Source organism: Typopeltis vanoorti, chromosome 3 (assembly GCF_054136105.1).
Source record: "Typopeltis vanoorti isolate ZY-2024b chromosome 3, IOZ_Tvanoo_1.0, whole genome shotgun sequence".
Lineage (NCBI taxonomy): Eukaryota > Metazoa > Arthropoda > Arachnida > Uropygi > Thelyphonidae > Typopeltis > Typopeltis vanoorti.
This window is the reverse complement of record NC_143551.1, coordinates 66454641-66734539: the sequence shown is the minus strand read 5'-3', so window position 1 is coordinate 66734539 and position 279899 is coordinate 66454641. Positions and strand designations below refer to the sequence as shown.

Genomic DNA, 279899 nt, shown 5'->3' with positions numbered 1-279899 from the left:
AGTACAGAACAATCAGTCAGATAGCAAAAGTTATGTTATATATCATCCTAGAAAGAAATTAACATGAAATCAAAATGGAAATTAATGAAACACAATCTGGCTTCCAGGAAAATAAAGGAGCTAGAGAAGGACTCTTTAACATTAGAACTATAGAAAGATATCTGGAGAAGCAGAAAGAAGTCTACTTATGTTTTATTGACTACACAAAGGCCTTTGACAATATACAACATGAACAACTAATCAAATGCATCAGAAATTTAGGAGTAGATGGTAAAGATACCAGATTACTGATAAATCTATATTGGGAGCAAACTGACTCAATAAAAATATCAGGAGAAATCTCGAAGGAATTCCCGGTAAAGAAGGATGTCAGACAAGGCTGTGTTCTTTCTCCTATATTGTTTAACCTGTATACTGAAAATATCTTCCAGCAATTAGAATAATTTAAAGGAGGCAGGAATATAAACAACTTAAGATATGCAGATGATACAGTACTGCTAGCTGAAAATAAAAAAGATCTTCAAAACCTACTAGAAGAGATGCTGACGCTAAGAGGAAATACTTTAGTTCAAGTAGAGAGTTATATATATTTGGGTCAACTAATTACAGAGAATGGAAAGTGTAATAAGGAAATATTAAGAAGAATAGAAATTGCTAGATCAATCTTGATTAGCATGAAAAACATTCTGACCTCAAGGGAAATTCACATAAAAAAACAAGAATTAGGCTGTTCAAATGCTACGTATGGTCAACACTGTTATATGGAGCAGAAACCTGGACAATATCAAAATATTGCGAAAATAAACTAAAAGCTTTGGAGATGTGGATCCTCAGAAGAATTCTTAGAATCCAATGGACTACCAAAAAAAAATTAATTTAGAAATATTAGAGATGATTGGAGAAGATAAGAATCTGTTGAAAACCATTAAGATAAGGAAAACCACCTACCTTGGTCATATACTAAGGAATTTAATTCCTACAAAAAAACATTTCTAGAAGGATTGATACAAGGAAAAAGAAGAAGAGGAAGACAAAGTACAGATTAGATGGGAAATATTAAGAACTGGCCTTTTTTGTCCTATGAAGAATGCAAAAGAGAAGCACAAAACTGTAAATGGTGGAAGCTCATGGTAGTCAACCTCCTGGAAGGAGATCACATCTGACAAGACAAGGTGGTTCTTTCTGTACCTAACAGCTGAAACAGAATTTTGTGATTGTAAAAATTTATTTCACCTTAAATATTATATATTAATGCTTGTTTCTACATCTTTGTATCCAATAGATTCTGAAAAGTTCTCAAGTAAAATTAGTAGGTGATAATGTTAATATTTCACTATCAGTAATTTGTCATCTTTCCTAGGGACTAACTTTATACATAACTTATTTTAACAGTATTACAATACCAAACCAACTAAATTATTAAAAAAAAAAAAAAAGAAAAAGAAAAAAAGATATTAACTGGCATATTTCACTGGATTTCAAACCAGCATCTTCAGAGCACATTTGGGAGACTATTATCTTAAGATCAACTCCTACATAGCTGTAATACTTCTTTTTTTATTAACATTAGAGGGTGCCAAAATAAGACTTTAGACCTTTTGTCCATTAGAATTTTAATTGTTTCACTTACTCATTGTCACAAGTTAACTGAAATTTGTAATGTGCTTTGAAGATGCTGATTTGAAATATAAGCCAGTTTACAAACATCTATTGTTATAATTTAGTTGGTTTGGTTTTGTAATAATGTTAAAATAAGTTATGAATAACGTTCAACACCTAAGCTTATCTATTAGATTAAACTAACTTTAAGTTCAGAAGATTCTTGTAATTTGGTAAAAATCATTAATATTGTAAGACGAAGAATATTATATGTATATACTTTATCCATACTTATGGAGTGTTTAAATTTTAATATTTTATCATACATAGCCTGGTGGAATTACATCTGGTTATCCAGTAAGAGCTCAGCCCCCTCCTCCTCCTCCTCCACCACCACCACCGCCGCCACCACCTCCTCCTCCTCCACCTCCACCACCACCACCATCAGTTCCACACTTTCAATCGCCAACCTCTGCTGCTGCTCCATCTCCTGCACAGGCAAGTTAAATCATATGTTAAAGAGATAGCACTAAATTTTTATTCAGACAGTAATGGATTTACTCTCATTAGTTTGTAATATGATTTATTCCTTGATTTCTGTATCATGTGAATATGGGTATGAAATTTAGCATTAGTTGCTTTTAATATTTTATATAAAATTTAGAATATTTAGAATATGATAATTTAGGAATGCCATTGTAAAAGCTTATAGGTATGGTCTGGTAAAAAAATGAATGGAAAGTATATAATAATTCATACTAAGTTATTTTGCTGTGGTGCTGTTTCTATGTAATTGCAAAATTTTGTGCAGCTCTTTACCCATATTGGGCATTTTCCTTCCAGAATATTGGTGTTGTGATAAATCTGATTGTCACTCGGAACTTTTTCATTAGTAACAATATTTTATTATTGTTATTATTATACAGGGCACCTCCATGGAATCCAAAGACTCATCATGGGAGACCCAGACTATGCACACAATATCTATTATACTTCTCCTTGAATCCGTTAACAAAAGCATTCACACCTGACTCTGGCATTCCATTCATTCACCTCTCTCCAATTGAAAAATCTAGCTCTTAACTCTTACCCAATTTCCAGGAATGACTTCTTGTCCTACCTCATGTAGCCAAGTGCTGAAAATTTTGCATCAACCAACTTTTGCAACCCACAAACTCTCAATCTATCCTCACAGAGAGTATTCCACAGACCACTCACCATCTTGGTCACTTTCCTCTGGATCCTCTCTATCACTTCCTCATCTCTAAGAAACACAGGTGACCAGATGTAGTCATATTAAAGCTTTATAAAGAGAAATAACTCCTTTATCTCTGATTGTTAGTGCGTTTTTTAATAACCAAGTAATCCTGATGGTTACCCTGGCCACCTTAGTAACATTCCCTCTAAACTTCAACTCTGTCTGACTACTACTACCACACCCAAATCTCTGACTTTATCAATTTCCTGGAGTACAGTTCCCTCAATGTGGTATACAGCTTGTTATCTTTTAATCCCCAAATGCATAACTTTATACACTTTTCGACATTAAATTGACATCCATTGTTTTGCCCATATTGTCAACTTATTTAAATGATCCTGCAAGCTCTCTACATTACGTTGATTAACTGTTACTTTACTCAACTTTGCATCTTCAACAAACAACTGAATATCTCCCTTCAGATTATTTCCTGTATCATTCATGTACAAACAGAGCTTCATGGCACATCACTAATCATCTGCTTTATTCTGGAGTCTGCTCCTCCATATACCACCTTTTTGGTATCTACCCATCGGCCACCCTTGTATCCATATCACCAGTATCATATCCATCCCCATTTGTTCTAATTTGCATAATAGCTCCGTGTGGTGTCCTGTCAAACACCTTTGCAAAATCCAGCAGTCATCATCATCATCAAATTCCTGATATATACCCTCGAGTGGTGTACAGGATGTGATAGTACTACATAAAAAATGTACATCATTACTAACTTCCTATCTACAATTTTCTTCCAAATCAGTCTGTTACTCTTGAATTCTCTTTTTGATCAACTTTTCCAGTACTTTTTATCACCACTCCTGAGATACCGATCGGTTTATCATTTGCTACCATACACTTAGATCCTCTTTTATGCAGAGGAATTATTTTGCCCTCCTACTATTCCCCCTCTGACTTGACCATAGCTGAGGCTTAAATTAAACCACAGTCAAAGGCATTGCCAGTTCCCTTGCACATTCTCATAAAATCACAGCTAGTGTATTTTTCATATCTTTATGAAAATCATACTACAGTTTCACTGTAGTATGATTTTCTCACTAAATTGGCCCACTCCATATGAGCTAAAAGTAATGATTTTCAAAGAAAGCTTTCTCATGGATTCTTGAAATTACTCTTCTAGACTGGTAACAATCATATATTGTACAACCAGAGTCATGCTGCATTAGTCTGTGTGACAAATAGCTCTTGCACACAGTGCTACCACTTTGGTGTATTCCCCCCCCCACACACAGGTGTATTGATGGGGGGGAAATACATATGAGAAGTTGCAACCCCAAGAAAACGCTGTAATAAACTTGTCATCCCTCACCCTCAAGCCGTTAGTTTTCACCTAACACTAGACCTTATTCATGTCAGAAGCAACATAGTTCAAATATACATAAATTTACAAAAAAAAAATTGATTTTATATTAGAATTAAAAGAAAAACAGCACAGTTTACATCATAAGTACACAATGTAAAAGTACACTAGATAAGCCGTCAAATTTTTGCTGCCCGGAATTTGGCCAGATCACAAGCGTTAGGTGTTGTATTAATCAAATCGTCCATTGTACAACTAAAGGGACATAACCTACAGTTCAAGAGGTGAGCCATAGTTTGCTCCTCCCCACATTCACATAGGGATGATTCACATGAAAGTCCCCACTTTTTTACATTATCCTTGGATCTTCCAATGCCCCATTGCAGCCTATTTAAAGTTTTAAAATTTATTTTAAAATTATTTAAAATTTTTCCACCAGACCTCAGCATTTTCTCTGTTGTCTGGTGGAAAACTTTCAGATTGTACAACCTAATCTGTAAGGTGATTGTTTCTTGTCTTCCATGGAGCTAGTCTTGATTTTTGGAGTGGTTTCGGTGGTATGAAGAAAGCTTTTCCTGGATTTTAAACGCTGATGGGCAGGTTGATATTCAAATAGGGGATGGTCTGTAGACATGGATGCCTTCATCCTCTCATTTCTAGCTGCTACCTCGCATCTAATATCTAGAGGTGCTATGCCAGCTAAACAATGGATTTTTTCACGCAGTGTCAATCTCAAACAACCAGTAATGAGTCTACATGTCTCATTTAAGGCAACATCCACTTGCTTAACATGGCGGGATCTATACCATACAGGGCACAAGTATTCTGCTGCCAAGTAACATAGAGCTAAGGCAGTGGTCCTTATTATTTGAGCTTGTGTTTCCCCCAGGTAGTGCCGGATAGTTTCCAGAGAATACTATTCCTTGCAATTACTTTATGTTAGTATGTACTTATGACCATTGGTCATAAGTACATCTATAAAAAAAACATCATGATTCCTATTGAACAAGGGATTCTCAGCCTTCCTGTCCATATTGCTAGCCATATTGTACTGGATGTAGCCGATGTACTTACACAAGCAAAACTGCCAAAAAGTAACCTCTCCACAAGGTATATGAAACACTACTGGAAATAAAAAAAACGAAAATAATAATAATACAATACTAATTATGAAACCGGATAAAGGGAATGTCACTGTAGTTCTAAACCTTTATGATTTCATGTGTAAACTTGCTTCTTTCCTTAAAATTTACTTAACTTACCTTCCCTTAGATTATGATTTTACCAGTACAAAGATAGAACACTTCACAAGCTTAAAAAAAAGTCACCTCCTGGCCTATTGAAACTACTAATAAAGTGAAACCATACAATTCTAGACATCCATCCTCCCTAGATAATATGGGCTACCAAAAATCACAAACAAAATGTGCCATTACACTCAATTGTGGTTGGCACTGATTCATCTACATACCAATTAGCCAAACATTTAGCAAAAGTACTCTCCCTGTATTCTGGTAACCTCTTCACACAAAAGAAAACTCTTACACTTTGAGTCCTATCGATGTAAATATACATTGATAAGACTATAAGTCCCAGTAGGCTAGGACTCATAAGTGTTAAAGCTAGTGTAGAAAACCTCACACCCCCAACACACTGACAGTGGTCAGTTGTGATGTCTTCTCTCTATTCATCAATGTCCCAATTAGACACCTTAAACCTTATCCAAGTTAAATTTTCTCCTAATATCTTGGCCATGTTTAAGTTCACTATGAACTCTGGCTATTTTGTGTGGAAAGGAAAATTCTACAACAGTGATGACAGCCACAGACTTTGAACATTCTCTCCCCCTAAGCTAACGCTTCATGAAGATCTATAAAAGGAAGCCTTAAGCTTGTCCTTACATAAACCTATTGTTGGGCTATGCTATTAAGTGATATGTTCTCCATTTGGCCACATGGCTTGGATGTGGCCAAATGGCATTTTTTAACATCTCTGAACAACAAATCTTCCCTTCCTAGACACTTTGATTACATGCCAGCCTGATAAATCCATTCTCTGTTTATAGGAAACCCACACATGCTGGGGAATGCATTCACCAACAGTTCCCCCCTCCTCTCATTGGAATAGGATTATTTAAAAAATACCTTACAACCACTTACAGACGATAAAAAAAAAAAATTTAATTGGCTTCTGCTCCACTAATGACCAGCCCCCTAGACCTATCAGGTGTTTATTAGGTTCCTTGCAGTTGTAAATTATCCTATGACCAAACAGGCAGGACAGCCAACATCAGAATCTTCAAACACACTGACTACATCCAGTTCCACCACAACTACACAGGACTTGCTGATCATACTTTGGATACTCACCACAGGATATGCTAGAAGAAGAAGACTGCTCCACTCCACTGCAGCAAATATAAATGCGAGTGACTATTCTTGGAATCCTTCAGGAACTTCTAAGAATAGGCATTCTTCAGCCTTGAACTTCCTAGACCTCAACATGATTGGTTGCATGAAACTGCCCCAAATTGGGGAAGCACTCATTCTCAGAACTCCAGCCCAACAGCAAAGAACACCCATTTAGGAAAACTATTTAGGACTTTAGGCTCACCTTTGGTTGCTATGCTTCCTCCTCATTTACCCAGTGTAGTGCCTTCATGCACATATTATGTTTTAGTGTGTTCCCTGATGATGGCATTTGACTTTGCTGAAATATATCGGAAATATTAAATTTAGTGTAATTAATGTTCTGTCTATGTTATTTCCTTAAAAAAATAGTTACGAATATCCAAACTATAGTTCTTACAACCAGAAGTGTATCGCATGATTTACAAAACAAGCACACAAAGATAACCTTTAATAAATAAATGTTTTTTTTTTTTTTCTAATATCAAGTGCAGCAATATTGAGGTTGCATTGCAATTACTTATTTTCTATAACTGAACTTTAAATTTAAAAAGAAAAAAAAATTGCTTTGAAAAGGGTGGGGGGGGGTATAGAATAGGACATATTGGTATATTTATCAAGTGGACAGGTGAGTATACAAAGTCGCAATTTATTTGTTAATCTGTAGTTTCATATGTATTTTGGAATGTGAAATAAAACTACCTGATATTGTAATAATGAACCCCCATGACTTCATTATCAGTATGGAATGTAGCCATTTGTTATAAAGAGGGATTATTTATTAATTAATTATCAATCCTCATTTTGTTATGAGATTTTCTCTATAACAATTATTTCTATTTCCGAGTGTTTTTATGCACAGGGATTCAATTTTTCAGAATCTGAAAAATCACTAACTCAAGACCAAATACAAAATATACACATTTATTAAAACAAAAATAATATATACACTTCAAATAAAATTACACGATTAACTACAAAATTAACTGTATCCAAGGCCTTTTAAAATAAACTTACACTTTAGAGATCACCCATTCTCTGACTCATTCTATTACTGGTTTGTTTAACATATACTTAATCACGTCTACTAGACTAAACACCCACCTTGCTTACACAATAACAAAATGTTCATAGTCGGTATCTTTGGTAAGGCCTTTTTCCGAAGATACAGGATTCTCTTCTTCTTTTCCATAAGATCCTTTCTCATCACCCTTATGTAGTACACATTATTCCTCTTGACTCTGAAGTATAGATATTCTGAATTCACCAAAGTATAAGTACTCTTACCTCATGCAGTTCAATTTTTGTTAATTTTTTTGTACCAGCAAAAAAGGTTTCTTCTACTGCTTTATCTAAGTTGCTAAATTCCTTCTCCTTTTCCAGTAGAAATAACAGATAGATTCAGCGTCCTTAAAATAGGTGAAATTTTTTAATCAGCGTTTCCTTGAACATTCCTATAGAATGTCAATTGCAATATTTTCGTTTAATTAGCAATACTTATTGACAGTCTTAACTCCTCCACTTTAAAGACTCGCAGTTCTACGATTCCTTTTCGGAATCTTCTATTAATATTTCTCCGACTGTCACATAGAACTAAATAAACTTTGTAAGAACAAAATTCCTCTGTCTGTGTTCTTAAACTTCCATTAACTCTCTCTTGTTTTTCCTCCTTTACTTTTGATACCGAACACTCTTTTGTTGTTTCTGTTACCTCGATACTGAATGCTCTCTCTGTCAGCTGTCAATCACCCAATCAAACTCCTTGGTGAGCATATGCACTCCATGAAAGTGGCAAGCAAGAAGTTAGGTATAATGGCTGATATGTCGTCTCCTTAGTGTCACGAGAATGCCTTTACAAAACATAGCACTTAATAATTTTAAACCACAATAAAATTTCTGAAAGTGACACAACTATCCAAATCCAGTAAGTACACAAATTTTTTTTAAATGCTTCACATTTCATTTTGACAAAATAACATCGATAACAGGCACATCGCAAATGCCAACAATAATTATGTTATGAAACCAAAACTAATAATGTACTAACATAAAAATATTCAGAATTTTAAATTATGATTATTTTTACAATAATTCCTTGCTTTTTGTTGCATTGTGAGGCATCTTATATTCTCGTGTATTGTTAAAATATTAAATTTGTATAAAGAATTTACTTTATTAAGGAGAAAAAAAATCTACTATTCATACATCAGTTCAATCCTTTGTTTCTGAGTTGTAAATGCTATATAAATTTGGAAGTGGACATGGTTTATCATCTTTAACACTTTTTAACTTGACCTTGTATTCTCAATTTGAAACAAAGCTATGTACAAAATCTTCAGAACTGTTTGTCAATGTCAAGAAGGATAAAAATAAGTCAGTTACAAAAAAAAAAAAAAAAAAAAAAAAAAAAACTTATCAAACAGGAAATCACAAGGAATAACTAACTGTGCTTCATTTCTCAACTGCAGGTAATCTACTGAGTAGAACTAACAAGCACACAAAGGTAATCTTTAATTAATAAATGGTTCTTTTTTCTAATATCAAGTGTAGCAATATTGAGGTTGCATTGTGATTACTTATTTTCTATAACTGAACTTTAAATTAAAAAAAAAAAAAAAGTTGCTTTGAAGGGGGGGGGTAATAGAATAGGACATATCTGATATATTTATCATGTGGACTGGTGAGTATAAGCTCTGCTGTCGTGAGCCCATATGCCTTTAATTCCCACTCAGATTTCAGTCACTGTGCACATGCACGTGCTGCTTAGCTCTGCTTGCCTTTAGCCATTAAAAATGCATGTCAATCCTTTGTTGCAGACTAGGCATAAGGAAACCACATTTCTTTCACTTCATATATGACTAGTCAACATATGCTTCAATGTTCATCTTATCTGATGAGCAGTCACACTGCGTGAATGTCTTTATTTATAACAATTTATGACTATTTATTTCAAATAAATGACAGATCTTTCAGGGGACCCTGTAACCCCTAGATAAAGCGATCCCTTGGTGGCAGATAGGGGAGCCCACCATGTATGTATGTGTATATATACATCTGTGTATGTGTATATGTATATATATATATATATGGTGGGATGGTCTGAATATACTGAATAAGGACTCGTGGACCAACAGGGAAATCATCTTGATTGTAAGGGAAGTGGCTCTCCCGTGGTCCCCTTGCTGGATCTATCCACTTCTACTTTGAGGAAGATTCACTCACTTTAATCTTTCCTATAAGGCCTTATCAGCCAACTCTTCTTATTTTATGACCCTGACACTATTAGAGTACTCGAGGGCCATGAGGTGTTTCCATTTCTGGCCTTATAACCATATCCCCCTCTATAAACCTTGACTATCATTCTACTCTATTCTACTATAATCTACTCTTTCCCATTCAATATACCCTATTCCTCCTATGGGTTGAAATTTGGAAGAAGGCTAGACCACTGAACTATCCATCGTCAGGCTAGTCACCTGACATGGAGAACATAATTCTACTTTTAAGCTGACAGAAAATGGTAATCGAAATGAATCTATGGAAAACGAAAATGGAAACAAAATATAATACATATAGCAAACAGGAATGTAAGAGGAATATCATATAAAGAAATAGAATTAGACCAAATGTTAAATGAAAGAAATTTTAAAATAGCATTAATCACTGAAACAGAAAAGAAATTAAAAGGAACCATGAGAACCGAAAATTTTAATGTGATATACAGTGGAGTTGATGGAGACCAAAGAGCACAAGCAGGAGTCATGATTTGATTCATAACTCCCTTTCAAAACAGTTAAAACATTATAAATTATGGAATGAAAGAATAATAGAAGCTAGAATAAAAATAGAGGTTATTTAACAATAATTGGTTTATATAACCTCAGAAGAAGGAAGAGAACAGGATAATATTGAATTTTATAATCAGCTACAAAATATATATAATATAATAAATAAAAATGATTATATAATTTTAGCAAGAGACTTAAATGCGAGGATTGGAAACACGAAAATTAATAATAATATAGGAATATATGGAGAACATACTCTAAACCGTAATGGTAACAAATTGATTGACTTTGTAGTTTATAATAACCTAAAAATAATGCATTCTTCTTATAAACATAAAGACATACATAAATATACTTGGACAGCAAGAGGATGGAAATCAATATTAGATTATTTTGTCTTAAATGAAAAGACATCAAAGTTTTCGTTATATGTTAGAGTTCACAGAGGATATGAAATAAGTAGTAACCACTTCCTCGTTAAAATAAAGTTAAGATTACCACCTAAATGGCTACAAGTAACAATAACAGAAAGAAAAATTGAAACATTTGTTTATAAAACTAGACTATTGAATGACACAAATGTACAATGGCTATATGAACAAAGAATTAACCAGTATCTAGATAAAATAAAACAAAATGAAGAAATAGAATGGCTTAATATAAAAACGATACTAAACGCAGCAGCAAATGAAAGCTTAGGAAAGACCAAAAAATTCAATAAAAGGAAAAAACTGAAGATATGGGATGATATAACCAAAGAAATAATCAAAATGAAAAAAGAAGCCTATCATAATTGGTTAAGCAGTAAAAGATTAGAAGATGAAATAGAATATAAAAGAATAAGAGCCATAGCTAAAAGAGAAGTCAGAAAAATACATAGAGAATCATGGAACAAATTTGTTTCTAATTTAGAACATGATTTATATAAAATAAGACCCAATGTATATAAGATTTTGAAACACCTAAATGCAGATACCAAAGAAAATATAAAATTAAACACCAAATTGAAATGAGAAGAATTTCTAAATTTCTACACAGAATTTTAGACAGATAAAAATTTTAAAAAGACAACTAGCTTAAATGAAAAGGAAATAACTAAAGAAGAATTAGAAATCAGCCTGAAAGAAACAAGAAACGGAAAATCACCTGGAGAAGATAAGCTAGGTTCAGAACTATATAAATATGCAGGAACAAGATTCAAAGAAAGATTCTTATTATTTTTAAATAAAATTTACTCAACTGGTAACCCCCCAATAGAATGGAAAAAAGCAATTTTGATTCCTATCTTTAAAAAAGGTAATAGAGATGACCCTAAAAAGTATAGAGGTATAAGCATACTAAATTCCTGTTACAAAATATATAGCAGAATTTTAAATAGCAAACTAATGAAATATTCCGAAAACTTTATTTTAGAAGCACAAAATGGGTTTAGAAAAGGATGATCATGTATAGACTTCCTTTTGCCTAAAATTAATAATAGAGAAAAGAAGAGAATACAATTTAGAAACACGTATTGCATTTATTGACTTTGAAAAAGTTTGACAAAGTTAAAAGAAGCTTAAATTAAGGGGATATTAAATCCCACATAGTTTTAAAACCAAATAAGAAACTCAAAGATTGGAATCAGAGAGTTTCTTGCCGAATATAGTAAACTATAAAGTATCGGCGAACACTTAGCGTGAGCTAATGCAAGTGACCCTAGTACGTAGTACAATACCCGACGACTCGTTGCAAAGGTGGGGAAAGTTCAGATCGCTATTCTTAGGTATTTTCCATAATGTAAAAACACATTTCCTAGGAAATGTATGCTGTTATTACATTATGGAGGGAGGTCACTACCCAGACCGGTTTCAGCCTTTTTTCAGGCTTCATCAGTGAGTAGCTGGACCTAATAAAGATCTTATTAGCTCTTTATACTTAAGTTAAAAGAAGCATTTTATTTAACATATTAAAAGAAAAACAAATACCAAATAATATCCTAAAAGCTATCATAAGTATATATGAAAATAATCAAATACAAATAAGATTAAATCACGAGCTATCATATAAGAGAGAGATAACCAAGGGGTCTGACAAGGAAGCCCCCTCTCAGCAACTCTCTTTACTATTTACCTAAATGAAATGGAATAAAAATGTCCATCAAGGTATTAAACTTTCTCCTATTGTGAACTTAAAAAAACTCTCCTTTTTGCTGACGACCAAATAATAATTACAAATTCTGAAGATAACTTACAGAAAGCTATTTTAGATCTAAATGAGATAGCCAAAGATTATGGTATGATAATATCAACAGAAAAATCAAAAACTATGGCCTTTAAAGGACAAGTTCCAGCAAGAACTAAGATAGTAATAGAAGATAACAAGATCTTAGAACAGGTGAATTCATTTAACACCTAGGATGTATGATCACATATGTAAATGAAAAAGATATAAATGCAAAAATTGCAAAATATTTAAAAATAACTGGTGTAATTAACTCCATATTTAAACCAAAACTAGTTTAAAAACAAACCAGACTAAAAGTATACAGTACATTAGCCCTACCAGTCTTATTGTATGGAAGTGAAATCTGGACAATAAAACAAAAAGAAAAAGATTAATAATAGCAGAAATGAAGTTTATAAGAAAAACTGCAAAGTATACTCTATTTGATCACAAAAAAAACGAAGAAATTATGAAAGAATTAAACCAAGAATCAGTAATAGAAAATATTAAAAAAATATAAACATAAATGGATGGAACACGTTCAAAGAATGAAAACAGAAAGATTACCAAAACAAGCCTTAAAGTACAAGCCATTAGGAAAAAGAAAACCAGGATGTCCTCTTAAAAGATTTAACGATGACTTCTAAGGCCGGAACAGGCAATACTAGGCCTAAATCCTTGATATGCATGATGATAATAAATGACTTATATAAATAATAAATTTCGAATGACTGCTCAAAAATTAATTCTTCATGAATTTTCCAGGTGTGCAGGGCACACTTTGAATATGCACTCCTGCTGTATATGGAGTTGAGCAAAAAGCAGGGTCTATTTTCTAATTAAATGGTGAATTTTATACAGAGATGAATCTCAGGTAAAATCTGAGCCATATGATAGATGTTATCCATGTTGCATAGTTAGTTTTGATTATATCTGGTAGCTTTTCCATGGACTGCTACTCAAAATTCCATCTTTGTATAAAATTCACCATTTAATTAGAAAATAGACCCTGCTTTTTGCTCAACTCCATATATGGCAGGAGTACATATTCAAAGTGTGCCCTGCACACCTGGAAAATTCATGAAGAATTAATTTTTAAAATTTGGAAAACAAAAATGAGATGCAGAATTTATGCTTGGTGAGGATATATTGTTGGAGGTGGAAGAAATAAGAGATCTGGGGTGATAGTGGATAAGGATCTGAAATTTAGGGGATACATAGCCAAAATTGTGAAGACAACACAAAGGCTCCTGGGAATGATTATTACTATTATTACGGGCAACTCCAATGATGCGGAGGCAACAGACCTGTATAAGTAGGAAGATTCTTGTTCTGTTGTATAAGGCTTTGATTAGGCCACACATGGACTATTCTGCCCAGATTTGGTCACTTGGTTTTCAGAAGGACGAAGAGATGTTGGAAAGATTGAGAAAATGTAATTTGCAGAGTCTGCTGGACAGGAGGAAGAAGGGAGATATGATAGAGACCTACAAGTTAGTAAGGGATTGTTATAGGATCAATGCTGGAGAAGTTCTACAGAAAATGGTGGGATATCAGGGGAGAACCAGAGATCATCCCTGGGAACTGTATAAAGAGGGTGTGAGTAGGGGAGTGAGAAGCAGGGTCTTTTCATACAGAGTTGTGAATGATGGGAATGCCTTGCCTGAGAGTGTGATATCTGCAGGGAGTTTGAGTGTGTTTAAAGCACGGTATGATGAGCTGCGTGTATGATAAAAGGACCTCCTAGATGAGTCTTTGACTCCATGGGGTCTTGGGTAATAATAATAATAAATAGATTGGCTAAAAAGTAGATGGTGATGAACCCATAGCCAAGCCTTCTTTCTGTTTGTATTTCCTTGAGTTGGAAAAATGTGTTATTGATGCAGTCTTTGAATAATGTCACTTTCTGGTGGAAATAATTATTTTGATACTTAGGATTCAAAATCCTGTAATAGGACATTTCTGTATTAGTCTCTGGCACATAAATGGATATCAAAATGCAGATTTTGATATCCATTATGAGCATAAAAGCTTTCCAATATCTTATTCCACCTTTTCACTCCAAATGATTGGGGGAGGATTAACAATGATATTCTTGCAAATAAACTCTAAAAATTGAAGGCCATATACAACACAATTGCTACACAGCTTCATTTTAGTCATATGATACTAATTACTAATGCCTCATTGAGTAAACATTCTGTTTATTGCAAAGTACATAAAAATGAATCTTGAAGATATTTCCATAGCAATTGCTAATATTCGTGTTGAAGTTTCTGGAAAAGAAAATTATGTAGACACTGGAATGCAAACAAATAATTTGCTATCTAAAATTATTTACAGCTGATTTCACTGGCTTAAGCTAGCATTATCAGAGGCAATTTAACATTACACTCTCAGTGAAGACAAACTAAACTGACTTGGATAACAAGGGTAGTCATGTGCATGTAGGGTGACAGTGTCACTCTTTGTGGTGATTGCTGATGCTTATGAGTAGATAGGGCAATGTGCCAAAATCTATTTACTGCCCTTGTTTTCGAGATCATTTTAGTTTGTCTTTACTGAGGGTGTCATGTTAAGTTGCCTCTGATAATGCTAGCAAAATGTTGGCTGTAAATAATTAATTTTAAATAGCAAATTGTTTGCATTCCAGTGTCTGTATGGTTTTCTTTTCGAAACTTGAAGATATTGAAAATAAACTTGAAACTTGAAGGCTGGCCTGGTTGGATGAGTGGATAGGGTATTTACTCTCCACCCAAAAGGCTGCGGGTTCGAATCCCGCCGTGGGCATGGATGTTTGTGATTGTCTGTGAAAATAGTGGTGGTGGTCGGCGGTAGATGGCATTGGTGGAGATGAGAGTTGTAGAGTGGGTGCCTTCCCTCGATGAGTCTTTGGACTCCCTGGAGGTATTATGCAATAATCATAATAATATTTATCTTCTATAATTTCTACAAAAGCTCCTTCTTTTAGAGTCTTCAAGAAATTATCTAATTATTGGTTTCTCCCTCTTTCTGTATGACGTCAAGAATTTTTTCATGACATCTAATGATTTCAAGGCTTCCATAATATTGCAAGAGATATTTTGCAATTGTTTGCTAGATGCATTGACTTCACTTAGAATGTCATACCAAACAAATGTGCCAAATATAAACTTAAAAGAATTAATTTGTTTTGCTAACGAACTAGCTTCCAATTTTGTTTTTAATGCCTTGTTGCCCAATTAAGCTGTCATCTTCTGTGATGAAAATTAAATCTTCATGTATTTCTTTTACTTGATTTTGTATTACTTTTACAGCTTCAACGCGACTTTCCCATCTCGTGCATAAAGGTTTTAAAGTAAAATTTTGGATGTGGTTTAGAAGAACTTCCCATTGATGATTCGATGAAGAAAAGAAATTATAGATTGACTGAATAATAAAATAAATGAAACAAAATAAAATAAACTAAACAAAATAAAATAAACTAAACAAAATAAATAAAATAAAACCGTCTCTACATTGCAGCTTGCTGCATCGCTCAACACCAAGTTCAAGGAATGCATACAACATGAAACAAAAAATGCTCTAGGATTTTTGTTCCTTAAAAGTGCTTGTACCTTTGCATTCTTCTCCTTCATGTTTGCCCCGTTGTCATATCCCTGACCACGATATTTTGAATATTTAAGTTTTTTTCTTCTAATAATTTTAAAATTACTTCAGCCATACCACTTCCTGTTGTATGATTAATTTTAATAAAATCTAGAAATCTTTCCTCTATTTGTATAATGTCTTGGGTTTCTTCATTTTTTTCTTTTATAGAAACATATCTTACAATTAAGGACATTTGCTCCTGCCACGAAATATCAGTGGTGCAATCAACAATTATTGAAAAATACTTGGCATTCATTATTTTCGATACAATTTTTTTTTTAATTTCATTACTCAATATATTAATGATTTCGTTTTGTATACATTTCCCTAAATAATAAATGTGAATTTCATTGTTTTTTTTATGCGTTCTACGTGTTTTTGTAATACGCTATCAAATTCGGTAAATAATTCAATCAGTTTCAAAAATTTTCTATTATTATTTGTATATAGAGTATCTGAACTTCCTCTGAATGCTATGTTTTCTTTTGCAAGAAATTTAATAACCAATATTATGCATTTTAAAACATACGTTCAGTGTTCTTGTTCTTTTTTGAGTAATTTTAGCTGATGTTGATCAATTGTAGTTTCATTTTTTAAATGCTTTTCCAAATCAATCCATTTTTCAAAATTATTGAAATGTCCTTGAGATTTTTCGTGGCACTGAAGAACTTGAGACATGTTTCCAATCATTATTTCCTTCCGAAATTAAGTTCATAGTTTGAATATCAGAAAATATTTCATTTTTTGAACTTGAGTAAATTAACCAAGATCTTTTTATGGTTTCTCCGTTATTCAAAATCCTATTATAATGTGATACATGAAAACTTCTATTATGTTCATCGCGTGGAAAAGTCTCTTTTGATTCAGCTGGAGAACCTCGTTTTACTAATATATCAATTATTGAATTGGACAAGTTTGGCCATAAAGCAGGCTCTTCTAGAAGCTTGTAATTTAGTGTTGAGGTATTTGTATTTGAAGTCGAAGCTATTGGATGTTTCTCAAGAGCCTGATTATCATCTAAACACAAATTCAAATTTTCAGACTCATTGTCAGTGGGGGACTCCGCAGAAACGTCGCTTTCACTGACTCTTGTTTCTGATAATTTCAAAAATTTCCGCAATTGATTTTCTTGCCAAGCTCAAATAACTTCTCATTCTGCTTGTCTTTTTCTGTATTGATGACCAGAAAGGGTTTTCATTTTGTTTCTCTGGTCTGCCATTTTTGTCTGATTCTGAAATCATAAAAAAACTATTTCTTTTTTCATAAAGTATGGGCCCAAAACAAAGTAAAAAATTTAGAATCGAATCATTTGCCAAGTCTCACCCCTTTATACACTCATTTTTATCTGACTTTACTGCATTAAGAAAACAAATAAATTAGCAAAATAAAATTAAAAATTACCTTGTTTAATATTAACGTAAAACTCCATATAGTAGTCAATGGGCACAATTTCAAATATATGCAAGAATTTGTAAAATAAAAAAAAATAAAAAAATAAGTTAAAAACAACACGGCTATAGCTACAAAGAAAATGAAATGAATAATTTATTTAAAAAATCATTACTAAGATAAATCACATATTTAACTACAAATTTGCCTTCATAAATACGAGGTAACAAAATTCATTCAGCAAGCTAATAATATAATACACATTAACACCGAGATAGCAAACTGGCACGTAAGAAAATTTTGCAAGTATGTGAACGATTTGTAATAATTATTATAAAAACCTCCATGGAGCCAAAGACTCATTGTGGGCGGTCCACTATTATACACATAGGTTATTATACCACACCTTAAATATATTTACTGTCTGCGCTCACCACACTCAGGCAATGCATTCCAATCACACCATTCTCCAAGCAAAAAACCTGCTGCTCACTCCCTTGCTCTCACAAATTCCAAATCTCCTTATATCACTTGTTGCTTTCTTTACTTGCTCTTCCTTTTCCTTTTGAGAAAAGCAGCTCCCGATAACTTTTTCTCTTTCAAATTACTGATCTAAATGACAATAAATTTCATATTGATAAATTATTCTTTTTCTATTAATTATTAATTTTGAGTTAATTTATTATTTTTAAGAGTTTTAAAACAAATCTTATTTAAAAAAAAAAAAGATTTAAAACAGTTGCCTTATACGGATTTTTACTCTAAATAATTAATTTATATTTAGAGTAAAATTTTTTTAATAATTTGATAATTAAAGGTAAACTATAATTATTGAGGGCAATGTAAGACGTAAAGTATGCTGCCCAATGAGCGATTTTGCCATTTTAGCAAAATGCGCTTCTGATTAATATTTATAACTTATAAACTATTATCTTTAAAATTTTATTTGTCTATCAAAAATCCAAAAAATAAGTACACAATTAAAAACAAAGTCAAAAATTGTCCAAAGTCACTTAAACACAGAATACACAATACACTCAATATGTTTCACATTCAAAATTGAAATTACGCTGAAAAAAATATAAGTACATATCATGCTGTTATGTCTATCCAAATTCGAAGCGGAATTTAAGAAAACGAACAGCGTAATATACACCTATGTTTCAGACTAAATATTTGGATAGATCAGTGTTTCTGAAACTTCAGATATCTGTGTACCCATTTAATTTTCATTATTACCAAGTACCTTATCAAAATAATAATAAATAAAAATATATTTCATTGTAAATTCTGTTTTATTTGAATTTAGATGTACTTTAAACAAAAAAAAAAAAAAGATTTATTTTTAATAGAACAAAATTTATAAAGATACTATACATTTTTACTTAATCTAAATAATTTATCATCAATGAGAGGAGTGAAATTGCTTATTTCTATATCTGCTATATTGTTCTCTTTTGTGCGTTTTATAAATCCAATCTTTAACCAATGATCCATACTTAAGAATTTGAAAGCTAAAAAAAAATTATCGTATTTACTCGAATGTAACTCGCACTTTTTTTCCAAAATTAAAGCTAAAAAATCATGGTGCAAGATATATGCGGGAATTTTCAGAAACTAAAGTTTTCAGAAAAAAAAAAACTGAAAAAAGGTATGACTTACCAAGAAGCTTCTGTTCTCCATCACTTCTTCTGTCCTCGAGAGTGGTTTCGTTGTGTGTGCAAAGTTATCTACCCAGATAGTCATCATCTTTCCCGTTATATCAAGCAACAATTACCAGTAATTTAAGACTTGAGATATGTAATGAACAATCCTTGACAAATTACTAATGAAAAGTGAAAGATGTGCGCAATTGTAGCCAATAGAGAAAGAACAGCTATTAAGAAGTGCATATGATTGGTGCGGTATTAACAAAAGATCGTGCAACCCAAACAAAAAGCAAGCTGATAATTGAATGGAAATGCTAATTCTATTAAACCGATTTCCATAATATCTGAAATACATTCACCATATATTTTTTAGTTTTAACACGTTCATGATGGGGGAGGTAGTGTCAAGCAAAACCACATGTTGCCGGTGTAACGTGGTTTTGCTTGACAAATTACTTGAGGCTATACAGCAGTTTCTGTTGGAGGGGAGATGTGATTCATTAGTTAGTGTTTATATTCCCAGTTGTCTGTAATTGCACTATTTGTTGAGAAATATATTACACAGTCTGCAAATATCTGTGAACCTTATTCAGTGACATGATAAAACTAATTGTTTTTCGTGTTTCTGCAGTATAGTTGCTGTTGTAGAGGGCGTATTGTTTACTGCAGGAGCGATAACTCGCTCCAACGTGAAAGTCGGGGTGATAGTGACTTGCAATTTGAGTAGGAGAATTCATGCATAATATAATTTAATATACAGTATATATAGACTATAAAAGTTTATGAAATTCACATCGTATGATACTTTATGGGTTGTTTCCTTAAGTATCTAATAAGTGGGTTCTAAAATGTTTAGTTTTACTATGTATGATTATAATTTTTTTATTAATAAAATATAAGCGCATATTTAACTGTCAATGAGAAACTAAATGCTGTATTTTTGTAAAATATCTTGTTGCCGTAATACGGCTGATTGAGCACCCTTATTAAGCAGCACCGTGAGGCAGGCTGCCTTTATGCTACACCTGGTCGTTGGTACTAGTCCCAGGGATTATCAAAATAAAAATAATTATTTGTAAGAAAGAAAGTTTTAAAACGAATAAAAGTTGAGCAGCTCTCAGATGTGAACTGTAGACTAAAATATACAAAAATTATTCAAGAAAAAATGAAAGAGTTTGAGAACAGGAATCAAAGATGTTGAAAGTTTAATATTTCACTTGGTTAGACTATAATAAATTTAGTTTAATTCTTTATCCAAGTGTGAGCAAACAAAGTTTGTGCCTGAAAATATCTTCAGGACTTGGGTAAGGTAGTACAACACCGGGCAACTCGTTGCAAAGGTGGACCAAGATAACATCACTTCTATCTCAGTATCTCCCATAATGCAAAACACATCTCCTTGCGGATAGGTATATGTTATGCATTAAGGGAAGGGCCACTACCCAGACTAGTTTTGACCTTTATTGAGGTCTCTTCAGTGGGAGCCAGGCCCAGAGGTGGAGATACCAACAGAAGCAATGGCAGGTAATCTTTACCTATAGGAGTTGCCGGTTTGCCACCTTTTTATTAAATTACTCTGGATTTAGAGAAAGATGTTGAAAGTTTATTTTTCACTTGGTTAGATTATAATAAATTTACTTGGTCCACCTTTGCTACAAGTTGCCTGGTGTTGTACTACCTTACCTCAATCCTGAAGATATTTTCAGGCGCAAACTTTGTTTGCTCACACTTGGATAAAGGATTAAACTAAATTTATTATAGTCTAACCAAATGAAAAATAAACTTTCAACATCTTTCTCTAAATCTAGAGTAATTTAATAAAAAGGTGGCACACCGGCAACTCCTATAGGTAAAGATGACTGCCATTGCTTCTGCCTGGTATCTCCACCTCTGGGCCTGGCTCCCACTGAAGAGACCTTAATAAAGGTCAAAACTAGTCTGGGTAGTAGCCTTTCCCTTAATGCATAACATTATACATATCCACAAGGAGATGTGTTTTGCATTATGGGAGATACTGAGATAGAAGTGATGATAGCTTGATCCACCTTTGCTACGAGTTGACCAGTGTTGTACTACCTTACCCCAGTCCTGAAGATATTTTCAGGCGCAAATTTTGTTCGCTCACACTTGGATAAAGGATTAAACTAAATTTATTATAACAGGAATCAAACCTTGGAGATTCAGTGGCAAGCTCTGAAGAAAACATTGATTCTGCCAGAGAGGCATGTGGTGAGGTGGTCTGCACGGATAGAAAAATGAATTCCCTGGTGGACACAGGAAGCTTGTGCTCTTAGTGAATATAGAGACAAATGTAAGAAAGCTAAACACCGTGTAAAACTAGCTAAACAAAACTCATGGGAAGACTTTGGTAATAAAATAGAAAATAAATATCAAGAAGGTGGCAAGATATTCTGGAGGTCATTGAAGAAGCTCAGAAATGGAGGAAACAGTGCTGTAAAAGGAATTAGAGATGATAAAGGTGACATAAAAACAGGAGAAAAAGATATCCTTGAAGTATGGAGTAATTACTTCGAAAAATTGCTAAATGAAACTAGCAGTGATGACAGCACAGTGATAAAAAAACACTGACCAGGCATGCAATCAGGAATACATATCCATGCTTGAAGTAGAAAAATCCATCAAAAGTCTGAAATGTGGAAAGCCAGCTGGAGTAGATATTAGACCAGAAATGCTCCAGTATGGAGGTTAAAAGTTTTACAGTAGCTACACTGCATAGTTCAGAGGGCCTGGACAGAAGGACGAATTCCAGATGATTGGAGTAGAGCTCTCATAGTACCCATATATAAAAAGGGAAATAAAACTAATTGTGAGAATTACAGAGGTATTTCTCTACTAAGTGTTCCTGGTAAGATTTATGCCAGTATACTTGAGAAACGGTTGAGAAGGATTGTGGAAGACAAGCTGGATTCAGGCCAAATAGAGGCTGTCAGGATCAGATATTCACTTTACGACAAATACTTGAAAAGTCATGGGAATATACCAAAAATCTGTATTTAAGTTTTGTAGATCTGGAAAAAGCATATGACATGTGCCAAGAGAGAAGCTATTCAAAATGCTACAGTTGTATGGCGTCAGTGTATCATTATATCAAGCAACACTTAGTCTTTATTTGAGTTGTAAGTCAGCAGTTAGAATTGAAGGAAGTACAGGGAGATGGTTTAATGTTAAATCTGGTGTCAGACAAGGATGTACATTGTCACTTCTGTTATTCATTATCTATATGGATTACATTATGAAGGAAAGTGATATTTAACCTGATATCAAAATTGGAGATGTTAATGTCATCTCCTTGCTTTATGCGGATGATGTTATACTTCTAAATAAATTTGCTACAAGTTTGCAAGATTCCCTGACTAAATTGAATAACTGTTGTGATAGATATGGTATGAAGGTCAGCAATAACAAGATAAAGATAATGAAAATAGGCAGAACCATTTAAAATATCAGCTGCATTGTGAATAGAGAACCTATAGAACAAGTAAAACATTTCAACTACTTAGGCATGATTTTTAGTGATGATAGTAAATTAAATATGGAAATAGTCAACAGAATCAACAAAGTTGGTATGGTAGGAAGTCAACTGAATAAATTCATATGAAATAAGAGAGAAATTAGTCAAAACACTAAATTAGCTGTATACAAGACAGTGTTCAAACCAATTTTAACTTATGGATCTGAGAGCTGGGTCAGAAGTAAAACACTTGACCAAAGACTAGAGACTGCACATATGAGAATCATGAGAAAGATTAGGGGCGTGAACAGATGGCATCAATGGCAATATCATATTAAACACGAGGATATTAGGAAAGAACTTGACATTGTCAGCATCCAGGAATGTGTTAGCAAAGGTAATCTCAGGTGGTATGGTCACTTAAACAGAATGAGCAAGGAAAGATTAGCCAAACAGGTGTTCTCTGCCAGGTTGGAAGGAAAAAGAACCAGAGGAAGACCAAGATATAGGTGGATTGATGCGATAAAAAGTGCCTTAGAAGATAGATATATAAATATAAGATCTGACAATGTTGTAGCTTTCACAGGTAACAGATTGATTTGGCAGAAAATTGTAGGTAGGAAGTTAGTAATGATGTAAATATTTCATGTAGTACTATCATATCCTGTATATCCCCTTGCGGGTAAATATCAGGAATTTGATGATGATGATGAAATAATTATTTGGAGCTTATATAATTAGAATAAAATATAATTATCTTTATAAATATGTATATATAAATTTAATATTTTTTTAATTTATGATATATCCAATTTAATTTTTGTTTTATTTTTAATTTTTTCTGCCTCCAGTATAATTGTAACATAAACTCTGTAAGTTTGTTTTCTGCCCTTTTACTTTTCCACCTACGGCATTCGCCCATTCCGTCCCTGCCTCGCGCCGGGCCTGCTTCTGTCAAAACATAATCTTTCATATCTGTTATATTGATAACATTTTTATTAGATTTTGCTGCTGTTGAGTAAATTATGTTAAAAATATATTGAGTTCAGCAGATTCAAGTATTCAAGGCATAGATCATGAATAAGAAATTCAGTGGATATTTTGAACTCTTGTGTTCTTGTTTTTTATGAGGTAGAAATCTGGGCTTTGCTACCCTATTTGCACCAAATCTAACATTATTCTTCACCAGTTACTCTCCCTCAATTTTTGTATCTTAAGTCAAGTATGCTTGTATAAATCTTTCTTAGAACACTCACTAGGGAAATTATTTTGTAATGTAATTCTTTTGTTTCCTTTTTTTCATAAAAGAACTCTGATCCAGTCATCTGGTGTTTAATCTAAGCTTACTGAATTATGCAGTATATCCACTGATGACTTTAAAGGTCATTATCTCTGGCAGCTGTCTTCCAATATTTCAGATGACTTTTTCTGCTACAAATATTGAAATAAACATAATTGCATTTGTGCTGGATATTTTCTGTGCAGTGTTGACTAATTTTTTTCAAAATAATTGTCTGCATGTCTAGATATCCTTATCTTTGAAATTTATATTGCCTTTATTTAATTCTTTTTGTGGGACTTCATTTCTAAGCTTTATTAGTAGCCTCCAAAATATTTTGTTACTTACATATTTACCTTCTTTATTCTTACAGAGTGACTTGTTTAGTCACTTTGGTATATATTAACTTGGCTTTCTTAATTTTTTTCTGTATTCTGTATGAATACATATGTATGAAAAGAAATCATGCAGCCAGGAACTTGCTGTATGATTTCTTCTTTTCATATTGCTTCTCTTTCTGCACCCACCACAAACCTGACTTTTCTCTTCTCACAAATAACTTTACTACATGCTCTGTCAAGTTATTCTCTCTAAATTTTCCCAGAACACTATAGATTTTGGATTAATTTTTTTTTTTTTTTTTTTTAATGTGACAATTCTGTAAGTACAAATAAATCATTGTCTAGATACTCATTTTGAAATTTATCCAGCACTGCTTACCATTCAAGAAATTTGCTTGTTTAATATCAATACTATAGATATCCTCTATCTCCTGGTCCTTACTTATTCCCTTATTTATCTTCTTTTTTCTCCTGAACCTTGCTTATTTCTTTATTTAGGAGGATTTCACCTACTTTTTCTGGTTACCACAATCATATCAAAATGATATTTTTGTAATCCCTTTTTACATCACCTCTTCTTCATTGATGCTCTGTATTTTAATAGTGCCTTTCTTCAAGTTTGAGATTATTCCAGTAGCTGGTATTTTCATTGTTTAAATTGCTTCCCAGACAAAAACAGCAGAGGCATATAAATGGGCTTTCCAGCTAGCATATGATTGTTGTACGGTCGTTTCACTTTAACAAACTCATAGGGACTACAGAAATAATTTGTTACAGTCGATATTTTATTGTAGTATTAATGAACCTTAATTTTCTCTAGAACAGGAAATTAAGATTCAGTTTAACTGTAGTTTGTTGTAGGGAGAATGAACTGTTCCATAATATTTCATAATCAGTACAGGCTTATTATCAGCTAAGTCCATAATTTTTCTCTGTTTTGCATTCAGCATCTTATTGGAAATGACTTTTGGAGATTGCACATTGGTCAGAGTTCTAGTGATCTAGCTTCATCCTTTAAGTGACCTAATTAATAAGTGCCAAACATGAAAAATTTTAATGAAATAGTAGCATCTTGTGCACAGAGGTGTTTCAAAAAAGGTATGGCACATTGCAACTGAAAACTGATCATTTGGTGAGGCTGGGAAGTGTGGGGATAATAAGAGAAGAGCTTGAATCTTTCTTCACATGGACATCATATATAGCTGGAGTGAGCAGTTGTTTGCAAGGTAAGTGATTGCACTATAGAAATTCATTGCCTGTTGGAGTTTACAGAGCAATTTCATATTGCTCTCTACACCATAACCAGAAATAAGTTTGGTGTAATACTTTTGCTGACAGCTGTCAAAGCTTTTAATTTTTTAGAAAATGACAATATATACTAGATAATTATAAAAAAAAATTAATGAATACTTTTCTGTATTTCAGCAATGTTACATTGCCATCATCAGGGATCACAAAAAACATGTTTTTTGTGATATGTGCATGTAGGCCACTGGGCAAATGAGGATGAAAAAAGGCAATAGAAGTTGTGGCAAACAGGCAAGGCAGCCAATATCAGGATATCTGAACACAAGGGCTACATCCAGTTCCACTAATACAGCCACTCAAGACTTGCTAACCATGCTTTGGACACCCACCACAGGAGACACTGGAAGAAGGCCACTCCACGCAAATATAAGTATGAAAGACTATTCTCCAAATCTGTCTCAGCTCTGAAAAACTTCGAATGCATGAGACTGCCCCAAATTTGGGAAGCATACATTTTAAACCCAACAGCCAAGACAACTCAATTTAGCCCACTAGGGGGCACAGTTTAAGACTCTGGGCCTGATTTCTGTTGCCTTTCTTCAGCCTCATTTGCCCAGTGTTAGTGCCTGCGTGCACATGTCATCATTTTTTGTGATCCCTGATGATGCCATCATTCATGCTAGTGCAGTTCAGAGGGTGAAGTGTACTGATATGCACCCAGTGATGCAGACTATCTTTTTCTTGTATAATGAGACCTTTTAATCACACATGTACCACAGTAAAAATTTAATTTCTTATGCAGATATTTTGTCTTATATATCGTAAGACGTCATCAGTGCTAAAAGTGAACAACAATAAGGAATTTGAATAAAGAAACAGAGTGCATGCATTAATTGGAATCTCTCTATGTTTACAGTCACATGTTCATGGGTTAAAGCTGTTGGGCTGAAAAGAAATCAAAATAGATTAGTTAAAAATAAAATATAAGCAATTACAAATTTATTTAATACAGTTGGGATAACAATTTCCCACATTTTTGAAATGAGAAAACACCAAGCTACTGTATCGTATGTTCACTGTGCATTCGCAGATGCCATTTATACAAGGAAAGTGCTGACTCCCACTTCTTCAGCCTAACCTAAATTGTAATGACAGCCTTACTATTCCAAAAGTGTGGGAAATTGTATTAAATAAATTTGCAGTCTCTTATATTTTATTTTTAACTAATCTATTTTAATTTCCTTTCAGCCCATTAGTTTTAATCCATGAATGTGTGACTGTATACATAGAGGGATTCCAATTTAATGCATGCACTCTGTTTCCTTATTCAAATTCTTGATTGTTCATTATTGATGATGATGTCTTAATATTTAAGATGAAATATCTGCATAATAGATTTAATTTCTACTATGGTACATGTGATTCTGTGGTTAAACTATCTCTTTGGACCATCTGCTTGGCAAGCAATTTGCAGTCATTAGCGATACGCAGAATGCTGTCATTTCTTGGTTAAAGATGTAACTGTTCGATTACACCATGATTAGATTCCTGCTACAAATAGAACAAATGTATAAATATCTTTAGCAGTAGTGCGGAAAAGTATCATTCAACTTATGTGGTTGATATGTATCTCTGGTTAGAATAAAGTTCCTCACATAAAAAGAGCTTGTTACATTATTTTTTGAAACACTCATATATTGACAAGAACTTGAAAAATTGAATGTGAAAAGATTGTTTTTCCATAAATGTACATGGATACTTTTTTGACTTGGTGTTTTAAATTTACTATATGTTAATTTTATAACTATTTGTATCTTTTGTTCTAGAGTGGCTATGTTGCTCAGCAAGTTGTTCCAAGGCACTCCTATCAAAACCAAACAACCACAGTGTTTTACTAAATTTCTGAATGCTGTACAATTTGACTTTTATTTTAATTGATTAGTTTCTGTTGCTTAATTTTTAAGCAGAATCTCTTGATGTAAATCATTTTGTAAAGCACGTGTAAAATGTCATTTCTAAGTTAGCTCATCAGGATTATTCAATAAAATTTCAGAAATTTTTGGAGATTGCATCTTTATAGATAACCACATTCAAAAAGTGTTGAAATGTGGAATTTTTGAATGAATGAAACTTCAGTGATTTTATGGAATTAACATCAGCATTAACTAAAACCTTAAATTACTTGGCCTTCATGACTTCAAATTACTAATGACTAATTGGATAAATGAATCATTATCTATCAAATGAAAGATGCATCAGTAATATTCAAGGTGTGTGTGGGGGGGGGGGGGGAGAGACTTTCTTTGTCATACATCTCTGCATGCAGGTTATGGTTTACAAATTTCACCCACAGATGATCTAAAATGGGGGGAGGGGTGAAAATACACCACTTTTGTATTTGAAATATAAAACCTTTTGTTGCTGAAGTTGAAATTTTTCAAAAGACTGCAAACACCACCTGATTACAATGTTCGACTAATTTTGTCCTGTTATTTCACTGATTTATATCCTCTTAAAATGAATCAAGTACTGAGAAAGTATAACTGTATATGTAAAAGCATGTACTAACATTTTACATATAAATGTCCCTTTGAAATTAGTGACACAATAATATAAGAAATTAAAATATTGCCACTAAGTAACGACTTCTAAATTTCAGTTAGTTTTATGCTTTCTCAGTTTTTTGATCATGTCTTTTATACTCAATTTGATGTTAGGCTCAATGACATACGTCATGGACATATAAAGCTGATTAATTTCATAAGCAGTTAATCCTGTCTTCGTTGTGTAGAATTATGGAGACCATTGCTATGTTACAGCATTACTTTATATTAAAATCACCATGTTTTCGCCTTCATATAAGTGTTACTTTAAATTAAAATAAATGTTCTGATGAGGTATTGTCTCCGTAAGTCTACACAATTAATGCTTATCACCGAGTAACAATGAAAGAGTTAGTCCTATCTGGCTAGATAATACATGTATGTTAGAAAGAAAGGAGTAGCGATATCATTCAACACTAAACCTGAAGATAAACTTGATGATTGGAAGGCACTTTCAAGTAGTTATGTGGAAATGGACAATGAAACTTATTCTTGCCTGTAGTCTCTCAGAAGGTTCTAAGGAAGAAGTGGAGAAATTTTTTGTGTCATTAAAACAAGCATCTGACATAAAAAAAGTGGTCCTTGTTGAAGATCTGAACAGCAGAGTAGGAAATGTTTAAGCGATACTTGTGCTATGAAAGGTTTCTTCAGTTAACATGAAAATACACAAGAGATAAGTAATACTATTTATTTAAGACCATATATTTCAACCTGAATATTACATCAAAGGCCATCATCAATGGTGACAATAGTTAATTACAAAATAGAATGTGAACAATGGATTGATTTGAAAAAGTAAGAGCCACGTGATGTTATACATAAAACAGCACACTGGTATAATATAACCGATGAATTGCAATATTTATAATTCATTAACTATTTGAAAAAAAAAATTATTGATATGCGATTAAAATAACTTTCCCATATCTTAGATAGAGAGAGAGAGGTAGTCATTCTGATTTAAGTTCGGATGGTGAAGTAAAGCCTTACTGCGTTAAACAAGTGTTCAAATTTATTACCAACACTGATGAAATAAGTGTGTTTCAGACCATAGGATGTTGTGGTCTGTATCTATGCTGTGCTAAGCCAGATTTTTCAAATTTACTGTTGCTAATGTAATATTGGTGTCTTGTTGTTTTTCACTTCCTTTTCCAAATTCATATAAATAATTAAAATAGGAAAAAAAAGTCATCAAAAGCTTGAAATATGAAAAGGCAGCTTGAAGTAGATGATATTTGACCAGAAATTCCCAAATATGATGTATAAAGGTTTTGAAGTAGGCACACTGCATAATTCAGAGGGATTAGTCAGGGGTCAAATTCCTGATTATTAGAGTAGAGCTCTCATAGTACCCATCTATAAAAAAAAAGGAATAAAGCTGAATGTGAGAAATTACAGGTAGTCCTTAAATAAATTTCTTGAATGTCATTGAATTTCTCTGCTAAGTGTTCCAGGTAAGATATATGCAAGCATACTTGAAAAGAGGTTGAGAAAGATTATGGAAGAGAAATTTGGAGAAGAACAAGCTGCGTTCAAGCCAAATAAAGGTGTCAAGATCAGATTTTCTCTTTAAGACATATATTGAGACAATTGAGAAATTGTGGGAATATGACAAGGATCTGAACTTAAAATTTTGTAGATCTGGAAAAGGCATATGATAAGGTGCCAGAGAAAAGCTTTTCAAAACACAGTTATGAGGTGAATGAAACATTATACACAGCAATACATAGTCTATATTTAAGTTGTCGGTCAGCATTTTGAATTGAAAGGAAATTCAGGAAGATGATTACATGTTACAATTGGAGATGCCAAACATTATCTGCATAAAGCTCTTTGCTTTATGCAGATAATGATGTACTCCTAAACACATCTAGTTCAAGTCTCCAGGGTTCTCTAACTAAATCAAATAACATCTGTAACAAATTTGGCAAGAAAATCAGCAATAAAAAGACCAAAACTATGAAAATAGGCTGGAGCATAGAAAATTTCAGCTGCATTCTGAATGGAGATACTATAGAACAAGTAAAATATTCCAGTTATTCATGCACAGTTTTTAGTGAAGATGGCAAGTTAAATCTGCAGAATAAGCAAAGCTGGTATGGTGGGTAGCCAACTGAATAAATTTATATGGAATAAGAGAAATTAGCTGAAACACTAAACTAGCAGTATACAAGACTGTGTTCAAACCAGTTTTAAGTTATGGGTTTGAGAGTTGGGTTAGAATAAAGCACTTCATCAAAGACCACAAATATGAGGGTTCGGAGAAAAATAAGGGGTATGAACTGATATCAGTGGCATAATCATATTAAAAATGAACTCAACATTATTAGCATTTAAGGATGTGTAAGCAAAGATAATCTAAGGTGATATAGCCACTTAAATAGAATGGCTGAGGAAAGGTTTGATACCAAGATGACAGGAAAGAGACCTAGAGGAAGAGCAAAATCTAGGTGGATTGATTCAGTCAGGGATGCCTTAGAAGCATGAAATATTAGCTATGACAATATTGGAGTGCTCACAACTAATTGATTGATTTGGAGGAAAATTGTTGATAGAAGATTAATAATGTAAACTTAATCTTGTAGTGCTGTCTTAGCAACCTTTAACATCCCTTTGGGGTACATATCAGGAAATTGATGAGTGGATTTATTGCTCCTGAAGGATAAGTAACTTTCATCTTTTAGTTGAAAATATTAGGATAACTTATTGTAGTTTTTGTTTTGAATGAGCATATGATTGAATGAGCTATTTAGTTTGTAAATACAATATTCGGTATGGCAACAATGCAGGGTAGAACAAGGGCGCAAAGACCACATCCTAATAAACTGATTTGGAGAAAAATTGTTGAGAGGAGATTAATAATGTAGATGTAATCATGTAGAGCTGTCATGATAACTTCAACACTCCTTGAGGATACATATCAGGAAATTGATGATGCTAATGGGAGATTTTAACTACAGCAGTATAAATTGGGGAGAGGAAGATGCATGTAGTAATAAGGCAATGGAATTTCTAGAATTCTTGAGGGACAAATGTCTTAGGCAATATGTAATAGAGGGAACAAGAGGTTCAAGAGTTTTTGGATTTGGTCATAGCATCAGAAAAGTTGATAATAACTGAGATGACATCTCTCTCACCAGTAGGAGAGAGTGACGATATTGTTTTGACTTGTGATTAAAATGATTATAATAGTCTTAGACGTCAACTTGGGGAAGTTTCATGGAGGGAGGAATTAGAAGGAAATTACTTACTTGGGAAATTGTGAAGGAATATTTGTTAGTAGCAATAGTAAGCTGTATTCCACGAGTGAAGAAGAGGACACAATTTCAAGTAAAGTGGATGACAAACAATATTAAACAGGAACTGCATGCGAAAAAGAGGCTATGGAAGAGATATAAGGAGACAGGTGAAGAGAAGATGCATGAAGAATATAAGACAGGCCAGGAGAGTGACTAGTATGGTAAGGAAGGCGAAACTGGAATATGAGAAGAGATTGACCGTAAGATCCAAAGAAAATCCTAGGGAATTTTTTAGCTATGTGGCCAGTAGGAGGAGAAATGACTGTGGAAGAATAACATTGTGGGAAAAAGTGGGAATAGAGAGTGACTGATGCAGAGGACATAGTGGAATTGTTCAATAAACACTTTATTGGAGTATTTCATCCTGGAGGAGTAAATTTTAATACTAGAGGGATAGGGCAGGTTTGGGGTTTTAGAGATGCAGGAGGAGAGTGTGTTTCAAATACTGAGTACTCTGGATGTCAGTAAAGCTGTGGGACTGGATGGTATTTCACCAGAACTGACAGCTCCTTTGACCTAGCTTTTCAATGAAAGTCTGGCAATGGGAAAGGTCCCAGAAAGTAAGACAGGGAATGGAAGGAAGGTAAGATAGTGCCATTGCATAAGGTAGTAGACTGGAAGTGTCTAATTATAGGTCAGTTTGTGTATCATCAGTAGTTAAGAACTTGGAGAAATTAGTGAGGGACCATATACAGCATTGGGCAGATGAGGGTAATGTTATCTGTGAAAGTCAATATGGATTTGTGAAGGGGGTGCTCTTGTTTTAGTAATACGCTAGCCTTTTATAATAAAGTTACAGGAGCAGTAGATGAGGGAAAGGCATATACTGCCATTTTCTTGGAATTAGCGAAGGCATTTAACAGGGTACCACATGATAAGCTGATATTTTAAGTTGCAGCACATGGGTCTGGATGTCAGGTTGGTCGACTGGATTCAGGATTGGCTGTCCAATAGGTGTCAGAGAGTTGTGTATGGTGGGGAAGTTTCAAAGAGGCAGAGGGTTACAAGTGGGGTCCCACAGGGCTCAGTACTAGGACCTATATTGTTTAACCTTTATATCAATGACATAGCCAGTGGATTGCAGGGGAATATTCAGTTGTTTGCGGGTGATGTGAAGCTTGGAAGGGTTATTAGTAATAGTGCAGATGTGGTAGCCCTGCAAGAGGATTTGAATAAGCTAGATAGATGGGCAAATGAATGGGGGTGTCGATTTAATGCAGCAAAATGTAAGGTTTTGAGGTTTGGGACACATCAATGGGACGCTGCATACTCTATTGGAGGAGCTATACTGGAAGAAGTAGGGGAGACGAGAGATCTGGGGTTGATGATTGATAGAAACCTGAAATTTAGGGGACATATTGCAAAGGTGGTGAAGGTAACAGAGGATTGCTGCAATAATGAGGACACTAACCTGCAGAGATAAGAGTTATCATTCTGTTGTATAAGACTGATCAAACCAGACTATTGTTCTCAGATTTGGTCCCCAGGATTTGAAGGGGATGAATTAACTGTGAAAAGGGTGCAAAGGCAGATAACAAAGATAGTTTCAGGACTGTACAATGTTAGTTATGAGAATCGGCTGAGGGAATGTGACTGCAGAGTTTGGTGGATAGAAGGAGAGGTGATATGATTGAGACTTTTAAACTGTTGAGAGGTGGTTACAGGGTTGACACTGGGAGTTCTTTTGCTTGGTTGAACAGCGGGAAGGAGTGATGACAAGGGGCCATCCCCTGGAAGTTTCAAAAGGAAACTGTGAACAAGAGGGTGAGGAATGGTTTCTTTGCATGGAGGGTGGTTGAACCATGGAATTCATTGCCTGATAGAGTGGTGAGAGCGTGAATGGTCAATGAGTTTAAGGAGTGGTATGATAGACGTGTTTCCTAGGAGGGACTTCCCATGATGAGTCTTGATAGACTGTGTTTCTTAGGAAGGACCTCCCGCGATGAGTCTCTTTTGACTCCACAGAGGCCCGAATAATAATAATTATCTGACCAGATTGGTTTTCTTGTGGGTCAAAAAAAAAAAAAAAACAGTTTCTGAGAATGATAAGTTTGCAATCTCTGTATGAACTGGTTAAAAAAGATCTTAAGTGTTACTTACATTCTAGATGAGTTTTGAAGTGGTGTTTGCCAACCAAAGGACATCATTATCATCATCTATGGAAGCTCAAGCTTTTTTTTTTTTAAGAATGCAGAAAGCTACCATCTGTAACATTTTCTGGTAATTTAAGTTAGCTTCACATAAACAACTGTATGACTATACAGTTATGTGAAGTGAATCCCACCTGCAAAAGGTTGGTAAATATATATCACATTAGTATTAGTGCAAATGGATTGGTGGTATTTAGTATATATATAGACTAAACACAGCTTTTTTCGGTATCCCAGTAAGCAGGGTGATTTGCTTATGCTAGGCAATGAAATTCATTTCCCACTTAGACATTCGCAAACATCCGTGACCAGTGTGAGATTCAAACTCCATAGCCTGTTGATTGAGTAGTTATCCACTTAGCCACTCAAGCTGCCACTGTTTAACTACCAACTTTAAGGAACTTCGATTTTCTTTAATTGTCATCAAGTAGCTCAAATAGATAATCTGGCAATGGTATTTGTGGATACTGATCTGTTATCTGATAGTGCTTTGCTCACAGTAAACTTGTGAGCAAAGTGAATAAGATGGCTAAAGTTTCACTTTAGCAATCTGATTCACTAGTTAGTATCATTTTGCACCTGGTGATGCTTTTATTTTGAGTATTAGCTCATGGGGTTTCAAATATAAACTATAGAATGTATTATATTCTGCATACGATGCAACTGTTGAAGACTGACTGCCTGAATTTCTAAAATATTAGGCTAGTGGAGTTTTGCTTTCTCCTATTGGAGAATGAAATGGTATTAAAGGGTTTGAATTTATACTGTTATGTAAATGTTCGTTTCATGAAAATTTGCCAAGTGTAACAATTATAAAGCAGAACTGTTTGTTGGAGCATTTCTGAACAGCCACATTACAAAAATAATTACTGCTACTTTAGTACCTTCATAGCATATTTGCCCTTTGGTCTAGGATATAAAGAACCTTTAAAGGATTTTCCCTTCCAGAAGCTTTGCATCCAACTGCAGTCTAGAAAATAGCTCAACTAGTCCAAAAACGTGCACTTAACAAATATAATACAAATAAATAATATATAAATATATTTAATAATATAAATAATAAATAAATAAAAATATAAAGTAAAAAATAATACAGTTCTTTTGGATGTCATTTCCAACCAACCAACATTTCGACTTTCACTCTTGTTTGATTCGAACACAGGATGATCAAAATTAAAATATCCCTGTTTAAATCCTTGTGGAGTGCCATCCAGTGATATAAATGCTGTGAAACGTTCAATATCTGAGGAGAAGGTGTAGTTTCAAAATTCCCTGCCAGGAGGTATTGTAAACACTAAATCCATGAAATTTGCATATTATGCAACTCGGCAGGTGCCAGGAGGGTTTAAAAAGATGGATACAGGATTTTTCCTTTCATTCAGGTTGTTAATACCGTCCACAGTGATTGCACTAGCCTTTCCCCAATGTTCTTTGCTCGTGAAGCTGTACTACCTAAACAATTGCAATACTGTTGATTAGGTTCACTATCTCCATGTGCTCTGCATGGAAATTAGTAGTTTTGAATATAAATTAAAGATACCAAGAAATTATATATTTGGTTTAATCCTTTATCTAAGTGTAAGCAAACAAAGTTTGTGCCTGAAGTATTTTTAGCACTGGGATAACTCGTGGTAAAGGTGGTATGACTTCACATCACTTGCCTTAGTATCCCATAATGCAAAGCACATCTCCTTGCAGACATGTATAATGCTATGCATTATGGGAAGGGTCACTACCCAGACTGATTTTGACCTTTATTGAGGTCTCATCAGTGGGAGTCTAGGTCAGGCTCCCTACCAAAGTTGAAGTAATGCAGAAGTCATATTTTCATATACGAGTTGCTTTGTTTGCTTACATTTGGATAAAGGATTAAACCAAGTATATAATTTCTTGGTATCTTTAATTTACAGTATAACCAAGTGGAAAAACTTTCAACAACTAGTCGTTTTGAAGAAACAGTATCATTGGGAATTAGACCTGGCAGAGGTTGTAAACCAATCAGTTCAAAACAAGCGAATGAAGTTGCTAATACCATTGTGGAGTAGGCCATGAATAACACAGCATTGTAGTGCACATGCTGTATCAAGACATATGGATGTGCCTTACACAACTGTCTGGAAGATTGTGTATTTCTGCCCATTCAAGATAACCCTGACACAGGAGTCATGCACGTTGAACTTTGAAAGTTGACTGACATTTGCTTTAACATTCCTTGCTCGAGTGGAGTTGGACGCTGCTTAGCCATGGATGATTTTGTGGGGAAACAAGGCTTACTTTTACCTGAATAGAGCTGTGAATACCCACAATTGCTAGCTATGGGCTATGCAGAACCTGCATGCAATCCAACAAATTCCTTGGACCATTTGCCAGTTGGTTCCTGTGACCTGCTTAGTGTTACTGCTGAGAAGTATCATGATATGATAAATAATTTTGTTGTGCAACAGCTACAGCAGCACCTGTGCATTAATTGTCATTTTTACGCAGCATTGGTTTCCTTCACACATCAGTCGATCTGTACAGGAGGTTCTTCAAGAACATTTCGCAGAAGCCAGAGCCATGTGTTTCCCACTGCATGGCTGCCTTGTTCGCCTGATCTGACACCTGTGACTTCTGGCTCTGGGGATTTCTCAAAGACAGGGTTTATCAGGAACATTATTATAACAGCATCATTCCCAACTAGCTGTGTTCTGCCATTGAATGCACTGTGCAAAAGATGCAGTTTGTGGCATAACGGGAAGGGCAGTACACTGAACAGTACAGCCCATGAAAGCATAATGGAAGTGAATAAAAATGTGTGCTTATGCTTGTGTTGCTTTTCTCCTTCTCATACACAGAAAAATTACATCTCCATTTGGTACATCATACGGCACCCCTGCTGGCTAATTTTGGAACTTTTTTCCAAATATCGCTACTGCATGATGCACAATGTATTCCTGCAAGTATCGCAGCATTTGGATCACTGGGTGACATTCCGCGACGTTTTGACACATTCGGGTCAGGGTAATCATAGCTCGCTCGTGAACCCAACCATCTGTCAAAGCAAGTAAATTCACCAGCAATTTCATTCCTGTGTGTTGTCAGACTTTTCGTAATGATTAGTTACAATTCTTCAATTGTAACTAATCTTGCATAGAGGAGAGATGGATATGTGAAAAGGAATGTTCTTTTCAAAATATATTAAAAAAAATAAATAATTAAAGAGAATAATATATTTCATTATTAGTTACTATACTTGATTTACTAAAAGATGTAAAGAATGGCAAATATAAGAAAGAAATAGAACAAGTGTGAATAAAATACTTGCAGTACTGTAAAATGGAGTATGAACAGTTGACATCTGTGATGTTATATGTGCACTTGTGTTGTGTCTGGGGTGGAGTGAAGAATACGTGATCCTATAAACTCTAGAGTTTCATATTTGCATTTATGATGGATGTAATTAAAAAAACTTATGAATAGATGGAAAGAGATTTGTTTGCGAAATATAAATCACTAACAGTCACTATATTGCAGATGCAAGAAATGTAGTTTTTATTGTATCACTAAATAAGGTATAGAGACATTTGTGTAATATATTTGTCAACAAATAGTGCAATTAAAGACAACTTGGATAAAAACAGCACTAACTAATGAAACATGTCTCCTCCTACAGAAACTATGATGCATAGACTCAAGCAAAACCATTTGTACTGCCAGACACAGCATCTAACTAAAAACAATTGTCATAACATTTGTCCAAATTTTCATTTACATGAAATAAGTATTTGTTCAATTCCATTTGAAATTTTCAATGTCATTAAGACATATCACAAATGCCAACTTCAAATAAAATTCTACAGAAGAGTTGCAACAAACATGCTGCATAGTGTTTGTGATGCCTCCTGACACAGCATGGCACACAAGAAAGCAGTAGTAAAATTCTACTGCAAGGGTTGCAACTAACACGATGTGAAAACTTTGCGTCACGTCAGCCTGCCTACACGACGCGGAAGCAGCACATAAATGGTTATGAGAAGTCCCATCGGTATGATGAACGTGCAAAACACTTCCTGACTTGAACATGTTAAACAGGGATACTTTAATTTTGATCACCCTGTACAAGATTATCCTTCTTCCACACATTATATTTATCCTTGCATTTAGGCAATGATCTCCCAAAGCTATTTTATTATGGAAAATAATATCTCTACCATACAGAAACCTCCATGAAGTTGAGACTCATCGTGGGTAGTCGTACTTAATGGATGAAGATTATTAGCTGGATTCACTTCCATTCTAAGGATAATTTGCTTCATCCCCAAACTTCAACTTCAGTTTGGATATTCACCAGAATGTGGTGTTCCACAGTCTTTTACCACACACTCACCCTTCTGATCTGAAAAGGTTATAGCATAAAGGTTACAGACTTGCTACAGTCTACATAGCAGGCACAATGTTCTTTAAGCCAGTAGTCTATGTTGTTGATTGCTGTGGTTTAATGTTTTGTTTATGTGTACATGTTTACCTTACACAGATCCTAGAGTATATTATTATTATTATTATTTGACACCTCCAGGGAGTCCAAAGACTCATCAAAGGAGAGTGTGCCAACAGCATCGGACAATTGGCCCCCTTCCAACTACTAACCGCGCTCAAACTTACTTAACTGAGCCATTAGTAGCAGAGGCTCTACCAAAGTATAAAGTTCCTTTTGCTTGCAAGTAAGTCTTTTGGACAGACTGGTAAAACTTTTAACATCTGACTTGACTATAAAAGAAATGTTCTAGATATTCCTTCATACAGGATTAAATAGAAGACATCTATATTACATAAAGTCAGGCTACCTTTAGAATCATTATCAGCTGTGAAATGCTCCCCCTGACCTCAGTAGCAGGAATAGCTACATTAATTTGCCAACATCTTACACACTCATTATGACTGACTTCTTTGAATTAACTTGTTCTGAAGATACTGATTAGAAATCCAGCAAAATATTAAAAGAAAGAAAGAACAGCAAAATATTAGTAATTTAAATTTTGTTCTTCTGGTGTTTACACTGTGAAGCACTTAGAGTGAGGTGGTGATGATTATTCATATCTATAGTTGGTAAATAATTTATTTTAAAATTTAGTGTCTAAGTAAGTTCCCATTGATTATATGATTTTCTCAACATATACACTATGCTACAATAGTACTGGGACTGCACTGTATTTGAGAAAAACTTAAATGATGTACGCGTCTATAGCATGATCCTCTGTAACATTTATCCTTGCATAAAGTTCTTTTTGCTTGCAAGTAAGTCTTTTGGACAAACTGGTAGATCTGTTAACATCTGACTTGATCACACATTTTTCCTTCAACATGACTGCCAGTCTGTACCTTTTGTAGGGTGCAGTGGTCTATCCCACACCAGTGTTCTAGTTCATCCCAAAGGTGTTCTCTAGGGTTGAGATCAGGACTCTGTGTACACCAGTCAAAGTTTATCCACATTTACTTCAAATGATATCTCAACAGCAGATGTGATATGGTACTTTGTGATGAAAGAGATGGTTCTGTAAAACTGCCAAAACATAGAGAGCATTATATTACATAGAGGCATTGCATTTGTCAACACTTATTCTTATGGTTACTAAAAACCAAAGCTCTGAATATGTAGCAGCAGAAACAGCTGTAGTCCATTACACCTGTTCTGCACAACTGAAGTTGTGCAGAACAGGTGTAATGGACTATACTAATGCTCTGTGGAACACCACATTTGGATATTCACCAAATGTGGTGTTCCACAGTCTTTTGCCACACACACTCACCCTTCTGATCTGAAAAGGTTATAGCATAAATGTTACAAACTTGCTACAGTCTACATAGCGGGCATAATGTTCTTTAAGCCAGTAGTCTATGTTGTTGATTGCTATGGTTTAATGTTTTGTTTATGTGTACCTGTTTATCAGGGACATACATTCAGGGTGTGCTAGCATGTGGTGCACACCCACAGAATAGTAATATCACCAATATTATATTTTTGCATTTATTCCTCGTAAAGACTCCCCTAATTATTTCCTGGCTACGTGTGATTCCTAAAATTAAACACAATATACTAATGCTTTGTGAAGAGGACACTTCAACGCATAGACATTGCATCACATTCAAGTTAATAGCCCAGGGGTGTGGTCACAAATACTGACACCTTTGAGCCCTTTGAACAGATATACAGATGCCGCAGTGGGTCATATTCTTAGCTTTCCAGTGCCTGTGATTGGATATCGTATCAACCAATCCAATGGAACATTGTCATTTATTGCGAGTTGCTGTTTTTGTTTTCTGAGTTTCATCTGTTTGCATGCATGAACTGTGAATTGATGTGTTTAGGACACCAATGTAGACAAGTTTTAAATATATAATTTTCTATAAATAATTTATAACTTTCTTTGCCCATATTTATAATGGGAAACCATTGACGATCTACTGAATGTCCCATTTTATGCTGGAGTTTTTGAGGATTGTAGTCAAAGGAGGCAAGCTTCCTCTTCCAAATTTAGTATGATATTTACACCTTTGAGTAATTCAAATATACCAACTAAATGTAGCAGTCTTCTTCATTATTGTTTTCTAATAATATATCTTAAACATATTGTCCCCACTCTATTCAGATTTGGTTTTGATATTGATAATTGATAAATTAAAGTATTCAAAGTTATCCTACAATTAATTGCATTGGACCAATTAAGATGAGCGCTGATGCACTGTGAACTCTTAAAACCTTTATACATCGATAAAAATATAATCATATGGTCAAATTGATGTGAATTTTGTAGCACAGATTGCATAAGCTGTATGACAGCACACCAAACTGAAATGGTCACTCAACGCCACTGCTGTTTACATACCCATACTATTAGACTTTACCCATACACGGTACTAATGTACTATAGGTTGATCAACCAATCTCTTGTGTATGGGCACGACATAAAATAAATAATAAAAAAAAACTTAAATGCTTGTTGTGCCTGTCGATTGCTTGAACTCTTGCTTGTTGGTTTCTTCCACAGTGTACTGCTGAAATTTCTGCAAACATTCTTCCAAGCATTCCCTTTGAATGCGTGGAAGAATGTTTGCAAAATGTTTGACTGCTATGTAAGAAGTCTCTATCATCATTACATTTCTTTTGGCTGCATGAAAGAATAACTACTGAATGCAAATGGTGTGAGAATGATAAATGCAGAAAAGATTGTTGAACTAATGAGTGTCTGTCTCGCTAAATGTTGTCAACCTGGTGTATGCAATATTGCACTCACTGCTGCCTCTTCACTGGATGAAGAAATTTATGGATAAGGGAGAAGTACTAGAGCAGTTGCTCAAAATGAATAAGAATTCGGCAATAGGGACTGATGGGATATCAGCAAGGATGTTCCTTTGACTAGGCTACATAATTTGAGTCTCAGATCAGGGAAGATTCCAGAGAAGTGGAAAGAATGTATGGTAATCCTATTGTGTAAGGGTGGTGCAAAGACTGATGTATCCAACTATCGAGTTATCAGCATCTCTGGAGTGGTGGTGAAGATTTTGGATAAGTTTAGGCTTTGCATTAAGAAGTGGATTAAAGTGATTCTCTTCTTTGCAAGGAACAGTGTGGGTTTACTAAGGAACATCCATGTTTGAGCAACTTGCTTGTATTCTATGATATAATAATTTTACCATTGAGTTGGAGAAGAGGAATGGATATACCATGATACTTTTTGAATTTTGCTAAGGCTTTTGACAGAATACAGCTTAGAAGACTGTTTGCATAAATTGGAGAATATGGGATTGAATTATGAAATATTGGTGTAGAGAAGAGGATGACCGACTGACAGATATAAAAAAAAAAAAAATAATGGTGTGTGGAGGAGTGTGGGCCTGCAAGATTGAAGATAGCCAGTGGTGTACTACAATGACCAGTCCTTGGTCCATTCTTACTCAATCTGTGCATTAATGATATTGGGAAGAATTTGACATGTGACATACAGCTATTTGCTGATGATGCAAAGATAGGTAGAGTAATCTGAAATGCAGTTGATAAGCAGTACTTGCAGAATGATTTGAATAGGCTGGAATTGTGGACGTGAAAATGGCTCTCAGTTCAATGATAGTAAATGTGTAAAGTCATGCACTTTGGTTTAATGAGATGTCCAGTGTCATATTACATTAGTGGGATTATGCTAGTAGAAACTGATCAGGATAGTAATCTTGGAGTTTTAGTAGACAGGATATGTTCAAGAGCCACATAGCAAAGATTGCAAATACATTCCAGAGAATAATTGCAAATCTGTAAAAATAATCATTTTGTCTGTTTACAAAAACTTGATAAGACCTCATTTGGATTATTATTGTGTGCAGATTTGGTCTCTTAGTTCTTATGGTGATTCTGATACAGTGGTGGTGATTTTGACTAGGCAGGATAATCGTTAAAAACCCGAATATTCAAAAAATTCTTAAAAGTTAAAGCAAATTCTGACAAAGCCACTTCATTTTAATCGGTGAATATAATGGTACAGGGATTTTAGCCTTCTCACCGGCCCGCTAACAAAATTAAAATGAATTTTAATTAAAGTTAAAATTTATTTGAACTAAAGTTTAAAAAAAATTATTTCATTTTACAAGTTAGTAAATTCTTAGTAACTTGTAAAATTTTTTTAATAATTTTTATAAGTGGAACTATCTTTTAGGAAAATAAAAGAAACTCAAGATAGATAGAGAAAATAAGAAAAGAATTCAGAAATAATTAGAACATTTAATATAAGTATTCAAAAAATAACATCTTTACAGAATAACAGAAAACAAATTAAATTACATAAATATACTTGAAATTTTTTTAATTAAAATTCTAGGGTTTTTGGTTTCATATTCACAAAATTAGAAATGATGGTCTTAACGTCTAATTCTACACATATATCATTTTCAATAGCTATTAACGCCAAACTAACAAGCTTTTTTGTGACATATTGTTCTTCAGTGGGTTTTAATCAATTCAACTTGGAAAAGGAACGTTCACCGCTCGCTACACTAACAGGTAAGGTTAATAGTATTCTTAAAGCAATTGAAAAGTTAGGGAAAGATAAATTATTGGACACAATAAAATTAAGAATATCGAAAGGGTTTTGAATATTTAAATTATCCTTCCTAGAAGAGCCTGTGTAGCTCAGCGGATGTGGCGTTTGCACACCGCCGCGCTTGGCCGCACGAAGGAAGACTTGGTTTCGAGTCTAGTCGGCGACTAGAGGAAATTTTTCTAAGCCTTTTTTCGACCGGTTCCCAAGTTAGTCGATCTCTGGCATGGGCAAGCAGGTTTTTCCTCCCGGAAACTCGGGTTTTTCGTCCTGTAAACTCAAGAAAATCGACCGTAGAACCCACATTATTTCAGACATTAAATATATTGTGTTAGGGTTAGGGACCACGAGATGGCGGCACATTTGAGCCGTCTCTCTTCACTGCGTACGCCTTAATTAGTGATAGCCTTGAGCCATCTGTCTCTGATTGGGTACCAGTGGAGATTGAACTGCCCACTCAGTCTCCAAAAGTTAGATAGGGCTAAATGGCCTCGCCTACTCCCGTATACGAGAATAAAAAGGCGTTAGCTGATTTTTTTTTTTTTTTAAATTATCCTTCCGAAAAATATCCCGGAAAGTACTTAACTCGTCATATAGTTCTGTTGCACTTACGTCTTCATTGTCGCCGTCCTTCAAGAGAATCTCTAAATCGTCACAATTTTTTCGTAAATCTTCGTTATTAATTTGTAGTAATCTATACCAGAAATTGAAATTATCATAATATGTTTTTAGTTGTTCAAAATGTTCTATTAACGAATACATTGCAACGTCTAGAAGTGTATAAAACACATTCACTCTAAATTTATCTTCTGGCGGTTGTGGCATTTCGTCATGAAGCTCGTAGTCAAATTGTCGTGTCTTCTTTCGTCGTCGAACTTCCGTACCAGTTTTAAATTCTTGTTCTCCATCCACCTCTTCGCTCAGTTATTTTCCGTTTTTAGAACTACTTTAAAATTTGTATCTGATTGATACTCTTGTAAGAATATTTTTAAGTTTTCGATAGATTGTAAAGCAAGTGTAATGTTCATATTTTTGTCTTGAAGCATTTTACTCACAGGTTTATTCTGTTAAGTAAATCATGTCAAATTATACGAGAACAAATAAATTTGTAGCCCTTTATTTTAGCATATAATGTTTGTGCTTCATGTTGAGTTTCTTTATTAAAATTTTCATTATTTAACATTTCAAAAAGTGCATCGTAAATTTCTCCTAACTGATATCGTAGAGGGCGGATTGCATTAATTTTACTTTCCCATCGCGTTTTTGATGGCTGTTTCAATGTTAAATTTTTACAAACTTTAAAAGGATTGCCTGTTTGTAAAGAGAATGAAAAGAAATTGTATATTTCTTGAATAATTGCAAAGAAATTAATTGTATCTGCATTCATTTTGGCTGCATCGTTAATGATTAAATTTAGAGTATGAGCAGCACATGGCACGTAAAAAGGATTTTTGTTCAAAAGGAAATTTTGGAGCCCATATTTTTTTCCCTTTCATATTTGCCGCATTGTCAAATGTGAAAGGGAAATGGGGATGTCCATTTTTCCAGTTGTTCCATTATTGTTGCACATAAACCACGTCCTGTGGAATCTGATATATCTGCAAAACCTAAAACGTTTTTCCTGATCTTGACAATTCCATTGTCACAGGAAACAAAGCGAATAATAATGGTCATTTGTTCTGTTTTACTTAAATCAGGTGGTGTGCAGTCTAAAATTATGGAATATTATTTAGATTTTCGAATCGATAATAAAATTGTATCCCTGATTGCGTTACTTAAAGTTTCTCATATTTCATTTTGTCTGTCTTTACTCAAATAGTGTACTCTGTTGTTTCGATGTAAGGCCCTTTCAACATGATTTTTCCATAACGGGATCAAACTTCGCAAACAGCTCGATTAATTTTAAAAAATTGCCGTTATTCCTTTCATATAATTTATCAGATGATCCGCGAAAGGCTAAATTTTGGCTACCAAGGAATTTTATAATTTCAATCAAGCGTTCTAAAACACTCGTCCAATGTTTCTTTCCCATTTCATACATGCTTTGAGTGTCTGGCAGTCAATAGTAGTTTTGTTTTTTAAATTTTTATCAAGTTCTTCCAGTTTAAGAAATTTTTCATGTGAGTTAAACTAGTCTCATGTCTATGCAAAGTTGTACTTACATTTCTCCAGTCGTTATAACCTTCTACAAGACTGCTTGATTCAGTAGGTCCGAAAAGTTTGCAACAAAAGCAAAAAAACAGAATTTAAAGTTTCGGAAGAAATGAGCCATGTTCTTGGCACGAGCTCCCGTTTTCCATTTGTCTATTATAATACGTGTGGCCAAATTTACGACTATGTATCTCTGGGATATATTATGTCTTTCTTTTGAACAGGCCCCATTTCAATTAAAACAACTCGTACTTTTTCATCAATTTTTCCCCGTTCACCTGGATCTTCTAAATTTACAGAGACTAAATGTGTTAGTTTCGTGGTCAACTACAACTAAATCTTCTAACTGTTTTTCATTTAAATCATGCATCTTGTTCAATAATTGCAATAGTACTTTCATACAAATTGGATGATATGCACGGTTCTTCAACTCTGATTTCTGATGTATCGAGTGGGTTACAATCTGCATCAGAATATTTTAACAAATTTATTAAGAGCCCAGTTTGTTTCTAATATCTGCTTCTTTCGCAGCATGACACTTACGATTTTGTGCACCGGATAACTTTTTTTTTTAATTTTTGATTCCATTTCTATTTTATACCCACAAGAAATTATTACACAACACGACACAGAGACGAAATAATAGTCCGCACTGTGCTACTGTCGGTAGCCTACTGAGATGCTTACCATATGACTGGTTAACTAGCAACAAATGTTTTGTACGAAAATCCATTTCTGCGCATGAAAACCGTTCACCGTTTCACTTTAGATAGACTGCAGTAGACACAACATTCTGCAGGCAAGTTTAGCCTGCTCTCGCTGCAAAATTGTAAATAGCCGGCTGATCAAAGAGGCGGCAATATACATTTTTTTTTTAAATTTTTATTCCGTGTATCCGGCCTTATTTATTTTAATATTGATCATTCTAAGAATTTTTTGTTTTTATGATAAAAATTTTGTTTCTTAAAAATGAACTTATGAACTGTGTTAGGCGGCAGTGCCCCCTTCGTAGCGGCGCCCGCATGCTGTGTATGCCCGCTTCTGCCAGCCCTGTATAGAGGTGCTATATATAGTTAAATTTGGTCAAGAAACACTTATAAATTTTAATGTGGTAGGAGTACTGTGATTCTTGTTATTTTCTAGGTTTTTAGATTGCCTTTTATTGGTATTGTTATTATTAGACCACTCCATTATGAAGGAATGAATGTTGGAAGTAACTAGAGCTGTATCACAGATATTTAACAAAAGCTGTTTTTCTTAATGTTAAATAGCTTCTGCTATTATACCATCCAGTTGAGATGCTTTCTCATTCTTTTGGGTTTTTAGTGCAATCTCAATTTCTTTCATTGTAAAATTGGTACACATAATGGGAGGTTCTTGTTGGATTATTATTTGTGGTAGAGCATATTTTGCTGTAGTAAAGTTCACTGATGAATTAATCAATAGTTTTTTGAAGTAGTTCTTCCATTCTAAGAATTCTTAATTTTGTCTTCAGGTATCTTGCTGTTTTTATCTTTAATTCTTAGCCTTTTGGGCTTCCTTTCTTTGGTCCATAAGGAATTAGCTACCTGGTATATTTCTCTGGTTTTGTGGATATTTTGATATATACCATGTTGACAAAAGTATTTGGACATCTTATGCGCCATGTAACTTTTGGAAGTTTTGGAGTAAGGGAGTGTCTGTGTAAGTCTAGTAATAAAAGGTGGGATCTGCTACATGTTTTGCACTGTACTCGATGTCAAGATGCCACGTTCGGCTGAACTAAGAGAATTCCCTTGTGGGATGATAGTTGGGTATCACATCAATGGTCTTTCTGCCTGTGACATTGCTACTTGTCTCGGTACCAAAATCCACCATTACTTATGCCATTCATAGATAGAAAGTTGATGGTGCTACCACAAGAGGAAAATGACCTAGGAGGCCACCGACACTCATTGATGGAAATCAACAAGCTCTGTCTCAGAATGTTTGAATATCCTGCACATCGTCATCAGCAGTAGACCTCACAGTCAACCTGCCCTGCAAAATGTTGCATGGACATCTGTCAGCATTAGAACTGTCCATCCACAGAGAGTTGAATGACTTAGGTTACCATTGCTGTGAACAAGCTAGATATCAACTCCCTCAATTCCAAATAATGTTTAGACTAGTGTCTTTTACACCATTCCTGGACTAGATTGGAAATAGGTCCTGTTGAGCCATGAATCGTGCTTCTAAATGTTTCACTCTGATGGTTGTGTTTGGATCCAAAGATTACCCTGGGAATGGTTCAAGCAGGACTCCATCATTCCAACTGTCATGTTTGGCGGAGGCTTGGTAAATAGTATGGGAATGTTTCAGTGTAAGGAGCTTCGTCCATTAGTGGACATGCTCAAAACCATGACGTCTGATGGCTACCTGGAGACATCTCGAATAACTTCCTGCTTCTGATGTTGTGGAAGTACTTCAGCAAATACATGACCCTTACATGTTTCAGTGTGCCAATGCTTCATGCCATACTGCACTGCATGTATGAGACTGGTTTCCACAAAACAACATTGAAGTGTTGGACTGGCTGGCTCAGAGTCCAGACCTCAACCTGATTGAACAAACATCGTTGTGACGAATTCAAATTCTCTCCAGACCACAGCAATTGTCATCAGCATCAGCAATGGGGATAGCTTTGCGAGGAATGGAAGAATATTTCTGTTGTAATGTTGTAACAGAAATTCCTGAAGTAATTCCTTTTGCGACATATCAGAAATTGGTTGAAAGCATGTCCCGAAGGGTAATTACTGTCATTTAAGCCAGAAGTATTCACACTCAGTACTAGAAATGTAATTAAAACAAATTTTTTGACAACTGTCTCCAAATACTTTTGTCGGCATAGTGCAGTTCTGACTTCTAACAGATAGCACCTGGATATGGTTTCCCTTGTCATTTTGAAAAGCCATCATACTTGGTTATTTAGTTCTATATCTGAGTACCGTATTTTCCGGAGTATAAGACGCACCCCCTTTTTTGTACACATTTTTTAGGGAAAAAACTTTATCGCTGAATATTATAATCAATTTACAGTATTTCAAATATAAAGTAATAAGTAGGTCTACTTTCAACAAATACCTAATCTAACTAGGAAAGAGTACCCACCTTTTAATCTTCGTCATCAAAACCCAGAAATTCATCTCCAGAGCTAAATGAGGAGACACTTGAAGTCTCTTCTAAATCAGAATCTGAGTCCACATACAGCAAATTGTCCTCTGTACCATCCAGTACATTACTAATACCACACTTCTTAAATGATGTAACCACTGTCTCAGTTTTCACAGCATCCTATGAAGCTTTGATCCATTCACGAACTTGCGAAATGCTAGGCCTCTTCCTTCTTGATGGTGTAATCTCAAATTCTGAAGACTGCATCCAGCTGTTCTACTTCTCCTTCATAAATCACTTAAATGGTTTATTAATACAGACATTTAAAAGTTGAAGCTGACTACTTAGACCTCCTAGAATGACATCTGAGTTTTCAATTCCTTGAGTTTATTTTTAACATCTTCTGTTCTGTGAGAACGAAACTGATCCCATTCTAGCAGGGCAGTCTTCTTCAGCAGTCCACCAAGGTGCCTAGAGCACACTTTATCTATCCATAACTGGAATGTTCTCACACACACCGCAAGGAAGGAAGAAATCGCATAACTCGGAATAGATAAAATTTCCAGAAATGAAAGTAATAAAAAACTGAGTATCGGCGTATAAGAAGCACCCTGTTTTTCAGACCTATTTTCAAAGGAAAAAAGTGCGTCTTATATGCCAGCATATACGGTATATAGATTGCGTGTGCTCTGATTCCTGTACTGCACTTAATGTTGCATTTTTTTATTATTATTAAGCCTTTACTTTGGATTACTCACTGACTTTGAGAAGATGAAGAATTCCGGTGATCAAAATTTTTGCTGTTACTTCATGAAAAGAGTACAATAAAAGTCAAGCTCTGTTTTTTGCAGGCATTAGATCTCCTGTTAGTGTTTATTGTTGTAGTGCTGAATTATTATTATTATAATCTTTAGGCCATTTCAGTGATATATATATATATATATATATATATATATATATATATATATATATATATATATATATATATATATATCACTGAAATGGTATATAATGGTATGAAATATATATCACTAAATAAAAAAAAAAAAAAAAAAATATATATATATATATATATATATATATATATATAAATACATTAACAGATCCAGAAATAAAACACACAAGTACATTTACATTTAAAAGAGAGGAATGCGTGCTTGAGTTCCAACTGACGTTGACTACGTGCGAGAGCTGGCATGAATGCGCCAGTATTGGATAGTGGCAACGTGTGCGTCAGAGATATTATAGCTAAGGCTATTGTTCATATAAGATGAATCAAGCGATTTTTCTCTAGATTCAATTATTTGTCTTTCAAGTTCATCATAGCACACATGGATATTAGAAGTTAGTGGCCAGTCTACGAGGTGTTGGCGGCGCTCATCCGAGTTGATAGAGAAGGGAACGTGGCTAGAGAGAGTGCTGGCTCTGGTTCTGTTGTAGGAAATGTCTCTTTTGTGTTCTTCCATTCGTAAAAGGATGGATTTAGCTGTCTGGCCGTAGTAATGGTCTGCCACAATCACACAGAATCTTGTAGATTCTGTGTGATTGTGGCAGATTTTAGGTCTACTTACTTAGTAGACTTAAAATGAAACATCTCCCTACTCAGTATCCAGGGGTCTACAAGATTCTGTGTGATTGTGGCAGACCATACTACGGCCGGACAGCTAAATCCATCCGTTTCCGCATGGAAGAACACAATAGAGACATTTCCTACAACAGAACCAGAGCGCGCTCTCTCTAGCCACGTTCTCTTCTCTATCAACTCGGATGAGCGCCGCCAACACCTCGTAGACTGGCCACTAACTTCTAATATCCATGTGTGCTATGATGAACTTGAAAGACAAATAATTGAATCTAGAGAAATATCGCTTGATTCATCTCATATTAACAATAGCCTTAGCTATAATATCTCTGACGCACACGTTGCCACTATCCAATACTGGCGCACTCACGCCAGCTCTCGCACGTAGTCGACGTCAGTTGGAACTCAAGCACGCATTCCTCCCTTTTAAATGTAAATGTACTTGTGTGTTTTATACTAGATCTGTTAATGTATTTTATCATGTCTCTGTTATTTTTTATTTAATTCTTTGCCTGTGATACCTGAAGAAGTTGATGTATTCAACGAAACTAGTTGTATCCTAACGTTAAACTTGTCATTCTCGGTATAGAGTCATTTAATTTCCTTTTTTATATACAGTTCTACCGAGTAAATAATGAACATTAATATATGTAAATATATATATAGATAGAGAGAGAGAGAGAGAGAGAGAGAGAGTGTGTGTGTGTGTGTGTGTGTGTGTGTGTGTGTGTGTGTGTGTGTGTGTGTGTGTGTGTGTGTGTGTGTGTGTGTGTGTGTGTGCAAGTTAAATTTATTTGCCGTCAAGAAATGTGTAAGAGCTAGGTTTTTCTCCTAAAGAGAGTAGTGAGTGGAGTGCATAGTTTGCCTTTAGGGTAGTGAATGTATCTAGTGTGAATGAATTTAAGGGATGGTATGACAGCTGGTTTGGCTGATTTATAGCCCCCCCCTGCTCAATGAGTCCTTGACTCCCTGGAGGTCTCAGATAATAATAATAATAATAATAATAATAATAATAAATAAATAAATATATGTTTGATTCTAGTTACTGACTAGAGAAACTTTACCTAAGCCTTTCTTTTATGAGTTCCAGGATAGTCGATCTCTGGCACTGGCAAGCGGATTTTTAGCACGGGAAGTCCGGTTTTTCTTCTGGGTAACTCAAGAAAATCGACTATAGAATCCATGCTATTTTAGACAATATATTGAATTAGGGTTAGGGTCACGAGAAAGCAGCACTTGTGTGCCATTCCCTCTTCATTGGATGCTGTTTGCAATTAGTGATTTTCTTGGGCTAGATATCTTTTGATTTAACTAACTGTGGAAACTGGCTCACCCTCAGTTTCCAAAAGTTAGTACTAAAACGTCCTTGCCTATCCCTATGGGGAATGAAAGGCATTAACAGATTTATTTATTTAATTTTAGCTTCTTTCACTCAAATATACTGCAATTCCTCTTCACGACTTGGTATACAAACAAATCATATTATTAAGGGCGCCTCCAAGGAGTGCAATGATTCGGCGCGGGTGGGAACTCTACTCTGCTACACGTCTCATCGTCTCCCCTGCAACTCAATTTTCCAACTACACACAATGACACTACTACCGCCAGCGCTAACTACTGCCCACCAACAACAGTATTTTTTCTATCCCGTCCAGGAAAATGCAACTGCATCCCAGTGGTGTACCACAGGGGTCAGTACTTGTTCCTCTATTTAATTTATATATACATGATATATAAAAATGATTTGACAGAAAATATTTAGTTATTTACTGATGATGCTAACTGGGAAGAGCAATAGTAAATGAAGGTGATGCAGAGATCCTGTAGGATGACTTAAATAGCCTACAAGTATGAAGAGAGGTAAATGACTAACAGTTTATTGTGCCCAGGTGTAAAGTAATGCACTTTGGGGAGAAATCACAAGTATGTGATATATTGACAGAACAGAGCTGCAGGAAACTGATAAGGCCAGGGACTTTGGGAATTGCAGACAGGGAGTTGAAGTTTAGAATGCATATTGCAAAGGTAACCAATACAGCACATCAGATTATGTGGTTTCTGAAGAACATACTGACAAGGTGTAATAGAGAGACGTTCCCATATATAAGGATTAAGGCCAATCTCGACAACTGTACACAGATCTGGCCTCCCAGATTCCGTGAAAGTGAAGAGGATCTAGAGGTGAGTGAAGATGGTTATGGGAGATCTATGGAACACTCTCAGTGAGAATATATTGACAGTCTGTGGGTTCAAAAATTATCTGATAAGCGAAAAACATATGATAGAGGCATTTAAGTTGTTAAAAGGGTTTTATAAGATTGAACACTGAAGTTATTTTTCCGTCTGTGGGAAAAAGGGTGGTCACCAGTGGAAAATGTGTAAGAGTGGTTAGCAAGGACTGCATTTGTTTTGAGAGTGGTGAATGGGTTTCCAGAGATGGTAGTCTGTGCTTCATCAGTGGATGAGTTTAAGGAGAGGTATGATAGATATTGTGCGAATAATAGATCTTCAATGATGAGTCTTCTCTCTCTCCATTGTATAATACCTGTATAATATAATAATATGTTTTTTCTCATGACCGATTTGCTTAGAGTAAAAAATCCTTATTTGCTGGAAAAAAAAAAACCCTGCTACCTCTGTATGATATCTGCTAACTCACCTTCAACTGAAAAAGAAAACAATATAAAGATTCCTCTCGTTACGACAAGAATCGAACATTAGTCTTTTCCAATACAAGCGTGCAAAGTTCTGCTGTTCTTCAAGTTGCACTACGGAGGCGGTTTGATCATGGGCTCTTCATAGTAAAAAAAAGTTTTCGGCGTACTATTAAAATATGTACTTTATGATATGATTACAACCCAACTGACGCACATATTTTGATTGACGCTATACAATCATAATCCTTAATTACGAGCGCATCAGCCAAACATATACACCCTCTGCACAAAAAAGAAAACGAACTTTTCGAAAATAGAAGAAACTAGTTGCGCCACCTGTTGTAGCTTTCTGTTGTCGAAAGCGGCAACCTTTATTAGTGTTGTGTCAACTGTTTATAACATTTGTTTCATTAGAAGCCGAGTTATAATGCCAAGAGTGACAGTGTGTATTGACGAACGGTCGGAAATTGAGTTTCAAAGAAAGAGCTGCGATTGACTTTTGTGTTAAACTTGGTAAAAGTTTTACCGAAACGATTCAATTGCTTCAAAAAAGCATACGGCGATGAGTTTACGAGTGGTTTAAGCGATTTCAAAGTGCTCCGGAGACGCTTGAGGACAACGAATAGCCTGGCCGTCCAAAAACTGGACTGGGCGAAGTTAACATCCAAAAAGCGTGATTTCATCAAAGTAAAACCCGAAATCGTCCTTGAGATTGATTGAAGATGAATTGGGGATTTCAAAATAAACTGTGCACAACATTTTAACCGAGAGTTTGGACCTTCGTAAATTGAATTCGCGATTTCTTCCCCACAAGTTGACCGACGACCAAAAAATGCATCGAATTGAACACTGCAAGGACCTCATTAAAACCACTCGTAAGGACTCAAACTTCCTTGAAACGATCGTTACTGGTAGCGAAACGTTGTGTTTTGAGTATGAGTCCGAAACAGAGTGCTGAGTGGAGACCACCAGAAGAGGGGTATCCGAAAAAAAAGTCGCTTGGAGAAGTCAAAAGTAAAGAAAATGCTGATTTGTTTCTACGATTCCAAGGGTATTATCCACAAAGAATTAGTTCCGCCTGGCCAAACGGTCAAAGGTGAGTTTTATCTCGAAGTTTTGAAGCGATTGATAGCGAGAATTCGTCGCGTACGGCAGGAACATCGTGACGACCGGCCGTTCGTCACTCTTGGCACTATAAATCGGCTTCTAATGAAACAAATGTCATAAACAGTTGACACAACACTAAGGAAGATTGCCGCATTCGACAACAAAAAGATGCAACAGGTGGCGCCACTAGTTTATTCTATTTTCGAAAAGTTCGGTTTCTTTTTGGACAGAGGATGTATGTCTGAGGTAGATTCGTACAATAGTAGGCTGCCCATACCTACCGTTTTGAATGCAGAGGCGAATGCTAGTCTTGAAATTCACGCTTGCTCTTGTTATCATTCAGGGAGTGAGAGGCGTGATTGAAGTCTGAATAGTGGAATAATGAATTACTGACCATTTAAAACTATATATTTAGAAATTTATGTACATTTAATCATGCAAATATAACATTTATTTTACAAATGATGTTCTATCTTTTTCAATTTAGCTACTTGAATACAAATTCTACCTTACGGTTCTTCTTTATGAACTGGTCAATAACATCGTCATAAAAAGTTGGTTGTAACTTAATTTTCCCAAGCAACACACACTTGTAAAGGCTGGCTGAAGCTCACTGGCTAGAGCTACTTTGACTGCGTTTGGCCTTGTGTTTAAGACGACGTAACGAGAGCGGAAATGGCTATGCGCACGCATGAAATCACAGTGCTGCAGCGAGGACCTGGAAGCGCCTACAAACCGAACAAGCCAAGGTAGATTTGACTAGACGAGCAAGCATCGGCCTTCGATACACAACGCAAAGCTCAATTATTGCCGCGCAAGCTTAAGACGTCTTCTGTCTACAAAAATAAAAGCCTAAATGGAATGCTTATAACTGCATGCATTTATTAACAAATAAATATTACTTCTTTCTCAATTAATGAGCTTGCGCAGCAAGCATAGCATGAATGGAGAATTAGCCCCTGTATGAATGGGATGGTATCGTTTTTTTCTTTTTTCCCGGCCGTCCCGTTGTTTTAATAAAAATGTGATTTTTTCCCATTTTTAATAAAAACTATAAATATACTTTAATATTGAGCCATCATAAATTATTATTCATAACCTATAATCGTATATAAATATCATGGATACCAGTAATTTGTATAACCATGAAGTCGCATTGTTTGATACTAAATATCGATATCTGCAGTGATTTATTCAGAGAGAGAGAGGGGGAAAAAAATTACATGTTGGCAACACTTGCGGGTCTGTTCTGCTGTAGCATTAGTTTTTTGTTTTGCCTGTATGCTAACAGGGTTTTATTATTCAATGCCGGTGGTTTAAATTTCATATTTTTTAAAGTTTTATTTTTTAAATCTTTAAAAAATAAAGCTTTAAGTCTATCCTTGCAATGTCTAAGAAGCGAAACTGAAGTTTTAATGACGATCTCCACAAAGAATTCAAATTTATTAAACTGGAAAAGCTGTGTGCGATGGAACAAAAGTGGTATGCCAACCAGTGGCGTAGCTAGAGCTTTTGCCGCCAGGGGTGATCCCTGAGTTTTTCGTCCCCTCTCAATATACACCAAAAATACTACAAAAAGTCATAACGACATATAGGAAAATAAATTAAAATACTATGCTTATTTTTGAAGTAAAACTTTAATTCCAACATTCTTGCTTTTCTGTTAGCAAAATCGTCGATGACATTGTTGAAGTCTGTTTCATCACTCAGTTGCTGTTCTATAGACAGTATGGCAAGATTTTTTAAACGAAAGGTACTCATTGTAGATCTTAGGTAATTCTTAATCAATTTTAATTAAAAAAAATTCCTCTCACAGCTAGCAACACTTATAGCAATTGTGAGGAAATTTTGCAATAATATTACCATATTTGGAACTGAGTTCTTGAGACTATATTTTAGAATAAACTGCAAGAGTTCAAGGGGACCGTTCTTCCTCGTCTCTGTTTCGTCTTGCGTAGCAACAACAGAAATAAAACTCTAAAGTCTTTTTCTATCAACGAGGAACTCTTCCTTATTAATGTCATCGTGATCATGATTTAGTTGACATTCGTATTTATCATTCAAAAGATTCGATGGAGTAAGGAAGGCATATTTTTCAGCAAGAACATGAAGCTGTTGAAATGACGTAGTGATTTCTTGGATCACTCTGTCCAGTGGAAAAACATTACTCTCCTCAACTCAGTTTCGTATCACAATTCAGCATCTCGTGAATCTTCACCTGCCATCATTTTCTTCTTTCTACACAGATGATTCCATGACTGTTCCCAGATCATCACAAATTTCTTTGGCGTAAGCTACTGAATTGTTAACTAATTCGTCCCTATTTTCAGTTAAAAATGCTTTCAAAACCTCGAGGTTTATGTCACATTGTTGAATATTCAATACTTTGGTTTGGAGGTAGACTTGTGTTTCGTTAATTTCTAGAAGGACAGATTCCCACAAGTCAAGCAGGGAGGAAAACGATTGTAATGCAACAAACAGCACGCCAGCATCATCTGACTTAATAACTATATTTTCTTCTTCACCGGTTAAATGTTCTACAGCATTTAAGATTTTCGAGTAATTTTTTTACAACACTCACAGCATCTCCCCGTGCACTCCACCGAGATTCTACTACACGCTTGACACTTTGATCAGTGACTGAATTCAGAAATATCTATGCGTTGGGTTGAGGAAGAAAAAAAACGTGAACAAACGCTCCACAGTTCTAAAAAAGTTAACAGAATTCACAGCAACAGAAGCTGCATATACACCCCCCCCCCCAAATTCAGCGAGGGATTTGTACATGCGACAAATTATGCTTTTCCATTAATTTCTTTCATGCATCTCTGAAAGCCAATATGTTGACCAGCCATCACAGCATTATTATTATTATTATTATTATTATTATTATTATTATTATTATTATTATTATTATTATTATTATTACGTGACACCTCCAGGGAGTCCATGGACTCATCGAGAGAGGACGCCTACTCTACAACTCTCTGTGTCCACCAATCCTCCAACTACAACGAACCTCAACTACCATGATTATCTACACCAACATCATCTACCACCCACTACCACCACTAGTATTTTCACAGATAATCACAAACATTCATGCCCACGGCGGGATTCGAAACCCGCAGCCTTTTGGCTGGAGAGAGGATGCGTTAACTATTCAGCCAGCCAGGCCAGCCGAATGGTTATCATATGCTTGTCCTCTACAATTCTGAATATCAATTCTGTCGTTTTCTAATTTTTACAAAATCATAGTTGAAATATTCTCGGCGTTTTTACCTTTTGTTTCAATGAAGTCAACAAATGATTCCACAACCTTCACTTTATTTCCATCGATCATAACGCAGCGTAAAACTTGGCTCGTTTGATCCTTATGAGAAATATCAAGAGGCTGTTGAATATCATAGAAAAATACTTTCCTTCTTTTATTTACTCGATAACATTGCTTCTTACTTTTTCTTCCAAAATTTCTATAAACCCGTCCTGAATAGTTCTCAATCGCTTTGCCATGTGTTTTATTGTTTTATTTTTAGGTATTTGAATTATAGTATGATAGGGAAATCTTAGAACTAAAATAAATTTTATTTATTTTAGTTCTAAGGATAATTGTTAAAAACGAATTATTAATTAAGTAATAAAAATTACTAAGTTAACATAAATAAAAGAATCATCGAAAAATAAAATTGTCTCACGTGTAAATCTCCAGAAAAAAGTGCCACCCGGTGCCGACCGCCCCCTCTGCACCCCCCCCACCTACGCCACTGATGCCAACATCACAATGTTCATTTTTCCGTTGCTCATGGAGGTAGAATCGACATCAACCAACATCTACATAGCCAGAAACATAAGGATGCTGAAAAGCTCTGGCTTCAGTTAACAATATTAGCTCGTTTATGGAGAGATGTAACGGTCATAGTGAAAACGATAAAATTGCAGCAGGTGAAGCTCACGTGGCTTATCATACTGTGCGTCACAGCCAAAGTTTTCTCGCAAATGATTGCTTGTCGATATTGATAAATAAAATTTATGAACAAAATTTTTTTTCAGCAAGTACCAAATCAGAAGCAATAATTACCAACGTTTTATCACCATACATCAGTGGCGAATTCTCCATGCTTGCTATGCTTGATGCGCAAGCTCATTAATTGAGAAGGAAGTAATATTTATTTGTTAATAAATGCATGCATTTATAAGCATTCTATTTAGGCTTTTATTTTTGTAGCCAGAAGATGTCTTAAGCTTGCGCGACAATAATTGAGCTTCGCGTTGTGTATCGAAAGCCGATGCTTGCTCGTCTAGTCAATGCTGCCTTGGCTTGCTCGGTTGTAGGAACTTCCAGGTCCTCGCAGCAGCACTGTGATTTCATGCACGCACATAGCCATTTCACGTCAGCTCACTCTGTTGCTTAAACTTAAACACAGGCCACATGCAGTGAACGTAGCTCTAGCCAGTGAGCTTCAACAGGCTTTGCAAGTGTGCGTGTTGCTTGGGAAAATTAAGTTACAACCAACTTTTTATGACGATGTTATTGACCAGTTCATGAAGAAGAACATCGTACGGTAGAATTTGTATTCAAGTAGCTAAATTGAAAAATATAGGATATCATTTGTAAAATAAATGTTATATTTGTTTGATTAAATGTACATAAATTTCTAAATATATGGTTTGAAATGGTCGGTACTGTAAATCATTATTCCGATAATCAGATTTCAATCACACCTCTCACTCAATCAGATTTCAATCACATGATAACAAGAGCAAGCGTGAATTTCAAGACTAGCATTCGCCCCTGCCATACATATTGGGCAAAGTAAAACTTTTTTTTATCGTCTTACTTTTTTATGAATACAGAATATTACGTAACCGCCGTCCAGTTTTGCCATCGCAATGTCCCATTTTTGTCTCAAGGAAATATGGTCAGCCTCTACAACAGGAGTATTTTTATTGCATATGTTTATAGTAGATCTTAACCCTATCAGATTCTGACATATTGTTGTTTGTTAAACGGATATCTCCATGGAGTTAAGAGAGTTATTGGGACCCTCACAAACATTATTCATAATATGCATATCATACTTCTAATATGCGTCCAAAATCTTGGCACAAATTAACCAATATTTACCTCATACCTCACCAAACACGGACAATCAACTTGAGAAACTCATAACAATCATTTTGTACTAAATCTAAATCTCAGATCCTTGCTAACTAACTTTTAGTCAATTTCTAAAAATGATTGCTTGTTCTTTTCCTCCTTGACATACTTTCAAAAATTATTGTCACCTTCATTTTATAAAACCTTTTATCAGCTTGTATTTTTCTATCATATCATCTCTTTTCATTGTATCTGTCAATTTTTGTAACTCATAATCTTCAATGAATTCTCATATATGGAACATTCTGCAGTCCCAAAACCATCTTAGTTACACGCTTCTGAATCCTCTCAACCACCTCCACAAATGTGTAGTTGGTTGAGATGTGGACGAATCAGAGACATAAATAGTGACTTCAATTTCCCTACCAGCCAGCATGTTTGGACCATCCAGGTGATCTGCTGTTTTGCCAATTTTAGCAATATGGCCTCTGAACTTAAGTTTCCTAACAATCATAACTCCCCGATCCCTGGTCTCATTAATTTGCAGCAGTGAAACCCTATTAACAGAATTACAAATTGAAACTTTTTCGATCCAAATAAACTTTATATTTTGCCACATTAAAAGAAAAATCATTATCACTTGCCCAGAATGTTAGCTTATTTATGTCATCTTGCAGGATTGCTACATCGCTTCATTTGCCATTGCTCTTCCCAACTTAGCACCATTAGCAAATAACTGGATATCATTTATCAAATTGCCACAAATATCATTATATACAGATTAAATAGCAATGGAGCAATAAAGCCCTGTGGCACCCCAGTGATAATTTTTCTAATCTATGACCCTGGTGCACCATATACTACTCTGATGCCTGTCTGACAATCATTTATTCATCTCATCAAGCCAATTTCCACTTCCCCCAATTCAACTAAGCTAACATAACAGATTACCGTCCGGTATTTTCCTAAATGCCTATGTAAAAGCCAACAATATTACACTATAATTATTACTTTTATCCAAATCTAGCTGTTGTTTATTATACAGACAAAGTATATTGCTAAGATATGACCTTGCTTTAAAAAAAACCATGCTGTCCTCTAAAAAGTATCAAATTATTATCCACCTATTCTTGACTTCTGGCATTCACTAATTTTTCCAAAACCTTAACCATTACTTCCGAAATAGTAACAGCTATATAATTTTGAGCCTCTGTTTTCGATCCGTGTAGCTAAGTGGAGTGACGGTTGCATCCTCTGTGCTAGGTCACCCGAAGAAACACTTAACTTCTTAACACTTAACGCTTGTATCCTCCGAAACTATATAGTTTCTATATTCGGCATGAAACTCCTGTAGTTTCTATATATTCGGCTTTGAAATAATGTTGGATTCAATATCCACTTACTATGTACAATTTTTATCCCCAAAGTGAAGCCTTTTGGCTCTTTATTTCAGTAATTCTTTGTACCTTTTAAGATGTGACACCCTTTGGCAACTCGTATGGGAAAGTATGAGTTCTGCATCACTTCAACCTAGGTATTTTATTTACATCTGGGTCTGGCTCCCACTGACGAGACCTCAACAAAGGTCGAAACTGGTCTGGGTAGTGACCCTTTCCCATAATGCATAGTATCATACATGTCTGCAAGGAGATGTGCTTTGCATTATGAAGACTACTAAGGAAATTGATCAGAACTTACTCCACCTTTACCACAGGTTTCCCCTATCATGAAAGGTTGTTTACACTTGTATCCACAGAAACTTTATAGTTTCTTTTTTTCGGCACGAAGGTAGTTTCTATATATTCGGCTTTGAAATTATGTTGGATTCAATATCCAATTAATTTGTATAATTTTGCATCTCCGAAATGAAGCCTTTTGGCTCTTTATTTCAGCAATAATATCTGACCAAGATGTACATATCGACGATATTAATTTTTTTTCCTCCTTGTTTCTTATACTTCTGGCATTTGTATACAAATATTTAAGACAAAGAACTCCACAAGAACAATTTGTTTTAGTGACCTCTGTACACATACAAACTTAAATGTTTTCCCGAAAGATCAGTTTCCGTGTTTCTACACATCAGCCTACACTTTGCTGAACACCTCCTTCAAACATTGTACTTCTAATTTACTTAAATGCACACCATCCTTCAAATATGATCCCTAGCTCGTGGACGTGAGCCTTGCACTCCATAGCACTAGCCCCCCCTCCCTCCCCCCCGCCCGATTCTACCTTCGATTCTAGTTGCTGATTACAGGAATTTTTCCTAAGCCTTTCTTCGACCGATTCCCAATTTAGTCAATCTCTAGTATGGGCAAGCGGGATTTTTTTCTCCCAGAATCTCGAGTTTTTTTCGCCCCGTATACTCAAGATAATCGAACGTAGAACCTACGCTATTTCAGAAAACAAATATGTAGTGTAAGGAATAGGGACACGAGATAATGGCATTTATCAATCTCTATTTGCTGAATGCCATTTATAATTAGTGATAGTCTTAGGCCAGCTATCTTTCATCCAAAAAATGGCAACTTTTTCCATCAGTGTTCATATGTTTTATAGAGTCCATGTCGTGTTGTATAGCCTCAATTCTGGCAGCAAATAAGTCTACGAGCTATAAGAGGATTTTGGTCACGTATTTTAACTGGAACGTGTACTTATTCAAAAATAATAATAATAATAAATAAAAAAAGATAGAAAAAATCAGCTAACACCTTTTATTCCCATACAGGGAGTAGACGAGGTCGTTTAAGCCCTATCTAACTTTTGGAGACTGAGGCGGGGGGAAGTTCGGTCTCTATCGGTAGCTATTAAGAGATAGCTGAACCAAAACTATGACTAATTATGCATGACGTCTGGTGAAGAGAGGTGACTGACAAGTGCCGCCATATCGTGGTACCTAACCCTAACACAATATTTTTAATGTGTTAGAGTTAGGTAAAAACACGAGTTTCCGAGAGAAAAAACTCAGTTTCCCGTTCCAAAGATGACTAACTCGGGAACCGGTTGAAAAAAGGCTTAGAAAAAGTTACTCTAGTCGGCTACTAGAATCGAACCCGTGATGCTCTTTCATCGAGCGGTTTAGCACTGAGGAATGTCAACACCACTTCCACCTGAGCTACAAAAACAACTCCCCCCCCCCCCAAAAAAAAAGACAGAAAATTCAAACTATTTTTCATTGAATAGTTATATTATTATCCACTTCCTTTATTTCGAACACTGGATGGAAGAATGGATAATTTTCTGAAGACACTCTTCCATTCTGAAAGTACTGCGAAGTCTTTCAAATGAAGTTGTTTACTCCTAGCAATGTTTTGAATTCAGAATAAAGAAGTGAAAGCTACATTCGCAGTTTTGTTGTTGTTATTGTGTTGTCAATCTGTTTACTACTCAATGCTTTTTATATCACAAGTTTCTTAACCGCTTTCTGACGATGCTCTATTCAGAACTTAAAATTTACTGCAGTAGCAGGATGATGAGCAAAGTTTCTCTTCCAGAAGGTATAGGTTCGGCGGTAGCTATATGGCATGATAATGCCATGATTCGACAAAACATTTCTATGGCTTGCTATTAGCCAATCATAAAAAGTGTTTTTAATGTCAAGGAGTTTTGCTTACTTTATTACTTATTGTAATCGTTACTTTAATCAGCTTCGGGTTGTGTAAACGGTATAAATTGACCAAATTTGATTTCTAGGTGGCGCTCTTCTGACGCTATACGTTTTCCTGGTTAAGAGATCAGCTGTGTTTACAAAATATTTTAGTGGGTCAAGGTGTTTTAATACAACGTCTCAAAGGTGTTATAAGTTTTCAATAATTTACTTTTACAGAATGTGAACTTTATGCCATTGACATCGATGCTGTTACTTCAAGTATTGGTTGCGTAAGTTTTGTTCACAACTAAGGTATGGTGAAAAGTGCGTTTTGTTTAGCAGTTTCAGAATTACATCGTTTTCCCATAACTTAGCCATCAGAGAATGAAGTGGCAATTTCCTGAATAAAAACAATGTAATTGGTGTTGCACCCATATACATATTTGGATGGATAACGTTTTAGACAGGTTATAAGCGTGTAATATCAACGTTAGAAGATAACACCGTATTTAATCCACGAAAGCATTGGCGGTTAATATTTCACTGACGATCTTTGTGTATTGCGCATATTTTATTTCTTTGAAGCATTACTTGAATCGGGTTAAAATTAAGTAATTTTAAAAATTTCTGTAGTTTTCATCATTTAAATAAATCAGCAAGTCTTCAGTCGCATTCAGATACCCTTCATGTGATCATTTTTTTCTTTGTCGCACAGTTATTTATACGCATCTTTTGATCCTCTTACAAACCGTAAGAGCCAACGATATGTGAAAATATAACTAAAATATATGAAATTCTGAAAGTTAGAGGAGCGACTTCTATGCATTTTTTATACAGTTGGTACTGTTTTTCTTTTCTTTTTTCTTTTTTTAAATAGGTTTGTGATATAAAAGCGTATGTCTGTATTCGTATATACTCACGCATAAATGATATGACTTTGCGTTTATTTCTGCGTACGAACACTGCAATGCACAGTGCACCAAACATATTGTTTACGCGTCTGTGTATGCATATATGTTTGCGGTGGTTATGAATGTGTGTATACATACAAATTAGCTACCGAAATTGAATTATTTTCAACTTATTTCCATTGCAGTATTTTACAGTAAGTTCTCCGACACGATACAATTACATTAACAGCATATTATTATTATTATTTTTTTTTTGTTTAATAATGAAAAAAATATATATGTGGTTACATAAGATTGTGATATTTTATATATCACAAATGTCACCTTGTGTGATGCTAAAGTGGCATGTGAAAAGTAGTTGGTATAATAAATTTAGTTTAATCCTTTATCCAAGTGTGAGCAAACAAAGTTTGCACCTGAAAGTATCTTCAGGACTGGGGTAAGGTGGTACAACACCTTACCCCAGTCCTGAAGATACTTTAAGCGCAAACTTTGTTTGCTTACACTTGGATAAAGGATTAAACTAAATTTATTATACTCTAACCAAGTTAAAAATAAACTTTCAACAAAGAAAAGTAGTTGGATTGATCTGTAGTGCAGGGTATTCAGATAAACTAACCTTAATCTACCTATTGCACTAATGTATTATAGGCTAGCAACCTTTCATGGGTAGGATTGACATAAATAAATAAAAGCAAAGTTTCAGTTTAATGAAATAGATATTCATATCCCTCATTATGAAATTGTTGTTACACAGGATGCTGTGAAAAAGACAACCACACTGTGACACCTAATGAAGCAAAACTTTGTTAATGTTGATATATTTCAATTTCCGGAAGATATTTCCACTACATAAGAGTTCTGCACAACCTTAATAGAATACAATTTTCAACATGGGTAATGTTCTTACCCTGATCAGTTGTGCATATTATATAGTTATTGGCATTCTGCATTTTTTTTAGTATTATTCAAAACTTCAGTTTCTTTGGGTGTGTGTGTGGGGGGGGGTACTCTCTACAAAAATTTGGAACCCTCATTTTTGGACAGTTTGCTTTAACAGTGAGATGGCAAATTCCCAAGGGCTACATTCAGGTGATCCTGGAAGATGGTCTGTACTGAAAAACCACAATAGCATTAAAAAATCATTTTAAAAAATCCTTACATGCTCAAAATTGGTACCATCAGCATCTCTGCATGATGAGCACTATGCTGCAGTTGAACAATAGAACCACCACGCATTTATACATAAATAGTCATCCAATAGCTAACTGTTGCAGGTTTGATAAATTGATTTCCCTTTCTCTCCAGATAAAGATAATTCTGTTTTGGTCTATATTGTCCAATCTACTTATCAAGAAATTGTTGATCCGAATTACAGTTGAAAGAATGATGGGACATTGCACTCTTCAATTGGAAATGACCTGAGTTTGATTCTGTACTGTACTGTAATGGAAGCAATCTTTATATGAACTTTTTCAATTGAAGTTGAACTAGCTGATTTCATATGGAGGCAGTAGGTATTTTTTTTTCTTCTTTTTCTGGAAAATCGGGTTTTTCATCCCACATGCAAGCAAATTGACCCTCGTATACACAATTTAGAGAAAAAATACTATTAGATGGTGCTGTGTGTACTTTGATTGCAGTGTTGCATGTAGATGGAGGGCTGTATACCCTCCTACCTTGGTCTCCTTGGAGGTATCATGTGATTATAATTGTTATAATGATGATGAATAATGAAGAAAGAATTTTAGAAAAACTAATCTCTTTATTGTCTTTTATTTTCTTGAATATAAAGCATTGAAGTATACTTAAAGTTAGATAATTTTCATATGTTGTGAGGAGTATAAAGCTAAATGAACATGGGAACTGATTCTGATTGAAAGATGGGAAAAGTGGATATTTTTAGGAACAAGTAATAATGTTTTCAGCCTTTGATATAAATTTAGTGAAAATTTTATGTTTAATAACATGAATTATGTAATTAAGAATAAGCCATTAATGGCTTCAACTTATCAATAAATTAATGAAAAGCCCATAAATTCTAGCCACGATAGCAAACTGATGTTTATTAAGAAACCAAGGAAATGATAGTTGATAGGCATAAGGAGTATATGTGATCATTTGCACTATTTAAAAGACATGATCCTGAAGAAGAACCATATTTATGGCTTTTATTTGTGCTTTGTTTGAAATTAGAATTTTGCTGACTTGGCATTGTTTCTCCTTAGATGCAATTTAGGTACAAGAAACCTAAAATATATGCAGTAGCTTAGGTTTAAAATTATACAGCTCGCAGCCAGACCTGAATCCTAGTTAAGCACACAGACTATTTGTTAAGAAAAGGAGATTTCTGGAAGTATCACTGATCAATTGCTTGCAGAGTATGGGTGACCTTCAGCATGACCTTCCACAGTTCTTCAGTGGAATCCTAATAAAGAGTACTAATAAAAGATAAAATGCAGTCCCCCCCCCTTTCAGAATTGCATCTCTAGTATTATAAGTATTTATACTTCTAATACTAGGCAAAAATAATAAATTGAGGCAAAAATAATATCTCCTAATAATATAAATATTAGGAGATAATATTATATGATCTCATTATTTTTGTGTCCACATGGTTAGCCTGGTTTTCATCACCATGAAAACCAGGCGACCAAATCTGTGCACAATAATCCATATGAGGTCTGATTTTTTTAAAATTCCCTTAAAATTTAAAAACATTTTATCCGTTAAAATTTCCCTGCCATGTGTCTAGTTTGCATTCCATCGTTGCTTACCAAATCTTAAACCTTATACTTTGCAACATTGAACTGATAGTTCCACTTACCTGCCCATTCATGCAATCCATTCAAGTCCTCTTGAAAGGTCATAACATCTGCTTGACTCTGAATTGCTCTCTCCAGTTTTGCATCATCTGCAAACGGTTGCATATCACCAGTTAAACCCATCCCAATATCATTAACATGCAAATTGAACAACAACGACCTGAAAACTGACCCCCCCCCCTGTAGCATATCACTAGTGACCTTTCTCTTTCAGGATACTGCACCCTCCATATTCAACTTTCTGATACCTATCCGACAGCAAGTCACTGATCCAACTGAGAAATCTGTTATCCAATCCCATCTGTTTCAGTTTATATAAGAGTTTGTTCTGTGGCAGTCTATCCAAAGCCTTTGCATAATCTAAGTACACCACTGTATATGGATCTTCCCCTATTCAAGGTGTGTGTATATATATATATATATATATATATATATATATGTGTGTGTGTGTGTGTGTGTGTGTGTGTCACCTTGTTATAGTACATAAGTAAGTTAGTGAAATATGATCCCCCTTAACAAACCCACGCTGATAACCACAGAGAATACTGCTGTTATTAACCCATTTCTGTATTCTATTTCTCACCAATCTCTCCAGTACCTTCATGACAACTCCAGATATATGGACTGGCCTATGATTTGAAACTACAGCCTTATCACCTTTATGCAGTGGAATAATTTTACCTTCCTTCCACTCCTTTAGAATCTGTACTGTTGTAAGACACTTATTAAACAGACATGCCAATGCTACTGCCAATTCCCTGGAACATTCCCTTAAGATGCATGGTAATATGTCATCAGATCCTATCATCTTATTGACATAAGTCTTATTTATTTCCTCAAATACCTCCTGCTCACTCAGAATTAAGCCATCTCCTCCTATGTCCTCTACACGTAACTTCCTCATGATTCCATCCTGATCAGGATGAAATACGCTTATAAATATCATACTGTGGTTGGAGACTAGTCTTTAATCTCTCACTCTTCTCATTCACTTGTGCCGGCAACTCTTTTATATCTTTTTTGCATACCATACTGGTCGCCTGTTAGATCATTTGTATTCCAATATAATCACTCCTTTATTATTTTCCCTCTCTACACCTTAAAAAAGCATCAATAACATGCTTAATCTTCGTCCCATGGAAACATGATTTCATTACACTCTTTTCAAGCATTCCTCTTATGAAATCTTCATACATTTTTTTTTTTTTGGTGCATAGTCCAGCATCTCTATCTTCAAACTAAACTTAACTTTTTCAAGCCCATTCAGGCCTACAATAAGATGGACAGTGGTCTCAGCAGGTGATGAAATTTAACTACCACCTAAAGACAATCACATAAGAGAGTGTATATCAGAACTTTTCACCTCCCCTTGCCTCTTACATTTATTCTTATGACAGGATTAGAATCCCCAGCCAGTAGGAGAAATACTACTATAAATAGTAATTTAACTAAAAATGAAATCAAGAATAAAATAAAGATACAGATAAGAATAAATAAATTAAATAATTACTTACCAGATCAGTATTTTTTTCTTGGTGGGATAGATATTACCTTTCTACAATGTTGTAGAGCCTTCCTGTGACTATGTGGACTGTGAAGAATATTGAACAAAGGAAAGTAAAGGGATGAGGAGCCCATAAAAACATGAGTATAATAAGAGCGAGTGATCTAATCTTATCAAGAATTTTAGAAAGGAATAGAAATCTTAGTCTAATGAAATAAAATGAATGAGTATGAAAAAATATATAAAGGACTAAGATAAGAGGTGCTTTTTTTTTTTTTTCTAATGAGTTGATAACAGTTTTGATCTATTGTCAAGGAGGAAGGAGGGCAAGATTGTGCGACTTCATAAAGGAGGTGATCGAACTCAAGCATCAAACTATAGGCCTATCTGTGTGTCAGGTGTTGTGGTTAAGTTTGAGAAGCTATTGAGAACTAGGATCCAGAATTGGGTTGACAAGAATGGTATTATCTTTGATGGACAGCATAGATTTGCTAAAGGGAGCTGATGTTTTAGTATACTTATTACAATAAGGTGACTACTTCCTTGGACAGAGGAGAAGGATACACAGTAATATACTTGGATTTCGCAAAGGCTTTTGATAGAGTACCTCATGATAGGTTGACAGTCAAACGAGAGCAGATGGAGTTGGATATTAGATTGGTACATTGGATTGGAGACTGGCTATCTGATAGGTATCAACAAGTTGTGAATGGGGAAGCGATATCCAGGAAAAGGAAAGTCACTAGTGGAGTGCCTCAGGGGTCTGTTTTAGGTCTATTACTGTTTAACTTGTATATTAATGATATAGGTGAAGATTTGGATGCAGATATTCAGTTGTTTGCAGATAATGCAAAGTTGGACGAACCATGAAGTGTAGTGAAGATGTTGTGGCCTTACAGGAAGACTTGAATAGATTGAATGATTGGGCACGTAAATGGGGATGTGAGTTCAATGTTGCAAAATGTAAGGTTTTAAAATTTGGAAGACAAAGATGGGATGCAGAATTTATGCTTGGTAAGAATATATTGTTGGAGGCAGAGGAAATAAGAGATCTGGGGATGATAGTGGATAAGGATCTAAAATTTAGGTGACACATTGCCAAAATTGTGAAGACAACACAAAGGCTTCTGGAATGATGCGGAGGACACTGACGTGTAGAAGTAGGGAGATTCTTGTTCCATTGTATAAGGCTTTGATTAGGCCACGCATGGACTATTGTGCCCAGATTTGGTCACCGGGTTTTCAGAAGGATGAAGAAATGTTGGAAAGGGTCCAAAGGAGACTGACTAAGGTAGTTTCTGACCTCTGGAATGTCGAATATGAGGAAAGATTGAGAAGATGTAATTTGCAGAGTCTGGTGGACAGGAGGAAGAGGGGAGATATGATAGAGACCTACAAGTTGGTAAGGGGTTGTTATAGGATCAATGCTGGAGAAGTTTTACAAAGAATAGTGGGAGATCAGAGGGGAACCAGAGGTCATCCCTGGAAACTGTATAAAGAGGATGTGAATAAGGGAGTGAGAGGCAGATTTTTTTCATGCAGAGTTGTGAATGATTGGAATGCCTTGCCTGAGAGTGTGGTGTCTGCAAAGAGTTTGAATGTGTTTAAAGCACAGAATGATGAACTCTGTGTGATAAAAGGACCTCCCAGATGAGTCTTTGACTCCATGAAGTCTTGGGGTGGTAATAATAATTGTCATCTGAGTAAAGCAAAATGAAGAATGTGAAGCACTGACTATATTTTTACCTGGGCGGTAATGTTATCAGGGACTATAAATAATAATAAAAATAAGCCTAATGCCTTTTATTCCCTTATAGGGAGTAGGTGAGGATTTTAAACCCTATCTAGCTTTTGGAGACTGAGTGGGCAGTTCAATTTTCACTGGTAGCCAATCGGAGATATCTGGCCCCTGTCTATCACTAATTATAGGTGCACCGATGAAGAGACAAGCAAACAAGTTCTGCCATCTCTTGTTACCTAACCCTAACAGGATATGTTACTGTCTGAAATAATGTGGGTTTTATGGTAAATTTTTTAGAGTTTACGGGATGAAAAACTTGAGTTTCTGGTAGAAAAAAACCTGCTTGCCCTTGCTAGAGATCAACTAGCTCGGGAACCAGTCGAAGAAAGACTTAGAAAAAGTTCCTCCAGTCGGTGACTAGACTCGAACTTATAAGTCTGTCTTCGTGTGGCCAAGCGCAGAGGATGCAAGTGCCACTTCCACTTCCACAGGTCCTTATCAGGGACTATTTTAAATATAAATTTTTGTATTATGAAGTGACCAAACACATGGTGGCTTATGTTGTAATGGCATATGTTGAGTAATGATTTGTCAACCTTCTTTCTCCTGTGCTTTGGTTTCAGAGTGTGCTGGATGCTAATAATCTATACTTTGGTGATTTGGAATGGTATGGGCTGTCATTTTTTCCTTTTTTGTGTGGTTATAAATCTTGAGTGATGAAGAGTTTCTACATAGATATTGTATGCTGTCTGAATGCAAGACATTGTATAAGAGATATTGTATTAAAAATGTACAGGTATATCTGTACATTGCTTTGAACTGTTGCATAGGATTTGATATTGATAAGGTGATGGAGAAAATCAGAAATGGATGATGGAAAAAAAGAAAATCACATGGATTTTCTTTTTTTTTTTTTCTCTTTTTTTTTTTGGTGGATATTACCTGGTATTCATAGTTTTAAATATGATTTTTTCATATGTGCTCTTTTGGTTGGTTTTCATATATTTTGATTATATGGTTTATGTGACATTATTAAGAGCCTCTGTAGGTCAGTCATCAGTATAGATGAAGCTTTGTGGTTGGAATGACTTGAATTTGAATCTCACCTATTATGCAGAGAACCTTTATCACTGCTCTTTTCAATCAAAGGTTAGTTAGCTGTCTCTTATGGAAATGAAAGGTTTCCCTTCCCAAAAATTCAACTTTCTTGTCCCTCAGAACAGACAAACTGGCCCCATAACCACACACCCAACTGGAGATCAGCTGAAGATTCATATCTTCAGGTGATTTCCAGTTGATTTGTGCAGTCATTAATTTACCATAATGACTGCACAAATCAACTGGATTTGGTCAACTTATGACATTGAAACTGAAAAATGATGGTTTTATGTAGTTAGACCTTAACTTATCTATTGTGATAACTTCATTATGTACTCTGATGATGTCATTGAGATATTGACAAAACTGGGTCTCTTAATTGTAATTTATAAACTTTTATATATGTGATTCTCCAGATGTCAAACACTACTACAACATTCTCTTTATGCTGATTTCTTTTGTGCACATTTTGTATTGTATCTCCTTCATGAAATTAGTCTTGCAGACAAATGTGTTATTTGTTAGTTTATTTAATGGTATTGAATCACAATAGAATGATAAGAAAATAATTAATATTTATTAACATATTAGCTGATGTGGAAGGCAGTGCATTTAAATGCACTGGATGTGAGATAGATGTCAACAACATAAATAGTTTGTTGCTGTAAATGTGTTATTATTGAAACCCTCCATAGAATTAACAGAACTTACCACAGCCAGTCTCACTCAACTAGCAACATATTTATCATACTGAAACTTTCTCATTCACCCCTGTTGCATTCTCAGCATATTACATGTTCCACCTGCCACCACTCTCTCCCATATAAAAAAATATAATCCTCACTCTACTCATGCTTTATGTATATGGAGCACTTAAATTGCATTCTTGAATGTTCAATACTGCTTTTATACTAATTTTCACACTAATTGAATTTTCTGCACTAAATTTAAAAAAAAAAAAAAAAAACTGAAAGAAAAACTAAAAACTAATTATGCACTTCCAGATCTAATTTTTCTGATATTATTATTATTATTCAGGCCTCCATGGAGTCAAAAGACTCATCGTGGGAGGTACTTCCTAAGAATATAAAGACTGTAAAGATTCGTCGAGGGGTGGTCCCTCCTTAAGAAACACAAAGTCTATCATACCACTCCTTAAACTCATTGACCGCTCTCACCACTCCATCAGGCAATGCATTCCACGGTTCAACCACCCTCCACGCAAAGAAACCACTCCTCACTCTCTTGCTCACAGTTTCCTTTCGTAACTTCCAGGGATGGCCTCTTGTCATCACTCCTTCCTGCTGTTCAACCACGTGAAAGAACTTCCCAGTGTCAACCCTGGAACCACCTCTCAACAGTTTAAAAGTCTCAATCATACCTCTCCTTCTATCCACCAAACTCTGCAGTCCACATTCCCTCAGCTGATCCTCATAACTATCCTTGTACAGTCCTGAAACCATCCTTGTCATCCGTCTTTGTATCCTTTCCACAGTTAATTTATCCTCTTCAAATCCTGGGGACCAAATCTGAGAACAGTAGTCTAAGTGTGGTCTGATCAGAGGCTTATACAATGGAATGATAACCCTTTTATCTCTGTAGGTCAGTGTCCTTCTCATGATTGCAGCAATCCTCTGTGTTACCCTCACCACCTTTGCAATATGTCCTCTAAATTTCAGGTTTCTATCAATCATCAACCCCTGATCTCTTGTCTTCCCTACTTCCTCCAGTATAACTCCTCCCATAGAGTATGCAGTGTCCCATCGATGTTTCCCAAACCTCAAAACCTTACATTTTGCTGCATTAAATCGACATTCCCCCCATTCATTTGCCCATCTATCTAGCTTATTCAAATCCTCTTGCAGGGCTACCACATCTGCACTATTACTAATAATCCTTCCCAGCTTCGCATCACCCGCAAACAACTGAATATCCCCTTGCAATCCATTGGCAATGTCATTGATATAAAGGTTAAACAATGTAGGTCCTAGTACTGAGCCCTGTGGGACCCCACTTGTAACCCTCTGCCTCTTTGAAACTGCTCCACCATACACAACTCTCTGATACCTATCAGACAGTCAATCCTGAATCCAGTTGACTAATCTGACATCCAGACCCATGTGCTGCAACTTAAATATCAGCTTATCATGTGGCACTCTGTCAAATGCCTTCGCTAAGGCTAAGAAAATTGCAGTATATGCCTTTCCCTCATCTAATGTTCTTGTAACTTTATTATAAAAGGCTAGCATATTGCTAAAACAAGAGCGCCCTTTCACAAATCCATGTTGACTCTCACAGATAACATTACCTGCATCTGCCTAATGCTGTATACGGTCCCTCACTACTTTCTCCAAGATCTTAACAACTACTGATGACACACAGGCTGGCCTATAATTAGACACTTCCAGTCTGTTACCACCCTTATGCAATGGCACTATCTTACCTTCCTTCCATTTCCTGGCCACCTTTCCCGCAGCCAGACTTTCATTGAAAAGCCAGGTTAAAGGCACTGTCAGTTCCCTAGCACATTCTCTCAAAACTCGTGGTGAAATACCATCCAGTCCCAAAGCTTTACTGACATCCAGAGTACTCAGTATCTGAAACACATTCTCCTCCTGTACCTCTAAACCTCGAACAAGCCCTATCCCTCTAGCATTAAAACTGACTCCTCTAGGATGAAATACTCCAATAAAGTGTTCATTGAACAATTCCACTATGTCCTCTGCATCAGTCACTCTATTCCCATTTTTATCCCACAATATCATTCTTTCACTGTCATTTCTCCTCCTACTGGCCACATAGCTAAAAAATTCCCTAGGATTTTCTTTGGATCTTAGGGCCAATCTCCTGTCATATTCCAGTTTTGCTTTCCTTACCATGCTAGTCACTCTTCTGGTCTGTGTCTTATATTCTTCATGCATCTTCTCTTCACCTGTCTCCTTATATCTCTTCCATAGCCTCTTTTTCTCATGAAATTCCTGTTTAATATTGTTTGTCATCCACTTTACTTCAAATTGTGTCCTCTTCTTCACTCGTGGTATACAACTTACCATTGCTGCTAACAAATATTCTTTCACAACTTCCCATGCACTAATGATATCCCGGCCTTCCAATTCCTCCCTCCATGAAACTTCCCGAAATTGACGTCTAAGACTATTATAATCACCTGCTTTATAATTCCACATAAGTTCCCATCTCTTTGATACTTCTGCATGTCTATTCATTTTCCAAGTCAAAACCATATGGTCACTCTCTCCAACTGGTGGGAGAGATGTTATCTCAGTTATTATCAACTCTTCTGATGCTGTAACCAAATCCAAAACTCTTGAACCTCTTGTTCCATCTGTTACATGTTGCCTAAGACATTTGTCCCTCAAGAATTCTAGAAATTCCATTCCCCTATTGCTTCATGCATCTTCCTCTCTCCAATTTATACTATTGTAGTTAAAATCTCTCATAACAATCATTCTTCTTGCACTTCCCAAACAACTGTCTAAACATCTCCTGGTCCCCATCCTCTGTGCTCCTGGGTCTGTAGCAACACCCCACTAAATATCATGTCTTGCCTCTACCTCATACGATATGCTCTCAAAATCGTTTGTCTCACTGCCTTTCAAAGCCTCCACTCTTAGAGGACATAAATCGTCACTTATCATAAGCAGTACCCCACCACCACGCTTTCCCCTCCTGTCCTGCCGAAAAATGCTGTACCCAGCGACTTCTATTCCTGTTATTATAACCTCTTCTGTCAACCACGTCTCAGTGATCCCAATAATTTTTTTCCAGGCTGATGCTATCTGCGCCACTAATTACTCTCCCTTATTCCGGATACTCCTGGCATTAGTATAAAGCATATAAATGCCATTGTTTCTATACCCAGCATTATCCCCTCTATTCTCCACCGGGCTCAGTGTTACCTGATGTCATATCCCTTCTCCCAAATATCCATTCCTACAAGAGGCCACCCCTGCTATCATCCTCCCTGGGACACACTGACTCGTTCACAACAGCAATCTCTCCAGATGCCTACGTCCTTCCTCATTCAAATGTAAGTGGTCTCTCGCATACAATTCCTCTCTTTTCTCAAACGCATTCCAAGCATCCACATATACCAGTCCTCTCTTGTCATACATTCTAGCTATTATGTCATTCAATATTGCTGCTCTTCTGCTTTTTCAATTACAAGCAAAACAAAACATTTAAGTACACTAAATAAAATGAAATATAACGAAATACAGTAATGAAAACTTAGCTTCGTTTTGTCTTTCACCGTTATGCATTTGATTCTGACGGTAACCAAAATATATTATATCGTGACAGCAACTAACTTCCAAAAAACAACCACTGAAGTACGCTCGTATTCAGAGAAACAATTTAGCACTCAAAAACGTAGAAAAACGGGCATTCCCATATTCTTGGATCTTCTTGGACGTGTTGAAATGAGGGAATGTACTCTGGTCCAAAATCTCACATTTTAATTTCAAATACTTTAGCTTCAAGTCTGTACTTAAATAAAAACATTTAAAAAAAATTTTTTTAGTCTTTCATTAAAATATTTATTTTATTATCATCTAGGTATATTCATGGAGTCTGAAAATATATTGTGGGAGGCTCAAACTAACCATGATTTTCATGATGTCCATCATCATCATCATTCATATCAAGGATTTAGGCCTAGCATTGCCTGTTCTGGCCTTAGAAGTCATTGTTGAATCTTTCAAGAGGACGTTCTGGTTTTTTTTCCCCTAATGGCTTGTTTTGGTAATCTTTCTATTTTCATTCTTTGAACGTGTTCCATCCATTTGTGTTTATATTTTTTAATTTTTACTATTACTGGGTCTTGGTTTAATTCTTTCATAATTTCTTTCATATTTCATAAATGGAAAGAGGGGAAAATAGTTTCACTGCATAAAGGAGGATCCATGACTACGGTTGCAAATTACCGCCTGATCAGCATATCAGGAGTCGTTGTCAAGGTCTTGGAGAAAGTAGTCAAGGGAAAAATACAGGAATGGACTGATGAAAATGAGATACTGTGCAGGGGACAGCATGGCTTTGTGAAAGGTAGATCATGCCTCAGTAACTTGCTCAAGTTTTATAACAAGGTGACGGCGAACTGGATAAGGATAATGGGTTTACAGTGATTTTGCTGGACCTGGCAAAGGCGTTTGACAGGATACCACATGGAATTCTAATCCGTAAACTACAACATATGGGAATGGATATAGGGTTGGTGAGATGGATAGGTGGGTGGTTGATGGAGAGATATCAAAGAGTAGTTTATTCAGGAGTAGAGTCCAAAAGACGGCCTGTGACTAGTGGTGTGCCGCAGGGTTCTGGTCTTGGACCACTGCTGTTTAACCTGTTCATTAATGATATAGGGAAGGATCTAAGTGGAACAGTTCATTTGTTCGCTGATGATGCAAAGTTGGGTAGGGCGATAGTGAATGCAGAAGATGTCAAAATCTTTCAGGATGACTTGGATAGATTGGAGTTCTGGGCTAAGGAGAATGGATGTCAATTTAATGTGACAAAATGTAAGGTTATGCATTTTGGGGTGAAAAGATTAGCAGCAGTATACCACAGTGGTGGAACTGTACTCCAGGAGATTGATGAGGCCAGGGACTTGGGAATGTTGGTGGATAGGGAGATGAAGTTTAGGGGGCATATTGCAAAAGTAGCTAAATCAGCTCATCAACTCACTTGGTTGTTGAAAAATACCTTGACGAGCAGAGACAAGCAAGTTATTGTACCTCTGTACTGAGCCTTGATAAGACCTCATCTCGACTACTGTGCCCAGATTTGGTCACCTCGGTTCCTTCTTGATGGGGAGGAGGAGGGTGAAGAGGATCCAGAGGCGAGTGACTAAGATGATAGCAGGTCTATGGAATGAACCATATGAGAACAGGTTGAAGATTTGTGGGTTGCAGAAACTAGTTGATAGGCAGAAAAGGGGCGATATGATTGAGACATTCAAATTGCTAAAGGGATTCTATAGGATTAATTCAGAGGATATTTTTGAGATCAGGTCTGCTGGTTGGAGAACTAGAGGACACCTATTGAAGCTGGGAAAGAGTGTGGTTAGCAGGGATGTTAGAGCTGGGTTCTTTACTTTTAGAGTGGTAAATGAGTGGAATGGGCTGCCAGAGTGTGTAGGTGTTATTACGGTGAGAGAGTTCAAGGCAAGGTATGATAAATACTGAGAATGTCGTATAGTTGTGTGGACATGATGTTTAGGGTCTCCCTCGATGAGTCTAAGGACTCCCTGGAGTCACCCGAAATAATAATAATAATAATTTCTTCGTTTGTTTTGTGATCAAATAGAGTATACTTTGCAGTTTTTCTCATAAACTTCATTTCTGCTGTTATTAATCTTTGTCTTTTTGTTTTATTGTCCAGATTTCACTTCCATACAATAAGACTGGTAAGGCTAATGTATTGTATACTTTTAGTCTGGTTTGTTTTTGAACTAGGTTTGGTTTAAATATAGCGTTAATTACACCTGTTATTTTTAAATATTTTGCAAATTTTATGTTTATATCTTTTTCATTTTCATACATGATCATACATCCTAGGATCTAAGATCTTGTTATCTATTACTATCTTAGTTCTTGCTGGAACTTGTCCTTTAAAGGCCATAGTTTTTGATTTTTCTGTTCATATTATCATACCATAATCTTTGGCTATCTCATTTAGATCTAAAATAGCTTTCTGTAAGTTATCTTCATAATTTGTAAATATTATATTGTCGTTGGCAAAAAGGAGAGTGTTTAAGTTCACAGTAGGAGAAAGTTTAATACCTTGATGGAAATTTTTATTCCCTTTTATTATTATTTCATTTAAGTAAATATTAAAAAGAGTTGCTGCGAGGGGCTTCCCTGTCGGACCCCTTGGTTATCTCTCTCGTATATGATAGCTCATGATTTAATCTTATTTGTATTTGATTATTTTCATATATACTTATGATAGCTTTTACGATATTATTTGGTATTTGTCTTTCTTTTAATATGTTAAATAAAATGCTTCTTTTAACTTTGTCAAATGCTTTTTCAAAGTAAATAAATGCAGTATGTGTTTCTAAATTGTATTCTCTTCTTTTCTCTATTATTTTATTAATTTTAGGCAAAAGGCCGGAACTATACTTGATCGCTCTTTTCTAATTCCATTCTGTACTTCAAAAATAAAGTTTTCAGAATATTTCATTAGTTTGCTATTTAAAATTCTGCTATATAATTTGTAACAGGAATTTAGTATGCTTATACCTCTATAGTTTTTAGGGTCATCTCTACTACCTTTTTTAAAGATAGGAATCACAATTGCTTTTTTCCATTCTTTTGGGGGTTACCAGTTGTATAAATTTTATTTAAAAAATAATAGGAGTCTTTCTTTGAATCTTGTTCCTGCATATTTATATAGTTCTGAACCTAGCTTATCTTCTCCAGGTGACTTTCCGTTTCTTGTTTCTTTCAGGCTGATTTCTAATTCTTCTTTAGTTATTTCCTTTTCATTAAATATTTGCCAGTTGTCTTTTTTAAAATATTTATTTGTCCATAATTCTGTGTAGAAATTTAGAAAGAAATTCTTCTAATTTCAATTCAGTGCTTAATTTTATGTTTTCTTTAGTATCTGCATTTAAGTGTTTCAAAATTTTAAAATTTGGAAAACAAAGATGGGATGCAGAATTTATGCTTGGTGAGAATATATTGTTGGAAGTAGAGGAAATAAGAGATCTGGGAGTGATAGTGGATAAGGATCTAAAATTTAGGGGACACATCGCCAAAATTGTGAAGACAACACAAAGACTTCTGGGAATGATGAGGAAGACACTGACGTGTAGAAGTAGGGAGATTCTTGTTCCATTGTATAAGGCTTTGATTAGGCCACACATGGACTATTGTGCCCAGATTTGGTCACCTGGTTTTCAGAAGGATGAAGAGATGTTGGAAAGGGTGCAAAGGCGACTGACTAAGGTAGTTTCTGACCTCTGGAATGTCGAGTATGAGGAAAGATTGAAAAGATGTAATTTGCAGAGTCTAGTGGAGAGAAGGAAGAGGGGAGATATGATAGAGACCTACAAGTTGGTAAGGGGTTGTTATAGGATCAATGGTGGAGAAGTTCTACAGAGAATAGTGGGAGATCAGAGGTCATCCCTGGAAACTGTATAAAGAGGGTGTGAGTAGGGGAGTGAGAGGCAGGTTTTTTTGTGCAGAGTTGTGAATGATTGGAATGCCTTACCTGAGAGTGTGGTGTCTGCAAGGAGTTTGAATGTGTTTAAGACCCGGTATGATGAGATGTGTGTGAGATAAAAGGACCTCCTAGATGAGTCTTTGACTCCATGAGGTCTTGTTTTAATAATAATAATAATAATAATAAAATCTTATATACATTGGGTCTTATTTTATATAAATCATGTTCTAAATTAGAAACAAATTTGTTCCATGATTCTCTGTCTTCTTCTGACTTCTCTTTTAGCTATGGCTCTTATTCTTTTATATTCTATTTCATCTTCTAATCTTTTACTGCTGAACCAATTATGATAGGCTTCTTTTTCCATTTTGATTATTTCTTTGGTTGTATCATCCCATATCTTCAGTTTTTTCCTTTTATTGAATTTTTTGGTCTTTCCTAAGCTTTCATTTGCTGCTGCATTTAGTATCGTTTTTATATTAAGCCATTCTATTTCTATTTCTTCATTTTGTTTTATCTAGATATTGGTTAATTCTTTGTTCATATAGCCATTGTATATTTGTGTCATTTAATAGTCTAGTTTTATAAAACAAATGTTTTAAATTTTCTTTCTGTTCTTGTTACTTGTAGCCATTTAGGTGGTAATCTTAATTTTATTTTAATGAGGAAGTGGTCACTGCTTATTTCATATCCTCTGTGAACTCTAAAATCTAACGAAAACTTTGTCTTTTCATTTAAGATAAAATAATCTATTATTGATTTCCATCCTCTTACTGTCCAAGTATATTTATGTATGTCTTCTTTATGTTTATAGAAAGAATTCATTATTTTTAGGTTATTATAAACTACAAAGTCAATCAATTTTTAACCATTCCTGTTTAGAGTATGTCACCATATTCTTGCATTTAAGTCTCTTGCTAAAATTATATAATCATTTTTATTTATTTTATTATATATATTTTGTAGCTGATTATAAAATTCAATATTATCCTGTTCTCTTCCTTCTTCTGGGGTTATATAAACCAATTATCGTTAAATGACCTTTATCTATTTTTATTCTAGCTTCTGTTATTCTTTCATTCCATAATTTATAATGTTTTAACTGTTTTGAAAGGGAGTTATGAATCAAATCATGACTCCTGCTTGTGCTCTTTGGTCTCTGTCAACTCCACAGTATATCACATTAAAATTTTCGGTTCTCATCGTTCCTTTTAATTTCTTTTTTGTTTCAGTTACTGCTATTTTAGAATTTCTTTCATTTAATATTTCTAATTCTATTTCTTTATGTTCTATTCAACTTACATTCCAGTGTGTTATGTATTATATTTTGTTGTTTCCATTTTCGTTTTACCGTTTCCATTCTAGGGTCGTTTTCCATAGATTCATTCCGATTACCCTTTTCTGTCAGTTTAAAAGTAGAATATGTTTTCCATGTCATGTGACTAGCCTGAGAATGGATAGTTCATTGGTTGGGCTGCTACCTTATGGCTTTTGAACTAGCCTTCTTCCAAATTTAAACCAATAGGAGGAATAGGGTATATTGAAGGGGAAAGAGTAGATTATAGTAGAATAGAGTAGAATTATAGTAAAGGTTTATAAAGGGGACATAGTTGTAAGGCCAGAAATGGAAGGACCCCATGGCCCTTGAGTACTCTAATAGCATAAGGGTCATGAAATAAGAAGAGTTGGCTGATAAGGTCTTATAGGAAAGATTAAAGTGATTGGATCTTCCTCAAAGTAGAAGAAGAAGAGGATAGATCCAACTAGGGGTTCATGGGAGTGCTATTTCCCTTACAATCAAGATGATTGGCCCTGTTGGTCAACTAGTCCTTATTCAGTATACTTGGACCACCCCACTATACACACACACACACACACACACACACACACACACACACACATACATACATACATGGTGGGCTCCCCTATCCGCCACCCAGGGGACATGCTCTTTAGGGGTTACGGGGTCCCCCTGATACACACACACACACACACACACACACACACACACACACACACACACACACACACACACACACACACACACACACACACACACACACACACACAATCAGGATCATTATGGATATTACTTGGATATTTGTTGTAGACATTGAGACTTTTTTTTGGTGATATAGTTGTGCAAAGTGTAAGAAGTATAGTATTTTTAGGAGTTGATAGAGAGAAAAAAGGATGGGGGAAGGATATTACTAATAATTGCAAAAGAATTGCAGCCAAAAAGAACGAGTTCAGCAGGAGAGCAGAAATGTGGATGGTAGTGCATTTAAATGCATTGGGTGTGAGATAGATGCCAACAACATACATAGTTTGTTGCTGTATTTCAATGGATACAAAGGAAGCTTCAGAGGATATGAATAGGCACATTAACAGAATGAGTGCAGGTCAAGTAATTATTATGAGGAACTTCAACTTTTGAGACATAGATTGGAAAGAGGAAAGGAAATTGAATTTATGCAACTGTTAAGAAATAATTACCTGAAACAGCTTGTGATGCCTGGGATTTGAGAGTGCTTATGTTAGCATTAGAGGATTTGTCCATAACTAGGACAACCACAGTGCCCCTATTTGGGAGAAAGTGATCATGTACTCTTGACCTGAGAGGTGCTAAACATGTGGAATTTTCATTTAAGAAGGGGTTAATATGGAATTAAAGAGTACAATAATTTTATGAGACAGTTGAGAGCATTCCCATGACAATAAGAAGTGTCATAATATTACATAGTTATAATGTAAAGTGTGGACTAATTACAAGGATTAATAACAGGATATCCAAAACATTAATTTCTGAATTGGACTGGTGTAATTAATGTGATTGTTAATTTTTATTTTTTCATCACAAGAGATCAAGCAAGGCAGAATAATTAGTATTAGACATAATGCAGTGCTTACAATAGTGCATTGCAGTAGTATGGTGTTTTGTTGCTTTTAATGTAGTATGTATATATGTATACAGCCGTGAAGATGACCATAATATAAAAGTCAAAACGTTAAAGATAATTTTTTAAAATTTTATTAAAGTTATTTATCTCAAAACAGTAACTGATTCCATAAATCAGTGAACATTTTAATATTTTAATAAATATTAAAAAATATTATAAGGAAAACAAAGTCATATTTTGAGATGAAACTAGCCAAGCAAGCCAAAGAAAATTCCAAAATTCTTTTGTCATGTAGTGAATAAAAGGAAGAATAATTATGATGGTACAGTGAACTTTCAAATATCTAACCCTAAAATGAATCGGCGTTCTATCATCCAACTCTTGAATAGGTTAATGTGTCAAATGACTTTTGGTTTCTCATTATTCATACAATGAATATCGTACTTCTCCTTGAACTCATTCACCAATGAAGCACTCACAACTACCTCTGGCCAACCTTTCCACCTATTCACTGTGCACTAAGCAAAAAAAAAAAAAAAAAAAAAAACTAATCCTCACTCCTTTGCTACCCATACTGTTTACACAGTTTCCAGTAGTGATCCCTTCCTACTACATATTCAAAAAAATGGTCTTCTGTGTCAGTCCTATAAAACTGCTTTAATAATTTGTTTCTATCTTATTCCCTCTTTTCTGTCTATCAAGTATCTTTTGTAACTCCAAAGATCATCAGTCTATCCTCATAGGGAGCATGCCACAAACTTGCCACAACCTTTGTCTCTTGTCTTTGGATCCTATCAGCCCCATCCCAAGGAATCCAAAACCAGATCTGTACACAGTAGGCATTATTAAAGCTTTATAAAGATGAATAATAATCTCTCTCTCTCTCTCTCTCTCATGAATACCTAAATTTCTTTGGTTTAGCAGTTATGTAGAAAGCTTCTGATATTGAGACCACATGTTTTAGATAAATAACAAGTTCAATGAAATAAACAAATATCCTACAAATTTTGTACATCACCAGACTTACATTGGCAGGAGTACTAGCAAAAGTTGTGTGTGCACATGCACACACACAAAAAAAAAAAGTATCATGGTTGATAGCTCTCTCTTTCTCTTCCACCACCAATGCAGGAGTACCTCAGGTCTTTGTCCTATTACCTGCCCTCTTTCTCATGTACATAAATGATCTACTCTCAATCACCACTAATCCTATCCACAACTTTGCAGACAATAGTACTCTCCATTCATCCTACTCATTTGACGGACCATGCAATGCACAGATATCCCATGCATGAAGGTCATATACAATTAGTGCATTGACCATTGATCTGTGTACTGTCTATCAGTGGGACAAAAACAATCTGATCATGGTCAATTCCATGATCAGATTGTTTCTCGGCATCCAAAAAAAACTAGACATTATGTTTTATTCAAGATGCTATTTTACATCCAACCTACTTGGATGTAAAATATACAAATAACTTAACTTATATACAAATCCAAAATCTGCCCATGCTTAAAACAGTGCTCATGTTTGGGTTAATGAATAAATGATCCTTCTCTTACAGATTCATTTCAGCTTCTGCTCACAGATGCAATGTTTCAGCTCTGTGTCTATTCTATAGATATTTCAATGGTCATTGCTCCACTGAACTGGCAACCATCATTCCTCCACTTTCTTCCTCAATTCTTCCTCTTTTATTCCGTCTACTTATGTCTTCTGGAACAGCCTTTTGCCAGAAGTATTTTCAAACAACTACAAGGCAAAAAAAAAAAAAAAAAAAACCGTCTAACTTCTTTCTGGATCCTCACCTGCACTCCCAGACATGGCACTGATGTGCTCACAGGTTTTTCAACCTCTAGTATATGGGATCAATTTAAAAAAGAAAAGAAAAGAAAAAAGTGTTGTCCTGTTTAATGCCTTTGTGTGAAGTCCATTGTATCATTGTGTAGCTGTTTTCTTTATCCAACTCAAACATTTTATTATAAAAAGTGAACAAATTACTAAGGTAGGATATAGCCTTAACAAAAATCATGCTTTCCCCTATAAGAGTGTCAAATTCTCATTCATTCCTGAATTCTGCATTTTACCAATTTTTCCAGTACCTTAACCTCCACTCTTGAGATACTGATTTGTCTATAATTTGCTACCTCTGTCTTGGGGTCTCCTTTATGCAGTTGAGCTATTTTCCCTCTTTCACCTTGACACCTTCACAGAACTAAGACCTAAATTAAACAGCTTGTTCAGAAAAGCTGCTTTTTTTTTTTTTTTTTTGCACATTCCTGTTATGCATAGGCTGATATCTCATCTAGTTACATGGCCATATTTGCACCTCTAATTCATCTGTTTCTATTCTCATCTGTCAACATCACATCTCTCGCTGCAGTCTCTACCTGAGTAGTTTACCTTTTCAAAATACTCACTCGTTAACTCAACTATGTTGTCTGCTTGTGTTACTTCTCTGCCAACAGCACTTATTCAGGTTATCTTTCCAAAGTCATTCTTCTGTTTTGCTAGACTTTCTGTCTAGCAAAAGAACTCTTTGGTTATTTATTATTATTATTTTATTTTCTCTCGTAATTAGCTTTTGTATTTCTGTCTTGGTGTCCTCATGTAACAGAACTCTTTCCCTTGACTTCTGACGTTTTTTTCCTTTGATCTTTCTGGAGCTGAGGCTTAAGTAGCTTGGTCAGAGGCAGTACCAACTCTCTCTTGCATTCTTGTAACACACAAGTCAGTATCCCATCCAATCTTATGCCTGTATTCACAATGACATTCTGTAATATGCTAAATGCTTCCAGTTTGTCTGTTATCATATTGGTGTATGTCACATCAGCAACTGCATCTAGGATGATACACCTCTGCAAAGTGATCATTCATTAACTCAAGTATTTCTTCTGCTTCTGTCGCCTTTTTACTAAGTACATAGCAAAATAACTTGTGGGATTTCTTTGGCCTGCTTAACTCATTTCATGCTACACTTGTCTGTGTTTGCATTGATCACCTTTTCATTTATATCATCATCATCATCATCAGTTTCCTAATATGTACCCTCAAAGGATGTACAGGCTACTAGGACAGCACCACATGATTAAGTTTACATTATTACTAATCTCCTATCCACAATTTTCCTCCAGATTATTCTATTACTTGTCAGCACTTGCCTGTTGTTATATCTAATTCAGTAACATCACTAATTCATTTTGGTCTTCCTCTGGGATTCTTTTTCTTGTCATCTTAGCATCAAACATCAGTTTTGCTACCCCTTCCTTTCATATTCTGTTTGTGACCAATAGCATTTCAGATTAACCCTACTCACACATTCTTGAATGCTAACAATGACAAGTTCTTGTTCAGTCCCTTAATATTTCTCAGATCTCTCATATCTATTTCTAATTTTTGATCAAGTGTAACTTAATTCTCAGATCCATAACTTAAAACAGGTTTGAACAGTCTTGTATACTGCTAATTTAGTGTTTTGGCTAATTTCTCTCTTATTCCATATAAATTTATTCAACTGGCTCCCCATCATACCAGATTTGCTTATTCTGTTGTCTGTTTCCAAGTTTAATATGCTGTCTTCACTAAAAACTGTGCCTAAATAGCAGAAATATTTTACTTGTTCTATAGGTTCTCCATTGAGAATTTAACTGAAGTTTTCTATATCCCTGCCTATTTTCCATTGGTTTTTGTCTTTTTATTGCCAGTTTTCACCAGATTTGTTACAGCTGTTATTCAGCTTAGAGAATCTTGGAGACTTGCACTGGATGTGTTTAGGAGTATAACATCATCTTATGAAGCAAAGGTCTAAGTTTGATATCTTCAATTCTAATATCAGGTTTAATGCTACTTTCTTTCATTTCATTTTAAGATTTTATAATAAACAATCTTCCTGTATTTCCTTTCTAACTGCTGATTTACAATAAATATGGACTGTGTTGTTCTGTGCAATGTTCCGTTTATCCCATATAATTGTAGTGTTCTGAAAAGCTTTTTTCTGGGCACCTTGTCATATGCCTTTGTTGTTCTGTGCAATGTTCCATTTATCCCATATAATTGTAGTGTTCTGAAAAGCTTTTTTCTGGGCACCTTGTCATATGCCTTTTTCCTCCACAATATAGATTAAGGTGTTAGTAGTGCATGAGATATACTTAAGGGTCATCTAGAGTAGTGCTTCCCAAAATTATGGATGTAAGGGCCCCTCCCCTTGGAAAAATTAAAATATTTCACAGTCTCCATCGGAAAAAAAAAATCATAATACAGACATATATATTATATTTATTGTATTTATATTCAATACAAAACATATACAGTGAATATCGCAAAAATCAAATGCACATATTGCATTTTTAGCATCCTACATACACATTTGACATGGCACGCTTAATCTTAAAATATTTTTAATTTGTTTTCATTATTTCAGTATATCGGGCCCCCTCAACAAAACTAATGCTCCCCAAGGGAGCCACGGCCCACAGTTTGAGAAGCACTGATCTAGAGGAAGCAATATACCTAAGGTAAGGAGGATTCATCAGATAGGAGTTAGATGGATGAGTAATATCATTAAGCATGAGCTGTATAAGAAGAAAATGCTATGGAGAGTATATAAAGAGAAAGATGACCAGCAAACTCGTGAACAGTACAGGGCTCAGGCAAGAGATATACTTATGGCAAGGGAGTCAAAATCAGATTATGAGAGGAATCTAGCCAAGCAAGCCAAAGGAAATCCCAAAGAGTTCTTTCATTATGTGGCAATTAAGAGAAAGAATGACTATGGAAGATTAACCTTAATATGAGTGATGATGGTGACGAGGAGACAGAAGATAAAATCGTTGAGTTTGACCACTTTGCAAGGGTATATCATCCTAATGAAGTTACTGCTTTAACATATGTGATGGATACTAATGTAAGAACAGAGGTGGATGAATTGGAGGTTCTTAGAATATTGCAGAATCTCAATGCAAATACATCTGTAAGATTAGATGGGATATCAGCTTAGGTTTTGTGAGAATGTGCAAGGGAACTGACAGTGCCTCTGACTAGGCTTTTAAGTCTCAGTTCTGATAGTTCCATAGGAGTGGAAAGAGAGCAAGATAATTCCCTTACATAAGGGAGGTTCTAAGACTGCAGTAGCAAATTATAGACCAATCAGTATCTCAGGCATGGTGGTAAAAGTACTAGAAAAATTGGTTAAAAAGAGAATTCAAGGGTAGATGAAAATATGATACTCTGAGGGACAACATGACTTTGTGAAGGGTTGATCGTGCCTTAGTAATTTATTAACTTTTTATAATAGAGTAACAGCTGAGTTGGATAAAAGAAATGGCTACACAATGATTTTGCTGGATTATGCAAAGGCATTTGACAGAATACCACATGGAACTCTGTTACACAAATTAGAACAAATGGACATGACACTGGTTAAGTGGATAACAGGGTGGCGGCTGGACAGATATCAAAAAGTGGTATATGAAGGGGGCAGAATAGAGGCGAGAACAGGTGACTAGTGGTGTGCCACAAGGTTCTTTGCTGTTTAATTTGTGCATAAATGATATAGGAAATAACTTGTAAGGAAATAATCAGTTGTTTGCTGATGATGCAAAATTAGATAGAGTAATAGTTAATCAAGGTGATGTGGAGAGCTTGCAGGATGAATTAAACAGGCTGTCAATATGGGCAAAATATAATGGGTGTCAGTTTAATGTGGAGAAATGTAAAGTTATGCATTTTGGGAAAAATAGATTACAAGCCATGTATCACATTGATGGCACTGTACTCCAGGAAATAGATGCTAGAGATTTAGGAGTTGTGGTTACCAGAGAGAAGGAGTTAAAGTTTAGAGGACATATTGCTAAGGTAGCCCATAAGATTACTTGGCTACTGAAGAACACATTAACATGTAGAGATAACGAAGTTATTACCAGTGGTGCACTCAGAGAGGGGAGGGGGACAAGCCCCCCCCCCCCCCAAAAGTTAAAATACACTAAAACATTTTCCAAAATGTGTTTCCTAATTAAAATTCATTTTTTTATTTATGTTGTATCATGTCTTCTATTTCTATACTACTTATGAATTAGCGGTCACATAAGGTGAGGGTACCCTATAGCAGTGTTTTTCAACTTGTGGTCCGCGATGATGGGACAGGTGGTCCACAGGCAGACTTAAATTAACCAAATAAATCTATATATTTTAATTATCCAAACAAAAACAAATTAAAATTGAATAAGTAAAAATTATTGAAATAAAATGGGTACTTAAAAAATAAAATAAAAATAGCAGCAGAATGTTCATTCCATGAACATTCTGCTGCTATTTTTATTTTATTTTAATTTATAGCAGCAGAATGACAAGTAATAAAAGAAGGATTAAGTGAACAACAATATGGTTTTATTGCTTCCACCTTCCCTTGCTGTTTTGTCAGATTTGAAGTGGACGTGTTGTCCACATGACCACATCTCAACCAATTGCTTGTTGTTTATTGATTTTTATTGTTGAAGGGTTTCCTCCTTCAGCCAAGAAGATGTGCTAAGTATTACTTAGCACATCTTCAGAAGTGCTAAGTAATACTTGGACAAAGTGTGTTGTGAGTTAACCACAGTATTTATATATTTTTCGGCAATCGCGCTACGGTAAGATAAAAGCAAGCTGCCAGTTGAGTTGAAATGCTGACTCTCTTCAAACGAATTCCATATGTGAAACTGCCATAACAACATTCACTATATATATATATATATTTCAAAGTTTTAACACGTTTACGAATTTTAACACCTTCAGTTGAACTTTATTGCTGCTTTGGGGCAGGCGAACTCGCACACATCTAATTAATAACAATAGTTTTTAGTTAGATATGTGTTTGCCAGTGCAACATATGGTTTTGCTTGAGTCTAAATAGCATAGTTTTTATCCCAGTTGTCTCTAATTGCACTATTTGTTGAGAAATGTATTACACAGACTGCTGGTACCTTACTCACTGACATAATAAAAGTACTTGTTTTTCTTGCCTCTGCAATATAGTGACTATTGGGGAGAGTATGTTGTTTACTGGGAGCAAATTACTATCCCCTGCTCTGAATGTGTTTCAGCTTTTTTTCATTTGCGAAGTATATGCGAAACTTTTTAATTTCTTTTTTTCGAAAAGTAAAATCAGGGATACGAGTTATATGCGAGGGTGAGTTATATTCGAGTAAGTACGGAATTTCAATTATGGATAAGTACATTGGTACCTTCTTTAAATGGAAAAATAACTCAGATGACAGTGATAATACAAAACGAGTTTGTAATGACAGTTTGTGTGTAGTTTCTGAAGAGAAAGAGGTCTGTAACGAATCCACAGAAACACAGAATTCCCATCAGTTGCAATGCGATAATATTAATACGCTGAACGAAAGGAGAGAGATTTGCTGACTTGCTGGACACTCGACACTGACTTGCTGGATCTCATTCAAAGGTAAATGCAATCGGTTATTTTGTGGGAACATTTTTCTGTTTTGTGACTTTTCTTCCTTTACGGTAATTATGCCTACATTATTGTGTTATTATTCAACAATTGTTTACAGTTTTGAATGTGTATATAAATCAATATCAACAGTAGCCTGATTATGAATGCGTGATGAAAGGGACTGGGAGGTTTGGAGCTTCCCGGGATAGTATTCAAAAGGCAAATACAATTGGTTATTTTGTATAGGGCCCCGAAACTTATTAGTTTAGAATTTAATCATTTGTAGAAAGTATTTTTAACTTGGGTATAATTATGTTAAAGATACCAAGCAATTTTAAACCTGGTTTTACTCCATTTTTCCCAAGTGAGCAAACAGACAAAATGTCAAGTTTGCGCCTGCAATTGATGCAAGACTAGCTGATCCCACAGGTAGTGCGAGATCAAGGCAACTCGTGGTAAAGGTGGAGCAAGCTCTGATCACTAATCTTAATATTTACCCTTAATGCCAAAACACATCTCCAAGAAGGGTATGTATGATGTTTTGTATTAAAGGCAAGGGGCCACTACCCAGACCGGTTTCGACCTTTATTGAGGTAGAATGGGAGTTCATGCCTTTCATCACTGGCCTCTTTAGATTTAAAAAAAAAAAGTGCTGAGAGTCAGCTTGATAGTGAGAGAGGAGAGGAAAGATAGAGTGGATAGTAGTAGATAGTTAAAAGAGGCCTCAGTCGATCTACTTGGCCTGACTTAAATGCCAACACCAAGCAGATCTCCGACATTATCTCCCTCCATCCGTTCTCCTCCGCGTTCTCCGGCCACCCACCTCTTCAGATGTCTGGCCGATGAAAGAAGTGAAAAAAACAAATGCAGGAAGACACACATAAATTGAAAGTCAAAAGAACTAGGACACAGATAAACAGAAACAACAAAAGTCGGTGAATTAACAGAAAAGTACTGCAAGAACGGGGGAAGAGCCTGGCCCGAGTGATGCAGCCCGCAAGGAGCTGCACCGCCTCGCTGTAAGCCTTCGCCGCTCGGGTTCTCAGGTCTGCCCCTCCTATGTGGATTAAGCGTGTGAACATACAGAAACAGAACCAAGAAACTTAGAAGGTTTTTTTTTAAGTAATATTTGCCCTGTTATCTCTTACCGCTTCCTCATAGTCTTTTACCACGTTTTCCATCACTGTGAGTACGTGTACTGACTCTTCATCATTAAGTTGCCATATTCTCTTCAAGCATTCATTCCATTCTGCTCGGTCGTAAGTGACTTTCCCAAACTTGAGCCATATTCTAAGACTCTCTAGCTCACCTTCACATTGCAAAGCCACGTCTCCCTTTTCCTGTACTGCTGTGTGGACTTTGTTTTTTATCTCGGGTTTATTCCTAAGATAGAATAGGATTCGTTTTGTTACATTCGCATATTCATATAGGGGTTCTTTTCTTTTTACCGGTTTTGTAATGGGGTGAGAAGAACCGGTGTTTGTATCTACTCTAAAGTTCTTTTTTCAAATTCCTTCATTATCCCTGGGTATCTCTTTTCCAGATCTACTCGTGTCAGCGACTTCAATGTGTCGCATAGGTGTTGTTTTTCTTCCTCTGTTAAGTCCAGGTGACCATCCAGTTGCTGGGGCTCGACCTTGGTTATATCCTTTACATAGAGTTCTCCCCATATGAGTCTATTGCTCCTTTTAAAGAACAAGAAAGTTGGCTCTCCTTTTGTGGTAATTATTTGAAATAGTTTTTCTGCCATTTTAGGAGATCCCTTAAAGTTCTTCAGAATGACAGAGCCGTTTGGAGTATTGCTTTTAACAAAGTCTGTTCCTTCCTTAGTTCCTGGATTGTTTCCTTGCTCTCTGTCTTCTTCTGATGAGGTTTCTTCCTCATTTTCTGGGTTGTTTAGCGATATTATCTCATTTCCTTTCCCATCCTCATCTGAACTTGAGGCTTCTATTTGGCTTTTAGTGTCCTGTTTATTTCGTTTCATTTCTCCTTCTTCTTCCGGCATGATGGGTCGTTTAGTTGTACTGGTGTTGATTTCCATTTCTTCTGTTTCTGTGCTATCATTGTTGCCTTCCAATTTCTTAGTGTTCTGTTTCTTTTTCTTCCTAATTCTCCCTTCTGCGTTCCTCCCAGTTATTGCCCGATTTCCTAATGTAGTCGTTGCGGTAGCTGGTGGTTGGAGGGCTGGAAACTCTTCTGGTTCAGTTGTTTGTGGTTCGTTTACTGTTTGGCCAGTAGCTCGAGAGTCCTGTGTTGTGAGCTTAGGAATGGCTACTGCCGCAGGTGTTATGGCGCCTCCTGATCTTTCTGCAAGGGGCCTATTAGGACAAATGTCTATTTTATGGGATGTGTTCCCACATTTACGGCACGGTGACTCACATTGATTCAATGTGTGTTCTGTCGATAAGCAGTTGCGGCATGTGTTGTTTTTTGGGCAGTGAGCGCTAAGGTGACCCAAAGCGGTGCACCGAAAACATTGTTTTCTTATGCCTGGATAATTGACTATTACTCTTGCTGAGCCTAAAAAAATCAAGTTGGGGACCTCGGTTTTCATCTCGGTTGAAATGCTCACTTCCCCTGACTTCCACTCTGGGATATCCGCGTCTTGTCCGATTGTTACGTTTCGGACAATCCCCCACTTGGAGAAAATGGTTTTAATGATTTCCTCCCCTTTCTCTAGATATTCGAGTGGAAACCTGTCAATTTTTACCGATTTTAAAATACTTCCGACTAGGAAGGGTAGGTATTTTTTCCCTTCACATTCTACGCCTTTAAGGAGCGTTTCTCTTGTTTCTATGTTGTTTGTTACTATTTGGAATCTACACCCCCTGTAAGGGGTAAGCCCATAAATACTTTCTGCTTTGACGACTTTGAGAAGAGCTCTCGCAAACGTCGCTTTGTCGATGTTTGGTTCAATTTCGATCCCGAGAGTACAAACTCTTGGCAAGAATTTCGACATTGTTTAAAAGCAAATACCTTACCAACGGAATAGCAAATTTCAGTCCCCGAAAGGAAATACCCTAAAATGGATCTGCACCGATTGGAACGAGGCCGCAAAAAATAAAAACCAACAAAAGAAAAACTAGAAGGGTTCTTACCAAACAATACTGGAATAGGAGCTCTCTCTCTTGGGATCTGGTAACTGGCATCTGGAATCCAAAAGAAGACTGGAACATGGAGCTTTCTCTCGGGGCTGCTTTATTCAGGTCTCAGGCTAGAAATACCAAGATTTAGTAATGCAGAGCTTATAAGTATTTTACCAAAACAAGTTACCATAAGGTGTTTTAACCTTATTAAATAAAAATATCAGGAGATCTAAATGTAGAAAGTATTTTTAACTTGGGTATAATTATGTTAAAGATACCAAGTAATTTTAAACCTGGTTTTACTCCATTTTTCCCAAGTGAGCTTGCTCCACCTTTACCACGAGTTGCCTTGGTCTTGCACTACCTGTGGGATCAGCTAGTCTTGCATCAATTGCAGGTGCAAACTTGACATTTTGTCTGTTTGCTCACTTGGGAAAAATGGAGTAAAACCAGGTTTAAAATTGCTTGGTATCTTTAACGTAACCATTTGTGTCCATCTCAAAACTCTGAAACAGAATTTGGAAACATAATTTCCGAATAACTTTTATAAGAAATTTCTGTGGGTTCACGATCCATTTCAGGCTTGCAGTCACGAGAACGACCTTTTGTTATTGAAAAAAGAACAGCTAATTGAGCTTTCAAGTGACAGTGGGCTTAAAATGCAATTCCGTGATCATGGTTTGGCTCAATTTTGGATCTTGCCTTCACTGAGAAGTGAATTTCCTGAATTATCTGAAGAAGCATCAAAAATCGTCATGCAGTTTTCTACAACCTATCTTTGCGAGAAGGGATTTTCATCGCTCCTTCAAATAAAAACAAAACACAGAATTCATCTTAGTATGTGTGTGCCGATCTTCGACTGAAGTTGACCAATATTGATCCAGATATCCAGCAACTCTGCAAGGCCAAGAAGCTCATCCATCTCATTAAAAGTAAATAGTAAATAATTATATCATATTATTTATTTTTTAATAAAAATTAAAACTTTGTTCGATGATGATACACTTTTACTTGTTTACTTCCAAGTTAATTATGTTTCCATATATATTCAAAACATGCTTTTAGATTTATTTTGTTATAAATGGCACAATTTTTCCCAAATGTTGGTAATCCCCACATACGTTTTTAAAAAAATTACATAGCTTAGTGGTTGATAGAATTGTTTTAGGCATTTTACTTGTCTTCGGGCTTAGAGAGGGTGAGAAACGCTGTCCTATAGCTGTCCGAGCCGGGCCAGAGAGGATCACGGGTATCATGTATTGGCGAATCATTGCAGATGCTCGGTCATAGGTCATGTGCGATACGCTCGTATTCTGTTCTATTTTGCGTTGAGTTTGTTGAAAAGCATGTCTTGAACTTGAAACTTCTTTCCATCTCTGAAGAGTTACCTTACCATACGTAAATTCTTCAATAACATTGAAGTTAAGTTAAAGTTAAAATTTTAACTTTGTAAAAGATTTCATTTTGTTTTTTGGATTTTGTGCTTCAAATTATGGCTGAAAAACGTCAACAGAGTATTTTATTGAACTATTTCAAAAAAACCAAAAAAGGATTATTCAAATGTTAGTAGCAATGTTGGCACTAATAATATTGTCAATACCGATTTGGATTTGGCTTCCCCAGTCGTAGGTCTGACAAAACCATTGAATTATCCAGAAGAAAGTATTTCCTTAGTTATTAATGATTCTCACGACATCGCATTTTTGAAAGAACAATCATTTAATTCTGATGATAATTTAGATATTGTGAAAAAAGTTCTGGAAACCAGAACTAAATTTTAATTTTCCTGCAACCTGTGTTGCAATTCACAACCGAAGTTTTCAATACACATGGTTTGAAAATTTACATGGCTTGTGTACTCTCAAGTTGAAAATAGTGCGTACTGTAAATATTGTGTGTTTTTTGCACCTGCTAATGTTGGAAAATCTAAATCTGAAGTACCTGGGCAGTTAGTCACGCGAGGTTATAATAATTGGAAGAAAGCCATTGAAAAATTTAATAATCATCAAAAAACAAAATATCATATAACGGCTGTTATGACTTACGAAAGGCTAAACAATATTTGAGATGGAAAATGTATTCCAATCAATCGACAAATTGATGAAGATAGTGCATCACAAGCTGCAGTTAATCAGAAACGATTAGAGTCAATTATAAAAACAGTAATTTTATGTGGTCGGCAAAATATACCCTTGAGAGAACATAGTGATTATAGAGAATTTTCATTTGAACAGGAGCCAATTGCCAATGAAGGCAATTTTCAAGCTTTGTTAAGAATGAGAATCGATGCGGGCGACAAAGACTTGGCTGAACATTTTAAACATTCTGCCAAAAATGCTACCTACATTAGCTGGAACATACAAAATCAAATTATAAATGCATGTAATGAAATCATTTTAAACCATTTGTTCAAAAAAATTAATTCGGCGAAATGTTTTTCAATTCTTTCCGATGAAACTTGTGACATTTATACCACTGAACATCTTTCCTTGTGTGCCAGGTATATAGACGAAGAAAATGACAACAAAGTTTGTGAACAATTTTTACAATTTGTTCCTGTAACAAGCACTACAGGAAAAAACTTATTCGACAAAATATTAGAAAGCTTAAATAATTATGGCATCGATTTGTCATATTTATGTGGGCAAGGTTATGACAGTGCCGCATCAATGAGCGGAAAGTTTAATGGTGTCCAATCTTACATATCAGCTATATATCCACAAGCTTTATATATTCATTGTGCATCACATAGTTTGAATTTGGCAATTGGAAATGCTCTATCTGTGACTGAAATAAGAAATTGCATTGGCATAATTGAAAAGGTACACAATTTCTTCAATACCCCTAAGAGACAGGACGTCCTTGTTGACAACATTGATAAATATACACCGGATACTAAGAAACAGAAACTATGCCAAGTCTAGGTGGGTGGAACGCCATGAAGCCATCATGACCATGGTGGAATTATATGATGCAGTGATTAATAGTCTTGAAACAGTCATTTCTTGGGAAGACAGAGACTCATCCTCTAACGCAAAACTTTTGAATAATTCATTGTGTGAATTTGGTTTTATAATATCTTTATTTAGTTTGCAAAAAATATTTGCATACACCTTACCATTGTCTAAAATAATGGCAAAAATCTGACAGTGACCTTTAATTGCCCTAAATTTTTTTGATGATGTTGTGGCTCAATTAAATACCATTCATGAAAAACCAGTCTTCATTTAAAGATATTTACGATGAAGCATGTACAAAAGCAAATAATTTTAATATTGACATTAAAAAGCCAAGGACTACATCAAAACAAACATTAAGGTCCAATGTTCCAGCCGACTCCGTAGAAGAGTATTTCAGGAGAACTATTTTCGTTCCATTTACAGATCAAATATTGACTTAACTTCAGGATCATTTCACTCGGCACTGCAACATTTTGAAAAAAAATTTTTCTCTTCTACCAAATGGAAAAGATGCTCCAACAGCAAGTGCAATGGAAGATTTTCGTCAGTTGTGTGAATTTTATGCCGGTTATTTGCCTTATACAAATCCACCAATTATGAATGCTGAATTCAAGTTGTGGTATAAGAAATTTGAAAAACCGTTTGCAATAGCTCCATGGAAAAATGCCGTTGATGCAGTTTCAAAGTGTGACAGAATGATATATCCTAGCATCTATGACTTATTAAAAATATTTGCAACGCTTCCGGTAACAACATGCGTCAGTGAAAGGTCATTTTCTAACTTACGCCTTTTAAAAACCTATTTAAGATCTACCATGACACAATCACGATTGAACGAACTGGCTTTGCTGTATATACACAGAGAGATTAATGTAACCACGATGGAAATAATTCAAGCGCTTTGTAAAAAGAAAAGAAAACTGGATTTTATTCTTTAAATAAATTTTTATAATCACCTAATGAATTTTATTTAATGAATGAAATTTAACGAATTTTAGTTGATTTTATAAAAATATTTTTAATGCAAATGCAAATTAAAATTATTTTTATCCGTTCAACTCGCCCCCCCCCCCTCCCCAAGAATAAATCCTGGGTGTGCCAGTGGTTATTACTCTTTATAACACCTTGATACCTGTGCTCAAGTCTGGTCCCTTAGGTTTCTTGCATATAAGGAAGTGGTGGAGAGGATTCAAAGGTGATTGGCCTGTGGAATGTTCCCTATGAGGATAGATTGAGGGTCTGTGGATTGCAGAAGTTGGTTAATAGGAGAAAAAGACAGGATATGATAGAAACTTTTAAGTTGCTTAAAGGGTTTTATAGGATTGATGCAGGGGAAATGTTTCAGCACTTGACTAGAGAGAGACCAGAACAAGGGATCATTCCTGGAAGTTTGAATAAAGGTGTGGTTAATAGGGGTGTGAGGACTAGATTTTTTGCTTGAAGAGTTGTAAATGAGTGGAATGGGTTGCCAGAGTCAGTTGTGAGTGCTTTGTCTGTTAATGGGTTCAAGGAGAGGTATGATAGATTGGATCTCCCACAATGAGTCTTTGGATTCTGTGGAGGTTCCTGTATAATATTGTTGGTTTCATCCTTTATCCAAGTGTAAGCAAAGTTGTGAAGTACACATGTAAACAAAGTTTACATGTGTATCTTCACAACGGAGCTTGTATGTAGAGGCTAATAACTTCACATCAATTGCCTTAGTATCCCATAATGCACAGCACATATCCTCATGGATATGTATAATGCTATGCATTATGGGTAGGGCCACTACCCCTAGTTTCGACCTTTATTGGGATAAAGTGTGCTGGGATACCTCTCCAAAAACTCTGAGTGACCCTAAACGATCACTACTAAATTCATTACTCCTGACCTGAATCACTCCAGGACAAGAAACTCAGCGGTGGTTCCACCATGACAGGCAAAAACTTGCCACCAAATAGAGCCTCTCTACTCCACAGGAAGCAAGCAAATCCAATGACATGCATTAAATTCATCAGTGGGAGCCAGACCCAGAAAAGATTCCAAGGTTGAAGTAATGCAGAAATCATATATTTCCCATATATAAGTAGTCAAAAGGTGTCACACCTGGCCATGACACTGCATCATGTACGTGTAGTTTGTGCATTTCATTTTTGAATTTACCAGTTTAATTTGAATGTCATAATGAAGATGCTCTTGATACTAAGGCAAAAATTTTATACCAATAAAGTATATACAGAAATTAAATCCTCCTTATACTAATTAATTAGCATGTCTTATATTCTTATTTATCAAATTATTTCTTCATTTTTGCAGCTCCTACTTAATGGTACTAAGTAAATGACAATTGGATTGTGAATTTTATGTCCAATAAAGAAGATAGTTTAAAATGATAAATAAATTAATTTTGATCATAATCATGACTAATTTGATTCTTTAAACTTTCTGTTTAAACCCTTAAACTGTTTTGAACATTCAGCAGCTGATAACAGTAAGGTTTAAATTATTTAAATCTTATTGTATCAGTTGCTTAAATATGGCCTACTGTGTACACATCCCATTTGTCATTAAATTTTCCCTGTAAATAATATTAATATATGGAACACCATAAACTAATGTTGTTTGGTGCTTGTGTAATATATATTTTAAAGTTTTTCTTTATACAAATGCTCTGTTTTCCTTTTATAAAATTTTAAAATTAATTTGTAAAGCTCAGATTTCTGATTTTTTTATTGGTAAAGCTTCAGTTTTATTAATATAGAAATATTAGTACATCATGTTTGTGTCCATTTTATTTTTTATCGTTTTTCTTTTCTAAAATGGTAAGTGATATATATTTTTTTTACTGCAGATTTTAAAAGACATGCCACATCGCTCATTTTCTGAAGCTCTCTATACTAAATATGGAGAAGAAGTGAAGGAAGAAGTCAATGGCGCTCTTGAAATTTTTGTAGTTGGTAGTGCCCCGGGAAGAGCAAGTCCAAGTGGTAGACTTGTTTTACCAAGAATTTTAACACTCAATCGGTGTAATATAGATAAGGCTGGTTGCCAAGAAACTATTACGGAGCTTTGTCATAATGTTGAAGAGCTGGATTTGGCACAGAATAGTCTGAATGACCTTTCAGAGGTGATTGTACAAAATATTTTTTAAGATTTCTGTTTTTTATGTAAAATATGATTGCATGATGGCTGAACAGCATGAAGTAAAGGATCAGTAGTATATAAATGTTTGGGATGAATTTGATTGAAAAATGGAGGTGTATAAGAGAGAGAGAGAATGGGCTTATTGTTTGACATTTGGAACAAATGTTATTGAGTGAGAGAGGAAGAAAATGTAAAGATGTGTAAATGTGAAAGGATGGGATGGAAGTACATGGTTTTGTTGTTTATAATTATGACAAAGCAGCCAAGGCTGTAAGATTAGTGTGTTAATTGTGTGTGTTTTGTGGGAGAAAAAATCCTGCCGCCTCCATGTGAGACTAGAACCCAGAGTGCAAGGATTCAAAGGATCTTGCATTCTGGACAGTAATTCAAATCCTGGTTTTTCTAACTAAAGCATACCATGTCATTCTTTCTGATGGGCACTGCTGCATAGCAGAGAATAAAAAATGACAGGGAAAAGAGATGTCGGAATTTGAGAGTTGACAAAGGAATGTGAATGGTAGTGTGGGTATGGATAGCCTTGAACAGAGTAGAATCAGCCATGTCTTGAGGGGAGGGGATTGAGAATTTCATGTGAAAAAGAGAGTGGTGAGTTTGTTGATCAGTAAGAGAATGAAAGTGAATAATGATGAATAAAATTGATTATGGGTCTCTTCATGGCATTTATAAATAAATAATCCAATTTGAGACCCATAATCAATTTTTTCATCATTATTAACTTGGGTTCTCTTACTGATCCACAAACTCACCACTCTTTTTCACATCAAGTCCTCAACCCCCCCCCCCCCAAGGACACAGCTGATTCCACTCTGTTCCATACCCATACTACCATTCACATTCCTTTGTCAACTCTCAAATTCCAACATCGCTTTTCCCTGTTATTTTTTAATTTCTAAAATAATGTTGGTCAGTTTGCAGAATTAAGTTCATTTTTCCATTAGTAACAGGTAGATGATGTAGAATAATATATTTGGACTAGAAATAGTGTAGACATGGTATTTTCCAGGACGATCATCATCATCTCTTTATTTATAATTTTGCAGTTATAAATATGGAAACCAATCAAAACAAATAGGTTGTCTGTGTACACTAAGATAGGACTTGGAGGTTCTTATGATGTGAAAGAAAACCAGGCTTCTCTGTCATATGCTAATTGACGGATCGTTGATGTGGAGAGTTGGGAGGAAATGGGGAGAATATTGCTGATGTAGTTCCAATATTGAGTTCGGGGTGTGACTCTTTTTCCATCTGTGGGGGTGTAGAGGACCAGAGCATCAAAAGGTGCAGAGGGTGGATGTCTGAGTTGGTGGCCAAGCCATTTTATTTACCATAGTTTCTTTGAATAGTGATGACTAGAGGATCTTGCTGGGTTTCATCTAATATAGTAGAGTTGAAATATGGTCTTGCCAGGAGTAATTCAGGATATTTCTTAGACAAGTAGTTTCCAAAGCTATTTATAATATTGGTTGCTGCTTTTGTTGAGATGCTCCAGGTCTGGGAGCCATACAGAAAGACAGACTGGCTGGTGCACTTGTAAAGGTGAATCGTCATCTCCTTTGAGATGAGGCTCTCCATACTTTATTAAGGCTTCTGTGGAACTGGAGTGCTTTCTGTTTTCTTGTCTTAATGTCTGTGAAAGAATCTGAGATGTGTGATCTTAGGTATACCAAGTCCTCTGCTTCGTCAAGGTGATCATTTTGATTTATATAGATGTGACCATCTATCTGATTTTTGGGAGTTTATTTTTAGTCCAAATATTTCTGCAGTTCTTCTAAGGCTGTTGAAGTGATTTTGGGCATCTGTAATGTTGGAGTCAATGAGGACTATATCATCTGCAAAGCTCAGGTCTTCAAGGTGCATCTGTATATATGGGTCTTTGAGGAGGATTCCAGATTTAACTTGAATCAATTTAAAAATATAGTCAATCACTGATGAATAGATGTGGGACCAGAGTATCTCCCTGTAGGACTCCTGTGGTGATGGGAAAAACTGTCTGTTTTGTTTCCATTCTATCAAACCAGGAATATAGAAATGACAAAAGAGGAAAAGTTATAGGAGCAAAGGCTTGAGGACTTCTTGACCCTAAAACATTGTTCCTATGAGTTTGAGATAAAAGAACATTTTTATGTAATATGATGGTTTTCTATAGGCTTATAAATGTGGAATATTTAGGTAGATTGGTTTAGAAATTAAAAAAGAGTGTGATCCTTATGGAGAATTTTAATTTTGAGAATATAGATTGGATGAAGCAGTACATAATATAGAGAAACAATGAGAACACATTTCTAGAGTTTCTACATCTGAAACAGCATTCAGTGGAAGTAACATGAATTAATTGTTTTGGAATTGATAATCACCATAGAGTCAAAAGACTCATCACAAGAAGTCTGTACTCTCTCATGACAAAAGATTGAGCCCTGCCTTGAACCCATTCAGTTTCTGCACTCACCACACATTCAGGCAGTGCATTTCACTCACCAGTCACTCTCTGTGCAAAGAACCTTCTTCTCATTCCCTGCTCACACTCTCCTTATACAGCTTCCATGGGTAGCTTCTAGTTCTTTCCTTGCTTCCCTCTACTCTATGAAATATCTTCTCCACATTAATCTGGTAACAACCTCTCACCAACTTATATCTCTCAATCATATCCCATCTTATATTCACAAGGCTCTGTAAGTTGCATTTCCTCAATCTCTCCTCATATCTGACATTCTATAGACCTGATACTAACTTAGCAAACCTTCTCTGGACCATCTCTAGTCATTATCATCCCCCTAAAAACCATACAACCATGCCTGTTCACAGTAGTCCATATGTGGCCTGATCAAAGAGGTAATAATCCTTAAATGTTGTATGATAACAGGATTGGTAATTACTAACTCTTTATTTTTTCATAGAGATATTCACAAATATACATTGATGCCACATGATGGAAAAACTAAAAACTCTATTAATTATATATTAGTCAACTAAAATTTATTATCATCCCAAGATCCCCATGGAGTCAAAGACTTATTGCAAGAGGTCCCTTTGTCACAGCTTATCATTACCATGCCTTAAATACATTCAGATTCACTGTGCTCACCACACTTTCAGGCAATTCATTCCAATCATTCACAACTCTCCATCCAAAAAACCTGCTTCTCACATTCTCCTTATACAGCATCCAGAGATGAAATCTTGTTCTCCCCCATATCCCGCCATTTTATGAAAAACCTCTTCAACGTTAATCCTGTAACAATCCCTTACCAACCTGTATGTCTCTACCATATCACCCCTCCCTTTTTTTTTCTTATCCACTAAACTGCAGATAGCATCTTCTCAATTTTTCTTCATACTTTGTATTCCTGAGATCAGTCAATTGCCTCTAGGCCCTTTCCAATATCTTTTCATTGTTTTGTAAACCCTTATACAATGGAACCAGAATTTCGTTACTTCTATAAGTCATTGTTGTCTTCTGCATCATTGCCTGAATTCATTGGGTTGTCCTCACAATTTTGGCAATGTGCCCTCTACATTTTAGATCCTTATCCACCATCACACCAAAATAATTTATTTCCTCCTCCTCCAAAGTATATCTTCATCAAGAGTAAATTCTACATCTCATCTTTGTTTTCCAATTTTAAAGCCTTACATTTCAGAACATTGTACTGGTATCTCCACTCCCATATCCATTTCCTCAGTCTGTTCAAGTCTTCTTGTAAGGCCACATCTGCTCTACACCTCATAGTCTGTCCCAACTTTGCATCATCTGTAAACAGGAGAATATCCCCATTCAAATCTTCCCCAGTATCATCATTAACATACAGGTTAAACAGCAGTGACCCTAAAACAGACCCCTGAAGTACACCACTAGTGACTTTCCTCTTTGGATATTACTCCCCCCATAAACAACTTGCTGATACCTATCAGATAGCCAATCTCTGATCCATTGCTTTAATCTAATATCCAATCTCATTTGCTCTAGTTTGGCTATTAACTTATCATGTGACAATCTATCAAAAGCCTTTGCAAAATCTTAATATACCACTGTGTGTATCTATCTTTCTCATTCAATGCAATGCAGCTGTTATCCTATTGCAATAAGTAGATTACTAAAACGTGACCTCCTTTTAGCAAATCCGTGCTGTCCATCAAAGATAATACCACTGTTATCGACCCAGTTCTAGATTTTCTCCAACACTTCAACCACAACACTTGACACAGATTAGCCTAAAATTTGATTTTTGACACCTCCCTTATGAAGCATTATAATCTTGTCTTCCTTCTGCTCCTTTGGAACTTGACCCAATCTAAGACTCATATTAAACAAATATGAGTCTCCCTGGCACATTCTTTCAAAAATATGTGGTGCTATATCATCCAATCCCACAGCCTTATTAACATCAAGTTTGCTCAATTACCCATATACCTCTTGCTCACTCACAGTCAGTTTCTCCTCCTCATCTACTACTCTCAAACTCTCCATTTATGTTGCATTTACAAGGATGAAAGATCTTTATAACCTGCTCATTAAATATCTCAACTATATCCTCTGCAGCAGTTGTCCTTAAACCATTTTCTCCAATCAGTGTCATCCTATCATAATCATTATTTTTTTTTGCTGGCTACATATCAAAAGAACTTCCAAGGATTTTTTTAAATTATTTATTATTATTATTATTATTTTTTTTTTTTGCTTTCATTAGCTAACTTCTGTTCATACTACATTTTTGTTAACCTTACCAACCAAGTAATTCCTCCTTACTCATCTTATGTTGCCTCCAGAATGTCTTCTTTTTGCATTAATTCACTTCACACCTAGTTTATTTAACCCGTGGAATACATTTACACATTGCTTCTACTAGATGATTCTTAAATAGCACCCAAGCAGCATTGATCTCTTTTTTTTCACAACTCCTCCTGCCATGCTACAGCTGCAAGCTGCCTTCTGAGCTTCTCATAATCACTTCATGGTCACTTTCACCAACTGGAAGGAGATATGACACGTCATTTATAATGACATCCTCTGATGAAATGATCAAGTCCATTACCCTTAATCCTTGCATTTCCTCTGTTACATACTGTCTGAGGTAGTTATCCCTCAGAAACTCAAATTCATTTTCTTTACTTCTGTTTGCTATCCCCCGTCATCCTAATCTATATTGCCATAATTAACATCACCCATAACGATCACTCTTTTCCTATTTGCTTGGCTAATTTACTTTTATATATCATGGTCACTACTCTCTCCACATTACGAGGTCTATAGCAAAATCTAAGTATTTCGTTCTATTCACCTATCTCACAACATACTGCCTCAAACCACTGCCACTATTTATGCCTTTGCATCTCTACCTTATATGGACATACAAGGTAGAGATGCAATATCATCAATAGCACTCCATCTCCCTTTTTACCATTTCTATCTTCACAAAATACATCTTACCTTCCATCTCTATTCCTGTCAAGATGTCATCCTCATTCAATCATATCATTCCAACAATTTTTGGGTGAACAAACTCATTCAGTGCAACCATTTCATTTTGTTTGTTTTTTGATACTTCTTGCATCCATATACAAATGTAACGGCTCATTCCTGGATCTATAATAAGTTTCATTGTTATTATTACGATGTGACTTATTCATACTTTTCTCGAGCCATTTCTTTTTTCCCTTTACCATCTCAGAACCTTCTTCATATCCAACTGTCCTCCCTATACATCCTAGGCCATCCCATTCCCTTCTTCTCTACACACTCATTCACATCCTCTTTGAGCATTAGCCTTTCTCACACTGTGTTCCACATTAACCTGGTAACAACTTACCAGCTTATGTCTCAATCATATTGTCGTTCTCCATTCAGGAGGCTCTGAAAATAGCATTCCCTTAATCTATGCCATTAATTAATCTCATTCTTACCACCATTTTGTCTTTGTTCAACACGAAGTACTACTTTCATGAAAAAAGTTACTAACAAACCATAGAGCTTCAAAATGACTGTGTAGTTAGGCTAAGCTATCAAAAATAAATGACATTTTAAGAAAATACAAGCAATGTTACCAATTATTATATAAAATGTGACATCTTTTTGTGAGGTGTGTTCCCTAATGGCCTGCACCTTTTGTCCTCTTGCACAGAAAAAACAATTATATGGATGGCATATTTGCTGTTTGGAAGGACATAGAGCAAGAATTATGATCCTTTTGACATAAAATTAATTTACGTACACTCTAGAATCAATACTTAAATTAAGGGGATATTAAATCCCACATAATTTTAAAACCGAATAAGAAACTCAAAGATTGAAATCAGAGAGTTTCTTGCCGATAATAGTAAACTATAAATATCGGCGACACTAGCATTAGCCAATGCAAGTGATCCTAGTACGTAGTACAATACCAGGGCAACTCGTTGCAAAGGTGGTAAAGTTTAGATCGCTATTCTTAGGTATTTTCCATAATGTAAAAACACATTTCCTAGGAAATGTATGCTGTTATTACATTATGGAGGGAGGTCACTACCCAGACCGGTTTCAGCCTTTTTTGAGGCTTCATCAGTGAGTAGCTAGACCTAATATAGTTCGCCCACCGTTTCCAGGTCCCTGCTTCGCGTCTTTCCAAGAATAGTCGATTCATGCTGAAGGGGAGAAAAAAATGAAGGACGTCCGAATTGGTCGCCAACACGCGAAATCACATGCTTTATAGGTAAAATTTTCCAACTGTTATACAAGCAACATAGTTAACTACAATAATCATAACAGAGAAGTTAATTTTCCGACCGGTAATAATAAGCAACTCATCCCACTATACGGACTGATTACCCTATTATCGGAATGGATTCTTCTTTTTCTGAGATGCGCAGAAGTGTCGAGGGACCTCAAATCGGTGGGCAAACTATACTAAAGTGTATAGCGAAAAGAACTTATGTACTCTGCGAACGAGTTTTCCAAACAGGTGCAACCATTAAGTTACTTAAGTATAAAGAGCTAATAAGCTTCATTTCGGCAATGAAAACATTACTTAAATTAAGTAATGTTTTCATTGCCGAAATGAAGCTTATTAGCTCTTTATACTTAAGTAACTCTAGAATCAAATTTTTCAGGAAAAGGAATCATCAAGAACAATAGCATTTCTGGATATTTTCACTAAATGTGAAACTGATAGCTCCTTGTATCCTTCTGTATAAGAATGATACAAGGAGCTGTCTTGTATTCTTCAAACTGACATTTACAGGCTGCTATATATGTCATTGTTCAACATACGCGTACATCTGAAAAATAAGGAATTATCAAATTTTTGGTATAGAGCTCATAAAATATGCTCCTCTGAAGTATTTTTTATAAGAGCTTCTTAGATAAACTATTAAAATAATACAAACAAACTGCCCTTTTAAACAGATACAATCCAAGAAGACCCCCCCCCCCCCAAAAAAAAAAAATTAGTTTTTCACTACATCTTCTACATGAAGAAAATATCTACAGTATTCCTATTCCTTATAAAAAGAGTATTTCAAAATATTATTATTATTATGTTAAACCTCCAGGGAGTTCAAAGACTCATTGAGGGAGGACATCTACTCTACATCTGTCTTCTCTACTCAATCCACCAACTACAATGAACCGCAACTACACCAATGTCATCTATTGCCCACCACCCAACCACTAGTATTTTCACAGATAACCACAAACATCCATGCCTACGATGGGATTTGAACCCGCAGCCTTTTGGCTGGAGAGCAGATACCCTAAGCACTCGAACCAGGCCAGCAAAAAATCCACCTCTTCTACCTTCTACAGTGTCGAATTAAGTATTCTTGTAACCGTAACTGTAACTTGAGGATAAGGTAGTTAGAACTATGCCTCCTGGCATAGTTCTAACTACCTTATCCTCAAGTGAACACATGCATCTACAGATATATGTGTTCACGGGGCCAGTTTGCCTGTTCTGGGGGACGAAAAACCTGAGTTTCTGGTATGAGACCAGCTAACTCTCCTTTTGTCAAAAGAGACCAGATAAATGAAGTGGAGGTGAATAGTCTATTGCATAACCTCAATGTCAATACATCTGTGGGATTGGATGGTATACCAGCTTGTGTTGTACGAGAAGCAGCTAAAGAATTGTCAGTACCCTTGACCATTTTGTTTAATTTGAGTCTCGGGTCTGGGTTAGTCCCGAGGGGGTGGAAAGAGGGGAAAATAGTTCCACTGCATAAAGGTGGTTCCAAGACTGCTGTTGTAAATTACCGACCGATTAGCATATCAGGAATCGTTGTCAAAGTCTTGGAGAAATTAATCAAGAAAAGAATACAGGATTGGATAGATGAAAATGGGATATTATATGGGGGACAACATGGTTTTGTGAAGGGTAGATCATGCCTCAGTAACTTGCTCACGTTTTATAACACAGTGACGGCTGAACTGGATAAGGGTAATGGGTTTACAGTAATACTACTGGGCCTTGCCAAGGCTTTTGATAGGATACCACATAGAACCAGTAAACTGCAGCAGATGGGGATAGATATAGGGTTGGTGAGATGGATAGGAGGGTGGTTGAAGGAGAGATACCAGAGAGTGGTTTATTCAGGAGTGCAGTCTAAAAGACGACTTGTGACTAGTGGAGTGCCACAGGGCTCTGTTCTTGGACCACTGCTTTTCAGTTTGTTCATCAATGATATAGGAAAGGATTTGAGAGGAAGTGTTCACTTGTTTGTTGATGATGCAAAGTTGGATACAGCAATTATGAGTGCACAGGATGTCAAAATTTTACAGGATGATTTGGATAGTTTGGAGGACTGGGGCTAGGAAAAATGGATGTCAATTTAATGTGCCAAAGTGTATGGTTATGCACTTTGGGGTGAAAAGAATAGCAGCAGTATATCGCATTGGTGGAACTGTACTCCAGGAGATTGATGAGGCCAGGGATTTGGGAATGTTGGTGGATAGGGAATTGAAGTTTAGGGGCACATTGCAAAAGTGACTAAAACAGTTCACCAATCACTTGGCTTCTGAAAAATACTTTAACATGCAAAGACAAACAATTGTTGTTCCTCTGTATCGAGCCTTGATAAGACCCCATCTGGACTACTGTGCCCAGTTATGGGCACCAGGGTTTCTTCGAGATGGGGAGGAAGTGGAGAGGATCCAGAGACGAGTGACCAAGATGATAGAAGGTCTGTGGAATGAACCTTATGAGAATAGGTTGAAGATTTGTGGGTTGCAGAAATTGGTCCATAGGCGAAGGAGGGGTGATATGATTGAGACATTCAAATTACTCAAGGGTTTCTATAAGATTGATCCAGAAGATATTTTTGAAAATATGACTGGTGGTGGGAGGACTAGGGGCCATGAATGGAAGCTGGGCAAGAGCGTGGTTGACAAGGGTGTTAGAGCTAGGTTTTTTATTTGGAGAGTAGTGAATGAGTGGAATAAGCTTCCAGAGTCTGTTGTGGGTGCTACGACCGTGAATGAGTTCAAGGCAAGGTATGATAGATACTGTATGAATGTGGAATAGTTGTTCTTGACATGATGTTAGGGCCTTCCTCGATGAGTCTGTCGACTTCTCGGAGTTGCCCGGAACAGTAATAATAATAAAGGTTCCTCATATCACTGATGGGAATTGAACCCAGGTCTTTCTTATCAAAGGGCTTTGTCTATACCGACTGAGCTGCAGGGGCTCATAATATATTAGCAAAGATTCTTAAAAGAAATTCTGACTCACTACCCTTAAAACCAAATCTGCCAGCTGTTATCTTCTGCTCAAGACACACTTGAGCAGAAGATAATGTGTATATATATATATATATATACATACATTATATATATATATACATACATTATATATATATATACATACATTATATATATATATACATACATTATATATATATATACATACATTATATATATATATATACATACATTATATATATATATATACATACATTATATATATATATACATACATTATATATATATATACATACATTATATATATATATACATACATTATATATATATATACATACATTATATATATACATACATACATTATATATATACATACATACATTATATATGTATATATATACATACATACATTATATATATACATACATACATTATATATGTATATATATACATACATACATTATATATGTATATATATACATACATACATTATATATGTATATATATACATACATACATTATATATGTATATACATACATACATACATTATATATGTATATACATACATACATACATTATATATGTATATACATACATACATACATTATATATATGTATATATATGTATATACAGGGTGTTCGGGATAAATTTGACAGTTTCGTAAGGAAAAAGAAAATCTTCTTTGTATCTATTAAATTTAATGAATTGACAAAAAAACATTACAGGCAGAGTTAATTACAATACTATCAACAAGATTTACTCAAAATAACCACCATTAGCATCGATCACAGCTTCAATTCTGCTTCGGAACCTCGAACAAGCTGATGCTACAGTCTCCCTGGGAAGGGCCGCAAAAACTGTTTTAATTTTATCCATTAACTGGGCTTTTGTATTACTGGAAGTGCGATTGGTGTCTTTTTCAACTGCGCCCCATACAAAATAATCCATGGGGTTAAGGTCTGGGGAGTTTGGAGGCCAAACATTTGGACTGGTGAAGTCGTAGAAATTTTCAGACAACCATTTTTGACTTTTCCCAGAGGTGTGGCAAGGGGCCGAATCCTGCCATTGGCTACCCTTGTTATCCAGGGCTTGACTACAGTTAGCAACTCCACGAACAAAGCCCGAATTCCAATGCCAGGGTTCTTCAACACCTGTTCCTGCAGATTTGCGAGGAATTCTGCTGTACGAACGCAATCAGATCGTCTGCTAGGGATCTTTCTTCTTGCTACATCCTCGTAGTCACCATTGCAAGTCTCTAGTTCATGCCTGATTGTTTTTACTGTATTCAGGGAGCATTGGGCAGCAGTCGTAATATCGTTATTTTGATGGCGGGCACGAATCATCATGATACAAGTTATTCTCTTCCATGATTCAGGTGGGTTCCAGCTATCCATCCTTTCTGACATCTTGTATATGAATGAAGAAGGGTCCAAACTTTTAAATGAAGAGAAGTGTGTGTTAATACATGTAACTTACGGAAAAATATAATTAATTATAAATATGTCAAATTTATCCCGAACACCCTGTATATATATAATCATCAAATTCCTGCCATGTACCCTCAAGGGGTGTACAGGATATGATTGTACTACATGAAAAATTTACATCATTGCTAACTTCCTATCTACAATTTTCCTTTAAATCAGTCTGTTACTTGTCAAGACTCCAACATTACCAGATCTTATATTTCTATTGTCTAAGGCACTTTGTACCGTATCAATCTGCCTATATCCTGGTCTTCCTCTGGGTCGTTTTCCTGTCAACTTGGCAGAGAACACTTGTTTTGCTAATCTTTTCTCGCCCATTCTGTTTAGGTGACCATACCACCTGAGATTTGCTCTGCTAAAGCATTCCTGGATGCTGACAATGTCAAGTTCTTTCCTAATATCCTGTTTTTAATATGATATTGCCATTGATGCCATCTGTTCATGCCTATAATCTTTCTCAGGACTCTCATATCTGCGGTCACTAGTCTTTGGTGAAGTGTTTTACTTCTAACCCAGCTCTCAGATCATAAGTTAAAACTGGTTTGAACACTGTCTTGTATACAGCTAATTTAGTGTTCCGACTAATTTCTCTATTATTCCATATGAATTTATTCAATTGACTTCCCACCATACCAACTTTGCTGATTCTGTTGTCTATTTCTATATTGAATTTACCATCTTCAGTAAATATCGTGCCTAAGTAGCTGAAATGTTTTACTTGTTCCACAGGTTCTCCATTCACAACACAGTTGACATTTTCAGTGATTCTGCCTATTTTCATTGTCTTTGTCTGTTTATTGCTGACCTTCATACCATATCTATTACAACAGCTATTCAATTTAGTCAGAGAATCTTGCAGACTTGTAGCAGATTTATTTAGAAGTATAACATCGTCCGCATAAAGCAAAGAGCTGACATTAACATCTCCAATTTTGATATAAGGTTTAATACCACTTTCCTTCATAATGTGATCCATATAGATAATGAATAACAGAGGGGATAATGCACATCCTTGTCTCACACCAGATTTAACATTAAACCATCTTCCTGTACTTCCTTCAGTTCTAACTGCTGACTTACAACTCAGATAAAGACTAAGTAATGCTTGATATAATCAGAGCCGGCACTAGGGTCTTTGCCGCCCGCATGCAATGTCTATCTAAGCGCCCCTGTAATGATCCAGGCGTATGTGGTTCTTTTACGATAATAAAAATTTAAATTATTTGAAATTTCTTAAATAAATTTTGACAGAACAGCCACACGTTGGTTCGCTAAATGTAACGAACCGGGGATGTTGACTAGGCAGGATAATCATTAAAAACCCGAATATTCAAAAAATTCTCAAAAGTTAAAGCAAATTTTGATAAAGCCACTTCACTTTAATAATTGAATATAATGATACAGGGATTATAGCCTTCTCACCGACCCGAATCGCTAACAAAGTTAAAATTTATTTGAACTAAAGTTTAAAAAATTCTTGCATTTTACTAAATTCTTAGTAAGTCGTAAAAATTTTGTAATAATTTTTATAAGTGGAACTGTCTTTTAGGAAAATAAAAGAAACTCAAGATAAATGAGAAAATAAGAAAAGAATTCAGAAATAATAATTAGAACATTTTATTAATATTAATATAAGGATTCAAAAAATAAATCTTTACAGAATAACAGAAAATAAATTAAATTACATAAATATACTTGAATTTTTTAATTAAAATTTTAATGTTCTTGATTTCGTATTCACCAAATTAGAAATAATGGTCGTAATGTCTAATTCCGCACATACATCATTTTCAATAGCTATTAACGCCAAACTAACAAGCCTTTTTTGTGACATACTTGTTCTTAAGTAGGTTTTAATCAATTTCAACTTGGAAAAGGAACATTCACCACTTGCTACACTAACAGATAAGGTTAATAGTATTCTTAAAGCAATTGAAAAGTTAGGGAAAGATAAATTATTGGACATAATAAAATTAAGAATATCGAAAGGGTTTTGAATATTTAAATTATCCTTCTGAAAAATATCCCGGAACGTACATAATTCGTCATATAGTTCTATTGCAGTTACGTCTTTATTGTCGCCGTCCATCAAGAGAATCTCTAAATCGTCATAATTTTTTTGTAAATCTTCATTATTAATTTGTAGTAATCTATACAATAAATTGAAATTATCATATGTTTTTAGTTGTTCAAAACGTTCTATTAACGAACACATTGCAACAGCTATAAGTGTATAAAATACATTCACTCTAAATTTATCTTCTGGCGATTATGGCATTTCGTCATGATGCTCGTAGTCAAATTGTCATGTCATCTTTCGTCGTCGAACTTCCATACCAGTTTTAAATTCTTGTTCTCCATCCACCTCTTCACTGAGTGCTTTAGCCGTTTATAGAACTTCTTTAAAATTTGTATCTGATCGATACTCTTGTAAGAATATTTTTAAGTTTTCAATAGATTCTGAAGCAAGTGTAATATTCATATTTTTGTCTTCAAGCATTTTACTCACAGACTTTATTCTGTTAAGTAAATCATGCCAAATTATAAGAGAACAAATAAATTTGTAGTCCTTCATTTTAGCACATAATGTTTGTGTTTCATGCTGAGTTCCTTTATTAAAATTTTCATTATTTAAAATTTCAAAAAGTGCATCGTAAATTTCTCCTAACTGATATCGTACTTGGGCTTGCCGAAAATGCCTGGACGACTGCCGTCTTAAGTAGCTTGAATTGCCACCTCTGAGAAACTGAAAATGCCGCCTCCAAGAAAAATGAAATTGTTGTCAACTGTCAATCAGGATCCCTCTGGACTGGAAACATTTCTCTTCTACGGCATTTGGGACTTCTCCTTTCGGCAATTTGAAAGTCCTGTCTGTCGCCTAGAAGTCGTTTCTCTCTAGCGACGTCTCGAACCGAGAAGCTCCTTTCTGGAAGTGGGAAAACTCCTCTCTCAACCAACGTCTGGATCTGGGATGCTCTCTGATGATGTCTGGAACCGAGCAGCTCTGTCTCTCCTCAGCAACGTTTGGGACTGGGCAGATTTAGCAATGTCTGTAACTGAGCTTCCTCCTCTTTGACAGTGTCTGGAACCCGGCAGCCTCTCCTGTCTCTTTGTGGACATCTCTGGAACTGGGCTCCCTCTACTTCTGCAGCAATTTCTGGATCTATGCAGCCCCTTCTGTTTGCTTAGTCCCTTTTTATTATACCTCCTCTGAGACCTTGCATGAAGTTTGGCAACCCCCAAAGAATATCAGTATGATTCTTTCATCTTAAGTTTCAAGTTCGACATGCCTTTTGTTCTCCTCCGCTTTCTTTTAATTGTAAGTTGCCGGCCATCGGAAAGTTGTTTGAACCTTTCTGACTGACTTAGCAGATGTTTACACTTAGAGCCTGCAAGCTTTCTCATACAAACAAATTTTAATAACAATCTTTCTAATGCCGCCATGTAGATCTATTACATGCAGCTTCGGCGATATAAACATTGCCTTTGTTTTTAACACTAACATATTCTTATTAAAGCAGTATATACAGTTAACTTCCAGAGTGTTATTTACAATAACATCTAAAACAAACTATACAGAGACAAATAAAGTTTATTTTTACAATATTCACATGGGACTTAACCTAAGTAAACAATCGAATGTAATGTGCTTTGGAACATTTTAAGCTACAGTCGAGTTTTTACAGTACCATATGACTGATTACGTAGCAACAAATGTTTTGTACAAAAATTTGTTTCTTCGCATATAAACCATTCACCGTTTCACTTTAGATTCTGGAGGCAAGCATTTAGCCTGCTCTCGCTGCAAATTGTAAACAGCCGACAATATACAATTTTTTAAAAATTTTTATTTGGTGTATCCGGCCTTATTTATTTTCATATTGATCATTCTAAGAATTTTTTGTTTTTATGATAAAAATTTTGTTTCTTAAAAATGAATTTATGACCTGTTTTTGTGGTCACAGGTCATAAGTTCATTTTTAAAGTCATAAGTTCATAAGCGGGCATGCAGAGCATTCCGGCGCCGCTGACCTGGGCCAGCGGTGCCCGCTTCCGCTGGCCCAGGATATAATGCCCCATTGACACCATATAACTGTAGCGTATTGAATAGCTTCTCTCTTGGCACCTTGTCATATGCCTTTTCCAAATCGACAAAACTTAAATACAGATCTTTGTTATATTCCCATGATTTCTCCACTATTTGTCGTAAAGTGAAGATCTGATCCTGACAGCCTCTATTTGACCTGAATTCAGCTTATTCTACACCAAACTTTTCTTCCACAATTCTTCTCAACCGTTTCTCAAGTATACTTGCATATATCTTACCAGGAACACTCAGTAGGGATATACCTCTGTAATTCTCACATTCAGTTTTATTTACCTTTTTATGTATGGGTACTATGAGAGCTCTACTCCAATCGTCTGGAATTCGTCACTCTGTCCAGGCATTCTGAACTATGCAGTGTAGCCACTGTAAAACTTTTATACCTCCATACTGGAGCATTTCTGGTCGAATATCATCTACTCCTGCTGCCTTTCCACATTTCAAGCCTTTGATGGCTTTTTCTACTTCAAATATGGATATGTATTCCTGACTGCATGCCTTGTCAGTGTTTTTTATCATTATGCTGTCATCACTGCTTGTTTCATTTAGCAAATTTTCAAAGTAATTACTCCATACTTCAAGGATATCTTTTTCTCCCGTTTTCATGTCACCTTTATCATCTCTAACTCCTTTTACAGCACTCTTTCCTCCATTCCTAAGCTTCTTCAACAACCTCCAGAATATTTCGTCACCTTCTTGATATTTATTTTCTATCTTCATTCCAAAGTCCTCCCATGACTTTTGTTTAGCTAGTTTTACACACTGTTTAGCTTTCTTACATTTGTCTCTGTATTCTGTAAGAGCACAAGCTGACTTATTTGCCAGAAACTTTTGATATGATTTCTTCTTTTCCTTCACTGCCTCTTTAACTTCCGTCCACCATGGAGTTCTAATTTTTCTATCCTTGCAGACCACTTCACCACATGCCTCTCTAGGTATTTGCCATTATTATTAGCTTTGCTCTTTTCTCCAAATTTTCCCAAAACATTTTTGTATGTCTGACAATCACTTCCTACTCTGCTATTTAGATCCCCAACAAGGACCAACTTTTCCTTTTTCATTGTGTCAGTAGCTTTCTCTAGAGCCTCAGAAAATTCCTCCACTTCTACCTTAGTAGAACCTTCTGTTGGACCATAGGCACAAATAAGTCTCATTGTCCAGTTCCCCATTCTGATATTTGCCCAAATCACTCTACTTGACACTGCCTACCATTCAAGAAGATGAGCCTCGTATTTTGTGTTAAATACTATGGCTACTCCCTCTTTTCCTTGATTGTCATTGCCTGAATATAACATTTTGTATTTATTGCTTAGAAAGATCTCACCAGTTTTTGTCTTTTTTTTGTTTCAGTTACCCCTATTATGTCGATCTGGTACTTATCTAATTCCTCCACTGGCTCCATTTCTTTGCCATTCAGGCTTCTTATGTTGATAGTACCGATCATTAACTCTGGTGATGGTGTGTGTGTTGGGGTGTGCTTTCAGATTTGTTCCAGTAGCTGACTTTTCGCTGTTCGCCCTGTTTCCCTGGCGAAAACAACGGGGGGCTTTGTTTAACCGGGCGACGCCACAGCCAGCGTGGAATTTTGTTTTTATATTCATTTTTATTTTGGTTTAATTATTTTATCATCATTTTTATTTTGGTTTAACCAATAGGAATACAATTTGGTTGGCTAAATTCCAAATTGTGCCATATATATATATATATATATATATATATATATATATATATATATATTTCATGCAATTAATATATATAATTAATAAAAAATACACACATATATAAATTATCTGTAAGTTGCTTAGGAAAAGAATTCCAGAAGACTACAAAGCTTTCAGGATACCAAAAGTAAGAGAAGCAGTGCAGGCAAAAACCAGCCTGAAAAAAATAGAGAAAGACTTAAATTTTAAATAGTCAATTCTATCTGCTTTACAGGATCAAAATGAAAAAAAAAAACATACTAATAGAAAAAAGGATAGAAGAAATTGTGCAGAATTTTTATAATGATCTTTATCCAACTAAGTGCGAAGTCTCAGAACCTATTATTCCAAAACCAAGTAATATATCAAATCTACTTCGAGAAGAAATAGAACATGCCCTTAAGAAAATAAGTGAAGGTAAAGCCTCAGTACTTGATCGTGTTAGGTCTGAAGAAATCCAACAAGGTGAACCAACTATATTCAAAACCTTGGCTGCCAGATTCACATGGAACTTCAAAGAAAGAATTCCAGAGGAATGGAAGACTTCCAAAACCATACTTCTATTTGAAAAAGGGGAACAAGGAAGACATTAAAAATTATCGTCCAATCTGTCTGCTCTCTCACATATATAAAATCTTGAACAGAGTAATACTGAACAGAATCCAAAACACTCTTGAAGACAATTCCAGTAGAGACCAGGCAGGATTCAGAAGAGGCTTCTCCACAATAGATCATATCCAGGTCATTTTACAACTAACAGAAAAATGCAGATAATACCGAATTTTAAAAAAGCATTTGATACCATAGAACACAATGCAGTCATCAGTGCCTTACTATATTAACCTATAAATATAGATATAAAGAGAGGGGTCTGCCAAGGCGATGCGATCTCCCCAAATCTATTTACCAGTACTTTGGAATGCATTCTGAAAAAAATAGATCTAAATGGAAGAATAAGCATAGATAGTGAAAAACTATAAATCCTTATGTTTGCCAATGATCTAGTACTGATATCCCACAACCCAAAAGACTTAGAAGAAATGGGTGAAAAAATATATACAAACAGTAGTGAGATAGATCACCTATGTATTAATAACATCCCTATAGAACAAGTTGACTCCTACAGTTACTTAGGACAAACAATAAAAATGAATAACGATTTATCTGAAGAACTAGCAAAAAGAAAGAAAGCTGTATGGCTATCATTCAACAAACTAAAATAAACACTTACTGATCCAAATCTTGATCTCTGTGAAGGCAAAACTATTTAATAGTGATATTCTTCCATCACTCACATATGGATCAGAAACATGGAACATGGCAAGAAAAGAAGAAGAGACTCTCAGAATAACTCAGTGTGCAATAGAATGTAGGATTTGTAACATCAGCAAAATGGAACATGTTAGAAAGAAGGAACTAAGAAAGAGATCAGGTATAAAAGATGTTGTTACTGCAGTATATGAAAGCAAGATGAGATAGACAGGTCACATAGCCAGACTCAGAGATAACAGATTGACATATAGAATACTCAGCTGGCAACCAAGAATAAAGAGAAAACCAGGAAGACCATCTACAAGATGGGAAGATCCATTAATGAAATCTATGGGTATAACATGGAGGAGAGAGGATCGAGATCGTTGGAGGCATCTTTGTGACCTACACTCATGGAGAAATCCCGAGTGAAACACAGGTCCATCAAGGTAATTTTTTTTCTTTCTTTTTTAATGCTGTTTAATCCTAGCTGTTCTTAACTTCATATACCAGAAGGATTCAATTTAATGTTCCTGTTTTACTGTTCAGTTGTATTCAAAATTGTATTATTTTTCAGCCCAAAGTGAAGATGGTTATGAGATGTAAAACATTTGCATTGTTTTGATTAATAAAGTTATTTACTGTGGTGTACATGTGTAAAATAACCATGGTAGTCCTGTAGTTGTCTTTTCACAAGGAATAATCACTGGTCACAGCTGTGGAGTTTCAAACTTACTTTTGCTTGTTAAATGGATAAGGGAAGTGAATTTATTATTTTTCCTTTAAGACTGAGTCCTCTCTCTGTCATTGCATTGTATGTGACATATTGTTTCAGGAATTCACCTCCAATGTCATATTACAATAAATATAATTTCCAACATGTAGTCGGCAAAATTGGAGCAGTATTTTGCTACAAGTGTGGAATATTTTGGATCTGTGAAAGTCGTCACATATATCATATAATCACATGTATAGTAATTGATTTAATTGAACTTATACCATTTTCAAGAATAATTTTTATTAATTGGAGATTAACTCCATGTTTCTATCATCATCATCCTCCTCTCAGGGATTTAGGCCCACTGGATTATTCCAGTCTCATTTCATCTTTTCCTTGGTCATCCCTGACTTCTTCCTTGAACTGAATGGTATTGGAGCATTTTTTGGGGAATTGTCCATTCTTTCAATATGTTCAATCCACGTTTTGGCCAATACTGAGCCTGTTTTTAGTTCTTTAATGTTTTTATTATATTGTAATCATCTCCAGCAGCAACAGAACATAGGACTAGCATTTTGAAAAAATAGGAAAACAATTATGTATTGATTAAAGTAACAGGCATTTAATCTGACACCTAATCATAAAGAAAATAATAATAATTGCATTAAACTTTAGGATTAGTAAATAAAAGCATTTGGCTACTTAAGGATCAAAGATAATTATTATTATTATGTGATACCTCCAGGGAGTCCAAAGACTCATCGAGGGAGGACACCTACTCTACATCTCTCTGTCTCCACCATTCAATCCACCAACTACAACTAACCACAATTACACCAATGCCACCTACTTCTCACCACTACCACTAATATTTCCACAGACAATCACAAACATCCATGCCCACGGCAGGATTCGAACTGCAGCCTTTTGGCTGGAGAGCAGATACGCTAACCACTCAGCCATGCCGACGAAAAGATAAATAACCAAGAGAAAATCTTCACATATTCTGTAAAGAATATAGAAAATCCCACTAGTGGCATGGATGTTTGTAAAAGCTTCCTGTGAATGAGCTTGTATAGCTCCTTGTGTTTATATGGCTTGTCTTTTTTTTTTTTTTAACTTGTATCTGCTGTCAGAGGTTCCCATGGTGTTCCCTTTACTAGGTATCTACTTAGAAGGTACTTAGGAATTTAGCTGACCAACTTTTATTTTATACAGATGGAAACTATATATGTTATGAGGGAAGTACAAGTGGACAGAAGTTGTATCCAGTTGCCTGTGAAAGGGACCAGAAAGGCAACTGCTATTTTCACAAGAGACAAGTTTTCTTGCTGGTCTTTTCAGAGTTAGGCTTGAATTTGTTTATGGCTGTTTTGCATTTATTGCATGCTTCAGTGTAGGTTTGGTATCAAGTTGGAGTTCTTGTCTCAAGTCACCTGCAGTATGCTACATTTTTTTCTTGAATTGTCTTGGTACACCTATTATTAAACCATGACTTAGACATGAAGTTTAAAGTGACTGAGGAGAGGAAATTCCATGGGTGAGGAAACTTGCATAAGATTATGGTCTGAGTTCCTGAGAGGAGAGTAACCTCTACTGTATACCTGGAAAGAGAACTAGTTAAGAAAGATCAAAGATATTAGAAGAGTGGAGGGTTCCTCATATTTACGTTGGTAGATGAACAATTTTTGTTAGATCATTGATTATAGTGAATATTCTTTGCAGCACTACTATCTTGATCAGTGGAGTTTTGAACACTTAGATCATTGGGCAATTGGACTACAGAAAATAAAACTTCAAGTTTAAAGAGGGCAGCATGATTTTCATAATTTGGAGGATAGTAAATAGTAAATACAGCAAATGAATATTATTATTATACAGGCACCTCCATGGAGTCTGAAGACTCATCATGGGAGGCCCAATGTATCCACACAATCTCTCGTACCTTTCCTGGAACCCATTAACAGAAAAAGTATCAACTGACTGTGGCAACCCATTCCACTCATTCACCACTTTCCAAGGAAAAAATCTGGTCTGCACACCCCTACTGACCACACCTTTATTCAACTTCAAGAGATGCCTTGTTCTGGTCCCTCTAGCCAAATACTAAAACATTTCCCCTATAAATTCTTTTAAGCAACTTAAATGTTTCTATCATATTCCCGCTTTTTTTTCCTATCAACCAACTTCTTCAATCCACACACACCATCAATCTATCCTCATAGGGTACAGACCATTCACCATCTTGGTCACTCGACTCTGAATCCTCTCCACTGCTTTCACATCCCCCAAGAAAGAAACTCAGGAGACCAGACTTGTGCACAGCAATCCAGATCTGGCTTTATAAAGAGGAATTACAACTTATCTCTACTTGTCAATGTGTTCTTCACTAGCCAAGTAATCTTATGTGCTATCTTAGCAATATGTCCTCTAAATTTTAACTCTGTCTACCACCACTCCTAAATTTCTGGCTTCATCTGTTTCCTGGAGTGGAGTACAGTGCCATCAATATGATAAACGGCTTGCAATTTATTTATCCCAAAGTGCATAAATTTACATTTCTTAACATTAAACTGACACCCATTAATTTTGCCCATACTGACAGCCAATTTAAATCGTCCTGAAAGCTCTCCACATTGCCTTGATTAACTATTACTATACCTAATTTCACATCATCAGCAAACAACTGAATATTTCCTTTCAGGTTATTTCCTATATCGTTTATACACAAATTAAACAGCAATGGTCCCAGCACTGACCCTTTGTGGCACACCACTGGTCACCTATTTTCACCTTGATTTTGCCCCTTCATATACCACTTTTTGATATGTCCAGCAGCCACCTTCTTATCCACTTAACTAGTGTCATATCCATCCCCCATTCCTACACAGTGACACCTTGAAACCCACAGAACATGTTTCTTCTCTTCCTCCTTCATTCCTGCAGCTGCTATACTATGGAAGTCTTCCCCTTGATGTGTTTCTTAAGGAATACAATATACAGTCATTCAAATCCAATGTGAACAAGTACCTTCTTACTCAACTCATACACGGTACTAATGTACTATAGGTTGATCTACCAACCTCTTGTGTATGGGCTGAACATTAAAAAAAAAAAAATTGTTCTAATTTGCGTAACAGTATTCCATGTGGTGTTCTGTCAAATGCCTTTTGCAAAATCCAGCAAAATCATCATGTAGCCATTTCCTTTATTTCCTTAAAAAGCTGTTTTTAAATACTGACATTTATATTGTTCCATAACTAATGTTTTGCATTTTGTTACTTTACTTGTTTTTCTGCCATTACTGATTATTTTTCGTGTATCCCTGAACGGCCCAGCCGTACCCATGGGATAGAGTACATGTACCACTGGTTTGGAGCCAATGCTCTATTATAAAAAGTTAGTATTGCTGAATGGGGCAAGGATACTTTAAATCAGAGGAAGTCGCAAACAGAGGATCCTAGATTTTACATTTTCTTACAAATATGATCAGATCTTACAAAATCACAAGTGCCATTCTTATGGCTGGGTCACACAGAGTAGTGAGAACAGTGGCGTAGTTAGGGTGGTGTTGAGGTAGGACGGTCTGCCCCCGGCAGCACTTTTTTGGTTTCACGTGAGACACAATTTTATTTTTTGACTATTTTTTTATTTGTGTTCATTTCGTAATTTTTATTACTTAATTAATAATTAGTTTTAACAACTATACTTAAAACTAAAATAAAATATAAATATAACAATATGGTTACATTTCCTATTATACTATAATTCAAATTCTTAAAAATAAAACACATGGCATGGCGATTGCTTTATTTGTTTATTGCTTATACCATGGCAGCTGCGTCACAGCAGCACCACAGTCAGCATATTTGTGAAAATGCTTTTTTTTTTATATCAATATAACATAAAACTCAAGGCTTTAAAAGTATTTTTAACTGAAAATAAGACAAAATAGTTAACGATTCAGTAGTTTATGCCAAAGAAATTTGGGATGATCTGGGGATAGTCGTGGATCGTCAGTGTAGAAAGAAGAAACTGATGGCAGGTGAAGAATCACGAGATGCTAAATTATCATACAAAACTGAGTTGAGGAGAAAAATGTTTTTTCCCCACTGGACAGAGTGATCCAAGAAATCACCATGTCATTTCAACAGCTTCATCTTCTTGCTGAAAATTATGCCTTCCTTACCAGGGCCGGCTGTACCGACGGGTGCAACATGTGCGTTTGCATGGGCGACAAGTTTTTTGGGATGGCAAAATTGCATTTACTCTGCGTTTGACGAGTACACTTGTCTTCATTTGATTTTAATTACCCATGCCGATGTACATTTACAGAACAAAATTCCACCGTTAAGGGTTGATTATCTCTCTCTTTCTGTAAAAGAATATAGTATATAGTTTATGATAATTTTTCATTAGTTAATGCTATTATTTAGAATTTACAATCAGACGTGTTGAAGATGGGGAGACAAAATTCCTAGAGTCGGCCCTGTTCCTTACTCCATCGAATCTTTTGAATGGTAAATACAAATGTCAACTAAATCATGATCACGATGACATTAATAAGGAGGGTTCCTCGTTGAGAGAAAGAGACTTCAGAGTTTTATTTCTGTTTGCTGCTATGCAAAATGAAACAGAGACGTGGAAGGATGATCCCCTTGAACTTTTGCAGTTTATTCTAAAATATAGTCTCAAGAACTCGGTTCCAAATATTGTAATATTATTGTGAATTTTCCTCACAATTGCTGTAACTGTTGCTGGTTGTGAGAGGAGTTTTTCTAAATTAAAATTGATTAAGAATTACCTAAGATCTACAATGAGTACATTGCGTTTAAGAAATCTTGCGATACTTTCTATAGAACAGCAACTGAGTGATGAAATAGATCGACAATGTCATTGATGATTTTGCTAACAGAAAATCAAGAAAAATAATATTTTAGAATGTTGGAATTAAAGTTTTACTTCAAAAATCAACAGTGTTTTAATTTATTTCCTTATATGTCATTTTGACTGTTTTGTAGTATTTTTGGTGTGTATTGAGAGGGGTGGAAAACACATGGACTGCCCCAGGCAGCAAAAGCTCTAGCTACGCCACTGAGTGAGAGTAGTGTATGAACAGTTAAGGCAGACTGTGCTGTTGTAGCTACAATTTAGTGTTCAATCAAAAATAGGAGATCAGGTCTAGATATCTAAGTGATAACGTGGATCATTTGATAGTGTTTATGCTGTAGCTGTGGCTGAAATGGATGTTAAAAATGAATTTTTTTACTTAAATTAATGTTTTCATTGCCGAAATGAAGCTTATTAGCTCTTTATACTTAAATGAATTTTTTTGTTTTTGTAGAGATTTCTGTGTTTTTTACATTTTTGGATTAGGATTTTTTGTTCATTTTATACTTTTTTAATTATAGTAACACTACACTCATTTGTCTATCTATCTATACCAGGCACGGCTCGACCGATACTACACATCGATGCACACACAATACCCTACATCAGGAGAGTCACATATCATCCATTTCATGCATCAGACCATGATTCCATCCTTCTTAGTATTTGCATTCCTGGACACACCAGACACAGAGGAGCATACTGTATATTTAACAACAACCTACTACAGGATATAGAATATCTCAGAACCTCCAAAATCTATATTGAAACTCTCATCAGAGATATGCCTACTTCACAATCAATTTCCGAGTGGTGGCCACTTTTTAAATCCAAAGTTAGGGTATTTACCCAAAAATATAGTCACCAAAAAAATTTGAATAAGCATTCAGTCTTTAAAAATCTGCAACAACAACAACAACAGCATTTGCATCATCCAGAATCTGAGGAATACCAGTCCCTAGAGGTCACCATACACTCACACCTAGAGCACTCTGCAAGAGGAGCACTAATAAGAGCATGACGCAAACACGTTAACTTCGCAGATGTACCCACAAAGTATTTCTTCTCACTAGAAAAATGCCAACAAGAGTGCACCACTATATCTGCTATTAAAACAGATCATGATGAAATCCTCTTATACCTTGCAGTACTACAAAAATTTATACCAAGCCAACTCAACATCTATGGTGGCCACAAATATAATTCTCTCTGATGTGAAAAGACTCTCACCAACAACAAGGTCTAGCACAGAACTCCCCATCACGTTACACAATCTGACAACTGCCTGCACCGCCTTACCTAAAGATAAATCTCCTGGCATAGACTGGCTCGCCACTGAATTTTACCAGTCCTTCTGGGAACAGCTTGGACCTTATCCTCTACAGAGTATTTGTCGACGTAAATACCAGTGGCTTTCCACTCAATATGACATCATCAGTTATTAAACTCATTCCAAAGAAAGGAGACGCGACGAAATTAGGAAACTGGAGATCCATCTCTATCACAAACACCGATTGTAAAATTATATCAAAAGCCATTGCCAACAAACTTAAACCTGCTCTGAGTGAAATAATAAATAGGCATCAGAGCTATTCCATCCCTGGAAGATCTATCCACGAAAACTTACACCTCATAAGGGATCTCATAAACATAGTGAACAACAACAGTGAAACAATAGGTCTTGTAACACTAGACCAAGAAAAAGCTTTCGACCACGTTGAACACCTATACCTCTTCAGCTGCTTGAAAGCATTTGGCTTTGGCTCAGGCATCATCCATTCTATTAAGATGTTGTATGCCAAGGCACAGTTTTGCATGAAAATAAACAACAGGCTTACCATAACTGTACCATACAGCAGAGGTATTAAACAAGGCTGTCCACTCTCTGGTCCTCTTTACACAATTGCCATTGAACCCTTTTTGTGTAGACTCAGCATGCTGCTTAGGGCATCCCTGCCCTAAACTTCCCCACCAAACCATAACCCTGACAGCATATGCTGATGATGTTACAATCATAGCCCGCAAAAAAGAGGACTTCCATAACATATAAATGGCATACCAACAATATCGGGCAGCCTCAGGAGCCAAACTAAACACATAAAACCACAGGACTGTGGTGTGGCAAATGGAAAAACCGAACAGATTCCCCAATGTCTGGTACCTGGTCCGCAGAGGGAAACAAATACCTGGGAATTTACCTAGGAAACACGCCCTCTTATGTGGATAAGAACTGGGAAACACTAAACAAACGTTTCAAGCAAGTACTAGGAAAGTGGGCAGCAATACGAGCCTCTGCCTCCACAAGAGGGAGAACAATAATCGTTAACCAAATAGCCACCAGTGTCCTTTGGCATTCACTAAAGATTCTCACGCCACCAGTGCAATTCATCAAACAAATAAAGTCAACCATCTATCGATTCATATGAAACAAAACAAACTGGCTTTCATACTCTAAGCTATGTACTTCTCTCAAAGATGGAGGACAAAATTTGACCTCCATTGACAACAGGATAACATTCCGCGCTCGATTTCTCCTTAATACCTTACAACAGGAAATATCACACAAATGCACCACTGAATATGTTTTCACTTCTGCCACTAGAGGTCTCTCTCTCCACAACCTTAAGAATGACAACAACTCAAGTGCCAGTAAATTTAACAAACTTCTACAAAGATGCCCATCGACAATGGAAGAAGCTAAACCTCCAGCACACAGTGAAGATGGCATCCCTACCTGAAATCCTCATTTAACCCATTTTCCACAACACGATAAGAAGCCCGATCACTCAGAAAGAGATTTTCTTTCCTCCATGGAGCTGGCGAAGCGTGAGGATCTTAGGTGACATTCTTTCTCCAAGCCTCACCTGGCGCTTTCCAAAATCGCTCAAAAACCTGGAATATGGGAATCAGTCTGAGCAGATACACACTGTAAAGGCTGCTTTTCAAGCTGCTATGCCTGATAGCATAACAGATGTGGGGCTTAGCCCCTCCCAACTCAGAAGATCCGGCACCTACCTTTCTGATAAAAACCAATAACTCATGGGAGAAACTTACACCCAGCAACACCAACAAAATCTACACCTCTCTAACACAACAGTCGAACCAAAGCACTTTAATGGAAAATCCTGCATCATCTGATCAAACACTATTTCATTGAGACCTACCATATCACGCAAGAGCCATCAAACCTGACGCAGATATTCAGTGGAGAATGTGGTACAACGTACTACCCACTCCAACTATATTACGAAAATTTAACTCAAACGTCTCAGATAACCTGTTATGCTACCAATTAGGAACAGTCTGGCATATCTACTTGGAATGCCCAGTCAACACTAAATTAATCAGTTTGTCTTGGGAAACGGCAGCTCTCACCTGTGGTAGTCTTCATACCAAAGAGGAGTATTTCAATCTCGTCCATGCAGAGTCAAATAACCATTCATTCTGCAATTACCCCCTTCATCACTGCTAAAGCGGTAATATACAGCTTCTACCTCAGACATACAAGACCAAACAGCACACAGCAACTTCACAGAGAGAGGCAACTGACCAACTCATTGCAGCCTTCCAACAAAAGGTGAGAAGTCGGATCCTACACGAGCACCACCACCATAGGCAAAACATCTTAGATCTTTTTCACCAAGACTGGAATCCATGGAATCAACTCCTGGCTGAGCAGGGCGACTGCATCATAATCCACTTTCCAGTGCAGAAGAAGTGACATCCCCCCCCAAAAAAAAAGAAAGGGGGAAGAAGGATTGTTGTGCTTAACAGTGTAAAAATTAATCTGCTGGCACTCGCATGTAAATAGATAATATTGTGCTATAGTAACTCCTATGTTCTTCCACATTTATGTTCTTATGTAGTATCATGTTAAAATAACTCTTAATGGTTTTAATCTAAAAAAAAAAAAAAAAATATGTAATCCGCCTTATAAGTGACTTCGATGTAACATACCTCAACAAGAGTATGAGCATGTAACCTCTCTGTTGACTGCAGAGAACCAAAAACCAGTTAATCCTGTATATAAAAAAATGTTAACTGGACATCTACAGATGCCGTATGGTCACTCCGATGCTCAGTGATGTGCCACACCAGGCCTTGCCATGTAGTCCTGTTTGCTTTTCTGGAGACTTCAACTTTCTGAAGATTAGTTGCTCCACACACACATGCACACCATCCATCCATCCTCTTGTTTTTGTGAAAGTTGAATAGAGAATAAAGGCATGCATGAGAGGATATGAATTCTTAGATATTCTGCCCATATGGAGTGTCCAGTCTTTTATATGAGATAAGAGTTAGTTAGATAAGAGTTAGGTAGAAGTCCGTTGCTAATCAGAAAATCATCTGCCACGTAAAGATATTCACAACATCCATGCTACAGTGGAATTTGAACTCATAGACTGTTGGTTAGAGAATAGAGTTGCTGTCTGCTTGGTCAACCAGGTTAGTGGTTTCTAATATATTTTTATCATCATTGGAAAGGGGGTAGTGCTGTGATCCCTTCTGCACGTGGAACACGAAATACAGTTTCTTTTAGGATTAATGGTTATAGTTCAGCTCTTTGTTTGAAATTCATGTTGCAGATAAAAAAATATATCTGTACACCAGAGGTAAAGGGCACTATGTCCATTTTTTTACGCATCCTAAGTAAATGGCTACTTGTCCACTTAGTGCTCTTTACCTCGATACCATGATGGCACATAGTGCCCTTTCCAACTGGCTAATCTGCTTATTATTACACACAGGAGATAGTGCTTTGACATTGAGCATTATTCATACACTGAATGTTATATTATTATTATTATTAAGAGAGACCTCGATGGAGGCCACATATTACCCACATAAGCTGTCATACTTGTTCTTGAATTCATTCACATTGCTTGCACACAACATCCAATGGCAGTCCATTTCAATCGTGCATCACCCTATCAGAGAAAAATCTAGCCCTCACTCTTGGCTTGGAAAAACAGGCCTATCAGACCATGCACTCCAAATATACCATAGAATTGACTGGAAAGGCACCAAGTCCCTACACCACACCAAAACCAGAGAAAATTTAAAGAAGCCTGTGAAATGTTAAAACACAATCCAAACCTGAACAAAAATGACTGATTAATCATCCCAAGAATGTGGAGGACCCATCTGCAACTCTTATAGCAACCGGAACAAGCCCAGAAGGAAATCTCAATACGAGAGGACTTTAGAAATGTTTAATGTGGTTCTGTTTTTAATTTATTTTTATATTTACTTTTTTTTCCCCAAAACTTTATTTAATTTTAATTTTTTTTTTTTTTTGTTTCCCACTAGAGATCAGGCTAAATAAAAGAATAATAAGCAGCTTAGATTTATTTTACCTTTGTAAAGTGCAGTAGCATGTAGCGTGTTTCTTATACATGTGTATTTTTCTGATGATGACCTCAATACAGAGGTCAAAACATCAAATGTTACTTTCCTAATATTAAGTAAAGTAATTATTTTAACATGTGTTGTATCTCCTAAATTCTTAACCATAAATGCTGACCACCATGTAACCTTAAAAGAAAGAATAGCCCTCACTCTCTTCTTAGCAGCATTCATTCTCAGCTTCCAAGGATGCCACCTTGTCCTTTCCTTACCCTTCATAAAATAAAAAATTCCATCATTTGAAATCCTGTATGACCCTTTCAGAAGTTTGTAAGTCTCAATCATATCACCTATCTTTCTCCTGTTTGCTAGTGTCTGCAGTCTACAAATTCTCAATCTGTCTTCATAATCAGTATTCCACAATCCTGATATAATTTTTAACACACTCCTTTGCACTCTCTCTCTACTCTATCAGAATCGCAACAGAAACCAGACCAGACCAGACCTGCAACAATAGTCTAAGTGAGGTCTTATCAAGGCCTTGTAAAGAGGCCAAATGACACCCTCATCTTTACAAAAAAACTTTGTTTTTTGTTACACTGGGTTGGACAATGTAGCATTTCACTGGTTTATTTTAATCTACACACACACACATGCGTAGCTGTTGAATGCAATATATAGCTTTCCTTTGAGTTGGCAAAGTACCTGATGTTTTCCCATGGTGGTATGAAATGCTAATCCTGATTTATTATTATTATTACATGACACCTCTGAGGAGTCCAAAGACTCATTGAGGGAGGAAGGAGGGCACCTACTCTACAACTCTCAGTCTCCACCACTCGGTCCACCAACTACAGTGAACTGCATCTACACCAATACCACCTACTGCCCACCTCCACTAGTTTGTTCACTGACCAGGATTCGAACCTGCAGCCTTTTGGCTGGAGAGCAGATATGCTAACCACTCTGACTGTTGTACTTTTTTTTTCCCACCTTTGATATGTTCTTTCATGCAGATCTCTCCAGATCATATCTCTCTGACAAAGCAGATACGGTATGCACAGAAAATTTTGTACATTCCTGGTCTCTTGAGAGGTGAATGAGGTTGAAGATGACCATAGCAGCAGCATGGAGATTTTTTTTGCATTAGTGTAAAAGAAATTTTTAAGTTGATACTGTTTAAGCACTTCAGCTATCTTATTTGTGACACTTTTTTATGTAAGGCAAAGAAACTGCATGTTTTTATTTACTTGCTTTTGTACATTTGTTGGAGTATGTAACCACCTTTTGTAAGATGCTGTTGGTGGCTTTAGGACTGTATCCATTCTTTAGGAGGTACTCCTAAAGATGGATAGAGTCCTAAAGCCACCAACAGCATCCCTGAGATAAGTCGCTTCCTTTTCCCTTTTGTTGTTATCACTGGATATTTTGCACTGGATGCTCTTCGAGTGTTTTAATGATACTTTGCTTCAAGACTAGATGATAGCATGCCAATATCTTCCAGTGATGAACTTTTTCTTGAATATTTCAAAGGAAAATCTGCCATGGTCCATCACTGAGATAAGAACATCCAAAAAAGGAAGCATTTTGTTGTTTTTAACTTCAACTGTGAATTGGATTTTATGGTTTAAGCTGTTGGAAGAAATAACCCCAGAGAGTTTTTTAGATATGTGGCAAGTAGAAGTAAGAATGGTCATGGTAAGATTGATGTTAATGGATGAAAATGGTAGAATGGTAACTGCTGCAGAAGACATTTTGAGATATTCAGTAATCAGTTTATAAGGATGTTTCATCCTGATCAGGGTGGAATTATGAGGAACTTAAGTGTAGAGGACATAGGAGGAGAGGCTTAATTGTGAGTGAGCAGAGGAGGTATTTGAGGAAATAACCTTGATGTCAGTATGGCGATAGGATTTGATGACATATCACTACACATCTTAACCCCTTAACATACAAAGACATCTGTGACATGTCTTTTGTTTATTGCACCAAAATTGATTTTGAATTTTGGTTTCGCATATAAATACAACCGAATATAGATGCTAGACAATCTTGTGCCTATTTCCCTTCAGCCGAGAAAAGTTGCCAATGGCGTGTATCGGCTATTTCATTTGCATTTGCACAAATTCATCATTATTTTTCAAATATCTTTAAATGCTGGATCAAATTCATCATTATTTTTCAAATAATGACGAATTTGATCCAGCAAATCACCCTTGCCCAAAAAATTGGCAGAAAAACGATTGCTTTCTGATTTTTAATTGGTACGTTGAGGGATTAAGGAAATGTTCCAGGGAATTGGCAGTAGCATTGGCATGCCTGTTTAATAAAAAAAAGTCCAAAAGTCTTACAACAGCACAGATTCCAAGGGAGTGGAAGGAAGGTAAAATTGTTCCACTGCATAAAGGTGGTGATAAGGCTGAAGCTTCAAATTATAGGCAAGTCCATATATCTGGAGTTGTGGTGAAGGTACTAGAGAGATTGGTTGATTGTATGGAGTAGTGGGTGAGTGGAATGCATTGCCTGAGTGTTTTGTGAATGTAGGCACATTAAATCAGTTTAAGGCATGGTTGGATGAACATTGTGTGCAATAGTGTGTACCTCCCACAATGAGTCTGACTCCATGGAGATCAAATGATGATGATAATAATATCCTTGCCTGCATTTGAAGTCCTTAGAAATATTTATGTAAGATGTTTTTTCCTATATCTGGAGATAGCACAGTTGCTGCTTTTGCATAGTTGATGTCCTTAGGCCAATTGCAAAGAACCTTTATTAAACTGTTTTAAATTTATTAAATTCATCAAATTTTTAACTTTATTAAATTTATTAAATTCTTTATTTATCAAAGAACCTTTATTAAATGGAAAATTTTCCAGAAATTATATCTTGATTAAATTTTGTTATGAGTGCTCTACATGGAGTCATCATTCTCCAATTGTCTATTTACAGTAAGTTGACATCAAGTAAATTCTTTATCTTTTGCCATGATGGTAAATTTTGGTATTCGATTAGGCAATATGGCAAAACTGAAGCCTTAGATAATATATTGTAACTGGCAAGAGAGAGAGAGTGTGAAGAAAGGCTGGCTACTACTTTATCTACTGGCAACTTTGCCAGTTGTTTTATTTTTTTCATTTATAAGATTTGTGAATTTGAAGTTCTTTCCTTAAGTGGGCAGGAGTTTCAGCATAATGTATTCTGCCAGGTGTATGAGGACAGTCTAAGTTCCACAAGTCTTCTGGTAGTCCTATAGCTTTTGTTTATTTTTGACAGTACTAACCAAGTATTGGAGATTTTCTCACAGCAGCACTAGTGACATATTTTTTCCACTTAATATGCAATTTTTTCAAAATTTTGAATAATGTGAATGAAAGACAATGTGATTGTATTTTACTGAAATGAGGTTTCTGTGTTGTGAGTTATCCAATATGGCCTACCCACTTTAAAGCATGAATAATAAACATCAAGGAAATTTTTTTTAATAAACTAGTTTCTTATGACTTATTGCATACATCTTCAGGATAAAAGTATAAATTTAAAATGGTAACAGAGAAAAGTTTACATAGAATTGCAAAAGTTGCCACAGACACAAGATTGGGTTGTTGGACATAGCATTCTTTATGATGGTCAGCATGGATTTGTAAAGGGTAAGTCTTGTTTTAGTGATTTACTTGCATTTTATGATAAGGTAACAAGTGTCTTAGATAAGGGAGAATCATATACGAGTACAGTGATATTCTTGGACTTTGTAAAAGTGGACTGACTGGGGATCTTCAGTTGTTTGCTGATGATGCAAAGTTGGGAAGAATTATAAGTAGCACTACTGATGTTAATTCCTTTCAGGAAGATTGGAATAGACAGTTTACTTGGATAAAGGAGTTGGGTTGTAGTTTTAATATCAATAAGTGTAAGATGTTGCATTTATTTTGGAGCTCAGAAATATAAGGCTGTGTACTATATCGATGGTGCCATACTGCAGGAAGTGAATGAGATTAGAAATTTAGCAGTGATGGTTGACAGTAGACTGACATTTACAGGGCATGTTGCTGGGTTACAAAGGCTACACATCATAGTGCTGCTATGATAAGAAGTACTCTAACATGTAAGGATAAGGAAGTGGTTGTGCCACTGTATATTAAAACACTTAAGGAAATGAACAATGTAGTTAAGGATATAAATTAAATTATACTTTAATAAATATTTTCTGATATTTCGGCAACGTCACGTTGCCATCTTCTAAAGGACCTTACAAAAAAAGGCACGTGCACATAGGCACTACAAACACAGTAACTGGGAATGAAGAGATGAAGCTATTGTTCTCCTAAAAGTGCTGATGGTGCCCTCTAGTGGGCTAAGTAGGTGTTCTTGGCCGTTGGGCTGAAGGTCTGCTGATGTAAGCCTCCCAAATTTGTGGCAGTCGCATACAACCAAATTTGTTGAAGTTTGGAGAATTTCTTAGGGCTGAGGCTGATTCCATACATAGTCTTTCGAATTTGTATTTGCTACGGTGTATTACTATAGCTTTCTTTCACCGTATTCTGTGGCGTGTATCCAGAGCATGGTCTGTAAGTCCAGAATGGCTGTACTTGTGAAACCGGATGTAGTCCTTGTGCTCAGAAATTCTGATATTCGCTGTCCTGCCTGTTTGGCCAAAGTAAGACAGTTTACAACTGCAAGGGACCTGGTATACACCAGGTAGGTCTAGGGGAAGTGGTTGGTCTTTAGTGGAGCAGATAAGGGATGCCAATTTTCTGTAAAGTTTGTAACAGGAGGTCAGGTCATGCTTTTTTAAGATTTTGGTAATCTTTTTTGAGGTACCTCGGATGTAGGGGAATGGTGATCAATTTAGAGTAATCCTTGTTGTGGAAGGGGGGGGATCTGCGGTTTTGGACTTTTGGGGGGGGAAGGCATTAGCTGAGAAAGTATTGAGGATGTGATTTAGTTCAGTGTTTAGGGCCAAGTCGTTTGAACAGATTAGTTTAGCCCTGTTGTATAGCGTTTTCACTACTCCATATTGTTGTGAGGGGGGATGGTGGGATAGTTGGTGAATGTATCTGCCTGTATGGGTGGGTTTTCGGGGGTGACTAATGTGTCTAGGAAAGGGAGGCTGTTTTTTTTTCCTCTTTTTCCAGGGTGAATTTGATTCTGGGGTGTTGGTTGTTTAAGTGTGTTAAGAAGGAGAGAAGTGTTTCAGAGCCATGTGGCCATATAGCGAACACATCATCAACGTAGCGAAGCCATATGGTTGGTTTTTGTGGGACAGAGGCTAAGGCTTTTTCTTCAAAGGTCTCCATAAAGAAATTGGCCAAGGGTGGAGAGAGTGTGAACCCATGGCTGTCCCCTCTATTTGTTTGTAGAATTTTCCGTGCCAAACGAAATAGCCCGAGTTCATTGTGAACTGAAATAAGGCTGAGATATCGGGAGAAAATTTAGCTTGGATTAGCTCTAAAGTTTCCTTGAGTGGGACATTTGTGAATAAAGAGGAGACATCAAAGCTGACCATTATGTCAGTGTGTTGGAGTGTAAGGTTTTCTATACTGGCTTTGAAATGGGCTGAGTTTTTTATGTGTGATGGGGTGTTGCCAGTATAGTGTGTGAGCTCTTTGGCCAAATGTTTAGCTAATTTGTATGTGGGGGAATCAATGCCATCCACTATGGGACATTAATGGCACATTTTCTTTATGTATTTTTGGGAGTCCGTAAATACGAAATATTTTCCGATATTTCGGCAACATCACGTTGCCATCTTCTAAAGGAACTTACAAAAAAAGGCACGTGCACGTAGGCACTACACTCCTTAACCAGAAGGACTACACGGGTAAGCTGAATGCTCTTCTATTAGATTGGGCTACTTACCTCCACATCAATTACAATCCCACCAACTCTCAAATTAGAAAACTTCACAGGCTCCTTAAGAGAGTCACTTCTTGGTCTGTAGATGTTACCAACAGATTAAAGCCATTTAACTCTATACCACCCCCCCCCCCGTATTTACGGACTCCCAAAAATACATAAAGAAAATGTGCGATTATGTCCCATAGTGGATGGCATTGATTCCCCCACATACAAATTAGCTAAACATTTGGCCAAAGAGCTCGCACACTATACTGGCAACACCCCATCACACATAAAAAAACTCAGCCCATTTCAAAGCCAGTATAGAAAACCTTACACTCCAACACACTGACATAATGGTAAGCTTTGACGTCTCCTCTTTATTCACAAATGTCCCACTCAAGGAAACTTTAGAGCTAATCCAAGCTGAATTTTCTCCCGATATCTCAGCCTTATTTCAGTTCACAATGAACTCAGGCTATTTCGTTTGGCAGGGAAAATTCTACAAACAAATAGAGGGGACAGCCATGGGTTCACCACTCTCCACACCCTTGGCCAATTTCTCTATGAGACCTTTGAAGAAAAAGCCTTAGCCTCTGCCCCACAAAAACCAACCATATGGCTTCGCTATGTTGATGATGCGTTCGCTATTTGGCCACATGGCTCTGAAACACTTCTCTCCTTCTTAACACACTTAAACAACCAACACCCTAGAATCAAATTCACTCTGGAAAAAGAGGAAAAAAACAGCCTCCCTTTCCTAGACACACTAGTCGCCCGCCAGCCTAATGGAACCTTGGTTTTCTCAGATGTTACTTGGTTTCTCAGTTTACAGAAAACTCACCCATACAGGCAGATACGTTCACCAACAATCCCACCATCCCCCCCTTACAACAATATGGAGTAGTGAAAATACTATACAACAGGGCTAAACTAATCTGTTCAAACGACTTGGCCCTAAACACTGAACTAAATCACATCCTCAACACTTTCTCAGCCAATGGCTACCCCCCCCCCCCAAAGTCTAAAACCACAGATCCCCTCCCCCCCTCCACAACAAGGATTACTCTAAATCGATCACCATTCCCCTTCATCCGAGGTACCTCAAAAAAGATTACCAAAATCTTAAAAAAGCATGACCTGACCTCCTGTTACAAACCTTACAGAAAATTGGCATCCCTTATCTGCTCCACTAAAGACCAACCACTTCCCCTAGACCTACCTGGTGTATGCCACGTCCCTTGCAGTTGTAAACCGTCTTACTTTGGCCAAACAGGCAGGACAGCGAATATCAGAATTTCTGAACACAAGGACTACATCTGGTTTCACAAGTACAGCCAGTCTGGACTTACAGACCATGCTCTGGATACACTCCATAGAATACGGTGGAAGAAAGCTACAGTAATACACTGAAGCAAATACAAATTCAAAAGACTATTTATGGAATCAGCCTCAGCCCTAAGAAATTCTCCAAACCTCAACAAATTTGGTTGTATGCAACTGCCACAAATTTGGGAGGCTTACATCAGCAGACCTTCAGCCCAACGGCCAAGAACACCTACTTAGCCCACTAGAGGGCACCATCAGCACTTTTAGGAGAACAATAGCTTCATCTCTTCATTCCCAGTTACTGTGTTTGTAGTGCCTATGTGCACGTGCCTTTTTTTGTAAGTTCCTTTAGAAGATGGCAAAGTGACATTGCCGAAATATCAGAAAATATTTATTAAAGTATAATTTAATTTATATCCTTAACTACGTTGTTCATTTCCTTAAGTGTTTTAATAATGCATAACCAACGTATAAGCATGTCTGAGTGCCACTGTATAAAGCACTGGGAAGACCACGTTTGGACTGTTGTCACAAATCTAGTCACCTGGTTTTCATTGTGATGTGGAGACATTGAAGGGGGATCCAAAGGTGAGTGGCTAAGATAATATCAGGATTTTGGACAGCTTGCTATGGAGAGAAGTTGAAAAAATGTGGATTGCAGAGTTTGGTGGATAGCAGGAAAAGTGGTGATATGATAGAGACATTTAAGCTAGTGAAAGGATTTTATAGATTAATCCAGATGAGATTATAAAAAGAGTAGAAGGTGAGAGGGGAGGAGACCAGAAGTCATCCCTGGAAGTTATGTAAAAGTGTGGAGAAGAGGGGTGCGAGGAGTATATTTTTTACAAGGCGAATTGTCATTGAATGGAACGTATTACCAAAATGTGTCGTTAATGCAAGGAGTGCTAAGGATTTTAAAATTCTATATGATAAATATGCTGTCGGTTGAATGAACCTCCCACAATGAGTCCACCGACTCGGTGGAGGATGTAATAATAATAATATTTATTAGATCAACAACCATTTTGACCATTTCCAAACCTTCCTGTTAAAAATATTTCTACAGCTGAATTAAAAACTCTGGTGGGCCTTTAACAAATTTTATTGTTAAAAGCTGATAAAGGAAATGCAATGGCTGCTCTTGATTCAGACTTGTAAAAGAATAAAATCAGGGATTTACTTAATGACATCAATACATATATAGGCAGCTGGAGAATGATCCCACATGGAGCACTCATAACAAACAAAGATCCTTTATTAAATAATTAATAAAAGATCTTTGCAATTGTCCTAAGGAGATGAAAGAATAAATGAGTTCAAAACATCCAGTCATTCCAAGTATAGATGATGTTCCTAAAATTCTTAAGGAAAGTGTTCTGCTCAGACCTGGATTCTAGGCATTTCCTGACACTCTGACACTATTACCTATACAAACATTTAGCTACTGTATTATCTCCCTATGTTGGAAAAACATCTTACATGAAAATTCTAAGGACTTCATGAAGGTAAAGGACATCAATTTGGATTTGACAGATAGCTAAGTGAGTTTAGACATTACAATTCTTTTTTTTTTTTTTTTTACTAATGTTCTAAGAGAAGACATGATACAATTATTAGGAGATATTTTCCCACCAGTTACCAACACGCTGTTAAGCATTGTCTTGGGCAATACATTCTCTAAGTTGGAAGACATTTACTATGAACATACGAAATTCCTATTCATGGGAGTGTCAATTTCTCTGCATGTATCAAATATGTTCATAGAATTGTTTGAAAAGCATCATTTTTAACTGAAATAGCCATTCTTTATGTACAAATTTTAGTTATTTTATGAAATTTTAAATTGTTTAATTTTTACACTGTGATTGAGGCCTGAGTTTTATTTTACTAGTCTTGGTAATGCCTTTAATTTGTCATTGACAGGTTAAGGATTTGAATCCCATCCCACCATAACATGGATGCTGGTAAAAATTTATTCTTCTCTAAATAACTTTTGAATATGTGACCTATGCATGAAAGGTTTCAAGATCTGTAACACATCAGTGCTCTCTATGGATGTGTGTGTCAACAGACTAGATGGCAGATCATTTTCATCATCTTGTATGAAATCACCATCATGCATATCAGACTTGAAGTAGCATAAAATGAAATTTAGTCTCCATAGCAATGGAGACTAAACTCCAAACTATCATATGTAAGATAGATTATCTTACATATGTAAATATGCATCATGTGTAAATAAGATATTAGATAAACAGTAATAGTGTTTCAATCTTTCATATGTACAGTTGGCATAAAAAATAAATATAATTTTAAAAAATGGTATTATAATGTTTTGATTCAAAATTTAAATAATCCTTTTCAACCTAGTTGTGAATTATGCTGCAAACAAAATTCCTATAAGCAAATATAGATATATGAATAAGCATTAAAGGATTAATTCATGTATGTGAAATCTTTACTTTAGGTAAGTTTTATCATATCTGGGATGCCAAACTTGAGGTTTCTTAACCTCAGTCATAATGACTTAGAAGATGCAACCCCTACCGAAATGACAAAAGTTGAAAAGATTCAAAGCCTTGTGTTGAATCATACATATATGTCATGGCCAGTTGTGTGTAGTCTCCTTGATGCTATGCCAAAGTAAGTGTTCTGAAGCTGCTTAAGTAGAAATATAATCTCTTTAAAAAAAAAAGCTGAATGCGTAAATCTACCATATATTTGGTCAAAATCATTATATATAACATTTATATTATATATACAATTGGTGATTCAGTCTCTGATTTAGAAAATATAATTTGACTCTTCTGTGAATATCAGCATAGCCAGTATAATCCGAAAATTCAATGTAATTGTCCACTTATTTTTAGGTGTATTTTACAAATCTTAAGTTTGTTAAGTGGCATTCTTGATTTAGTGATATGATTGCCTTTTGTAAATATATTATTATTGTTATATAGGGATCTCCATGGAGAGAAGACTCATTGTGATCTTTACTAACCATTTTTCACACAGTACCTCTAACTTCACTGAAAAAGTTCATGTGACTACCTCTTGTACCTCATCCCATTCATTAACCACTCTTAAAGCTAAAATTCTGACACAAACATACACACAACCAAATCTGTACACAATAGTCCAGATAATGGTTGTATCAAAGCCTTATAAAGAGAAATTATGACTTCTTTATCCTTATTTGTCATTGTTTTTCAACATCCAAGGAATTATTTTATGCTATTTTGTCCACTTACGAAATATGTCCTCTGAATTTCAATTCCTGTTTATTGTTATCCCTCCACAAAATTCCTAGTCTTGTCAATTTCTTGCACTACATTTCCATCAATTTAACATATGGCTTTGTAATCTAGTCATCCCAGAGTGTAGGCATAACCTTATTACTATATTGAACTGACAAATGTTATCCTTTGCCTCACTATTGTTGTGACCTGAATAAACTAAGAAATGTTTAACATGAATTATTCAGGACACAACTTTATTTAAACATGTTCAGAGAATGTGGCATATTGGCAATAGATTAGAAAGATAACTTTATGTATATAAATCAAAATTAAAGAGCGATAAATTGCACAAAAATGTATAAAGATGTTTGTAAGATCTAACCTATAATGCATGTGGGTCAGATATAGAAATTAATTAAAGCTGTTAATTCTATTTGAGAACCCCATTTCATGTATTATAAAGTAGCAAAGCCTGTGAGCCAGAGTTCAAGGGTCACCTTTAACCATCCTGTGTTACGCATACCAAAAAGGGGAGAAGGTAGTTATAGGAAAGAGAAACTAAAGCGCCTTCCAAGAAGAACGCAACATGTGCACGTGCGATGTAATAGAGGGAGCTGGACACCATGACATAAACCCATGTGACCGTGTTGGCAGGTATTGCGATAGCCGAGAAACACCGAAAAGAGAACGAAAACAAAAAGGCCAAGCAAACCCCACTCGTGGCTTTTTTTTGGGTTCCTGTTTCCTGACCTCTCTTGGACGTAGGGTCCACTCTGCTCCGACGGAGAAGTTCCTGGCTGGCCGTGGAAGGCATTGGTTTATCTGTCACAGCGTTTGAGAACGGCCTAGCTACCTCCTGAGACTAGGATAGCTGTGCGATGTTGTGCGACAGAGGAACCAAGCAGATGCCGTCCGTTCTGGCTATACTCCCGAGCCATATCCCCTTTCTCGCCGAGGTTCTAACCGTATAGTTGATCGAAGGTGATCAGACAAAAAGCAAAGTGAAGAAGTCTTGATGACCAGACAAGGCAAGAAGAAAGACATAGCTTCAATACAGAGACAGTAAAGTAGACTTTTGTATTGTGATTTCCAGTTAAGAAAGAGTGTGTTTCCCTAAGAAAGTTTGTGAAGTGGACTAATTTTATGGAACTTTAAGAACTATCTACAACTTGGCCCAGGCCCATTTGTCTGAGAATTATCTGCCTAACGAGGCCATGTTTATTCTGCAGGAATTAATAGTAAATGTGTAGAATGATATAACCAATGACCATGTGAATGTAAAAAGTGTGTTAGATGTTAATGAAATAATGTTAAGGTACTTATAATGGTGGTCTATGTAAGTTTATTTATATGTTTTGTATATTAGTATTGAACCAAGGATCTTACTTGAGAATAACTCAGCATAATTAGTAATAATGCTTACTTGTATGATTTCTCTATTTTATTAATCATGTTTCTTAGTACCTGCCTGACCTGTTGTTAATATATGAATTCAAACAGCTGCTCATAAAAATACTGACGAACTTAGCGGGAAGAAACCCACTTGTATGATTAAACAAAGCGAGCCACGACTGCATGCAAAAAATTAGTGTACTGAACATAAATTTTATTATAGTTTAATTATTGTGTATCATTCTGAGAGGAGCCATCCTGGGTAAGAGTCCCATCTATCCTCGGTATTGGCTGGCGCAGTTATAACATAAATTTTGTCAATGCTTATCGGGTGGACTCTTTTAGAATGATGTGTAAATGGTCACGTGCCACACAAGGACAAAGGCTAAGCACTAAGTAACCTACACATGGTTAAACTATAGAGAGGCCTATAGGACTGCTGCTTATAAAAAGAAAGGGGGAGATGTAAAGAAAGAACCGAATAAGTATAGTATAGTTCACCCACTGATTAGAGGTCCCTCGACACTTCTGCGCATGTCAGAAAAAGGAGAATCCATTCCGATAATAGGGTAATCAGTCTAGTAATAAGAAGAATAATAAACAAACTGAGTTTGTTTATTATTACAGATCGGAAAATTTAGCTTTTCTTTTACGAACATTGCTGTTTTTAAAGTGTAACTATTTTGCTTGTATAACAGTTGGGAAAATGTACGTGGAGTGTTAATAAAATTAAAAAAGGTATAGCATAAAACAAAAATGTAATTAAGTTTATTTTTAAGAAAGTTTTCTATAAAATAAAAATAATTATACAGAAAAACAGAAATTATTTCAAATGAACTTAGATATTCTAAACTTACAGTTGAGAGAACTGAGACACTTTAATGTCCTAAACTGATGAATTATTTATGACTTGTTGTGACTCTCAATAGCATGCAAAAAAAATGTTGGAAAAAATACCATTGTCAAATTCTTTTAATCTTCAGAGTCATCTGAATCGGTGTCCGAATTGCCATCACTTTCACTTAAACTGATCACCAAAGATTCGCACAATTCTTCGATAATTCCGTCTCTATCCCAATAGATATTTTCCAATGAGGTGACATGAGAGCAATATTTTCCCCACTTTTGAACTGTAATACTTTCAATCGCCTGTTCTGAAAGCTTAAAAAGTTTCGACATGTCAATATCCCCAGTTACGTTGCGATGGTGAATGAAACTTTCCACTTCTGCCTCAACATACTCAATAGCATTAATATCGCAATGAAATTAATATCGCATTAATACCTCAAAGCTAGAAATCCAAGCTCTTTGAGCATTGTGTCGAATTTAAATAGTTTAGTTGTGGGCGAGTTTCTTTTGACCAAATTAAGCAATTCAATTTTTCGCATATCTGGGGAATGAGAAATGTTATTTGCAGAGAGCCAATCCATAAGAACTTGCTTCTTATTAGACCAATTTAGAACTTTGTTTAATCGAATAGAGTGATATGAAGCGTTATCAATTATAACAACAGCATTTTTAGGAAGGTTTGGAATCAGTTTTTCTTCTGCCCACTTTTCGAAGATTGTAGAATTCATTTGCCAATGGTAATCTCCAATAGTTGAATTGGCTTTGTATAGTAAATTTGAATTCGCTAAAAAACCCATTTCTCCACCTGCACACAAAATTATTATACGCCACGAGGCATTTCCGGTTTGTAGCACTCCACATTCTTCTTTAGACTGCCAACATTTTCCATAAGTTAAATTACTATCAATCCAAGTTTCATCTTGATACACAATCAGTCTTTTCTCCTCCCTGAAATGTCTTATTGCTCTCAAATACTGCATTCTTCATAAAACAATGTCACTTCGCTCTATGATAAGTTTCCTTTTATTCTGGGACTTTTTAAAGCAAAATCCGATTCATGAAGTATTTTCCTTAAAGTTTCTCTTTTCCAAAGAAAATTAATTTTTTCTTTAAGCACAGGAATCAATTTCGGAACAGTTGGCACTCTTTTCTCGACCACGTAAAAATCGTGAATAGTTTTTCTTATAACGTCTACATCAAAATCATTCAAAGCTATGGTTTCGATGGTTTTCTTTCTCTGCCACTTTTTTTTAGGAGATTTAATTTGATTCCCTACGAATTCTTTTAACAGTCGACCCTGATACGCCCGCAATTGCACTTGCACGTTTTATGACTTGAGAAAGGGGAACAAGAAGACGGCCTTCTGACGATTCTTTTTCGCAGAATGTCAGCACATTATTCAATATTCTTTTGCAAGAGCTACTGAAACATGTAACAATAGAACTTGTTGACTGTACTGGATCCATCATACAAATTAATAATAAAAAAATAATGCAAAAAAGGAACAACAAAAATCAAGCTAGTACTAGTACAGTGACAGACAAGAAAGCACGTGATTTCGCATGTTGGCGACCAATTCGTATATCCTTCATTTCTTTCTCCCCTTCAGCATGAATCGACTATTCTTGGCACCAAGAAGGGATCTATAAATGGTGGGTGAATTATGTCTTAAAATTGAAGGTTATATACGGGAATAAGAGATAAGTTTAAAGGAAGTAATAAGGTTAAGCAGCATATAAGAACAAAATAATAGAAAAAACTACGTAACACTATCAATCTATTTAAATCACTCCACAGAATCTCTACATTCCCATTATTCAGTTTATCATCATACCTTCTCTTCAAATCATTCTCGATATAGAAGAGCCTCTGCTGTAACTCAGTCGAGGAATCATTATCTAGTCTTTTTCAACTAAAAGTGAGTTATCCAGTCTCATATGGAGGTAGAGGGGTTTTTTCACCTGGAAACTTAGGTTTTTCATCCCTCAGAACAAGCAAACTGGCCCCCATGAACACATGAATCTACAGTCATAAAATACATACTTAATCTGTCATTAGGAGGACTCAACTTATATTAAGGGACAGAGGAGAGGAAAGAGGAGAACCGCATACAAAATAAATTCCTGATATCATTAATGGATGAATCAAACAGCAGTGGTCTTAACTGCAGAGGCCTGTGTCACATCACTGGTCATCTGCTTTCTCCTTAATTCTATTCTACCATATAATTTGTCTATCAGCTGCTCTCTTATCCATATACCTAGCTTCATGTCCTTTTTAAATGAAGGTGGGTTATCTGGTTTCATATGAAGGTACAGGCTTTTGATTCTCAACACTCGAATTTTCATCTTGCAAAATTGGCAAACTGGTCAGAAGAGTACAGGCAATTAACAATTAGACATAATGCACAGACATCACAATCTTAGGTGCTTTGGCTCTGTAATTCCAAACAGCAAAAAACTTCATAACCATTCGTCCCCATTTGCTTTCATTCACATGATAGAATTCTGTGCAGTATCTTATTATCCTGTCAGTAATAGAGCTGGTCTGGCTAGATAAATTTTTTATGATATTCAGTATTTATGAGCGCTCAACAAAAGGTCAACCATTCAGTATTTGTAATGTTTACTATAAATTTAGTATATTTTGCATTTTTGTTTAATTAAAACAAGTTTAAGTACTTAAATTTTACTTTGCCATAGTATACAAAATGTAGAGAAGTATATGACTGTATATAGAAATTTGAAGTTCAGAGGACGTATCGCAAAGACAACCCAGGGAATTGCTGTAATATTGATGGCCATTTACCAGATAAAAGGGTGGTGGTTCCATTGTATAAAGCCCTGATCATACCATCTGGACTGCTGTGCTCAAATCTGGTTATTGGATTTGAAATTACCTTAGAGAGGATGCAGCAATAGATAACGAAAACTATATAAAGGGGATTTGCCATTAGGTGGTGTATTGTGTGTGTAGAGTGGTGATTTATTTATTTATTAGTGGATTTATGGGGTCGCTTAAGGGTCAAAGCGAAATGGCTGGGAGGAGACCTCCACATTGCCTTTCAGGAATGTGGAGAACTGACTGGGGATTCTGACCTAATGCCAATCCTCGCCTTCACGTGGTTCGCCCTGTTAGGAGGAATCTACTGGGTACTGAACGAATGAGAATGGATTGGCAATTTGGAACTTAGCCGACCAAATTGTATTCTTTATTGGCTTAAACCACAAATGCATATGATGGTACAACATAATGAGATTTCATGCTGGCTGGGGCGACTAACAAGGTCCCCTGCTGTTTTCGTCAGAGAACCAGGGTAAACAGTGAAAAGTCAGCTACTGGAACAAGCTCCAGCTCTACATCTAGAAGAATAATAAATACTACAACAGAAGAACTGAAGATAGGAGAACCGTCAATATAAGGAGTATTAATGGAAAGGCAATCGAACTTGCAAAAGAATTGGAAAAATACCACGTGGACATAATTGGCATTACTGAGACAAAGAAGACAAAAACAGGGGAGATCTTACTAAATAATAAGTATAAGATATCATTTTCAGGCAATAATGATTAAGGAAAGGAAGGAGTAGTAATAGCTTTCAACACCGAACGCGAAGATAAACATCTTGATTGGAATCTTCCAATCAAAAAAGGATTCTTGATTGGAAGGCAGTTTCAAGAGTGTTATGAGAGCAAACTTTAAAATTAGGGATATGGACAATGAAACTTATTTGTGCCTATGGTCCCACAGAAGGTTCTTCCAAGGAAGAAGTGGAGAAATTTTTTGAGTCATTAGAACAGGCAGCTGACATAAAGAAAATGGAAAAAGTGGTACTTCTTGAATATCTGAACAGCAGAGTAGGAAATGAATCCTGCCAGGCATATAGGAAAATTTCGAGGAGAAGGGCAAAGCTGCTAATAATGGTAGGTATTTGCGGGACTTTTGCTCAGGACGTGAACTAGTCATTACTAACGCCATGTTTCAACATAAAGATCTGTGTGTTGAGGCTTAAGTGCTGTAAGGACATCATGTTTAATGGAATATTTACAGCATTAGGAAAGGATTAAAACTAATTTTAATGCTTCCAATATTACGTCTGTCACTGAGACATCTTCAGGGATTACAAATAACTTTTGTAATACATACTCAAATACAACACAATACTAATTAAAACACATGGGTGACTCTGAAGTCCTATCTAGATGGTGTGCCCTCTGTGGGTGTTTGAAGCCCCAGTTGGTTCTCCACATTCCTGATAATGTTTCCCAAATTTTGGGAAGTTTTGTGCAACCGTATTTATTTAAATTCGGTTGATTGATGAGTGCTGCCGCAGATTCTAAAGGCAGTCTTTCTTTTTTGAATTTACTATGGTAGGGCATGGTTTTTTCTCCAAGAGATAGTATGGGTTGTATTCAAAACATGGTCTGCAAGGCCAGATTGACCATAGTCATGATTGCAAATGTATGATTTGTGTTCTAAACAGATGGTTGCTGATCTACCTGTCTTTCTGAAGTAAGCACGGCTTAAACGCTGTGTGAAGATTGTACTTTTTTAGGGACCTGGGTATTTTTTCTGATGTGCCACGGATGTAGGGTATGATGATAGCATTTCTGTAATAAATCCTTCTGAAGAGATGGCGGTGGTGGGGGAGATATTGATTATTGTTTTAATTGTGTAATTGCTGTAGCCATTGGAAAGGAAAGTGTTGTGTATATGGTTGAGTTTGGTTGAAAGGGAGCTTCCACTGGGAAAAAAAGATTGTGGGCTATTGGTTAGAGTTTTAATAATGCCATATTGTTGATAGTGGTGGTGAGAGAGTTTGTGAATGTATCTGCGAGTAGGTTTTCTATATACAGTGGAGGAAATGTTATCATTAGGAAGGGTAAACTATTGTTATTTTCCTTTTCCATTGTAAACTGGATTCTTGGATGTAGGCTATTGAGGTGACTGAGGAAGGAGTCTAATGTTTCTGGGCCAGGACACATTATCTACATATCTTAGCCAGATGGAAGGTTTGAGAGTGATTGAGTCTATGGCTCATTTTTCAGAATTTTCCATGTAAAAATTGGCAGGGGGGGGGACCCATAGCAGTTCCTTCTATTTGTTTGTAACTTTTTTTCTTCCAAGAAAAATAACCAGAATTGATGGCAAAGGAAAAGAGATCTAAGATATCAGAAGGGAAAAACGTTTTTGAAGAGTGTTAAGGTGTCATTTATAGAAATATTGGTAAACAGTGAGATGTTGTCAAGGCTTACCAATATATCTGTATTATTTAAAGTTAGATTTACAATCAACATTTTAAAATGGGTAGAGTTTTTTTATACAGGATGTGGTAAGTCCAGTGCAGGGGGGGGGTCAGAGAGTTAGCCAGCTACTTTGACAGTTTGTAGCATGATACATCAGTGGCATCTACTATATGTCTTAGGAGCGAATTAGATTTGTGGATTTTTGGTAAACCATATATCTAGGGGGGGGGGGAACTGAAAGCTTTGAATTTTTTTGTAATGTCGGTGGCCAGAAGGATACTTTTTTAAGTAAGTTTTTTCATTTTTTAGTTGTGTTTTTGTGGGATTGTGCTTTAGTGGGATGTAGATAGTAGCACGATCTTGGAGAATAATCTCAATTTTTTAATTATATTTCATGGCATTAAGGACAACTGTGGCATTACCCTTATCCGCTCTGGCGATGACAATACTTTTTGCTTTCCATAATTTCTGAGAGCAGCAAGTTGGCTGGAAAATAAATTACTTTAACTTATTAATTACTCACCCAGTCGTCACCTCCAAAAAAGTAATTTATCTGCAATCATGGCTATGGTGAATCTGGCCTTCAGAACCATGTTTTGGATACAACCCACAGCATCTCCTGGAGAAAAACCACCATGCTCTACCATAGTAAATTCAAAAAAGAAAGACTGTTTTCAGAATCTGCAGAGGCACTCAGAAATCAACCAAATTTTAATAAATACAGTTGCATAAAGCTTCCCAAAATTTGGGAAACATTAATTATCAGAGATTCCACTTTACATCCTAGGCCACCTACGAATGCCCATTGAGGGCACACCACCTAGATAGGACTTTAAGAGTCACCCAAGTGTTTCATTTAGTATTGTGTTGTATTTGAGTGTGTGTTACAAGAGTTATTTGTAATCCCTTAAGATGTCTCAGTGACTGAGATGAATGATTGGAAGCATTAAAATTAGTTTCAATCCTTTCCTCCTGCTGTAAATATTCCATTAAACTTCCATCGTGATATCAACATAAAGATGTGCGGAAGTTCACATGGAGAAAAGACACAAGGAATAAGAAAAGCCTCATTGACTATGTCATTGAGAGTGATATCATAAGGCTCGTTCAGGATACAAGAGTGGAGTGTACAGAGGATTTGAAATTGGAAATAACCATTACTTAGTACTAAGCAGGGTAAAAATGAATATCACATTGAAAAGAACATTATGTAAGAAAGTTTTGAAAAGAATTAAAGCTGAGCAGTTTATACAAGTAAATTGTAGACTAGACTATACAAACATTATTGAAGAAAAAACAAAACAAATTGAAAACAAGAAATCTCAGTGGCAAATTCTGAAGCAGAGATTGATTGATTCAGATTATTGTCTGCAAGGATAGAAAAATAAGAACACCATGGCAGACACAAGAAGTTAAAGAAGCATTCCTGGAAAAGAAGAATACATACCTAGCAAATAAGTCAGCAGATGCCCTAAAAGAATACACAGAAAAATGTATGAATATAGAAAATAAATATCAGGAAAGTGGTAAAATGTTCTGGAAGCTATTGAAGAAACTTAGAAATGGAAGAAAGAGTACTAGAAAAGGAATTAAAGGTGACATGAAAACTGGAGATAAGGATATCCTAGATATCTGAAGTAATTACTTTGAAAGACTGTTAAACAAACCAAGCAGTGACAGAACATTTTAGAAAATTTTCAAGAGTAATACAAAGAGGAGTACATATCGATACTGAGGTAGAAAAAGCTGTCAAAAACTTGAAATGTGGAAGGGTAGCTGGAGTAGATGATATTCGACAAAATGCTTAAGTATAGAGGCATAGAAGTTTTGCAGTGGTTATTACATTGCTTAATTCAGAGGTCTTGGTCAGAAGGTTGAATTCCCAGTGATTGGAGTGATTATAGAGCTCTCATAGTGGCCATCTACAAAAAAAAAAAAAAAAAAAGGAATTCTCTATTAAGTGTTCTGGGCAAACTTGAACTCATTTACCGTTCTTGCTCTCACCACTTTATCAGGCAATGAATGCATTCCAACCGTTCAACCATCCTCCATGCAAAGAGACCACTTCTCACCCTCTTGCTCACAGATTCCTTTCATAACTTCCAGAGATGGTCCCCTAGTCATTGCTCCTTCCTGTTGTTCCACCAAGCGAAAGAACTCCCCAGTGTCAACCCTGTAACTACCTCTCAACAGTTTAAAAGTCTCAATCATGTCACCTCTCCTTCTATCTACCAAACTCTGCAGTCTACATTCCCTCAGCCAATCCTCATAACTAACATTGTACGGTTCTGAGACCTTCTTTGTTATCTATCTCTGTACCCTTTTCACAATTAATTTATACCCTTCAAATCCTGGAGACCCAATTTGAGAACAGTGGTCTAAGTGTAGTCTGATGAGGTTCTTATACAATGGAACAATAACTCTTTTATCTCTGCAGGTCAGCATCCTTCTCAGTATTGCAACAATCCTCTAGGTTACCTTCACCACCTTTGCAGTATGTTCTCTGAATTTCAGGTTTTTATCAATCATCACCCCCCAGCGATCTCCCTTTTCCCCTACTTCCTCCAGTACAACTCCTACAACCGAGTATGTATTCTTCCATCAATGTATTCCAAACTTCAAGACTTTACATTTTGCTGCATTAAACTGAGACCCCCCCCATTCATTTGCTCATCTATCTAGTTTATTCAAATCCTCTTGCAGGGCTGCCACATCTGCACTATTATTAATAACCGTTTCCAGCTTCACATAATCTGCAAACAACTGAATATCCCCCTGCAATCCAATGGCAATGTCATTGATATAAAGGTTAGACAATACAAGTCCCAGTACTGGTCCCTGTGGGACCCCAGTTGTAACCTTCTACCTCCTTGATATTGTCCCGCCATGCACAACTCTCTGATAACTATCAGACAGCCAATCCTGAATTCAGTTGACTAACCCGACATATAAACCCATGTGCTACAACTTAAATATCAGCTTATATATCCAAAAAAATGGCAATATATGCCTTTCCCTCATCAATTGCTCTTGTCACTTTATTATAAAGGCAATCATATTACTAAAGCAAGAATGCTGCTTAACAAATCCATGTTGACTCTCACAGATAACATTACCCTCATCTGCCCCAATGCTGTATATGGTCCCTCACTAATTTCTCCAAGATCTTAACAACTACTGATGAAACACAAACTGGCTTTTAATTAGACACTTCCAGTCTGCTACCACCCATATGCAATGGCACTATCTTACCATCCTTCCATTCCATGGATACCTCTCCCAAGGAAAGGTACTTTCAATGAAAAACCAGGTCAAAGGAGTTATCAGTTCTTTAGCATATTCTCTTAAAACCTGTGGCGAAATACCATCCAGTATTTCCAGAGTACTCAGTATTTAGAACACACTCTCCTCTTGCATCTCTAAACCTCGAACCTGTCCTATCCCTCTAGTATTAAAACCTACTTCTCCAGGATGAAATACTCAAAGTTTTCATTGAACAACTCCACTATGTCCTCTGCATCAATCACTCTATTCCCATTTTTATCCCACAATGTCATTCTTCCACAATCATAAACAATCATTTCTCCTCCTACTGGTCACATAGCTAAAAAAATTTCCTAGGATTTTCTTTGGTCTTAGGGCCAATCTCTTCTTATATTCCAGTTTTGCCTTCCTTACCACACTAATCACTCTCCTGGCTTGAGTCTTATATTCTTCATGCATTTGCTCTCCACCCCTCACCTTATATCTCTTCTATAATCCCTTTTTCACATGCAGTTTCTGTTTGATATTATTTGTCATCCACTTTACCCCAAATTGTGTCCTCTTCTTCACTCGTGGGAACATAGCTTACTATTGCTGCTAACAAATATTCCTTCATAATTTCCCAAGCACTAATGATATCTCTGCCTTCCAATTCTGCCCTCCATGGAACTTTCCCAAGTTGATATCTAAGACTATTACAATCACCTGCCTTATAATTCCACATACGTTCCCTTCTCTTTGCTACTCCTGCATGTCTATTCATCTTCGAAGTCAAAACTACACGGTCACTCTCTCCAGCTGGGAAAAAGAGATGTCATCTCAGTTATAATCAGCTCTTCTGATGCTGTGACAAAATCCAAAACTCTTGAACCTCTTGTTCCCTCTATTACATGTTGCCTAAGATATTTGTCACCTCAAGAATTCTAGAAATTCCATTCCCTTATTACTACAGTACAGCGTCTCTTCCCAATTTATACTGCTGTAGTTAAAATCTCCCATAACAATCATTCTTCTTGCACTTGCCAAATTCAACTGCCTAAACATCTCCTGCTCCTCACCCCTCTGTCCTTGATATGTACGAACATCCCCACTAAATATCCTGTCTTACCCACCTCTATCTCACACCATATGCTTTCAAAACCATTAGTTACTTAGAGGATATAAGTCATCACTTATCATAAGCAGTACTCCACCACCACTTTTTCCCTTCCTATCCTGCTGAAAAATACTATACTCTGCTACTTCTATTTCTGTTATTATATCATCTTCCGTCAACCCTGTCTCAGAGATCCCAATAATTTTTGGACAGGCTGATGCTATCTATACTACCAATTCATCTCCTTTATTCTGGATATTCCTGGCATTAGTATAAAGCATAAAAATGTTACTGTTTCTATACCTATCATTATCCTCTAGAGCATAGGTTCCCAAAGTGGGCAGTACTGCCCCCCCCCCCAGTGGATGCTGAAGCCTTCTAGGGGGGGGGGCTATAGTGGGATCAAAAGCATGTGGGGACGGTCTAGGGGTTGGTGGCTCTTTATAAAGGAAATTAATAATATATATTTAAAAATTAATCATTTTTGTGATTTTGCGATTAGATAATCATTTAAAATTTAAATATTGCATTTTAATTCATCTTATGCCCATCTTACATGATCAATTTTTTTATCAATTTTCTATTTCAATTATTTAATCATTTGAAAATTTACCATGTCAGATAGAAATAGATGTAGTTTTCTGTGTCAATGAGAAAATAGAGCATGTGTATATGTGTGTATAATAGGTTATGTTTACAGTTGCAAATATATTCATTATATTTCATTTCAAAATATATATAAAATATATAAAACCACTTTTATATATTATACTGTTTTCTGTGGTTATGTTTTGTAGATTTGTTGTTTATATCTTGTGTAATTATTTTATTTATTAATTATTATTTATAATTATTCAGACAAAACGCAGAAAACTGTTATAATGGGGGACGTTACAAAATTTGTCTTGCAAAGTGGGCAGTGTCCCGAAAAAGCTTGTGAACCTATGCTCCAGAGAATCCACTGGACTCATCATTACCTGTCTTCTCCCTTCCCCCAAGCACCCATTCCCACAATAGGCCACCCTGCTAATATCCATTCTGGGAATTCTAGTTTCCTTGCACTGATACACAAACTCTTTCAGAAAACAGCAATCTCTCCAGATGCCTACGTCCTTCATTCAAATGCAAGCGGTCTCTTGCATACAGTTCCTTTCTGTCCTCAAATGCCCTCATATTTCAATCCTCTTTTCTGACATTCTGGCTATTATGCTATTCATTATTACTGCTCTTCTACTCAGCTTGTCATTATCACACCTACACACACTATCTTTCCTCTCTGTTTTCTTTTGTACAACCTCAAGCATGAATCTCGGATCTTTTGCCACCCGATTTACGTTGCATCTCAAATCATTCATGTCCACTATCACAATCATCTAATCCACCCTTTCATCCCCACTTAATTGCCATAACCACACTTTCTATCGTTCCTCCAGGCAAACGCTCCTCTGGCATCATATCTTGCACACCACGGATCATCGAGTCTCCATTCTGTTTCTTGATTGCTCACCTGTATCCCTCACTCTCCCTCCTCAAACACTTTCACTCTATCCCTGGTTCCAACACTCCTTCACATTCTTCTCATTCCTTCTTCTCTCTCTCCTACTGTTTCTATTCTCTCCTCTTCTATCATTCCCATTACTCTCTCTCTCTCACTCCTACTCTAATTCACCTTGCATTTATTTCTTAAATTCACCTAATCTCATCTTTCCACTTCTCAACTCATTCCTGAGACGTTCTTTGAGCTCATCTATCTCTATTTATGCAAACATGCTTGAAAAGAGATTGAGAAAGATTGTGGAAGAGAAACTTGGAGAAGAACAAGCTGGATTCAAGCTAAATAGTGTTTGTTAAGATCAAATTTTCACTTTAAGACCAATAGTTGAAAAATCGTGGGAATATGACAAGGATCGGTACTTAAGTTTTGCAGATCTGGAAAAGGCATGTGACAAGGTGTCCAGAGAAAAGATTTTCAAAACACTACAATTATATGGAATGAATGGAACATTATACAGAGTAATACATAGTATATATTTAAGTTGTTAGTCAGCAGTTAGAATTGAAGGAAATACAGGAAGATGGTTTGATGTAAAATCAGGGGTAAGACAAGGATGCACATTATCTCCACTCTGCCAAGTATTTGGCAGAGGATTGCCAGGGTATAAATTTTCCAAACATGTGTACAGCTTCTGTCAGGTTTGCTTGTCTTCTCGTGAAGAGTAGTGCAGAGCTTTTATCTGGATTGATGGAGATATGACGGCTGGCTAACCACTTTTATCAGCTGCAATTTGGAGTTTCTTGGTGTTTAGTTCCAGACCAAATGATCTGGCTATGATGATTGTGTCATCAGTATAAAGAGCAGTGATAGCAGGAAGCATTTTGGAGTGGAGAGTAGTGAATGAATGGAGTAGGTTATCAGAGTTTGTTGTGGGTGCCATGACTGTGAATGAGTTCAAAGCAAAGTATGATAGATACTGTGCAAATATTGGATAGTTCTTGACATGATGTTTACGGATGAGTCTAAAGACTCCTTGAAGTAGCCTGTATTACTAAATCACTTAAGGAATTGACAACATAGATAAGAATATAAATAAAATTACACTTTAATAAATATTTCTGATATTTCCGCAATGTCACGTAGGCACTACAACGCAGTAACTGAGAATGAAGCTATTGTTCTTCTAAAAGTCCTGATGTTTCTCCCTAGCAGGCTAAGTAGGTGTTCTTGGCCGTTGGGCTGAAGGTCTGCTGATGAGCCTCCCAAATTTGGGGCAGTCTCATACAACCAAATTTGTTGAGGTTTGGAGAGTTTCTTAGGGCTGAGGCTGATTCCATAAATAGTCTTTCGAATTTGTATTTGCTACGGTGTATTACTGTAGTGTATGCCTTCCTTACATCAGGACCTTCAGCCCAAAAATGCATAACCAACGTATAAGCCTATCTACGAGAATTGCCATCATCCACAGAGATGCCATCGCACGGAAGGCCCACCAATATGGTAAAATGAAGTTGAAGTTATCTAGACAATTAAATCATCTAACTTTCCTAAAGCGCTGCTGGGATAATCAGGTAATCCCAAATTGTGCAAAATTCAAGCACCGTTTTGTTTCACAAAAAGCTCTTTGTATCTATAACCATACCAGCTATGCTTTACTTTGGGAACAAATCGCTGCCACGCGGTTTCTCTTAGCGGATATTAACAAAGCTATTCGTGCTTTTTTGAAGAAGAGCTTTCGGGCACTTTAAATCACAAGCTTTGGTTAATTTTACATGACGTCTCGTGTACCGCAGCAGACAAAGAATTTGAAAAAATAAGAGGTCGACAGATGAAAAAATTCAAAAAATTAGAAAAGAACTATAACATCAATCCAAAACTTCCTACCAACACCGTAATCAACCTTTCTCAGTCACCCTGAAACACTCAACGTGCTTTCACGTGGCCACAACTTCATCATTGCTCCCAGAAAAATACCTAGTGAGGATATTATGATCAAGATCGAACGCGGAATCCGCCACCTTCCAAATCAAATCACCAACAGTGTAAGACTGGATGTAGCTTGTGTCCTCTCTAAAGCAAGACCACCATAAACCTACATATCCAACAAGGAATATAAAGCTCTGCAGGAAATGAGAAATAATAAAGAAACAGTTATCACCAAAGTGGATAAGGGAAATGCAACTGTAGTACTTAACTAAAAGGACTACACAGGTAAGCCTAATGCTCTTCTATTAGATCGGGCTACTTGCCTCCCTATGAAATACAATCTCACCAACTCACGAATCAGAAAACTTCACAGGCTCCTTAAGAAAGTAACTTCTTGGCCTGTAGAAGTTACCAACATATTAAAGTCATTTAACTCTATATCCCCCCCCCCATATTTATGGACTCCCAAAAATACATAAAGAAAATGTGCCATTACATCCCATAGTGGATGGCATTGATTCCCCCCCACACACACACACACACAAATTAGCTAAACATTTGGCAACACATCTTCACACATAAAAAAAAAAAAAAAAAAAAAAAAAAAAAAAAAAAAAAACCAGCCTATTTCAAAGCCAGCATAGAAAAACCTCACGCTCCACATACTGACATAATGGTCAGCTCTTTGACGTCTCCTCCTTATTCACAAATGTCCCACTCAAGGAAACTTTAGAACTAATCCAAGCTAAATTTTCTCCCGATATCTCAGCTCGTTACCCTTCTGGCCTGCACTTTATACCATTCATGTGCCTGCAGGTCACCTCTTTCTTTAAATTCCCTCCACAGTTGTTTCTTTTTTTTTGCAGCTCAAGCTTAATGGTGTTATTCATCCATATAAATCCTACTTATTTTACTATTTGGACCCTAGGTATACAATCGGCCACAACCTCCTGTAAATCCTCCTTGACCACTTCCCATGCTCTATCAACATCCAGCCCTTGCAGTTTTACGTGCCATGGCACTGATCCAAGCAATCTCCTAAGCTTGTCATACTTACCAGCACGGTAATTCCACATATCCTGTCTTAATCGAAAATTCCACACCTTTAACCACTTTCCAGGCCAAGACCTTATGATCACTCTTACCAATAGATGGCAACATCATATTCATTACAGTCAAATTCTCAGATGCTATTACCAGGTCAAGCACTTCTCACATCCCCTAGTATTTTCAATTACATGTTGTCTCAGATAATTATCCGTTAATAATTGAATAAAATCCAGTTCTTCCTCACGTGTCCTCCCTCCTTCCATTCAATGTTACCATAGTTGAAATCCCCCATAATAATTACTCTCCTTCCACTCATTTCATCAATTTGTTTATGCATACTATCTCCACCATCTATTCCATCACCTGGTCTATAGCAGCACCCAACCATATATTTTGTTCTGCCAGTCTCAATCTCATACCAAATAGCCTCAAATGAGCTCTTTTCACTATCTTGCGATACAACTTCAATTCTCCTTGGCTGCAGTTCATCAGCTATCATCAATAATTCCCTCCCCCATTTTATTCTCTCTGTCTCTCCTAAACACACTATAACCTACACATTCTATCCCACTAACTATATCTTCTTCTGTCAGCCATGTTTCACTAATGCCAATAACCTGTGGCCAGGAAAAGCCAATCAAGGCCAAAAATTCTTCCTTCTTGTTCCTAATACTCCTGGCATTAGTATACATGAAATGCAGAGGTCCCTTTGTCCCACCCTATCTTGATGCGTTATTCTAACTATCCCATTCTGATTTCTTGTCCTTAGTACTGGCTCAGGTACATTATATACATTCTTACACTCAACTATCTCACTGTCTGTATATCCACTCCCCCACCCCACCCCCACTTGGTAGTTCTAGTTTCCCTGGTTCTGCACATCCATTTTCACTTCATTCAGCAACACTTCTCCGCACACCAAATCCATTCAAATGCAGGCCATCCATCTTGTATAAATCCTTTTGCCTATCAAACTCATTCCACACCACAACGTCTGCATAACCTCCGCATAAAGTCATTTGCGATTATGACCCTCCTCCTAAACTCCTCTCTGTCGTACCGTGGCAACAGACTCACCATCCTAACTCTGTCACTCTTTTCTTTCGCTACCTTTAACAATACTTTCAAGTCCTCTCTCATAAAAAATTTATCTCATTTCAATTCATTTGTATCTGCACAACTATCAATTCTTTCACCCTCTGTTTTTGCGTTCTAATACTCTCATTTACACCCTTAAATTTCGCACTCGGTAAGTTCGATTTAGTTAAACTCCCATCTATCACTCCTCTTAATAACGAGTCACCATACAACACTCCTTCCTTCATTTCAAAAACTCTCCCACTCTTACGCTTATTTTTCCTTTCAAACACTTTTTTATTTCCGTTAGCCGAGGCACTCTGGAAAGAGTTTTGCAGGTGCTCTAACTGCTGCTGCACACTTTGTATCACTGCACGCAATCTAGCGATCTCACTTCCTACAAATAATTCCTCATTTTTTTTCATCATTTAAACCATTTTCTCTCTCTGTATAGTTCCTTTCACTTTCTCTTTGATCACCGCTCTCTCATTGCCATCTTGTACAACATGGCAATTCCCTATCAAGCCACTATTTTCTTTCACATTCTGGCTTTCTTCAACCATAACTATCTCATGACCTGACGCATATTTCAATTCCTCACTTTGCTTACACTTTCTGCATATTCTCCCACCACTATTAGTTTCCATCCAAACTCCAGCCTCCTTCGGGAATGCATACATACCACACACATCACATTGGACAAACTCCCTCACATTACAGTTTTTGAACAAAGGCGTCGTATTTTTGGACACCATTATCTTACGTCGCATTGGCGCCATGTGCTATTCTATGAAACGTATCATTAAAATACTAAATTAAATAAAACGGAATTCACACCAAAATCACACAGACACAACAAGCTACCAAAAATAGACAATATTACATTATGATTTAAACCAATATTCCAATTTTCACTCAAAATTATACTTAGCTTTTGAGAGCTCTCTGAAAACACCACACACCGTGTAGCCCTCTGATGTGTTTTCGATATATATATGTCATTGGTACCTTACTTATCTCAACTAATAATTAGGGGATATGGAGTATTTTCCCCCTATTCATACAGCTAACTTTAATTGGGTTGAAGCCTTTGTGTTGAAGATCTGTTGTAATTTATTCTGTTGAAATACTCTATTACCCCTTGGAGTATACCAAAGCTTTTCGAGATTTTTCTTACTATTCAGAGCAAATGTGTGATATGACAAGTTGTTATTATCAAGGAATTTGATAAGCTCCAGGTAATCGCTAACTGTTTTGGGTAGAATATGTAATCTTTAAATTCATTAAATTAATTCTCTGTAATTCATTTTCTGTTATATTTATTCATTTTATTTTCGAAGATGTATGTTATTATTCTTTGAATAAATCAGTTAGTCGGAAAAAATTTTCCAAGTTGAAATTTTCAAAAAACATGTCTGTAATTTTTTTTGTCTTTCAGTATTGAAGAATTGCATTTGAGTTTAAATGGATACACTGCTGTAGAAATAGAGGCTGGTAAGCGCTATCCTACAATCAAGAATCTTTTTATGAGTGGTAACCCACTTTGCACTTGGAAGGAAGTTGTTGAACTTGGAAAGGCCTTTCCACACCTTCAGTCTCTCATCTTAGCTGATACCAACATAGAATCCATTTCAGAACCTACAACATGGAACAGAGAATTTTCTCAGTTGAGGAGTGTTAATATTAGTAATTGCCTTATGGCAGAGTGGTCTAATGTGGATAAACTGAACAACTTTACAAAACTTGAAGATCTTAGACTTCAGGGTATTCCATTGCTGGAGGTAAGGCAATTCATATGTTAATAAGTTTGATACTTGGTGAATAAATGTGTACTTGTAATTAAATTTAAAATTCCATCTAGAATATGAATGACAGTTGACAGGATTTGAAAACTGGTGGTAAATTAGCTACTAGTCTCATACAGAGTGCAGGAGTATTAACAGTCCTCCACACCCATCATGAAAGGTCTTATTATTATTAGTATTATTTCATGACCCTACGGAGTCACAGACTCGTCTCAGAAGTCCGTTTTGTCATTCACACGGCTCATCATTCTGCACCTTAAACATATTCAAGCAGACACCATGCTCTTAGGCAAGGCATTCCAATCATTCACCATTCTCCATTCAAAAAACCTGCTTCTCACTCCCCATCTCATGCACTCCTTATAGAACTTCCAGGGCTTGTTCTTCCCGATCTCCCACTGTTTTATGAAAAACCTCTTCAACATTAATCCTATAACAATTCCTTACTAATTCTCGTGGAAAGGCTTAGACGTTGGTTATGCATTTTCATTATATTATTTCAGGAAATTACAATGTACTAGGATATACATTAAAATAAATTTTAATATACTTCAATATTTCGGCAACGTCACGTTGCCATTTTCAAGAACTTAAGTACAAGACACGTGCACGCAGGCACAACAAAACAGTAAGTGAGGAAGAAGTAGGAAGCTATTATTTCTCCTAAAGTCCTGATTGTGCCCTCTAGTGGGCAATGTTGGTATTCTTGAGCAATTGGGCTGAAGGTCTTCTGATGTAGGTTTCCCAAATTTGGGGAAGTCTCATGCAGCCAAATTTGTTGAGGTTTGGATCGTTTCTTAGGACTGAAACTGATTCTATGAAAAGCCTTTCATATCTGTATTTGCTACGGTGTATTATCCTGGCTTTCTTCCGCCGTATTCTATGGCACGTATCTAGCGCATGGTCAGCAAGACCAGAGTGGCTATATTGGTGAAAACAGATGTAATCCTTTTGTTCTGAGATTCTGATATTTGCTGTCCTGCCTGTTTGGCCAAAGTAGGACAGCTTACAGCTGCAAGGGACCTGGTATACACCAGGTAGGTCTGGGGGGGGGGGAGGTTGGTCTTTAGTAGAGCGGATAAGGGATGCCAATTTTTTATATGGTCTGTAACAAGAAGTTAAGTTATGTTTTTTTAAGATTTTTGTGATTTTTTCCGAGGTACTTCAGATATAGGGTATGGTGATGGATTTAGAGTAATCCTTGTTGTGAGGGGGGGAGGGGGGTTGTGGTTTACTGGTTTCAATATTTTTTGGATTTTTTTTGGGGGGGGGGGGTAGCCATTGGCTGAGAAAGTTTTGAGAATGTGGTTTAGTTCTGTGGTTAGGGCATTGTCATTTGAGCAGATAAGTTTAGCCCTATTGTGTAGTGTCTTAATGACTCCATATTTTTGTGAGGAGGGGTGGTGGGATTGTTGATGAATGTATCTGCCTGTATGGGTGGGTTTTCTATATACTGAGAAAACCAAGGTTCCATCAGGCTGGCGGGTGACTAATGTGTCTAAGAAAGGAATGCAGTTGTTTTTTTCCTCTTCCAGGGTGAATTTGATTCTGGGGTGTTGGTTGTTTAAGTGTGTTAAGAAGGAGAGGAGTGCATCGGAGCCATGTGGCCAAATAGCAAATACATCATCTACATAGCGAAGCCAAACGGTTGGTTTTTGTGGGGCAGAGTTTAAGGCTTTCTCTTCAAAAATCTCCATATAAAAGTTGGCCAAGGGTGGGGAGAATGGAGAACCCATGGCTGTCCCCTCTATTTGTTTGTAAAATTTTCCTTGCCAAACAAAATAGCCTGAGTTCATTGTGAACTGAAATAGGGCTGTGATATTGGGAGGAAATTTAGCTTGGATTAGCTCTAAGGATTCTCTGAGTGTGTGAATAAGGAGGAGACATCAAAACTGACCATTATGTCAGTGTGTTTGAGTGTCTCCTCCACAGGCTCCTTAAGAAGGTCACTTTTTGGCCTGTGGAAATCACTAACAAATTAAAACCATATAACTCCATACCCACCCGTATTTATGGACTCCCAAAAATTCACAAGGAAAACGTGCCATTACGTCCAATAGTGGATGACATTGATTCCCCCATATACAAACTAGCTAAACATTTGGCCAAAGCTCTCTCACACTATACTGGCAACACACCTTCATACATAAAAAAACTCAGCCCACTTCAAATGCATTTGCAAAATCAAAAAAATAAATAACAGCATGCCCTAACCTTGTGCGCTATTGTAAAAGCAACCAGATTACTTAAAGCAAGAGTGCTCCTTAACAAATCCATGCTGGCCTGCCTGAGTGATATTGCTCTCATCCATCCAATTCTATATGAGTTCTTACCAATTTCTCTGAAATCTTAATAGCCACAGAAAAAATATAAATTGGTCTGTTGTTTGATATCTCCATTCTTCCTCTCCTCTTATGCCATTGGCACTATCTTACCCTCTTACTCCTTAAGAACTTGCCCTGTTATAAGACATTCCTTAAACAGACACAGGTTAATGGTATGTTAGTTCCTAAACACATTCCCTTAAAACAAATGGCAATAGAGCTCCAGAAATCCACTCACCACAGGTGAGTGGTTTAATACATTTTAAAGTCCATGCCATATTTCTTTTGCTATTGTCCCAACAATTTTTGTATATTTGTCACAGCTGAGATCTGAGAGATGCTCTACTCTGATTGTTTTGAAAGTTCTAATACACATTTATCTTTTTAATGTAACATTCCACTTTATTCTGGTAAACACTTTGCTCTTCAAATCTTAGACTTTAAATTGTCTGTACATTTCTTTTGGACTATCAAAGATATTATGATCAACAATAACAAACAGTAGGACCTTTCTTGTTTAACATTTTTATGTTGAAATCCAATGCCCTAAACAGAAATCTAAAAGGTATTTACCATTAGTATTAGTATTCCCCTTTTCTCTAAATTTCTCACAATATTTTTATAACTCCAGTTATGAAGAAGACAACTATAAATAACAGACTTAGAAACCAGCTTGAAGCAGTTCAAATGGATGAAAGGAAGAGAGAGATCATTAGTGCGTGGAATGCATGGGTGATAGTTAAGGAAAAAATTGTTCACAGCAGTGGCAGATTTTATACCTCGAATGAAGAAGTTAAAGTAATTTGAAAGAAAATGGATTGTTAGAGAAATCAAACAGGAACTGCAGATAAAAAAGAATTATGTAATGCATATAAAGTGATAAGTGAAAAGATAAGTGGCGCTAGAGTCTCCGTAGCACGTGGCGGGGAATTTGAGCTGTGCTGAAGAAAATGCTTATTAATTGGTGAATAGTCCGTTTTTTCTACGTTTTTGTAGTGCTAAGTTGTTTTCTGGAATACGAGTATCCGTCAGTGGTTGTTTTTTGAAGTTAGTTGTCGTGATATTGTGTATTTTGGTTACTGAGAAGACGGGGTCGGAATCGAATGCATAATGGTAGAAGACGAGACGAATGATAAGTTTTCATTATTTAGTTATTTCATTTCATTTTATTTATCTATTTATATCCAGTGTACTTAAATGTTCTGTTTGAAATTGTTTGTACTTATTTAGTGTTTATTTTTTGAAATTGTTTGTACTTATTTAGTGTTTATTTTTTGAAATTGTTTGTACTTATTTAGCATTTATTTTTTGACACTAATTAGTGACACTATTTTAAATAATGGTGGCAGTTATAATTACAACTGGTGTATCGCCAAGTCCCCCCCCCCATTTAAGGACTCCATTTTGCGCGATAGCATACGGGATTTTGTAGTGTGCAGGACTTGCGGAATGTATGCGTTCTGGCGATTGTATGGCAGGAGAAAGAAGGGGGGGGGGAAATGTATATGCGCAAAATGCAGGCAATGGGAAGAACTTGGTGATTTAGAAATGACCATAACTGACCTCGTCGAGTCAGAGATGGGAGATTCTCCATGTAGAGAGAGAGATGACAGGTATGATAGAGGGCGAGAGAAGTATGAATAAAATAATAATGAAAAGTATGGAAAGGTTGAATGATTCTGAAGTTTTAGGAGATAGTCTCAATTGGGAGGATGAATGGCAAACAAGAATGGGTGACTTACAGAGAGAGATAGATGATCTGAAAAAGCAGGTGGAATGTCTGGGGAATGAGATGAGAAGTGTGAAAGATGAAATTAAGCAAATGGAAGAGACAAATGCAAGGCGAATCAGAGGAGAAGTGAGAGAGAGTTATGGGAATGAGAGAAGAGGACAGAATAGGAACAGTAGTAGAGGAGAGGGATTGAGAGCGTTATGAGAATGGCAGAAGAAGAGATAATAGGAGCAGTATAAGAGAGGGAATGAGAGAGAGAGAGAGAGAGTTGTATGAATGATAGAAGAGGTGAGAATAGGATAAGTGGAAGAGAGGAAATGAGTGTCAGATATAGGAATGATAGAAGAGGAAAGAATGGAAACAGCAGGAGAGAACGATTGCAAGGGAGCACAGGGACTAGAGATAGTGATGTCAGGAAGGCAGGTAAGTAGAGGAGCACAGAGAATCTGTTACAAGAGAGAGAGCAAGGGATGTGTGTGAGCAATCGAGGAATATGGTGGTAAGAGGTGTAATGTATGGGGACTCGATGATCCATGGTGTTCAAGATAGGATGCGTGAGGAGTGTTTGCCAGGAGGAACGATAGAAAGTGTGGCTATGGCAATTAAGAGAGGTGAAAGGGTGGATGAGATAATTGTGATGGTGGGAACAAATGACTTGAGTGGTGGTGTAAATGGGGCAGTGAGAGATATGAGATTCTTGCTTGAGGCTGTACGAAAGCAGACACAGAGAGGAAAGATAGTGTGTGTGTGTTGCCTAGGTATGATAATGTCAAGCTGAGCAGAAGAGCAATGATATTGAATGGCATAATAGCGAGAATGTGTCAGAAGAGAGGATTCGAATATACGGATGCTTGGAGTGTGTTTGAGAGCAGAGAGGAATTGTATGTGAGCGACCACTTGCATTTGAATGAGGAAGGACGTAGGCATCTGGAGAGATTGCTGTTCTGAATGAGTCAGTGTGGATGGTAGCAGGGGTGTCCTCTTGGGAGAAGGGGGATGACATCAGGTAACGCTGAGCCCAGTGGAGTCTAGAGGGAATAATGCTGGGAATAGGAACAATGGCATTTTTATGCTTTATACCAATGCTAGGAGTATTCGGAATAAGGGGGAGGAATTGGTGACACTGATAGCATCAGCCTGGCCGAAGATTATTGGGATCACAGAGACGTGGTTGACAGAAGAGGATATAATAACAGGAATAGAAGTTGCTGGGTACAGCATTTTTCAGCAGGATAGGAAGGGAAAGCTTGGTGGTGGAGTACTGCTTATGATAAGTGATGACCTATGTCCTCTAAGAGTGGAGGCTTTGAAAGGCTGTGACACTAATGATTTTGAAAGCATATGTTGTGAGGTGGGCAAGACAGGATATTTAGTGGCGGTGTTGCTACAGACCAAGGAGCACAGAGGGTGTGAACCTGGAGATGTTGAGACAGTTGAGCGTGGCAAGTGCAAGAAGAATGATTGTTATGGGAGATTTTAACTACAGCAGTATAGATTGGGGAAAAGAAGATGCATGTAACAATAAGGGAATGGAATTTCTAGAATTCTTGAGGGACAAATGGCTTAGGCACCATATAACAGAGGGAACAAGAGGTTCAAGAGTTTTGGATTTGGTTATTATTATTATTATTACGGGCAGCTCCAAGGAGTACTTAGACTCATCGAGGGAGGCCCAACATCATGTCAAGAACAACTATTCAACATTCACACAGTATCTATCATACTTCACCTTGAACTCATTTACAGTCATGGCACCCACAACAGGCTCTGGCAGCTTATTCCACTCATTTACCACTCTCCAAGTAAAAAACCTAGCTCTAACACCCTTGTTAACCACACTCTTACCAAGCTTCCATGGATGGCCCCTAGTCCTCCCACTTCCAGCACTATTCTCAAAAATATCTTCTGAATTAATCTTATAGAAACCCTTCAGAAATTTGAATGTCTCAATCATATCATCCCTTTTCTGCCTATCAACCAATTTCTGCAGCCCGCAAATCTTCAACCTGTTCTCATAAGGTTCGTTCCATAGTCCTGCTATTATCTTGGTCACTAGTCTCTGGATCCTCTCCACCTCCTCCCCCTTCGAGAAGAAACCCTGGGGCCCATATCTGGGCACAGTAGTCCAGATGGAATTTTATCAAGGCTCAATACAGAAGAACAATAACCTGTTTGTCTCTGCTTGTTAAAGTGTTTTTCAGCACCCAAGTGATTTGATGAGCTGATTTTGCCATTTTTGCGATGTGTCCCCTAAACTTCAACTCCCTATCCACCAACACTCCTAAATCCCTGGCCTCGTCAATCTCCTGGAGTACAGTTCCACCAATGTGATATACTGCTGCTAATCTTTTCACCCCAAAATGCAAAACCTTGCATTTTTCCACATTAAATTGACATCCATTCTCCTTAGCCCAGTCCACAAAACTATTCAAATCATCCTGCAATATTTTGACATCCTGAGCATTCACTATTGCTCTTCCTAACTTTGCATCATCTGCAGACAGATGCACAGTTCCTCTCAGATCCTTTCCTATATCGTTAATGAACAAATTAAACAGTAGCGGTGCACAAACAGAACCCTGCGGCACACCGCTAGTCACAGGCCGTCTTTTGGATTCTACTCCTGAATAAACCACACTCTGATATCTCTCCATCAGCCACCCTCCTATCCATCTCACCAACCCTATATCCATTCTCATATGCTGCAGTTTACTGATTAGAATTCCATGTGGTATCCTATCAAAGGCCTTGGCAAGGTCCAGTAGAATCACTGTAAACCCATTACCCTTATCCAGTTCATCCGTCACTGTGTTATAGAACGTGAGCAAGTTACTGAGGCATGATCTACCCTTCACAAAACCATGTTGTCCCCCATAGAATATCCCATTTTCTATGGGGGACAACAATCCTGTATTCTTTTCTTGACTAATTTCTCCAAGACCTTGACAACGATTCCTGATATGCTAATGGGTCGGTAATTTACAACAGCAGCTTGGAACCTCCTTTATGCAGTGGAACTATTTTCCCCTCTTTCCACCCCCTCGGAACTAACCCAGACCCGAGACTTAGATTAAACAAAATGCTCAAGGGTACTGACAATTCTTTAGCCGCTTCACGTACGACACGAGCTGGTATACCATCCAATCCCACAGATGTATTGACATTGAGGTTATGCAATAGGTTACTCACTTATAATATAATATACTTATAATATAATAGGTACCTCCATTTCATTCACCACAATTCCCGTATAATCTATTGGTTCATTCATTTGTGCAATGTCACCACCAGGATGATATACTCTTGCAAAGTGCCCACTCAGTAATTCTACTATATCAACTGATTTGGTTACCTACCTACCATCAGCATTCTTTAAAATTAATCTGCCGTATACATTTTTTCTTTTACTTGCAACATATCGAAAAAACTTTTGGGATTCTCTAGCCTGCATGGCTAATGTTCTTTCATAATCTACTTTTGCTTTTCTTACCACACCTGTTACCTTTCTGGTCTGGGCTTTATGCCATTCATGTGCCTGCAGGTCACCTTTCTCCTTAAATTCTGTCCACAGTTGTTGTTTTTTTTCCAGTTCAAGCTTAATGGTGTTATTCATCCATTTAATCCCTACTTGATTTATTATTCAGACTTTAGGTATACTGTCATCCATTGCCTCCTGCAAAAAACTTCTTAACTGCCTCCCATGCACTATCAACATCCATCCAGCCCTTGCAGTTTTACATGCCATGGCACTGAACCAATCAAACTCCTAAGTTTGTCATACTTACCAGCCCGTTAATTCCGCATGTACCCTGTCTTAATTGTAAATTCCACACCTTTAGCCACCTCCCAAGTCAAGACGCTGTGATCACTCTCACCAATTGGTGCCAATGTGTTCATATTCATTACAGCCAAATCCTCAGATGCAGTTACTAGGCCAAGCACTCTCTGACCAAAGTATTTTCCATTACATGCTGTCGCAGATAGTTATCCTTTAATAACTGCATAAAACCTAATTCCTTCCTCCCATGTGTCCTCTCCTCCCTCCAATTAATGCTACCATAATTGAAATCTCTCATAATAATTACCCACCTTCCACTCATTTCTTCTATTTGCTCATGCATACTATCTCCACCATCTTTTCCGTCACCTGGTCTATAGCAGCACCCAATTTTATATTTCGTTCTGTTTGCCTCAATCTCACACCAAATGGCCTCAAATGTGCTCTTTTCTCTATCCTGCAATTTAACCTATTCTCCTTGGCTTCAGCTCATCAGCTATCATCTATAATACTCCTCCCCCAATTTTATTTTCCCTGTCATTCCTGAACACACTATACCCCTCACATTCAATCCCACTAGCTATATCATCTTCAGTCAGCCATGTTTCACTAATTTCAATAAACTGTGGTCTGGAAATGCCAACCAAGGCCAAAAATTCTTCCTTCTTGTTCCTAATATTCCTAGCATTAGTATACATGAATTGCAGACCCCTGTTAGCCCCATCCGTACCTTGATGCCTTATGCTGACTATCCCATTCTGATTTGTTAATTTGGGAATAGAGTGACTGATGTAGAGGACATAGTAGAATTGTTCAATGAACACGTCATTGGAGTATTTTATCCTGGAGGAGTCAATTTGAATACTAGAGGGATAGAGCAGGTTCGAGGTTTAAAGGTGCAGGAGGAGAGCGTGTTCCACATACTGAATACTCTGGATGTTAGTAAAGCTGTGGGACTGGTGGTATTTCACCACAAGTTTTGAGAGAATGCTAAGGAACTGGCAGTTCCCTTGACCTAGCTTTTCAATGCAAATCTGGCTGCGGGAAAGATGCCAATGGAATGGAAGGAAGGTAAGATAGTGCCTTTGCATAAGGGCAGTAGCAGACTTGAAGTGTCTAATTATAGGCAAGTTTGTGTGTCATCAGTAGTTAGTAAGATCTTAGAGGAAGTAGTGAGGGACCATATACAGCATTGGGCAGATGAGGGTAATGTTATCAGTGAGAGTCAGCATGGATTTGTGAGGGGGCGCTCTTGTTTTAGCAATATGCTAGCCTTTTATGATAAAGTTATGAAAGGAAACTGTCAGAAAGAGGGTGAGGAGTGGTTTCTTTGCATGGAGGGTGGTTGAACCATTGAATGCATTTCCTGATGGAATGGTGAGAGCGAGAACGGTGAATGCATTTAAGGAGTGGTATGATGGACTTTGTGTTTCCTAGGAGGGACCTCCCTCGATAAGTCTTGATAGACTTTGTGTTTCTTAGAAAGGACCTCCCACAATGAGTCTTTTGACTCCATGGAGGCCTGAATAATAATAAAAATAAAAGATACATGTGGAGACAGTTGCATGCAGAATAAACATAAGGCTCAGACTAAAAAAGATGACTAGTGTAGTAAGGAGAGAAAAATTAAAATAAGAGAGGAAACTAGCACTGTAATCCAAGAAGAATCCCAATGATTTTTGTTTTGCTTTGGCCAATAGGAGGCAAAATGATTACAGACCACCTTTTAACGATCACTTTGTTAGGATGTTCTATCCTGGTAAACCAGACTTTACTACTAGAGGGATGAGGAGGGTAAAAATATTCTTTCTAAATGAAGAGGATGTATTCCAAATAGTGAGCACTAGATGTTAGTAAGACCAAGGAACTAAATGGTGATCTTGCCATGCAGGACTACAGAAACGAAACTTAAATTTACTAGTCAGAAAAAAACTTACTCGCCCAAGCTCTCTGCCTACTTTATAAAAATATTGTTATGGGTGATGTTGGAAAATAATCAAATTAAAAAAAAAAGTAATAAAACATTTTGCATATTTTTTTTTTTTTTACTTTGCGTTAGTAATTTCTCCAGATTGGCAGTTTAGGAGACATCATTAGATTAGTCTGACAATCTGATGGACTAATCTACTTGAGGATACATGTATTATTTATTTATTTATTTATTTATTTATTATTATTTATTTTCTTGACCTCCATGAAGTTAAGACACATGTTACTTTACTACATGTTATTTCAATTATGGTCACTGCTAGCAACACAAAGTCTATCATACCGCTTATTAAACTCATCCACTATTTGCACTTTCACCATCCTCTTAGGCATTGCAGCAATGGCAATCAAACAGACTCTTGGTGTGACTCAAAGGTCTGTTTGGTTGCCATTGCTGTTTAATTTGTATGTAAATGATATTGGGAAGTTCTTGAATGGTGATATACAGTTATTTGCAGATGATACAAAGTTGGGAAGAACTATGAGGAGTACAATTGATGTTGTAGCTTTGCAAGTGGACTTGAATAGACTTTCTGAATGAGCAAATGAAAGGAACCATTTCAACGTTGCAAAATGTAAGGCTTTAAAAGTTTTGGAAGAACAGATGAGATGCAGAGTGTAAGATTTATGGGATTGATATCTTAGAGGAGATGAGAGATCTGGGGTGTTGGTGGATAAGTCTTGAAATTTTGAAGACATTTTACTAAAATTGTGAGGACAACACAGTTCACTTATAGCAATGATGAGGAGAACACTGACATGTAGGAGTAAGAATGTTAAGATTCCATTATATAAAGCTTTGATAAAACTACTGTGCATGGGTTTGGTCACCAGGTTTTCAAAAGAACCAAGATATCTTGGAAATGGTTCAGAGGCGATTGACTAAAGTGGTTTCTGGTCTCTGGAATGCTGAGTATCAAGAGGGATTGAGGAAATGCAAATTGCACAGTCTATTGGATAGAAGGACAAGTGGAGGGATGACATGATTGAGACATATAAGTTGGTAAGGGGGTTATTACTGGATTAATGTGGATCAGATTTTTCATAGATTGGGTATCTTGGAGGGAGGATGAGAACAAGAAGCCATTCCTGGAAGCTGTATAAAAATGGTGTGAACAAATGGATGAGGAGTAGGGTTTTTGCATGGAGAGTTGTGGGCAGTTGGAATGAGTTGCTCAGAAGTGTGGTGAGTGTGGAGACAGTGAATACATGGAAGTTATGTTATGATGAACCGTGTGTGCGTGTGAGATGCAGGACATCCTGCGATGAGTTGTTGACTCCAGAGACATATAATAATAATAATACAGATATATCCTAGTCATACGACATATTAAGTTCCAGACCACCGTCATATAGCGAATTTCGTCATAATACAGCAAATCATGGTTAAAAAAAAAGCTGTTTTTAAGCAGTCATAATATGTGCGTAAATGACGTAAATAAAGCATTCATTTACGTCATTTATGCAAAAGAAAAATTGCGAATAATTTTCGCAAACATAAAAGTTATTCTAAATGGCTTTGCTTAAGAGATCACGCCAACCACTTTGGTCTTTAACGTACAATATCAAAACTTTTTCCCATTCCATCAATGAGATTATCATGTTCACAGATAACTGTAGTATTCCTTTGTTATTAACAATTTTATAAGGGTAGTGCAAGGTAAGTATAGCCGGGGACCTCTTTGTGTTCGATATGCCATCATCACTAAATTGAACCATTTTAATCTTAGTATGTAATGTAATAGGTTTATTCATCTTCCTTTTTTTTTCCACTGGAAGCCACAGTACCCTTACTTTGAATTGTATATGCCATTATTAACAACAATAAAATAAAGCAATAGATATAAACAGTTTATAATTCACAGCAAAACACCAAAACATAAAGAGATGTACTGAACAATGAACATCGTAAACAAACACTCAGAAAGCTGTCCATCAGTTGATTCATGGGAACGTCCTATTACTAAAACGTTCATGTGAGTGCATTGTCCTATAAATGGACAATGGGCATAACTGAAATGAGTCATATAAATGGATAGTTATAGAGTGAAGCGTCATAGGCAGGTATTACTGTAATAATAATAAGAAGAATGTAATAACTCGAAGGAACTCTTCATGTGTTGCTGGGAAGTAAGTCTTGTGGCCAGTAAATGCTTTTTGCCTTATTGTTAAATTAAAATATAATCACTGAAGCTTTTTGGTTATTTTATTTTTAAAAAATTTAAAATTCAATTTAAAAAAAAAGTAGTAAATAACATTTTTGGCATAATGGCTTTCTCACAAGTAAACAAAAGTTCCAAAAAAGGAGAAATATTTATCAGAACAAGCTGTAAACAAAAACTGTAGTTTCACTTGAATATAAATATACAAGTCTGTTTCTAATTGAAAGTCGTTGTTTTCCTGAACTGTTTATAACAACTCCTCTCCCATCCAAATAAAAAGAAATTATAATTTCTTTGGTACTGCTCCCCAAATAATAATTATTATTATTAATTAATTAATATTTAAAAAATGCATTTCAAACTTTTGCTGGCCTGATTGGCTGAGTGGTTAGCATATCCACTCTCCTGCCATGGGCATGGATGTCTGTGATTGTTTGTCAAAATGGTGGTGGTGGGCAGTAGATGGCGTTGGTGTAGATGATGCAGTTCGCTGTAGTTGGTGGATTAAGGTGTAGAAGTTGCCCTCCCTTGTTGAGTCCTTGGAGGTGTCACAATAATAATAATAAATTTTAAAGTTTACTGCAACTCAAAATGCAAAATGCCCATAATTAAAAAATTAGAGGAGAATTGAAAGAATAAAAGATGGAAAATATTGCCAGCAATAATAAATGTATTGCTAAGATTGATCTCATATTTTGATATAGGTGTAATTTATTTTATTTTCACACATGTGAAATTTTATATCTCATGAACAAATGAAATCGATAAAATGTGAAGCAGAACTTTTCTATCCTTGAAATATTATAAGGTGGTTTATTTATTTGGTGCACTTTGGAGATTAATGTCACATGTATGGTGGGTTCATTGGACACATTTCATAGAACCATTGTATGTTCGAAGAAACTGGACAGAGAGTACATTTTCATATGAAACTTTCCCATATATCTAGGCACTTATTAGTATACCAGTATATTGGTTAGTATAGTAGTGTGTATACTGATTAGTATACCAGTATACATAAGGCATTGGATTTTCTCTGCAACATATTACTGTTTTCCTTTTAATTTTTAGTTTTCTTGAAAGTGTTATAACATATAATGGCATCTGACTCATATTCATCACATACCAAGAAGACAAGAAAATGGGTGATATTCAATAGAAAATTGAAATTCTATATAAGTCAACGAGGTAGTGTCCAGATCTCGAATTTTGATAATGCAGTAAATATTTTAGTGAGTAAGGAAAGTTTTTTTTTTTTAATTTGCACAGAATCTTCTAAGACGCTGAGTAATCAAAATCAAGAACACAGATTATTGATGAAGTGGTGCAGGAAATGGCAGGGACTAGAAAGGAAAATTCAAGTGCTGGGTTGACTAAATAGAATTAAGGTAAAATTCTTCCATGAGAGAATGAACATGTTTAAAGCTTTAAGTAGCACAGCAATTTGAGGAGAAAAGCAATTATCGAATTTCGAGGCCGCAAAAGATTTTGTAAAAGCTTTCCAAGAAACTGTTCATAGCAAGTTACGAGGGTTGTAAATAAAGTAATGGCAACATGTGCACAAAATGTGAAATAGTTTATTTATCAAGTCTCTACAATTGCTTCCCTTCAATGCAATATCCTGCCATGCTCTGCACCTGTTTCCATATTTGTGGGAGCCGCTGGATACCATCAACAGTGTGTTGATATCAGTGATAGCATGACCTGCTGCTCGAAGAACCTCTTGCACATCTTAAACCGCAGACCTCTGAAGGGTTCTTTCATTTTGGTGAAGAGTTGAAGTCCCAGGTACTCCTCCGGTGAAATGTGGAGGATATTTCAATATTTCCAATTGCCATCTGTCCAATATCTTTATCACCAATTGTGACACATGACTTCAACGAATTGTGCAACAAACATGGTGGAGAACCTGTGAAAAAATGCAGTCGTTAAAGCCGGATGCAAATTGTGCTCCAGAAATCATTGATAGTACAGTTTGTCCTTGGGGCAAGCATGATGAAGCATGACATCTTGAACGTTGCAAGTGATTATAGGCATGACTTTAACACTGCTGGGTTCCTGGCAAAGTTTTTTTGGGCAGGGTGATCCTGAATGGAGCTATTTGTTGGATTGTCTCTTCAGTTCACGATCATAAGCCTTTGCCTAAGTTTTATCAATGGTTACAATATGATTCAGGAATGCATCCCCTTCATGTTCATATCATTCCAGATGGAGGCCAGCAACTGCATACCTGTGCCATTTTTGCATTTCAGTCAAGTGATGTGGAACCCAACGAGCTGAAATTTGCACATAATGAGTCTCTTTTTTAGAAGGTTCCAAGCACTTTGGTGGTTTATTGCAATTTCCTGGGCCAACTGTTTACAGTCCATCGGCAATGAACCGCAAGGAGTCCCCGAACAAGCTCGATGTGTTCATCTGAAATGGCAGGTCGTCCTACATAGCGATTATCATTCGGGTGATCTCTCCCTGCACGAAATGCACTGACCATCTTGCAATAGTCCAGTACGGTAGAGCACTGTCACCACGATAACAGCCGCTCGCAGTTTTATTTCGTGCAACCTGGATCTTGATCCAGGATCATTGTTCTAATCATATGAACATGCCTTAGAGCATTGCAAGCTGAGACATTGACTTTAACCTTCTCCACACAAGGACAGTTGTTAGAATGGGCTGTGTCATCATGTGAGTATGTACAGTACATACAACTAGCACCTCTATCTGTCAAGAGTTACATTTGAGTCAGCAACTACGTCTCCTTACTTTATTTACAACCCTCATATATGCTCAAGTGTGGACCACATCAACTATGGTGCAGGCAGCAAACATGACTCATCAGTCAGATATAAACAAAGTAAAGAGCAGATTACTGTTTTGTGTTGTGCCAATGCTGCTGGAGTCCACAGATGCAATATCTTGTGATTTCATAAGGCTATCATCTGAGCACTTGCGGTAATATCTATCCCTGTCATCTAGAAAGACCAGAAAATAAATGGATGACGAAACAGATATTCCAGGAATGATTCACGAATAAATTTATACCCGAAGTAATCAGATATAACAAAATAAATAAATAAACCTGGATTTCTAGCAGCCACTCCTGTGTTGTTATTATTATTAGATAATAGATCAAGTATTAGATAGTATATAAAAAAATTGATTCTATTTATTATTATCCAGTTAAAGGTGTAAGACCTTTACAATGAGAAATTATGCCAAAAAACTATTAATGATAACAAAATGTTTAAGAACATTGTAATTGCATTTTAATCAGTGATATTAATATGGGAAGACATTAATACAACTTGCAAAATTTTCCATACAGAATTTATTTTTTAATTGCTGCACTTCGATCACATAAAAGAAATAGCTAGTTGTTGAACTATCGACAAATGCGAAAACAAAAAGGAGTATAAGTACTCACTTAACTCCAAATGTCAGAGTTATACTGTATCATGTTTGTCAATTTTTTTGTCCCTGATCTAGAAATTTTGTCCAAGAGCTCAGTAATCTTTTAGAAGAAATGAAAACTTAGTGGTTTCTTTGTTATTGGACTGCCATAGCTAAAAGCATTGCAATATACTGGTAAATGTTGTACTACTGATGCTTTAAGCATATAAGTATTTTCCTGGAAATTAGTATCTCCTTAAAACTCATTGTGTGACAAGAGGAAAAGGTATATCTTGAATGTTTAAAATTTTTCACATTATTATTATTATTATTATTATTACAGGTATCTCCATGGAGTCAGTAGACTCATCGCAGGAGACCCAAACTATCAAAACAATATCTGTCATATCTCTTCTTGAATTCATTTACAGACGAAGAACTCACAACAGAGACAAGCAATGCATTCCACTCATTCACCACCCTCCAGCCAAAAAACCTTGTTCTCACACCCTTGTTAACCACACTTTTCCATAATTTCTGGGGATGACCTCTTGTTCTTCCATCAATAACACACAGCTGAAACATTTCCCCTTTTAGTAATTTAAATGTTTCTATCATATCCCCTCTTCTCTATCAACCAACCTCTGCAATCCACAAGCTCTCAATCTATCAATGTAGGGAGCATTTTTTACATCACTCACCAACTTAGTCACTCTCCTCTGAACCCTCTCCACAACTTCCTCATCTCCAAGGAATCCAGGTGACCAGACCTGAGCACAATAATCCAAATGTGGAAGTATCAATGCTTTATAAAGGGGAATAATAACCTCTTTATCTCTGGATGTCAGTGTGTTCCTCAATAACCAAGTAATCCTATGTGCAATCTTGGACACCTTAGCACTGTGTCCCCTGAACTTCATCTCTCTATCCACCAACACTCTTAAGTCTCTAGTCTCATCAATCTCTTGGAGTACCGTTCCATCAATGTAGTACACAGCTGGTAATCTTTTAATCCCAAAATGCATAACTTTACACTTTTCTACATTGAACTGAGATCCATAACCTTTTGCCCATTTCGCCAGCTTATTTAAATCATCCTGCAAACTCTCAACATCAGCTTGATTTTTATTGCGCTACCCAACTTTGAATCATCGGCAAACAACTGAATATCTCCCTTTAAGCCATTTCCTATATCATTTATGTACAAATTAAACAACAATGGCCCAAGCATCGAGCCTTGAGGCACACCACTGGTCACCTGCCTCATCCTGGACTCTGTTCCTCCATACACCATCTTCTGGTATCTCTCCCTGAGCCATTCTCCTATCCATATCACCAGTTTAGTATCCATCCCCCATCTGCTCCAATTTGTGCAACAGTATTCCATGGGGGCTATCCTGTCAAACGTCTTAGCAAAATCCAGAAGTACCACTGTGTAGCCATTTCCTTTGTCCAACTCAGATGTCATTCTATTATAAAAAGTTAATAAATTGCTAAGGCAGGATTGACCTTTAACAAAACCATGTTGGCCCCTATAGAGTATCATATCCTGATCCACCCATTCTTGAATTTTGTCTTTAACCAACTTTTCCAATACTTTTACCACCACTCTCGAGATGGTGATTGGTCTGTAATTAACTACCACAGTTTTAGAGCCACCTTTATGCAGAGGAACTACTTTGCCTTCCTTCCACTCCCTAAGGACCATACCAGAGTTCAAACTTAAGTTAAATAATCAAGTAAGAGGCGATGACAATTCCTTTGCACATTCACGCAACACCCGAGATGATATTCCATCTAAACCTACAGCAGTGTTTACATTTAAATTTTGTAATATACTAAGTACTTCTGATTTCTTAACTTCAATTCTCACATTAGTTATTGCTACAGGTACAGAGATATCCTCACTTTGGGTGATAGACTTTTGAAAAGTGATCACTCAGTAATTCTACTATCACATCTGAATTTGTCACCTCAATACCATCAGCACCCACTAAAGTTATCCTTCCGAAGTCATTCTTCCTTTTATTTGCCACATAGCGGAAGAACTCTATGAGATTACACTTGATCTCCTTGGCTAAGATCTTCTCATAATCTGATTTAGCTTTTCTTACTATGCTGGTAACCTTCTTAGCTTGAGCCTTGTACTGCTCATGGGTGTACTGATCGCCTTTCTCCTTGTAAAACTTTCTCCTTATCATACTACTCATCCATCTAACGCCTACCTTGCACTGACCATGGGGGACACAATCTGATATTGCCTTCCTCAGATACCCGTTGATTTTATCCCATGCACTGCTAACATCTTTCCCCTGCAATGTGTTCTGCCATGGGATAGCTGCAAGCTCACTCCAAAGCTTGTTATAATTGCCTAACCTGTAGTTCCATATATAGCCCTTAAGAGAGAAATCCACAAATTTTGCAACCTCCCAAGTCAATACCACATGATCACTCTCACCAATTGGAGATAACGAGGACATCTTACTTATGCATATATCCTCTGAACTAATGACCAGGTCCAACACTCTCACACCACGTGTCCCTTCGGTTATGTGCTGTTTCAAGTAATTATCTCGTAGATGTATGAATTCCATTTCCTTTTTGCCACATGATATTTCCTCCTAATTTATATCACAATAATTTAAATCCCCGATGATAATCACTAACCCTGCCCTCATTGCACTAATTTGCTGATGCATGAATTCAATATCGCCCCTGTACCCCCTTCCTGGCCTATAGCAGCAACCAACTGTATATTTGGTTGCGTTGGTCACTATTTCACACCAGACCGCCTCAAATGAACCATCATTCACATGTCTGTCATCTTGATATATTACTTTCTTTGGCTACAACTCAGCAGTTATCATCAACAGTACTCCTCCCCCAGTTCTATCTTCTCTATCCTCCCTGAAAATACTGTACCCATCGCATTCAATTCCAGTGACCACATCTGCTGACAGCCAAGTTTCCCTAATGCCTACAACTTTTGGTGAGATTGCACTGACTGATACCAAAAATTCTTCCCTCTTATTTCGAATGCTTCTTGCATTAGTATACAAAAATTGCAGATTCCCTTTAGTTCTTGTACCAGCTTTAGAACTGATGTACATGTCACTAATTTCAGTAATGCCATGCCGATTTTTATCCACTCTGTTCTGTAATTTGTTCCACAAATAAGGATTATTATAAGCACATTTTATTTAAGAGTTTAGAAAACTGATGAATAGCAACAAAATAGAGTTAAGTATACTGGTTGTATTCATTAATTACATAATGACTGAAGATTATACTATATGTGTATTTGGAATTTTTTTATTATTATTATTACGGGCAGCTCCAAGGAGTACTTAGACTCATCGAGGGAGGCCCTAACATCATGTTAAGAACAACTATTCGACATTCACACAGTATCTATCATACCTTGCCTTGATCTCATTCATGGTCGTAGCACCCACAACAGACTCTAGCAGCTTATTCCACTCATTCACCACTCTCCAAGTAAAAAAACCTAGCTCTAACACCCTGCTAACCACATTCTTGCCCAGCTTCCATGTATGGCCCCTAGTCCTCCCACCACCAGTCCTATTCTCAAAAATATCTTCTGGATTAATCTTATAGAAACCCTTCAGTAATTTGAATGTCTCAATCATATCACCTCCTTTTCCGCCTATCGACCAATTTTTGCAACTCACTAATCTTCAACCTGTTCTCATAAGGTTCATTCCACAGATCTGCTATCATCTTGTCTCTGGATCCTCTCCACCTCCTCCCCATCGAGAAGAAACCCTGGCGCCATATCTGAGCACAGTAGTCTATATGGGGTCTTATCAAGGCTCGATACAGAGGAACAATAACTTGTTTGTCTCTGCATGTTAAAGTATTTTTCAGAAGCCAAGTGATTTGATGAGCTGATTTAGCCACTTTTGCAATGTGCCCCCCCCCCCCTAAACTGCAATTCCCTATCCACCAACACTCCCAAATCCCTGGCCTCATCAATCTCCTGGAGTACAGTTCCACCAATGTGATATACTACTGCTATTCTTTTCACCCCAAAATGCATACCCTTACACTTTGCCACATTAAATTGACATCCATTTTCCCTAGCGCAGCCCTCCAAACTATCCAAATCATCCTGTAAAATTTTGACATCCTGTGCACTCACAATTGCTCTACCCAACTTTGCGTCATCAGCAAACAAGTGAACACTTCCTCTCAGATCCTTTCCTATATCATTGATGAACAAATTGAAAAGTAGTGGTCCAAGAACAGAGCCCTGCGGCACACCACTAGTCACAAGCTGTCTTTTGGACTCAACTCCCGAATAAACCACTCTCTGGTATTTCTCCATCAACCACCCTCCTATCCATCTCACCAACCCTATATCCATCCTCATCTGCTCCAGTTTACTGATAAGAGTTCCATGTGGTATCCTGTCAAAGGCCTTGGCAAGGTCGAGTAGAATCATTGTAAATCATCATTACTCTTATCCAGTTCAGCCATCACTGTGTTATAGAATGTGAGCAAGTTACTGAGGCATGATCTACCCTTCACAAAACCATATTGTCCCCCATAGAATATCCCATTTTCATCTATCCAATCCTGTATTCTTTTCTTGACTAATTTCTCCAAGACTTTGACAACGATTCCTGATATGCTAATCGGTCGGTAATTTACAACAGCAGTCTTGGAACCTCCTTTATGCAGTGGAACTATTTTCCCCTCTTTCCGTCCCCTTGGGACTAACCCAGACCCGAGACTCAAATTAAACAAAATGGTCAAGGTTACTGACAATTCTTTAGCCGCTTCACGTACGACACGAGCTGGTATACCATCACATCCCACAGATGTATTGACATTGAGGTTATGCAATAGACTACTCACCTCCACTTCATTCACCACAATTCCCGTATGATATATTGGTTTCATTCATTTATGCAATGTCACCACCTGGATGATATATTCTTGCAAAGTGCTCACTCAGTAACTCAACTATATCAACTGATTCAGTTACCTCCCTACCATCGGCATTCTTTAAAATCATTCTGCCATATACATTTTTTCTTTTACTTGCAACATATCGGAAAAAACTGTTTAGGATTATCTTTAGCCTGCAATGCCAATGTTCTTTCGTAATCCTTTTTTTGCTTTTCTTACCACACTCGTTACCCTTCTGGCCTGCACTTTATACCGTTCATGTGCCTGCCGGTCACCTTTCTCCTTAAATTCCCTCCATAGTTGTTTCTTTTTTTGAAGTTCAAGCTTAATGGTGTTATTCATCCATTTAACCCCTACTTGATTTATTATTCGTACTAGGTATACAGTCAGCCATTGCTTCATGCAAACACTTTTTAATCGCCTCCCATGCACTATCAACTTCTAGCCCTTGCATTTGTACATGCCATGGCACTGAACCAATGAAACTTCTAAGCTTGTCATACTTACCAGCCCGATAATTCCACATGTAGCCTGTCTTAATTGTAAATTCCACACCTTTAGCCACCTCCCAAGTCAAGACGCTGTGATCAATCTCACCAATTGGTGGCAATGTGGTCATATTTGTTACAGCCAAATCCTCAGATGCAATTACTAGGTTAAGCACTCTCTGACCAAAGTATTTTCCATTACATGCTGTCGCAGATAGTTATCCCTTAATAACTGCATAAAAACCAATTCCTTCTGCTCATGTGTCCTCTCCTCACTCCAATCAATGCTACCATAATTGAAATCTCTCATAATAATTACCCACCTTCCACTCATTTCTTCTATTTGCTCATGCATACTATCTCCACCTTCTTTTCCATCACGTGGTCTATAGCAGCACGCAATTGTATATTTTGTTCTGCTAGCCACAATCTCACACCAAATGGCTTCAAATGTGCTCTTTTCTCTATCCTGCAATTCAACTTCTATTCTCCTTGGCTGCAGCTCATCAGCTATCATCAGCAATACTCCTTCTCCCCCATTTTATTCTCCCTGTCATTCCTGAACACACTATACCCATCACATTCAATCCCACTAGCTATATCATCTACAGTCAGTCATGTTTCACTAATGCCAATAACCTGTGGTCTGGAAGTGCCAACCATGGCCAAAAATTCTTACTTCTTGTTCCTAATACTCCTAGCATTAGTGTATATGAATTTCAGACCCCCATTAGCCCCATCCCTACCTTGATGCCTTATACTAACTATCCCATTCTGATTTGTTGTCCTTATTCGCTTGAGCATATTATACTCATTCATACATTCAACTGCCTCCCTAAGGTTTGCATATCTACTCCCCACCCCTTTAATAAATCTAGTTTCCCTGATTCTGCACATCCACTTCATTTAACAACACTTTTTCAAATCTCCTTACACCGAATCCATTCAAATGCGAGCCATCTATCTTATATAGATCCTTTCGCCCATTGAACTCATTCCACACGTCCACAAATTCCACACCACTCATCATACATAACCCACGCATAAAGTCATTTGCAATTATGGCTCTCCTCTTAAACACTTCACTGTCATAGCGCGGCGAAAGACTGATTATCCTAACTCTCTCACTCTTTTCTTTTGCTACCTCAAACAATTCATTCAGGTCCTCTATCATTTCCAATTTATCTCCTTTCAAATCATTCGTACCTGTCACAACAATAATTTCTTTCACCCTTTCCTTTTGCTCTCTAATAGACTTAGTATTAAAGACAGTAATTTTAAAGACAAAGCTTTGCACTACTGTTCTTTTTTTAATTCAAACAACTTAATCAAAATTTATGTATGATTTTTTTCTGCATTTCATTTTGTTCGCATTTCAGCAAACTGTTATCATTCTCTTTAGCAATTAATAATAATATACAGCATGGCTGATATTACTACTCATTCTGAATGAATCGTTTCAATATGTGGGAGATTTAGTAATCTGATTGTGAACACCGAACCATAGCTAGGCTTTTATCGCCCTAGACGAATTTGTAACTAAGTCATTTTAAACTGTGATAATTTCAATACTTGGTAAAACATCTTGCCACTGATGCCCTTGGCAACTTCCACCCAATTCTGATGCGTTCCTATACTGCTGAGAATATAGCTTAATAAAGTTCAAAATTTGTCCAAATGGCACAGACTGATATTCAAATCTCTTACTGCAAAATATTTGATTTTTTTTTTATTTTATTCAGTGTGATTCAGGACAAAATCTCATTCTTGATGTTTTGTGTTAAACAATGAAGAAATCCTGAGAAATATATTTTATTTTTTATATTTACATTTATTTTACATATATGCACATTTATTTATAAATGTACTCTTCTTCCTGTCATGGATTTTAGGCCAAGTGGCCTGTTTTTTCCACTTTCATATAAAAAAGTTGATTTAGAGAGGATGCTATATAATCTGATTCTAGTGTGTTTTTGTACCATGGATGGCTTAAATATATAATTTTTATGTCCTTTACTTGAACATAATTTAATATTTTAATGTCTATATCTTTTTCATCTTCATATGATAAGTTACATCTGATGTATTTGATAATATTTACTTGCTCTAATGTTTTATTTCCTATCACTATTTTACTTATTGGATTTTTTCCTTTGAAAGCCATTATTTTTGTCTCTACTTTTGATATTCCCATATTATACCGTTCTAAAATTTCATTTAATTAATTTACTGAACTGTGTAGATCATCTTCTGATATAACTAATACAATTTGATTGTCTGCAAATAATAGTCCAAATTATTTGCAGACAATTAATATGCCATATGGGTTATGCGGTTTCAAGGTTGTTTATATACATTATATATATGTATGTGTGTGTGTATCAGTGGCGTCATGTGATCATTTTGGTTGGGTGTGCTGTCATGTTTTCCAGGAAGGTGGGGAGGAGGTTGCTTGGAGATAAATAATTACATCAATAAATTTTTATAATTATTGATTTAATTGGAAAAAAAAAAGGTATTCAGAATGAATAGTTTTTAGCACAATTTCATATATAAAAAATTGACTGGCATATTTTATTAAAAATCAACTAATGAATCCTATATTAAATTATTTCAGTTTAAAAGCAAAAAAATCATAAAACTAACAAGTAAAATAATATTAAATTACATACACTTACCTTTTAAAAATGTATTTTTTTTTGTTTAAATTCGTTTCACTATAAATTTACAATTCACACTTTACTCTGTAACTTACTAGATAGAGGGCAAACTAACCGGTCACTGTTCACAAATCAGAAAAAGATGAACCAAAAACAGGAACACGTGTTTTATTACTGCAATAAAACGTGTTCTATGGCTACCCCACAACAGGCCAACCCATAATCAATTTTACGATTATAATTTGTGGGATTTTTTAATCTATCCCAGGGGGGAATGCCCCCCACCCCCACAGATGCCCATGACCGACCGTGCGATTGCATTTTATCGATGTATGAAAGTTTTGAGAGGGCATACCGCATCAGCACTCATCTTAATTGGTCCGATGCAATTGATTGCAGGATAACTTTGAATAGTTCTGTGTAGAGTGGGGGAACAATCTGTTTTATGATTGATTAGAAAACAACAATGAAGGAGAATGCTATATTTGATTAGTATATTTGAAATACTCAAAGATGAAAATATGTGAACCATCATTTATAAGACGTGAGAATAGGAAGGAATAAGTGTGAGTAGAAACACTTTCATTAATGATAAACGAATAATTATCATTTGTGATATGTGTGTCCTATAAGTTGCTGGGTAGAGCGAATAGCACGATACTACAAATTCTAAACATGAATAAGTGAATTTATGATGGCATAATTTAAAAAAAAAAAAACTTATGAGAGAGAGAGAGAGTATTGCAGGAATAAATATGGTTTGATGGAGCAGTAAATCATCTCATAAAATTTGTTGCAAATGTTATGTGTATTTCTCTGGTTTGTGTATATTTCGCTCAGTTTTCCAAGAATTTTGTTTACCGAGAACTCAGTAAACAATAACATAACATCCGATCATTATCGGAATTATCCACACTTTCGGGAATCCCAAATCCATTAGTTTTTTTTTGTTTTTTTTTAAGTATCAGCAGTTCTTCTATTCAATCTCGCATATGTTGGTATTTTGTTGTTGATCAACAACGTCTTATAATACACAGAATATTCATTTTTATTCAGGAATAGATATTTTTTACTGTCTGTTGTTTCTGAAGAGTAGAATAAAAATGTCTCTATACCGTTAAAAAACTTTGCAACCTCAACAGATGCTGTACTGCACAAGCAAAAGAATAAACAATTAGCATTTTTCTCCTAACATCCACTTTCAAATTTTCAGTTCCAGAAAACATGTGTAACAGCTGTTTGTAATAAAGCTATTGGATATATAATCTCCCAACTCGTGACAACATTCACTTGGATTGGTTGTCACAGTAACCAATCACAGTTGCTAGGTGCTGAGTGAGCTTAAAATTTAAGCATACCTAGTCACGCCTTCTCGGCAGTTTAAAAATAATACACACTAAGAATTTGACACGCTGTGCCTTCTTTGCATCTTTTCGAATGGCTCAAAGGTGTATGCATTTTGAAAACACGCCCAGGCTATTAACGTGAATGTGATGCAATGTTTATGCAGCGAAAAGCACCTTCTTGATGAAGCACTAATACTTTATTATCCTCGTGAAGAAGGCAATGAAGCATTAGTACAGTATATTGCGTTCAATTTTAGGAATCCTGCGCGAAGTCTGCAAACAATTGGGTTAGTCTTTAACGGAAATAAATGCAAAAAATATAATATCGGTGATACTGATATTTCGTGGATGAGCATTTCACACTTAGCACACCCAGAATATTCGCCCCTGATATGTATGTGTATGTATGTATATATATATATGTGTGTGTATATAATGTATTAAGAAAAGCAGAAGTGATAGGGTAAATTCTTGCCCTACTCTATTTAATATGTCTTTCCATTCTGATATTTGTTCTAATTTGACTGCTAGTTTATTTCTTATGTATATTTCTTGAATAGATTGTAAGAGCTGGTTTGGTATATTTAGATCGGTTAATAATTTAAATAATTTTTGTCTATTTTCTAAATGCCTTTTTTTATAATCAATGAAAGCCATTTTTTTAAATTTTTTTTTCTTTTCATTTAATAATTTTAGAGTGAACATTGAGTCTATGCAAGGTCAGACTTTTCGTAATCCATTCTGTTCTTCTAAGCAGTTTGTCCTTTGTAATACTCTTTATTTTCTCTTTTAATATTTCAGCATATATTTTGTACCCTGCATTTAGCAGACTAATTTCCCTATAATTATTGTAGTGGTCTATTTCCTTTTTTTTTTTATAAATTGGGATAACCAGTGTTTTTTTGCAAGGGTTTGGAGTGTTTCCAGAAATCCAGACCATGTTAAAAAAATTTCAGAAATCTTGCATTAAATTTTTCGTATGCATTTTTGTATAGTTCCATGTTTATCTTGTCTTCTGATATTTTCTGATTTTTCATCTTATTGTATTTTTTAGATTTGACATTGTCATATTTTCTATTAGATCATTCTTTATTGTATAAAATATTACCTCTTTATAAAGTAACTTTATGGCTTACACATGTAGCAGAAAGTATTAAAAAAATCAGCTAATGCCTTTTATTCCTGTATAGGGAGTAGATGAGACTGTTTTAGCCCATTTAACTGTTGGAGACTGAGTGGGCAGTTCATTCTCCACTGGTAGCCAATCAGAGATAGCTGGCCCAAGGCTATCACTAAATTTGAATTGGCATGCAGTGAAGAGACAGCTAACAAGTGCCACCACATCATGGTCCCTAACACAATATTTTTAATGTCTGAAATAGTGTAGGTTCTATGGTCATTATTGTGATAATGGTTTATTTCCCGACGAGGTTCACATAACATTGAATGAAATATACTGGATTTTTTAAATAAAATTCTTTCTGTATACTTTTTGCTATATGTGTAAGCCGTAAAGTTACTTTATAATTATGAGTGCACATATCTCATTAAAAGTGTTAATTTTTCCTTCTTATTATCATCAGTCCAGAGATTTTGAAAATAAGTTACCCATTTTTATAAATTTATTGTTTGTATTTTTATCTTTTTTTAAAATTTCTTTGTTCATGTATTTTATGATTTTATACGTTTCTGGTTGCGACTTAGTTATATTATTTTCTAGTTATGTTAAAAAAATTGTTTGATCTCTCTCTCTCTCTCTCTCTCTCTATATATATATATATAGAGAGAGAGAGAGAGAGAGATTCCTCCCCCCCCCCCTTATTTCTCATTTTGCAATTGGATTTGACCAATTTCTGGTAACTTTTTCTTTTCATCTTTTATATTTCATTGTCCCAGTTTCATAGTCCTCTTTTTCTCTTCTATTTACTTATATTCCTAAACTTTCTGTTGCTGCTTTTGTCAGGATTTGTTTCAGATTTCTCCATTCCTCTTCTATGTCATTTGGTTCATGTGCCATTTCTGTTTTTCAATCAGTGCATTTCTGATATCGTTGCCCAGTATCGGGATCTTGCAATGAAGAAATTTTGTAACTCGTTTGATAGTTATTTTCCACTTTAGCCATTTTGGTTTCAATGAAATTTTTGAAAATACCATATAATGATCAGAGATTAATTCAACACCTTGATATGCTCTTACATCTAGGATTTACTAGGCTAATTTAAGATTTGTGATAATATAGTCAATAACTGACACCCTCTGGATGAATATATATATATATATATATATATATATATATATATATATATATATTAATGTATTTCTTTATATTCATTGACTTTATATAATTGACAAAAGTTCGCAGTTTGTGACCATTTTCATTACATGTTTGAAAAGAAATATTCACTTGTTTGCTGATGATGCAAAACTGGGAAAAACAATAGTCAATTCAAATGATGTAGATATCTTGTAGGATGACTTAAATAGGCTGGCAGTATATGGGCTAAGGTAAATGGCTGTTAGTTTAACATGGCTAAATGTAAGGTGATGCACTTTGAGAGGATGAGAGAAAATGTTGTGTACTTTATTAATGGAACTGAACTGCAAAAAGTTGTCGAGGCTAGGGACTTGGGATTATTGTGGACAGAGAACTTAAGTTTAGAGGGCTTATTGCAAAGACTGCCAAACATCACATCAAATTACATGGTTATTGACGGTCACACTGACAGGTAGGAATAGAGAATTATTGTTCCACTTTATAAGGCATTAATAAGACCACATCTTGGATTTCTTCATAATGAAGAAATGGTTGAGAGGATCCAAAGGCGAGTTACAAAGATTGTTTCAGGTCTGTGGAATGTTTTCTATGAGAAAAAATTGAAGGTCTGTGGGCTCCAAAAACTAGTTGATAGATGTAATAGAGGAGATTTGATAGAAGCATTTAAGTTATTAAAGGGATTTTATAGGATTGATACTGGTGACTTTTCTGAACAGTACAGGAAGGAAGAGAATGAGGAGTTATCTCTGGAGTTGTGCAAAAGTGTGGTTAACAAGGGTGTTAAGGACTAGATTTTTTGCTCATGGTGAATGTGTGGAATGCATTGTCAGAGGTGGTTGTGAATGCTTCTTCTGTTACTGAATTTAAAAAGAAGTATGATAGGTATTGTGTAATTGATGGGTTAGTATGTCAATGTAGGGTCTTCCACGATGAGTCTTCTGACTCCATGGAGATACCATTATAATAATTAATCTTCACCAAATCTCCCCATGTTTGTTTCGTATTTCCTGTTTCCTATTCCAGCATTAAAGTCCCCTGCTAGTAGTGAATGGTCTATTTTATTTGTTTTATCTATGATTTTCTTAGTAAAAGGTTTTACTGTTTTCTTCTTTTCCCTCCTCGGGTGCATATGCCCCGATTATTATGATGTGACCTCTTAATGCTTTGAGTCTAATTTCTATTAGCCTTTCAGTCCAATAATTATAATAGGATATTGTTCTTCATAGCTTTGTGTATCATATCATTATACCTGTTTTTGCTCTTTCTTTTTTTTTTTTTACTTCGCTATAGATTTGCATATAGCTATTTGTTTGTTTGGTGCCTTTTTTTTTCTTTGTTTCTATTACTGTACATGTTTTTACATTGGCTTGGTTTAGTTATTCATCAAGTTCCTCTTTATGTGCAATGCTCCTTACATTCCAAGTTGCCATTTTCATTATATGTTCCTTCTTTGAGTTTCGTTTACCTTTTCCTGAATCATGGTCATTTCCCCTGACAGTCTCTTCGGCTTTTCTTTAGCTGAAACTCAAAAGTATATGAAATTTCCCCAGGAGAGATTGTTATTATCCCTTCTCTGAAAAAGTAGTAATATGGTTGCTACCTAATGCCTCTGGACAGGCAGTTCTAACAGCATTTGCTCTGTTAGGGTTATACCACCCATATGCTGTCAACGCCTAGTTTGCACTTTTAAAATAGGGTGAACCACAAGAAGGTGATTTTGGTATTTGAATGAGAGGCTATATATTGTGCTTCACCACCTTTTCACCCCCCCCCCACCATGAAATGTATATGTACAGGTATCCCTTACTTAATGTGGGATTTGATTAACGCAGCAAAACTAATTGTGACAATTCCTTTATATACGCAGCAAGAGTTTCAGTTAATGCACCTTTAAATTTACCAATCAAAAACATGTAAATCTCGAGTGTTTTCTTACTCAAAGCCTATTTGAAGATTGGTTTAAGTCATATTTTTGTCTGGCAGTTGAAGCTTATTGCAAGAGAAATAATGTAGCTTCCAAAGCTCTTTTGCTTTTAGATAACGCAGCTAGTTATCCAAATTCTCCTAATGATCTGTGTGAGAATGTGAAAGATTTTATTTTTTTCTAACAAATATGACATCATTGCTACAACCCTTGGATATGGGCATTGTTGCAACTTTCAAAGCCTATTTTCGTAAAAAGACATTCTCAAAGGCAGTAGAAACAACAATGGGAGAAAATGCAATTACGCTCCAAGAATTTTGGAAAAATTTATTTTAACAATAAACATGCAATTGAAAACATTTGACTTGTGGGAGCAAGTGTCTTCTAGCTTCATGAGAGTTGTTTGGAAAAACCTTTTTGCCAGAATGCACTAATGACTTAGGTGGTTTTCAAAATCCTGTGAGCAGCAAGGCTGAAGAAATCATTGCAATTGGTGAAGACCTTGGATGGTGTTGATGTAGAAGATGTTAAAGAATTATTGGATTCAAATTCAAAAGATTTCAGTGACAACGATCTTCTTGAAAGTGAACAACAATGACTATAAAGAGAACGAACAAATTATTATTATTATGTTACACCTCCAGGGAGTCCAAAGACTTATCGAGGGAGAGTGTGCCAACAGCATCGAACAATTGATCCCCTTTCCTACTAACCGCTCTCAAACTTGCTTAATTTTTGCGTGAGCCATTAGTAGCAGAGGCTCTACCAATCGACCAACCTTTGCTGGCAAATGGAATGTGAAAATGAGATTCCAAAGGAGATAACAATCAAAGAACTGGATGGAAAATTTCACAGTTTAGAATTGCTTAAGCAGCAAGTAATGGATCCAGATGTTAATCGAAGAATGCTTGTTTGCTGAGGTCTAGAGAGTCATTTTGCTTGTTATCGTAGAATTTATGCTGATAAGAAAAAGAACCGAAACTGTTCAAACGACTTTTGATAACTTTTTTTTTGATAAAAAAAAATTCCAGTAACTAAGGTAGGTGCAAGCATTTATTAAACATTTACTTTGCATTCATTTTTTATCATTCCTAAAAGAGTACCATATAAAACAAATTATTAATACAGTAGTTGATCATGGACGAATATAATTTTTACCATTGATTATTATATTTGATTAACGCGATTTTGATATATGCGGTAACATTGAGGGATTAATTAGTCATGTTAATCAAGGGACACCTGTGTGTGTGTGTGTGTGTGTATTCATGTTGAGTATTTGCAAGCTACTCTGACTACTCTGAACTCCATTAGTGTTTATCTAGATAAAAGTAAGCAATGTTTCAGCATCATTTATGGATCCAAGAAATAGTTCTAATCCTCCTCTCTCTCTTAAAGGTTGCTTCCAACTTGTCATTTCTGAGTTGAGAGAGTTAAAGATTCTTGTGCCAGGAATGTGGAATGGCACTCCAGGATACTTTTTTCCCTTAAGTATCCAGAAAATTACTCTTGTGCCTGAGGGCATGGTGCTGGTCAGTGAGGCTAGTATAATGTTTATTTCTATGTAAGAAGATAAGTATGCCATAATGATATATATACAGTTGACCCTTGAACAACATGGGTTGGAACTGCATGGGTCCACTTATACACAGATTTGTTTCAATAAATATCGGAAAATTTTTTGCGACTTTTTTTTTAATCTACAATTGAGCCCTGAGGAACATCAGTTTTGATTAGTTGGTATTCGCTCAAGCTGCCATTTCTTTAAACTGCTTGCCATGTTTTCTAAATAAGATTGAAACCGTGCATGGTGGAAATTCTCAGAAGGAATTTTTCTTTCTAAACTAATTTGACTTAAAAGTAATTTATAAATAAAAAAATATTTTTAAGAAACAAAACTGCAATAGAGATAAATGATTCAAACACGCACACATTCAGCTTACATTACCGGAAGTATTTAATAAAACAACTTTAAAGTTGGTCATAGTGTTATACCATAGTATAACACTATGGCTACCAACATGGGAATAAGTCTTTTATCCCCTGCTTGGAGGTCTGCAAAATCAAACGGCAGAGCATGTTTATTTACTTCAAGAACTGTTGTAGTTCAGAAATAAATTAGAAGTATGTGTGTTTACAAGATATCTACTAAAAGAAACACACATTAACCACAGTGAAAATTATTTAATTGTAAATATTTCATCCTAAGTATCTCAGAACATCATCAGTACAGTAGTTTAAACAGTAATAGGAATAACATACAGTTTGGGTGCATGATTACAATAGAATCTCATTAAACGTGCGTAATGTGTTACAGAAGTAAAATAAATTAAATTAAATTAAAAAAATAAATAAATAAAAATATAATAATTATTATTATTATTATTTTACACAATTTTGTATGACAATTTCCCATACTTGAGGAATAGTAAGAACGTCGTTGTGGTTTAAATTTGGTCTGTGTAGTAGAGCTTTAAAACTTTCTTTATATAAAGGTCTATGTAAAAGTTTAGACTTTTCCCAATGGATCCTATGGCTTGGATTTTCAATTCTGTGTTGAGAGAGGCCAGATTTCTGTGGTTTAAAAAGACGAATGTGGTCTTGATGGTCTGAGATGCGTTTCTGAACAGACCTACCTGTCTGTCCAAAGTAAGACGATTTGCATGAGCATGGAATCTCATAAATGCCAGGCAACATCTAAGGTGAGAGTTTATCCTTAGGAGAAGGTAACAAATTGTAAACTTGGTCAATAGGTTTGTAAGTAGTGGCAAAATTGTATTTTTTCATAATTTTAGAAAGACGTTCGGAGATGCCTTTGACGTAAGGTATGGGAATCCTGTGGACTTCTTGTCTGGTTTGATGTGTGGGAAAGTGACTGATGATTTTTTGAGTTGTTTTAGGATGGCTGTATTTTTTATTACTTCTAATTCTTGGTTTAGAGTTTCTTCAGAGGAGCAGAATTTGTGTGCTCTGGAAACTAGTGATTTAATAAAGCCAGATTTCTGACATGGATGATGAGCGGAAGAATTGTGAATGTAGCGACCTGAAAATGTAGGCTTGCGAAAGACAGATGTGGCAATGGAACAGTCTTCTTTTCTTTGAATGTGTAAATCCAAAAAGGAGATACCCTGTGGAGATTCTTTTTTTAACGTAAAGTTGATGCAATGATGAAGAAGGTTAATTTTATCTAGAAACAGTTGTAATTCATGTTCGGGATGATCCCAGCCTGCAAATGCGTCATTGACATATCTTAACCAAATTTTTGGTTTGGGTTCAAAGGTGAATATTTTTTCCCCAAGGTGTTCTAGAAACAAGTCTGCTAGGTTTGGTGATAACGGAGATCCTATTGCTGTTCCTTCTCCTTGCTTGTAAATTTGACCTTTCCAGGTGAAGTAACCTAATGCAATAACAAACTTGAACAATTCAACTATATCAGACGGAAATTTTTGAGTTAGTAATTCTATTGATTCTTTATGGGAAATGTTCATGAAGAGGGAGACAATGTCGAATCTGATTAACAAGTCAGTTTTTTGACAGTTGAATAGATTGTAATCCTACAAAACATCAACTCAAAAAATTAAATAAGGTACTTAATGAAACTTTCTCCTTAGATGAAGAAACAATCAAAAAACTTAAGACATACCATGCCAGACCTCCTAGAATTTATGGCTTACTTAAGCTACACAAAACTAATGTTCCACTCAGACCCATCATAGACTGTATCAGCAGTCCAACTTATAAGTTATCAAGATTCTTATCTAACCTTCTCTGTCCTCACATAGGCCACTCGGTCTCTTCAATCAAAAATTCTACAGATTTTCACATAAAAATGAAAGACATTCAACTGTCAAAAACTGACTTGTTAATCAGCTTCGACATTGTCTCCTCTTCACGAACATTCCCCATAAAGAATCAATAGAATTACTAACTCAAAAATTTCAATCTTTGAGTTAGTAATTCTATTGATTCTTTATGGGAAATGTTCGTGAAGAATAAATAAATTCTTCACGAGATTCAACTGATATAGTTGAATTGTTCAAGTTTGTTATTGCATCAGGTTACTTCACCTGGAGAGGTCAAATTTACAAACAAGAAGAAGGAACAGCAATAGGATCTCCGTTATCACCAAACCTAGCAAACTTGTTTCTAGAACACCTTGAGGATAAAATATTCACCTTTGAACCCAAACCAAATATTTGGTTAAGATATGTCAACGACATATTTGCAGTCTGGGATCATCCCGAACATGAATTACAACTGTTTCTAGATAAAATTAACCTTCTTCATCATCGCATCAACTTTAAGTTAGAAAAAGAATCTCCACAGGGTATCTCCTTTTTGGGTTTACACATTCAAAGAAAAGAAGACAGTTCCATTGCCACGTCTGTCTTTCGCAAGCCTACATTTTCAGGTCGCTACATTTACAATTCTTCCGCTCATCATCCATGTCAGAAATCTGGCATTATTAAATCACTAGTTTCCAGAGCACACAAATTCTGCTCCTCTGAAAAAACTCTAAACCAAGAATTAGAAGTAATAAAAAATACAGCCATCCTAAAAGGATATAATCCTAAAACAACTCAAGAAATCATCAGTCACTTTCCCACACATCAAACCAGACAAGAAGTCCATAGGATTCCCATACCTTACATCAAAGGCATCTCCGAACGTCTTTCTAAAATTATGAAAAAATACAACTTTGCCGCTACTTACAAACCTATCAACCAAGTTTACAATTTGTTACCTTCTCCTAAGGACAAACTCTCACCTTAGATGTTGCCTGGCGTTTATGAGATTCCATGCTCATGCAAATTGTCTTACTTTGGACAGACAGGTAGGTCTGTTCAGAAATGCATCTCGGACCATCAAGACCACATTCGTCTTTTTAAACCACAGAAATCTGGCCTCTCTCAACATGGGATTGAAAATCCAAGCCATAGGATCCATTGGGAAAAGTCTAAACTTTTACATAGATCTTTATATAAACATGAACGTTTAAATAAAGAAAGTTGTGAAGCCCTGCTACACAGACCAAATTTAAACCGCAACAACGTTCTTACTATTCCTAAAGTATGAGAAATTGTCATACAAAATTGTGTAAAATAATATATATTTTTATTTATTTATTTATTTATTTATTTTTACTTCTGTAACACGTTACACACGTTTAATGAGATTCTATTGTAATCATGCGCCCTAACTGTATGTTATTCCTATTATTGTTTAAACTACTGTACTGATGATGTCCTAAAATACTTAGGATGAAATATTTACAATTAAATAATTTTCGCTGTGGTTAATACGTGTGTTTCTTTTAGTTATGAACTCACCACAGGTTTCGTTATTTAAAAAAGATATCTACATTTTTAATATGGGAAAATCACAGGAGGTGGTGCTGGTGAAGTAAATGCAGTGCGCCAAATGAATCTCTTACATAATATATAATTAGTCTCTTCATGAAGTGAGTATGAAACATCCCATCTATGGATCCCAAATTTAAAAACCTCACATTTAGTTCTAGTAAACTGATATTCCCATTCATTTACCCAGCTTCCATTTCAGTGTATTCAAATCTTCTTGAAGAGCCAAAACATGAACACTATTACTAATAACCCTCCCAAGCTGCACATCATCTGCAAACAACTGAACATCTCCCTGTTGTCCTGTGACAATATCATTGACAATTTATTATCATTTTACTGAGATAATTATGTTTTATTTTATTATTATTATTTTTATTTTTCCACCAGAGGTGAGGATATGGTCAATAGTTGAGCAAGCAGTTATTCTCAGCCCACTGTAGTATGTATAATTGTAACTGTGATCTAGTGTATATAGTTGGGGAAAAGCCTTTAGCAATTAAACTTAGTTAATCTTTGTATAAACCCTAAGATAAAATAAGTAAAACTATATGCTCTCCTGTATGTGTATTCCTGAAGATGACCTTGATATGAAGGTTGAAATGTCAATAATTAAAGTAAGTTCTTAAACACAGTAGTGTGTTTCCATAATTATTTATAAAAATAGGTGTTTGTTACAAGAAAAGTAGGAAAAAGTTACAGAGCAAGATCAAAATTCTGCTAGAATGATGCCTTAAAAGACCAAAATCTAATTATGACAGTAATTTAAAATAAAATTTTTGATTGGAAGTTATGTGATAATTAAACTTATTGTGTTGGGCTATCATAGTATCCTACATTCATTGAAGGCACATATCAGAAAATGATGATGTGATACAATATTAAAGTGCTTTTTGCAGTTTATTATTTTGCATCATAACAAAATAATAAAGTTTTATTGCCATTAATGCTTCCTGAATTTGTAATTTGTTAGTCTGTAATTTGACAGACTTACAAATTAATCTGTCAATGAATGATTCATTTATTGCTAACAACTGCAGTCATTATACATAATCACTCAATACTCCAAATAGCCTCTCTCAAACTTTTTAAATCTAAATGCTTTAAAACTAGCTTTTTTAATCTTTCAGACATAAAGGAGTTAATATGCACAGGAGAAAAGTATGATAGTACTCCTTAAGGACATTAAGAGTTAATGTTATGTTGGAAAAAAAGCCTTTTGCAATTATCTTAGTTAATCTTTAGTATAACCCTAAGATAAAATAAGTAAAACTATATGCTCTCCTGGTTTGCCAAATAGATAGCAGCTCTATTCTTCAACCTGTGGAATGAAATTCCCACTGTGGCATATATGTTTGTGAGTGTTCTTACAAAGCAGGTGATTTTTCTCATACTGTGCGAGATTATCACTTTGTTGAACAGAGGCCTGAAGTGGCTTAAAATGTTCCCTGTTTATCCTCCAGATCAAGGTTCCTTGGTTTGTCTATCCTTTAGCCCATCCATAGATATTAATGTGCTAGTGATTTACAATCCTTTGTGTGGTATTGACATACAGGAATAGAAAAGAAATTTAGTCTCATTTATATAGAGAGCATTGGTTCAGAACATTGAAGGAATGAAAATCAGAAGAGAAGGAAAGTGGTAAGAAAAGGTAGAAAAAAATGAAAGGAGAAAAAGAGAAGGGGGGAAGAAGAGGTGATAGGTAGAGAACTTGGTGAAGGGTGGGGAGAGATCAGCCTTTTTTATTATTATTATTACATGACACCTCCAGGGAGTCCAAGGCAGTCCAAGCACCACCTTCTCTATAACTCTGTCTCCTCCACCAACTAACTGCAACTACACCAACGCCATCTACCACATCTACCGCCTGGAAATATCTAGTATTTCCACAGACAATCAAACATCCATGTCCACAGTGGGATTTAAACCTGCAGCCTTTTGACTGGAGAGTGGATACGCTGACCACTCGGCCAAGAGGATAAATTAAAAATACATTGTATAATTAAGCATAATGTTGATTTTCTTATTAAATGTTTGGTGTGAAAACATTTAGTTATAAATACTAAGACTAGCCTTTAGCATAAGTGCAAGCCTAAAATAAGTTAGAATAAATTCTAACTTATTTTATGCTTTTGAACTTATGCTAAAGGCACTTAATTAAACTTACATGGAAATGTGAAAAGATATATGCTTGAAAAATGAGATTGAGGCTTACTTAAATATATGTGAAGAGCTGTGGCTGAGAACAGAGGGAAAAGAATCAGATCAGGTTGTAAAAAGGAAGAAACAGGAAGGGGACAAGAAGAAAAAACAAAAAGGAAAAATAATGGAATTCTTTAGCGCTTAAAGGGAGAAAACATAACAAGAGGTAGGCTTTTCATGTGCTTTAATTCAAGTCAGAAAAGGATTTTTAATTAGCATATGTGAAGAATATGGAAAATTTTCAACTTTAAGTATTCAACTATATTTTGGGAGTTTTATACCCAGGCTGATTAGATGATGAATTTAGAGAGGACTTCAAGAATAGAAACTAATGAATACATTTGAAATAACATATCTGTGTGTAAAATGAATTTTAAACATACTTTGAATTGAATGCATTGAGATGGGAGTAGGGGGGGAGGAGTATTTGTGTGCAGATGGTCACAACGTAATGGATGGAACTTATAGAGTGAAGCAGTTAGAAGTGAAATCATGTTTACACTCTATTAGAGTCAAATATTAAGCTGTTTTCCATTATATTTTGACAGAATTAAACCACAATTTAGTAGATGAACCGAACATGTGTCTGAACACTTGTTTACAATAAACAACAATAATTAACTCATTTAGTTAGTCCATGCTTTGTGAGAAATCTGTATCGCACTTCAATTCAGTGAGAAGAACCATTATATGGCAGTGCTGTCATAACAACAAAGTCATTCTTCTGCTGATAAGACTGAAGAGCCTTTATGGTTTTTTTTATATATTAGCCCCACACACAAAGAATCAAAAAAAAAAAAACCCTATAAGACATCAGTAATGTGTTTTGGATGAAATGATCAGGAAGAGAGGAATCTGTTGATGCATTGTTTTGAAGAGCTGGAGGTTGTAGTTATCTGGAAAAACATTCTTCTTCCAAATAAGAAGGTAGAAGAATGAAAGAGGAGGATGAGAAGTTGGTTTGATAAATTTTGAACTGGATGGATGTTGGTCAGTAGCTGCTTGTGTTCTTACAAAAGTGGAAGAATGGCCTTCAAGAAAAAGTTGGCTGCTTACGATTCTCCATTATTTTCAACATTTCCATTTAATGGCAATAAAAATCCTAGCCAAAATTTAATATTATGTTCCTTCTAATTTATTGTACTATCATGCATTTTTTTTAATATCAACCCATTATGTGGAAAGTAGAAAAAAAACTTTAGCGCATTAGTGCTTCTAGATAGATAAGAGGCTAAGAATGTCTTTTCAAGAAACAAATCTGTTGATTTGTTTATTGAAAGCATCACCCATGAAAATACCTATAGAAGAGACATACGACAGAAATAGAATGTCTGTGAGAAAGTAGCTGAAAAGCATATGTGAAAGAGCAATCATCAGTTAACTGAATTGCCTTGCCATCTCTGCATGGCATCAAGCATTTTTAGGGATGTTTTTAGTACCCTAGATGTATTAGCAGTATTGGAAAGATTTGGGATTCATATAGTTTTAGCAGCATGCAAGAAATAGTATCTGGAACGAGAAAAAAGAACTGATTTTTTGTGGAGGTTTAAGAAGCTATCGATGTGATGTAAGATGTTTGTGACATAAAAGGTTAGATGTGTATGTTGGCCAAAGAAGAGAAATCTGTTCTTGTTTAGAAATGTGGATATTATGAAAGGTAAGGCAAAGGAAACTGATCTCTTTTTTTGAAATTTGCATATACTGTTATTATTATGTGACACCTCCAAGGAGTCCAAAGACTCATCGAGGGAGGCACCTACTCTACAACTCCGTCCCCACAATTCAATCCACCAACCCCTATGCCATCTACCACCCGTCACCGCCACTAGTATTTCCACAATCAAGATGCATCTTTGACTCCATGAGGTCTTGGGTAATAATAATAATACAAGCATCCATGCTCAAGGCGGGATTCGAATCTGCAGCTTTTTGGCTGGAGAGTGGATATGCTAACCGCTTGGCCAAAAGCAAACCCATTGTATTTTCTTTTTATAATTGATATTTATAACTGTTCATCTTGAGAAACTTTTCTTGAAAATATTGTAATTTTGACAATTATTTCCTAGTTAACTTATTTGATTTGTAGGAGTTGGATGAAAAAGAAAGGAGACAACATCTAATTGCTCGTCTGCCATGCATATCAAAGCTTAATGGTAGCGAGATAATGCAAAAAGAAAGAGAAGATGCTGAAAGGTCTTTCATTCGCCACTTTATGTCCAAAAGAGATAAGCCACAAAGGTAAGAAGTTGTATTTTTCTAACTGATTAGCAACAGTTAAGTGTACATAAGTGTTGGTAATGTATATTAGCAAGATGTACTTAATCCTTATCCTTAGATAACCTTATTCAAACTTAAAACTAACCTCAGAAATAATTATAGAAAATTCTTGTCTAGTATTATTAACCTCAGAAATTGATTGACAGTTACACATAAATGTTACACATAAATATAATTAATATACTTTTCTGAGAAAATTATATTATTTATAATAATTTGCTCAGCAAATTATATTAATATAATTTCCTGAGTTAAATAGTATGCTATACTATTCCAGTACACCAGTTTATAGTCAGTGTGTTTGAAAATGTATTTGTATGCTTTGTAGGTGTTCTGGATGTATGGTAGTTTGATTTTTTTGTGTTAGGATTTTTCTGTTTTGTTGGCTTAATTTATTAGTTGTGTTGGGTAATTTCGATTCTGAAAAATCTGTGTTAACTTCTTAATATCTGTGTTTAGATAATTATGTGCAGTTGAAAACTTGTAAGCATCGATAAACTGTGCTAGGATGACCAATTTTTTATAAAATTGGTCATTCTAACACTGATTATAAATTGGTGTTCACTACAAACCAAAAATTGACAACACTTCTTAAACCTACAAAATCTCACACACACAAAGAAATATTAGAACATCACAATGTTGTTTACAAATTTCCTTGCCAAAAAGACTGTGATGTCACCTACACAGGTTCTACTATCAGGTCTTTATGGGCAAGACTACAAGAACACTTCCATGACTGTTACATCCCTATTCCAGAATATTTAAACAATAAAAAAATGCAACAAACCAAAAGAAAAACAGAATACAAAGTATAGGGAAATCAGAAATAGCAGTGCATGCCCTTGAACAGAAACATACCCTGCAAATCGACAAGGCCATAATAATAGATATGCAAGATAACAACAATGCTTAGAATATCAGAAATGACAGCCATAAAATGGGACAAAAACTCAATAAACATCCACCAGCCCTACATAATCTCAGAGTGTTGGAAGCTCCATAACATAAAAATTAGGTCACGACTCCCATCAGTAGGAAATAACACAGATATACCAAGCCGACATGACATGGCCTCCACTTTCCCCATGAGTTCCGAAGATGACACACTGTCGGAACAGCTCAAACCCCGTTACTCCCACCCCTGATATTATCCCATCATATCCTTCCCCTTCTCCAAAAAATAGTTTCTATTTTTAACCCCATCCTTCCCAGTGTATTCTCTGTCCACCCTTAATAATATAATATATATAAAAAACCCGGGTTTTTCAAAAAGTTCAACATACCCCTTGCCTCACCAATAATTCTCCCACATTGCTCTATCCCCACTTTTCCAACCCCTTTCTTCCTTTAACAGTGATGAATATATATCGCCACACACCAGGATGCCGATGAATAAGAAGACAACAGCAAACATCCTACAAAGGTATGTCTGAATTTTCCATCTTATATTCTTCATATATCTACCTATGTAAAAACTTCATTAATACCCTAAATTGAGTAAAAGGCCAATGACATAAAAAAGGGGCACTCCTAAACAAATAGGCTAAATAGCCATATAATTAATAGTAATGTTTTCACACTGGTTCAGGACATAACAGTATATTGAAAAGTGTGTAAAAAAGTTTTGAAAAACAGAGTTAAGCAGCTTCCAGAGATGAATTGTAGACAATGTTCCCTCTAAGCTGTGTGCATGTGCACACTAGTCAAAAAGGGGTGCACATGCCTAGTAACTGTGTACACAAAATTTTTGCTTTCAGAATTTCTAATTTACAGTCAATAATTTTTGAACCTACTATAAAAATGAATTATATGAGAAATCATACTTGTCTTTTATTGTATTTAGTAATTTCTCCAGCGTCTCCATTCTAATTAGCTTTTTTGCTGTGTGGGTGAACTGACACTGATGTGACCAAGTTCAGATACATATTCAAACTTTCCAAGAAAGTATATTATTGTTTAATCCTTTTCCAAATATAAACAAATACAATTTGCACATGAAGTATCTTCATGACTAGACTAGTATAGAGTGGGTGATGACTTCACTTCAATTCTCTTAGTATCCCTTAATGTAAAGCCGCATATTTGTTTAGTGTTTATACTGTACAGTCACTTGAACTCGTGCAAATAGTGATAAACTTTTGTAGCTATGTGGATTTAAGCGAATTAATTTAGTGCTTGCCATTTTACTAGATGAAAAAAGCAACATTAATATGAAAAATATTACATTAGCAGTCCTTTCCTTTAGTGTTACACAGTGATCAGCATTCATTTTACACAAATTATGGACTCTACAACTGTTATAAATAATTATTTAATTAATTATTAATATAAATCAGAAAAAAAAATCAGCTAACGCCTATGTTGTTCCTGTATATGGAGTAGGTGGGGCCGTTTACCCTATAAATTTATATTAATAATTAACTTTATAAAATTAAATAATTATTTAATTATTAATATAAAGTTATCTATATTTATAAATATAAATTTATTAATTTAATTAATTATTATTTTCACTGTAACAAAACTATGTAATGAAAGAATGTTTTTCTGATGTTGTCTTAAATAGAATATAGCTAGGATGTAGTTAATTTATTTTATTTCATTTATTTATTGTAATTGTATTTTAATTTCACTAGAGGGCAGGCCAATAGAATAACCATTGATCAAATCATTATCTCTTCAGCATACTATGTGAAATGTAATTTAGCTTGTCTCTGTGTGTATGTGTGTGTGTGTGTGTACTCCAGATGATGACCTTAATATGAAGGTCGAAATGTCAAAAAATTAAAATAATTATTTATAACATGGTTGTGGAGTCCATAATTTGTGTAAAAAATGAATTACATTAGCGGTTTTAGTGAGTTAAATCCTCGAAATTAAAGTGGAAAAGAACTGCAAATTCATTTAAATTTGAGTGGCTTGACAAATGCTACATAATTTATGTAGCATTATGACAAATAATGCTACATAAATTATAAATTTATGAAAATGAATAATTTTTATTATTCAAGAAAAAATGAAAGAGTATGAAAACAAGAGCCAAGCCTTGGAGATTCATTAGTAGGCGGAAAAGAAATCTTTGATTCAGCAAGAGAGGCATTTGGGGAGGTGGTCTACAAGAATAGAAAAATCAGAACTTCAGTTTGGACTTTAAGGAGAAAGTTAAAGAGACGGTCAAAAAAGAAAGAGAAAGCATATCAAAAGTTCCTGGCAAGTAAGTCGACATGTGTTATGAGAGAAATCAGAAAAAAATGCATGAAAGCCTAACATTGTGTTAAAGTATCTAAGCAAAAGTCATGGGATAACCAGGGTAAGATAAATATTGAAGATAAATATCAGAAAAGTGGTAAAATATTCTGGATACTTTTGAAAAGAAATGTATAAAAGGAATAAGATGATAAAGATGACATGAAACTATAGATATTCATATTCTAGATGTCTTGGAGAAGAAAAGTTGGGGTCAGGCCAAATAGAGGTTGTCAGGATCAGATTTTCCCTTTATGACAAATAGTTGAAAAATTATTATTATTATTCAAGCCTCCATGGAGTCAAAAGACTCATCACAGGAGGTCCTTCCTAAGATGTGGGAGGTCCCTCCTAGGAAACAGTCTATCATACTACTCCTTAAACGCATTGACCGTTCTCACTTTCACCACTCTATCAGGCAATGCATTCTACGGTTCAACCACGCTCTATGCAAAGAAACCACTCCTCACCCTCTTGCTCACAGTTTCCTTTCGTAACTTCCAGGGATGGCCCCTTATCATCATTCCTTCCCACTGTTCAGCTTAGCGATATGATTGAGGTGATATGATTGAGACTTTTAAAAAGTCTCAATCATATCACCTCTCCTTCTTCTATCCACCAAACTCAGCAGTCCACATTCCCTCAGCCAATCCTCATAACTAACATTCTACAGTCCATCGGATAACAATGAAACCATCTTTTGTTATCCACAGTTAATTTATCCCCTTCAAATCCTGGGGACCAAATCTGAGAACAATAGTTTAAGTGTGGTCTGATCAGAGTCTTATCCAACAGAATGATAACTCTTTTATCTCTGCAGGTCAGTGTCCTTCTCATTATTGCAGCAATCCTCTGTGTTACATTCATCACCTTTGCAACATGTCTCCTAAATTTCGGGTATTTATCAATCATCAATCCCAAATCTCTTGTCTCCCCTACTTCCTTCAGTATAGCTCCTCCAATAGAGTGTGCAGTGTCCCAAACCTCAAGACCTTATATTTTGCTGCATTAAACTGATACCCCCCATTCATTTTCCCATCTGTCTAGCTTATTCAAATCCTCTTGCAGGGCTACCACATCTGCACTATTACTGATAACCCCTCCCAGCTTCACATCATCTGCAAACATCTGAATATCCCCCTGCAATCCATTGACAATGTCATTGATATAAAGGTTAAACAATATAGGTCTCAGTACTGAGCTCTGTGGGACCCCACTTGTAACCTTGTGCCTCCTTGAAACTGCCTCACCATACACAACTCTCTGATACCTATCGGACAGCCAATAGTTGTTAAAATCTTGGAGAAATTAGTGAGGGACCATATACAGCATTGGGCAGATAAGGGCAATGTTATCTGTGAGAATCAACATGGATTTGCGAAGGGGTTTTGTCAACAGAATCCAGTTGACCAACCTGACATCAAGACCCATGTGCTGCAACTTAAATATCAGCTTATCATGTGGCACCATGTCAAATGCCTTTGCTAAGTCCAAGAAAATGGCAGTATATGCCTTTCCCTCATTTACTGGTCTAGTAATTTTATTATAAAAGGCTAGCATATTGCTAAAACAAGAGCGCTCCTCCACAAATCCATGTTGATTCTCACAGATAACATTACCCTCATCTGCCCAATCCTGTATACAGTCCCTCACTAATTTCTCCAAGATTTTAACAACTACTGATGACACACAAACTGTCTTATAATTAGATAGGCCAGTCTGCTACCGCCCTTATGCAATGGCACTATCTTACCTTCTATTCCCTGGGCACCTTTCCCGCAACCTGACTTTCATTGAAAAGCCAGGTCAAAGGCACTGTCAGTTCTTTAGCACATTCTCTCAAAACTTGTGGTGAAATACCATCCGGTCCCACAGCTTTACTGACATCCAAAGTACTCAGTATTTGGAACACACTCTCTCTTAACCTCGAACCTGCCCTATCCCCTGTACTATTAAAATTTACTCCTCCAGGATGAAATACTCCAATAAAGTGTTCATTGAACAATTCCACTATGTCCTCTGCATCAGTCACTCTATTCCCATTTTTATCCCACAGTGTCATTCTTTCACAGTCATTTCTCCTCCTATTGGCCACATAGATACAAAAAAAATTCCTTAGGATTTTCTTTGTATCTTAGGGCCAATCTCCTCTCATATTCCAGTTTTGCCTTCCTTACCATACAAGTCACTCTCCTGGCCTGTGTCTTATATTCTTCATGCATCTCTCTTCACCTGTCTCCTTATATCTCTTCCATAGCTTTTTTTCGGATGCAGTTCTAGTTTAATATTGTTTGTCATCCATTTTACTCCAAATTGTGTTCTCTTCTTCACTCATGGAATATAGCTTCTATTGCTGCTAACAAATATTCCTTCACAATTTCCCAAGCACTAATGATATCCCGTCCTTCCAGTTCCTCCCTCTATGAAGCTTCCCCAAGTTGACGTCTAAGACTATTATAATCACCTGCCTTATAATTCCACATACGTTCCCATCTCTTTGATACTCCTGCATGTCTATTCATCTTCCAAGTCAAAACCATATAGTCACTCTCTCCAGCTGGTTGAAGAGATGTCATCTCAGTTATTATCAACTCTTCTGATGCTATGACCAAATCCAAAACTCTTGAACCTCTTGTTCCCTCTATTACATGTTGCCTAAGACATTTGTCCCTCAAGAATTCTAGAAATTCTATTGCCTTATTGCTACATGCATCTTCCTCTCCTCAATTTATACTATTGTAGTTAAAATCTCTCATAACAATCATTCTTCTTGCACTTCCCAAACAACTGTCTAAACATCTCCTGGTCCCCACCCTCTGTGCTCCTTGTTTGTAGCAACAGCCCCCTAAATATCCTGTCTTGTCCACCTCTACCTCACACCATATGCTTTCAAAATCATTGATGTCACCACCTTCCATGTCCTCCACTCTTAGAGGACATAAGTCATCACTTATCATAAGCAGTACCCCACCACCACCACCACGCTTTCCCTTCCTATCCTGCCGAAAAATGCTGTACCCAGCTACTTCTATTCCTGTTATCATATCCTTTTCTGTCAACCACGTATCAGTGATCCCAATAATCTTTAGCCAGGCTGTTGCTATCAGTGCCACCAATTCCTCTTCGTTATTCCAGATACTCCTGGCATTAATATAAAGCATAAAAATGCCATTGTTTCTATACCCAGCATTATCCCCTCTAGACTGTGCTCGACGTTACCTGATGTTGTCCCCCCTTCTCCCAAGTACCCATTCCCGCAAGAGGCCACCCCTGCTACCATCCATCCTGGGACACACTGACTCATTCAGAACAGCAATCTCTCCAGATGCCTATGTCCTGCCTCATTCAAATGCAAACGGTCTCTCACATACAATTTCTCTCTGTCCTCAAAGGCCCTCGAAGCATCCACATATTCTAATCTACTCTTCTGACACATTCTAGCCATTATGTTATTCAATATTACTGCTCTTCTGCTCAGCTCATCAATATCATACCTTGGCAACATGCACACTATCTTTCCTCTCTGTGTCTTCTTTCATACAACCTGAAGCAAAATCTCATATCTCTCACTGCCCAATTTACTTTTCTCCTCCAGTCATTTGTTCCAACTATTACAATCATCTCATCCACCCTTTCACCCCTCTTAATTGTCATAGCCACACTTTCTATTCCTCGATTGCTCACATGCATCCCTCACTCTCTTTTCTCTAACACTTTCTCTCTGTGCTCCCCCCTACTTACCTGCCTTCCTGACATCACTCTATCCCTGGGTCCAGTGCTCCCTTGCATTCCTCTCATTCCCTCTTTATTACTGTTTCCATTCGCTCCTCTTCTATCATTCCCATAACTCTCTCTCATTCCCTCTTCCACTTATCCTATTCTCTCTTCTTCTGTCATTCACATAACTCTCTCTCTCTCTCTCTCTCTCTATCATTCCCATATCTCTCTCTCTCTCTCTCTCTCTCCTACTCTGATTCGCCTTGCATTTGTCTCTTCCATTTGCCTAATCTCATCTTTCACACTTCTCATGTCATTCCCTAGACATTCCACTTGCTCTTTCCACTCATCTAACTCTCTCTCTCTCTCTCTCTGCAAGTCAGCCACTCTTATTTGCCATTCGTCCTCCCAATTGAGACCATCTCCTAAAACTTCCCAATCATTCAACCTTTCTATACTCCCCCACTCTCATTATTTTATTCATATTTCTCTCACCCTCTATCATACCACTCATCTCTCTATGTGGAGATCTCCCATTTCTGATTCAATGAGGTCAATTATAGTCTCAACGAGGTCAGTTGTAGTCATCTCTAACTCACCAAGTTCCTCCCATTGCCTGCATTTTGGGCATATACATATTCCCCCTTCTCCTGCCACATATACAACCACTGGGATGCATACATTCCTCAAGTCCTGCATGCTACAAATCCTGTATGATATCACGCAAAATCCCCCATTTAAGGATGACTTGGAGATACGGTATTTGCAATTTTAACTGCCGCTGCTACAATTATTCAAAATAGTGTCACTAATTAGTGTCATAACTAAACTCTAAATAAGTATAAGAGAGTATGACTATATAAGTAAAAGTACAAACAATTACAAACAAAACATTTAAGTATACTAAATATAAATAAAATAAAACTAAATAATGAAAACTTATGCTATCTTCGTCTTAGCTTCCACCATTATGCATCCAATTCCGACCCCGTCGTCTTCTAACCAAAATACACAATATAGCAACAACAACTAGCTTCAAAAACAACCACTGAAGGACACTTGTATTCCAGAAAAACAATGTAGCACTACAAAATGTAGAAAAACAGACTATTCACCGATTAAAAGAGCACTTTTTTCATCGGTGAATACATATAACAAGAGTTCTGTATTTAAGTTTTATAGAATGTGTAAAAGGCATATGACAAGACTTCAAGATAAAAGGTGTTCTCTACAATTATATAATGTAAATGGACATTATTATTAAGAGACCTCCAGGGAGTCTGGAACTCGTCAAGACTCAGAACATACTCTCAAAATCTATCATACCTGTTCTTGAATTCATTCACGCTACAGTCAACCCTCCTATAACGTGATTAATTCGTACCGTGTTATATGGAAACCGTGTTATAAGAAACTCAGATTTAACGTGCAAACCAGGTTAATTCGTGCCGCGTTATATGGAAACTGCGCTATAAGAAACTCAGAATTAGTACTAATCAGATTGATTCGTACCGCGTTGAGTTTTCCTTATCTTTTCCGCATTTTTCTTTACGGTTCGAATTGTAGATTCATTCAAATTTATCAATTTTGCAACAGACAATATTTTTTCTCCACCCTTTAAACGATTTAAAATTTGGATTTTGTCCTCAAGAGATATAAACTTTCTTTTTAACTGTTTTCTTGTTTCTTTTGTGTCTGACATTATGCAAACCTGGGGTTAACAATTTTATTATTATTATATTACAACAAATAAAAAATATTACCTACAGTATTGTGTATGTTGTCCAATTATGATAACAAAAATTAAGCAAGCAAAAGGCACTTTATTGAACACTAATCGTGATTGTACGTCTGCACAGATTTACAGACAGTTTTCTACTAAGTTGCACTTAAAATTAATGACAAAGTGGGTGGTTGCAATAGTTCGGCAGTGCTATTGGATAAAAAAATTCACGCAAATACGCAACAGCCAATCATACGGTCTATTTTAAGCATTAAAACAGAGCACTGTGAACAATCTCGCATTGTTTCTTCGCTTATAGGGGAATTCCCTGATAACTGAAATTGGAAAATGGTGATGTACCTTCACCAAAAAGAAGGGAATTCCCCGTTAATTTCAACTGTAAAAATTTAACACATAGATAAATTCATGCTATAGAGAATCTTCTTAAACCAATTAAGTTGATGGAATGTTGTTGAACGGAAACTGCATTATAAGAGTACCGCATTGTAGGAGGGTTGACTGTACTTGCACACACACACACAACATCCAAAGGCAATTTATTCCATTCATGCACTACTCTGAAAGAAAAAAATCTAGCCTTAATCCCCTTCTTGACAGCATTCATTCCCAACTTCCATGGATGCCCTCGTGTCCTTTCTCCGCCCTCCATAAAATGAAAAATTCCATCTACTGAATTCCGTATAACCCTTTCAGAAGTTTGTAACTCTCAATCATATGTCCCCCTCTTACTCCTGTTTATCTGCAGAATTCTCAATCTACCCTAATATCATTTTTGAAACTCTCCTTTGCACTCTCTACTTTATCAGAATCACCACAGAAACCATAAGTCCAGACCTGTGCACAACAATAGTCCAAGTGAGATCTTATCATGGCCTTGTAAAAAGGCAAAATGACTTATCTTTACATATCAAGGTTCATTTCAGCATTGCCATTATTCTCTGAGTTGTATTTACAATTTTTTCTATATGACCCTTGAACTTCAACTTCCTGTCTACTAAAACTGTAAGATCCCTAGCCTTATCAGTGTCTTCAAGCATAATCCCACCGATATAATATGACATTGGATATGTAATCACACCAAAGTGCATGTTTATTAATGTATTGTTTGAAATGACAGCCATTTTCATATGTCCACAATTCCAGCCTATTCAAATCATTCTGCTAGCACTGCATATCAGCAGCACTCCTGATCACCTACCTATCTTTGCATCATCATCAGCAAATAGCTGTATGTTGCGTGTCAAATCCTTCCCACTGTTATTAATGTACAGATTTGACATAGAACATATAGCCGAGGACTGATTCTTGAGGCACACCACTGGTTACCTTAAATCTTGCAGATTCACATCTCTTATATATGAATTTTTGATATCTCTCAGTCAGCCATCCTCTTATACATATATCAATAGTTTATAATCCAATCCCATATTCTTCAATTTATGCAACAGTCTTCCATGCTGTATTCTGTCAAAAGCATTAGTAATAGTAAAATCCAAAAGTATCATAGTATATCTATTCCCTTTGTCTAACTCAGTGGTAACATTATTATAGAATGTGAGAAAGTTTCTAAAAGATAACTTTCCTTTAGTAAACTTATGCTGTTCATTGCAAAGTAGAGATTCTCTGTCAACCCATTTCTGAATTCGAGCCCTAATCGACTTTTCCAAAATCTTGAATAAGAATTCATTCTTATCATGAGTTTTCTCTGCTACCCAGTCAGTATTCAGATAATTTAAGTCACCTGTAATAATTACTCCTTTAGTTCCCTGATGAGTTCTCCTTTACTACTCATTAGGGTAAACCGGCCATTTCTTCATCCCAAGCAACTGACCCTCCAGCCACATCCCAGCATATATTTCATCCTGTTAGCCTCCACTTCACACCACATAGTCTCAAACTCAGTGCTATACAGAACATTATTACCATTATTGCTTTCACATGTTTCTGTCCTAACTGGACTCAAGTCATTTCATATCATTGGTAATACTGCCCCTCCTCTCCTTCTGTCATTCCTAAAAATACTATATAATAAATTTAGTTTAATCCTTTAAACTAAATTTATACTTAGCCAGAAACAATAGGAGAGGTCATTGACCTCTCCTATTGCTTCTGCCTTAGTATCTCCATGTTTGGATCTGCCTCCCACTGACAAGACCTCAATAAAGGTTGAAACCGGTCTGGGTAGTGGCCCTTCCCTTGATGCATAGCAGTATACATGTCTGCAAGGAGATGTGCTTTGCATTATGGGAGATACTGAGACAAGGAGTAATGAGAGCTTGGTCCACCTTTGCTCGGAGTTGCCTAGTGTTGCACTGTAAAAATTCGATGCAACAAGAATAAATTTTGTATAATGAACGCATAGAGTTTTTACAGTTGGGCAGAACCCAGAACACCTGTAAATAGTCCTTTCTTTTAACATTTTTGTATTGTGTATAACATATGTACAGCCCAATGGGAATTAGCTATCTCTTTGAACAAAAGATGCAAAACTTTCAAGGCTAAGGGAAGCGCTCTACAGTCGGAACGCCGTTTGAAAGTTTGTTTAAGAGTTCAACCCTAAGTGACCTCAAGGTCAATGCAAAAAGGGGGCGGCAAAATTCAAATAGATGTTCTGCTGACTGACTTAATGAGATTAGAACACGAAGACGAAGAAGAAAGAGCTTGTCGAGGGTTCCAGAAACCAGGAATCATATGACAATGTAAGGGGTTCACATGAGTGCACGGGGTTTAGAAAACTGAAACCAGGGTCTCGAAACTGATGAAATATAAGATGGGGCTTCCATAGACACAGGGAGTTTTTTTCTGGCACAGAGAAGGAACGAGCATACAAGGAGACGATGTGGCAGAAAGGCCTGAGAGTGATGGCCTGACGTGTCAGGAGGGAAGCCATGCCGCGAGCCATCATTCAGCCCAGAAGCGTAGATGACCAGGGGACGAATCAGCTGAGGTACCCCCGAACTTGTCTATGAGCAGTTCCGCTTATCTAAGTCCAAGAAGGCCCTGACAATTCGCGACCCTTCGCTGGTGTATCAACATGCGATAAATCGTCATCCACATCCCTCAAGACAACCTGATGAACGGCTGGTGTCACAAGGATCTGAAGGAGGAGAGATCGAAAACGCAAGACGAAGAAAAGAAAATATAGGAAGTCGCAGCCAATGGGATCTGAGAGTGCAGCCCAACAGAAGACAGCCCATGTGAGTTAAATTATTGTTTTGTTTTGACTGTGCGAAGCTATAAGAATAGGTTGTAGAAATTGAAAAAAATTGCATGTATAGGGATGTGAATAGCTAGAATAACCTTGAGAGACTTGCTCTGTCTGAAATTTGATGATTGCATTTAAGAATGAATATAGCTTTGATAGTTGCATCTAAGAAAGAGTATAGCTAATTCCTAGGAAGTGTATTGGGTTATGAATTTTAAATTAATGCCTGTATGTAATCTTGTATGAAATTTTAAGTTTGTAATATGTTATGCTATTCGTAACATATCCTTAACACCGATTGTTCAAGTATTAAGTTGTTAAGTGAGACTTTCTTTGAGCCAGATCGATAACATAATGTATGCCTTATATAAATAAAAGAGAGAGAGACATGCAGATATTAAGAAATTGGTTAAGTAAAGATTCTTTTAGTGAGATAGGTAACATGATGTGTGCATTGTATTAATTGAAGAGAGATATGTGCAGGTACTAAGAAGTTTGTTAAATGATAATTCTCTAATCCAGATAGATAACATAATGTGTGCTTTGTATTAATTAAAGAGAGAGAGAGATGCAAATATTAAGAAGTTTATAAACGATAACTCTATGTGCTAGATAGATAATGTGATGTGTGCCTTGTATTAATTTGAAGTAGAGATATATGCAAGTTTATCTTTAGAGTTTCCTTTTTTTGAATTACAGAGGATCACCCTCTGTTTTATAGTGTATATTATATGCCTGTTTGATGACCATTAAATCCCATGTTATATTTTAATGAAGTTTTTGCCTGATCTGATTTTAGTTGCAATGCATTGATCTTAAATAAAAAATGAACCTAAGCGGGAAACATTGATATAAATAGTAAGTGAGAAAAGGGCCAGGACTGCAAAGCAAACGATTAACTTGGGGACGATTAAGAGATTTTTGTTGCGGAAGATTGAATAACCTACTGGAAGTAGTATATTTCTTGCACCATATTGAGGTATGGATGGCGCAGTCATAAAATCTAAATAAATTTTTCCATTGCTCTCAGGTAGAAGGAGTATAGAATACAGAAGGCAGGAATCTAGACTACAAAAGGAGTAACGTGTAAGATTAAGTGACAATATTATAAAATACCCCCCCCCAATTACAAAAGGCACAATAAAATCCAGGATAAGAATATAAGAATATATTTCTTATAAGAATATAAGAAAACGATAGACAGAATTAAGATAGAAATATTACAAAGGTACAGTAACATTAGAACATTACCAAAATAATAAATAAAATATAGAAACCTCAGATTATTACAGCACTACCTTACCTCAGTCTTGAAGATATTTTCAGGCGCAAACTTTGTTTGCATACACTTGGATAAAGGATTAAACTAAATTTATTATAGTCTAACCAAGTGAAAAATAAACTTCCAAAAATACTTTATCTTTGCACTCATTTCCAGTTATGACATCTGACTGAGAGTCAGGTTTCCCTAATACCAATGATTTTAGTCCACAACATATTCACCAAATCTACAAACACAACAACTTTGTTTCTAATTCTTCTGGCATTTGTGTATAGACATAGCAAGTTACCTCCTCATTTATTCTTAAATCTACAGACTGCTTGGTTCAGTTGTACAACTTTCTCTTTTCCCTTCATACATATACTCAAAATGCCCAAAATCAAAGTGTAGTCCATTCATTCAGCAGATTCATAACCGTGCTCATTGCCATTTGTATCACTATTATATCTACACATCTAGGCTGCACTTTAATACATATCCTCAGCCATCTTCCCAAAATCTAGTTTTGCTGACTCTCTGCATTAGGACTCATTCCAGTAACCAATTTCTCTAGGCACCTTATGTCAAATCCATTCAAATGCATGCCATCTCTCTTATTCTGCCATCAAATTTACTCCACAGATCCTCAAACTCATACATATTTTTCTACATAGCACCTGTATTAATACTTGTCAGACATATACAAGGGGCTAAAAAGTTCTGATGAATACATAGAACTGGTTCTATCTCATTTCCTTCATGGTGATTATCACAACTTTTCAGCACACCCTCATAGATTTAATTAATTGCTTCTATATATTTCTTCCATGTTACAAGGATATCATTTGAGAGAGAATAAAAGAGATCTGGCTTTGATTATCATACCATTAGCACTAACTGTGAAGTTCTTTTAAATCAAACCAAGATACTATGGTCAGGTAGATTTAAATTCAATCATCTCTTTCTTGCAACATGTGAAACAGTTCTATGACACCATCCAAATCTCCTCCATTCCAATTGCATGCCATTTTAAAATTCTGGGAAGTAATCATGATTTACTTTTTATAGTTTTTGTTAATAATTTATGCAATATTGTATCTAATTACAATAACTGACTATTGTTGTGTTCTCCTGTTCAGGTGTTGAAAGTTTTTTCACACATTACTCATTCACTTATTTTCTCAGAGTTTTTTCACTCATTACAGGATACTAAGGCAATTGATGTGAAGTCATTAACTTCTATATACAAGTAGCAAAGTCGTGAAGTTACTTCACATGCAAACTATGTTTGCTTGCACTTGGAAAAAGGATGAAACCAAGAATATAATTTCTTAGCATCTTTCATTTCTACTGTTCCAGGTATAAGTTGTAAATATATGTTATGTGGCAAGTCTTTGAATGTTGTTTTACTGATTTCTTTTATTCTCTCCTGACAGTGTCCTTATGACAGGGAAGAAATATATAGGAGCAACCTAGTGGGATAATAATAATTAAATCGATGTTTTACATGTGCTAATCATTATTCTTTTCTTAATGTCTACAACAAATTTTCCCTTAAAATGTCTACCATTAACTTATGTTCTCTGTATATATTATATACTTCTGATGATGGCCTTCATTTAGTCAGCCTAGTTGGATAACATCTCTACTTTACTCTTTAATCAACAGATTTTGGGTTCAAATCAATTACATTATGACAACATGTATGTGAGTCTTAATGTAAGACAAATTTCATTGCTCCACTTATGTACAATGTATCATATGTTTCTTCTTTAACTTGGATCAGTCCACTGCTGGACAAAGTTCTCCTGCATTTTTTTCTATCCATTCTATTTTCAGCTTTTCTCATCTATTGCATTCCAGCAATCCTAACAATTTCATCTTGTCATCTCTTCCTTGGTCTTCCCCTTTGTCTATTGGTATTCATCATTCTGTCAATAATTTAGGTATGATAAATTTTGTTAGATGAATTCATTTTTTTTTAAAGTTAAAATACTATACAATTAGTAAGTTTACACATAATTAAAGTTTGTTCAGCACCATATTGCTATTGAGGTGATAGAACTCAAGCATCAAACTACGAGGGTGATCTGAAATGTTCTCAGCATTGACCATAGATGGCAACACTATCGGCAAGATTTTTTTTTTTCCCTGAGTCAGTACATTTGTCATAAGCATCCATGTGAAATGGCAAGTCATTCTATCAAGTAGTTTGTTTTATACAGCTGTCTGAAGCAAAAGTGTTGTCTGTATCCCTTGAAATGGATAAAATTGAGTATCGTGCAGTTATAAAATTCTGTGTACAAGAAGGTTTAATGCCAAAAGAAATTCATTCGAAGTTCATAAAAGTTTGAACACTCTTCTCCTTCATTTTTGACAATTAAAAATGGGCTGCTGAGTTTAAATGTGGCCATACCAGCCTTGAAGATGATCCATGTGAAGGACATCCAAAAAGTGTAACAACACCAGAAATCAATGATCAAGTGCACGATATGGTATTGAATGACCAGTGAGTCAAAGTGCGTGAAATTGCTGAGACTATAGGCATTTCAAAAGAACGTGTAGGATATGTTTTGCATGAAGAATTGCAAATGAAAAAGCTTTGCGCAAGATGGGTGCAACGCTTGCTCACAGCAGATCAAAAACGCACTCGCATGAAAATCTCTGAACAGTGCTTGGAGCATTTAAACAAGAATAAAACTGATTTTGTTTTTGTGTTTCAATTTATTACTATGGATGAGACTTGGATCCACCATTACACACCAAAATCCAAACAGCAGTCAAAATAGTGGACAGAAGCCGGTTGTTCATCGTGAAAGAAGACAAATTTCCATCAGCAGGAAAGGTCATGGCATCAGTGTTTTGGGATGCTATAGGCATTTCATTTATTAATTATCTTGAAAAGGGTAAAACAATAACTGAGGAATATTATTCCAATCTTTTAACCAGACTAGATGAAAAAAATACATGAGAAATGACCCGGTTTGCAGAAGAAAAAAATAGTCTTTCATCAGGACAATCCACCTGCCCACAAAGGTGTTTTGGCAATGGGAAAATTAAGGGATCTGCACTATGAATTGTTGGAACATCCACCCTATTCCTCAGATTTGGCTCCCTCTGACTTCTGTCTCTTCCCAAAACTAAAACTCTTCCTCACTGGTCAGCGTTTTTCTTCGAATCAAGAGGTGATTGTAGCTGTAGAGGGGTATTTTGTGGATCTTACTGAGAACCACTACAGGGATGGGATAATGGTGCTGGAGCATGGCTGGAATAAATGTATTAGTCTTAAGCTAGATTATGTTGAAAAATAAAAATAATTTTGAAATTATAAATTCGTTTTTTCATTGTTAGGCCGAGACCTTTTCAGACCGCCCTCGTATAGGCCTATCTGTATATCAGGTGTTGTGGTTAAGTTGTTAGAGAAGCTTCTGAGAACTATGATCCAGAATTGGGTTGACAACAATGGTATTATCTTTGATGGACAGCATGAATTTGCTAAAGGGAGGTCATGTTTAGTAATCTACTTATTTATTACAATAAGGTGACTGCTTCCTTGGACAGAGGAGAGGGATACACAGTAATATACTTAGATTTCGCAAAGGCTTTTGATAGATTACATATGATAAGTTGATAGGCAAACTACAGCCGATGGGGTTGGATATGAGATGAGCGCATTGGATTAGAGACTGGCTATATGATAGGTAACAGCAAGTTGTGTATTGGGGAGCGATATCCCAGAAAAGGAAAGTCACTAGTGATGTACTTCAGGGATCTGTTTTATGGCCATTACTGTTTAATTTGTATATTAATGATATTAGTGAAGATTTGGATGGAGATATTCAGTTGTTTGCAGATGATGTAAAGTTGGGATGAACTATGAAGAGTAGAGAAGATGTTGTAGCCTTACAAGAAGACTTGAATAAATTGAGTGATTGGGCACAGGAATGGGGATGCGAATTCAATGTTGCAAAATGTAAGGTTTTAAAATTTGGGAAACAAAGATGGGATGCAGAATTTATGCTTGGTGGGGATATATTGTCAGAGGTGGAGGAAATAAGAGATCTTGGAGTGGTAGTGGATAAGGATCTGTAATTTAGGGGGACACATTGCCAAAATTGTGAAGACAACACAAAGACGTCTGGGAATGATGCGGAGGACACTGACCTGTAGAAATAGGAAGATTCTTGTTCCATTGTATAAGACTTTGATTAGGCCACACATGGACTACTGTGCCTAGATTTGGTCATCTGGTTTTCAAAAGGACGAAGAGATGTTGGAAAGGATCCAGAGGTGACCGACTGAGGTAGTTTCTGACCTCTGGAATGTCAAATATGAGGAAAGATTGAGAAGATGCAATTTACAGAGTCTATTGGATAGGAGGAAGAGGGGGAGATATGATAGAGACCTATAAGTTAGTAAGGAGTTGTTATAGAATCAATGTTGGAGAAGTTCTACAGTTTATACAGATTCTAGGGTTGACCAGAGTTTATCCCTGGAAACTGTATAAAGAGGGTGTGAGCAGTGGAGTGAGAAGCAGGTTTTTGCATGCAGAGTTGTGAATGATTATAATGCCTTGTCTGAGAATGTGGTGTCTGCAGAGAATTTGAGTGTGTTTAAAGTGCTGTATGATGAGAATGTGTGTATGATCAAAGACTCATCTAGGAGGTCCTTTTATCATACACACAGCTCATCATACAGCACTTTAAACACATTCAAATTCTCTGCAGACACCACATTCTCAGACAAGGCATTATAATCATTCACAACTCTGCATGCAAAAATGGGGGTCTTGGGGTAATAATAATAATATTGTGCTGTTTGTATTCATTAAAACTAATTTTTAACTTTAATGAATTCTGAAATTCATATTCAGATTAAAGGTAATCAAAAATTAGATTTTTAATTTTTCGTATATTTCATTTGACTGAAAAGTTTATGTTCAATTACTTTATCACTGTCATGGTTCTTAAAGCTAATTATGTTTGCACTAATGTAATTTTTATTTGTAGGTTTTATGATTTAGAAAGGTTGCATGGCAAACTAGCTCCTCTTGTTGATGTGGACTTATCACCTAAAAAAACAGCACGTGTTGGCATACGCTATCAGGAATTTCAACAGACATGGGTTGTAAATTTACAACACTCTGTGCAAGATTTAAAAGCTCAGTTAGGCCAGCTCTGTGGACTGTCTCCAACAAAAATGAGAGTGTTCTATATTGATCATGAAATGGTTGGAATTCAAGGTCCTGAAGAATTAAAATATAACAGTAAAAAATTATATACCTATAAGATTCAAGATGGTGATGAATTTTTGGTTGATGTCAAATGAACCATTTTTAGAAATTGATATTTTATTATTGTTCATTTGACTTATGACAATGCCAGGTAAGAATTGGCAAAGAAGAGGTTTATAAGCATTTGTAATTTTTTTGGAAAAAAAATTTATTGTGTAGTATGTGAAATTTTAAAACTACACTCATGCCTACTTTAAAAAATCTTCGAAAGAAATCAAAATTTTTAAATATTTTTAGGATTATGCTAAAGCAACTTTGCTGCATATATATATATATACCTCGAGATTTTTGCCTTTGTAAAAACTAACATTTAAACATAACTAAAATTGATACACACACACACATACAATATATATATATATATTTAAATAATACCTAACTTATTCGTGATCACAGTATTTATGAAGAAAAAAATAAATAAAATAGAAACGTTTCAGGAAACCAAGGATATTTTTAATTTGTTAGCATCAAATATTCTGTATATTTCTGGATTATCTTTGATAATGTATATACCTTGTGAATTACCATAGCTGGCAGTCTAAGAAGGACTTGCAGAACAATTTTGAATTTCACTCATTTCTGTGTGAGTGTTGAAGGTATAAATATAGGTTCTGTAGTTAGAATTTGAAGACTTGCTGGTTGGGAACTGTACTGTATTTATCAGCTATCTTCATTTCATTTTATTAGATAGCTTGAAAGGTTCAGCATACTGTCAACATGCTCGTTTCAACCATTACAACTGTATTAAATAATGGCTGGTGCATAATAATTTGTTCCATATATCCATCATTCAGATGAGACTAATTCCTTTTTTTTTGGGGGGGGGGGGGGTATATTTGAACTGTTTATTTAATTTTTTAAAATATTTCTAATACTTTATGTTATGCTAACAATTGATTTTCTCTCTGTTGATTTTCCTTTTGCAAACATGATACCACTGTGTTCAATTTTAATGTCTTCCAAAAAGTGCACAGTATATGTCTCTTCGAATGCAGTGCTGTACATGTCAGCTTAAAGAAAGTATATTATACAACCATAAAATAGGACAAAGTAGCATGCCATGTATTGAGGGTTCATAATTTCTGTTAGTTCCTATAGTATATTCCTTCCTAACCACTGCACAAAAATGTCATGCAGCGTCCGATAGGCAGGGTCAGCATTTGCTTAAGTGCTGCTTATTATTGACCATCTGTAACATATTGATTCTTAACTGCATCTAGGCTGTCTTCATTACTATGTATTTTTGATTTGATTCAGTAAAAATGAGTACACAACATATTACATAACCTCTTCACAAGATTTCTAGTATTGTGCCTGTATAAGTCACATATTCCATTGATTCATTGCCACTTTCATTAGGATATATTATATTAATACTGATGAATTTTGGCAATAACATCCTGGTGACTTCCTGCCTAATATAAGCAAGATTTAGTTTAGCAAGTTTAAATAGTCATGTGTTTGATATCATATTGCTATGTTAGATTGTAAATGCAATTGGGGAAAGTCTTTAATGTGCTATTTAAACAGATGTACTTTTTTTGTGCATGTGGTGTTTTTAGTGCTACTCTTGTATGTTCTAGGTTATCTTTAGATGGGTGCATACAGTGTGTTCTAAAAGTATTAGTTTTGTGATGGCAAAAGCCGATGAATTGGTGTGGGTGTATATATGTATTTATATTTTTATTGTCTAACTTTGCAATAGTGACTAAATGACACTGCAATAAAATAGCCTTCAATCAACAAGCATTTAAATTTTTTTTTCTCATATGTAAGACAGAAAAAAAAGTTTTTTTTTCCCCTTGATTAGACCTGCTTTCATTATAATTTTTTTTCCAATTTTTATTTATGCTGAAAACTGCTAATTTGCAATTCATATCTTTGTTCCAGATTAACAGAAATCATTACTAAACTTTATGCCATTGCTGTCTAAAGAACATAACTGTTACACAAATCTTTCAGTAACCTATTCATCTTCAGTAATAAATATCCACATTTTGACATATCCATGTTTTAATAATATTTAGAATACTTTTAAATGTAGTGTAAGAAATGAAGTTGCTCCTTCATGAAGTCTTTGAAAGCCTTTAGTTGTAATTTCATATTAAATGGACTGGTGTATATCACTTTTTTATAAAATTGTCGGTTTTATTTTGTTTCCTTTGATGACTGTTGAATTTGTTTCTTTTACAGAAGTGGAACATGATTTTTGTTTATCCATTATTAATTTCACTTGATGAAATTTCTTATTCTTCACTATCAGTTGTGAAAACTCTTCAGTGAAAATTGAGTTAAACATTTTGGCTTTGAATGAAAAATAGAGAGATAAAAATGTCTAAGTTCTGATTAGTATTCTTCTGAATATTGCAATGCGTAATATGGAGAGAATGTGAATATTTTGATTAACTATTGGGATTTGAAAGCTTAATTAATATGGGCATTCACTTATGGAGTACAAATCATTTAATTATGTTTGATATTCACTTAGCTTACTTGATTTGGAACGAGAAGTGAAGGATTGATATAAATAAGTACTTTACTTAAATCAATCTACTGAATTTTTACATGATCAACGGTCTGCATGCATCTTACTTTTCCTTTTTTTTTTTTTAATATTACCTATTTAACTAATTTTTTTTATTTTTTTTCTGAAGTAAAATACTTAAGTCATAGTGAAAATAGAAGTAATAAAACAAACTTACTTTCATATGGTCAGTGTTAATTGATAGTTTCAGAAATGTTGGCGAGACATGCTCAGTGAAATACAAAAGAAGAAAAGAAAGTAAGATAATTCAAGTCCATTAATATATCAATGCTTATTCATAATGCACTTCTTTTCAGAATATTTATATTGCTTTACATATGCTTTTTCATCATGTTGTCGTCACCATTTCCTGATATTTAACAAATCACCATCATCAGTTGCATCAGTCTTGGGACTGGTAGCTCAGCAGCAATTTCGTCCATTCTGCTCTGTCATTGGCTTTCTTCTTAACCTCCTGGTAACTCCTCAAACCCGTGCTGTCTTTGGCGGTCAAGAAAGCTTTTCCTTGGTCTGCCTCTTCTTCTTTTCCCCTCTATTTTTGCCTTCAGTTATTCTTTTCACAAGTCCATCATGTCGAAGTATATGTCCAGACCACCTATCCCTTCTAATTTTGATTGATTTTATTAGAGTTCTTGTTTCATTTATCTCTCTCAGGACTTGTTGGTTTGAATTTTTTTCTGTCCATTTTATTTTGTTCGTGCGATGCCAGCACCACATTTCAAAAGCCTCCAATCTTCTTACATCTTCTCTGCCTAGAATCCAGGTTTCACATCCATACAGTGCAATGCTCCATATCAATGTCTTTACTAATTTTTTTTTTGTAGGTTGAGGTTTCATCTTAGAGAATTGGGCTTTTGCGTTGTTTATTCTTGATCTTATGTCTTCTCTTGTTCTGCCATCTTCTGTTATTAGGCTTCCTAAATATTTAAAGCCTTTCACTTGTTTTATTTGTTCCCCCACTGATGTCTATATGCTCTGTATTGATAGGGATTTTGCCTGTAACAATGATTTTAGTCTTATCTGTGTTGATTTTCATTTTATATTTTTCAAAGTTATTATTTAGTAATTCTAGCATTGTTTTTAATGTTCTTCTGTTTTCTGCTACAAGGGCTATGTCATCAGCAAATCTTATACACATGACTTGCTCACCATTTATCTTTATGCCACTCCTACATAATTAACTTTACATGATTACTATCAACAGTTTCTATCCACATCACTCTGTTATTTTCCAGGACTCCAACAGGATCAGTTCTTACATTTTGGCTTTTGAAGGCATTGTTAATTGCATCAGTATGCTTAGGTATTGGTCTCTTTTTGGCCATCCAAGCATTTTACCTGTGAAAGATAACTTCTCCATCATGTATAAGTAATCATACCAGTTTAGATTAGCTCTGCTCAGAATTCTTGGATGCTAATAATGTCAGGTTCATTTATGATGTCTTCATTTTTAATGTGATTCTACCACCATCTTTTCATTCTCTTAATTTTTCTCAGGTCTTTGATCAGCTGTTCTGTTTCTAATCCAATTTGCTGATCCATGAGTTAATATTAGTTGGAACATTGTCTGATATGCTTATAGTAAAAATCTGATCTTGACAACCCCTATTAGACCTCCAATACGTGGAGTAGTAGTCTCACACCAGGTGGTGAAATTCATCTTCTGAAGACATTCACAAACATCCATGACAGGCATGTGTTGAGGCTTACGTGCTGTGAGAACATCATGTTGGAGGCTTAATGGAATGTATACAGCACTCAGAAAGGATTAAAACAGAATTTAATACTTCCTATATTTCGTCTCAGTCACTGAGACATCTTCAGGGATTACAAAAAAAAAATAATGTAACATTATATACAAATACCACATAATACTAAGCCAACCACGTGGGTGACTAAAGTTTTATCTAGGCGGAGCGCCCTCTATGGGCAGTTGTAGGTGGCCTGGAATGTAAGGTGGGATCTCTGATTAGTGTTTCCCAAATCTTAGGAAGCTCGATGCAACCATATTTATTTAGATTTGGTTGATTTCTGAGAGTTGCTGTGGATTCTAAAAATAGTCTCTCTTTTTTGAATTTACTGTGGTGGATTTTCCCCCAAGAGATCCTGTGGGTAGTATCCAAGACATCTCTGACCCCCCCCCACTGGATTTTCCACATCCTATATAAAAAACTCTACCCATTTTAAAACCCTAATAGAAAATCAAACCTTAAATAACACAGACATATTGGTAAGCTTAGACATCTCCTCACTGTTTACCAGTATTCCACTTAATTGATACCTTAACACTCTTAGAAAACATTTTTCCTTCTGACATCTTAGATCTCTTTTCCTTTGCCATCAATTCTGGTTATTTTTCTTGGAAGAACAAAATCTACAAGCAGGTAGAGGGAACTGCCATGGGTTCCCCCCCCCTCTCACTTCCTCTTGCCAATCTTTATATGGAAAATTTTGAAAAACAAGCCATAGACTCATCCTTTCTCAAACCTTCTATCTGACTAAGATATGTAGATGGTGTGTTCTCTATTTGGCCTCATGGCCCAGACACATTAGGTTCCTTCCTCAGTCACCTCGGCCTACATCCAAGAATCCAGTTTACAATGGAAAAGGAAAATAACAATAGTTTACCCTTCCTAGGCATTAGTTACATGGCTTCCTAATGGTACACTTTCCTTCACTGTATACAGAAAACCTACGCACACAGGCAGATACATTCATAAACTCCCCCACCACCACCACCACCACCACCACCCTGCTCAACAATATGGCATTATTAAAACTCTAACCAAGAGAGCCCACAATCTTTGTTCCAGTGGAACTGCCCTTGCAACTAAGCTCGACCACATACACAACACCTTCCTCTCCAATGGCTACAGCGATCATAGTGTTAAAAAAATAATCAGTTTCTCCCCCATTCCCCGGCCATCTCTTCAGAAAGAGTTTAGAAATGCCATGACCATACCCTACATCTGTGGCACATCGGAAAAAATAGCCAAGATTTTAAATAAGTACAACCTACACACAGCATTTAAGTCTCACTGCAAACTTGCTACCCTTATCCGTTCTACAAAAGATCAGCTTCCTCCTCTCTCAGTGCCTGGAGTTTATAAAGTACCCTGTTCCTGTAAGCTGGCATACTTTGGACAGACAGGCAGATCAGCAACTATCTGCCTACAGGAACACAAGTCATACATCTGCAACCATGACTATGGTCAGTCAGTCCTGGCTGACCATGTCTTGGACACAACCCACAGGATCTCTTGGAGAAAAAAACCACCATGCTTCACCACAGTAAATTCAAAAAATAGACTATTTTTAGAATCTGCAGCAGCTCTCAGAAATTAACCAAATCTAAATAAATACGATTGCATCAAGCTTCCTAAGATTTGGGAAACACTAATCATCAGAGATCCCACCCTACATTTCCAGACCACCTACAACCACCTATAGAGGACGCCCCATCTAGATAGGATTTTAGAGTCACCGGCCTAGTATTGTGTGTTATTTGTGTATATGTTACATTAGTTTTTTGTAATCCCTGAAGATGTCTCAGTGGCTGAGATGAAATATAGGAAGTATTAAATTCTGTTTTAATCCTTTCTGAGTGCTGTATACAATCCATTAAGCCTCCAACATGAGATCCATGACAGGATTTGAACCTGCAACCCATGTTGATTGGAGAATGGACATGCTTACCACCATTTGGCCTACCAGATTTTTCATATATGACATTCATTATGGAAGAAGTGCATTCTGTTTCACCTATGAAATAGGATGCACAGTACCAGTATTAAAAGACAAACACAAATGTCACATCAGATTACCAGCATGAGGAGTTCAAGCCACAGGCTAAGAAGATGGTGAGAATAGTGAGGAAGAAGAAAAAGGCATATTCAGCAAAATGAAATTCTGTAGAATTCTACAGTTATGTATGAGGCTAGTGGAAGAAAGGGTGAATATAAAAAAACTGACTTTAGTTGGTGGAGATGACACATGAGCTACATCTGCTAAGATATAGTGGAAATGCACAAAGAGTATTTTGTCAGTTTACTTCATGTTTGGGAGTGGTGTTTGAATAATACTTGGAAGAAAAGATAGAGACTGTTCAGAGATGTGAAGCATTTGGACTTTTAAGTAAACTTGATGGTAATACAACTGTCGGCCTGGATATCATTATGTATATTTTAAGGGAATGTGCAAAAGAGCAGACAGCGTTCTTGACTTGGCTGTTTAACACATTCACACCGAGCACCAGTTAAATTGTATCATTGCATACATGCCATGGGATAGGATGTGACATCTCTTGTCCTTCTGGTTTATGCATCTACTTGTAGATAGAGCACAATGGTATAATCATGAATTAGAAATATATCTAGATAAGATATTCATGCATGAGTATACTCACTCACACTCTTCATTGCCACAGAAAACAACCCATTTGTGTGATGCATAATTATTATTATTATTTATGCAGGTACTCAATGGAGTCAAAAGACTCATCATGGGAGACCCACACTATCCATTAACACAGTACCTATCATATATCTCCTCCTTAAACTTATTTACAGTTGGAGTGCTCACAGTCATCTCTGTAGTCAATTCCACTCATTCACTACTCTCCAAGTAAAGAACCTAGTCTTGCACACCTTACTTACCACTCTTAGACAACTTCCAAGTGTGACCTCTTGTTTTCCCCTTACTCTCCATGTATTGAAAATTTTCTAAATAACTTTAAAAGCAAATGTTATATTTAAACTTGAAATAAGAAAACGTTACTTTTGTGATATTTTCCTATACCACGAAGACAGTTCATGAATATTAGTTTTAAATGAAATGCTACAAAAAAAAAAAAAAAAAAAAATTTTAAACTGGCATACCATATATATTGATGAATACATAAACATGTACCTTGGAAGAGACATGTTACATAGTCAAGCAAGCTCCCACCACACATTAGTATATGCAAAACATTCTCTGGTGTGCAATTGTGTTAATAAGAATCTAGCAAAACAGGAACAGTCCCAGAAGAATGAAGGTGAAAGATAGAAAAATAGTGCCATTGCATAAGTCATTGTGAAACTATAAGCTACTTTGTGTATTAGATGTGAAGGTGATAGAAAGGTTGGTTCAAGATAGAATACAAACTTAAATTGATAAGAACAGGCATTTTACTATAGAGAGAGCAGCATGGGTTTATTAATGGAAAATCTTGTTTCAGTCATCTGGTTACGTTTTGTAATAGGATAATAAGTGTATGTACTGGACAAAATTACCACTAAGTACTGCCAACTGGACAGTGGGCAGTACTTAGTGGTAATTTTTCTACAGTTTGCAAAGATATTTGATAAAATACCACATGGCATACAACTGTTGAATTTCAGTAGGATGGGGATAGGTGTAGTTCATAGCTTAATTACAGGGTTGGTTGGTCAGTGGGAACCAATATGTTGTTTACGTGGTTGCAATGTCTCTAAAGGAGAAAGTGACAAATGGGGTATCATAGGGTTCCTTTTAGGACTGCTGCTGTTTAAATTATGAAAATATAGTTCAAGGTTTGAGAGGAGATATTCAGTTGTTTTCTGATGATGCTAAATTGCAAAGAGTATTTTCAGGAAGCTCTGATGTGGTGTTACATGAGATCAGAACTTTGGGTAGATGAATGGGTCAATCAGTTCAGTGTTGATAAGTGTAAAGTTATGCATTTGATCAGAGAAGGTGAAATACAATGATATATTGGAGGAACTTTGCTACCAGAAGTAGAAGATCTGGGGAGTGGTGGTGAATAGGAAGCTAGTTGGGATACTTTACAAAAGTTGTAAAGTTACTCAGGGAATTGCCTACATAATGAGAAAAAGCACTGACAAATAGAGGTAAGAAAGTAATGGCTCCACTATAGGGCACTAATCAAACTACATTGGGATTTCTGTGCACAGATTAGTTGCCTGGATATCTCTGTAATAAGAAAACATTAGAGAGAGTGAGTGCAGAAGTGAGTAACTGATCTTGCGACTCTGGAATGTTGAGATACAATGACATATTAATCTCTACTACAGAACTTAGTAGAGAGGAGAAGATGTGATATTGATCAATGCATATAAGTTGGCAAGAGGAGTCTATTGGATATATATAGGGGAAGATATTTCAGAAGATAATAGGGTTGGAAGAATGAGAAAGACAGATCACCTCTAGAAACGGTACAAGAGTCATGACCAATGTAACTTGATTAGTGCCCTATAGTGGAGCCATTACTTCCTTACCTCTATTTGTCAGTGCTTTTTCTCATTATGTAGGCAATTCCCTGAGTAACTTTACAACTTTTGTAAAGTATCCCAACTTTAGCTTCCTATTCACCAGCACTCCCCAGATCTACTTCTGGGAGCAAAGTTCCTCCAATTTTATACATTTATACAGCTGGCCTGATTGGCTGAGTGGTTTGCGTATCCGCTTTCCAGCCAAAAGGCTACGAGTTCGAATCCTGCTGTGGGCATGGATGTTGTCTGTGAAGATACTAGTACTGGTGGTCGGCGGTAGATGCCGTTGATGTAGAGGATTAAGGTAGTTGCGGTTGGTGGAGACTGAGAGTTATAGAGCAGGTATCCTCCCTCGATGAGTCCTTGGACTCCCTGGAGGTGTTATGTAATAACACATATACTGAGAGATAATTACTTGAAGCAGAACCTGATGGAAGGGACTCGGGGATCTTGTCGGATCTCGTTATGGGGGGGGGGTCAGAAGAGCTGCCCATAATGAAGGTGGCTACATTGCCTTGAATCGGGGAAAGTGAACATGTGGTCTTGACTTGGGAAGTAGGAAAACATGAAAATTCCAGCTAAAAAGGGATATATATGTAGAACTATAAAACATTTGATTATGATACACTTAGGAGGTTGCATGAAGCAGTGCCAGGGCATAAAGATCTTCAAGAGAAGGATGTTCACAGTGAATGGGGGAATAGCCAAGGGATATCTGGAGTAAGAAATATCACACTGTATACCCAAAGTCAGGATCAGGTAGGAGTTAGATGGATGAATAGTATCATTAAGCATGAGCTGCAAAAAAAGAAACTGTTGTAAATGGTATATAAGGAGAAAGATGATCAGCATGGTAAAAAAACAGCAAGATCATAAAAATCAAGTGGATATTAAATCCAGCATTATTTCAAAGCCGAATGTAGAAACTATGAAAGTTAAAAAAAATTAAATTTTTTTTAAATTTAAATAAAATTTAATAAAAAAAATTCATATGAAATTTCATAAAACATTCGGCTTTGAAATAATGCTGGATTTAATATCCACTTGATCGCTGAACTGAGGCCTTTTGGCTCTTTATTTTGATAAAAGCAAAATTAGATTATGAGAAGAAATTAGCCAAAGAGACAAAAGGATATCGCAAAAAGTGTTTTCGTTATGTTGCAAGTAAGAGGAAGAATAACTGTGGAAGGATAACTTTTAATGAGTGCAGATGGTAGAGTTAACAGAGGCAGATGAAATCGTTAAGTTACTAAGTAACCATTTTGCAAGGGTATATCATCCAAGTGAAGATATTGTTAATGCAGATGTGATGAGGACTGATGTGAAAATAGAGGTTAATGAATTAGAGGTACTTAAGATATTGCAGAATCTGAATGCAAATACAGCTGTGGGATTGGATGGGATATCTACTGCAGTTTAGGAGAATGTGCAGGGGAACTGACGAGGCCTTGGACTAAGCTGTTTAATTTAAGTCTCAACTCTGGCAAAATCCCAAGAGAGTCGACGTAAGAAAAAATAATTTCTTTGCATAAAGGAGGTTCAAAGTCTTGGTAGCAAATTATAGACCAATCAATATTTCAGGAGTAGTGGTAAAAGTACTGGAATAGTTGGTCAAAAAGAGAAATCGGGAATGGGTGGATAAGAATATGATACTTGATGAAGGATAACACTGCTTTGTGAAGGGTAGGTCATGCTTTAGTAATCTATTAATGTTTTATAATGGGATTTATACAACAGAGTTGGATAAATTGAATGGCTACACAATGATACTGCTGGATTTTGCAACGGCATTTCACAGAATACCACATGGAATTCTATTACACAAACTGCAACAAATGGAGATAGATATGAAACTGGTGATATGGATAAAAGGGTGGCTCATGGACAGATACCAATATGGAGGAGAAGAATCCAGGAGAAGGTTAGGCTAGTGGTGTGCTGCAAGGCTACGTTCTTTGGACACTGATGTTTAATTTGTACATAAGTGATATAGGAAGTAATTTGAAGGGAAATATTCAGGTGTTTGCTGATAATGCAAAGTTCAGTAAGGTAATAGTTAATCAAGGTGATGGAGAGAGCTTGCAAGATGATTTGAATAGGCTGACAGCATGGGCTAAACATAATGGATGTCAATTTAATGTAGAAAACTGTAAAGTCATACATTTGGGTATAGGAAGATTACGAGCTGTGTATACCACATTGAGGGAATTGTACTCCAGGAAATTGATGAAGCCAGGAATAATAGTATATATATATATATAGAGAGAGAGAGTTGAAGTTTAGAGGACACATTGACAGAGATAAGGGTTATTATTTCTCTTTATAAAACCTTGATACAACTACATCTATGCTCAGGTCTGTTTGGTCTCCTGGGTTTCTTGAGAATGAGGAAGTGGTGAAGAGGATCCAGAGGTGAGTGCCCAAGGTGGTGAATGGCCTGTTGAGTGCTCCCTATGAGGATGGATTAAGGGTATGTGGATTACAAAAGTTAGGCAAAAAGGGAGAGGGAGATATGATAGAAACATTAAGGGATTTGATAGAATTGATGCAAGGTAAATGGTTCAGCACTTGGCTAGAGGGAACATGACAAGAGGTCATCCTTGGAAGTTGGTGTGGTTAGTAAGTTCATGGGGACTAGATTATTTTGCTTGGAGAGTAGTTAATGAATGGTTTGCCTGAGTCAGTTGTAAATGCTTTGTCTATTAATGGTTTCATGCAGAGGTAAGATAGATACTGTGCTCATAGTTTGGGTCTTCCACAATGAGGCTTAGGACTCAATGGCCATGCAATAATAAGAATAAAGAGAAAATGAGACTTTTTTTTTGCATGGTGAGTGGTGAATAAGTGAAATATGTTACCAGAGTGGGGTATGAATGCTCCAGTTTTGAATGTTTAAATGTATATGGTGGTATGTGAGAGCTTGGCCTCCTGAGTTTTTGGACTCTAGAGGCCTAGAAATAATTCTAATACTTGATTTGATAAATATGGAAAATTTGTCTTGTCATGTGCTTGACATTTTCTGCAAAGTTGATTGTAGATGCACCCAATCCTGCATCATACTAAAACTTGGTATGAACATGAATTTAAAGAAATCTGTGAAAAACTTATCAACCACCCTAATCTCAATGACAGTGATAGCTAATAAAACTCAAGAATATTGTGACAGCCTGTAGAGAGTTGAAGATCTCAGAAAACCAATTCAGAAAGGTCAGTAAACTGTTGAAGATGTGAAACAACAGTTCTGAATTTAAGTAATAGGAACTCTAATATGTCAAACACTGGACGTTAGTCACCAAATGGAATAATCTCAACTCATATTTTGGGTACAGATGAAGTTATAATTAATATATCTAGGATATATGCCATTATTACTTTGGATTGCTGCCAGCATTAAACTGGTTTCTTTCAAACCAGAACTAGCTCACAAGATTCTATTGCTTTTAGTATAATGTTCTTCAAGATAATGTTTTTAAGTATATTCTGACTGAATAACTCTTTATATTATTGCAAGTACAAAAAATTCATGGCACTTGTTAAACATTGTATAACACTATTGTATTTTAAGTATGATACCATATACAAACAGAACTCAGAACTAGCTATGGGAAAACTTTCTCCAGTTCTGCAAACTTTTGTATGGAAGCCTTTGAGGTAAATGCCTTACAAGAATATCCCCTTAAATCCTAAGATATGGAAGAAATATGTTGATAACATTTTCTTATTCTTGATTTTTTTTTAGATTGCCTCAACAACATCAGGTTTACTCATGAACTCTGAAGTCTAATAGTTTGCTTCCTTTCTTGGATTTAAAACTAACTGAAGTCTGGAAAATTAAAGATCTCCATCTATAGGAAAGCAACCCATACTAATAGATACCTCCATGCCTCTTCATACTAATACAAACCTCAAAAATTAGGCGTTATTGTAACACTGGGAATGAAATCTCGCCATCTTATTAACGGTGGAGGTAGAGGTAACCAGAGAGCTCCAATTTCTAACAAATGTCTTCCTACAAAATGGTTATAATTAATGCACCTCTCTCCAGACTCCTTGCATTCTAACAAATACAGTGCACTCCCATTGATGAGGAAGTTACAAGTTCTATTTCTCTTCCATACATTGACTCTATTTTGATCAAACTAGCTTTCTTCAAAATATCTTTCATTAAAGATAAAAGATATTTAGTGCCTGTGGTGTGTGCACTACATACACTAAAGATCCTGCAGGCCCCATACCATGGACATGGATGGACAGGCAGAAAAATCTATTGAGTAATGCATCAAGGATATTGGAAACATAGAATAACTAAAGACATGAGTCCACTGTGCTGTCAGTACACGTGTTTTCTTCAGCTTATCCAAATAGTGCTTCAATGGAAAGACATCAAGTTCTGTTGAATCAATTGGAAATCTTACATTGTTCTTATGACAAGACTGAGACTTGTCATAAGAACAAAATCTGATATGATTTTAGAGCCTGTAAATTTGAATATAAACCCCACCATTAATTTATCTGAATTCTTCTTAGCTATGCACCAAATAAACAGGAGCATGCTCATAATTGTGAATTGTCAGAATCCTACATGGTACCATATTTTTTGTCACTGCATTTAATCTCTTAGTGTTAAGTTTACCACTTTATATTTTGTTTCTTTCATACTGGCAATATCCCATGTAATGAGGATGAAACTAGTTGTATTAATTTTAAATATTAGAATTTATTTTATATTTCCTCCATTCTGGCTTCCGTCGTGAATTTTTCTGTCTAACCAGGCTCCGGCCTAGTGGTTAGCGTATCCGCTCTCCAGCCAAAAGACTGTGGGTTCAAATCCTGCCGTGGGCATGGATGTTTGTGATTGACTGTGAAAATACTAGTGGTGGTGGGCAGTAGATGGCATTGGTGTAGATGATGCAGTTGGTGGATTGAGTGGTGGAGACGGAGAGTGACCTCCCTCGATGAGTCTGGGAGGTGTCAAGTAATAATAATATATGTTTATATGCAGACAGACATACATGTATACATCTACAGTGTAGATGTTCTTCATGTGTATGAATGTTTTTTCTTTCTTTTAGCATAATTGTGTATTAATAATAAAAGAAAGGATAATAAATTCCAATAACATTTTAATAGCAAAACAGTATTTTTCTTTGGAACATGAAAAGCTTCAAATGTTTCATAAGAATACGACCTTTGGAACTTATAAAAATACAACTCATATAAATACAACATAGAACAAAAATCCTTTTATCAGTATCATTAAATCATATGTACTTTTCCCATAAGTACAATGTTCACACATAAGAACTCTCAATTTGCGAGAGTTCAAATCTGTAGAAAGAAAACAAACTATGTATTGAAGGAAGTGTAAAACACATTGACAAGCATAGTTGAGTAGGTAATTAAATCAGATCTGGCCTTATTAAATGGCTTTAATAAGGCCAGATCTGAATGCCTGGATACCTTAGAGATGTGGAAATGCCAGAGAGTGAATGGCTAATATTGTGAGAGGCCTATGGAATGTTTCCAGTGAGGAACCATTCCATAGGCCAGTTGATGAACAGAAAAGTGGGGGGTATGATAGAAAGAAATTATTAAAATGATTTTATCAGACTGACACAGAAGATTTTTTTTCAATGCATGGCAGGAAGGGAGAGAACAAAGGATCAACCCTGTGTGGTTAACAAAGAAGTGAGAACGAGATTTTTTTTTTACTTAAAAGGTGGTGAGTAGGTTAAATGAGTTGCCAGAGGCACTTCTGAGTACTTTGTTAGTGAATGAGTTCAAGGAAAAATATGATACGTATTGTTGATTAATGGTTACTACAGGCCTTGTATGATGATTCTTTTACTTCATGGAGGATCCTGATTGAATAATAATAACAGGCTTTATTTGCTCTCAGAAAATATTAAAAGGAAGGAAAATAAATATCCAATGTTTTAATAGCCAATTAGCAACATGTTTTTTACCTTTGAAACTGAGTTTTGAAAGTGGTGGAATGCTTATGAGAACACAGCCTTTGGCTTGAGAGTTACTGTAATATTTATTTAATAAGTTTCTAGCTAATCAGATATGAAATAAGAGTTCAAAACAGTTGCAATGCCAATAAAACCAATAAAAGGCAAATTTACAGATTACTGGACAGTTTTTGAAAGTTTATTTTTCACTTGGTTAGAGTATAATAAATTTAGTTTAATCCTTTATCCAAGTGTGAGCAAACAAAGTTTGCACCTGAAAGTATCTTCAGGACTGGGGTAAGGTGGTACAACACCGGGAAACTCGTTGCAAAGGTGGAGCAAGCTAACATCACTCCTATCTCAGTATCTCCCATAATGCAAAACACATCTCCTTGCGGATATGCATAATGTTATGCATTATGGGAAGGGCCACTACCCAGACTAGTTTCTACCTTTATTGAGGTATCTTCAGTGGGAGCCAGGCTCAATTGGAGATACCAGGCAGAAGCATTAGCAAGGTCATCTCTACCTATAGGTAGGTGTTGTACCACCTTACCCCAGTCCTGAAGATACTTTCAGGTGCAAACTTTGTTTGCTCACACTTGGATAAAGGATTAAACTAAATTTATTATAGTCTAACCAAGTGAAAAATAAACTTTCAACATCTTTTTCTAAATCCAGAGTAATTTAATAAAAAGGTGGCACAACGTTTGGCAACTTCTATAGATAGAGATGACCTTGCTAATGCTTCTGCCTGGTATCTCCACTTGGGCCTGGATCCCACTGAAGAGACCTCAATAAAGGTCGAAACTAGTCTGGGTAGTGGCCCTTCCCTTAATGCATAACATTATACATATCCACAAGGAGATGTGTTTTGCATTATGGGAGATACTGAGATAGGAGTGATGTTAGCTTGCTCCACCTTTGCAACAAGTTGCCTGGTGTTGTACCACCTTACCCCAGTCCTGAAGATACTTTCAGGTGCAAACTTTGTTTGCTCACACTTGGATAAAGGATTAAACTAAATTTATTATTATTACTGAATAGTTTGTCGTTTTTGTTTTTTTTTAATAGCATGTTGTTGAGGGAACATAAGGATCAAGAGTTTGGACTTCATCACAGCATAAAAATCTGATTGTGACTGAGATTTCTGCCCCAGTTAGTGAGTGTCATCATGTAGTTCTGACTTGAAGGATGAATGGAAGTATCAAAGTAGAAGAAATTTGTAGAATTTTGAGACAGGCAACTAACATAGACATGGAAACCAGCTTGCAGCAGTACAATAGATGAAAGAATTTAAAGGAAGAAAAGTTGATAGCACATGGGAGATACTTAAGAGAAAATTGTTGACAGCACTGTCAAATTACATACCTCAAGTGAAGAAGATAAATCAGTTTGGAGTCAAATCGATAACTAGAAAAATTAAACAGGAATTGCAGAAAAGAGATAATGAAAGACATATAAAGAGAGAGAAGTAGAGAACAGTTTCATGAAGAATAAATATAAGATTCAGACCAGGCAGGTAACTAGTATAGTAAGAGAGGAAAATAAGAATACAAGAAGTGACTGATGCTGCAATCCAAGGAGAATCCCAAGGAATTTTTTACTATGTGGCCATAGGAGGAAAAATAACTGTAGGCCGATCCTGCTGGATGAAGACAGGACTCAGGTGTCCAAGGCAGATGATATAGTTGAGCTATTTAATGATCACTGTATTAGAGTGTCATCCTGGTACAACAGTCTTTATTCCTAGAGGGATTTTTTTTTTATTTCGTATGATGAGGCAACAGCTGTGAGCCTCTTTTATGGGGGAGGTACAGCACCATCTCAATTCCTCCTATTTTTATCGGGACTTAGGACTGGCATAGCTGACAAATCAGACCTATGGGGCCAGTTTGCCTATTCCAGGGAATGAAAAACCCAAGTTTCCAAGTGAAAAAAAACCTTTTACCTCCATATGAAACTAGTTAACTCACCTTTCATCAAAGGAGACCAGATAAAGGTTCCTCACTGGAATCAAACCAGGTCTTTCTGACCAAAGGGCTTCATCTATACCAATTAAGCTATAGAGGGATAAGGAGTGGTGAAGTGTTAAAAGTGAATGAAGAGGATGTATACCAAATACTGAGTATGCTAAATCTCAGTAAAGTACGTAGTACTAGATGGAATTTTGTCATATGTTTTAAGGAATGTGCTGTGTAACTGACTCTGCCATTTTAACTTGGCTGTTTAATGAGTCTTGAAACAGGACAGGAGTTTGTTTATAGAGAGTGGAGAGAGGTTAAGCTAGTGTCATTGCATAAAGGTGGTTGTAGAATGAAAGTATCAAATTATCGGCTTGTTTGTATTTCTTTGGTGGCTGTTAAGATTTTGGAGAAATTGCTAACAACTTGTATACAGATAACAAAATTTGTTAAGGGGCATCTCTTGTTTTAGTAATCTGTTTGCCTTTTACAATAGAGTAATATGAGCAGTGGGTAAGGTATACACTGTCAGTTTTTTCCTTTGGATTTTTTTCAAGGCATCTGACAGGGTACCACATGACAAGTTACTTTTTAAGTTGCAACATGTGGGTTTGGATACCAGGCTAGTGGATTGGATTGGTAACTGGCTTTCTGATCTATATCAAAAAGTTGTATAAGTGAGAGTAATATCAGGGTGTAGGAAGGTTACAAGTGGAGTTCTGTATTATTCAGTACTGGGACCATTACTGTTTAATCTTTATATCAGTGATGTCACTGGACTACAGGAAAATATTCAGTTGTTCACAGATGATGTGAAATTTGGAAGGGTTATTAGCAATGGTCTGATGTTTTGCACCTCCAAGAGGATTTGAGTAAGCTCAGAAGGATGGGCAAATGAACAGGGTTGTCAAGTTAATGTAGCTAAATGTAAGGTTTGAAATTTGAGATCCACAGATGGGATGCTCTATACTCAATTAGGAGTTATACTGGAAGATACAGAGGATTCAAGGGATCTTGGGATGATTATATATATAGAAGTTTGAAGTTCAGATGACATACTGCAAAAGTTCTGAAGACAGCTCAGAGGATTGATGCAATATTATTGAAGACATTGACTGTGAGGAATAAAAGGTGGTATTTCCATTGTATAAAGCTTTGATCAGGACACATCTGGATTTCTATGTTCAGATCTGGTCACCAGGATTTTAAGGTATGAAGTAATCTTGGAGAGGGTGCAAAGACAGATAACTAAAATAATATCAGGACTGTACCTTGTTGATTATGAGGATGCACGTTGCAGAGTTTGGTGGATAGAAGACAAAGGGGGGATATGATTGAAACATTTAAGCTGATGAAGGGTTATTATAGAATTGACACTTTTGCAATTTTTCATATGGTAGAATAAGGAGAAAGAACAAGGACAAAGTGCCATCTCTAGAATTTGCAAAAGCTATAATGAGTAAGAAGTAAGTTTTTGCAGGGAGAGTGGTATAGTTCGCCCACCGATTTGAGGTCCCTCGACACTTCTTTGCATCTCAGAAAAAGGAGAATCCATTCGGATAATAGGGTAATCAGTCCGTATAGTGGGATGAGTTGTTTATTATTACCGGTCGGAAAATTAACTTCTCTTTTATGATTATTGTAGTTAACTATGTTGCTTGTATAACAGTTGGAAAATTTTACCTATAAAGCACGTGATTTCACGTGTTGGCGACCAATTCGGACGTCCTTCATTTCTTTCTCCCCTTCAGCATGAATCGACTATTCTTGGAAAGACGCGAAGCAGGGACCTGCAAACGGTGGGCGAACTATAGTAGCATGTAAAGTATTGCTTGAGAGACAGAGTGCTAAAAGTGCAAACATTGGATGTGTTTGAGGAGTTCAAATTTATTTGAGTTCAATTCTATAATCTTGTGTTCTCAGTCATTTTCAAATTTTTTTTTTTTTAAGTTTCAAAGGATAACATCATTTTATTGGTTTCTTTAAAATAATATTGGATTTTTATTATCCTTACTAATAGTTTCTGATGCTAAATGAACTACTTTAGGTGCTTTTCTTTTGTAACTCTCTATTAATCTTTTAATAATGCCATTGGTGATTTCAGTGAAATTCAATGTATGATTTCTTTCATTATATTTAAAGTTTAAATTATATTAATTTATCAAAAAGCAGTATGATATGTAAATATTTTGAAGCGACTTACATTTAAGCTTAAAAATTCACATCTGCATTTCCAAGTTAATAAATACTAATGTGAAGTATGGTAATGATTTCTGCATATTCTGGTTGTATGAATTATGTTTTCAGCAAAGTGGATTTTTAGGTATCATTTCAGAAAAAAACCCTAACCTTCAATATGATTTCTCATTTAGGAATGAATGCCTTATAGTTTATGTATTTGAATTGATATCTTCCTTTTGAATTTGAAATACAGTCATCCCTCAATTATTCAGCCACAGCAGGAGAGCAAGTTGTTGGTTGGATAATTGCAAATGGAATGATATGGTGCTGTACCAGAAGTCAGTTGACCTATTCAAAATTAAGGTTCATTTATTTGAATGACAAATAATTGAGTGATCACTGTACATGTTACATTTTCATTACCTGACTTTTTTTTCTCCTTTTTATAGCTTAAAATGCTCTGATTCTTATCCTGACAGTAATTATTTATTTTGCATTTATTAACATTCAAGTAATTAGTAACAGTCTGTCCTTTGATATAACTGATTTACTGTTTTTATGCATATTATAATACTTAAATGATTCACCAAAATGCTAATTAAACTTAATTTAGCCAAAGTTATGTATGTATTTCATATATTAATGCTGTTAGTATGTGCATACTAACAGAGTTAATATATGAAATATATTTCTGTTTGACAACCATGGATTCCCTCCCTCTTCCATTTTTCTCCTTATTGTATACTGTATCTTGCTTTACATTTTCTAAGCCAGTTTCTGCTGCTAATTTTCATACTAACATTTTAGTAACAAAATGCATTAGAAAAACTAATTGTACGTCATTCAGAGAAATAATTATGAAGTCCTTATTTTAAATAATAATACTTATAGTATTCATTTAAGTTTGTTAGTCTAAGTTTAAGTTTGATGAATTACTGGTTATTAAGATACAAGAGCAAATTAGTTTGCCTCAAATGGAGGAAACAGGTTTCCCCCCCCCCTCCTGAAAACACTCTGGTGCTTAGTGGCCTTAGCTGCCGTAGTGATAATTCTAACAGCTACAATCTGCACTTTTAGCAAAAAAAAGAAAACAAACAAAAAAACATTTTTACCTAGTTTTGCTTGTGCAATGATTAATGCAAGTGTTATTATATCTAGGAGAATTGATTTTAGTGCCTTTTTATAGCTGTTTTGACATTCCTGAACTATTAGTGTGCCTGCAAAATCTTGCTCAATCACAGTTATACAATCATTAATACTATTTTTTTCCAATGTGTGCTGTTTATTAAATTCTTAGGATATGCTTTGCAACAGGTATGGTAAAACATGCAGTTAGTTTTACATGCAACAGTTACTATGTAGTATAATATTACATTATTCATTTCATACATTTTTGCTCTTATATGATATTTTATAGATTATAGTTTTTTTTTGTAGTGAAATTCTTGATGCAGTGTAATCTACTGGACATATTGCATTACTTCTAACAGATAACAATGTTTGTTTGAAAGGTGCTATAAAATGAATTTTATCTAGGATTGAGGGAATCATGATCTAAACTCTCAAATATAGTGTATATGTATATACATGCCATTGTAATTAGTGATTATTTTTCCTGAGATTTTATCATCATTTTGAGTTATCCAATAGTAGATAATCAGTAATTCTCAGCAAGAAATATGTAATCAGTAATTTGCATTTAACTATACATAGCAACACTTCACACTTTATCCAAGTGTTGATGCACTGTAGATTGTAGCTTGCTTTGCATATCTCATTTTCTAGTGAGTGTGCTTCACCTGATATATTAAGATGATCATTTATTCAAGTATATAAGTACACTGTACTATTTCACAGTGATTGAATTAGAAACAATGAAGCAGACTACTGCCACTACATTTTTGCTGAATAAAATGTATAATTCCTTCCAACATGCTAGCAATTTTTACTTGAATAATCCATTTCTGGTTAACTGTGGATTTCTCAGGTGGTTGGATAATAATTGATCCTTGTTATTTTCTATGTATATTGCAACTGTACTGTGGTGAACTTTGCAGAGTATTTATTGTGAAATGAGGTACAATATATCACATCACTCCAATAAGATAAGACTGGTAGCTGTTTGTATATCAGGAACTTTGTATATCACTAAGTTATTAGTACATTTCATGTTTCAAGTATGGGTTAATTGATGTTTTATGTTGATATTTTATTTACATACATCCAGATCTTTTTTAAATTTAAAAATGAAAAACTATAAATGAGACTTAGCTTGTTTTTCAGTTATATATTTTTGTTATGCAAATGAATTTTAGTTATTAAGAAATGTGGTATTCTTTTGACTTTTCTGTAGATACTGAGATTATGTAATACTCTTGCAGATTTAAGCTCAGGATTGCAGATGTGTAATAATATGGCTAGATTAAAATTTCCTGTGAGTACTCAACTTAGTAACTGTGTAAGCAAGTGCAGTCTGGCATAATTCTTAAATAAGTCAAGATACACTGTTATGGCAATAGGAAAGCGAAATTGTATCACTTTGTGGTTATTGTGGCTTAAAATCATAATTTTTTCTTATACTACAGAAAAAAAAATTTTTTTTTAATTTATTTTTTTATTATTTTTATTTTTTTGTAGTATAATCACCTTTTCTCTTTCTGCAGTAAGAAAAAAAACTGCACTACACAAATAGCCACTTTCTCGGGTGGGAAAATTCATTCACACATCGATCCTCAGATGAATATGATTGATTTGTGATTATTGATATTCGTGATGCAGAATATCTTACAAAATATGATTGAAAAGCACATATTTTGTGAATTGTATTACTCCATCTTTAGACTAGCAATATTTACTGACTGGAAATGCATCTGGTAAGATAGAAGTTTTGCTATAAGTTTCCACTAGAAAAATTGTATGAGTCAATGACCTAAGTAATTCTTGTCATCATTACGAACAAAGTTTTTATTCAGTTTCTTTCTTCTTTTTTTTTTTAAATTCATCTCAGTGATTAAAGAATATAAAAGAATAAAATATCAAATTTTCATCAGATGACAAACTGCTATTTGCTGCAAAAAATTTCTAAAGGCATTTTCAAAGTTTGGCATGAACTGATTAGTTTCAAAATGATGCCTGTCAAGTCAGTAAAGCTTTAAAAAGTACTAATAAAAAGTGAAAATATTGGTGATATCAGAGATATTCGAACTAGTGCAATACTAAGGAAACTTTTTTAAAAATTTTATTTAGTTACTTCTAGGTGAGAGTTTTGTTTATGAATGTTAGCATAGTGTTTAAACTTTTCAGAGTTGAATACTTCAAAGGATCTTGTTCTAGCCATGTAATGAATAAGTACTGTATTTCTTGAAAGCTTAACTGTAGAATGTTATAAATATTGCACAATTTATAATAAATTAGTCATAGGATTGTTGTGCCCTTTTTGATTAATTAGGTGTCAATAGGAAAATAATTTGGTTTTGAGTTCCGTCATATTTGTTTTATTAATTACTCTTGAATGCATCTGTTCTTGATGTACTTCTTGTAATGTAAGTGCAATGCACAAAATATGCCACAAGTGCTTAAAACAAAGAATTTCTTTTTAATAATGAAGTCTTGTAAACATAGCTTGAATAGAAGCTATCACGGTGGTGTAGATAAACCGACCTGTTAACATAAGTTTCAAAGTAAATATTGGATTCTCTGTGTACAGTCTGTTTAATGACATTAAAAGTTCATTACACTAGGTTAAAATGCAGAATGAGTTGCTGATTTTACTAAATGTAAATTAAAAATTTTTTTTTTTAAAATTCATTCATCTAGCATGCTGTGTGGCTGTAACAAGTTTATCATATAAATTAAGACAAATATTCCAGGCCTTTAAAATTCAAAACACTGTATATTTTAACCTCTAAATCAAAAACATTTTCACAACAGAAGGATACTGAATACAGTAAAACCTCCTTATACGAATGCCTCCAATTACAAACAAATAGTTTTACGAAATTTTCCATTGAAAAATAATTGTACTGGTTGGCAAATGTTGTTCATTTTACGAACACTCAGACACTCTCGTGATCCGGCATTATCTCCACAGTTGTTGATTGGTTCTCATCAGTGCATTTGGTTCTATTCAAGTGCTGTGAATTGTAATTTTACTGTTAATTGTAATTGTATATTGTAATTTTGATTTACTCTCTAATTCCAAGTTTGTTTGTTTTTTTTTTCAGTTGTGTTGTGGTGTTTTTTAATAATTAGTTAATATGGCTCCTTAAAAAAAAAAAAAAAAAGTGCAGCGATGAAAATAAACAGAAAAAGGAGGCACCTAGACCAACTATTGAGCTCAAGAAAAAACTGATAGCTAAATGGAAGGCAACTTATATTTTTGAAATTTCTAAAGATTATAACATATAACATGGCAAAATTGACAATCTGTACTATTATTAAAAATACAGATGCGATTAAAAAGGCTGATGTGGTGAAAGGATCCACTCTAAAAGTGGATCCATGAAGTGTTTGCTTCCCAATGTAAAAAAACTACCTTGAAAAGAACAATCTACCTTTGAAAGCACTTCTTGTGCTGGACAATGCTCCTGCTCGCCCCCCAGGCTTGGAGGATGATTTGGGTGAGTACAACTTTATAAAAGTCAAATTTCTACCTTCTAATACCACTCCTCTTATCCAACCCCATGATCAGCAGATCATTTCCAATTTCAAAAAACTTTATACAAAAGCATTTTTTCAAAGATGTTTTGAAATGACATCTGACATATAACTGATCCCTTGAGGACTTTTGGAAAAAGCACTTTAACATCCTGCATTGTTTGAGGCTTATAAATAAAGCCTGGGGGGAAGTTGCTTTGAAAATTATGAACTCAACCTGGAAAAAATTGTGGCCTGAGTGTGTGACAGGCACAGATTTTGAAAGTTTTCCTGCAGAGACAGCAGAATCTGTGGTTGAGGAAATTGTGTCTGGGCAGATCCATGAGATTAGAAATGGACAATGCTGATGTAGAGGAGTTGGTGGAAGCTCATCAAAAAGAGCTTACCACTGAAGAGCTGAAAGAATTGCAAAAGGAGAAGCATGAGGAAATTGTTAAGGAACTTTTTTCAGAGGGCGAGGGGCCCAGCAAGGGAACCATTTCCACTGCTGAAAGTAAAGAACTGCGCTTCCATTGGGAAAAAATTCAAACCACTGTAGAAAAGTAACAGTATTAACATGCTTAATGATAATATCATTGCACATTTTAGAAAAATTTTAAGAACAAAACAAATCCAGACAACTCTTGATAAGTTTGTAATCAAAGCTAAAGAATCGCCATCTACACAAATAAGCAGAAAAGAGCAGTGACACCCAAGGGACCATTACCCGACATTTTTATGGAGGGTGACTCACCTTCAAAACAATAATTTCCTTCCTCCCTCCTCCTCCCCATATATCTCTATCTTCAGTAAAGGTAAGGGTCATGTTATATTCTTATTTTTCTTTTCTTTTTTTTAATTATGATAATCGGTGAAATTTTTTTGTGTGGAACAGATTAATTTATTTTACTTTAATAACTATAGTAAAAATAGTTTTGCGTTATGAATTTTTCATTATATGAACAGCCTTCTGGAATGAATTAAGTTCGTAAAATGAGGTTTTACTGTATAGCCTCCTAAATAATATTTTCAAATATTTATTTGAAAATATTTTCAAATTAAGTAAATACTAGTAATGAAACTTTCATTAAATGAATATTAAATTAGAACCAGTAAGCTGCATTATTTTAATAGGTATATTTATTATTAATGCAATAATGAATGAGTTGTCATCATTATCCATCCCCACCCCCAAATCAGGAGCCTTGTATAGTACTTCCTTTAGGGTAAACTTATATTATATACATGAACTAACAGAATGTTAAGAAACAAAGTGCTTAATTGTTGAATTTCACTCATGTTTTTAGTTTCCTGTTTGAATTAAATAACTATCGACATAGAATTTCATTTGACTAGATGCTTATTTAATAGGCTTCAGAGGTAATCATTTGATTGAATTCAGAAGTAATCATAACCAACAGTAACATTTCTTAAATAGGAAAATGCATTGTTCATCTAAAGAATTTGGATTATATCATTAAAATATGTGATTCTAATAGCTAGGAAGACAGTTCTTTCTTCTCAACTTCATACTGATCAACTACTCAAAAAGATATGTGATTAGCTATGTGGTCTATATCTAGCCTTCACCTCCCTAGCTTACACACACCAGTTCTTCACATCCTAGATTTAAAGGTTGTCAGTTTGTTTCCCATCTACAGTGTGAAGAACCATTAAAGGAGTTTTCAACTAAAAGCTAATTAGCAAAACTTATACAGAGCTGGAAGAATAGTTTTGTTTGTTTTTATCCTACAAAATTGACAAATCATCCAGAGAATATATACAATTGACAGATATAATACACTATGTAGATATTGGTAACTCCCATATCATAGCATTAATTAGGTTTCTGTGAAGCCAAGTTACTTAGCCATGATAGACCAGTGAGCCTAATACATTATAAAGGAAATATGAAGATTAACTTTCTCCATCTCATCCCTATGTTTTGCCTCTGTAAGACAAAACATAGGGATGAGGTGAAATTTTGAACTATTAAATTTTTTTAAAATTTTATATTCACTGTAAAGGAACAGAGAATAAACAGTTAATCTTCTGGTGCACTCTGAAATGACATCTATCTTCAAAACTGTATCAGTGTCGTGACGACTCTTTTCTGTCGTGTTCTAAATCTATCTAGTTTCAAGTCACTTTTATGAATAATATAACTAATTACGAAATGATCACCGATCCAAAAGTAGGGAAATTTATATTTATACTGCGCCACCCTATTCTTAGATTAGTCTATATAAATAGTAGGATCAGTTCTAAATTAAGTTAGCAGTCATCTCATTAGGCCGAATCATCTATTATCATTTTTACTTGGGGTTCCCGCAAGATTCGAATATTTATGAACGGTGCAATAATAAGGAATTCAGGCAAACACAATATTTAGATCAACAAAATAAAACATTTAATATATGACATGGTTAACAAATACAAGAACTCTATTTTAAAATGGAACTATACAATTAACTTAACACATCTTCTTAGGCCACTGATGCTAATTCAATGTTCTAACTTTCATATACTATTCACAGTCTCAAAAACACAAATCTTCTTATCTCAAGTTAATATAACAATTTCACATTTTATTCAGTCTTCACAAATCTATCAGCTCAATGTTTATATTCACAGCAGGCAATAAACTACGTAAGCTATACTCCAAGCAAATATATTCCCGGACCTTGAGCATCGGAGATATACTACAGTTAATGCTAGAATAGAGAAACTTATACAACTACTCTTACCAGACAAATTCTTCAATACATCAAATTATTGAGAGAGCACTTATGAATTAACTTAATTAACATTAGCGGAACACACATAACAAATATTCTCCATAGTTTAAACTGTATTACTGTAAGTCGCACTTCACTATTCCAAACAACAGTAATTAGGTACTAATATCTTTTCCTGTTCACTTTTCTCCAAGTAATCAATATAACCTTTTCCTAGGGCAACATAGAATTTAATCGTAATCCAGATTAACTGGAACTAATCAGAATTTTCGCATTGACTGTCCAGTTTCCTTTTATCTGATTACGGCATCAACCTTTCTTCATAACAACAGCAGATTTCGCTTATAACATTAAACTTTATGTTTCACTACTTATAGGTTCACTTCCGAACACTATACTCATAAATTTCTGCCCTGAGGATTTTATAATCTTGGTTCCGCAAAACTCTCTCCTCACTCGCTTAATAATAATTCTTCTCTTCCTTCCCTGTCTTATCTATGACCTTCCTTCTCTTTCTGCTTTCTCTATCTATGACCTTCACTCCCACCTTACGTTCGAACGCCACGCTCTACTCCACTCGTGGTTGTTTACGCGTGCGTCTCCATGACAATAGACTAAGCGTAAACATTTCGCCAATGTAATGTATGCTCTATTACTGCTACATGAGTGATTACATAACATTAAATATTTCACAAATAAGAACAATATAATATTTAAGCTATTTCTTCAACTTTTTGATTACGTATACAGTTAAATATAAAATAACACTTTACGTTACACATTATATATTTAGTTATACAAAATTCTAAACATATTATTTTATAAACTAATAATAGGTCAGGTTTTGAATAAATTTTTAATTAGTAATTCTTATTTAAGGAATAATAAATAAATTTATATGAGCCATGATTAATATTTAATAAGCAATGTTAAATGTGAATGAAAAATAATAAATTACATAACATAGCTTCATTCACATTTTAACAATCAGTGAGTGATATTAGAGACCTATTGAAAGATTATTGTTATCATACAGGCATCTCTGTCCGACAATCAAGTCATGCAATACCTGTCACACCTCCCCTTGAATGCATTCACAGACAAAGCACTCATGACAGACTCTAGCAGCCCATTTTTTTCTCATTCACCATTCTCCAAGTGAAAAAGTCTAGTTTTGATGCCTTTTGCTAGCTCTACAGTCTTGCTCAATTTCCAAAGATGGCTATTTGTTCTTCCCCTTCCTCTGGGGAAGAACAAATCAATCCTATAAAATCCTTTGAGTAACTTATACATTTCCATCCCTTTTATCTGCTTAGCATTCAATTTCTTCAACTCACAAACCACTTACCATCTTGGTCGCTTGTCTCTGAATCCTCTCCATTACTTCCTCGTCCTTGAGAAACCAAGCTGATCAGATCTGTGCATAGTAATGCACATGTGACCCATATCAAAGCCTTATAAAGAGGGATAACTCCTAATTTCTCTTTGTGTTCAATAACCAAGTAATCCTATGAGCTACCCTGTAGCTTACTTTCTTTTTTCTTCTTTAGCTTACTGAACCTCTAAGGTTCTTTGCCAATACCATCTTTTTTTTTTCTCTTGAAAAAAAAAAAAAGCAACATTGCTGCAATCTTCCTCTAGTTCACTTTCCAATCCGATCTCATCTTGAATGCTTGTTTAGCCATTTTCTTCTCACCCATTCTTTCCACATCCAAGCTATCTAGTATGCAAGCTCTGATTCTATCAGTTAGTAGTGGAAAAGCTATAGAGTTCATATAGTTCTTGATTATGTCTTCTCCTTTCACTTGTTGTGTTATCTCTTACAGATTTAAACACTTTCTGAGGATTTTATTTTCAAGAATTTGCAAGGCATTGCATCTTTGTTATGCTGCAGGCTTCTGTTCCATATAAAACAATAGGTTTAATGGTTGTCTTGTATATTTTTAAGTCTGCTGCTTGGGAGAATTTTGGAAGATAATGAGGATATAGTGAAGTATAAAATCTGTTGCAGGCATGTATTTCTGTACTAATCTTGTTATCTAGAGTAATCAATGTTCCGAGATATTTGAAGGAAGTACGAAGGATGTTTAGAAAGTAAGTTCTGTTTTTAAATATTTTCACTGCAGCACTGCGATCGCAATGGTGTGCATGCGTGCTGAGTTTGTTGATTCATTAGCAAGGTGTTGTGCCATTTTCAGACATTCTCGCAGTGTGTACACTTCTTGGCTTGTGTTTATAATGTCTAAGAAAATCGAATCACCCACTGCATGTGAAAGTGAAATTAGGTCAGTTATCCATTTCTTGAATGCGAGGAATGTTAAAGCAGCTGAAATTCATCGGCAAATTATTGAAGTTTATGGAGAACATGCTACCATGAGGATGGCGATGCTTTCATGAGCAGACTTGTCACCAGAGATAAGACTTGAGTGTTACACATAACCCCTGAATCCAAACAACAGTCCATGGAGTGGAGGCACACCTCATCACCAGTCAATACAAAATTGAAGACAACAGTTTCCACTCAGAAAATCATGTGCACTGTGTTTTGGGACAGACAAGGAATTTTTCTAGTAGACTTCTTGGGTCAAGGCTCCACAATCAATGTGAGTATGTACTGCCAAACCCTTAAAAAAAAAAAACTGCATCGTGAGATCCAGAATAAACAACTTGGCATACTTACCAGGAGCGTTGTTTTGATTCATGATAACGCCTGCCCATACATGGCCGGCGTAATACAAAACCTCTCGCCACCTTTGGCTGGTAACAATTCCATCATCCATCCCCCATATAGTCCTGACTTCATGCCAAGCGACTTTCACCTGTTCAAACATCTGAAATCTTTCCTTGGTGGCTGGCGGTTTCAAGACAATGAAATCAAAGAAGCAGTCAATACATGGTTTGCATCACAGGCAGCAACCTTCTGCGACGAAGGTATACAACTCTTGGTGCCCCTTTATGATAAGTGCCTGAACAATGGTGGAAATAATGTAGAAAAGTAGTGAAAGATGTCTACTTTCATTTCTAATAAAGTTTGTTTTGTAAGTATATTTTTGTTTCTCTGACAGCCCATTCCACTCCCAGATCTCAAATCTCATCCACTTCCTACAGTTTGGTACCATCAATAATTAATAGTATATGGCTTATATTTCTGCACTCCAAAATGTAATACCTTCCTGAAGGGAATTAATATCAGCAGTGCTACTTATAATCCTCCTCCTCCTCATCAGCAAGCAATTGAACATTCCAGTCAATCCACATGATATATATTTACAGACAAGTTAAACAGCAGGGCCCAAGAACAGAACCCTGACCCAAGCTGCTGGTAACCCTCCTTTTTTTTTAAATGCTGCTGCATTATACACAACTCTAATGTTATTCAGAGAGCCTATGTCAAATCCATCTAACCAATATACTATCTGTTTCCATCATCTGCAGTTTATACACCAATATGCACCATATACACTACAAGTTATCATGTGGTATAAATTAAAGATGCTAAGAAATTATATTCTTGGTTTAATCCTTTATCCAAGTGTGAGCGAACAAAGTTTGTGCATGAAGTAACTTCATGACTGGGCAACTCATATATAGAGGTTAATAACTTCACATCACTTGTCTTAGTATCCCATAATGTAAAGCACATATCCTTACATATAATGCTATGCATTACAGGAATGGTCACTGCCCAGACCGGTTTTGACCTTTATCGAGGTCTCATCAATGGGAGCTGGACCCAGAAGTGATGTCAGGGTTGAAGTAATTATTATTACGGGCGACTCCAGGGGTTGGCAACCTGCGGCTCTGGAGCTGCAGGTTGCTGACTCTTTGAATAATTGCGGCTCTTTTCGTTATTAAACAATCTATTTTTGAATAATGCAAAATGAATGTTATTTATTAAATTAGAAACTAAAAACCCTAAATTTAGCATTTTACATTTAATCAAGGACATTTTACAATTGAAAATAGTACATGCGATGCTGAAAAATTTAATACTTTCATGTTTGAACTCTTTGAAATCATACGCGATAATCCTTCTTTATATTCTATTTCCATTTTACAAAAATTCTACTTTATGGTGTATCGATATGACTTCCCATTTAAATGCACTAAATAAGAAACTACAGGGAAAGGGAAATACAGCAGTTTTGCTTTTAGAAGTGATTTCGTTTGAACAAAAATTATATTTGTTTGCGACAGACTTAGAGAAAGGCACATTATTACATTTTCCTACGTTGAAGAAATATCAACAATAACAAGCTGATAATTCCATAAATTTAACCTTTTTCAAAGAAATTGTGGCAAATATGCGATCTGCATTTAATGGGAGATTTGAGGAATTTAGAAAGAACAAGGCAACTATGTCATTTTTATTGCGACCACTTGAAATTAATCCTGCCAAATTAAATTTTTCACCTTTTGCTGGAATTGATGAGGCTGCATTTTAACTTCAGTTAGAGGACCAGAAAACCCAGGATTTGTGGAATTCAAAATTTAGAAATCTTAAAGCTGACCTGGAGGAGTTGGAAAGACAAAAATCTACCCTTGCAATACAAAAAAAAATGGTCTGAAATAGAAGATCTTCAAAAGCAAGATTAGATTGTATTTGACAAATGGAATTGTTTACCGGACACTCACATTCGGTGATTTCAAACATACACATTTGGACTTCTATTGATTTTCAGATCGACATATTTCTGTGAGCAAATATTTTCTAATATGAATTTTATTAAAAGTAAGCTGAGAAACCTACTAAACAAAATGAGTCTTTCGTCATGTTTGAAAATGAAAATTACGACGTATTCGCCGCGTATTGAGAAACTATCCCAAGAAGTTCAACAGCAAAAGTCTTACTAAGAAGATATTTTAAATTAAAAAATTTAAAGAAATAGATATGTTATTGGATTTTGTGCATATGTTTTTGTAAGGAGGAGCAAATCTTTGTTTTATTATTTAATATTTAAAAATATCATATAATTTCGTGTGACATGCCACCTCTGTGTTTTACAAGTATGATAACGTGTTACTGTAAAAAATAAAAAAAAAAAACTGATTAAATAATTTAATTATTTTTCAATGTAGTTTCTAAATTTAAAGCAGTGATGAGCAATTAAATAGTAAATCAAATACTCGGTTTGATCCGTATAAAGAATATTTTCTTTTTCTTTGATAAGAAAGTATTAATTTATTTTCCATTATTTAGCTATATTTTAATTTTTTAACCTGCACAAATAAATCAAATATGTAAATCATAAAATAGATTTTTCATTAAAATATACTAATTCTGTCGTACAAAACGAACGTTGTGGACCACACAAAAAACCTGAAAGGGCTGCATGCAACCCCCGGACCATTGGTTACTCATCACTGGGTGCGGGTCCCTAAATTTTTTTTAACAGATATAATTTCAAAAATAGCTCTTCAATCCGAAAAGGTTACCGAGCCCTGCCTTAGGCTCATCGAGGGAGGCCCTACACATCATGTCCACACAACTATTCAACATTCTCACGGTATCTATCATACCTTGCCTTGAACTCATTCACTGTCATAGCACCCACAACAGACTCTGGCAGCTTATTCCACTCATTTACCACTCTAAAAGTAACGAACCCAGCTCTAACACCCTTGCTAACCACACTCTTGCCCAGCTTCCATAGATACCCCCCTAGTCCTCCCACCACCAGTCCTATTCTGAAAAATATCTTCTGGATTAATCTTATAGAAACCCTTCAGTAATTTGAATGTCTCAATCATATCACCCCTTTTCCGCCTATCGACCAATTTTTGCAACCCACAAATCTTCAACCTGTTCTCATAAGGTTCATTCCATAGACCTGCTACCATCTTGTCACTCGCCTCTGGATCCTCTCCACCTCCTCTCCAGCAAGAAGAAACCTATGTGACCAAATCTGGGCACAGTAGTCGAGATGAGGTCTTATCAAGGCTTGGTTATAGAGAAACAACTTGCTTGTCTCTGTTCGTCAAAGTATTTTTCAGCAACCAAGTGATTTGATGAGCTGATTTAGCCACTTTTGCAATGTGTTTAGCCACACCTTTAACCACCTCCCAGGTGGCTAAAGATGTGGAATTTATGATCACTCTCACCAATAGGTGGCAACATGGTCATATTCATTACAGTCAAATTCTCAGATGCTATTACCAGGTCAAGCACTCTCAAACCCCTAGTATGTTCTATTATATGCTGTCTCAGATAATTATCCGTTAATAATTGAATAAAATCCAGTTCCTTCCTCATGTGTCCTCTCCTCCTCTCAATCAATCTTACTATAGTTGAAACCCCCATAATAATTACCTTCCTTCCACCCATTTCATCAATTTGTTTATGCATACTATCTCCACCATCTATTCCATCACCTGGTCTACAGCAGCACCCAACTGTATATTTTGTTCTGCTAGTCACACCAAATAGCCTCAAATGAGCTCTTTTCACTATCTTGCAGTACAACTTTAATTCTCCTTGGTTGCAGTTCATCAGCTATCATCAATACCCCCCCCCCATTTTATTCTCTCTGTCCCTCCTAAATGCACTATAACCTACACATTATATCCCACTAACTATATCCTCTTCCGTCAGCCACGTTTCATTAATGCCAATAACCTGTGGCCAGGAAGAGCCAACCAAGGCCAAACATTCTTCCTTGTTCCTAATACTCCTGGCATTAGTATACATGAAATGCAGAGGTCCCTTTGTCCCACCCCCTATCTTGATACGTTATTCTAACTATCCCATTCCGATTACTTGTCTTTAGTACTGGCTCGGGTACATTATATACATTCTTACACTCAACTGTCTCACCGATGTCCGCATATCCACTCCCCCCCCCCTCCTTGGTAGTTCTAGTTTCCCTGGTTCTGCACATCCATTTTCACTTCATTCAGCAACACTTTTTCCAGTCTCCACACACCAAATCCATTCAAATGCAGGCCATCCATCTTGTATAAATCCTTTCATCCATCAAACTCATTCCACACGTCCACAAATTCCCCACCACACCGTCTGCATAACCTGCGCATAGTCATTTGCGATTATGACCCTCCTTCTAAACTCCTCTCTGTCGTACCGTGGCAACAGACTCACCATCCTAACTCTGTCACTCTTTTTTTTTCGCTACCTTTAACAATACTTTCATGTCATCTCTCATAAAAAAATTTATCTCCTTTCATCATTCGTACCTGCCACAACTATCAATTCTTTCATCCTCTGTTTTTGCACTAATACTCTCACTTACATCCTTAAATTTTGCGCCCGGTAAGTACGATTTAGTTAAACTCTCATCTATTATACCTCTTAATAAAGTCACCGTTCAACACCCTTTCCTTCATTTTTGAAACTATCCCACTCTTACGCTTATTTTTCCTTTCAAACACTTGCTTATTTCCATTATCCGAGGCACTCTGGAAAGAGTTTTGCAGGTGCACCAACTGCCGCTTCGCACTGTGTATTACTCCGCATAACTGTGCAATCTCATTCCTTACAAATAATTCCTCATTTTTTTCATAATTTAAACCATTTTTTCTCTCTGTATAATTGTTTTCACTCTCTCTTTGATCACCGCTCTCATTGCCATCTTGTACAAACATCGCAGTTGCCTATCAAGCCACTATTTTTACTCGCATTCTGGCTTTCTTCTTCCACAACAATCTCACGTCCTAACACATACTTCAATTCCTCACTTTCCTCACACTTTCTGCAAGTCTCCCACCACTATAATTTTCCATCCAAACTCCAGCCTCTTTTGGTAAAGCATACATCCCACACTGGACAAACTCCCTCACATTAAAGTTTTTTGGACGCCATTATTTTTCTTCGCATTGGCACCATGTGCTACTCTATGAAACGTATCTTTAAAATACTATGTTAAATAAAAGGGAATTCACACCAAAATCACACAGACACAACAAGCTACCAAAAATAAACAATACTACATTAAGATTTAAATCAATATTCCAATTTTCACTCAAAATAATACTTAGTGTTCGGGAGCTTTCTGAAAACACTACACACCATATAACATGATATCAATGTAATGCAATGTAGATTTCCATTAACTTTACTGACAGGATGGGTGAAGCACTAGTGCTTTTCATATTCCCCTTTATCTGTAATGAGAGTTGTTTGGGAATGGGAGATTTGTGAGCAATTAAGCTTGCCCTCTGGGGGCAGTTGTGTTAGCTATAAGAGCTTATGACCAGAGAAGAATAGCCTTCGGTCTTTTGTGTTTGTAGTAATCAGTCTCGTTGTAATTGACAGCTTGTATGATCAGTGGGTTTGAATGTGAACTTGACTTCACGATGAATTTTTCTGCAAGATCACGAAGAAAGGAGGAGATGTATGGAATGCCGGTTTTTTGGTGAATCTGTGAATTTCTGATGAACCACGGTGCATCCAGGATCATTCTAAGGCATTTGTTTTGGATTCTCTGCAATTTCGAAATGTTTGATCTTGAAGTGTGACTCCATGCTGGTGAGGCGTAGGTAATACTGGACGTATTACCATCTGGTAAAGAAGCAATTTATTATGTAGGATCAATTTGCTCTTGCAGTTGATCAATGGGTAGAGCTGTGCTATTACTTTGGAAGATTTGGAGCCAATGAGGTTGATGGGCTTGTTAAAAAGGAGTTTCTTATCCATTAATACCCCAAGATATTTGGTCTCTGATTGCCAAGGGGTTTTATGACCAGAGATCAAGATGTCTTCTTTATTGCAGACCTTTCTTCTTGAAAACATCATGGCTGAGCTTTTGAGAGGGTTCACTTGAATCCTCCAGTTGGTGAACCAGTTTACTAGCTCATTGATACTTCCTTGGAGTCTGGTGATTACTAGGCGGGGGCTGAGCAATCCTGCTAGAATAGCAGTGTCGTTGGCATAAAGGGCCATAGTAGTTGTTCTTGAATTGAGAGGAATATGTGCTATATAAGTTGTGAAAAGTATTTGGGCTAGAAGAGAACCCTGAGGTACTCCCGCCAGAATTTTGCGCCTTGATGACACAATTCCGTCGAGTTTTACTTGCATGTATCTTTCACTAATGTATGAGTTTCACTAGCTTAATTGGGATTTTGTTTTCAATTAGTTTGAAGATAAGGCCTTGATGCCAGATCTTATCAAAGGCCTTGGCAACATCTAAAAATACAGCTGCAGTGTGAAGGTGCCAGTTAAAACCATGGGTGATATGTTCTGTTAGTTGGTGAATTTGTTGTACTGTGTTGTGAGCTTTGCGAAACCCAAAATTGCTCATTTGGGATTATTTTCTGTTTGTCCACTGCTGATTGTAGTCTTGATAGGATGACCTTTTCTGTAACTTTTCCAAGACAGGAAAGAAGACTGATGGGCCTGTAGCTTTGGGGAAGTTGTGGGTTATTACCAGGCTTTTTCAGAGGTATAATGCCAGAGATTTTCCAATCTGTGGGAAAGTACTGGAATCTTAAAATGGAATTGGTAATATTAACTGTATGAATTATGGCTTTCTGTGGGAGTAGCTTTATTATTCTCTGTGTCCTATATAAAATATAACCTCTTAGTTTTGGGTTGTTTGATGGTCTGAGGTGGGATTCACTGATCAAGATTGTCTGGATTGTATCTTTTTGCGAATTCTTGCAGCTCGAGAATTTTATTTGTTATGCCATTGCCATTCCATGCTGTCATCATGAGGGAATTCGGTTTAAATTTTTTAAATATTATAGAGAGCTGTTAATATGGATTGGGTTTCTAGATAGAATCTCTTTCTGGAAGATAGTGAGGTGCTGCAAAGCAAGCACCTCACCATTTCATGCTGAATTCATGCAGCATTATTGCAAGTGACGAGGTTAAAGCTGATGTGAGTTTAGAACTTGTTTGCTCTTGTGATGGAGTCTGGGTTCTTACCACTTCCGCATATGATTAGGACATGGATGAAGGTCGAGTGCCTTTCTGTGCTGCCAAATGTGAGGTATTATGATCTGGAGGGTGACCTGTTTGGTTGTTTGAGTCATTGCTTGGAGGAGCGTGGTTCGTTCTTGTTGATCCACAGTTTTTTGGATGGAAAAGGCATCCCTTGTAATTAGAGGGATGTGGTCCTCTACAATTGGCACAGCAAGCAGGTGTGGATCTGAGCTTGGTGCAGAAGTTAGTTTGGTGACCCTCACCGCATTTTAGGCACCTGTAGGCAGCTCTGCACAGTTTTTGGACATGCCCGAACCTCTGGCATCTGTGGCACTGCCCTGCCAATGCCTTCTTCCTTAGAGGTTCGGTTGTAATTTTAAGCTTACAAATGTCAGTAACTTCATAGATTCTTTTTTGTGTATTGGAGATTTCGACCAACACCAGTGGCATTGGTGTTTTATCTGTCCTCAGCATTCTACTGACTTTGATTGGGGTCAATCCTTGACTGATGAGGTCAGCTGTGATCTCATCAGTTGTGATGTCCTCAGCCACTCCTCTTAGAACCACTTTTAGGTTCTTCTCACTTGCTAGCGCAAAGGTGTGGAAGGGCAATTTAGAGTTGTCCAGCATTTTCGTCATCATGCGATAATCTGTGACAGTGGTAGGATGAATCTTTACACCCTCTTCAGTATTTCTTGCTCAGGAGAAATTGTTATTTTGTTCCCCTAGGGATCTTGAGACTGAGGTCCATTTATCTTTATTTCGAAGGATAACTGGAGGGACCTTTTCTTTTCTATCTTGGGTGACCTGATTTTCATGAATTGTTACATCATCTTCCATTCCATCTTCCGATGTTCTGCGTCTTTTATTAGATTGTTCCTCCTGTGAACAATCGAACTGTCGGGAGTCTTTGTAGGTGGAACAGGTGTAATGTCCTCTTCGATGTCCAAATCATCAACCAGGATAATCCGTTTCAAATTTCTTTAGAATGAATTTGAGAATGTCAAGTGGCATATCTTTGTTTAAATGTTGAATGGCGGCCTTGATATCTTTTACATTCTCCATCCTTGTGTACAATGAAGGAATATTCTGATGGCTTATTCCTGACGACCTAGGAGGGTCTATTGACAAATCCCTTAGACTTGCGCAAGAGTCTACCAGCTAAGCAATGTGTAATCACAAAAATAGTCAAAAGGAAGAAAGCTTACCTCTAAATATATCATTCTGAAGTCTCAACAATATCACACTCATAATCAATTCACTAATTAACAATATTGAAAGGTAAATGACTTCTTTTTCTGAATTTAATCAACAAATTCACACCAGCTTAGAGCAACAAATTTGCTGCCTTTTTTCAAGTCTGCGATGTAGATGCAAATATATAATTCAGAAGTAATTTCCATATACAAGTAACCAAAAGGTGTCTCACCTTTTACTAAAATACTCTGGATTAGAGATAGATGTTGAAAGTTTTCCACTTGGTTATATTATAAATTAAAGATGCCAAGAAATTATATTCTTGATTTAAGTGTGTTTTGCATTATGGGATACTAAGGCAAATGATGTATCATAAAATGCAAGTAAATTGCTGAAACAAGACGCACCCTTTACAAATCCATGCTGACCATCACAAAGGATTCTGTGACCATCAACCCATTCTTGTATTCTATTTCTAACCAATTTCTACAACACTTTGACTACAACTGCAATTATACAGAATTAGTCCATAATTGGAAATTTATTATAGAACCATACTAGTGGAGTTTTACTATTTTGCCTTCTTTTTGTTCCTTGGAAACCTTACCTACTGCAAGATGTATTAAATAACCAGGTCATGGGCATAGTAACTGTTGTGCACATTCCTTAAAAATACATGCCGATATATCATCCATTCCCACAGCCTTGTTAGCATTTAACCCAGTCAACACCAGATACATCTTTGATTCTTTCACTTCCTGTTTTCCTAATACTTACCTCCCTCCTAAATATTGCACAGCATTGTTTACAGTATGATATACACTGATAAAGTGAAGTGCTCGTTCAATAATTCCACTATATCTTTTGCAACAGTCACTTTGTTGTCTTGACCATCCACTGGCGTCAACCTGCCATAATTTTTCTTCCTTTTGCTTGCTATATAGCAGAAGAATTCCCTTGAATTAACCTTGACCAGACTTGCCAATCTCCTCTCATACTGCATGTTTTCTTTCTTTGATTATCATGCTCGTCACCTTCGTAGCTTGCACTTTATACTCCTCATGGATCTGATCACCACAAACTGTCTTGTACCTCTCCATATTTCCAACAGTTTGTTTGATTTCACTGTTCATCCATTTCATTCCTACTGTATTTACCTGCTTAACTCTTGGTATGCAATTATACATTGCTGTTCATGCTGTCAGAGCTTCCCATAATCACCTTATAATTCGGCATATATCCTTTTTTGGCAGTAACCTTTTTTTTTGTTTTGCCAATTCCCCAAACAAGTATCTCATGATCACTCTCATTAATTGGCAGCATTGTTATACCTTATTAACAACTACATCTTGTGAAGTTATTACTAAATCAAACACTGTAAAACCTCTAGTTGCTTCTGTCATATGCTGCTTAAGATATTTATCCCTCAGAAATTTAAACTCACTCTCCTTGTTCCTGTACGCTATCTCCTCTTTCCAGTCCGTATTCCTGTAATTAAAGTCTCCTATCAGGATCAACTTCCTTTTACTTGCCCATCTGATTTTTCTAGATATTTCACAATCATTATTCTCTGCATACTTTTAAATATTTGGTTTTGGCTAATTTGTATCTTTCAGCTGAAGTTTTGAGTTTTCTTAATGTTATTTTAATGTATTTGGCATTTTCTCCAACAAGGCAGATATCGTCTACATATCCTTATACATTGTATTGTCCAACTGGTGTTATCTTTTACACTTTCTGTAATACATTTTTCTAAAGTTGAATTAAATAAGATGGGCAAAAAGGGCTAATTTAATTAGCCAATAACATTCTTCAGCTTCTAGTGGCACAAATTTTGATTACATTTATTATCTTATGAGATATTACAACTTTATCATGGAAATGTTGATGAGGAGAGAACAGTTTCAACTTTGTGTTTGTCTGCTTTGGACCCACAAACATATGCAAAGATGTCTATATGTATAAGGCACTAGAGAAGAATAGAGATCTGCAATTTGTCCAATTGTGTCATGCAGACTGCAGACAACAATATACAAAAGAACATGCAGGTCGATTATTATGTCTGTACATGAATGCTAGGCGTATCAGAAACAAAGCGGTAGAGTTTGTTGCCTTGGTCAATATGTTGTGACCTCAGATTGTAGGCATTAGTGAGACCTGGCTATCGGAATCAGACATACTAACTGGTATTGAGTATAAAGGGTGCAGTATTTTTAAGGATAGAGAGGAGGGATATGCTGTTAATATCAGATGACTTGAATCCAGTTAGAGTTGAAACCTATGATTGTAATACTATTAACAGTAGTTCATGTGGTATTCAGTAGCCATCTGGTGTGAGGTGGAATCTAACAAGATCAATTACATAGTGGGATGTTGGTACAGACCTGGTAACTCGGTTGCTAGAAATGAAGAAGTGCATCACCAAATGACAAGATGAGCACAAAAAGAGTAATCATGATGGGAGACTTTAATTATCTAAATATTGATTGGGTAGCAGTAGAATCTCATGAAAAGAATAAAATTAATTTATTGAGCTGTTGAGGGACAACTTCCTCCAGTAGCATGTGACGGAAGGAACTTGAGGTCAAAGAGTGTTAGATTTGATTATAGTGTCAAAGGGCATTTCAGCTAAAGACATAACCATTCTGCCTCTGGATAGTGACAGTGGTCATGTGTTACTTGCTGGGGAAGTGATTAAGTTTATGAATGTTCCATTCAGAAAAGGTTACATGCTGAACTACAAAGCAAGAAATTATGACCAACTGAAGAATATACTGAGTTCATTGGAATGGGATCAGTTGCTAGATGGGAAGAATATTGAGAGTGCATGGGAAGCATTTAAGCAATACTAAATGATGTGATATCAGAATGTGTCCTGAGAGTTTGAAGAATAAATAGGGTAGGAGTCAAATGAATATGCAATCTTATTAAGTAAGAGATTCATAAGAAAAGGAGGGTATGGAAGGAATACCGTGTGCATAAGGATGATGTCCGTTTTGAACATAAGCAGCAGGCTGGAATAGTCACAACTGTTGTATGGAAAACAAAGTCTGAGTATGTAAAGAAACTGGCTGTGCATCCTAAAGACAACCCACAAGAATTCTATCAATATGCTGCAAGTATAAGAAAGAATGAATATGAAAGAATAACTCTTCTAAATGCAAATGGTGTTGAGGGTTGCAGACGAAGAAGAGGTTCAACTTAATGAGTACTCATTTTGTTAAAAGCTATCAACCTGGTGTATGCAACATCGGGCTCACTGCTACCTCTTCACTAGATAAGTTATTAGAGTTGCTGCACAAACTGAATAAGAATTCAGCAGTAAGGACTGGTGGGATATCAGCATGTGTGCTGAAAGAGTGTTCAGCTGAACTGGCTATTGCTTTTACCAGGCTATTTAATATGAGTCTCATAATGGGGTAGATTCTGCAGGAATGGAAAGAATGTATGGTAATTCCATTGCATAAGGGTGGTTCAAAGATCGACGCATCTAACTATCAACCAGTTAGTATCTCAGGAGTGGTGGTGAAGATTTTGGAAAAATTGGTTGGGGCTCGCATTCAGAAATGAATACAGTTTGCAATGAGCAATGGGTTTACTAAGGGAAGGTCATGTTTTAGTAACTTGCTCGCATTCTATAACAATGTTACCATTGAACTAGACAAGAGGAATGGATACACCATGACACTTTTGGATTTTGCTAAGGCTTTTTACAGAACACAGCATGGTAGACTGTTGCATAAATTGTAGAATATGTGTTTGGATGATTTTAAGAAATATTAGAATGGATAAGTGGATGGCTAATTGATGGATACCAAAAAGAGGTATATGGGGATGAAAGTCTGCAAGATTTAAGGTAACCTGTGGTATACCACAAGGATCAGTGCTTGGCCCACTGTTATTCAATCTGTTCATTAATGATATTGTGAATTATTTGATAAGTGACATACGGCTATTTGCTGATGATGCAGAGATAGGTAGAGTAATCAGGAGTGCTACTGATATGCAGTACTTGCAGAATGATTTCAATAGGCTGTAATTGTGGACATGAGAAAATGGATGTCAGTAAATGGAAAGTCATTCACTTTGGCTTGATTAGATATCCAATGTCATTATATGGGATTATGCTAGAAGAAACTGATGAGACTAGGGATCTTGTAGTGTTAGTAGATAGGAAGTTGAAGTTCAGGGTTATTTAGCAAAGATTGCAAATACAATCAAAAGATAATTTCAATGCTGAAATAAATGTTTATGTGTGAAGATAAGGATTTCATTTTGCTTCTTTACAAGGCCTTGATAAGACCTTACTTGGAAGATTGTACATGTTTGGCCTCCTCGTTTCCATTGTGATTCTGATATAGTGGAAGAGTGCAAAGGAGAGTTAAAAATGATATCAGGATTGTGGAATACTGATTATTATTATTATTCAGGCCTCCATGGAGTCAAAAGACTCATTCTGGGAGGTCCTTCCTAAGAAACACAGTCTATCAAGACTCATCGAGGGAGGTCCCTCCTAGGAAACAGTCTATCAGACAATGCATTCCATGGTTCAACTACCCTCCATGCAAAGCAACCACTCCTCACCCTCTTTCTCACAGTTTCCTTTCGTAATTTCCAGGGATGGCCCCTTGTCATCACTCCTTCCCGCTGTTCAACCAAGCAAAAGAACTCCCCAGTGTCAATACTGTAACCACCTCTCAACAGTTTAAAAGTCTCAATCTTATCACCTTTCCTTCTTCCCACCAAACTCTGCAGTACACTCTCCCTCAGCCGATCCTCATAACTAACACTGTACCCTGGAACCATCTTTGTTATCTGCCTTTGTACCCTTTCCACAGTTCATTTATCCCCTTCAAATCCTGGGGACCAGATCTGAGAACAATAGTCTTAAGTGTAGTCTGATCAGAGTCTTATACAATGGAATGATAACCTCTTTGTCTATGTAGGTCAGTATCCTTCTCATTATTGCAGCAATCCTCTGTGTTACCTTCACCACCTTTGCAATATGTCTCCTAAATTTCAGGTTTCTATCAATCATAAACCCCAGATCTCTTGTCTCCCCTACTTCCTCCAGTTTAACTCCTCCCATAGAGTATGCAGCGTCCCATCGATGTGTCCCAAACCTCAAAACCTTACATTTTGCTGCATTAAACTGATCCCCCATTCATTTGCCCATCTCTCTAGCCTATTCAAATCCTCTTGCAGGGCTACCACATCTGCACTATTACTAATAACCCTTCCCAGCTTCACATCATCCCCAAACAACTGAACATCCCCTTGCAATCCACGGACAATGTCATTGAAATAAAGGTTAAACAATATAGGTCCCAGTACTGAGCCCTGTGGAACCCCACTTAAAACTGCCTCACCATACACAACTCTCTGATACCTATTGGACAGCCAATCCTGAATCCAGTTAACCAATCTGACATCCAGACCCATGTGCTGTAACTTGAATATCATGTGGCACCCTGTCAAATGCCTTTGCTAAGTCTAGGAAAATGGCAGTATATGCCAAACAGGAGAAAGAGGCGGGGAAATATGATTGAGACTTACAAACGTCTGAAAGGATCATATTACAGGATTTCAGTTGATATAATTTTTCAATTTATGGAGTATGGGGAAAGGACAAAAGGGCATCCTTTAGTGAGCTGAAAATGAATACTGCTAAGAAAGAGGGTGAAGGCTAGATTTTTCTCTCATAGGGTGGTGTGTGATTTCAATGGATTGCCATTGGATGTTGTTGTGAGTTCAAGCAATGTGAATGAATTCAAGAATAAGTATGATAGGTGGTGTGTGGTCTCCCTCGATGAGTTCCTGACTCCCTGGAGATCTCTCTTAATAATAATAATAATTATTATTATTATTATTATTATTATCTGAGACCTCCAGTGAGACAAGGACTCATTGAGGGAGGCTGTAAATTACCCAGCCCAGCTATCATACCTTCCATTAAATTCATTTATACTAGATGCACCCACTACCCCTAAGCGCAAATTATTCCACTCACTCACTGCTCTCTGGGAGAAAAATCTAGCTCTTAACCCTTTCTTGACTGAGAACAACCTTAACTTCCATGGATGCCCCTGTGTTCTCTCCCCACAGGGGCATCCATGGGGAGAGTTTTAACAGAGTCTGTAATCCACATACTCCTAATCTGTCTTCATAATCTAAATCCCATAATCCAGATATAATCTTTGTAACTCTTCTTTGCACCCTTTCCACAGCTTCTTTATCCCCTTTGAACCTGGGAGACCAAATCTGCACATAGTAATCCAAGTGTGGTCTTAATAAAGTCTTATAAAGAAGCAGAATTACTTCCTTATCCTTATATGTCAAGGTTCGTTTCAACATAGCAATTATCCTCTGAGTTGTATTTGCAACTTTTGCTATGTGACCTTTGAACTTCAAATTCTTATCCACCAATACACCAAGATCCCTTGCCTCTTCAGTTTCTTGTAGCATAACCCCGCTAATGTAATATGTCGCGGAACTCTAATCATGCCAAAGTGCATAGCTTTACACTTAATAACATTAAACTGACAGCCATTTTCATTTGCCAAGATTTCCAGTCTATTCAAATCATTTTGTAATTGCTGAATATCAGTAGCTTCCCTGATTGCCCTGTCTATCTTCTCATCATCAACAAACAATTGCAAATCTGATGATAGACCCTGCTTGATGTCATTAATCAATAATGGCCCAATGACTGAACCCTGAGGTACACCACTGGTTACCTTAAATCTGGCAGATTCACACCCACTGTATACCACTTTTTGATATCTGTCTCTCAACCATTCTATGTTCCAATCCCATATTCTCCAGTTTACACAACAGCCTATCATATGGTATCCTATCAAATGCCTTAGAAAAATCCAACATTATCATAGTGTATCCATTCCCTTTATGCAAAGTTCATTTAATACTTCCCAAAGCCCTTCTCTATGAAAATCTGTAAATAAAGTATGGAGAAGCTGATTATATGCCCACTTTTTTCTCATATTTGTCATAATCAAATTCCCGATATGTGCCCTCCATGGGTGTACAGGATAACTATGATGATAGTATATGAAAAATTTACACCATCACTAACTTCTGATCAACAATTTTCCTGTAAATTGATCTGTTGTCTGTGAAAATTCCAATATTATCAGATCTTATATTTCTGTCTTTTAAAGTGCTTTTTATTGTATCAATCCATCTACATCTTGGTCTTTTTCCTGCCAACCTGTCAAAAACACTTGTTTTGCTAATCTTTCCTCTCCCATTCTGTTTAAGTGACCATACCACTTGAGATTAGCTCGACTAACACATTCCTGAATGCTTACAATGGAAAGTTCTTTCTTATATCCTCATTTTTAATGTGATACTGCCATTGATGCCATCTGTTCACTCCACTAATCTTTCTCAGGACTCTCATATCAGAGGTCTCCAGTCTTTGATCAAGTGTTTTATTTCTAAACCAACTCTCAGATCCATAAGTTAAAATTGGTTTGAATATCATCTTATACAGCTGATTTAGCCAATTTTGTTCTTATTCCATTTAAATATATTCAGCAGACTTCCTACTATACCAGTCTCATATTTGGCTTATTGTAGAAATCTGATCAACTGTGGACCTATTTCTTTATTTTCCTACTCTATATCCTACTTGACTTAGAGAATCAATAGGCATGTAGAGGTATCAAGGCAGAGGAATTTATGTGGAATTACAAGGTAGGCAACTATCACACACTTAGAAACCAGCTTTCAGCAGTACAATGGATGAAAGAATTTGAAGGAAGAGAGGTCAGTAATGCATGGAATATATGTAAGAAAAAAACTGTTGACAGCAATGGCAGATTGTATACCATGAGTGAAAAATATAAAATGATTTGGAGTCAAATGGATGACAAGAGAAATTGCAGATGAAAAAGAGATTATAGAGAACACACACACATATATATATATAGAGAGAGAGAGAGAGATGGTTAACAGTTGATTGAGGAATGTAATGATCATGCTTATAATACAAAGTTACTTGTATTGTAAGGAGAGAGAAACATTAGAATATGAGAAGAGACTAGCTCTACAATCCAAGGAGTTTTTTCGCTATGCAGCAAGTAGGGGGAAAAATGATTTTGGATAGAAGTGAAGTGTTAGAAGTAAATGAAGATGATGTATTCACTAAGGCAGAGGGAGTAGATGGAATTTTACCATGTGTTTTAAGAGAATGTACTCTGTAATTGACCGTGCCATTAACTTAGTTGTTTGTTGAAAGTCTTGCAGTAGGACGTGTTCCTGGAAAATACAAGGAGGGTAAAATAGTGACATTGCATCAAGGTGGTGGTATCAGACTGTAGCCCTGGGCCTGTTTGTATTTCTTCTATAATTAAGATTTTGGAGAAACTGGTAAGAACTCATATTCAGAATTGGGCAGATGAGGGCAAGATTTTTTATGCAGGTCAGCATGGATTTGTTAATTGGGAATGGCTATGAGAAGTAGAGTAGACATATCCTTGCAGGAGGATCTGAATAGACTATGTGAGTGGGCAAATGATTGGAGCTATCAGTTTAATGTTGCAAAGTGTAAGGCCTTGAAATTTGGCAGGCTAGATTGGATGCAGCGTATGCAGTTAATGGAGAAATTTTGAAGAGGTGGAGAAGATAAGAGATCTGGGAGTGATGGACAGAGAACAGAGATTTGAAGTTCACATTGCTAAAATTGTAAGAATATCCCAACATGTTATGGCAGTAATGAAGAAGACGTTGACATGCAGAAGCAAAGATGTCATGGTTCCCATGTAAAGGCTTTGATCAGGTTACATATGGACTACTGTGCACAGATTTGGTCATCTGGTTTTTCAGGGAGTGAGAATGCACTGAAGAAGGTTTACTTAGTTAGTGTCAGGTTTATGGAATGTTAGATATGAGGGAATATAACTTACAGAACCCTGTGAATAGAAGAAGAGGAGATATGATTGAGACATAAGTTGGTGAGAGGGTGTTATCACCTTAATGTGAAGATATTTTGTAGAGTAGAGGGAGGAAGGAGTAGAACTAGAGGCCATCCATGGAATTTGTATAAAGAGGATGTGAGTAGGAGAGTGAGGAGCAGGTTCTTTGCATAGAGAATAATTGGTAGTGGAATGCATTGCTAGCCTGAAAGTGTGGTGAGCATGGAAACTGTGAATGGGTTGAAGACATGGCTTACTGATCTTTTAGTATGAGAGAGTATACACCTCCTGCGATGAGTCCTTTGATTCCATGGAAGTCAGATAATAATAACACTATTAAATTTCTAGATGTGGCCAAATTAGTCAACCTTCAATGATTTTTTATATATTTCTTCCTTTCCAGTTTTTGCATTGAAATTTCCTAACAGAATAATTATATCCTTTTTGTGGAATGTTTTCAGGGATTAGTTTGTTTTTCATAGAATTCGTCTTTTATTTCCATTTATTGTGAGTGTACATGCATTAATAAATGTTAGCTGGAACCAATTTGCATGTATTTTTGCATTAAAAATTTCAAATTTTATCACAGATGACCATAACTTTTTCCTGATAACAAACCCTGTTCCAAACCTATGTTTATCTGAGTTGTTTCCACCATAAATTATTTTATGGCATCTCCAGTCTGGAGACTCATCATGGAAGATTCAAATGAACCGTTATACACACAATCCGTCATACCAATTCTGGCAATCCATTCCATTCACTCACCACTCTCCATGCAAAAAATCTGGTCTGCACACCCATACTAACCACACTCTTACACAGCTTCCATGGAGGGCCCCTAGTTCTGACTATTTGTCAATTGATGCAAGTGAAAAGTTTCAATTTTCACTTACATCAATTTTTATGAACCCCTTTAATATTCTTAAAAGTTTCATGTCCCCTCTTTTCCACCTACAATAATATCCTGCAATCCAATACCATCAATAGTCCTTTTCAACCTGAAGTGCATAACCTTACATTTTGCAACATTAAATTGACAGTTCACAGTGCCAATTTATTTAAGTCATCCTACAGGATATCTACATCACCTTTATCAACTATTGCTCTCCCCACTTTCGCATCATCAGCAGCAAACAACTGAATATCCCCTCTGAAATCTTTCCCTGTGTCATTGATATACAAATTAAAGAGTAGTGGCCCTAGTACCGAATCCTGAGGTACTCCACTAGTTACCATGATTCCACTCCACATACTACTCTCTGGTGTCTGTCTGTCAGCTAATGCCTATCCATGTTACTAGCCTCATATCCATTCCCATTTGCTCCAGCTTTTGTAATATGTAATAATTTTTCATGTGGTATGCTGTCAAATGCCTTGGCAAAGTCAAGCAGTATCATGGTGTAGATTATCTTTATCCAAATATGCTGTCACTTTATTATAAAATGTGAATAAGTTACTAGGACAGGAAATCCATGCTTCCCATTATAGGGTATTGCAAATGTACAGCTCTACAAATTTCTTGCATTCCATGATCCTATTTGGAATTTATTATTCTAAGGCTTGGATTGATATCCATTTAAATCCATCCAGTGAAGATTATTGGTACTTGTTTCATGTGAAACAAGATGGAATTGTTAACCCATACTTAATCTTTAACCTGTAAGACTGGAGCGAATTTCTTTGTTTGATTCCTTATCCTTTGACCTGTCCCAAGATGGATGTGCAAGCTCCCCCTGTCAAAGTGGGAATACCATTTGGGGGGGGGGTCCCAAGTTTCATTAATTTCTCCAAGTTAGTTCTTTCACTGTAGTACACAGTTTGTCATCATTTCATCCTGTATACTGTTCCATTAAAGCTTATTATTCGACACCCCCCCCATGGAGTCAGACTCATCATGGAAGACCATCTTCAACAACACATTCTGTCATACTGTACCTTAAACTCATTCACTGTTTTTGCTCTCTCGCCACTCTATCAGGCAATGCATTCCAAGGTTCAACTACTCTCCATGTAAAAACGCTACTCCACACCCTATACATATATTGAATGTATTATGGCATTGCAAGGCAACTTCCTCAAGCAGTATGTGACAAAAGAAACTCAAGGTCAAAGGATGTTAGATTTGATTATATAGGATTGCAGTTATGATATAGGTTGTTGGATGAGGAGAATGTTGACTGTCATGAGAAGAATTTAAAGAATACTTAAATGATGCAATATCAGAATGTGTTGAGAATAAATAGGGTAGGAGAAAAATGGTTGTGTAATCCTATTAAGCAAGAGATTCCTAAGAAAATGATGTGGAAGGAATACCGTGTGTATAAGGACGATATCAGTAAGAAAATCTGAACACATTTACAAAACATCCATGCTACAATGGGATTCAAACTCATGCACCGCCAGTTGATTAAACAATCTGTTAACTCTACCACACTAGGCCAGTATTTGATTATTACCCATTTTTGCTTTTTTTTTTGGGGGGGGGGGGGTAGTGTTACCAAAGATTTTGCCTCTGAATTCACAATCTTGTAATTTTTATATAAAATACCAAAATTTGAAGTAATGAATTTCTAAGTTATTTATTACTGCAAAGTCATTATATAGGGTTGAAATGATATTATAATGATGTGTTTCATTAAGGCATTGATTATTTTTCTTCCTTTCTTTTCTTGAATTGATCGGTCTGTCTCCCTAATCGATATGATTGCAATGTTAAGCCAATAACATTTCAAAATAAAATTTTGAATTGAGTTATTGATGGCAAGGTTTAACTTTAGTTCGAAACATAGAAATAGCATGGGAGCATTTTAAGGGAATATCACTAAAATATGTCAAGTCACTTAAGGTGTTAATAATAAACACACAATTCTTGAAAACTTAAAAAGCACAAAGAAGTTCACTGCATGTGTCTAATGCACTCTATTGAGGTTCTTCATGTAGCTTCCTCAGTGAGAGGGTGCAGCACCATGTCCTTCCAGTTCTCTCTGTTGGTGGTTTTCCTTTTTGTTTCTGCATAGCCATGTGATTCTCTCCATGATCTTATATCTTCAAGCTATGTCCTTCATTTTTTGCCTCTTGATCCTTTTCCCATAATTTTTCTTTCTAAAACTGTTGTTGTCCTCTGTCATGCTGAACCTCTCAGTACATGTCCTGCCAATCTCATCTTTCTCAGGATCATTTCCTGTAATAAAGATCTCTGTGTTCTCATTCTCTGTAGGACATCTGTATTTGTCACATGTTCTGTCCATGAGATTTTCAAAGTCCTATAGCACCACATTTCAAAGGCCATTATCTGTTGTCTTACCCTCTTCTTGAATATCCAGGTCTCAGTTCCATGTGTAAAAACTGGCCACACTAATGTTCTTATTCTTTTCTTTGTCTTGAGACCCACAGAACTTCTGAGCAGATCTTTATTTTTTCCAGAAGGCATTTTTAGCTATGGCTGGTCTTATTTTGTATTTCTTTATCTTGCTTTCCATCTGCACTAAAGTAGGTGCCTAAATATTGTATTCTGTTGTATGTTCAATTTTCATATTGTTTATGAATATATCTGGCTCGAATCTTTTGAAATTTTCATAAATTTGGCCTTTTTTTTTTTTTTTTGCATTTATATCTAATCCAAATTCTTACCTTCGTCAATTAGTAGCTGCAATAATTTGATTAATTTATTTCGGTTTTCATCAACATATCTAAGATTGTTGTATTTTATAACATTGATACTAATTCCTATTTTTTGTTTTTCTATCTTTTTTCACTGTCTCACTATAAATATTAAATAGATTTGGTGAAAGGATACAACCTTATCTAACTCCTCTTTTTATTTTCACTACGGAAGCCTCAGAGTTGAACAGCTGCATTTTCTTTTTGGTGTAAATCATTTTTATAGTCTTAAGTTACATGATCTTCTATGTCTAATTTATCTAATATATTGAACATTTTATTATGTTTTACCCCATCAAAGGCTTTCTGAAAGTCTATGAAGCATATGTAAATCTTCCTATTTCTTTCAAGTGATCTTCTATTAGTATTTTTAGTTCCAGGATAGCATTAATGGTTCCCATTCCTCTTCTGAAGCCTTTCTGTTGTTCACTGAATTCACTGATTAAGGCTCTTTCAACTTGTTTGTTAACAATGGTTAAAATAATTTTAGATGCATGGGATATTAGGCTTACAGGTTTTCTGTAATCTTTGCAATTTTGTGCATTATATTTCTTTGGAATTTGGAATATGTTTAACTTAAGGTGTCATGAATCATCTATCATGTTACCATTATCATCATCATAGAGATCTGACAAGTACTCTACCCATCTTCCATTTATCTTTTCTTTATCAATGATTATGTTTCTATCTTGGACTATTGTGCCCAGATTTGGTCACCTGGTTTTCAGAAGGATGAAGAGATGTTGGAAAGGGTCCAAAGGCGACTGACTAAGGTAGTTTCTGACCTCTGGAATGTCGAGTATGAGGAAAGATTGAAAAGATGTAATTTGCAGAGACTAGTGGAGAGAAGGAAGAGGGGAGATATGATAGAGATCTACAAGTTGGTAAGGGGTTGCTATAGGATCAATGGTGGAGAAGTTCTACAGCGAATAGTGGGAGATCAGGGGAGAACCAGAGGTCATCCCTGGAAACTGTATAAAGAGGGTGTGAGTAGGGGAGTGAGAGGCAGGTTTTTTTCGTGCAGAGTTGTGAATGATTGGAATGCCTTGCCTGAGAGTGTGGTGTCTGCAAGGAGTTTGAATGTGTTTAAGACCCGGTATGATGAGATGTGTGTGAGATAAAAGGACCTCCTAGATGAGTCTTTGACTCCATGAGGTCTTGTTTAATAATAATAATAATAATAATCTTTGTCCTCGATATTAGTATACTGTGTACATCTTGCTTTTCCATTAAGTTCTTTCACTTTCAGGAATGCTTCTCTGGTTTTGTTCCAATTTTGTAATTCTATCTCAGTGCACTGCCTATTTATCCATTTTTCTTTCAATCTTCTGCATAACTATTTGATTATTTTATCCAATGTTTTATATCTTCATCTGTCTTCTTCATTTGCTCCTATTTTCCATGTTTTTCTTTCATTGATAAGGTTGATTACTTCTTGTGTTATCCATGGTTTTTTCTTTCTTTCTTCATGTTTATTGATGTGGTTTTAGCAGACATTATGACAGCTGCTTATAGTCTGTTCCACTGAGAGGGTTCATTTTCGTTTTGCAACTGAGCAAACAGCAGTTCTGAAACATTTTCATTAAATTTTGATTTTACTATTGGATTTTCTACCATTTGCCGATCCCGTTTTAGGGATTGACTTCTTTTAATTTTTATTGTTTTCAGGCGAATATTCATCTTCATTAAGACCAGTCTATGATCACATCCACAGTCAGCACTTGGCATCACCTTTGAGTTCCGTATTCCATTGAAGTAATGTTTACTGACCACAATATAGTCTAATTGATTTTTGTATTTTCCATCTCGGCTTTCCCATGTATATCATGCTGTTGGTTTTTGCTCAAAATAAGTGTTATGATGAAACTGTGCTTGTTACAGAAATCAAATCAGTCATTCCGAATTCTGAGTCCAAATGGATCCACGTGTGTAGATGGTCTCTGTCTGATCCAACTTTTGCATTCCGGTCACCCATAGCACAAATAACTCGATCTTTCTTGCCTCCAACTTCCTTTATATACCATTCCACTCATATTTCATCATGCATGTTATCTATTTCTGCTTCCTCATTCTGTTCTGTAGGAGCATATATTTGAAATATCAGCATATCTCTAGGTTTAGACTTCACTAGAATTGCCATTACTCTGTCTAATTTTTTGATAACATGGATAATGTGTTTATTAGTTTTCTTCTCTGCAATGAACGCTACACCTCCTTGATATTTCACCTCCTGACATACATACTTTAGGAAGTTTCGACTCAAAATCAGATGATCCTTTTCAAAAGGTTTCACTTATTCCTAGTATATTAATATTCAATCTCTCCATCTCTCTCATCACATTAGCCAATTTCCCACATTTCTTCAATCCTCTTACATTCCAAGCAATTTCTGTGTCGAATTTCTTTATAGAAGCCACGGACTGACGATGCCGCAGAGCCTGCTATATCACCGTTCCGGGCTTATTGAGACTACCCAGGTTTTATTTCTTTTCTGTTTAGACACGATGCTTTACATAGTGTAATTTTTTGCAGAATGGGCTGCCAGAACTATCCAACCTCCAATATGAATGGAAGACCACAGCTGTGGTTGGTCAGCAGGTCCCATGGACTTAGCCAGGAAGCCTACAAAGTAGTGTCACCCACCATCCTCCTCATCCACCACCGAGGGGATGCATTGTAACAGCCCAGCGACCGGCTATTGAGGTTATCCAATGCAATTACATCTGGAGTTTTGTGCTGTTGTATTTCTGAGGAAGTGAAATCGAATGCACATTTAATTTTTAAAAATAATAAATTATTTAACTAGTTTGAGTTTAGATGAACTTAACGGCCAATATGCTAACAGGGAAAACCAATTACTGATATTTGATAACTGTTAGAAACAAGTTTCCATACGAATATTTGATATTCATATGGAAACTTATACGGGATTTAGGGGATCGAGATAGTTTGGACTTTTGTTTTTGTCTCAAATTTCTTGCCTCTCTACCGATGAACTTCCAGGTTAAATATCCTCTAAACCATAGGTTCCCAAAGTGGGTGGTAACCCCCCCCCCCCCCAGTGGGCACTGAAGCCTTCTAGGGGGGGCTATAGTGGGATCAGAAGCATTTGGGGGCATTCAGGCGGTCTGTGGGTCGGTGGCTCTTTATAGAAGAAATTAATAATATATATTTAAAAATTAATTATTTTCATGATTTTGCGATTAGATAATCATTTAAAATTTAAATATTGCATTTTGATTCATCTTATGCCCATCTTACACGATCAATTTTTTTTATCAATTTTCTATTTCAATTATTTAATCATTTGAAAATTTACCATGTCAGATAGAAATAGATGTCAATTTTCTATGTCAATGAGAGCATGTATATATGTGTGTATAATAGGGGGGCGTTACAAAATTTATGTCTTGCAAAGTGGGCGGTGGCCCGAAAAAAGTTTGGGAACCTATGCTCTAAACAAATGTAAAACCAAAATGAATTAAGCATTTTCGGAGCAGATATGAAAAGAAATTATCTGTCAATATACGAAGGGTATTACTGTGGCATACTGATGACATTGGACATTGCTTAATGTTCTACACGACCAGATAGCCAATGCCAAAAGCAGAACCTATGTAACGTTAACCGTGAATGAATTAACGAAATTCTTTGCCCTAGCATAGAAGACATGAATGCTTACCCAAGCGTCCATATATTCGCCTTCTGTTGGTCCATTTTGATAAGGTTTCACTGGCCTGAAGCTGTTTCAAACTGGTTGGTTCTCTTCAAAGACCAGAGAGAAACCTTAAGAGAGCCAAAACTCGTTCAGTAATATACGGGCGCTTGGGCAAGCGATCATGTCTTCTATGAGGTTCGCGCTAGGGCCACTCGTAAATACCTGTGGTGCATTCCCGTAATCTCTCTGATCAACTTGTTTTTACAAAACTTTCATAGTTTCTATATTTGGTTTTGAAATAATGCTGGATTTAATATCCACTTGAATTATATAATTTTGCATCGCCGAACTGAAGCCTTTGGCTCTTTATTTTTAGTAAATACTTTAGGCACCGACCGAACGAGAGTTTTTGCTCTCTTAAGGTTTCTGCCTGGTCTCTGAAGAGAACCAACCAGTTCGAAACAGCTGTCAGGCCAGTTAAACTTTATCAAAATGGACCAGAAGAAGGCGAATATATGGACGCTTGGGCAAGCGATCATGTCTTCTATGCTAGGGCAACTCCTAAGTGCTGGCGAGCGTATTCACGTTAGCTGTCTGGTGAAATTTCGTACGAAACTTAAATAGTTTGTAAATTCGGCTTTGAAATAATACTGGATTTAATATCCATTTGATTTATATCCCTCTCATGCGTAAGGGGCCTCATATGAGGACATATTTTCCCTCATAATAATTATTCATTCATAATTTAGTGCTACTGTGTGCATGTAGTCCTCATCTGGGGGAGACCAAAGTGTTCTTAGAAACCACACCAGATGGCAGGAGTTTCAACAGAGTTTCAATAATACCACTCTCTCTGCAGTGCATGCTGGTATCAAGTGAAAAGCTGCTGTTTTGTTGATTTGAATTTGGTGATTTTTTGACTCTTCTGGAAAGGTTAGTATGGTTTTGTATATTGTTATACCTTGTAGATGAAGTGTGAATATTTAATTTGTTCATGTTTATTACCATATTCATAAAACGAACTTGAAAACAACCTGTCCTCACATATAATTTTATTTAGTTTATTTTTGCAAACATGAATGAATAGTCTTCTTCCCTTCGCGTATTAGACCTAGTGGCCTGTTACGGGGCTATCCTTAACCCTTCTAAGCCTTGCCAGTCCCAAGGATAAGGTGGCTAGCCCTATACTTCCCAGTGTGTCCTATGTCTGTAGATGCGTGTGTTCATTGGGCCAGTTTGCCTGCTTGGGGAAGGAAAATCCCCAGATAAACGGGAGAAAAACCCTGCTGTCCACGCCCAAGACCGGCTAACTTGGCTGAGAAAGATCCTTAAGCTCCCCACGTCGACGACGGGAATCGAACCCAGGACACTCCTTTCCCAGGAATATGGTTGCGAAGCGCATAGCCACTCGGCTAACTGTGCAGACATAAATGAATACTAAGTGTTAATTGCATTATCATCTCTTTTAACAGATGGATAACCAAAAGCCAGGTCCATCAGTCATAAAAAAGGCCTATCATCACAAGAGACTTACTGAAGAGGAGATTGAAAAACGGTTAGAGGAATCTGTATGGTTTGGAGCTGAGTGATTCTAATGATCCTACATACCAGCAGCAACAAAATGATCCTACAGAGAGTGATAGGTCAAGTGAAGACAGTGATGTTCAGTGTCCTTCCCCTGTTGGTCAGACTCACAACGTTCGAAGTCCAGCTAGTGTGCAAAATACAGCTATTGCTGGTCATATGCCATTGCATAGACAACCAGTGTGGGTTTTGTGAGAAAGATAATCCCTTTACTGGTACTGAACTTTTAGAGGAAAACCTACTTGGTTTTCCTCTACAGTTTAGAGGAAAACCAAGTTAGTATTCACAGAAAAAGAGCCCTGTAGATTATTTTTCACAGCTGTTTCCAGATGAAATTGTGAAACAAACTAATCTGTATGCATGCCGTAAAGGCAAAGATAATTTAGCACTTACTGTGACTGAACTCAAAATTTACCTTGGAATTGTGCTTGTCATGATACATAAGATACTCACGTGTAAGGCAGTATTGGTCTTCTGTGCATGGATGTTATAGCTGATGCTATGTCAGTGAACAGATGGGAGGACATAAGGCGACATTTGCTTGTTGATTCAGACACAATATCTACCAACAACAAAGACAAAGTAATACGTATAAGACCACTGCTGCAAAGGTTTCCATGCTAGTGTCAGCCCAGAAGAATTTCAGAGTTTAGATGAGATGATTCCATTCAAGGGACGTTCACAACTCAAATAATACTTTCCTAAGAAACCAAAAAAAAAAAAAAAAAAAATGGAGTTTCAAAATGTGGATGAGGGCAGGCATTTCAGGTTATGTATATTGTTTTGATCTTTATGTAGGTGCAGATCCTGGAGGACAAAATATTCAGACTCATTCAGTGCAAGTGAAAATCTAGTACTTAGACTTTGTTATGATCTTGCTGGTAAGAACGTCAAGGTACACCCAGTCAACTTCTTCACGAGCATCCCTCTAATTAAGAAACTAAAGGAAGATGACATTTATTATGTGGGTACATGCAGAAGAAATCGACTTCAAGGTGCTGACAAGAAACTGAAAAATGAAAAGGATTTGCAGCAGATGGGAAGAGGAAATAAGTCAGTTACCACGTCCTCGGATGGCATTACTGTCACTACATGGTTTGATAACTCAATAGTACATGTGATATCTAGCTACTTAGGAAAGGAGCATGTCAATATATGTCAGAGGTTCAGCCAGAAAGAAAAAAAAAAGTATGTTGAAATTGCACTCCTCGCGATATAGCTATTTATAACAAACATATGGGTGGAGTGGACCTTATGGACTCTCTTGTGGCTTTGTATCGAAATAATACCAGGAACAAACGATGGTATATGAGAATTTTTTACCATATGTTGAACATACTTATTTGTAATGCACGGATCATTTGGAAATGGGAAGAAAAAGAAACATTGGATTTGTTGGAATTCAAATCAAGAGTGGCAACCGCTTTGATATATCAAGGTTTAGCTCATCTAGGTACAAAGAAACGAGGACTTCCTTCAAGTCAAACACCACCAGCACTAAAGAAACGCAAAACTCACTGTGTGCCACATGAGAAACGTTTTGACGGCGGTGAACACTTCCCAAAGAAGATAACAGGTGCTAATTCCAATCGTTGCAGAGACGTACACTGCAAGAGTAAAACAAAATACATCTGTGGTAGATGTGAGGTTACAATCTGTCCGGAATGTTTTCAGTCTTTCCATACAAAATGAGGCAAAGAGAATAAGACTGTTCTTGATTTACATAGCTCGACTGCAAATTCTAATTGTTCTACTGTTTTGTATGTATACTAAGGAATCCAAAATTTGATCATTCATGCAGTGTTTCAGCAAAATATAAATTCTTTATAATCTGTTTTGTCATACTTGTAATGTGTTTCAACGAAAATAAATTTCTTAGTCTAAGTCATTTTCATAGAAATGTCTGTAGTCTTTTTGGTGTTAGTGCATGATGTCCTCAGATGAGGACATCATTTTTTACATATACAGGACATAAATTTAGCAAAATTAACGAATTCATGGTAATACTGTAAGATTAAATGGTACTGTATCATGCCATTATAATTTTTTATAAATGAATATAAAAATTCATGCAGGAGAGTGATATAATTTTGCATCGCCGAACTGAAGCCTTTGGCTTTTTCACTCTTTCCTCAACGCTTAGGTCTCCACTTAACGGAGTGGTTGTCTCACACCAAAGGATGAAATTTATCTCCTGCCTATAGATAATCACAATATATATTCTCCTAGGCTTTCGAATTCGGAGCCTTGTGAGCACATACGCTAACCACTCGGTCAACCACACATGCTAATTATGAACCATTTTATAATTAAAATTATAATATAGGATGGTGGTTTCGCAGATTCATCTGGTTTGTCTTGAAATTTCAATAACTATATTAAGGATGAAGATACTGTTTTTAAAATATGGATCTCATTGGTTAGTTGATAACATATCAGTTTATCCATGTATCGTACGTCATCAACAAAAACTAACTTGCAGTGAAATTTATCATCAAAAGAAAATGTGCGAACAATAGTCAAAAATTCATAAATAGCGTTAATTTATTCTTTTGGAAAACAAATAAATAGAGGACATCAAAATCAACCATATTCATCAATGCACTGGGGCTGTTTTCCTTGAAATAGCCAGTGCATTTGATAAGTTCTGGCATTATACGGACTAATACATAAATTGATCTCAACTGGAATACCATTGGAAATGGTTCACTTATTCAAATCATACCTTGTTGACAGTGTATGCAAGTTAAGATTGGTAGTGCAGTATCAGCACAAAAGCACATCTTGGCTGGACTCCCAAAGGATCCTTACTAGCACCGATTCTGTTTTCCATATACATGTGTGACATTCCACACAATCCACTGTCATCTATCAAAGCCCTTTACGCGGATGACACAGCGATATTAGCCAGATATCTAAAGCCACATCTTGCCGTCAAGAAACTACAAGAAAACCTACTACTGTTCGAATAATGGTTCACCAAATGGAGACTGCAAGTGAATCCTCAGAAGAGTGTAGCATGCTATTCTCCAGAAGACCAATGCTTCCTAAAGGAGACATTTTCCTATTCAACACTAAAATCCGGTGGCACACAGAGATCAAATACCTTGGCGTACTGCTGGACAGAAGGCTGACTTTCAACAGCCATATCAAGACTGTGTAAAGACAACAAAAGTCATTGCCCAGCTCTATCCTCTAATGAATAGAAACAGTAAGCTGAACACCAGAATAAAATTACTTATCTATAAATTGATGGTTCATCCTATACTCACGCTTCTCCGGCTTGGAGCCATACCGCTGATTCCAATATTCTCAAGTTAAAACGTGTGCAAAATAAATGTCTACGAAAGAAAGAGCGAGTATTGTACGGAGATTCCTTAGTAAGAGGTGTGATAATTGAGAGTTTAATAAAATCGTATCAACCTGGTGCGAACGTTAAGGATGTAAGCGAGTCGATTAGAATGCAAAAGCAGCAGGTGAAAGAATTGATAGTAGTAACAGGTACAAATGATTTGAAAGGAGACAAAATGGCTATGAGAGGTTTTGAAGGAATTGCTTGAGGTAGCAAAAGAGAAGAGCGAGAGAGTTAGGATGGTGAGTGTTTCCGCAGTATGACAGTGAAGAGTATAGAAGCAGGATCATAATCGCTAATGACATTATGAGTGAATTATGCGGGAGGAGTAGTGTGGAATTTGTAGAGTGAGTTCGATAGGCGAAAGGATTTATATATAAGATGGATGGTTTACATTTGAATGGATTTGATGTACGGAGACTTGAAAAGGTGTTGAATGTAGTGGAAGTGGATGTGCAGAATCAGGGAAACTAGAATTATTAAAGGGGGGAGTAGATATGCAGACTTTAACTGCCTCCTGTGCACTATCAACTTCTGGCCCTTGCAGTTGTACCCGCCATGGCACTGAACCACTCAAACTCCTAAGCTTGTCATACTTACCAGCCCGATAATTCCACATGTACCCTGTCTTAATTGTAAATTCCACACCTTTAGCCACCTTCAAAGTCAAGACCCTATGATCACGCTCACCAATTGGTGGCAATGTGGTCATATTCGTCACAACCAAATTCTCGGATGCAATTACTAGGTCAAGCACTCTCTGACCTCTAGTATTTTCCATTACATGCTGTCGCAAATAGTTATCCCTTAATAACCGCATAAAATCCAATTCCTTCCTCCCATGTGTCCTCTTCTCCTTCCAATCAATGTTACCATAGTTGAAATCTCCCATAATAATTACCCTCCATCCACTTATTTCTTCTATTTGCTTATGCATACTAACTCCACCATCTTTTCCATCACCTGGTCTATAGCAGCACCCAACTGTATATTTTGTTCTGCTAGTTTCAATCTCACACCAAATGGCCTAAAATGTGCTCTTTTCTCTATCCTACAGTTCCACTTCTATTCTCCTTGGCTGTAGCTCATTAGCTATCATCAATAACACTCCTCCTTCCCCATGTTATTCTTCCTGTCACTCCATATTCCTTGCATTCAATCCCACTAGCTGTGTCATCTTCTGTCAGCCATGTTTCACTAATGCCAATAACCTGTGGTCTGGAAGTACCAACCAAGGTCAAAAATTCTTCCTTCTTGTTCCTAATACTCCTAGCATTAGTATACATGAATTGCAGACCCCCTTTAGCCCCATCCCTACCTTGATGCCTTATACTAACTATCCCATTCTGATTCGTGGTCTTTCCTACTCGCTTGGGCATATTACACACATTCACACACTCAACTGTGTCCCTAAAGTCTGCATATCTACTCCCCCTCCCCCCTTAATAACTCTAGTTTCGCTGATTTTGCTCATTCACTTCGATTACATTCGACAACACCTTTTCAAGTCTCTGTACACCAAATCCATTCAATTGTAAATCATCCATCTTATATAAATCCTTTCGCCCATCGAACTCACTCCACACATCCACAAATTCCACACCACTCCTCCTGCTTAATTCACGCATAAAGTCATTAGCAATTATGGCCCTCCTTCTATACTCTTCACTGTCATACCGCGGCAACACTCACCATCCTAACTCTCTCACTCTTCTCTTTTGCTACCTCAAGCAATTCCTTCGCATCCTCACTCATAGCCTTTTTGTTTCCTTTCAAATCATTTGTACCTGCTACCACTATCAATTCTTTCACCTGCTGCTTTCGCATTCTAATTCACTCGCTTACATTCTTAACGTTCGCACCGGGTTGGTACGATTTTGTTAAACTCTCAACTAACACACCTCTTACTAAGGAATCTCCATATAACACTCGCTCTTTCATTTTGTTTACACTCACTATCATACTCTTATTTTTTCTATCATACTTTTGCCGTTTATTAGTCGGTACGCTTGGTAAACATTTTTGCCACGCTCCTGCTGCCGATTTGTCATATGTATCGCTCCGCGTAATAGAGCGATCTCACTCATTGCGTCAGCGTCTTCATTTTTATTCTCCAATGATTCATTCAATCGTTCTGTATGTTTACCTTCATTCTCACTTTCAACGCCACTCTCACAGCTATCAGGTACTACCTCGCAAATATCACCATTCATACCTCGAATATCACTGTTATCTAGATTCTCACTTTCAACAACGATATCACCCACACGACCTGAAACAGTCTTTAAATCCTCACATTCTTTACACTTTTTGCGTACATTCACTCCACTATCGTTGTTTAATTAATAATAAAATCAATAATGATCCTGAATGCACCTTGGTTCATACAAAATGTGCAGTTCCAACATGGACACAGACGTTCCCTATATTTATACTTTCATGCAGACTATAGCAACAAAGTTCTTCTCAAAAGCATCTATGCACCCTAACAAATTGGTTCAACTAGCTGCAAAATACGACGCAACACATTACTTCAAACACAAAAAGACCAAAAGCCATCTTAAACTCCAATTCTGACGTTAAATCTCCAAGTCCGCTCAGGGCGAGTAATTGGCTCACAAATTTTTCCACTCACCGTTTCCTTACTCGACAACGTAGCAATCGGATCTACGTTGAATATGTTTTATTTATTTTTTCTTAAAACCACTTTAGGAATCAATCCCTGAACTTTCTAGATTTCTCTTGAATGCTCTGTATAAATGGTTTAAGGAATCGTGACAATTTTTGAACAACATGGTTTAAGTGATTGTTTTTTGTTTCTCTTGAATCATCTCGGATGCCTTAGAAACAGAACTAATATTTGCGAATCTCTTTAGTGTTTTCGAAGAAATCGACAAAATTTAATATATAAGAGGGGGGGGGGGCAGGCTGAGAAGCTCCGATAAACACCTAGAACAAAAATGATATTAAAGCAACTGACATAACCACAAGAAAGAACATACCTTAAAACCCCTTAATCTCATGTTTCATCACATTGTATTAATTTCTTCTGTTTTCTTTCTTGTTGGTTATATCAGTTGCTTTAATATCATTTTTGTTCTAGGTGTTTATCGGAGCTTCTCAGCCTGCCCCCCCCCCCCTCTTATATCATCATGCATATCAAGGATTTAGGCCTAGCATGTTCCGGCCTTAGAAGTCATCATTGAATCTTTTAAAAGGACGTCCTGGTTTTCTTTTTCCTAATGGCTTGGACTTTAAGGCTTGTTTTGGTAATCTTTCTGTTTTCATTCTTTGAACGTGTTCCATCCATTTATGTTTATATTTTTTAATTTTTTCTATTACTGGTTCTTGGTTTAATTCTTTCATAATTTTTCGTTTCTTTTATGATCAAATAGGGTATACTTTGCAGTTTTTCTCATAAACTTCATTTCTGCTGGAATTAATCTTTGTCTTTTTGTTTTATTGTCCAGATTTCGCTTCCATACATTAAGACTGGTAGGGCTAATGTATTGTATACTTCTAGTCTTGTTTGTTTTTGAACTAGGTTTGGTTTAAATATAGAGTTAATTACACCTGTTATTTTTAAATATTTTACAATTTTTACGTTTATATCTTTTTCATTTTCATAAGTGATCATACATCCTAGGTAGTTAAATGAATTCACCTGTTCTAAGATCTCGTTATCTAATACTATTTTAGTTCTTGCTGGATCTTGTCCTTTAAAGGCCATAGTTTTTGATTTTTCCGTTGATATTATCATACCATAATCTTTGGCTATGTTATTTAGATCTAAAATAGCTTTCTGTAAGTTATCTTCAGAATTTGTAATTATTATTTGGTCGTCGGCAAAAAGGAGAGTGTTTAAGTTCACTGTAGGCGAAAGTTTAATTCCTTGATGTAAATTTTTATTCCATTTTATTATTATTTCATTTAAGTAGATATTAAAAAGAGTTGCTGAGAGGGGACATCCCTGTCGGACCCCTTGGTTTTTCTCTCGTATATGGTAGCTCGTGATTTAATCTTATTTGTATTCAATTATTTTCATATATAATACTTGTGATAGCTTTTAAGATATTATTTGGTATTTGTCTTTCTTTTAATATGTTAAATAATATGTTTCTTTTAACTTTGTCAAATGCTTTTTCCAAGTCAATAAATGCAATATGTATTTCTAAATTGTATTCTCTTCTTTTCTCTATTATTAATTTTAGGCAAAAGGCTGGGTCTATACATGATCGTCCTTTTCTAAACCCATTCTGTACTTCTAAAATAAAGTTTTCGGAATATTTCATTAGTTTGCTATTTAAAATTCTGCTATATATTTTGTAACAGGAATTTAGTATGCTTATACCTCTATAGTTTTTAGGGTCATCTCTATTATCTTTTTTAAAGATAAGAATCCCAATTGCTTTTTTCCATTCTATTGGGGGTTACCAGTTGTATAAATTTTATTTAAAAATAATAGGAGTCTTTCTTTAAATCTTGATCCTGCATATTTATATAGTTCTGAACCTAGCTTCTTCTCCAGGTCATTTTCCATTTCATGTTTCTTTCAGGCTGATTTCTAATTCTTCTTTAGTTATTTCCTTTTCATTAAATGTTTACCAGTTGTCTTTTTTAAAATATTTATTTGTCCATAATTCTGTGTAGAAATTTAGAAATTCTTCTAATTTCAATTCGGTGTTTAATTTTGTGTTTTCTTTAGTATCTGCATTTAAGTGTTTCAAAATCTTATATACGTTGGGTCTCATTTTATATAAATCATGTTCTAAATTAGAAACAAATTTGTTCCATGATTCTCTGTCTTTTTCTGACTTCTCTTTTAGCTATGGCTCTTATTCTTTTATATTCTATTTCATCTTCTAATCTTTTACTGCTTAACCAATTATGATAGGCTTCTTTTTTCATTTTGATTATTTCTTTGATTGTATCATCCCAGATCTTCAGTTTTTTCCTTTTATTGAATTTTTTGGTGTTTCCTAAGCTTTCATTTGCTGCAGCATTTGATATTGTTTTTATATTAAGTCATTCTATTTCTATTTCTTCATTTTGTTTTATTTTGTCTAAATATTGGTTAATTCTTTGTTCATCTAGCTATTGCATATTTGTGTCATTTAATAGTCTAGTTTTATAAACAAATGTTTTAAATTTTCTTTCTGTTCTTGTTACTTGTAGCCATTTAGGTGGTAATCTTAATTTTATTTTAACAAGGAAGTGGTCACTGCTTATCTCATATCCTCTGTGAACTCTAACATGTAACGAAAACTTTGATGTCTTTTCATTTAAGATAAAATAATCTAATATTGATTTCCATCCTTTTGCTGCCCAAATATATTTATGTATGTCTTTGTTTATAGAAAGAATTCATTATTTTTAGGTTATTATAAACTACAAAGTCAATCAATTTTTTACCGTTCCTGTTTAGAGTATGTTCTCCATATGTTCCTATATTTTTATTAATTTTCGTGTTTCCAATTCTTGCATTTAAGTCTCCTGCAAAAATTACGTAATCATTTTTTATTTATTTTATTATATATGTTTTGTAGCTGATTATAAAAATCAATATTATCTTGTTCTCTTGCCTCTTCTGGGGCATATAAACCAATTATTGTTAAATAGCCTCTATTTTTGTTATTTTTATTCTAGCTTCTATTATTCTTTCATTCCATAATTTATAATGTTTTAACTGTTTTGAAAGGGAGTTATGAATCAAATCATGACTCCTGCTTGTGCTCTTTGGTCTCTGTCAACTCCACTGTATATCACATTAAAATTTTCAGTTCTCATGGTTCCTTTTAATTTCTTTTTTGTTTCAGTTATTACTGCTATTTTAAAATTTCTTTCATTTAATAATTGGTCTAATTCTATTTCTTTATATGCTATTCCTCTTACATTCCAGTTTGCTATGTGTATTATATTTTGTCGTTTCCATTTTTGTTTTACCTTTTCCATTCCAGGGTCGTTTCCTATAGATTCAATCCGATATCTTTTTCTGTCAGCTTACTGATAGAATTATGTTCTCCATGTCAGGGGACTAGCCTGGCGATGGAATAGTTCAGTGGTAGGGCTGCTACCTTAAGACTTCTGAACTAGCCTTCTTCCGAATTTACTCCCATAGGAGGAATCGGGTATATTGAAGGGGGGAAGAGTAGATTATAGAAGAATTACAGTAAGGTTTATAGAGAGGGCATAGTTGTAAGGCCCGAAATGAAAAGATCCCATGGCCCTCGAGTACTCTAATAGCCTAGGGGTCATAAAATAAGGAGAGTTGACTAATAAGGCCTTATAGGAAAGATTAAAGTAAGTGGATCTTCCTCAAAGTAGTAGAAGGATAGGAGATAGATCCAGCTAGGGGTCCATGGGAGTGCCGCTTCCCTTACAATCAAGATGATTGCCCTGTTGGTCCACGAGTCATTCAGTATATTCGGACCATCCCACCATATACACACATGGCGGGCTCCCCTATCTGCCACCCAGGGGACGCACTCTCTAGGTGTTACAGGGTCCCCCGAGTGAGTATCTGTTCTTATCAGCTTAATATCTGATACAGGTCCCATAGCGGCCCAAGATATTAAACTGATTTTTGGAAAGAGGCGGAATGCTTGGAGCTTGCTCCACCTCTGCCACGAGTCGCCTGGTATTGCACTACTTCCGGGGGCAGCTCATTACTAAAAGCAATCGAAGAAAAATATTTTAGCTGTCATATTAAAAATTTAATAAACCATTTTATTAAAAGAAAAGAACTATAAGAGAAAAGTAAGAAGTATTCTAAAACTCGATTTTGTGCCACTCGTATTCCTTTTTCATCACAAGGTTCGGACTGGATACAATGATCTCTAGTCACTGCAGTATTATTTTCTTGTAATCACACGTTTACAATTATCGTGTTTCTGTTGTGAGTATTTATTTTGTTCATTTAACTTTGTATTGCTTAGTGCGCCATTTTGATATTCAAATAAATTGATTTGAGTAAATAATTAAATAATCAGTTATAAAAAATAAAAGAGAAAATTTTCTATATTTATCAAGTTAGTGTTAACTAATAAGTTCGGTTCGGCATAATTTGTATAAAAAAAAAAAAAAAAGGCGTAAGTCATTTTCACAATTTTGCTGATGACAACTGCTGCTACTAATAGTTGGGAGGTTGATGCAAACGAAATTAGACATCAAACACTAGAGAGAGGGTGTGTGCATGTATATTTCGATTTAGGTAAACAGCGAGTAGAAAGTTCTAGTGTTAAAAAAAGGGGCTAAGTTGAAACGTTAAATTTAACTGGGACGGAATTCGAGATGAATCAGGTTTGGACACATCGAACCAAACAGAGAAAAGAAAACAAAGAACATCATGATGCAAATCAAACCATATTGAGATGTTTTTATGACTGTAGTGTATTTTTTGCTGCACTTGTAGAGCACCTCCAGATTCAAGAGATATTAGACTGGTCTGTTTGCTTGACGAATGCAAAACTCAA

The 279899-nt window shown here is 36.0% G+C and overlaps 1 protein-coding gene, 1 long non-coding RNA gene and 1 other non-coding gene across 3 annotated transcripts; all 3 read left to right on the top strand.

Moving 5' to 3' along the window:
- The first annotated feature begins 1935 nt into the window (after positions 1-1935).
- LOC150108230 (uncharacterized) lies at positions 1936-27644 on the top strand. The gene is made up of 2 exons (XR_016550648.1): positions 1936-2097; positions 27411-27644. It is a non-coding gene; the product is annotated as an uncharacterized LOC150108230 (long non-coding RNA).
- A 19855-nt stretch (positions 27645-47499) lies between these two features.
- Positions 47500-213927, top strand: mlt (tubulin folding cofactor E like protein mlt). The gene is made up of 6 exons (XM_090390429.1): positions 47500-47616; positions 97502-97777; positions 136613-136788; positions 156218-156560; positions 195233-195384; positions 213609-213927. The coding sequence occupies exons 1-6, from the start codon at positions 47500-47502 to the stop codon at positions 213925-213927; spliced, it is 1383 nt and encodes a 460-aa protein (XP_090246555.1).
- A 64985-nt stretch (positions 213928-278912) lies between these two features.
- Positions 278913-279098, top strand: LOC150108228 (U2 spliceosomal RNA). The gene has a single exon (XR_016548174.1). It is a non-coding gene; the product is annotated as a U2 spliceosomal RNA (small nuclear RNA).
- Positions 279099-279899: the final 801 nt, after the last annotated feature.

Coding starts and splice junctions, on each gene's coding strand:
- mlt (XM_090390429.1), top strand. CDS start 47,500: ATGGGGATAGCTTTGCGAGGAATGGAAGAATATTTCTGTTGTAATGTT. Junction 136,789..156,217: donor CTCCTTGATGCTATGCCAAA/GTAAGTGTTCTG, acceptor TTTGTCTTTCAG/TATTGAAGAATTGCATTTGA. Junction 156,561..195,232: donor AGGGTATTCCATTGCTGGAG/GTAAGGCAATTC, acceptor TTTGATTTGTAG/GAGTTGGATGAAAAAGAAAG.